Source organism: Artibeus jamaicensis, unplaced genomic scaffold (genome assembly GCF_021234435.1).
Source record: "Artibeus jamaicensis isolate MK-2021 breed Jamaican fruit bat unplaced genomic scaffold, CSHL_Jam_final contig_233, whole genome shotgun sequence".
NCBI classification, from domain to species: domain Eukaryota; kingdom Metazoa; phylum Chordata; class Mammalia; order Chiroptera; family Phyllostomidae; genus Artibeus; species Artibeus jamaicensis.
Genome location: NW_026521486.1, coordinates 69,546,628 through 69,819,055, shown reverse-complemented (window position 1 = coordinate 69,819,055; position 272,428 = coordinate 69,546,628). Strand labels below are relative to the sequence as shown.

Genomic DNA, 272,428 nt, shown 5'->3' with positions numbered 1-272,428 from the left:
ATTATTTTAGTGCTGTTTTCACTAGACAAATTCTTATTCCTTGGAATTTTTTCAGTTAGGTTATTGTGATTAAAACCATGTATGTGCTTGAAGACATCTCTGTGCCATTCTTTTACTTGGAAACATTTACATAAGTATAGTCATCCTAAGCCCTGTGAATGGGCTTGTCATATTGAAATGACTGATAATACTGTGGGTGCTCACTAGGCATGTAGTGTTTTCATCGATAAAGTTGTGTTTAGTGCTCTTTCACATACCCATTTTTAATATTTTGTCATATTTTCCTATAAATATGATCAGAAAATGTACAAAAAAGGGGGGCATGATTCTCCCAGGACTTAACATATTAATAAGGTAGCATAGTTTTAAATAAACCTCTATGCTCATAGTGTAAATATTCCTATGTGGTTATCTATAGGAAGTTTCTCTATTTAAAAGATGTAACTTTAGTAGTTAATTTCTTATCTTACAAAGTTATTGCTGTGTAAAGTTAGAAAATACATGTTCAGTGTTAGTTGGTGTATTTTGTTAAATTAGAATTGGCGGCACAATAAATCATTCTGCATTTGCCTCACTTCATTCTTCTTTGACTTTTGTGTATAAAATCTAGTGTTTAGTATTCAGTTCAATAGAAGAGCCTTAATAGAAGTTATATTTTCAAACATCCAAAATGTGATAATTGACTATTGAAATTCTCTTCTTAATGGTCTTGAAGATTCTGAAATATCTCTTGATTAACTTTAAAATATTGTTATATGTTGTAATGATGTTACGTGAATTTCATAGTTAACTGTATTTATCATTCTCTAGATCTTTAAAATGTAGTTACTTGTTTTGATGTAGCATTGCTTTCCCAGTTAACAATACTGTTTATTGAGTTCAATATACTGATTTACTTTACTTTTTCTATTCTTATAAATAAAGTATTACAAGATGTTCAGGAAAAATTTACATTTTACTAGAAAACAAGGGCTATTCTTTAGGAATTTTCTAGCTATATTTAATTAGGAAATAAATATGCATTTACATGATAAAGCAACTATAGATAAAAGTGTATGTTCCTGTTTTAAACTATATAGTATATAAATATATATTGTTTGATGAAGTGACTGCACAGGGAGAGTCACTTAGAATAATTCACAATTTTGATACAGATATAAAACACATTTTATTAATTACATTGGATTTCTAGTCAGTCTAAGTTGTCAGTTTACTTCAGGAGAAATTTGTACACAATAAGTTATGCTTACTGCAGATGAACATGCATTGTGGGATTGGAGTTCCCAGTACTTCACAGTAATGCACACACTGAAAAACTGTCATTACAATGAGGCTGGCCAATGAGGGCAAACATCTGTAGTGAATGTGCTTCAAGAAGTAGAAAGAACTGAATCTATATAACTCAAGCCAAGCAAGAGAAAAGAGAATCTAGTGGGTTGGCAGGGGTGTATTAGTATCTGATAATGCAAAAAAGCTCTTGTCATAGCCTTCTGCTTGTATTTTATGGTCATAAAACTTCTAAGGAAAACTAATTTATTGCATGCTTCATATATAAAGAATAAATGCCCCATGTTAAAGCCATTGTTGACCTGATTCGTCACAGATTTTCAGTCATTCATACTTAATTGTGCAGCACTATCCATGCAATTGCCCAAGGTTCTGAGAAATTCTAGAGCTTTCTCACACTCCTATAGCACACTCATTCTCAATTCCTTTGGCTTATTTCTTTTGAATCTGTCCCCTTCACTGCTCTTGAGGCTTATGCTCTTACCAGTGCTTTGCTCCAGCTCTTACCTCTTCTCAAGTGCATTAGCCCCTCATCAACCCTGTCTCCTCCCAGTCCTACTTCAGCCCATCCTACACATCGCTGTTGGAGCAATTTTTCTGAAATGCACATTACTTCCACGATTAAAGTTCTCCCATAGTTTCTCCTATCTTTCAGGAAAGTTCAAACTGCTTACCTTAACACATAAAACCAAAATGATCTTGTCTCCCTAAGTTCATCGTCCTGCACTCAGCTCTGGTAACGCCTTTCAGGGACCCTGGTGCACAGCGGTGGCTGGAACTCCCAGGGACAAACTGCTGGGATTTCGCTGAGCTTACAGAACAGCTTGTGCAGTCTGTGTGCCTCCTTGCTGGGACACACTGGTTTAATAAATGACTATGTGTGGGAGAATTTGGTCTGAATTTTTTTTCGTTAAACTGGATAGTGAGGTTAGGAAAAACAGCTAATTCTCACCTACCTTAAAGATTTTAGTGGGGAATGACAGTTAATCACCATAAAGAACCTTATTGCTTGTGTACGACTGAATGACTCTTAATTTAGTTGTCAGTTCACAGCTGCAGTTCTCTGTCAGACACTGCAGTAGTCCTCACAGACCCAAAAATGATATGGTAAAGTGCCTAAAGTAGAAGATCAAAGATTTCTAACACTCCTAGTCCATGATTAGTATAACACAAGCATAAACTAGGCACAGTGGGTCCTGGAAGAACTGTTATTATCCTTTCAGGAAGTAATAATTCGTTGCTCTGAAAACATATGATTTATTAAAGTATTACTGAGGTGGCAATTAAAGTGTTCTACATAAAAACTGAAGTAGCAAAGATTTTAGAGATTCAATTGTATAGATTGTACGAATGTATTAATTGAAAAACTCTAATAATGCATATCAGTATTCTTTTTGGACATCCAAGCAAGGTAAAGTTACTTGGAAGGATTTGAGTTATAAAATTACCTATCTGGTGACAAATTTTATTCAGTGAGAAAACAATTAAGGTCCTTGTTGTGTTAAGTAGTCTTTTTATCAAGTTAGAATGGAATTTCTGAGCCATGGCTGAATGAATGCAGATGTAAATGAAAAGATTCTCACCTCTGCAACCGTGTGTTGAGTTTCCTGACATTTTCAGATGATGAGAAAGTCGATATGAAACAGATGACTGCAATTCAAGGAAATCATTATGTGTCACTTACACAAGCTGCATACTTATCTAGTATTTGAAGAGATACTGATTGATAAAAATATATGTTGTCAAAGAAAAGAAATTTGAGAAAGTCCTCAGATGACCACTCAATCAAGAAAAATTATGTACCTATACTAGTATTTTAATATAGACGATGTTTGTCAGGATGGGCGGGGGTAGGACAAGAAGGCGGCTGAACTACAACCTGGAAAAGAGGGCTGACGTCCAACCAGAGAGCTGAAAGGGTGGGCTTTATTCGCAGAGCAACCTGAGCCCCAGGAGAACCACCAATGATTTAGTGCCACTTTGTTCAAAGGGGACCAATCCCCAGCTCCCATGAAGAGAGCCAACCAAAATAAAACCTCACCACATTTCCTGCTTGGGCACAACTTCTTTGACCCCACTTTGTGGACCAGAGAACCTCGCCCAGGTGTACAAACCTCAATAAAGCTCTATACTGCCTAACTTTTTGGTTGATTGGCATTTCTTCCTTGGCAGAGCCTAAGGAAACCTTGCAATCTTGTGGAAAGAGCACACGCTAAAAGTCACTGAAAACTTGAGCTCTGCTGCAGATCAGCACTGTGACTTTGGGGAGCTACTTAATGTCACTGAGCCCCTACTTCACCTGAGGGTTGGTATGAGGATTGAATATAGATATGGATATACTTGGAGATGTAGATGTAGATATATGTATGTCTAGATACATAGTACTGATCACAGCAGAGCAGAGAGATGTAACTCAGCATACATTTATCTCTGTTTTAATGAGGAGTTTTAAAGGAATTTAAAAACTAATGAAAAAATGACCTTAGTTTTTTCTTGATTTATCTCAAACCGCAACCATAAGAGCGATTCTTTTAAAGAGACATAATTTAATGGGTAAGAATAATTTGCCACTCTTACCTCATGAATCTAATAAACATTATTATTATCTTCATCAGAGCCCATGAAGGAAAATCCACATGTAGTATTAAGGTTAGTAACAATCTTTTCCTTCGAAGTATGTAGGGAAGTGAAAGGTTAAAAAGCCAGTTAGTAACAAAATTTGTAAGCATTATGCTAAGTGAAACAAGCCAAGCAGTGAAAGACAGATACCATATGATCTCATCTCTAAGTGGACCCTAATCAACAAAACAAGCAAGCAAGCAAAACAGAGACACTGAAATAAAGAACAATCTTACAGTAACGAAAGAAGAGAGGGGAGAAAGATAATGGGGGATAATGAGGAAAGGCCATCAAGGAACATGTATGAAAGACACATGGACAAAGCCAAAGAGGGTGTTTCAAGGGTAGGAGGTGGAGATAGGCAGGGTCGAGGGGCATGGATGGGTGAAAATGGAGACAGTTGTACATGAACAACAATAAAAAAGAACAAAAATTTGTTACTGAAATTAAAGGATGATACATGTAGAAGACTAATTTTATATCTGTAGAGACTAGCAAACATCCCTAATATTTTTGGTATATACACTAAAACAATAGATGGCCTTGAAACCTGATAAGACATTGTATATTTCGAAGATGGCTGCAATAGTATCTTTAATCGCACATCTTACCTAGTGAACTTGGTGTCTACGTCCCCTCTCTTAGGTCTGGGTGACATGTTACTTTTTGTAACAATAGTTTGTAGCTGCAGCTATGTTGCGTTACATCTCTGACTAAGCCACAAAAAGCCTCTTGTGCCTTGTTCGTTGGAATGCTTGAACCACCAAGTAAGAAGTTGGACTATGTGAGTCTGCCTGACTGGAGAGGCTACATGCAAGGGCTCTGCTTAACAGCAGACAGGAGCTCCGGCTGATAGCCAGTGTCTGCAACCTACCATGTGAGTGAGTCATCGCGGGTGGATTGCAGCCCCAGCCAAGGTCTCCCTATAATGACATGACAGACCCCAGTGACAAACACCCAGCTGAGCTCTTTCACATTCTTTGTTTTATTTCAGATTTATTAATGTGTATCTGACCCATAACTTTGTGAGCCAAATCAAATGGTTGCTTTAAGCTGCTAAGAGGTAGGGTTATTTTTTATGTAAAAATAGTAATTAGAACAAATCCTTAATTAGAATTCTAATCAAGTGTAGTAAAACATTAAATATTCAGGGGATTAAATTAATATGACCCACATTTATGAATAATTTTTGACACATGATAGGTGAAAATAGGCAAGATAAGTCTATGTGGTCTCAGGTGCATGCAGGAAAAGATGGCTTGTGTCATACACAGAATCCAAAAGGTCACACTTCATTCCAGATAAACTGAATTGAAATGTAACATGAAGTTGAAGCTTTGTAGATCATATATTTTACCACTAATAATTACCCATTATGTTGTATTTATCATGGCAATTGGTGAGTTTATTTATTATTATAAGTAGTATGTAATTTTCTTGCTAAAAAATTTGCCCATAATAAATATGGCAAGATAATTTGTAGAGATAATTTATGTTTGGTTCTCGTTGCTAAAAGACACAGAAAAGAATAAAGGAGACCCCTCCAAACCCATTCCAAGAACACAGGGGAGCTTTTGTTTTTATTGTCCCAGGGTTGGAAGCAGAAATGCCAAGAACTCAATTCAAGACCTGAAGTTCCCTGTATCTTTGAGTGGCTGTGTGTGTGTGTGTGTGTGTGTGTGTGTATTTTAGAGGAGTTTCTTTAAATAGATTATAATGCATACAGGCCTACCTGAAGTGGAAGAGGGAACTTCTGAGAGTTTCCACTGAGACAAACAAGGACAGGGTTTTCCTATGCTAGACCCTGGTGGCGTGAAGTGGAACGAACATGTTTTCTGTCCCAGAGATGCTTTATGTGTCATGGAGACTGTGGATTGAGAAATCAGTGACTATAGTGATTGAGATAAGTGATGGGCAGCATGGACAGTTGTCACAATAACAGTCTAGGTGAGTGCACGCATCATGAAAATGAAGGAAGAGACGGAAGATGATACTTGAGCAAGTTTGAATGGAGTTACCTAGGGCAATGAAGGCTAGAAGGTGAAGTATCATCAGAATGTAAGCATTCTAGTTATGAAACTTCTTGTAAACAATTTAAATCATACTTTCAGTTCTTACCTGTGATGCCAAGAACATTAGGACTCTTCCGTATACCGTCTATAGTCTCTGAGCATCCTGTTCTCTCTCTGCCATTTAAATTTGTTTGCATCAATTATTCTTACTTGAGATGCAGTTGGCATTTTGTTTTCATTGTTTATCACTTATTATCTAGTGCAGTTCCTGGCTTAGTGTCTGGCACATAAATACACCATAAATATTTGTTGACTGATATAATACATAATGTTGCATCAGCCTCAGCAATCCCCAAACTTTTGTTTATTTTTTATATCGGGTATTTTATGTTTTTTAATCTTTTCTGTTTCTGTCCTGTCATATTCTTAATGATTTTTATATAAAGAACTGACAAACTATGATTTTGTTCCGAAAATTATTGGAGTTATTTAAAATCCACACCAACTTCTCCGTCTGGATGTTTGTATTTTACTCTTTTAATGGTTATCCCTTTATCTTTTCTTCCTTTATATTATTTATGTCTGACTAGAATGAGTAGTTTGTTTACAACACATTTGAAAATTTTATTTTGAGTGTTCCTTGAGCTATTCTTGTTCTAAGTATAATATCCTACTGTTCTCTGAAGAAAGACTGGTGAGTGGAAAGTATATTGGAAGTCGGCCTGTCTGGGAACCAGGATCCAGCAGCCTCAGTCACTCGCTTTCTCTTTAGGTCAGACCACTGCAGAACAGAGTTCACATGGCTCTCTTTTGCAGGCTGAAGCTCTCTGAAGTGGGATGTCCTGAGAGTAATCTGTTAACTTTCCTACTACTTTTGAAGTTTGGAGATTCCTTATTTTTCTTCTTGAGTTCTACAACTGATGTGATATATCACGGTATTGACTTCACCTTCTTCATTTGATATCAGACATATTTTTTACTTTTTCTCTTGCTCATTGGTGTTATTTTTAATTTCAGAAGGTTTCCATTGTGAAGTTGATCAATTTTCTCTTATTAATCAGATTTTTATACATATTTTAAGGTTTTATTTCATGGCATAATAGCCATATCTATATACTCATATAAATTTTTTCTCTTCATATTTTTCTTGAATCTCAGTGTTCTACTTTATAACAGGCATGTTTACATGTCATTACATGTTTTTTCCATGAAAGATACTCCCTACCAAAGTCAGATGAATGTTTCCTCGTTTTCCTCTCTCACTTGCAAGCTCTCTTCCCTCCACCTCAAGTTAGGACTTGACAAGTGCATCCTCTGAGCCAGCTTTTCCTCAGAGCTCAGTGAGAAGTTATCTTGGAAAAATGAAGCCTAAGAATATGAGTGCATTCGATTCCCATTCAGGGCACATGCCTGGGTTGCAGGCCAGTTCCCAGCAGGGGACAAATGAGAGGCAACCATACATTGATATTTCTCTCCCACTCTTTCTCCTTCCCTTCCTCCACTCTCTCGATAGATAAATAAATAAATAAATAAATAAATAAATAAATAAATAAATAAATAAATAAAATATTAAAAAAAGAATATGTGTGCAGGTGTACACTTGCTGTCAACAGGAACATTAATTTTCTACAGTCTCTGTTCCAGTATTATTTCCCAATTAAAGTATTGAAGCTTAGTTCTTTCATTAAGAGTCTCAATGCTATTCTTTATGGTTGGATAATTCTGAAGCTATAGATAAACACTAATCTTAATTGAAAGTGTTTAGCCTAATTGCTTTTTACCCTTAAACAAACCCATGGTTCTTCTCCTTTGTTCTTTCCTTCAACAAATATATGTATCCAGTACTCTGGCAGGCGCTGTGCTAGACACAGAGCATTGCAATGGGAACCACACGGTCTCTACCCTCATGTGACTATTTGATATGGGAAACAGCCGTACTGCAAAAACACGAGCCAGCATTTCAAATATAAAGAACTTACATTTAAAATATTAAAGCCCCAGCAATGTGGTGGTGGAGATTGATCAGAGACAATTACTTATAATAGAACTGAAGCCAGAGGTGCTTCTTAAAGGATGAGGAGTTAGCTCGCGAATATTAGGGATGGAGATGGGAGTCGCGTGGAGGAGAAAGGCATTCCATAGGCCCAGATGAGCCAAGGCACAGTGTGTGCACGGGCGCATGCGTGCTTGTGTGCAGACCAGTTTTCCCGAAAGTTAACCTGTCTGATAAGGAGTGGCAGAGGCCTCAGAGGTACTGGTAGGAGCAGGTCCTGGAAAGTCTTGTGTGTCCTGTAAAGAAATCTGGATTTTATGCTGAAGGTGAGCAGTTCTTTTGACAACGTTCCCCTTGAAAGTGGTACTTCACATGCTCCAGAGCCCATTATACAAGCTGCCTTGGCTGTGCTTGTGCTTGGGTGTTAAGGGATAAGGTCCTCATTTTAGGACTGGTTCGGCTACCTACCCTTAGCATCACGTGGTTTACACACCTCTTCATGGGTTTGTTAAAAGCAAGACTAGGAACCACAAGTACGCCAGAAGCAGAGGAGGCTGATTACTCAATGAAAGGTTACTGTAGTTATTTTTACAAAACTAACAAACATCAGGCAAGGTGGTTCCTGCCTGTAGGGACTCCTGAGGCTTTCCTCTCTTCACTCTGTACCCTTTTCTTCTTGCCGTAGACTGCAGGGGTCTCAGTCATACAGACCCCTCCTGCTGAAGGCAGGCAGGGAAGGCAGTTAGGAAGCGGGTGAGCACACATGAAGGTGGCAAATGAACATTAGGTCAAATTTAAATCTGGGGGAAACTGGAAATCTATTATTTAAAATGACAGCTAAGTATTTGTTCATTGAATGGCAGAGGCATGAAATAGGACCTCTCCTCTAGTGCTGGGTGTGAGGCTGATGTCAGCTGTTGGGCAGATTTCAGGCATTGGGGTCAATCCAGGTTAGTTTCTGTCACTTCCTACATTTGTTTCAATTCACGAGACAGATTGTAATGTTTTGATCTAGGATATATCACTGGATTAGGATGATAGCTGCTAGGGGATTTAAATTCTGATCATACACTGAAGGTTGAGCAAAAGGAAATTCTAATGGCACAAATGATCTACAGCATCACATGTTGCTCTCAGGTCATATACACACAGGATGTCCAGTGTTGCAGAAATGTCAACAGCCAACTACTGAGCCCTTTCAGTTAAATTTCACAGATTGACCATCCTGTTCATCATCTCTTCCTCAAAAACTTTATTGAAGTATCGGTGAAGAATTAAAAAGCTGTTAACCATGAGGACAAAGAGAACATAAGAAACAACCATGGATGAAAGATTTCAAAAAATATTTGCACAATAAACTGGTGGAAAAGATTTAGTAGATTTAGCAGACTAGAAGAAATAGAAATTGAGTGGTTGTAGGAGGTGGGATTTCTATAGTAGCTGATCTAATTTGCCTTATGGAAAGTCCATAGTATGGGGTGAAGTGTGATTGGGACCATGATCGAGCAAAAAATCTGTGTACCGACTGGTTGAACTTCCCAGCTCTTCTGTATTTCCCTGAACATTCTGGAAGCTACGCTACTCACATCCATAAGGAAGCAACAGGCTTAATCTGAAGAAGCTGAGCCAAGGAGCTTCAAGATTCAGAGATAATAGATACAGGATAAGGCAAGGGTGACTATAGGAGCTAAGGATAGTAGCATTATGGAAAAATCTACATATTGAAATACAGGGCCAGCAAGCAGGCTGCTTTTCCTGCCTTGGTCCTGGAATCCTAGACAGCCAGGTTCATGACCTCCACACTAATACCCACCAGTGAACTTCCTGCAGGAAGCTTCCCATTTTCACGTATTACAAGATGTCCAACAATCACCAGATGTTTGAGAAAAGATAACTTAGAAGACAGAAAAAAACTGAACAAAAAAAAATCAATGCAATAGAAGAAACAATAAAGAAATCAATATCATCAAGGATATAAGAAAAGAGAAAATGCCTGTGAAACAAAAACACTCATAAAAAAAGAAAATCCAAAAACATTTTACTTTTGGAAATTAAAAAAATAGTGAACAAGAAGAGGCTTGCTTCAGCCTCTGCAGGCGGCATGGCATGGCCTCAGGGTTGGTGGAAGGTCAGGTGTCTGCAGGATCAGGGGCTGTCAGCAAGGGTTGGACATGGGCAGTGGCATGAAGCTGGGCTGTGAGACTGGGGAGGAGATGGCAGTGGCAGTGGAGGGTTGGATGCCTGTTGGGGGCACTGCTGAGCTGGCGGGTGCCTGAACCATGGAGGAGTCCATTCTGCCCCTCTGTGCTCAGCGCTCCCTGGGCCAGCCCCTGAATCTCCCACCTGGGGAAGGAGCCGGGAGCCTAGGTCTTAGCAGTGTGGATGAGCACCACTGTCTGAGTTGCTGAAACTCTACCTGGAATAAAAGGAGAAATTCCAACCCCAAGAAAAAGGGGCTTAGCTTGGTGAAAGCTACCTTTGAGAACAAAAACATTTTGTATTGAAGACAGGGAAATGTCAGGAATAAAGTATTTAACCAACTTTTTTTTTGGTGGGGGGGTGGATCTTGCAAATAAACTTTTATCTTGGCTACCAATATTTTAGACAGATCCTTGGTTTTTATGAAAGTGAAACCTAAGATTTTTCTTACATTGGACTCCTTTATTTTGCTGGCTTCCCGGACAGTGGAAGAAGAATGCAATGCTTCATCCACTCATGGAGTAATCCTGATTAGTCAACGTAAGTGCACTGCTTCTAGCAGAAAATGAAAAGAAAAATTCTCCTGGGCAGAAAATCTGACCATGAAATGAAACATACTGGTGTCTTATACTATTTTTTTTGCTTACATATGACATTATGTTTTATATTAAAGAAAGAGAAGAAATATTGAGCCCTGATAAACTGGAAGCTCAGCTGAAAGCATAAAATTTTCTACTAGTCTTTTCAAAAGCAAAGCCATCTGTATTAGCTTTTTGCCTTCTCAACTGGGAAGTAGAAATATAATTCATTAAGCTATTGAAAATCCTCCTGCTTGTAAAGTGTTCAAAGATTAGTGACACTGAGTTCTTTAACTGGAGGGAAGTAGTTTCTAAATGACTAGCTGATGTTTTCTCTTGAATGTTGCAAAAAAAATATGGGTTTGGATTGTTTCTAGGCACAGAACCCAGATTCTGCAAGATAGCAACTGTAGTGTTTCTGAGTTGTCAGTAACACCAGCAGGCAGCCGTCCTGGTGAAAGCGAGGGCTCTGCAGTGGGGACCCGCAGAGAAGGCAGCCTCAGCAGCTCCCCACTGACACAGGCATCGAAGGTGGACTGTTGTTTTCAGCTTGAAAAAGCAGGGGCTCATGCCATCGTACTGAAATGCTTCCAATTTTAGACATCTGTTGTACTGTGTCAGAATTTAGAGTGTGTGTACGGTTTGTAAACAATAAATGGGGAAGTAGGAAGTCTTTTTGTCCAGTTATCATTTAGGCAGGAATTCATAGACTAGAACACCTGTTGTCTATAATTATTCAGACCAGATTGGGTCTATTTCTATATTCTAAGAAATCTAAGCTATCAAATGAGTGAGGGCCTCTGAAATGACTGAAAATAGTTTAAATGTGTTTCTCTGAATAAAAAGATCTTTCATTACTTGTTTATATAGAGATCATGGATTTTGTGGGTAACGACGTGGGGAGCTGAAGGGTAGAGACTGTTTTCTTGATGAAGATGAAGTGGGGACTAAAATCTGCCGAGACTAGAGCCCAATAATTTCAACTACCAATATGTAGAAACAAAAAAAATTGTTGATTGTTCCTGCTTAAACATTTGTGTTTTGCAGATTGCTGGTGGTATTAAACTTCAGATTAACAACTTTGAAGTCTAAGCTAAGTAAGGAAGGCAACCCAGGGACTGAACAAGGAACTTAAAAAAAAAAAAAAGAGAATCCAGGGGCTGGAGGGCCTGTTGAGATTGTTGTACAAATTTGGTGAGAATAATAGTATGAGAGAGGTGAAGAAAATAAAAAATTTGTTTACAAAAGTTTTGAATATGGAACTTTGAAGTTTCTGAATGACCTGTTAAAAGTATGACCCTTGGAGAAGGACTATAGTGCAGTAAAGAACAGGGTGATGTGAAAGAGATCTTGGGAATTTGAAATTAGGATAGAACCTTTTCCTACGTGAACACTGAAATCTCCTAGGATTGTGGCAGAAAAAGACTGTGAGACAGGTCTGAAAGTCTGGCTGGAATACAATGAGCTTAACAAGGATGATACAAGATAAAGAGCCTTCAGTGAGGCTGGGCTTCCATAGGCAGGTGGGAGACTGAAGGCCTAGAAGCAGAACTGGAGGAGCAGTGGAATGTGGCCTCCACCATATCTCAGTAAACACACGTTCTTGTGGATACGTGAAAATAACAACTTTCAGCAGAGAGGCTTATGGGAGTACTGAAAGCCACAATTAATCAAGGTATATCTTCCTGGGGCCTCCATCTCTACCCATCCTAAATGATTTCATACATCTTACATTAACACAACTCACATATACAGGGGCCAGCACAAATAACACCCCTTTTATTACGAAATGTTTTATTAAAAAATCATAAGCATCTAATTCTGTAACATAACACCGTTACACTCAAGCACACCATATAATTTTTTTGGGTGAAACGTTCAAACTAAAACTATCGGTTATTACATACATATTATTACCCTGCCAACCATACTCAAGCAGGCCCTACTTCTGCCAGACCCTGTATTTCGAAGTCAGGTGAAAAATGTACATGTTGATGGTAGAACAATAAATGACAAAAGTTGTAGTTATGAGATACCATTTTGGGCTAAATCTCCAGTGTCTTCAGAAGACTGTCTTTCTACTGTTGTCTGTATGAACATACTGTAAAATTATTAAAGACATAAGGAGATCCTGAAAAAAGGCTGGAATATAGGGCAATTCATTATCCACAGAAAAGGGTCTTGCCAGGTGGTAGGAAAAAGGAGTCGAGGTGTTTGGTTTGTTCAGTAAAGAGAAAGATCAGGAAGAAAGTATGAAAAGTAATGGTGTGGGCACCTTGAAAAAGAAAAGAGGGAAGTGCTCAGAATGTTGAAATTTTCAGTGACTAAGAAAAGTGGAATGGGGATTGCTCACAGGTTTGAACCCTGAGAAAGAAGACACCTACCAAGAAGGATTCTTGGTAGCTAACTGGGCTCAAATTTTAAAAAGGGGGAAAGAGAGAAAGACGGAGAAAAAGACAGAGAGAGAGAGAGGGCCAGAGGGAACTTAGCAGTCATCTGTACACAGGACCTCCCACACAAGCCACTTCAGTGAGAAATCTGCACTAAACTGCCTGGCTCTGCACTGTGTTTCTCCAGTTGAGCCAGGCCTTATTACAGAGCTCCTGAAATCCAATTTTAACCAACAGCACTGAGGCTTTTTCAATCCAAATGGAGTTGTGCAGTGCCAACCAACCCGAAAGGCTCTATACTGACCAATCAGAACAATGCCTTTTGGACCAATCCAACTTCTAGAATTTGGAGTCCTCATTTGCATGAAGACAGGCCAATCAAGGACCAAGGATGGGAGCTTCTGTCCATATAAGCTAGTTTTCCGGTGGCTCAGAGAGTGTGCTTTCCCTTTCCACCGTAGACTCTTGATGTGGTCACTGGCCTGCAGTGTCTGCGGTGTCATGGATGAGATATGAGACAAATTTACATGGACTACTGAGTCCTGTGGAGGAAAAGGGACTGCACAGCTATTCCCTCCAGGGGGGAACACCTCAGAGCAGTTTGGCCACTCAAGAGAAGAGCACCCTGACCTTTGCCTAGGCAGGCTTTTATTGAGTTTAATTTGAGCAGGACTACAGGTACTGCTCATTAATCATTGTCAGGCAGTAAGGATCAAACAGTAGATAGCATACAAAGAACTATTAGGGCTTCTTCTGAGTCAGGATCTATCAGTTAAAAGGCTACAAAACTTTGGGAAACAAATTCATTTCCTACTTGGGCCTTCATCATTCAACTAAGAGCATTCTTAGCAAAGCAGGTTTCACAGGATTTTACATATCCTTTCTCAGGCCTGATCACCCGGGGAACCTGCCCTTTCCAGCACAGGGCTGCACCACCCTCTGTCATTGTTTTCAGGCTTAATTCAGGCAGCGGAGGCACATAACCAAGAAATTCTCTGAGACTTCTCACAGACAGACTGAGGACTCAGGCTTCGTCAAAGTCAGGGGGGTCCATCACCCCCTTTCTCCATAGCCCCCCACGTCCTTCCCTGGGGCATCCATGTGATCATGCCTGTCTTAGGTGATTCTCCCCTTGGGGAATCTTACCCGTCATTGGCTAGCTGATCAAGCATTGGAGGCCAGTTATGAAAAAAGGAGCAGAAGCAGTGTTGCTGCCAGGGAGATAAGCTTTGTCTCCTTAGTGGCTTACGGTCTGAAGGTTGCTCACTCAGCCTTAGCCATGGGCAGGTTATAGCTCCTGAAACCAGGCAGGGTGGTTCCCAACAGACTCTGTCTCCCTGGCTAAGCTGAAACACCAACGATGTTTCACCAGAGCAGAGTGGCACAAATCAGAACAACCAAAACACAATGGTGCAGCATGGAGCAGAGTGAAGCAGACCACTGAGGAGGAGAGTAAAGCTGTACAGCAGAAGGGGGGCCTGGCCCCAGGGCTGTGTCAGAGATGTGCTGAATCACAAATGAGCTGCTTAGTCCTGAATAAAGTTCCCTGCCTCACAGCACCCCAAAATGGGGATTTCTGTTGGTGTGGAATTGGTATCAATGACCATCAGTTGACACTGGTGATTGTCCTCAGATATTTCCCATTCTAAGTTTTTCACAAGTCCATTTTTTGTGCCGGAAGTACTGTACCTTGTTTGTCTCAAGGAGGTGGTAGAGCTACACATGAAAAATTTTTCTGTGAGTGTCAAAAGTTCTGACCATGGAAACAAGGAACAAACTAGAGGAAGTGGAAGGGGGATAATGGAGGAAAGAAGGGGATGGGCCTAGTTAAAGAACAAGTCTAAATGACCCATGGACGTGGACAACAGGGTGGGGACTGACTGTGGTGGGGGGAGGTGGGTGGTGCAGAGTAGAGCAATGGGGGGAAATTAGGACAATTGTAATAGAACAGCCATTAAAAAAAGAGTCCTGACAAGTTCATGCCTTTTTCACTTTGAGAAACAGTGATGGGCCATTTTCAGTCCCTTCATGGAACCTTCCATGTGTCTTATAATTAATTCAGATGGTGACAAGATAACTTACTTGAGCTCAATAACTCTTTTCTGCCATGTTAGATAAAATCAATGAAGACTGCAAAACAGGATTTTATTTTTTTTAATTTTGTTTCTATGGTGCATGCCTCTTCAACCTCTTTAAGACAGTTGAGTATATACAAAATGACAAACAACAGTGAGTGTCTCAGCAAACTTAACTTTTAAGTCCCCAAATATCAGATCTTCCAGTCTTTCATTCACAGTGTCATAACCCTGGTCCTTTTGTTGGAACTATTTACTTTCATCAACAATTACAGCAACACTCATTTCCCCCGCATAAAGGCTATTTCTTCATCATAAGAGATCTCTAAAAATGCATCAGAGTGAAGACATATTTCAGGACCCTTGGAGCTCTTTTCTTCCATTGCCAAGATGATTCTGTTATTTTGAAATTATGTAGCACTCTCATCTATAAACCTTTACAAAGAAATGCTTCCTTCTTCAAATGTTATTGGATATTGATTTATAGAACTTTCCCCTGTCATTGAAAAAGTGGTTATGTTAACTTCAGATAAACTAATTTTGTAATTTTTAATGATTTTATGGCAATAATTTAAACTGGTAAGGACACAAATGGTGAAATTAAAAAAATTGTTTTGAGAAATTTTGGAATTTAAAGAATTGTATTTTCAATCTAACCTGCAAGAGCTACGGTTATTTCCAGAAGGAAATAAAGGCAAGCCAGTTAAAAAAGATTGGGAGTGGGGAATAATTGACAAAAAGATATTTTTTTCTAGAAAGGCAGGCAGTGGCCTCAGAAAAGAAGACTTGCTAAATACATTGGACACAGGTAGGAAATAATAAAGTTTCCAGATTGGATTTTTGAGAATATGAGGATGGGGCTTAGCTGGGAACTTCTGGGTTTAAGTCTAGCAAGAAAAAAAGAGTAACAGGGGGGTTTGTTACCAGTGGTTTACTAGTCTGAAGGGGAAATATCAAAGTAACGCTAACCCTGAGAGGAAATGATTCATTTTTACTTTTAAGAGATGCTGCTCTCATCTAGGTACCATAAAGCATCAGCTGACATCTATTAAACAAAATCTGAACTTATTCAGTCATTTAAATTTCAAATGATTTACTGAATTTTTTTAAAAAGACAACTTAAAATTGTATTAGAAAATGCCACAACTTTTTTGAGAACAGGTGGGGATGCTTTAAGATAATAGTATTAGTTTAAAAAAGAAAAACGTGACACAAGAAAGTTCACAGAAAAATACTGCACATCCTTAAATAGAAAAGTAGCAGTGACTTAGGACTCTTAAATAATGATATTTTGGATTGGCAAGGATTCACGGGACATGAGGTGGTGGCAGCTATTGCAATAACCCAAATACTAAGTGAATGTTCCCTGTAGGACAAGTTTTGTGATAATGGAGAAGAGGCTTGTGGCTACAACTGATTGTGTTCAAGCTACTACTGGATCCAGCTGGGTCTTGTATCTGTGATGGTGATAAGGTCTGCTGGAGTTTACCTACTCTGACTGAGGAGGCTTCTGCATGAAAACCTGACCTAGAAGGAGAGGGAGTCAATACACTTAACCTGTAGATTTTAGAATGAAAGGCATTCATCACCCTTGGGGAATGGTGATGCTGAGTACACATCATTTTTGCGTGTTAAATTTGTCTTCTCTATGGACCTATATTTTAAAGTAAAAAATATGTTTTATTTATAAGTTTCTAAGACAGAAAACAAATGACTCTGCTGTGTTCATGTAAACGTGATAAGCATTTTTCTCCAAGTCAAAGATCTGATGTTTTTGAGATTTGAGTTTTTGCTGTTATGATGAGCATGCAGTGTATGTCGTTATCTTTATCTGCACTTCCATGATTACTACCGAAGTTGGTTTTCTCTATAATTTTTCGTGTCTGTGTCTATAAGCTGCCTATTCATATTCTTTCGCAATTCTTTCTGTTTTCTTATTTCTTGGGATTTTGTAGAAGTACCTTGTATATAATTCAGATCTTAATCCTTTGTCAGTTTTGGATGTTGCAAATATTGTACCTTCTAACTGCTAACTTTCTCACAGGGGCCCATTTGAGGAAATCCTTACTTTTGATGCAGTACTACATGTGATTTTCCTTTACTTCTTTAATGCTTTTGGGTCTTATTTAAAATCATTCTCCATAGAGAGATAAAAGATATTAGAGTACCTTTTCTACTCATTCTGTTGTTTATCTTTTTGCAATATGTCTTCAATCCACAGAGCTTATTTTTAAGACACAGAAGCATAATTTAATTGTGTTTTCCATAAAAAGAACTAATTTTTTAAACATTATTTACAGAATAACCCATCCTTTATTCACTATATGCTATTTTAGTCTTTTACATTTTTACATCAAATGTTGCTGTTTGGAAATCTCAGGTAAATGATTCGGAGTCAGACTTGTCTTACTGTTTTCACTCTAGAAACATTAAGAATTGTCTTTATGTTCAATATTTAAAAATATTTCTGTGCCATGTATATGTATTGTTTTATCTGTTCTGTCTGGTTCTGTAGTTTAGGGGATTCTCAGCTGAGGGCATGTATCTTTTTTTAGTTGTGAGAAACTTGTGACTGTTTTCAGTTCTTTCCTCTCCACCATTTTCTGATTTATTTTTCTTCTTTCTGGGGTTTTTATCACATAGAAATCAGTACTTCTACCTTTAGTCTTTGCATCTCTGAACTGCCATCTTTGTAGGGTTAGTGTTTGAACAAATACACAAAAATCTATCTTATTCATTTAAATAGCCATATAATACATTGCAATGTTATAAATATAATGAATTGATGAACATTTTGGTTTCCAATTTTCACTAACAACAAAGAAATCACCTACTCTGTACATTTTGATGCTCATCTGTGACTATTTCTCTGGAATTGTTTTCTATAAATAGAACTGCTGAGTTAATGGAGTTGCACAATTTTATTTGGATAGACTGTTAACTTGTTTTCCAGATTTTATTCAATTTATACTCCCACTAAGAGTGTACAAAAGTACTGTTCCTTGTATACTTGCCAAGGCTTCATATAATAATCACTGTAATTCTTGTCAAACATATGAAAAATAGTTTCTTTTAATTTGCTTTTTACTTTTAACTAACTTTTCAGGTTAAACATCTTTTATACACTTGTATATTTATGTAGATGTTTGTGATTACCCTTTGTGACTTTCCTGCTTATATCCTGCCTGTTATTTCTATTTTTTAAATTGATTTCAGAAACTCTGTATATATATTCTGGATAGTACTTTACGTCCTTAATATATGATGCAAATTTTTTCTAGAACTTTGCTAGAATTTTAACTTTGTTTATGATTTATTTTAGGGGAAGCCTTAGTTTGTATGAAGTAATATCTTTTGTTTTTCCCTTTGACAATTGTTTTACTTAGAAAATATCCAAGATTACCATATTACCAATATTACCAATAAACTTGTATAATTTGATTATCCATTTGGATTATTTTCCAGTTTTGGGCTACCACTAATAATTAGCTTTGTTAATTTTTTGTTGAAGGTTTTTAGGGGACATACTGGACTTGAATTTTTAAGTGTAAAGAGAATTTTAATTAATCAATTGAACCAACTCAGAATTACAGAGATAAAGGAATTAGCAGAGTAAGACATTAAAACAGCCATTTTTTAAACAATATTTTATTTATTTATCTTTAGAGGGGAAGGGAAGAAGAGAGGGAGAGAAATATCAGTGTATGGTTGCCTTTCATGTTTCTCCTGCAACCCAGGCATGTGCCCTGACTAGGAATCGAACCATAATCCTCTAGTTCACAGTCCTGTGCTCAATCCACTGAGCTACACCAGCCAGGGCTAAAACAGCCATTTTGATTATGATCCATATGGACATGAAAGTAGAGAAAAACATGATTATGAAAAGGAGAAAACTGAAAGATATAAAAAACTTAGATTAAACTTTTTGAGATAAAAATACATTATCTAGATAAAAATAAAGTAGATCATAATATAGAAAATGTCTATGTTCCCCTCTCCTAAATTCATATACTGAAACCTAATCCCCAAAGTAATAGTATTTGCAGGTGGGGCCTTGAGGATGTGATTAGTTCCCAAGGATGGAACCCTCGTGAGGGAAATTGGTGCTCTTAAGGAAGAACCCTTGAGAGCTCCTCACCCTTCTCACCATGCGAGGGACACAGCGAGAAGATGGTCACTTATGAACCAGGAAGTAAGCCCTCAGTAAACAGTGAATGGGTCAGTATGTTGATTTTGGACTTCCTAGCTACCGGAACTGTGAGAAATAAATATCTGTTGTTTAAGACAATAAGCTTGTGGTATTTTTGTTACAGTACCCTGAACGAAGTGATACAGATAATATTCATGATAAGTTAGACACAGTAGAGAAAAAGAACTTGAACACAGAACTGCAGAAACCATACAAAACCATGCATAGACACAAAAGATGAGCAAAATGAACAGAGCATCAGTGACCTGTGAAATAATATGAGGCAGTTTAACATACATACAATTATGGTTTCAAAAGGAGAGAAGAGAGAGATGTGGGAGAAATAAATAATAAATGGCGATTTTCCAGGTTTGAGGAAAACTATAAACCTACAGACCCAAGAATCTCAACAAACTCCCAGCAGAATAAACCGTATGAAAACTACAGTAAAGTATATCTTAATTGAACTGCTGAAAACCAGTGGTAAAGAGAATATTTTAAAAGCAGTCAGAAGAAATAAAGACAGGAGACTTTACTGTGGTAAAATTTAGATGAGTACAATATTTGTGATTGGTAGTATTGCATCAATTTAACACATTTAACATAGATTATAATAGCATAAAAGATTTATCATTACTGAATATAAAACTCTAGCCCATCTCATAAAGAATCAACAAACTATTACCACTACCTAATTTTAAATGGCAAAAGCTGGATAAAAGTTTGAGTGCTGAGTACTAGGTAAGAAGTATAACTTAATCAGGACACTGCTACTACAATTTGCCGCTGGATGCCAGGATTTCTGCCAGGAGGCAGCCTTCTGTACAGTTTATTCTCCTGTTACACTTTTAACTGAATCGGGAGACAGCTGGAAGTAGCTCCCAGGGAGAGCTGTCAGGCCAGTGGGAACGATTTCATAGAAAGCACTAGGACAACTCCACAATCACACAGGGGGAACTCTCCGGCAAAGAAGAGGAAATCCATGCTCTGCCTCATCCAAGTATAATGTCCTTGCACTAACTTTGCAAAATAAAATGATGTTCCTAAGTTTTTCTCTTCTTGCTTTTATGATTTGCACAAGGACTCAATCAATTTCTTATAGTTCATTTTAACCACAATATTGTTTAAACACAAGTTTTTGATCTCTAGGGCTTGATAAACCGAAGAGTTGATCAATATAGTGAAAACCGTACAATTTTAAATGATACTAATCTGAGGAAGTAAAACAAATGCTCACCTATAAAAAAAACTTACTACGAGAAAGTAGAAAAATCATGCTAAAAATCTATAATTTCTAAGTGTATCAAAGTACAAAAAATTAGAGTAGGAAGCAATTAAAGATTCAAGAAAGATACTTAGAGATTAAAATTATGACTGCTGGATTTTGAAAATGAAATAAAAAAACCTGTACGTTGTACAGTGTACTGATAAATGAGCTAGTATTTTATCTTCTCAAATTAAACAGAAAAGAATATAATGATAAATGCAACAAAGAAATCACTCGTGAACCCAGATGCCTAACATTATACTGCCAATTCTTCTTTTTTCTATGTGTCTGCTCCAGTCAGATGTCTTAAAATAATATTCAGTGTTTTACTACATTAGTGATACTAGGTACATAGAAACTACTCAAACTGAAGTGCACAGAAAAAAAGAATGGAAAAAAGAGGCTAGAACATTGGAGACTAGGACAGCTTTCAAAGGTATAACACACATGTAATTGGAATATCTGAAAGAGAAGAAACAGTAGAAGAAAAATTTGAAGTAATAATCTCTGAGAATTTTTCAAAATTAATGACAAACACGATAGATCCAGGAAGCTCATAGAATATGCAGTAGGATAAATATGCAAAATCCACATCTAAGCATATCATCTTCAAACTACAGAACCAAGACAAAGAAAAAATACTGAAAACTGCTCAAAGGGGTGGTTGGGGAATCTTACTACAGAGCACTAACTTTAAGAATTATGGCCAACTTCTTGGAATAAACTATGGAGGCAAGAGTGATGTCAAGAAAATGGCCAAATAAAACATTTCTTGCTCCTATTCCTCCCTCAACAAGAATAGTTTAACATCCTTTCATGGTCAAGACAGCCTTTGTGGGAGCTTTGGAATCCAGGTAGGAGACTAAAACCTTGGTACAGTTCAAGACCAGAGAGAGATGTGTTAAAATGCAGGCTCAGACTCAGGCAATTGAGTTGCCAATTGGATCCCCACTCCAGACCCAGAGATAGCTCTAGACGCTGAGGATTTGGCTGCAGTCCTTTTTGACATTGGTGTGGTCACTAGCACCACACACCAAGAGACCCAGGAGAAGTCATGCGCAGCTGTGTGGGGGGTACTAAGCATACAGAACTCAGTCCTCTCTGTGGACCATGAAATGGCTTTTGAAAAAACTTCAGCCCCTCTTAGCTGCAGTCTTGAAACTTAAAGAAGTAAGACTTCTAAACCTATGTGAACTGTAGATTCTGAAAGAGTCGTATAATGGGGCTTCAGCCCTTCCCAGCCACAGTCCACAACAGTCCTGCTGGCACAGAGACCCAGCAGAAGACACATCTATACTTCTACATACCCTGAGAGGGCCTTCTCTGGTCTTCTTGCTTCCTCACAAACAGTCAGCCTGCAGTCCAGAGAGTCTGTGGTTGCAACAGGAGACACTCCTATTTGCATTCTCAGAAATCCTAAATGGGTTTTTTATTCAACTCCAGACCCCTTCAAGTCACAATCCACGTGCAGGCCTGCTAGCAGAGAACCTTCCACAAGATCTAAACTTTGCCTGACAAAACATTTAAATAATCATCTTAAGGATGATTACAAAGCAAAAAACAGATACAAAGCAAAAAACCAGAAAAACATTACATGAACAAAATGAGTGATTTAATAATATAGGAACCATAAAAAAGAACCAAACAGAAACCCCAGAACTGAAAATACAATGATAGAATTGAAAATTCAGTAGAGAGCTTCAATCACAGGCTTGATCATGCAGAAGAAAGGGTCAGTAAACTAATACAGATCATTTGAGGTTAGTGTATTAGAAGAACAAAAAGCAAATGTGTGGAAAAGAGTGAAAATCTACACTAATTATAGGAATCAAGCCAATGAACATTTGGATGAGGAGAGTCCCACAAGGAAAGAAGAGAAAGAAAGGAGTGGAAGATTACTTAAAGGAATTTGGGGAACTAAAAACTCTTCAAATCTGGGGAAGATATGGATACCCAAGTATAGGAAGTTCAAAGGACCTTAAGCAAGATTAATTCAAAGATGATCACTCTGAGACACATTATAATCACAATGTTAAAAGTCAAGGATAAGGAGAGAATTTTGAATGCAGCAAGAGGAAAGCAATTCATAACACACAAGGGAACCAGAAAGGTATGTGAATTCTCTGCAGAAACCTTGCAGGCAAGGAGATAGAGAGATCTCATAATGGGGTAGGGTTATATACATGAGTTATTATTGCAAGTACCATATACACATATTTCCTAATTTTGTCATCTGAGGTAGCCTGGAAGCAATGATACCCAAGTAGCAATGAGCGCACCCCAGACCATGGTTTTGAATATCATTCTCCAGTGAGAGCAATCAGGTCACCTTAGGGGAAATGACTCATTTTAGGATGAGGATAGAAAATATTTAAGAGAGCCTGGAGCACCTTGTAGAACCAGGAATTGCTACAGAAAGTAAAGACTTATAAAGTGCTTAAAAACAACCCTTGCCAAGTGGCTCAGTTGATTAGAGCATTGTCCTGATATTCCAGGTTGACGGTTTGATCAGCAGTCAGGGCACATACAAGAAGCAACCAATGAATGCATAAATAAGTGAAACAACAAATTCATGTTTCTTTCTCTTTCTCTCTCTCTTTGTAAAATCAATGAATTAAAAAATAAAAAAAAAAAAGAAGGGGAAGGGGCAAGCCAAGGAACACAAATAGAGGATTCATGAGCATGGATAATGGGGGAGGACTGACTGTGGGAGTGGGGGGTGGGGCACAGGAGAACAACTGGGAAAAATGTGGGACAATTGTAACTAAACAACAATAAAAAAATTGTATTTGACTTTTTAAAAAATGCTCTAAAGCAAAACAAAGCAACCCCCTCAAAGATGGGGGAGCTCCTAATGCCCAAAGCCAGAACGAGTTGAGCAATAAAATAAATAAATGTTAGATTATAACTCAAATTATAAAATAAATATCCATGAGTCCATATATACATATATATATGTACACACACACATATATATATATATAATTGAATAAATACATAAATGTGGAGAATAAGCCCATTTTTCAAGCAGAAGAATTCTAAGTGACTTTTGTAGATAATCTTTCCTCAAAAAGTTGGGAGATAATTCCCCACTTCTTAAAAATGAGCTGTACATAATACTTCCAGAGAATATAGTGTGGAAATGTGAGCAAAAGAATAACTTTACAGTGAAAAAAATCTAACAAATACTACTTCAGCCAAGTGAGTTTAACATCAACAGTAGGAAGGCATGTTGATTTACGTACCATTGGTGTGATGAAATGAGAATATGATTTTACCTCTGTGGTCTTTCTCCCCAAACCCTCTGCCCACTCAGTAGAAAAAGTCAGAAGAACTCAAATCAAGGTACCTTTTACAAAATATATAACCAGAACTTCTCAAAACTGTCAAGGTCACCAAAAATAAGAAAAGACCCCCCAAAAATGTCTCAGTCAAGAGGAGCCTAAGTGAACATAATGTGGTATCTTGGATGGCATCCTGCAATAGATAAAAAAGGACATTTGGTTAAAAACTAAGAAAATGTGATTACAATATGAATTTAGTTAATGATCAATATTGGTTCATTAATTGTGGCAAATGTACCATAATAATGTATGATCTTACTAATCGTGGAAACTGGCTATAGATCTACAAAAACTCTCTTTACTACCTTCTGCATTTTTCTGTATATCTAAAACTATTCTTCACTAAAATTTTTATATGAAAAATCTATTGTGGTAGTAAATGTTTTTTTGTTCTTTCCCACACAGTAAAATGTTTTCCTTTGATCTGTAATTCTATCCTGCATGTCATTTAAATAGTAGCCTAAAATAGAAAATCCACCAAAATGGACTCTTACTAATGTAGTTTGTAACTGAATATGCCTGAGAGAAAAAGATCAATGGGAGAAAGACTGTCCTTGTAATATTACAGTCAGAGACCCTGCAAAAACCACAAAATTCTTGGAAAGTTTCTCTGTAGAGAGAGCGCAGAGAGTCTCACTAACCTGAATAACTGGGGAGAGGAATGGGAGGTTATTTTTTTTGATAAGGAAAAAGGCAATTTATATTCACACTAAAGATAATGAATCACTGTTTTATCATGTGATATGGCGCTGGACACAATAATATATACTGTCTCTAAATACTCTTTCATCTCTATCTCCCCAATATAGACATTTAATTTAAGGTCGCTATACAATCAAACTGATCCATGACCAGCTCATAGTTCTCCATCGTTTCTTAGAGATTTCTTTAAAAGACCTTGCCTATATGCGCAAATGAAATTTCCCTGACCTGGGTGCTTGAAGTAAGTACAGAGATGAATAAGACGTATGAGGTCTGTGCAGAAAAGTTCAGCCATTGTTAATATAATGAGAATGATTTGAGTGACGTCGATATAGCCTGAGAGACAAGGAGAGTGAACTGGAATGCATATGTGTGAACAACGATGATTCCATTGTCCTAGTCAGTGGGGGCAGTAGACACTGTTGAGCGACCATGCATACTGTGGCTGTCACATTCAAAGGACTGAGCAAGTAGAGCAACGAATCTGCATCCGATTTTGTGTTAAGGTTGAACATTTCTCAGTGGAAACTATTCGGATGATTCAGAAGGTCGCAGCTATGGGTAACTGGTGATTGGCAGCTTCATCATGACAACGCGCCTGCTCATGCATCATGTTTTGTGCAGAGATTTTTGGTGAAACATCAAATCTCCCAGGTGACTCAGCCCCACTACAGCCCACATTTGATGCCCTGGGAATTCTGGTTTTTCCCAAAATTAAAATTACCCTTGAAAAGAAAAAAATTCAGACAGTTGATGTGATTCAGGGAAATATGATGGAGCAGCTGATGGCAATTGGGAGAACTGTGTGAGGTCCCAAGGTGCCTGCTGTGAAGAGGACTGAGGCATCATTGTCCTATGTACAATGTTTCTTGTATTTGTGTCTTCTTCAATAAATGTCTCTATTTTTTATATTACATGGCTGGATAACTTCTGGATAGGACTTGTACATGCTTCTCATTCTGATAGAGGTTACAGTATGGTTAGAAGGGCAAATATTAAACAAGTAATTATCCGGACAACTGATCAATTATAAAGATAATAAGTGCTATGAAAGAAGAACTAAGGATATAATAGGAGAATCTGTATGGAGAGGTGGTGTCAGGGAAGGGTTCTATAATGAAATAAGGTTGAATCTGAGACAAAAAGGATGGATTGAATTAGCTAGATTAAAGCTGTGGGGTTTACGAGAATGCCAATCAAGAGAAAGAGAGAGGTTTACAGACAGAGGGAAGAGCATAGCAGAAGTTCTATGTGGGAAAGCCCAGTGGAGGGTATCACACTGGGCAGACTGAAAATCGAGAATTGAGTCATTCATTCAACAAAAATTGATTGGGCTTCTTTATGTGCCAGCTTTTTGGTTGAGGGGGAGTCCTCTATGGTTGCAACATAGCAATGAGAGAAGGAAAATATGTTAGTATTAAATCATTTGCTGTTAGTAAACTATTTCTTAATAATTACTACTTTATTTCATAAAGTTCATAAATTCCTTTATAGCCTGTTCTAGAACTGTTATTTAGATAAAAGAGTCTTCAGGATTTTCCACTTGAATCTCTACCTTTTTGAATATTAGGAAGACGTTATAGGTTTTCAGTCCTCTTGCCTCCCCCAGAATTTCTCACAAAGACTAATGCCCATCATATACCCTTCAGCAAACTCCTTTGCAAGTTATTTTATCACTCTTTGAATTATTCACCTGGTTTAAGAGAGCTGACCTCATTTTGCTCATTTTGAGATGATACTTTGTCTCTTTAAGTATTTTATGTTCTGGCCTTTAACTTTTTTCCTTGTGGTGTGTTTATTCTATTCTTTAAATATAGTCATCTACCTTGCAGAATACAAATGCAAAAGTTTTATTTTCTTCTTCAACACTTCCTTAAGCTTCCACTTCTTTGTCTTTTACTCCAAAAAAAGAGAAAGAAAGAAGAAAAAAGTTATTTTAGTTGCCTTTAATATTTTTGTAATTTTAAATGCACTGCGAAGGAAGAAAACTTCCTGAAAACATTCAGTGATTAAGTGCCGGTATCTTATCATTGTCACTACTTCTTCATTTTAAATTGTGTATCGGGAAGATTTCTCTGTGGAGTATTAGCCTTATTGTTTTTGGCTCCCAGGTTTTCCCCATCAGAATCTCTCCCATAGTCACGTAAGGAGAATTACATTTTGGGTGGAGCACTTTAAGACCTTCCCTCCTAGGTGCCTACGGCCGGAATTCATTTTCACTATGTTCTTAAACTAATCAATGATTCCTTGAAAAACTTAAAGAATGTTGTCTGAATGGGCCCCCAATTATCTTTTGTTGTTATTGGAAAACCTTAAGGTAACATTGTTTCCTGTTCACAAGGTCCTTGTCACTTTTGCTTTACCAACCTATTTTTCCTTTGGGTCATGAGTAACTTCAGAGTAGCAATTTTCCAAGTTGCTTCACTACTTTCTAAAAGGTAGAAATGTTAGTAGAACCAATGTAGTTACTAACTGTTTAAACAGTCCAGGGCAATCCTACCAGCTTAGTGCCTTAACTGTACTTTTTTTTGGTAGAAATATTATAATAGTTAACTTACTTATAGTATAGCACCATAACTCATATTGTATTCTATTTTTAAAAAGTCCCAGGACAAAGATGAGTTGTTCTTACTGTGGCCCACAAGGTTCTCCATGATCTAGACTCTGTTTCTCTCCAGCTCCAGCTGGTACTAATTTTCTGCTCTCTCATCCTGGCCATGATCTGCTCATGCAGTAAACTTTTTCCTGCCTTGAGTCTTTTGTTTATTTACTCCCTCTACCCAACATTCTGCATAGGCAGTCCCTTCTTAATTTTTAAGTTTCAGCTTAATGTTTACCTTTCTATAACAACCTGCTGTTTATTTCCATCAAATCACTTATCATAACCTGGGGGTTATCATAACCTTATCATAACAACACTTATCAAGTTGTTATACTTGTTTATGTGTTTGCCTATTGTGTTACAGCAATGAGAAGGTAAATATGGTAGAAAATTTTTGTATCTTTACATTATTGTAGAGTAAATCCTCAGTAAATAATATTTAAATAGGTGATAAAAAGATATACTGAAATGTATTCTTTCCGAAAATGAATTAAGTGAAATTGTGGATCAGTTCTTTGTTGTACATAATTACTAAATCAGAGTAGCTGATTCATACTTCCATTGAGTAAACTTTAGGAAAGGTCACAGAGAAGGGACTCTGTTAATAGCAGCCCCCCCTAAAGCAGGCCATTCTAGAACACCCAGAAGAAGGGGCAAATTATACAAACAAAATTGCTTGAAGGCACAAAAAACTAACAAGATAGCGAAGAATTATGAGGCAAAGATTTGGGAACCGAGAACACTCAGGGAAGCCATCCTGGCATTTGGGGCCGCGCTCACAGGGGATACCCGCCCTGTGAAGACAGGGGTGTCTGCATGGGTAAGATGCACAGAGCTTTCAGTAGCATTACAGGACAGTAGGGGAAAATTGCTGTCCAGAGCCTATCAAAAAGAAAGAGCACTGGCAAATCTCCCATCTTGAGGTGGGAGATGGACCTAGAAGTAGAAAAGCGCTTCAAGAACCTGGGTGTTATCCAAGATGGGATATACACATCTATTCACACCAACCTGGTATATAGATATTTTCTCAGACTTTCAATCATATAATTTTATGACTTTAATAATCTCTGGATTGCAGGAATTCAAGTAAAAGACAAGCATTTAAAAATATAGACCTTATTAGTAATGAATATTTATTGTTATTTTTGCACCCTTGCTAGTTTCCTGAATGAAATCTGAAAGGAAGGACGAGGAGAGAGGGAATGAAAAGGTAGGCCCCTCCAGGTCAGTAAGTGGCAGGTTCTTCAAGCAAGGAAGGGGCTTATATATGAGGCTTGTCTTGGGCAGCAGACACAGAGCAAGAGATCTCCACACCCTCCAACCTGCCAGAAACTTAAGTTTCTGTATAGACCTTCACTGGGTTCAGACACATAAACAGCCCAGGTGGTCTTAACAACACAATACTCTCTCAAGACCTCATCCATAAAAAAGGCTCCCATTCTGGGAACAATGGGTAGAACAGACATTTAAAGGACAGGGGAGGGCGGTGAGAAGCTTCCCATTGTCTGGGTCAGGCAGTGATAATGCCCTATTCATGACCTCTTCTAACATGGTAACTATCTCTATGCCCATATTTTATTTCTATTATTTAATTTATTGCTGACAAAAACACCACTAGAAAGTGCTAATATTATCCTGACTTTATAGATACAGCAATTAATAATTAGAGAGGTTGAATAACTTTTTCAATGCTATACAATTAAAGCATGAAAGAGATGGGATTGAAATAAGTATACTGTGTATGAATGAAGAACATGTTTTAATCACTAGGCTACATTTTCTTTAATAGTTTTAAATTGTTTTTCTTTTCTACTTATTGTTTGTTTCTTTTCTTTCATCTTTGGCTTCATTCATTGAGTATAAAAACATTTTTTTCATTTATCCTTCTATTAACATTTAGCTAAACATCAATTATTTAGGGGTTGCTTAGGAGATTACAATATGCAACTCTGATGTATATATGTTAGTACTTTTACCTTATGTGAGACAATCCAAAAGACATCTGAACATGTAAATTCTATATACCCCCATATTTGTTTTAATTTTATGTACATTTTAGACAACACACAATGTTATTATTATTAGTTTATAAAGTCAACATTCATTTGGACTTAGTTACAGATTTATTTACCCTTCTCATTTTCCAATTTTTATTTCTCTCTTCCTATGTTTCTATCTGGGACCAATTTACTTCGGCCCAAATAACTCTTATTATTTCTGTTGGCGGATCTGCTGCTGACAACTTCTCTCAGGTTTATGTGAAAGTGTGTGTGAAAACATATGTTTTCTCCAACTTCATTTTTGGAGGATACTTTAGTTGCGTATGCATTCTAGACTGGCATTTATTTTCTTTCAGTGCTTGGCAGTTGTTCTATTCTATTTTATTTTATAACATCTATTGCTTCTGTTTGTAATTCAGCTTTGGTGTTATCATGAGTCATTTGAAGGAAGTATGTCTCTTTTGATTACATTTAACTGTTTTTTTTTTTGCCTTTGCTCTTTAGCATTTTTATCCTGACGTGCCAAGGGACACTTATTATTTTATTAATCCTGCTCGAGATATATGAGTACTTCTTGAATCTCTGGCTTAGGTTTTTTTTTTAATGGATTATCATCAAACTGCTATATATTCAAATATTGCTTCTGTCCAGTTATTTTTCTCTTTTCTTCAGTGATTTTAATATTCATATTAGACATTTTATAGTGTCCCATTTAACTCTTATATTCTTCATTTTCCTTTATGTGTTTTAGTCTTGGCATTAACTACTAATTTGATGATTTTCCACTTCAGTAATTATTCATCAATGATGTCTAATGTCTCATTACACTAACATAGTAATTCCTCAATTTTAGTAATTATGTATTTCATTTCTAGAATTTCTCACTTTGCAATAACTAACACAATAATTAATTCAGACGGATTATCAATGAAGTGTTGGGGAATATTTTTTCATACCATCTTAAAGAATCATCCTATAGATTACACACTAATTACACTAGTCAAAATGTACTTTTGCATGAAGAGATTTGGTTGTCACTTGGTTATCAAATGACCGACTTAGCATGTTCATCAGTAGAACTACCTATGGCTGTCTTCTGATCTAATGTGATAAAAAACCACACTCTATCATGTAGGTAGTATTCCTTCCAGAAATGTTTAATTGAATCTAATAACAAGGGGGCAAATTCAGAACATAGGACGCCCTGTAAGACAAATGGCCTGGACTTTTTGAAAATATCACAAGAAACAAAAAAAGGGCAACATGTTCAAGATGAAAGGAGATGAAAGAGACATAATGAACACATGCAAATCTGTGAACAGTAATTAGATCCTGGTTTGGGAAAAATCCAACGTGGAATATTTATTATTTTACTTTGATTCCTTGTTCTTGTATGACATTGGATCCTTGTTAATTTTCCTAGGTATTATAGATATATAGGAGAATGTCTTCATTCATAGGAAATACTCTGTACATACTAAAATTTTTAGAAATGAAGTGTCATCTTCTATAGGGTTTTTTTCTTCCAAAAAATCATAAACCACCTGTAAAGCAGCCTTAGAAGACTATAATTTTTTTAATTTAATTTATTTATTTTATTGATTATACTGTTAGAAGTGTCCCAGTTTTTCCTCTTTGCCCTCCTCCACTCAGCACCCCCACTCACTCCAGTGATCCCCCTCCTTTATTCCTGTCCATGGGTCACGCATATACAGTGTCCAGCACGAACAACACCCATTTTTATCACTAAATCTTTAACTACAAAGTCATAAGAATGTAATTTTGTAACATAACAATATTATATTCATACACACCATGTGACATTTTAGGTGAAACATTCAAATTAAAGCTATAAATTATTATACCCATATTATTCCCCACTCAAGTGGACATTACATCTGCCAGACCCTGCATGTATTTTGGCAACTCCATTTTCTGTACTTGCTCTTAACATCTCCCTGCCTATTCTGTAACTGACAATCGGTACTTCTTAATCCCTTCACCTTTTCCTGCATTCCACGAGATCCCCCTCACAACTGGCCACCATCTCAATTTTTTCTGCTGTTGAAGTGCCCACTGAGTTTCCTGAGCATCCATAATAACCAGAGTTTTGAACTTACATCTTATAGTTTACTTATCTCTATTTCGTTTAATTTTTTTTCTGGAGATTTGATCTGTTCTTTCATTTGAGCCATATTTCTTTGTCTCCTCATTTTGGCAGCCTCCCTGTGTTTGTTTCAACATATTAGGTAGAGCTGCTTTGACTCTGTTTCTTGGTAGCATGGCCTAATGTAATAGGTGTTCTGTGGGGTCCAGTGGCACAGCCTCCCTTATTTCCCAAGCTGGGTACTCTAGGTGTGTCCTCTGTGTGGGCTGAGTATTTCCTCCTCTTGTAGTTGAGCCTTGATTGATGTCAGCAGGTCCATTGGAGGTATCTACCTGGTCCATACAGCAGCTGGTAGAACTGGCTGTGACCCCTGGTCAGCAACTATCTCTCTTTGTGGCTTGTAGAGGTGGTTGGGTGATGCTTTAATATGGTCTGTAACTGTCTGCTGGGTGCACAGGCTCTGGGGTTCCTGGGTGGTGCAGGCCAAGGTCATCTCCATCTGTGAACTATCTGGAGCTCCTTGGCAGAAGTTGTGAAGTGATCATCAAATGGCTGCTGGTAGTGAGGGGCCTGGGGTTGCTCAGTGAGAGGTACAAGGGTTGGGTTCAACTATTGTTTATAACTTATTTACAATTAATTCAGTAATATACACACATATACCCACATGTGTATATATATGTATATATAATATTAATGTGTATACATACAAATATAATTTAATATATACTTAATGAGTAAGTTAAATTCACCAGTAATCAAGTGAATGTAGTCAAACAATAATAAAGCATTTTCTTTCTATCTCAATAAAGAAGGTAAGTTATGCTTCTTTCACACGATTTATGAAGGCAGAAAATATGGAATACATTCTAGATATTGATATATTCTGTCCTTAAAATATTGAAAAAGAAATGTTTGAAATCTAAGGAATAGTTGCTACATATCTTGAAATTGTGAACAACCGGAACATTTACAAGCCATCCTAGATATTAGAAACAAAATCTTAAAAAAGTTTTTATATGTTAAGTGAGAGCTGCTACATTTTTTTCTGCAAGTAAAATGTCCAACCTTGTGCAGTCTCTTATCTCTTCGAGGGCGGCATATGTGTAGTGGACATGTTATGGTATTATTTAGAAAATTACATTTCCAACTGTCTTTCATGGCCAGAATTCTTTCATTCCATTTTTGTTGCAAGTATTTTTGGGCCAGTAAAGTAATTTTGTCTTTATAAGAAGAGAATCAAGACTTTTATTTTGCTAGCCTGGAAATGGGGCTTCCAGGCACTCTTTTCTAATATGTTGTGCAAGTTACCAGCTGTGGTTGTTTTTTCATTCAGCAATGGTACAAAGATATTTCTGTATTGCTATTTTTTTACTGTAATAGATTCTAGTATGATTCCCACGAGTTAGAATCTGTGGAAACATTTTCCTTACTAAGAAAAAATGCATGTGAGATTAACGTGCTTCTAAATCCTGGTGGCAATGATAAAACTTGTTTAATGATGTTCCCTTGTGATTTGGAATGCGCATTTTTATAACTGGGACAAGACTACAATTAAATCTCTAGTTTCCCATATTGCCTAGAGGGGGAGTTCATGCAAGCTGATCCAGGCATTGCTTTCTAATAATTTCTTTTGCCTCTGTGTGACAACACAACATATTTCATTCTCTCATAACCATTGAAGTCAGAACTTTCTCCTTGCGTCTAACATAAATTCCTAAACTTGCAATTTCATTTTGGTGTTCTATTGTTCAGATGAGAAATAATGAGAGTTTAAGAGATATTTTTGAAAGAATAAAAATGCGTAAGCATTTTGGTTTTATACTGAACATATTTTCTGTTCTCGATATATGGTTGGTGTTGCTCAGGGTTTGGGAATAAAACATAAGGAAGATGGTGATTGATACAGTTGATGGGAGCTAAGTTGAGAAGTTTTAGGGTTGTAGATTCTGCTCTATGGTCCCCTCATTTTTTGGTCTGAATTCAAACTCAGGTCTTCTATTTATAATTCCTCCTTCCCTAAACTTATAGGTGAAGGACAAGGGGAAAATGTATATGATTATATTGTGTATACTTTGCTCTTCGTAAAACCACAAAGACTTAAGGATGGAAAAAAATAAAGCTGTAAGTATTTGCAGTATCTCACCATCTGCAAAAGAGGGTTCCCTTTGTCCCTTTGAGGTCTCTACTGCACACCTCCATCTCCTTAAGAAAAGTGTCATGCCTTCCAGGATTCTGGGTGACTGATGCAAGAAGGAAGGAACTATGTCAAGACAATTACTATGCAACAATGAACCTGAGTGCCAACTTGAATGATGTAAAGAGCAATCCAGGAAAAAAAATTATAAGAATAGCAATTCTGGCAAAAGGAACAGTAAATGAGATGGTCCCAAGGTAAGAACTAGTTGAGTACATTAGTGAATAGAAACAAGACTACAAGGGACTAGAGATTAAGGTTCGGTTTGCAGCATCACAGGGATCTTTGCTGTTTCCACCATGGTGTACTGGCTATATTGCTTTTGAAGCCCCAAGCTTCAGTATGAAGTGTCCCACTCCCCTGGTAGCCCTTGGGCTGCCCTACTGGGGAAATTCCATGGAGACATCCTATTAAAAGATCCCAAGACTATGTAGATGGCAAATTCTCAGACCCTGCTAATACAGTCCACAGTCATTCAATTTTCCTCTCTGAGGCCACAGATAAAAGAAAGATATGACTCAAATGAGACAGACAGAGCTATAATGAGGAACTTGGATTTATCCTAAGTGTAATAGATATTGACAAACAATAAAAAGGTCAGGGGCACCTTGAATATCTTTTATTTTCTGGAAGACCACTTTGCTGGTGGTACGCAGAACAGGTTTTTGTATCAATATTGAAGGGGGAGAGCTCTGTTAGAAAGTCATGGATTGCATGCTGATAAAACAGGTTGACTGCCTAGACAGTTCGGAATGGAAGAAGTGAACAGGCTTGAATGATACTTAGGAGAAGGAATTTTATGTACTTGGTTAACAAGTTGACCTTTGATATTAGACAGCAAAAGGACTGAGTTATGAATGTTTCCCAAGTTTTTAGCTCGAGCATATCCGTGCCCCACCCCTAGATTCAGAAGATTGTTGCAGAGGCTGAACTGGGGATTGAAGATAATGGAGGATGAGTTTGGTGCTGGGTGTTCTGTTTGCTATGCCTTGGGATAATTTATTTCTTTTAGTCATAGTCCTCAATTAAGCTTCCTAACTTGGTTCTCCTGCCCAAGACTTTTTTTTGGGTGGTCATTTCCTAAAAGGGAACAGAACGGTTGAAATGATTAGTAGTCAGAGCAGGGAGTATTGTCTTTAGCACTAAGGAGGAATGCATTGTGAGTGTTCTCTTGGTTCATATTTCATTAGTAAGTTGTGTCACCTATCACAATAATGAAATGCAATCAATAAGAGATGCTCTTACATCTGTTTAACCGAATGAACAAATTTAATTATGGTGATAAAAAGATTCAGGACACTCAGAGAATACTGGACTTGTTAAGATTATGTGTCTATATATGGAACTAAAATTGATGTATTTTTTTCTCCTGACAGAAATTCAAAAAAATGTTTTATCTCACTTGGGAACAATTAGCTGTGTGTTTTGGCATGTGGCTTAATGTTTTCTGAGAAGTTGTTTTGTCATGCTAATTTATACTGGAGTTTTAAATTATTATTTTTTATTTCTGTCCCCAAAATTGCATGATAGTTTAAGCTATTCACGGTTTGATTTATTTAGAAAATAAATTGAAAAGCAGGTTTCCATGGTTGGGTTAAAAGAATTTCAGTAATGCTCATCTTTGTCTAGTTCCCTAGAATTGCTTCTTTGCCTTCACATTATTTTTGCCTCCCTCAGTTCTGTTTGGAACCTGCATACAGTAGCTTTTCAGAAGCCTGCTTTTCCACCCATCAGATGTCTTTCTAAGTAATGAAGCTAAACCGGTGTGCTCATATCTGCTTTCTTTTAATTACGAGTCTATTTCAACTTTCTCATCCTTTGTGCTCTTAGTTTTATTTCCTGGGTAAACCAACCTGATTATTTTCAGCCTTTTGCAGAGCAATATTTGTAACTCATGGTTTCCATTCTTTTTCTTCTGTACTAAAGAAATTCAAACATAGTCTTTTTAAAAAATCTGCTTTACTTAACCTATTTTGATTAGTGTTTTTTTATCACATGCCCTTTATTAAACAGGAGGATATATAGCTTTGGGATATAACAGGTTTTCCACTCACTAAACAATTGATGTACTTTATGGTATTTATATTGTGTTTTGTCTATTATTTTCTATTTTCTGTTCAAATCACGGTTCTACCATTTACTCTCTGACGGGGACACAGGCATTGGAATTAAACATTCAGGTGGGCGTGAATGTTACCAGCTGTCCCTTCCTAGCTATGTAATATTTTAAAGTTATTTTAAAATTTCAGTCTCAGACTCCTCATCAGTAAAATGCTGGTAAAATCATATGTTGAGGATCAAATGAGTTAAATCTAAACCTATTGGTATTTTGTTTTGACCTTAGTACTTTAAAGTGTTTGACTACTGCAGTCACTAATGATTCCTTTTCTTTAATCACTCTGACAATCCCTTGCCTAGTATGAAGAGAATTAGTATCTGCACACCTGCTTGTTGCACTGCTTGTAATGAAATGATGTATGTAAATATGGAGTCTATCGCTTGTGCTCCGTACATGTTAGTTCTTTTCCTGCTCCACTCCTCCTTCAACATATTCTGCAGATGCAAGCTTCAGCTAATTTCCTGTCATAGTTTTATAAACATTCACTTCAATATAGCTTCTTATGGATGTTTCATAGAGTGTAGTATGGTTTTAAAAAATACAAATTTCAGACTGCAGGAGTTGGTGCAGACCAACTCAACTGAATCAGAAACTCAGGGCGGGGCCTTTTGCATTTAAAAAAGCTTCACAGTAGAGTCTAATGCACTTCAAGGAATAGAACTCTACTATAGCTGAGAGATCATAGAGACAATGTAAAGAGAGGAAATCTATAAACATATATAATGTAGTAGAGTAAGTCATACAGGTATGAAATCATTAGCAGTAGAAGGCAGGGAAGTACTAAAATACAGATTATAAAATTTTAATGAAATGTCTTACCTAGCATCCACGATCTATTATGGAACAAGAACAATAGAAAGTACACTTTATTGATATCTGTCAATAATTTACACTTAGAGGTAGACCATTCTCTAAGAATAACTCCTGCATATTGCCCCCTTTGTAAGTTGTAGTGACTTTAAGTAGTGTAATAGGTGGCCATTTACTAGGGCCTATTATCTATCTATCTATCTATCTATCTATCTATCTATCTATCTATCTATCATCTATCTATCTGAATGACTGGTGCAGAGGGCTATGATATGAAATTCTTCATAATGACAAGGTCATTTTCAACTCTTGCTTTAAATGCTCATCAGTCAACATCTATGCTCCTTGAGAATTTTTCTTTTCCTTCAACCTAAAATGCCTTTCTCAGCACTATTTACACATTAATTTTCTAAATACACAATATGCTCAAATTGGCTAAATGTCTGTTGTTTTGCTGTGTATGTATGCAAAGCTTCTGGATCTTGGCAACCAGGGAAAATTATGTATTTCTTACAAATCAAATGACCAAGTTGTAAAATTAGTAATCAAAGAATTTTTCATATGGATATCTATCATCATCTTATAATTGTCACAAATAACTATGTTGGATAGTAAAAAAAAAAAGTGTATTGCCTAAGATAGGTTATTAAGAGATGGTTAATACATATACATATTTTTAAATCAAAATAATTTGAGAACAATGCAGACTTACTACATGGATTCTAGTTTTGATTTCATTGTACCTCTATGGAATCTCCAATATTTGAGCTAGTTTTGACTTCTGTACAAGACAGTGTGGAATAACAGACAGGAGTCACGATTGTCATCAGAGGATGTGGGTTACAGTTCTGCTCCTGTCAATTAGTACCTGTGATTTGGGGGTGACAGTTTTTCTTCATGTTACAACACAAGGTACTGTTAGTACATGCCTAAAATGTGTCATTAATGGTTCTAAAGTGTTCTATTGGCCTTATGTGACTTAATAGTAGTAGTAACTATATTGTCATCATTCTCCTTTTATACATGAAGAATGTATACTGAGGTTCAAGGAGCTGTGTGATTTTTTACAGGTCAGACATCTCATGAAAAATACCTAGAAGATGAACTTCATTTTTTCAGCCTCCAAGGCCCGTGGAATTTGTAATTAATCACTGTAAAATACTTCCTCTAAAAAATTTATGAAATGAGAAAATAGAAATCACTCTTTCAAGATTCATAATGTATGATGTAAATTTTAGTTATTGTTAAAAAAACAGGTATGTAGGCTCACATTTTTTACTTTTCAGATGAAGAAAACATCGAGGATGAATCAGCTTGTGTAACAGACAATTCCAGAGCATAATAACCTAAATACAGGTTTTTATTTAGCTAGTGACTCTGTGGCTCAGTGCATCTGCACTAGGTTCACCTGGACAGTTCTGGATATGCATGAGAGCAGTTCTACTTTGGGGGATTAAGTGGCTCTCATCTAGGGGAAGAGATGAGAAGTTATAGCTGCTGGAAGCACTTTATTCCTTTTTTAAAATCCTCGTTCCATTGTGTTCTTGTTTCCCAATGCTACTTCTTTTTGTACTAAAGAGGTGTGTGTGTGCGCGTGTGTCAGGGAGAGAGATCTCAACATCAAGCAGACCAGCTAAGGCTTGTTCTCACCGCACCAGAGGAGGGCTCCAAGGAAGAAAGAGAATGCAGAAGCCTGCAGGACCTTTTCAAGTTGAGGCTTTGAACGGTTACATCACTTTGCTTCATTCTATTGGCCAAAGCAAGTCATACAGCCAGTACAGATTCGAGGGCTGAAGATCCTGTCAGACTTGATAGGAGAAGGTGTGAAGTCACATCATAAAGAATCATAACTGTAGGGAGGGATGGGGCATTGTGGCCATTTTTAAATCTACTGTAGAGGAATTTTGTCTATGAATAGCATTTTGCTTTGTAAGGGTGAGGAATATTTCTTAAATCCTTTTACTGTTCTTTAAAAGAGTTAATTTGTTCAAATGTTAAACTTACAAGTATGTCATTCTGATATTCACAATATGGCTTCATGAGATCAAGTGGTAAGTCTGGTGGTGAAGTAGTAGTGCTGTTTCCACAGCCTTGAGTGATGCTGACTCTAGGATGTAAAGGAAGCAGCATTTCAGCTACTTTGCTGCAAGGAGTAAGTCATTTAGATCCTCGCTGCACACAGACCAACGAAGGAAACCACAGCTGTTTTTTTTTTCTTCTCCCTTCACCTTTCCATTGCCATTGTTCATCAAAGATTTGGAGTTAGCTGGAGGGATATTCTGTTCTCTCCTGTCCTATATAATGAAGTCTGGATATTTGTTTTAAGATCTTCCCCTCTTATATTGACCAGAAAAGAAAATAATAAAAACTAGTTCATTCATTGCTTTATCAATTATCCAGTGAAATACAAGCTCATCTTTTATTTCTCACATTCTTATTTTCGAACTTATTTGACATGTTCTATAATTTCACATCTAATTCTTTATGAATCACAGGAAAAGCCTGACTTCTAAAAAATGATCCTCTTGTCATTTGATTATTTCTAGATAGCTTATATAAGCTTAGACTCAAATTGATTTATTACATCTCTTTCTTATTTCCCCTCCCCCACGAGTCCTTGGCATCTCCCTCAGCCCTTTTTCAGGTTCCTCTATAGATTCCTCATAATACAAATTTAATATCAAATTGAAGGTTTTCAATATTGGTTCCTGCCATCTGTATGAGTTATCTTTCTAGAAGTCTTGTAATTTAATGTGAATATTTCTTCCACTTAAATTAAAAAGCAGTAACTTATATAAAGCACTTTGCACGTAGTAAGATCTCAGTAAATGTTGTTATTATTATAAATGCTTCTGTTACAACACTGACTATTGCTAGTTTATTTTAAACCAGACCATACACCTTCTCTCCCTACTGAATTTATAACATTAAGTTATATAAGAAACCGCTATACAATATGAAGATGCGTGTTAGAATTTGAATAGAATTTTTCTTTGTAAATTCTCTGGTGATTGAAATGAACTATTACTATTATTTTTAGAAATTCCTCTGTGATTGATAATAGAGCAAAACTAGAATCATTCCCTCAATATTTAAGCTTTACACTTTTTTGCATGTGTTGTAAAAGAAATTTATATTTTCACAAAGTTGTTTCTTAGGTTATTACTACACATTTACTGTCATATTGTTAGTAAATTGTTATACACGTATATATTTTCTTGCATTACTTTCCTAGACATCAGTGACCTTTTAAAAACCTTTTAGTTTTTCACTTTGTTTATTTACTGTCATAACAGGCTTTTTTTAATGAATTGTTTATCTTTAACTGTGTACCTTGCAGTCCTCTATACTGCTAAAACTTTATTAGTAAATAATACCTTTTGCTTTTTTTCAGATCATAGTGTCAATATCAACAACTTTTTTCAAAGAGATCTTCTTCTATATATAACTCGGTGTTTTACCTACTCTGTGGACATCAATTCCACGAAAACATACCTGTGGAATAGGAGCTTGTTCTCTTTTTCCTCCCTCCCTAGAAATATACACACAGGCACAGAAACACACACGATTTTTTGGCGGTGAGGTCTGATAGGGGTTGAACTGTTTCCCCGCCTTCCACCCCACTACCTGTTAGCACCCTCTCCAAAGAGAGATGTTGAAGTTCTGACCTCCAGCACCTCAGAATGTGACCTCGTTTGGAGTTAGGGTTTTTACAGAGGCGATCAATTTAAAATGAAGTCATTAAGGTGGGTTCTAATCATTACATCTAGTGTTTTTATATAACTGAGAAATTTGGACACACAGACATCTGCCTAAAGAGAAAATGATGGGAAGACACACAGGCAGGGGACCCCCTACAGGCCAAGGAGAGAGGCTGGAACAGAGCCATTTCTCAGAGTCCTCAGAAGGAACCAACCCTGCCAACACCTTCATCTCAAATTTGTAGCCTCCAGACCTGGGAGAGAATGTATTTCTGCTGCAAACAATGCAGATTGTGATGCTTTATTATGGCAGCCCCAACAAACTCATACAAGGCACAATACAAATTTAAGAAGGTGAGAGATTGGCTAATTAGACACTTGCTTTGGTACTTGGCTATCTGTAGCTTGTCTTTTTCGTTTCCGATAAAGAAACCTGAATTTTTACTTGCTTGAGCATTATGGTCCTGGAATAAACTTTTGAAACTTGTTTTGTTTTACATAACCATGATGTGGTGCCTGGAGACCTACATTTGACTGAAAAGAGCAAGCCAGAGCCATGTATAAGACACCAGAAATAAAAGTCACTGGTCACCTGTAAGTAGACCTCTGTCTCCCATCAGCTGCCATTAAGAAGAAAAAAGAAAAAGCAATTGGTCTTAGCTTCTCTCTCACTTCTTGGGAGGGGCGGTGGGGCAGTGGGGAGAGAAAGGATGTGGAGAGCGGGGCGTAAATAAGGCAGGCAGAGAGGGTGCGGGCAGAGCTTCACGAAAGGAAAATAGCTGAACCTGGTTGGTACCACGGAGCTCACCCAGACCCACCCACACACCCACCCACCCTCCCTGAGCTCCCTGCTCCGGCGGTTGACGGCGAGCCGTGCGGAAGGGGCAGTTCCAGCAGCGGTCGCTTCGCGGGGAGAAACGGAATCTGCGGGTCGCAATCGGAGCAGGGTGGCTTCACCTTCCAAAGGCTGAGCTCTCCAGCCCTCTCCCGCGAGTTGCGCTGCGGCCGCGGCCCGCCGGGGGCGCGGAGCGCCGGCTGGACCCGCCCCGAGCTCCATGGTTCGCCCGTCCCCGCGCGATGGTGACTCGCGGCGCCCGGGCTGGCGCTCGGCGAGCCTGCGGCGCGCGGAATGAGGGCGGGGAGCGCGGCCGGCGCCCGGCCCGGGCTGGCTCGGCGACCCCAGCGCCCAGACTGGCGGCCCAAGCACCGGAACCCGCCGAACACCAACAAGTAGTTTCTCGTTGGAGGAGGGCGGCTCGGCTGGGCGTTGGGACTGAGTCCGGCTGCCGGGAGAAGCTCGTCCACGCGGACACCAAAGCAGAGCCACTTTTATCTCGGGCTCCTTAAGGTATCTGGGGGCGGGAGGGAAAGGGGGCGATGTGCGGGGAAGGGCGTGCCGACCCCGCAGGCAGGCACCCCCTCCGTTGCGCCCTGGGAGCGTGGCGGTGCAGCCCTGGGGGAAGGAGGCTGGGAGGCGGGGACGCCGCGGGGCAGGACTCCGGGCTCGGGGGGTGTGCCGCCAGCGGCCTTTCCCGCGGCCTCGCCCCTCCTGGAAAGCAGCCCCCACCCCCCACCCCCGAGGCATTTGTTTTTCTTAGGAAGAGAAGATGGGGTGGGATGCATTAATCACTACTATTCTCAAAAATGGATCCTAGTTAGTCTTTTCCTTTCCCAAGTAGTAATCATACAAGCAACAGCAACAATAAGGTGAAAAGGAAATTGGATCAGGAAATTGGTCCGAGGTCGCCTTGGTGAAAGGCAACATCAGGGAGATGGTTTTTTTTTTGCTTTGACTTCTGCGTTCAGTCTTTTTGCCTGGTCCGTGAGGGAGAGTAGAGGTGAACCAAGAACAGGTCGCTCGGAGGGCACGCCCTGAGCACCAGGGCGCAGGAAGCCACCCAGAGGCGGCCGGGGGTGAGCGGGCCGGGGGGCTCTCAGCTTACACAGCCAACTTGGCTCAGCAGAGAGAACTCCCTGCCTGAGGGAATTATCTCCAGGCTGGGGACCGAGAGAGAGCGACTAGGAGAGTGCAGAGTGGACGAGAGGGACCTGGGGTGGGGGGTGCGGCGGGGGACAGGAAAACGCAAGAGAGGGGGACAGAGAGGAGAGAGAGAGAGAGATCAGGGCTGGGAGGGCGAAGGGTGAAGAGATGAAGGAGCAAAGGGAGAAAGGTGAGGTGCGAAGCAGGGGAAAAGGGTGTCCCGGAAGGTCAAGGAAGACTTGGACTGCCCCCTCCTTGGGGCTCTGGGGACCTGGGAAAGGCGCGAGGCTGCGGGCGAAGCAGCCCGGGCGCCCACCCCCCGGGAGGGTCCCCTGCCCTTTGCCTGCCCGCCGACCCCGCACCTTGGGACTCTCGGGCCGGGAGTGGGGGTGGGGGTTCGGCTCTGACCGCCGAGATATGTAACTTGGCGCTGTGTTCGCCTCCCCTCAGTCATGTCTGAGCCACAGAGATGGGCAAGATCGAGAACAACGAGAGGGTGATCCTCAACGTCGGGGGCACCCGGCACGAGACCTACCGCAGCACCCTGAAGACCCTGCCCGGGACGCGCCTGGCCCTGCTCGCCGCCTCCGAGCCCCCGGGCGACTGCCTGACGGCGGCGGGCGACCAGCTGCAGCCCGCGGCCCCGCCGCCCTCTCCGTCGCCGCGGCTGCCCGCGCTGTCCCCGGGGCCCGGGGGCTGCTTCGAGGGCGGCGCGGGCAACCGCAGCTCCCGCGGGGGCGGCCGCGAGTTCTTCTTCGACCGGCACCCGGGCGTCTTCGCCTACGTGCTCAACTACTACCGCACCGGCAAGCTGCACTGCCCCGCAGACGTGTGCGGGCCGCTCTTCGAGGAGGAGCTGGCCTTCTGGGGCATCGACGAGACGGACGTGGAGCCCTGCTGCTGGATGACCTACAGGCAGCACCGCGACGCCGAGGAGGCCCTGGACACCTTCGAGACCCCCGACCTCATCGGCGGCGACCCCGGCGACGACGAGGACCTGGCGGCCAAGAGGCTGGGCATCGAGGACACCGCGGGCCCCGGGGGCCCCGACGGCAAGTCTGGCCGCTGGAGGAGGCTGCAGCCCCGCATGTGGGCGCTCTTCGAGGACCCCTACTCGTCCCGAGCCGCCAGGGTAAGGCCAGACTCCCCCCCTTCCCTGCTGCTCCAACTCCCTCCAACTCCTTCCCCAACTTGCTGTTCACTTGCTCCAAGGGCCTCCGGGATGGGGAGGGGGGAGGGGAGGGGCAGGGGAGCGGGGATCAGGGTCCCCGGACCAGGAGATTGGAAGCCCGTCGGGTGAAAGGTCAACTCAGGGGCCGGGCCCCCATCTGCCCAGGTCCCCTTCACCCCCTCCTCCCCTTCTCAACTCTAACTCAGATTTACTTTAGCAGACGGGACCTAAAGGGCCTGTGTCGACTTCTGTGTGCAAGTCTGTCTGGAACTTTGTCTTGAAACCAGCATCAGACTTCATCTTGAGCTTTTGTTTGTGTGTTTGTTACTTTGTTTTTCTTGATGGTTTTGTTACAACTTTTCCTTTAGCACCGATGCCTCTGCAGGCCTTCGGGTCACCACAAAATGACATTTTCAGTGAGGCCGACTCTCCTTCGCATCTGACTCACTCGGGGCAGTGGCTCAAGTAGGGATGTCATCTGAGGACAGAGGAAGGGGAAGTGGAATCCGTGGACCCGTGGCTGGCGTGGGAGAGGGGGTGCCTGGAGGTTCATTTGGGGAAGACAATCTCCTGCCTGCGGTTTGGGCTGGTCTCTTTCCAAGGGAGAAGAGTGCTGGGATTGCTCTTCCCGGTGAGTTGACCGGAGAGCCCATCCGCACACTGAATTTTGGAGGCTTGGTGTCGTTATCCTTGGTCTGTATCGACGTTTTTCACAGGCTGAATTTGAATTAGTCACTTTGGCGATCCAAGTTTCATAAAATCTTCTAAATCTGGGTAATTTAAATTGTGGCAAACTTTATTTTACTCTTTAGATTGTGATCCCAACCTCAATTTTTCTTTTCAGTTTCCAGCTTGAGTGACAGCTTAAATTTGGTTCTTGACATTCCCAATTAGTTCTTCAAAATCCCATAAAGGGACTATAAAAGTAACCAATAGTGACTTCTTCGATTTAAAGGAAACACAAGAAATATAAATAACCAAAAATTATATAGTACGTGAATGGTTTTTAATTACATGTGAGAACAGAATACTGAATTTCGTTAAGTCTCTGCAACTGTGTGTGTCTCATTTGCTCAGAAAAGATGCCCCCCTGGGCAGGATGGGAGTTCTTCCAGCTTCACTTTGGCTTCATTCTCATTTTTGTCTTTGCCTTTGGGTGTCGGAAGTCTTTGCCTCTGAGATGTTACAGGGCAGCTGTCCCTCTACCAACTTGTCAGAAGATGTGCTTCTGACACCACTTTAGAAGTCTGAAGACATGTTTTGTTTTCAGTGTGAAGCTGAATATAAAAGAGGTAACTTAAAACACTGCCACTCCGTTGAGTTTGGAATTTAAATGCATACGTAAATTCTAGGAGGTCCACATTATCATATTTGAATATAGAATTCATGACTTCAACTCTGAAAGCTTCTTTTCAGAGAAAAGTTGACATTCAGAAGAACACAAACAAACAAGTACATATTTATTTAAATTAGATCTCAGACTCATGACCATTACATCTGTGTTTTTTTTCCCCCAGCTGAGTGCCACAATAGTCTTTCTCCTTGGTGGCTAAAAAGATAACTGAATTTGTTTGCAGGTTCATCATTTGATATATATATTTTTCTGTGCTGTAAAAAGAGTATTTTGTTATCTTTCCCTTATGACCATAGAATGCACTTTATTATAGGACATGCTGTATAGCGAAAACTTTGATAAGAATGTGTTCATTTATTATTGCTATGAAAATTGATTCAACTGATGATTGGTTCAAGGATAGACCATTAGGTTGAAAATAGTCTTCTATAAATCTTTCTAAGATTTCATTATAATAGTACTAAGAATTTGAGTTACATCCATGCTAGGTAAGGGAAGAACACAGGTAGATTAAAGATTAACTTAAGGTCACAGAGCCATTAGAAGCAGAAGCAGCTGAGAATCATAGACATGGACAATTTCTTTGACATCACCTGATGAAGACCCTTTATTTTGTAGATGAGGAAAATGAAGATTACAGATGGTAAGTGATGGCCAAGGTCATACAGCAAGTTAATGGCAGAGCCAAAATTATCTGGAGGTCTTATGACATCCTCTCCAGACCCTTCCACCACAACAACTGATTGTAACTGACTGGTTTGTGAAATCGATGCAGATCATGTTGCTCTGGAGAGCTAATGCAGCATAAGATATTCACCAGCACGCTAACTTTGAAAGGTCATCTGGGACTTTTTTTGATATATGTATTTCCAGACTTTGGCTGGTGGAAATTTTACCCTGCAGCACCCAGCATTGGAGTAAAAATATGGGATTGAAATTAACTTCTTTAAACCAGCCCTGTTTGAACTTCCATTTTTATTCACCAGCTGATAGGTAATGTCTTGCTTTCCTTCAGATTGGCTAACATTTGTAGGACTTGTCTTCAGGGAAATCCCTTTTCAAATTGCTAGAGTTGCCTAAAAAAAGAATAATCAGAAGTAAACCTCTATTCTATTTAAATGTGAGTTAGTATTTTTATATGAATGCTTTTAGTTCAGATGCTGATCTGACTTACCCATGACCTGACTAGGTTGATAAGGAGAATTACATTGGATGTGGACGCGATTCTAGGAGACATAGATCAGTTATCAGGTGGTTTGCTTTGGCTGTGGTCTTAACTGTGACAAATCATTCTTAAGAGAAGTTACACATTTAACTTTTACAATTTTTCTCATTTTTTGTATTAGTGAATTTTTTATTGGTGTCCTTGAGATGAATAGTTTAACTGTCTGAACACCTTTTTAAATTTGTCATCTTTTCCAATATTGGAGAGATTGACTCAGTTTTATAATAGATGTGTTTCATTTTAACTTTTATGATCCGAACTGGCAGACTGAAACAATAGTGATAGGAACTGGATAATGAACTGCAATTTACAGCATTGTATTTTTGTCTTTTTTTTTTTTGGTTGGCGCTTCCCCTCTAGTCCTTTTAATTTATGATGTAAACACATATTTGAGAAGTCTAAATTGTCCAAGTTAATTTGGTAAATAAGTTTATATTTTACACTTTTGAATTCTTATCCTTAAGAATAGTATTCATAAATAGAAATTATAAGATTCAAAAATAAGTTGTCATGGAAACCTGTTATGGAGAATGAGATCAAGGGAAAAAAAGATAATTCCATTGTTGCCATTGAGTGATATTTACAAATAGTAAAATGCAAAGATGCATAGTCGAAACTGTGAAAATGTTGTGCTGTGTGTTTTCAATTTAAGATCTAAGTTTTAGAAGGAAACAAACTTGTATGTGCTTTCTTCTGAAGACATTCTGTTACAGGTAAGTGGATAGGAACCAGGAAGAGATTCCTCGATAGAACTTTCAGATTTGTTAGAGGTTTTAAGGAGAGAGTATAGTGACAAAATACTAGAATTAAAATTTGTTAAAAATTTCTTCCCTATATTAAAGAATCGAGAGCAGTTACAAGTATCTCTTCCTTCCTCTTCTTTTCACTTATTTTTGGGGGGGGGCAGGGAGATGGAAGGTGATTGAATCAGGTTCGTTTTCAGATTTTGGCTCTTCCTTGGCAGGATGATCTTTGATTACCTGATAGACCATTTTTTTACTTTCCAAGAACATTTTAGAAAGGAAAAACAAAGGAAGAGCTGCCGTGAAATCACACTGAAGACGCTGGATCTTTGGTGTGGCTCTAGACTGTTCCCAGCCTGTTCTCCAGACCTTTAGCCAGTGCACTGCTGTGTGCAGATCATCCTGCGGTACATACGGGTTAGGGTGGTGAATCCATCATTTTGTAATCATGAAAATAGTTATTTTATTTCCAGAATTTCAGCAAAACTACTAAAATTTAAATTTCAATATCTAGAGTGGGATTCAGAATTCACATATTTAATTTACTTTTTATGGGCCATTTTTCCCCTCTTCTTCAAACGGAAGTAAATAAAGAAATAAATAATTAAACAAACAAACAAACAAACAACAAAATCAGAAAAGAAAGGACCTAAATAACCATTTGCTGGCTTTAAATGTAACATTTAATTTAAAATATGAGCCCTGGATGGTGTAGCTCAGTGGATTGAGCGCAGGCCTGCGAACCAGAGGATCAAAGTTCGATTCCCAGTCAGGGCACATGCCTGGGTTGCAGGCCAGTTCCCAGCAGGGGATGCATGAGAGGCAACCATACATTGGTATTTCTCTCCCTCTCTCCTTCTCTTCCCCTCTAAAGATAAAAAAATAAAATCTTAAAAAATATGATAGCCCTGCCTGGTGTGGCTCAGTGGATTGAGTGCTGACCTGCAAAATCAAGGAGTGGCTGGTTTGATTCCCCGTCAGGGCACCTGCCTAGGTTGCTGGCCAGGTCCCCAGTAGGAGGCACATGAGTGCAACCACACATTGATGTTTCTCCTCTCCCTCCCTTTCCTTCTCTAGAAATAAATAAATTCTTAAAAAGTAAAATAAATTAACAAAATTAAAAGATGATAAGGTAAGGACAACTGGAGTCAAAAATTAAGATTAAAGACGGAAAATATTTTAATTCTTGTTTTGTAAGCATTGGCCCAGTTAAAAGAATTAATGGCCAAAAATACCTTGTTCATAAAATATTATTGTCAATTATTAAACATTTTAGAGCATTTATTTATTCAACGAGTAGTGATTACGCAGTCACTGTAGACCAGAAACTATGCAAGATACTGGGAATGCATGGAGAAGATATAGTCTTTCACCCTCAATAAACTCATCACTGTATTTATAATAAAATATTTCCTAGAAACATGATCTGTTAAATTTTAAAAATGCAACAAAATAACAACAAACAAAATTCTAGAGATATTAAAACATTTTCCTCAAAAACAACTTGCATGGAAATATTGCCTGACACATGCAGGAAAATATTTTAGTTAGAAATGATGGTGTTCAAGTATTGTTAGTCTATATTTTTTATTATGAAAATGTTAGGCTGTTTTAACGTTGATTATTCTGCTTTCAAAGTGACTTGTTGGCTTTCTCTTTGTCATTATTGGAGAAGATGATGAAGGCTGTACTTATATGAAACAACTAGATTTTTTAGGATATGGTCAAGTCTCTTCACCTTGTTTATATTAATTAAAAGTCATGGCCAGCCCTGGCTGGTGCAGCTCAGTGGGTTGAGCATGGGCCTGGGAACCAAAGTATCGTGGTTTGATTCCCAGTCAGGGCACATGCCTGGGTTGCAGGCCAGTTCCTGGCAGGGGACACATGAGGGGCAACCATACACTGGTATTTCTCTCCCTCTCTCCTTCCCTTCCCCTCTAAACATAAAGAAATAAAATCTTAAAAAAAAAGAAAAAAAAAGTCATGGCCAACAGTATAACAATGCGAATCCAACCTTCAGAACCCTGGAAAGAATCTGCTGTAATGGTAACAGTTTGCATTTGCCATATAAGCATCTAAGTATCTTGACGTTTTCCAGGCCACAATTTTGAAGGTGACGAGCTTGTATTTTCAGAATATGTGCTTGTATTCTGAGGATTGGATAGGACTAGAGAGTACCTAATTCAGTACATCACTGAAAGGATTAAGTAACTTCAGTAGTCAATTGTACTTTTAGTACTATATTTGAATCACCAACTAGATGGTCTGAGCATTAGGCTGGGCATGAGGTGTGCCAAAGATGAATGTAGTTGGACAGATTAGGCATGATTTTTTCTGTAATACTTTTCTAAGAGCTCATTTGTGTACTTCAGATGACAAAGCTAAATAAGATAAGAGTCAAGAAATTTTTCTTCTCTGTCAAGAAGCACATTTTCAAAGCAGTGGAAAACAAGGAAATGTGTGGGTTTGTATAAAAATGTGGGCCAGTTTTTCCCATTTGAAAATGTGTATCATTACCATTTATTTTTTTACTGCTACAAATAAAATCAGTGTAGTTTTCAGGTCTCATATTTTTGAACTTCTAAGTCATAAGTTCTTTTTATTATGGCAACCTTTAAAAACAGTCCTAAGTGAAATAGTAAAGGGCACTAAAAGACTGATAAAAGGTAAACACAGATCCCCAGAGGGAAATAGATAATGGCGACATACTCCAAACAATATGTTATGTAGACTTAATTCAGTTCTGCTTGTAGTACAAAGAGATTTTTTTAGAAGATTAGTCAAGATTTTTGTTTCTTATGACAGAATAGCACTGCTCTTTGCTTCTCTTATGGGTTGAAAGGTGGTAATTAATTTTAATACTGTGCAGTCAATATTTTTACAGAAAGTGACTAAACTCTGGGTACTTGGAAGAGAAGAGATCAGCAATAGGGAATATGTGGAAACAGCACTGGAAAAAATGCCTGGATTGGGATGTATGACACCTGTGCATTAACCCTGAATTCACTGCTGGCTGTGTAACCTTGGAGACTTCACTTCATCTTTCTGAGTCTTGATTTTCTTTGCCTTATTCTGAAAGAAAAAAAAAAGAAAAAATGGGAATGACCCATAGGACTAGATAGTAGCCAAACCCCTTTGCAGGTCTACTGTTTTGAGGCTTGGAGGGAAAGCAGGGAGACTAATTATTAAGGGCCTCTGGGGTTGGTGGTGCAGGGGCAGCACCTCTGCCCCCATGTTGATTGTGCCAGAAGGAACGTCACACTGATCAGGTAAGCCAGCATCAATTTTGTGTGTTTTTTGCATTTATAACTTTCTGCCCTTTTTTCCCCTACAGCTGTTGGGTAACGGCTGCTCTAGTTACCATAGAAACAGGGTGGCTCCAAGCTTCCCATTTCCATTGAAAACAGCATTCTCTCAACCGCACATTTGATCTCAGGAAATATTTTGCTGTGGCTCCGTCATGAAACCCATAAAGATGATCCTCTCTGTCATTTCCTAAATCTAAGAGTCAGTGCAGGTGTAAATCTATCCACCCACTAGGATAACTGATTAGATAATCTCAGTTTTATTTCCATTTGAAAGGTGTCTTGTCAAAGACACCATCCTTTCCCCCTTCCTGTATTTTATACAGAAGGGAAAATTGTATTCACTTGAGGATTTACAGATATGCCTGACACATTTAAGTGTTTACAAAATAGTGTCAAATTATTCAGTTCTATCTCTTTCATAGCCTGTTTTATCAGAATGAGCTTGGAGAATATAATGCTTTCTAACCCAGTTCATAAGTTTACATTTTAATATACTCATTAATCAATAACATTTCAAGATATTTATATACATATTTTGTAGTGCTCCAAATTTCTCTTTTGAGGAAATAGTTCTTCTATGTCAGGATACACATATTTACATTAAAAAGAGATTCACTATCATAACAGATACATACTCAGAATATGTTTATACAATTTATATATGGATGGAAGCGATATCTAGGAATATGGTTTAGAGTTTGGAGTGAGAAATTAGTGTGTGTACATGCATGTGTACTACATATATCGAAAATAATGCACTTTTTGAATGGGATCGGTGACTGATACACATGACAGACTTCCGGTTTTTATGAAACTTAAGAGTTCAAGGAAAGGGACCATCACCTGGCACAGTTGCCTTGATTCACGCTAAGGTAGCTGCCTTGTTCATAACTATGGCTCGTTAGTGACAGGCGCAGGACTAGCATTTAGACCTGATTTCGGATGCCCTTTTCGTCGTTCAGTCTTGATTGCCTAGACTGGACCGTGGTTGACATGAGATGCACAAATTGTAGCCCTTGGGAAGCAGCGGGCATGTTGACAATAGTTAGGGTGGGGTCTGCACTCTTCCGTTTCCTGTCGTTGAACTAAAGCCAGCAATTGTCACTGCTGCAGGCGTTCCCTTTATCTCCAGGTCCCTCTGCATTGCCTTCTCTACCAGTTCTACATCTCTCTGATCTACTTCGAAAGTTTCAAAACTACGAACCTATGAACTTACCTCCTATTTTTTCCTTTAGCTCACAATCTCCACCAGATCTACAGAAGCCTTAGCTCCCAAACAGCCATCCATGTATAATAGGCTTCAGGAGATACTTAGATAATTGAGAAATAATTTCAGTATTCCCCTTTATCTTTGTGTGTGCTTTGTAATATGGTTTTTTTACTCCAGTTTGATTTATTGCCTTTGAAATATTTTATTGCAACCCCGGTGCAAAACCTACTGGTGATGGTTAATGTGTTTCATAGGGCATTTTCTTCTCATACAGAATTAACCTGAGCAGGTGGGTTTACGCCGAGGAGTGAAAGATGTTTTGAACTGTTGTTAAGGTCTGCAAGAGAGATTGGATGTTGTTGTGAGATCAGTAAATACAGGGCAGAAAAGTTCATCCTTGAACCTTTTTTGTTTAATGGATGGTTAGTCCGTGCTTACCGCACTTGGATGTGATTATAGCAGCACTATCATTTTAGGAGTGTTTCTGAGAGAATTCATTTTATAGGAATCAAACAGAAGAACTTTGGCCAAAGTGTTACTGGTGATATCAGGGAAAAGTACTCCATAATTTGCTACAGTCACTTGACTGATCTTCTGACAGTTGATAATGGGAAGGGTATCTGTGTTATCCTCCGTGTTCCATGTGTTAAGAAAATCCCATGCAGACACCCAGTAGTGTCTTCATGTTCTGTTTGAAGACCCTATGGGTTTGCTGTCCGATCTTAGATCTTTGCCATTTTTTATGTATTTGACAACGTTGTTGACATTTTAAAAAACGGAGCAAGGGTCAAGGCAGTCATTTCTGGCAGGTGTTTTCTGACTTAGTATCATCCATGAACGGTGTTTTTCTTTTGAGTGTCTCATTGGAGACAGTGCCAGAGATGAAATTATGCCACCTATTGGCTGCAGACTTTCTCTAGATCAAAAACATTTTGCACATAATTTTTAAGTCGATCATTAAGTGATAAACTGTGATTTTTAAAATAAAATTAGATGATCTTTAAATAAGGATATTGTCAGTATATCCAGCTGGTATTGTTGATTCTATATTTTATACATGATTATGAATTTTTAAAGCAAAAACTACTTGTACCAATATAAAGTTATTTGTTGAGTAGTTTGTTAGATTGGGTTTAATGAAAGGGCCAGCTGTTGTTCAGAACTTACGTGAAATTTGTGTCTGTGTTTGCAAATTGTACAACAGAAATTCAGATATGAGGTTGCTTATTTTGGTATATTTATGTTTATTGATTCAGGATATAATACTGTTTGCCGGAAGTGAATATTGTGTCATAATTCAATTGAAAACAGTAGCAAAGGAATCATAGCCAAAATAAGCATCCTTCCTATTTTGACATATTAATTTTGATAATGTGAATAAAATTGATAATTAGGAAAATAGAGCAATATGGTTATTACACTTTGATTTATTATATAAAGAGTACTGCTTCTCTCTTGGGGTGTGCAATGAGAAGGCAATTATGAATATTATTAAAATATCCTTAATGAAACCTGTCTTTCATTCAAATTAAGTAGGAAATGGACAGAACAGATCCTTAGCTGGCACTCTTCTGTGGAAATGCAGGTAGCCTTTTTTAAAGATATTGAACACTTATTATGTATTAGTCCTGAATGAACCTCCATCAGCCATACAGAATGATTAGGGTGTGCATCAAGTTGGACAATAATCATATTTTTGTCATGATGAATAAACATTTGAGAGCTTATGCTTAATTTCTAGGTTCTAAATGCTGTGGACAGTGTTTTGATATTTAGAGTACAATGTTAGAAATACACAATTCAAGCAAATTAGTGAAATAAAATATTCTAATGCACGAATAGGCTTCAGTGACATTCAAAATTGATTAATCTTGGCATAAAAATAGGGTTATTTAATTATTTCAATTTCCCCTGTGAGTCCACTGCTCAGTATTGAGTTGTGCATGGTATCAGTTCTTCATTTTTTAAAATTTAGTGATGGTTTTCAACATCAGTCCATTTTTATATTTATGTATCACTCATTGATTTTACTCACCCCTGATTTCTATGTTAGGTGGCTGTTTGGTATCATTTGTTTTATAGAAGTGAGTGTAGTTGTCAGAGTACTTTGTGCTTCAGTGCGAGGTTTCTCAGCAACCTTTTGAGTTCCCTCCACCACAGCTTGTGTCAGTTGGTTGATATGTATTGTCACCAGGCATTTGTGTATTTCTTTCTTAGGTAAACAAGCTGGAAAATAATCAAGCATCAAAAATCAAGGCTTTTAAATGCTTTTGAATCCCTCAACTGATAATTATTGAGCTTCCATTATTGGCCAGGACTGCATTAGTATTGAAAAGGCAAGAAGTGTTAACATTTGGCATTTACCATTAAGACACCTGTATTCTGTTGGAAAGGAAGAAATGTACATTTATAGTGATAACGGAATACATTAAACACTAAAATAGAGATAGTGGTATAGTGTGGACACAAAAAGTAAGGAGGAACCCACCTTTCTATACAGAGGAGATAACCTTTTAGTTAACTGCCAAAAATACTTGTTTCCCAGCATTCAAGGGGAAGGCCAGTCAAGCAGTGTGCAGACATGAAGGACTAACAGAGAATACCGTGCCGTGGAATGTGGGGTAATAGAAGGACCAGAAGGCAGGAGAACAGACTGGAGTACAGAGGGTTGAAACTGGAATGAAGGCACCTCTGGGTTTATAAATGAGATTTCCTGAGGAAATATAAGATGCTAAGTCCAGGGCAGAACTGAAAACTTATTTCAGTTCATTTAAAAATAGTGTTTCTGAAGCTTAGGTGTGCCTAGAAATAACATACGATGATGAGTACAAGTTTCAGTTCCCAGAGAGGGAATCTCTGGAGTGAGACTCCAGAGATTATAATTCAGTAGGATTTGGTTAAGATTCTGGTGAGGTACACACATCTTTGGGTTTGAAGTTGGCTCCTGGCCCCATACATTCCACTACTGTGATGTGGTTGCCGAATAGCAAATACAAGTTAATGACAAATTAGGAGAATACTCATGTTTAGACCAGCTCTTACCAAAGTGCGTTCTATAGGTCTGCAGTTCTTCAGGATACGAGCAGGTATTTACCCTTAAAAGAGATCCATGGGCAAATGAACTTGGAAACCAGTTTAGAACAAAGTTAACTAGATTTTTATTTTTAAAATTTATTTATTATTATATTTTTAACTACAAATATTTTTAGCGTCAAAGAATTGAAAGACTGACTCTTTGATGGTTGGTTTGAGGTGGAAGTGAAGTAATGCTGAGGGCAGGACTTAGAAAGCTGAGTTTTAATTCTGGTTCCACCACTTGCTTGCCGTGTAGCTTTCACTAAGTTGCTTCTCTAAACCTTCTTTTCATCTGGACTGTGAGGTATTTTTTTTCCAAGATTTTATTTAGTTATTTTTAGAGAGAGGTGAAGGGAGGGAGAAGGAGAGGGAGAGAAACATCAATGTGTGGTTGCCTCTTGTGTGTCTCCTACTGGGGGCCTGCCCTGCAAATCAATCAGGTACCCTAGACTTGGAATCAAACTGGGGACCCTGTGGTTCACAGGCTGGCACTCAACCACTGAGCTATACCAGCCAGGGTGAACTGGGAAAGTATTAATAGTTTGTGGTTCAAAGACATTTTATGAAGGTGGACTAAGTACATTCATGTGAAGAATCCAGCATAGTGCCTGGTTCTATGATGTCACTTGTATAGTCACCGTTGTCATCATCATCATCGTCATCTTCCCTTAAGGCAAGCATTAGTTGTTTTGGAGGATGATGTAGTTGCAATAGCCACTTAAAGAAGCATTCTGGCATTTAGAATGTTCATGAAAAAAACAAGTTGTCTGTCCCTGAAGTTTTTCATGTGAAAACTGAATAATGTCAGGAAATTGGTAACAGTAATTCTGTCCCTCATAAATAAATAGTGATTAATTAGAACAATACCTAATGCGCATGTCTTATATACCAGGTGTTTTGCAAGTGGCAAGGTCAAGGCATATCTCTTGCCTTTAAGAAGTGGGTGGTCTCCTGGAAGAGGAGAATAAAAGGAAAACAATAGTGCCATGTCATCGGAGGACCAGTAGAGGTAAAAACAGGGTGCTTTGGAGGTTAACATATACTTCCCAAGGTTGGGGAAAACTTCCTGGGGGAAATATGTCACTGTCGGTACCAGGAGATGAAAAGGAGATAGCCAAACTCTTGAGACAGAGGGAAAAGCCTAAACAAAGTTCTAAAAGGGAAAGGAGGCATGGCCTGTGCAAGACACTGCAGGTGATCGAGTACAGCTGCAGCACTGAGTAAGGGATGGGGAGTGGTGGCCGGGGACAGAGCTAAGGTCGGGTTGGAAACGTCTTCCTCTTCCCCTGCTGGTAATGGGAAGATTTGGAAGGATTTTAATCAGAACAATGGCATGCAGATTTATAATTAGGAAGGTCATTCTGAGTCTGTTTTACCTAAAGAGGGGATTGAGCTGAGGAGGAGGCCTGCAGTTTAGCATCTGTTGACCTTAAAAATAAAAGTCAGTCGTTTCACTAGCAAAAATGGGTTCATTTGGGAATAACAAAGAACTACAATTCAGGGTAAGCAAGCTACTGCAAAAGTCATGTGTGAGGTCAACAAACAAAGGAGAGGAAGGTTATTTTATGGAATAAAAGGGGGAGATTGGGAGAAAAAACTAAGAGTTCAGGGAGGTCATGGTTTCTCATTGGCTGAGTTGCTGGGCTATTTGATTCCTTACAGAAGATGCAATGTACACCTTTTCCTGTTGGAGCCTGTAATTGGTGATTGTTTCCTGTTGATGACTGATTTTTCTGCTGTGCTCTGTGATTGACAGTTCCTCCTGTTTTTGGCATGGAGTGTGAGAGCTTTCCCCTCTACCTCTCCATTTTAGTGAGGTTTCCTTTTCATTAATTTTCACACAGGTTAGAGATTCCAGTGACCTGAGTTAAGACAGTGGCCAGAGGGTTGAAGTACAATGGACATAGTTGCATGTTAATGTGGAATTGTTGATTGATTAGGTGTTGTGAGTGAAGCAGAAAGAGACACCAAGAGTGTTCACCTAGTTTCTGTTTGCACAGTGGAGGAGGAAAGGGTTTATGACTTTTCTAGTTCAAGATTCAGTGATTATATGATTTGAGAATTTGGTTTACTAATAGTTATTCTTTTATGGAGTTTAACACCATAATATTTTGTATTATGTTTTATGATTTTTCTTTTATATTTCAGTACCGATTAAAAGCTTATCAACAACAATTTAATAGATTTTCTGGTTGTGACATTACATGCAAAGTATGCCCCTTAAGTTTTTTGATTATACTAATTCACCACCATAAAAAGGAGGTGAGGAATAAGAAGTATCTTGAGAAGAAGTATCAGCTTTGCATTGTTATTATTCTGGTTTAAAGCCCCAAAACATAATATTAATTTTTGTATAATTTATGTGAAATGGAACTGATTATTCAATGTAGTAGTTCATTAAATTGACTGGAGATTAATAAAATACTAATAAGATTCTGTGGCTTTAAACAATCTTTAGAAATTGTTTTAAGTAAATACACATTTCCTTTATATAAAAGTCCAGGAAACAGCACAGGTAGTGAGGAAGGAAATAAAAACTGAAAACAGGCCTCATAGTAGTTAAACTGGGCAGAACATAGTGACTTCAAATGCAAGGCGGTGCAATTCCTTCTAAAGCATAAATGTACCATGTTGTTTTCTTACTTAAAACCTCTTTTTCCTTTGGTTACACATTCTGGTACTTTCCTTAGCCTGGTTCTTCAGAATCTGTCTACCATCTGTGCTCCTAATAATACCTCTTATAAGTCCACTAGTAAAAATACTGCTGAAGTCAGGCCAGGTGTTTTGCCATTCCTGAAAATGAATGATGTGTTCATGTGTGCATACACTGTTGTCACAGCCTGGAACACACCTCTCCTTCTGGATTTAACAGTCTGATCGGATCATCTTTCAATATTGTATATCATTATTTTTACTTGACCCTTTCTATATTCTCTCAAAAACAGTTTCCTTCTCTGAGTCTGCATATCACTTTGTAGATATAGCATTATAGCACTTAACTGACTGTATTAATTTCCCAGAGCTGCTGTAACAAATTGCCCCACACTGGATGACTTGAAACAACAGAAATTTATTCTCTTATGGTCCTGGAGTCTATTAGTCTGATATCCAGGTGTCAGCAAGATTGCTGTCTTCTGGAGGTGCTGAGGGAGAATCTGTTCCATTGTTCTCTCCTAGCTTTTGGTGGTTGCTGGCGATCTTTGGCGTTCCTTGTATTAGAGATGCATCACCACACTCTCTCCTCAGTTTTCCCATGCCACTCCTCCCTGTGTGTCTTTGTGTCTCAGTTTTCACTTCTTATAAAGACACCAGTGATTGGGATATAGCCCATAATAATTTCATATAACCATATCTTAATTTAGCTAACTACCTCTGCAAAGAGGCTAATTCAAAATAAGGTCCCATTATGAGGTTTGAGGTTGACATGAATATTGGGGAGACACTACTCAACTCAGTATGTTGACTTTCCTCTTTTGGCAACATATTTGTAATATTCAATAAATCTTTTATTTTCTGACTTCTCCTTTTTTAATATCAGCGTGGTCTCATTGAATCATGGGTGCAGTGTCTTCGTTTATCTTTCTGAAGATACTAGTTAGGCAATTTTTTAAAAAAATTTTATTTAGTTATTTTTCAAGTACAGTTTTCTGTTTATTTCTCCCATCCCAGCCCATCCTGCCCCATGCACCCCACCTCCCTCCCATTTCCACCCTCCTTAGTTTTTGTCTATGTGTCCTTCATACTTGTTTCTCTAAATCCCTCCCATTTTTCCCCTTAAATTCCCTCCCCTCTCCCCTCTGCTCTCCCTCCCCTTGTTCTCTATTTCAGTGTCTTTTTTTTATTTTGTTTGCTTGTCTGTTTTGTTGTTTAGCTTCCTGTTAAAGGTGAGATCATATGGTATTTGTCTTTCACTGCCTGGCTTATTTCACTCAGTGTAATACTTTCCAGTTCCATCCATGTTGTTGCAAAGGGTAGTAGCTCCTTCTTTCTTTCTGCTGCACAGAATTCCATTGTGTATATGTACCACAATTTTTTGATCCATTCATTTACTGATGGGCACCTAGGTTGCTTCCAACTCTTTGCTATTGTGAATTGTGCTACTATGAACATTGTGGTGCATAGGTTCTTTGAAATTTATGTTTTGGGGTTCTTAGGATATAATCCTAGCAGTGGAATTGCTGGGTCAAAAGGCAGGTCGATTTTTATTTTTCTGAGAAAATTCCATACTTTTTTCCATAATGGTTGTACCAGCCTGCAATCCCACCAACAGTGAACTAAGGTCCCCTTTTCCCCACAACCTCTCCAACATTTGTTGTTGGTGGCTTTGTTTATGATAGGCATCCTGACTGGTGTAAAGTGGTATCTCATTGTGGTTTTAATTTGCATCTCTCTGATAGCTAGTGATATTGAGCATTTCTTCATGTGTCTCTGGATGTTCTGTATGTCCTCCTTGGAGAAGTGTCTGTTCAAGTCCTTTTCCCATTTTTTAATTGGGTTGGGTGTCTTCTTAGAGTGGAGTCATGTAAGTTCTTTGTATATTTTGGAGATTAAACCTTTTTCTGAGGTATCATTGGCAAATATGTTTTCCCATACAGTTGGTTGTCTTTTTAATTTAATACTGTTTTCTTTAGCCATGCAGAAACTTTTAATTTTGATGAGATCCCATTTGTTCATTCTTTCCTTTATATTCCTTGCTCTAGGGGACATATCAGTAAAAATGTTGCTGCGTGAAATATCTGAGATTTTCCTGCCAATGTTCTCCTCTAGGACTTTAATGGTTTCAAGGCTTATATTTAAGTCTTTTATCCACCTTGAATTTATTGTGGTGTATGATGTAAGTTGGTGCTCAAGTTTCATTTTTTTGCACGTAGCTGTCCAGTTCTCCCAACACCATTTGTTGAAGAGGCTACCTTTACTCCATTTTATGTTACTGCCCCCTTTGTCGAATATTAATTGACTGTAGAGAGTTGGGTTGATTTCTGGGCTCTCTGTTCTGTTCCATTGGTCTATGTGTCTGTTTTTATGCCAGTACCAGGCTGTTTTGATTACAGTGGCCTTGTAATACAATTTGATATCAGGTATTGTGATTCCTCCTACTTTGTTCTTCTTTCTCAAAATAGCAGCTGCTATTTGGGCTCATTTATGGTTCCATATAAATTTTCAAAGTGTTTGTTCTATGTCTGTGAAATATGCCATTGGTACTTTAATAGGTATTGCATTGAATCTGTAAATTGCTTTAGGTAGTATGGACATTTTGATGATGTTAATTCTTCCGATCCATGAACAAGGTATATGTTTCCATTTGTTTGTGTCTTCCTTCCCTTCTTTTCAAGGGCTGTGTAGTTTTCTGCATACAGGTCTTTTACCTCCTTAGTTAGGTTTATTCCCAGGTATTTTATTTTTGTTTTTGCTATATCGAATGGGATTTTTTCCTTGATTTCTGCTTCTGCCGATTCATTGTTGGTATACAAAAATGCTTTTGATTTCCGGATATTGACTTTGTAACCCACTGTTTTGCCAAATTCATTAATTAGTTTGAGCAGTTTTTGGGTAGAGTCTATAGGATTTTCCATGTACACTATCATGTCATCTGCAAACAATGACAGTTTTGTTTCCTCCTTTCCTATTTGGATGCCTTTTATTTCCTTTTCTTGCCTGATCGCTGTGGCTAAACTAGTTAGGCAATTTTTAATGTTCTGTTTCATTTTTGGTACTACCTCTGATTCCTTTATGAAGATTTCTTTCTAGTTTTCACTTTTTGTTTTTTTTAACTATTGATTTTCAAATATTTTTTTCTTTCAAAGATGATGGGGGTGATTATAATGGTATGTTATGTGGGTAAATAGCATCATAAATAAAGAGAGGATTCCCTTCAGGGTAGATAGGTACAAGTAGGTGGTCAAACTAGGAACACTTCCCAAGTGTTTAAGAAAGACAGTTTTATTTGGAGACAGGACTTCAGTGTATTTTAGTTAATGCGGAGTGACCTTTCCCTCCTTTTCTTCTTCTCCTTTCCCTTTCGTCTCCTCTCCTTCTTCTCTTTCTCCCCCTCTTTCTTCTCCTCGTCTCCTTTTTCTTCTTCTCCTTCTTCTTCTCTTTCTTCTTCTCTTTCCCCAGTGTCCTTGAGGAAATCTGAGGTGGTAAGAAGTTCATTTCACTTTTCTCTATCACACCAACACATCTAATTAGGAACTGTCCTTTCTTTTGATTCTCTACTTAATTTAGAAAGCTGATCTTGCTGGCTGTATGCTGAGGGCAAATTCTGTAGGAAGTGGAAAAATTCCAAGAAGTTGTCCCATAGCCAGCTCCTTATTTTAGTGCCTGCTGCCTCTGAGGTTGAAGTTCTTATGGATTCTGCATCTCATTGGGAAGAAATGGAGTGGCTCCAAGAAATGCTCTCTCCTATGATTCTCCCAGACAAAGTCTGTTTTTTCTTTCTTTGAGACATCCTTTATCTTTTTATGTATTATCATCCCCCAATATATAAATTCCTAGTGAAGAAATTAAAAACTTATACATAGTATGTGATTTTATTATTATTATTAGAAGTTTGTTGGGCTAACAATAACACCAAATGCTAGAAAATGATCACTTGGAAAATGGTAACACATTAATTTGTCAACTGCCCACTGAGAATACATTTGTAAGAACATGAACTTGGATGGTTTAACAGTTTATGATGCTTAAAGTCCCCAAATAAAGTAACAGCATTAAGTTGAAATAATGTTTACATATTAGTGTGCTTTAATTTTTTACATAGCGACATTGCCCGCAGGACCATGTGCCTAGTCCCTATTTTGTAGAGAAGCATCTGGTTGATGATAATAGATGGCACGGGTTGTCCTGTCCTGAGATGCTGAAGAATGGATGTCGTAGCAGCAGGGAAATTTGATGAAAGCAGAAAAAAAAGATTCTTATTAATCACAGTATTGTTATCTTATTTCATTTAATGAAATAGAATAACCAAAGCTGATTTTCCCCCATGTTATCTAGAATGCACTTTATTAAAACAAGGCAGTAATGAAGATCAATACATCTAAAACCTAATTGTGTCCAGATATTCACTCTGAACTGTGACAAGTAGAATGACTGAGAGAGACATATGATGAAAGGTGCATACACTATAGTGGTCATGGAAATAAAAAGAAAGAGAAATCCCCTTTTTAAAAAAAAGATTTTATTTATTTTTAGAGTGGGGAAAGGGAAGGAGAAAGGGAGAAGAACATCAATGTGTGGTTGCCTCTCTCCCCTCTCCTGGGACCAGGCACCCATCCCAGCCATGTGTCTTGACTGGAGATTGAACTGGCAACCTTTTGGCTCGCAGGCTGGCACTCACTCCACTGAGCCACACCAGCCAGAGGAGTAAGTCTTCTTTTACACAAACATGCGGGATTTAGTATAGAGATCAAGTGAAACTATATTGGCTTTAGAAAAAATGGAGATAATAAAATAAAAATTATAAATACAGTAAAATGTTAGAACAAGTTCATGTATTTAAGTAGGGATCATAGTTTTTAAAATAAGTTAATAAATCATTAAATATTTTTATTATGAAAAATCAGAAATATAGAATATACTGAAGAAGAAAACATCTCTTATCTCCTAAAGACTATTAAAAATTTAGCAGTTAATTTCATTTTTATTTTCTCAAGATAATCTAACTATAGGGTATAGAGAATTTTTTTAATCCAATATTTAATCTTTGCATTCAGAAACACTGTATCTTTCCATTTCATTCAAATCTGGTTTTAGATATCAAAAAATAATTTCATTGTTTATTTCTCATATATGTCTTATATGTTTCTTTCAGATGTTATTATTTGCTTTATGTTTAGTTGGTATTGTTAATAGTACCCTTACTTACATTTTTTAAAATATATTTTATTGATTATGCCATTACAGTTGTTCTATTCCCCCCTTCATTCCCCTCCACCCCGCACACCCCCTCCCTCACCGTTCCCCCCTTTAGTTTATGACCACGTGTCTCAAGTTCTTTAGATTCTATATTTCCCATACTATTCTTGCCCTCCTCCCTATCTATTTTCTACCTACCATCTATGCTACTTATTTTTTGTACCTTCTCCCCCCTTCTCCTTCTCCCACTCCCCTGTTGCTAACCCTCCATGTGATCTTGATTTCTATGGTTCTGCTCCTGATCTAGCTGTCCTCTTAGTTTGCTTTTGTTTTAGGTGTTGTTGTTAATAACTGTGAGTTTGCTGTCCTTTCACTGTTCATCTTTTTTATCTTCTTTTTCTTAGATAAGTCCCTTTAACATTTCATATAATAAGGGCTTGGTGATGATGAACTCCTTGAATCTGATCTTATCTGAGAAGCACTTTATCTGCCCTTTTATTGTAAATGAAAGCTTTGCTGGATAGAGCAATCTTGGATGTAGGTCTTTGCATTTCATGACTTGGAATACCTCTTTCCAGCCCCTTCTTGCCTGTAAGGTCTCTTTTGAGAAATCCACTGACAGTCTGATGGGAACTCCTTTGTAGGTGACTGTCCCCTTATCTCTTGCTGCTTCTAGAATTCTCTCTTTCATTTTAATCTTGGCTAATGTAATTATGATGTGACTTGGTGTGTTCCTTCTTGGGTCCAACTTCTTTGGGACTCTCTGAGCTTCCTGGATTTCCTGGAAGTCTATTTTCTTTGCCAGATTGGGGAAATTTTCCTTTATTATTTGTTCAAATAAGTTTTCCACTGGTGGCTGTTCCTCTTCCTCTTCTGGCACCCCTATAATTCTGATGTTGGAACTTTTAAAGATGTCCTGGAGGTTCCTAAGCCTCTCCTCATTTTTTAAATTCTTGTTTCTACATTCTTTTCTGTTCGGTCATTTTTTTCCTCTTTCTGGTCCACTCCTTTGATTTGAGTCCCAGTTTCCTTTCCATTACTTTTGGTTTCCTTTGCATTTCCATTCATTTCAATTAGTTTAGCTTTCATGTGTTCCCCTAATTTGTGACTAAAATCAACCAGTCCTGTGAGCATCCTGATCACCAGTGTTTTGAACTGTGCATCTGAAAGTTTGGCTATTTCTTCATTGCTTAGATTTATCGGCTCTGGGGCTCTAAGTTCTTCTTGAGCCATGATTTGATCTGTTCGTGCCTGTTAGGTATGAGAAGCAGAGCCTTAGTTTTTTACTAGGGTGGGGCCACCCAGGTCGCTAGTTTGTGATGCTGTAGGTGGGGGCGGGGTCAGAGAGCGACTATGGCGGTCCCTTCTGCTGCTTCCTGCCACTGGGGCCTGCACGGTCTGTCTCACCGCTCCTTCCTTCACTGGTTTATCTGCGCACAAATGTGTGACTGTGGTCAGCCCTCAGTGGGTCCGCCCACTACTCCACACCTGGGATCCGCCTACGGCTGCCGGGTGCCTGGGTTGGTCCAGTGGATCTTTCCTGCCCGACCCAGCTCTGCTGCTGGCTCTGCCCCTCGTACCGGTTTGGCTGAAGGGTTCATTGTTGTTATACTTCTGTGAAGTTCAATTTTCTGTGGTTTTGGCTGTGTTTTTGTTGCTAAAACTTTGCTGTTTTTAAACTTGGTTGTGGGAGGAGGCCTAGTGCTTCCACCTATGCCTCCATCTTGGCGGAAGTTCACATTTTAACTAGTACTGATAATGTATGAGTAAGCTTCACTTTTTAGTATGTTAACCAATCATAGGTATGATTATCTTATTAAATCTTTATTGATGGAAATAGTACTTTAGTATATTGTTTTAGGATGTGCCATTTAGTAAGTGGTGATTTATTTCATAATTTCTGAGAATTATAACTCATATATATATATGTTTGTTACATGTATTTAATTTATAACTGTATTTATGGTCATAATTTAAAGACATACCTGTTTAACAAGTTATTATTATTGCTTTCCTGTCATTATGTTCTCATTCTTGAGCCAATTTGGAAACACTTCTTTATGGTATGCTACATATTTTTAAATTCATTATTTGAGGAATGACTTGAGTTTTATTTTTTTTGTGGGTCTTCACATATCTGAGGGTATCTCCATGTTGCATTTACAATTAATAGTTATCTTGGCTCAGTATAGAGTTTCCTTTTTTTTAACATTTTTTTATTGATTATGCCATTACATTTGTTCTATTCCCCCCTTCATTCCCCTCCACCCTGCATACCCCTCCCCCACCATTCCCCCCTTTAGTTCATGAACAGGTGTCTCAAATTCTTTAGATTCTGTATTTCCCCTACTATTATTAACCTCCCCCTATCTATTTTCTATCTACTGTCTATGGTATTTATTTTCTGTACCTTCTCCCCCCTTCTCCTTCTCCCACTCCCCTGTTGCTAACCCTCCACGTGATCTTCATTTCTATGGTTCACTCCTGATCCAGCTGTCCTCTTAGTTTGCTTTTGTTTTAGGTGTGGTTGTTGATAACTGAGTTTGCTGTCCTTTCACTTGAATATAGAGTTTCTTGATACATGACCTATTTACCAAAGTCTGCAGTTTTCTGTCTGATATTTAGAAATAATGAATTATTTTTATTATTAAATAATGAAGATATTTAGAAAAAAAGGATAGGGAAATCCCAATGTGTTGTAAACACAGGCAGGAACCCTAAACAAATCTTAGCTTCTACAAAAACATGAGCTAAAATATAAAGAAAGAGTAAGATTTAGCCAAAGGAGAGAAATGACTATTTAATAAATGGAAAGAAGTGGGATGGAAGGCCTAGATATGAGAGAGAAAAATGGATTGGAAGAACTGGAAGAGGATAGGTGTGAGTAGCGGGTGGAGGGCCAGGGGGAACTGTGGAAAGAGGGCCTAGAAATGTATGGTCTTTTGCTGTGTATGTTGTGCTTCTGTGTATAATGAGCACCCATGTTTTTGGCCCAAACTTTTAGGAAAACATATTTCATTTTAATTTTTAACTCAATTTTTAATTTAATTATATTTAGAAACAAAACCAGTGATCATATTCCAGGGTATTATTTTGCATGCAGATATCGTTATTGCTCCCTAATTGCACTTTCAATACCTAAGCATAAATAAAAGAATTAAAAACATTTATATAGAGATGAAATTAGCACTACCCATGTACAATGCGTATGCTTATTTTTTCCTCAGACATTTGGGCAAAAAAGTGGGTATTATACATGGAAAAATATAGTTATTATGAGGTAATCAAGGATGGCCTCGTGAGCCATCTGAAGCTTCTCTGTTTTCAGATCCATTTTTTAAAAAACTTAAGAAACCAAATCTACCCATATTTATAGGTTCACTCTCCTTTTCAAAATTTTATTCATCTTTCATCACTTGTGCTATTCCTTCTTATTTTGCATTTTTGCAAAAATTCCAAAGTAGCCTTCTACATTTATGATTATCTCATTTTTTTTGCTGTGTCAAATTTGTTCTTCACTGTATTCAACAGAATATATTTCAATTTCCGCACCTGTAATGTATTTTAAAAAATATTTAAAATATTTTAATTTTCTAGCATGTTTCTGGTTTTTGCACATTCTTTCATTAAATTACTTGGTTGTTTTCTCACTTAGATTAGTTCTCATTTTTTCTGTCTTAAAAAACATTTTTCAGTCTCTTCTTTGCTTTTGTTTTGTTGACTCAGTATCTCTGTCTCAGGGCAAACTTGAAGCAGGTCATTTTACAGGGAGAACTTTACTCTCCAATAGCAGAGTGCTTTTTCACTTATCTCTTGCTGCAGATTCCATCTCTGCTTCCAGTTTTACCCTACGGTGCTCTTGTACTCTCCCTCTCCCAAGTCTCCCCATCCCACCCACGGAGACGACTGACATCCAGCACTGGAATGCAGCCAAGTCTGAGAATTGTCCTGCACTTCCTCGTGATCTATTTATGGTCTAGCATAATCTCCCTTTCAGAGACAACATATTGTGCTGATGGCTAGGAGTATAGATATTGGTATCACACAGACCTGGATTTAGATAGGGTCTTATGACATATTAGTTGCATGACCTTGGATGATATAATTCACTTCTTTAAGTTCAGGTTTCATTATTTATTAAAAAAAAAACCCTCTCATAAAAATGGGTATTGTGAGGATTAAATGATATGAAAACTAAATGAGGTAATGTAATTAATGTGTTCAACAGAATGTGTAACATAAAGTAAGGTGCCTACATATTTTAATATTAAAATAACTATTATTAGTTTAAGTATAATTTATTGATTATGCTATTACAGTTGTCCCATTTTTTTCCCTTTATCCCCTCCTGCCCAATACCACACTTCCCTCTAGCATTCCCCCTACCTTAGTTCATGTCCATGGATCGTACATATAAGTTATTTGGCTTCTTCATTTCTTATGCTATTCTTAACCTCCTCCTGTCTATTTTGTATCTACCAATTACTCTTCTTATTCACTGTAACTTTCCTTCATTCTTCCTCTTTCTCCTTCCCACTGATAACCCTTCATGTGATTTTCATTTCTGTGATTCTGTTCCTGTTCTAGTTGTCTGCTTAATTTATTGTTGTTTTTGTTTTTGTTTTTAAGTTCAGTTGTTGATAGTTGTGGGTTTGTTGTCATTTTACTGTTCATATTTTTGATCTTCTTTTTCTTAGATAAGTCTCTTTAACATTCCATATAATAAGAGCTTGGTGATGATGAATTCCTTTAACCTAACCTTATCTGGGAAGCGCTTTATCTGCCCTTCCATTCTAAATCATAGTTTTGCTGGATAGAGTCATCTTGGATATAAGTCCTTGCTTTTTATGACTTCGAAGACTTCTTTCCAGCCCCTTCTTGACTGTAATGTTTCTTTTGAGAAATCAGCTGATAGTTTTATGGGAACTCCTTTGTAGGCAACTCTCTTTTCCATTGCTGCTTTTATGATTCTCTCTTTATCTTTAATCTTTGGGAATTTAATTATGATGTGTCTTGGTGTGTTCCTCTTTGGGTCCAACTTGTTTGGGACTCTCTGGGCTTCCTGGAAGTCTATTTCCTTTGCTACATTTGGGGAGTTCTCCTTCATGATGTTTTTAAATACATTTTTCAATTTCTTGCTCTTTCTCTTCTCCTTTTGGCACCCCTATGATTGGGATGCTGGAACGTGTAAAGTTTGTCTAGAGGTTCCTAAGCCTCTCCTCAATTTTTGAATTGTTTCTTCCTTCTGTTCCCATTGAATGCTTATTTCTTTCTTTTATTCCAAATCATTGATTTGAGTCCTGGTTTCCTTCCCTTCACTGATGGTTCCCTTTATATTTTTCTTTATTTAACTTTGTATAGCCTTCACGTCTTCCTTTATTTTGAGGCTGTACTCAATAATTTCGCTGAGCATTTTGATTATGTGTGTTTTAAACTCTGCTGCATCTGATAGGTTGGCTATCTCCTCAATGCTCAATTCTGTTTTTGGAGCTTTGATCTGTTCTTTCATTTGGGCCATATTTCTTTGTCTAGGTGCACCTGTGACATTGTAAGGGGTAGAGCTTTGGGATTTTGCCAGGGCGTGGCAACCCACTTCACTGTGTTGTGGCACTGCTTGTGGAGGAGGGGTCAGAGAGGGAACAGTGCCACTTGCTCTGCTCTCACCCTACTTTCTGTCACTTCCCCAACTTCCCACACATGAATCGTGTCATTTCAGGTGCCGCCCTGATGCTGATTCCCATTTGAGTGGGCTTGTGTATGTTCTGGGACCCCTTTTGACCCCTCCAACCGATTGTCCTGTGAGACTGAGAGTTTCTTCTTCTGCCACAACCCCCACAGATTTTTACAGCCAGCAGTTTTGATCCTTCATTTTCCTGGAGCTGGAACCCTGGGTCACATGGTCTGTCTTGCTCCCCAGTTATTCCTCCTGGTTTATCAGCATGTGAATGTGGGACCGCCTGGCCTCTGCCACCTGCTGCCCCACTCCCCAAAGTCCCCTCCTTCACCAGCCACTGCTGGCCCCGAGTCTTCTCCTCAACAGCTGTCCATCTTCACCCCTCCTACCGGTCTGGATGAATGTTTCTTCTTTAACTCCTGTGTGGTTGTCAGACTTCCACACAGTTCAATTTTCTGGCAGATCTGATTTTTTTTTAATTGGCTGTTATTCTTGTTTTGGTTGTGTGAGGAAGTGAAGCATATCTACCTGTGCCTCCCCCTTGGCTGAAAGTCTATTATTATTATTATTATTATTATTGTTATTACTAGCTCTTATAGGCAGGCTGATGTGCAGAATTTTTAATAATTGGTGGCCTTGATCAAGGGATTGGTTTATGTCTATATTTGGGGACAGGAGAGTGTTTTTTCATTAGATCACAGGTAGAAATCCCAGGATATTGTGATAGAGAATTTTGGAAATTATCTGTATTTTTGTCAATAGATTGTTGAGTGCAGCTGACAGCTTTCTATCTTGCCTTGATCATTAATTTCACTATGGTTGAACTCTGCATTGAAATGAAGATAACATTGCCTAATTCTCTGAATTATGTGAAAGTAGTGCGTAATCAAGAAGCAGAGAGGAGACTGAGATCACTTCTGCTTAATGAATTATTGTTGCCTGGGACAGACTGGCACATAGTAAAGACTTAAAGAAGTGTTTCCTGAGAGACGGACCAATCAAGTATTTCGTAAGTGGAGAGGTATACTTCCTAGCATGCACCGCTCCAAAAGCTTCTATTGCTTCGACCTACAAATGCATTCTTGAAGGAAGCAGCTGCAAACCTCCTTCTTCCTTTAGGTCGGTGGCTCCCCGAAATGGCTGTCAGATGATAAGGAAAAAAAGCAAGAGTAGCCCCAACCACTGTTATACACGTTGGTGTGGAGAACATAACCACCTTGGCAATTCTCGTCCCTTCCTGGATCAAAAGAGTAACAACAAAGGAAAAATGTTGTTGCAGAAATAGACTTCATTTCTCTTATTGAATAGTTCCCATTCCTTGAAAAATTATTGGTAGACTGCTTCTTGGGTAATGTGGGTTTTGCAGTCAGAGGTAAAGCCCTCACCTATTACAACTTTTAAGCTCAATAGTTTTCAGATTTCTCTAATCCTGGTCTAAAGTCCCTCCACTGCTTTTCAAGAGTTTAAGCACAAGTTACTATAAATGTGGGTTCTTAACTATTCTTACCAAGATATAAATTTATTAGTATGAACTTGTATTCCAGCATATTGTTGATTTTGTCCTTAATTTTCTGGGCCATTGTAATGTGTTATCATTATATGTTTTTATGGCTGTAGGGTTGCCAGATAAAATAGATACCCACTTAACTTCTGATTACATATAAACAGTAAATACATGTCCTTAGTATAAACATGTATACTAAATTCTGGGCCATACTTACAATAAAAATCTGACATTCAAAGTTAAGTAGGTATTCTATATTATTATTTGCTAAGTCTGGCAACCCCCTGTTGAATTTTCAGGAGAATTCAGAAGAAAATTTTGGGGGTTCTCATTTTGCAACCTTTGTCTGTGCTTTAGCATTAGTTCCTACCCATATTTGGACTGAACGTGTTCATGGCGATGCACATCGTCTACTGTAGCACTGGCTCTGATGTTTGAAGCAGTTAGTGCTCACAAAGAGGTAGGTGACTCTTCTAGCTGACCGGTGACACCACTGCCAGAGAAGTAGCAAAGGTGATTGGTGTGTCCTTGCCAGGGGTGATTTCTGTGGTCCCAGAGCTGGGGAAGGGGTGCAATTCAATATAATTTTATTCAGATGTTGTTGGACCAGCATACTTTAAATGACCTTGTGTGTTTTGCTCTTATTGTTGGCTTTAATGCAAGCTCTGTCTACATGATAATAATCTCGTCTTAAAATCTTTTACTCAAAATATGTATGACTGTTGCAAAAATGAGGGTTTTTAGTTTTTACTCAATAATTGCACACAAAGGCTATGTTATTTGAGGAACATAAGTGCCACATAGAAATGCACGTTTTTATGGCTGGTGTGTTTTAAAGTATGTGGGTATGTGCATTCTTAACTTCTGGCAATGTGAGTTCTCATAATTTTTATTTATAGTCCTCAGGTTATTATATTTATATTGTTAATTGTGGTATTTTCAGACAGGGAATATTCAGTGGGCAATTAAACTTGAATTAAGCAGTCCGTTCCATGATATACTCTTGGCAAGGTTGCTGTTAGCCCCTGCCTTCAATTTGGTTCCATAGTCATTCCTTTTGGCCTTCACCGTGTGTCTTCTGCAAATAACGCTCACGCCAAGCAGTGCCAGCCTGCCTCCCTGTGAAGTCCCCATAATCCAGTAGATGAGGAACAAGTAGGTGAAGGAACGCAGCTGAGAAAATTAGGGCAAAGTATGGGGATAGAACAAAAGAGCGTGTCCTATAATTGAGTAGGACTGGTTTTCCAGTGTTTCATAAATGGCCTGCTGAAATCAGTTCCAACAGAGGACTTCTAAAAATGTTGTAAACAATGGCAATGTCATACTAAGGGCATAATCTCCCCAAGCGAAAGTGTGTTCTTTAGTACACAAGTCCTTTGAGACGCTTCATCATAAAAAAACACAGTGTGCATGGTGCATTAAGCCTCTGAGAGATCCCATTTAAAACAAAAATGAAAAGTTCTTCATCTTTCAGTTATTTTTACAAAAACATCGAGTTTCGTGGAATACCTTTTGTAAAATACTGTCCTTGGGACACCTTTTAAAAGGAGGGGATCGTATCATTGTTTATCTGAGTTTTGATTTGTGTGTGTGTTTTTTTTTAAATATTTTATTTATTTATCTTTAGAGGGGAAGGGAAGGAGAGAGGGAGAGGAACATCGATGTATGGTTGCCTTTCATGCGTCCCCTGCTGGGAACTGGCCTGCAGGGAACTGGTTTGCAACCCAGGCATGTGCCCTGACTGGGAATCGAACCGCGATTGTCTGGTTCGCAGGCCCACTCTCAGTCCACTGAGCTACACCAGCCAGGGCCTGATTTGTGTGTTTTTAAGGCCACTGCTGTAGAGTCATGTATTGCAGGAAATGTGTTAAAATGGCTCCTGAAAGGAAAGTGACGCCTGTGATTCACGCATCTCAGTGGAGATGCAGGATGGGGACGGGAAGACACCAATTTTGTGAAGTGAAGGTTTAGCTCAAGTCTGTGCGCCTTTGAGTTTCGCCAACATTCAGGACACCACTTGAGGGTTTTGATCCTGTGATTCCATAATAAAATAAGGAATCAGGAATTAAAAAATAAAAGTAAAATGATAATAAGAGTGTCTTCATGCATGTTAATGGCATATCTTCTTTCAATCATAAAGAAGACTGGTGACCTGCTGTTAGCTTCATAAACAGGCAAAATTGTTTCTCAATCTCATAAGCTTACATTTAGGAATTAATTGTAATATGTGTATTAGGTATAAGGAAAGTCATTTTTGTACAGAAGTATTCCTTGAATAATGATTTTATTTATTTATTATTTTAAAAAATTTAAATTTTATTTAGTTATTTTTCAAGTACAGTTTTTTGTCTATTTCTCCCATCCCAGCCTCCCCTGGAATAATGATTTTATAGTAGTGAAAATCTTGAAATAACTTTATCCAACCAAGGGAGAGAAAAGATTTATGCAAATTATAGTAATCCACTATATGGAGTATTATTTTACTGTGAAAAATACTTTTTATGAAAAAATGTTATCAATATGGAAATATGTATCATAAAATATTATCACACATTTAAATTGTACTTATTTGATATAAAAGTTATAGTATGTAATTGAATTACATATATATTTGAGATTACTTACTTTTTCATTCTAAAATATGTATTTCTAATTTCTCTTCAGTGGTTATTTACTAACTTTAAAAAAAATAGGAATGTGATAACTTTAAAAATCAAGTTTCTAAGACATGGCAAATGAAGCTGGTAGCACTAAAGATGTAGCAGCTCAGGAATTCCATAAGTCCTTTTGTTTTAAAGAAGTTAGTGAAATTATCAAAATTCTCACCTCTAATGTCCCAACTCTAATGCACACCTCAGAGAGAAATTATTAGTGAGAAAAACTAAGTAGCCTAATCAAGTTTCATTTATTCATTGATTAAGTATTTACTGAACTTCATGCCCACCGAGTGCTATTGGTTTGGAGATAGTATCTAGCCTGAAGAATCATACAGTCTAACTTGGGTTTGGGGGCACAGCAAACAGGTAAACAGACAGTTACCCAGTTTGATAAATTCATGAGAGAACAAAATGTCTTAAGAACCCATGGGATGAGTGTCTGACCTAGACTGAGCAGTCTAGGCAATTTCTTGAGGAGGCAATACCTGAGCTGATTTTTAGACGATAGGACCAATGTAGGCAGGGCCAGAGGAGGAAGAGAGAAGTTCCTGGTAGAGGCAAAGCCTCGAGTTTGAGGGCAGCCACAAGTCCGTCATTCTGGCTTGAGCAGTGTGCAGAGGCACAGAATGTACAGTGAGAAGAGACTGATGTTTTTCTTCAAAGTGCATTACTAGATGATTTTGGAATTCTAAGAAGTGTTCTCAAAGAAGCCTAAAGAAATTTTCCAGAAACAGAATTTATAGACTCTTTTGTACTCTGGGACTTCACTGAAGGTATTCCTCTATCTTCTTGTTTGGCAGTACAATGAAATTGGAATCAATAACTAGTGTAACATTTATAGGAGACTATGATGGTACCTTTGTTTAGTAGACTGCAGATTTTTAGTTTTGGTTTCAGAAATACATAGAAATTGAATAAGTATGCAAACTATGAATTCATATAAACTTATGAATTCATGGGTTACCCCATGAATTCCTGGGTTACCATTGTGGCAGTCCACAGTGTCTTTCATAATTCTGGTCTCTATTATCTGATTAAATACAGCATCTGTTACCATTCTTGTTAAAGGTTACCCATCATTCTTTTTGTACATTTTGATTATTCCATTTCTTCTATTATGAAATTCAATGAATCTTAAATGAATTCAGATGTAGTCCAGATTTGTTTTGTGGTCCACTTCTGCTCCCTTAGGACAGTGCTTGCATTCACATGCCTATTAATAAATATTTACAAGCTAAACATTTCTCACGAGCATATTGCCTGTCACAACCATGCTGAACCCCGGTTCTGAATAGTGCGGGTTTAACATGTAACCACCACACTCATTTAAACTGTGTTTTGTCTCTGTGGATTCACATCTCATTTCAAAAGCAGGCACTTAGGTATGTGAATGGCTCTTTAATCAATGCCATCATACAGGACTGGATGAATAATTTTAATATAACCTTTCCCAGGTGCAATGAGATAATTAAAAGGGACCACTGTGCCTGGTGACCAGTACATTTTCCTATTCAAGAAAGAAATAGTGTGTGGCAGGCAGCACACTTATCAGGCAGTGTAAGATAGTGAAAGGAAGAAGCACCTGAAGGAATTAGACCCGGGTTCACATGCCAGCTCTGGCAAGAATGTTGCTGACCTCCAGGAAATTACCTCTTATCCTTGCTGGAAAGGGAGACGTAGTAGGGGTCATTGATAAAAAATACATAAATTTGCAGAGAAGGTACTCATCTAACAGTTGGAATTCTTATTACTGTTTAAGTCCAGTGATAATAACCCAGGTTTTCTCGGCCTTAGCCAATTGACACCTACGGAGAATTAAACTAGAGGATTAAGTTGGCACTAGAAGTATCTGCTCTGGAATAATATGAAGAATGTCCGGGTCTTAAAAAGGTATGCATAATTGTTAAAAATTTTCATTCTTTTTGTTTGTACACAGTGGAAGCCTCTGTGTTAGTTAAATGGGAATATAGAAGATACTGCAAACATTCTTATAGAATTCCCATCTAAAAAAGCTGAACCAATTATTAAATCAAATATAATATGTTATGATAGCAGGTATACAGAAGCACATGGAAAGTGGATCGGACAAAGTCTAGGTGGTCAGAGAAAACCCAGAGGAATTGACCTTTGTATCTATTATTTTATTTATATTAATTAATTTATATTTTGAGAGGGAAAGGGAAGGAGAAAGAAAGGGAGAGAAACATCAATGTGGCATTGTCTCTTGCCCCACTCCCTACTGGGGTCCCAACCTGGCCCTTAGCACAGGGATGTGCCCTGACTGGGAACTGAACTGGCAACCTTTTGTTTCGCTGGCTGGCACTCAATCCACTGAGCCACACCAGCCAGGGCTATGTCTATTCTTGAAAGAAGAGCGTGGATTAGGAGAAGTGGGTGTGAACAGGGCTGTGTGTGAGCTGTGAGATGAGATGGGGGGGCATCAGGTGGACAAGTGGTGAGGGTGATACTGTTTAGCAAGAACATGAATAAGCCGGAGCCCTGTAACCTAAGGGGGGAATGGACAGAGAGAGTGGTGAGGTTTCAAAGGCATATGGAAATTGTGGAGAGGCTGGTAAGCCAGGTAAAAAAGTTGGGGCTTATCCTAAGAGTCATGAAAAGTTAGTGAAGGATTTGCAGCAAGTAGTGTCCAAAATCTATTTTAAGTTTTAGAATTGTCCTTGCTGCAATTTGGAGGATGGATAGGAGAGCAATACAGTGAGAACAACCAGTTAAATAGGCATGACACTAATCTAGGCAAGATTTTTCTATCTGTACATGTCAGTACACATTGCATGCCTAATTGTCATACAGTTCTTCCCTCTATAAAAGTGAACACAGTGAATAGAAACCTTGAACAACTCCAGGTTTCTTAAAACAGTGTTTACAGGACAATCTGGACTTCACATTTTTTTTTTAACTGGCAATAATAGTAGCAGCTTTACTTTTTGATTAATATTTTAAAACATGAATATTCCTTAATTTAAAATTCAAGGGTAAATAGATTTCTGGTATTAAGGTTGTGGGACCGTCTTGGGGGAGTTGGCAGTTCATATTCTTACGTCCCTTTTATGGTGAAAAGAGGACATGTCATTCAGCTGGGCTTGAAAAGAAGCCCGTGATTATGTTAAAATTCCTAACATCTGTAGATAATATTTCAAAGACGCATGAAAGCCTTACAGAAATTTCAAATGTAAGTATGTTTTTATCTCTAGGGTCTTGTCATAACCAGGTCTTTCTAGTAACTATTTTATTTCTGAATATGACCAATAATTTTGGTGTATTAAGCAGTAGGTTTTTAAAAAAATTTGGATCAAGCATTTAAAAAAAGCTTAAGAGTTTTATTACGGTGGATATCTTCTGCAATAGACTACTTTGTTTTAGAAATTATCATGATTATAGAAGCTCTTACTTTCTTAACACAAAGGGTTTGTCAAATTCAGATTTTGCGCTGTTTGGGTAGGTAATCAATCTGTGGAGAATATTTGAGCTGAGAAGACCAAAATCTCTGCAACATGTTCCTTTGTTAAAATGGCAAAAGAACTTCTAGTTGTGGAGTCATTCCTTTCAACTAATGCATTGTGATTTTTTTTCACCCAGGCATGTGTCCTGACTGGGACTCGAATCAGCAGGTCTTTGGTTCGCAGGCCCGTGCTCAATCCACTGAACTATACTAGCCAGGGCCAAATGCGTTGTGATTTTTGAATATCTCTGTTAACATGTAAATATGTTTCCTGAGAGGAGTAACCAACGTGTTGGGTTTTTCTCAGCCACAAACACTGCTATGAACTAATGATCCCATTGCTAAATGCACCGTCAGTGAGGGTCTGAAAGATGTAAGAAAGGAGAACAGTGGCTTCTGCGATAGGAGGCGGGGATGACAATGTCATTCTGTCTGGACTGCTGTGTGGTTAGACATCCCGCGACCTTAGCTCCTGACTGGGTGCGTGGCAAAAAGTAGCCCACCATCTCTTTTCCTCAATTCCCAAATCCAAAAAGCTCTGGAAACAGAGTATTTTTCAGTAAAGCTTGTTCTGAAGTGAGTGATGCTATTAATAGTCTGTATTTATCCCCCTTAGTGTGAATGTTTTGATTGCTGCGGAAATGTTAATGTGCTTGATTATGGGGCGCTGCCCCAGAACCTGCTGGAGATCTTACAGAACACCTTTGAAAGGTACTATAAATCAAAAATCTAAAAAACTGCAATTCTGAAGTATATCTAGCTCTCTGGATTTTAGTAAGACACTGAAGGCTTTAGAAAGTTCCACGTATTCAGCGCTTCCCAAGAGCCAGGCAGAACGCTCTGCACTTAAAAACACCGCCTTGTTTAAGTGCAAGACAGCTGCTGCCGAGCAGTAGGAAGGAGCAGGGATTTGAAAGTCAAACTACCTGGGCTGGGAATCCAGCTTTACCTTGAACCACCTCTGTGCCTCTGGGCACGGTGATTTTCCTCCCTTTACCTCTGTTTTCTCATTTAAAATACAGGAAATAACATTTCCCCTATAGACTTGTGATGGAGATTAAATGACTTAAGAGTTGCTATGAAACACTTAAAACTATGCCTTCACAGAATCGTTGTTAATCAGTTCGGTGAAACTGTGATATTGGCACAGTGATCTTCGTTTTATAGATGGAAAAATTGAGATTTGATGAGGATAAAGAACTTGTCTGTATTCATAAAGCTGGAAGGTCATTGAGAAGCATTTGAACCCTTGTCTGTGAGGTCACCCAGTCTCTAATTATTTTTGCCATTGCCCATCAGAATATCTATTGCCCCTCTGTAAAAGGAGGAGCTTTAACGCGCTGATGGGAATGGAAAGGTTGAGGGAATGAGTGGTTGTTCGGGGAAGGTATCCGTGAAAAGGAGGACCCGTGTACTAGTGGGAGGAGGAAGAAATCAAAGGCCGAGATAGAGTATTAAATACAACTTAGTTATTACTCTGCAGTGTTATTTAGGGTTTGTCAGATCTATACTGCTGTTGATAGATACGTGGGTGTGATTTTTCACACAGAACTTGTCATATCAGAAGGAAAAAGTGAGTGTGATGCTAGATATATAAAATATTGTTTAAAAGCAAGGCAAATATGTGCCAAAATATTAACATACAAAATTTTGAGTATTTAACATTTTTATACATTTGTATTTTGAAATGACTGTATCAAGCATCTATTATTCCTTTTATAAGAAAGAAAAATATGGTAAAATATCGGAGCTTTTAATTTAATGTCTTAGTATTATTTTCTATTCCTGGTGGTTAGCAAAAAATCTGCAAATAGATAGTATTCCATAAATGCTTTTTGTTGATGATGATGAAGATACAATGCAATTAGTAGCTTTAGAGTTTTTATGATAAATTAAAGACACTGTGTGTGTTATTGAAATAGTAGTAGAAATATCCTTTGAAAAAGCCATAGTTCATGTATTTTTCAATAATAATAATAAAAACTATAGTTTATAAAATACATATGACATCATTAGTCCAAAGCTTCTGTGAAAAATGGAGACATATGCATAAATTATCCAAAATACATTAATAGGTCTAGGGAAAGAAACATGTTGACTTTAACTTTTTTCTCATATTTTGGAATTGACATGCAATCATGTTTTTTTTAAGGTTTTGTAAGTTTCTTCTTATTCTCTGATTTAGGGAACACTTCTTTAAATATGTCAGATTTATTCCTTATATATTTTAATCAAAATTAAGGCATGAGATTGATAAAAATGAGGACATTTCTTTTTCTGAGTTGCAATTATTCTCATGTTTTGAAAATTATTTACCATTTATGTCTATAGATAAGTAACATTTTCTCCATAAAACATAATTTTTATTAGTACTCTGATTCAGCCTTAGAAGTGAACTGTGTAATTATGTATTATGTAGATCGAAATTATTAGAACATGTGGTAGAAACTTTTTAGAATGATGGATTCAATTCTTATTCCTTCCTTACCCTTTCTTTGGTATATTTCTGTTTCTCATACTTAATCTTGAAGTGATATTTCCTCCTGGCTTGTTTTCTGTAGGGATGAGACACTCAAGCCCAGAGATAGACTAGCCAAGCACGGGGTGGCTATTTCCTGATCTATTAGCCCATTGGTCCTGCTACTTCCCTATGCATGATTTTTCTTCCTGACAGAAGAAGGTGTGATGAAATGCTTGGATGATTATGAAATGTCAGTCCTAACTCTGAATTATTGCTTCACACTGGCAGTTTGGACCCTTCTGTATCAATGGCAGAAGTGTCTTTTTCATGCTAACCTATGTTCTAAATGCTTTTCATATGTATTATTCATTTTTCCTCCCTGCAGTTCTGTGACTTTGTTTTTGAGGGTGGTGTAATTTGTTCTCACGTTGTTTGATTAAGTTTCCATTTGAGGGCTACAAGACCCCCTGAAGAGTTCCATGTACACAACGCTTTGTTAAGCTGCAAAGGTATTGTCTGAATTTAGGATTTTTGACTCCAGATTTAGGACACTTGTTACTCTATGATGAGGTCTTTCAGAAGATTTTTAACAGTCAACAAAATGCAATTTCAGGAAGCAGACTTTCCACACTGCCTTCACCAATCATGGCTCGACTAAAAAATTTGATGTCAGTTATAGGGAGCTTCAAGAATAACTTGGCCATCCCTGTAGACCAGTTTTCCAGCTGTTTCCCACCACCTGATTTCTTTCTGAAAAGGCTTAGCTTCTAGTGACAGCTGGTAGGCCTATGCATCTATGCTGATTTGTGGCACAGTAGAACCGCATCACTAAGCATAGACAGAGACTGTGATAAAAGTGGAAGAGGGGAAACACTTTTTCATTAGCATTTCATGTCTGGACCATGCCCTCAGTGTGTTCCCAAGGATAAGTTATATTATGAAAGTTGAGAGGATTAACCAGTGTTATCATTGGGCACTTTGCATTCAAGAAGACATGAGCGTCAGTCGTGGAGCTTTTACTCGACTCTTGGACAAAGTATTTAATCTGTCTGGATATCAGCTTTAGTATATTGATGTGCAAGACAAGGAACATTGTTATTTACCTCCGCTCTGCACTATCCTTCCTCAGTTTCATTCAGGTAGCCACCAATGTCTGCATACAGCTGTATGTTTCCGATGATGCTGACCCCTCCCAGATAGTGTGAAGGGCTTGACTGGTCCGAGAACAATCTCATTTCTTCTAACAGTGAATTTGTCAATAAAAAGTGATATTTTGGGTCAAGGCTCCAAGGAAGCTTTAGAAAGAAAACAGCTTCTTTCTGAACAGTGCACCTCAAGATGAGAACTTAATTTTCATTCTTTGTTTGACATTATATCTGGATGTGATGAATGAGACTGTTGTTTGACAAAAGATGAAGTGAACACAAAGAACGTTAGATCAGAACATTTGAATGAATTTGGCCACTTGACAACCTTGCTGAGCTAATGAGACAACCAACCTTGAAACTTCTCCTTCTTCTCGCTTCCATAAACTTTAAGATGGATTTCCCTGTCTTTGATGATTGTAGCTGAAAACATCTTACTTTACACAATTCCCAAATTTTACTCCAAATCAGTAACTTAACAATATGTAATATATAAATATAATTACACTGCATAGATAGATGATAATTATTGAGATTTTACAGTAAGCTTATAGAATTATATGATCATTTTCTGAACCCTATGTTTATTCATTGAGTTTATTCAATACTTTGTTTATTCAATAGTATTACCTCTTCCTGGTGTTTCTTTGGTTCACAGACAGGTGCTCAATCCACTGAGCCTCACCAGCCAGGGCCTGCTGTTTCTTTATTGTCCTTTCTTCCAGGAAGTAGGGAATAGATCAGATCAGATTTTATTAAGTTCCCTAATGTAAGTTTATGAAGTCTTCCCTGTAATTCTCACTTTTTTCATAGCAAATTTTCTTGGAAAGTAGTTCTTATTTTTTGTTTTTCATGTTAAAAGTTATTATAATATTAATAAGACTTAAAATGATAAAAACATTTTATCTATAATTGTGTTATCTTCTGTTATGGCTGAATTGTGTCTTTCCCAAATTCGCACGTTAGAATCCTAAGCTCTGGTACCTCAGAATATGACTGTGTTATAGATAAGGCCTTTAAAGACATAGTTAAGTCAAAATGGGGTTGTTAGGTTGGGCCTTCATCTGTCACGATTGGTGTCCTTAAGAGAAGAGGAGATGAGGGCACAGACAACATAGACTAAGCCAACAGACAGGGAGAAGACAGCCGTCACAAGCCAAGGAAAGATGTCTCAGGAGAAATCAAATCTGGTTACAGCTTTGTGTTGGACTTCTAGTCTCCAGAATCATGAGACAATAAATTTCTGTTGTTTAAGTCACTCAGTCTCGGGTATATTTTTATGGTAGCCCTAGCAAAATAAACACTCTAAAACAATTGCTTTCATATCTTCCTGTTTTCCCAAAAACAACAATGAACTACAGTGTATAATAATTTGGAGCATTATTTTACTTTTTTATGTTGATACAGTCTTCTACTTTCCAGTTTTATTTTATCTTTTGATGGACTTTTTATTGGCCTCCTGCCCTGCCAAGGGATGCCCCACTTCTGCTGCCTTTAATGTCTCAGAACTTTGGTGTCGTTGACCTCAGACACCACTCTGCCATGCACAATTCTGCCGGTTGTGATCTTTTGGATGGTTTGTAAGGAGGGGCTCTGGTCCAGGGAGTCGACAAGATTGAAGTTCTCCCCTTCTTCCAGTAGGCTGCAGTAGTTGGCAATCTCGGCCTCCAGCTTGACCTTGATGTTCAGCAGGGCCTCATACTCCTGGGTCTGGCACTGCCCCTCTGCCTGGGTCTGGGCCAGCTCTGACTCCAGGTGCAGCAGGATCCCATTGAGCTGTTCTGTCTGCATGGCATAGCGTGTCTCCACCTCCCTCAGGCTGTTCTCCAAACTGACCTTCAGATTCCTCACTGAGTCCAGGTCAATCTCCAATGACTGGACCGTATGTCTCAGCTCTGTGGGTGTGGTCTCAGCAGCGCCTATCTCAGTGGTCTGCGAGGTGACCACTGTGGTGCTCTCTTCAATCTGATGGGACCAGTACTTGTCCAGCTTCTCTCGGTTCTTCCGAGCCAGCTCGTCATACTGGGCCTGGATGTCTGCCATGATTTTGCTGAGGTCCTGAGATCTGGGGGCATCCAACTCCACGGTCAACCCATGGAGATTGGATTGCCAACCAGAACTGGCAATCTGGTTTTGTAGACCATTTACTTCCTCCTCGTGGTTCTTCTTCATGAAGAGCAGCTTCTCCTTGAGAACCTCGATCTCTGTCTCCAGCTGCAGCTGAGTGATATTGGTGTCATCAGTGATCTTTCCGAGCCCATTGATGTCATTCTCCACAGACTGGCGCATGGCCAGCTCTGTCTCATACTTGACTCTGAAGTCCTCAGCAGAAAGATGGGCATTGTCAATTTGCAGAATGATGTGGGCATTGTCCACAAAATTTGCAAAGATCTGAGCCCTCAGGTCCTCAATGGTCTTGAAATAATGCCCCCAGTCTCTGATCTGGGGTCCCTTCTTCTCTAAGTGTTCCCAGATTTTGATCTCCAGTCTCTGATTATCAGCCTCCAGGCTTCTCACCCTCTCTAGGTAGGAGGCCAGATGGTCATTCAGCCATTGCATAGTCTCCTTCTCGCTCTAGATGCCCCCTATGCCTGCCAGACCCCCAGCCATCTCTACAGCCAGGCCCCCATATCCCCAGCTGCCCCACAAACCGGTGTAACGGGACACGGAGATCCAGGAGCCTGAGCCCCCGGCACCTGCATGGACACTGGCCGTGCTGCTGGTCAGCTGGACCTGGCAGCTGGGTGACTGCACGGAGCCCAAGGTCTGGTAGCTTGTGGAGAAGCTGGAGCGTGTGCTGAAGCTCATGTTGTTTAGGGAGGAAGATGAGCAGCTGAGACTCAGCTTGAAGCTGCAGTCCTCTTTCCAGTTTTTAATGAGATAAAATATTCCATCAACATGCCTTTTTCATTATTATAAATGCAATCATTGTGAACAACACTGAGGATTAGTGGTAAGAACATATTTGAAAATACAAATGTACTTGTTTTATTGGACAGCTCTTAGGACTTGGCATTTATTTCAGAGGTCACTAATATTTTAATGGCTTTTAAAGAAGTACTAAATTCATCTCCAAAGAGATTATATAAACTTAAATTATCTTTTGAAATAAATCATTCTAGTTGAGGTAGTAGTGATTCATTGTTTGGTAAAGCAGGGGAAAGACACAGATAAGTCAGATTAATATCCTTCTCTTACTGTAGTGAGTAGGATAAGTTTATAGAAATAAGGCAAGAATGGCCATAAGGATTTAGAAGGCTATGATCATTATGTCAATTAAGGCAGAGCTGGTACTAAATATGGAAATGAGACTTAGACTTAAAATGTGTTTAGAATGTAACAGAATCTTAACAGGAAGTTGAAGTGATTATATGTAGAGAGTAAAAGGGAGAGTCATGTGACTCCCAGGTTTTGCTCTGAGTGACAGGTGTCATTAATTGAGCTTGGGCTTATAAGAGAAAGATGATAAATGCAGTTTAAGCATGCTGAATTTGATGTCTCCATCAGGTATTTAAATATATGCCTAAAGCACAGATAAGAGGAAGGACTGGAGTGGATTAGATGGGCTAAGGCAAGTATGTAGTGTAAAGAGATTGTACCCCAAGTATAGAACTCTAGGAGACAGCAAAATGTAAAGAGTGTCAGAGAAATAGTCACAAAGTTACTTGAGAAATAATGGCCACAGTGGTAAGATATGGTCATAGAAGATCCAGCCCACCATGGAACTATGGGAACAAAACATTTGTAAAAGTTTCAAACAAAGGCCAACATGCCATGCACAGTCTAGAGTCCAATAATTTAAGGCCTGAAAAGTACCTATCCAATTTGTCAATATGGTGATTATTGATAACTTTTGGATGAGCAGTTTCCATGTGGGGAGATTCCATATTCCAATAAGCTGAAGTGCCAGTGGGACAAGAGGAAATAGAAAAGTGTAGTATATAAATTTTGGATATTAACCCTTTATCAGATGGCCAGCGAATGTGTTCTCCTATAGTCTTTTTGGGTTGTCTTTTTATTTTGTTGATAATTTTCTTTGCTGTGCAAAAACTTTCTAGTTCAATGAAGTCCCACTTGTTTATTTTTTCCTACCTTGCCTGGGGAGATACATCAGAAAAAAATTGCTACAAGCACTGTTTGAGATTCTACTGCTTGTGTTTTCTTCTAGGATTTTTTATGTTTTCGAGTCTAACATTTAAGTCTTTAATTCATTTTGAATTTATTCTTCTGTGTGGCACAGGAAGGTGGTCTAGTTTCATTTTTTCTGTATGTATCTGTCCAATTTTTCCAACACCATTTATTGAATAAACTATCTTTAGGCCATTGTGTGTGCTTGCTTCCTCCATCAAATATTAATTGACTCTAAAATGTGGGTTTATTTTAGAGCTGTCTTTTCTATTCCATCAGTTTGTGTCTGTTTTTATGCCAATACCGTGCTGCTTTTATTATTATGGCCTTATAATATACTTTGACATTAGGTAGTGTGTTTCCTGTAACTTTGTTCTTTCTCAAGATCACTGGTGCTGTGTGAGGCCTTTCATATAAATTTTTGAATATTTGGTCTAGTTCTGTGAAATATGTTATTGGTATCTTGATAGCAATTTCACTGAATCTGTAAATTGTTTTGCGTAGTATGGACATTTTAATGATGACTTATAAAACTCAACACCCCAAAACAATAAGAACAACAACAACAACAAACCATCCAATTTAAAAATGAGCAAAGGACCCTAATAGAAACTTCTCTAAAGAGAAAATACAGATGGCCAAAAGACGTAGGAAAAGATGCTCAACATTAGTAATCACCAGAGAAATGCAAATTAAAACCACAATGAGATATGACTTCACACTGGTCAGAGTAGCTATCATCAATAAATCAACAAGTGCTGGTGAGGATGTGGAGGAAGGGCACCCTCATGCATTGTTGGTGGGAATGCAGACTGGTGCAGCCACTGTGGAAAGCAGTATGGAGACACCACAAAAACATTAAAAATGAAACTGCCTTATGACCCAGCAGTCCCACTTCTGGGAACATCCAACAGAATCCAAAACATTCATTTGAAAGAACATAAGCACCCCTATGTTCAGTGCAGCTTTATTTGCAGTCACCAAGATATGGAAGCATTCCAAGTGTCCATCAGTAGATGAGTGGATAAAACAACGATGGGACATTTACACAATGGAATACTACTCGGCAGTCAAAAGGAATAAAAATTTACCCCTTGTGACAGTATGGATGCACCCGGAGAATATTAGGCTATGTGAAATAAGCCAGTCAGAGAAAGACAAATACCATATGACATCACTCATGTGAACTCTAATGAACAAAGTGAACTAACAAGTGACGTGGAGACAGACCCACAGGTGGGGAGCAGGTTGACAGCCCTGCAGGGTTAGGTTAGGGGGTGGAGGGATAGAACCAGAAGAAAAGGACTCGTGGACATGGGCAACAGTGTGGTGCTTGCAGGGAGGAGTGTAAGGGGGATAATTACGGTCATGAAAACAATAATTAAAGAGAGAAATGTGTAGCATAAAATATTTTTTCAGAAATTTGCCTAAGAAGAGAAAGTGAAAGGCAGGGTTTTAGTAAGAGGGTGTTGCAGATTTAGACAATTGTCATCGATTTAGATTCAAGGGAAGCTATTGTTTGAGTTTGGGTATGACTTGAATATATTCAGAGCCAGGAGAGAGCAAGAAATTGAAAAAAAGGGAAATAGTTTTTGAAATGGGTCAAGGAAAAGGCACAATATGTAATGATTCCTATTAAACTCTTAATTAATATATCCTAAATGAGTGAATGAATTCATATAGGTGAAAGGATTAATGAACAGCACAAGAATTACATATCCTCTGAGTACAAAAATAATTGGATAGCATTAGGTTTAAATGTTAGATAAAATTCTAAATGGGCCAGGAGATGAACCATTTCATGTCTGAGGCCTCGGTTTTTACGATGAAGTAGGAATGAGAAGTCGAATAGGACACTTGGGAGGCTCTGAAATGCTTGTATCGTATTAAATTCCTGAGAAAAAGGAAACGTAGGAGGAAAGATTGCTACACAATTATCCGGATATTGTCTGGCTTGGAGAGTTTTGTCAATGAAGAGGGATGATTGTGGAGAGGAAGAGTAGGAAAAATCTTTTGGTTCTTATCTTTCTCACCAAGATGACAGCTAATGGTAATTGCCATGGGATAGGGAATGTTGTATTCTTTTTCTTTAGTGTATAGAGTTGTCACCAATTTAAAAAAAGAGGCTATTCTAATTGGAAGCTACAAAGAGTGTGAGTTAGTTTATTTTTGTGTGTGAAAAAATATACATCATGTAAAGTTTACTACTTTAATAATTTTTAAATGTACAGTTTTATGGCTTTAAATACAGCCGCACTGCTGTGCCACCGTGCCCACCATCCATCTCCAGAACATTGCCATCTTCCCGGCTGAGACTCTGTGTCCGTGAACCACTGACATCTCATTTCCTTTCCCCCCGGCTCCCCGCAGCCACTATTCTACTTCCTGTCTCCATGAACTTGGCTATTCTAGGAATCTCATACAAGAGGACTAACTCTGTATTTGTCCTTTGTGACTGGCTTATTTCACTTAGCATGAAATCCTGAAGTTTTATTCATGGTATAGAATATGTCAAAATTTTCTCCTGTTTTAGGCTAAATAATATCACATGTGTGTGTCACATTTTATCCATTTCATGTATTAATGGGCACTTGGATTGTTTCTGTATTTGGCTGTTGTGAATAACGCTGCTATAAACATGAGTGTGCAAATATAAGTTAAAATCCTTGCTTCCAGTGCTTTTGGTTTTGTACCCCAAAGAGGCATCTCTGGATGATACAGTGTTTCTGTGTTTAATTTTTTTGAGGAATCACTGTAGCGTTTTTCACAGCAGGTGTGCCATTTTACATTGCCACCAGCAATGTACATGGTTTCCAATTTTTCTGCATTCTTGCCAACGCTCATTTTATTTTGTTGCAGGAGTCATCCTAAATGGGTGTGAAGTGGTGTCTCCTTGTAGTTTTGATCTGCTCTTCTCTAATGTCTGTAGCGATGTGGAGCATCTTTTCACGTGATTTTGGCCATTTGTATTTCTTCTTTTGGAGAAGTATCTATTCAGGTCTTTTTTTATTGCTGACTATAGGAGTTCTTATACATTCTGGGTATTATTCCCATATCAGATATATGACTGAAAATATTTTCCTTCATTCTGTGGGTTGTGTTTTCACTCTTCCTTAGTGTCGTTTCACCCACAAAAGTTCTTAATGTCGATGAAGTCCAACTTATCTACTTTTTCTTTTGTTTCCTCTGCTGTTGATGTCGTATCTAAGAAACCATTGCCATATCCAACACCATGAAGGTTTCATTCTATACGGTATTTTCTCTTTAGTGATAAATCACAAAGATTACCTTTAAAGCTTATGATAAGAAAATATAGCACTGAAACAAAACTAAGTAGGTACTTAAAATTTAATAATTAAAAAAGTAGCATATGTCATGAAAATATTTTTTGTAGTTATTGAAAACTAGGATACAATAAAACTGTTTTTATTTTCTTGAGATAATGCAGTTTGCTAAGCACTGATATGGGATAGGGGTGAACAAAGCTTATTGAAACATGTTCTGCTAACAGGTAGAAGACAAAAGATTTGGAAGGTGATTCATGTAATTAAAATGGGTATTAGTTATTTTAAAAATAAATTGAAAAAAGCATTTAAAAAATTAACTTTATTGGGCTTCATTACACTTAATAAATTTTAAGCAGTTTATTAGGGTACCCCAATTCCTCTTCCACTCTGTTAAGGTTATCTTGTTAAAGCACAGCTCAGATGCTATACTTACCTGCTCTAAACTGTCAAAGGTTGTTGTCTTTCAAAATACTTATGCATTCATTCATTTTAATTATTCATTGAGTACTTTTCTCTGTGCAAGTCGCTGCTTTGGACACTGGAGATGCAACAGTGAATAAAACTGAGAAAGTTTTTAACCTTTGTGGAACTTACATTTTACTGGGGGAGCAGACAGTAACTAAATGAATAATTAAATATATTGTATATCTTATGGGATAAAAGTATGGGGAGAAATATTTGATAAGAGATGAGGGTTGCAACATCATAGCCATCAGGAAAAACTTTGTTGGAAAGGTAACATTTGAGCAGAGGCCTGAAGGAAGTAAGGCAGCAAGTTGTGTAAAAAAGTAGGGGAAGAATGTTTTCAGGGAGAAATATGAGCAAGTACAAGGTTCCATGCTGTGACCGTGCCTGGTGCATTTGAGGAACATCAGGGAGGCCATCTGGCCAGCCGGCTGAGAAGAGCAGTAGTGAAGGAAGTCAGAGCCTGCAGGGCCTGAGAGGTTGCAGGGCCCACAGGCCTCTGTAAGCACGTCAGCCTTTACTCCGAGTCAGATCGAAGCCACGGAAAGTGTTGAGCAGAAGAGTGGTATGAGCCGGTTTCTGTTTTAAAATTACTGAGGTCACTGTATTGAAACACATTGTAAGTGTGGCTATTGTAAGAATATAGTCAAGACATAGTGGCTTTCACCAGGGAGGCTATGTTGGAAGTGAGTTTTCACCCAGCCTACCATTCTGGTCCCATTCCAGCTCATGTGAGAGGAAGGGCCAGAGTGGATGATAATGCTGAGGACAATCACGTAGAATAATGACAGTCATACCGTGTATGAAACCCTAGGAAATTTAAATGTAAGGGCACTTGCAACTCCAGATACAGTGTTTCAGTTGTTAGATTTCTGAATCTTTGAAAATTTTCCCGTGCTTTTTGGTCTTTGGCCCTGTGCCTGAACACCTGCTTATTTTTCCTACATGTCAAAATTCTATTAATTTAAAATTGTGTCAGATGCCACTCATGTCTTCATACATAGCAAGTAAAAACATAGGAGGTCCAATGAAATTTGAATTTCAGATAAACAATGAATAATTTTTAGTGTAAGTATGTCCCTAAAACTGCGTGGGGCATAACTGTACTGATTTTTTTTATCATTTACTGAAATTCAAATTCAACTGAGAGTTCTGAATTTTATTTGGCTATCCTGTTCTTAAACAGTTCTTGAACACTAAAGTTTGGTGTCATTTATGTCAGAAAAGGTATATTATACCACAATAAAAGGAAATCTCACAGCCTTAGAGATGTTAGACAACAAAGTTTTATTTCCCGCACATACTTCATGTATTTTGTGGGTCAGCAGAAAAGCTCTATTAATTGTAGCTCTTCCAGGCTGCCATTTCAAAGATGCTCCTTACTATGCCACAGCGGAGGGAAGAGAGCTGTGCGCTCTCACATTAGCAATAAAATGCGGTGGCCTCGAAGGAACAAACATCATTGCCTTTTGTTACTCTTTGGCCAGAAAGAGTCCCCTGGCCCCAGAAAGAGGAGCAGGTTGTTCAACCCCATCTTATCCTGGGAAAGACTGGAACTATGTTAGAGTATACCACTGATATAATCCCTAGACACAATTTTCCAAAGGTGGAATCTCTTTATTTTAAACATTTTTAGTTATTCATTTGAGAGAGAGAGAGACCAATTTGTTTGTTGTTCCACTTATTTATGCATTATTCATGGGTTGATTTTTGTGTGTGTGCCCTTTGTGTGGCGCAGTGTCGAACACCCACCCTGGCTTGTCCAGATACACTCGGAGCTGTCTCCCCAGGGCCAGAACCTCTTTCTTTTTTTGTAATTTATTTGTAATTCCCTAATGATATGCATTCTGTTTAACTTACAGTTAAATTGTTTTCTACTTATTTAATTCTTTTGGGCTAAGACATTATTTGAGAAGCAGATATTAGAATTATGTTGACAGAGAGTAGACATTCAATACACGCACGTTGAATTAATCTTCCACTGTGTGCTTGAGGTCAGTACCTCACTCACCTCACTGTAGGCTCAGCCCTGTGTAGATTTCATTTTGGGGGTCCTGTTGAGGTGTCCAGTGCTGTGACCTTCACTGACCTTCCAGGACACAAGTTCCTCTCCTCATTTGCCTGGCTGTCCCCTCTGGCTGTTTTTCTGGAGGTTCTTCTATATGACAGACGGGAAGCACATTCCTCTGCTCTTGAAGATGATGGCTGCTTTGCTTTTTGTACCACTTTATTATAGCTATGTCCAGCTTGGAGGGGTAAATCTGATATTAATTTATTTTTCTTAACCTTTTACTTTTCTGCTGTCCTTACAACCAGATCGGATAAATGTTCCACAGTTAAGCACATGTGTAGAAAGCCACAGTTAATTCATTGGAACATATTGGGAAATATGTTGGTTATTCCAGTGAGAGACTTCTTTTTGAATTCATTTGGGATAAATAACCAAATTTTGGTAGATTTCTACCAGAAATAGACTTCATTTGCTAACAACTGAGAAGATGCATTTCCATACATATCAAGACTTAGAGAATAGAAGGACTTTGAAGGATTCAAACATCAAGCGAAGGCTGGCTTGAAATGATTACTTTTCAACCTGAAAAAGATGATATTAGAGCCAAGCTGTGTACTCTGTCAAGGAAAGTTCATTTGTTTCTCAATAGGAGATATTTTTAGGCTGTGTAACAGGGCTGCCAAGTTTCCATCTCCCTTGTGGTGAGAAAGAGGCGAGAAAAGATATGTTCTTGTTACTCCTTTATTTACATTTACTGGGGGAAGCCATATATGCCATAGACAATATCAAGAGTGATGAAGACGTTTGTCTATTCAAGAACATTTGAAAAATTAGTGTTCTGTATTAGTATGTACCCATTTTATGACAATTTAGCCATGTATTTATAATATTGAAGAATTCTAATCAAGTTTAATTAATGATCCACAATATTCAAGTTTGCTGTTGTTTTGATAAAATTAAGGAACCTGGTTGGAGAAATGTGAGAACTGTGAGGGAGAGGAATATTTAACCAAATCTACATCAAAATCTACATTAAATAAATCACTCCCTTTAAATTTTCTGAGAGGGAAGGGTTAAGTATATATTAAAGATTAATAAAATAAGAAACTCAGGGGATGAAGAAATGAAAGTACCCTGAGCCTGTATTGGTTAAAATTCCTTCTGAGTCTTTAACTTTAATGCTCAGTGGCAAGAAAGTACAAATAAAATTTAGTTGGTTAAAAAACTATACCATATATATATATATATATATATATATTTAAATTTTAGCATTTTTAAATTATTTTTTAAATATTTTATTTATTTATTTTTTCGAGAGAGGGGAAGGGAAGGAGAAAGAGTGGGAGAGAAATATCAATGTATGGTTGCCTCTCATGAGTCCCCTGCTGGGAACTGGCCTGCAACCCAGGCATGTGCCCTGACTGGGAATCGAACCGCGATACTCTGGTTCGCAGGCCCACGCTCAATTCACTGAGCTACACCAGCCAGGGCCTACCCTATATATTTTTTATTTCATAAATTTTAAAATAATTTATTTTACATTCTAAATGACATTGTCACTCCTAGCGGAACATCATTGAAGGTCTTATTATAAACTTTGAATAAGTTGTGCTGTTTTACTAAGTCTTATTAATTCAACAGAGTTGTTGCAGCTTTTATCTATTCTGTGATAGATAGTGATTTCTCCACTTATTCGGAGATGTTTTGTTCAGTGTTTTCCTCACGATGTGCCAGGCACTGTGCTTGGGGTCAGAAGAGAGATTTACCTTGGACAGATTGGGACAAAGTCCCAATAATCTTTATGATTGAAAGAGATTTTTAATTACTATGGTTTATTTATGACTGCATTGACCTTTGGGTTTCAAAAAGGAGGCTACATGCAGTAAATTAACTGCCTGGTGGAGAGATAACTTAGACAAAAATGTTGGCTCCCTCCTTTTGGCGTCTATCTCAAGGGAAGATTGATGATTAAAATATTATCATCTACCTGGCTTTTGCAAAGGGAAGTCTTTCTGTTAGTCTTATTATTTGGATTATATTTGTGAGAGAGTCTTTACGCATAGTCATAGCTATGGTCTCAAGCAAGTAAGGCAATCTTTAAATGGAGATTGTGTAAACTTTGCTTCCAAAATATTGAAACTGATCCATTTTGGCTTAATTAAATGCATTTGAACAGATTCCAGTTTTTAGCCAATCATAGACTGATACATTGTTTATAATCCCTAATGATTTTTCAAAGATATTCATGCAATTATCTTTCTTCTGTCAATATGGTTTTAGTAAGAAACAGAAAATAGAATTGTCAAAATAAAAGAAAATCAAAAGATTGTATTTATCATTTGTGATTTTAAAACAATTGTTTCTTTGATTTTTACTTAATTATATTTTCTAATAAGTTTATACGAAATTGATTGTTGTATAAAAACTTGCAATTAATAATTATATGGCAGAGCAACTATGAATTTGCTGGGTCTGCAACCTGGCATCCCTACTTTCTAGCTTCTTTTTTTTAAAGATTTTATTTATTTATTTTTAGAGAGAGGGGAAAGGGGAGAGAGAGGGAGAGAAACATCAGTGTGTGGTTGCCTCTCCCACTCCCCCTACGGTGGACCTGGCCCACAGCCTGGGCATGTGCCCTGACTGGGACTCAAACCACAATCCTTTGGTTCACAGGCAGGCACTCAATCCACTGAGCCACACCAGTCAGGGCATCTAGCTTCTTAATGAGACTGGGCAATAAACTTCCCTGACTCAGTTCTCTATTTTGCAAAACAGGGCTGGTGATACGTTTGCTTTTGTTTTGCTTTAGTAAAGGACTGAAATACAATACCTGGCAAATAGACAGTGCTTAATTAATAATGCACTGTTATTATATTATTAGGTAATGTATTTAATATGCACATCTACTAAACTAACAAATAATACATACTCAAAAGAGATTTAAAAGTCATTATAGAATTTTTCTCCAATGTTTGATTGCTTTGCGCGACCTAGCAGTGCCTTTCAGTTTTTCTCCAACTATTTACAAAGAAAAAGTTGCATTCATTTTTGTTAGTTATAGGAGGGTGAATGATAAACACCAAGGAGATTAGATTTTTGGAGCGAGTAACTCCAGGTTATTTGTATATGGAGCTCATTTTGGCCCTTGACAACCTCCTATTACACATTTTCAACAAAGTGTTGTCATTCTACTATGGAAGATAAAATGCAGAGATTAAAGTAAAATTGGAAATGATAACTGAGGATTTAACATAACCTTTTTATGCATTATAGATTAAAGGCCATCAGGGAGTCAGAAAATCTCGATTAGCTGTCATATATGCAACCATGATTAAATTCTATTGTAAAATAGGAGATACAAGAAAAGAAAAGAGCTTAATGAAAATAATTAAAAATTTATTTGGTAGAATGAATGATTTAATACCTCAGTCTTTCTCAACTATACTTTTGAGAAAATACTAGAGCCAAAAGCATAAAGCCATTTAAATACAATGCATCAGTTACAGCTCGGATTGGTGGGAGAGAGAACACTCTGCTAAGGCCACTCTTGTTTATGAACCTTTATTATTTACTTTAAAATTCATGCATCTTCACATATCTTAACCTCGAGGTTATTTTTTGTACAGTTTCCTCATTCTGTCATTTTGCATTTACCTATGATTTTTTTATGCACTATACTTATGAATAATTCCTAGTTTGTTATTTTCATTATTTCTAAAGAGAAAAATGTGGCCCATAGGAGCTTTTATTTTTATTTTTGAAAAGTGCCAGATCGCTTTTAGTAAATCAATTTATTTTTGTAGTATTTACTGAATGAATTTTATTTTACAAGTGAAAACATTAAATAAGTGTTCCATGCTCATTGTTAAAGAGAAACAAAAGCAGAAAATAAAAATACAGATAAACTGAAGAGAAATTCCCCCTAGTCCTATGTCTGCTGATAACCACTGGTACTGTTTGGATGTATATTGTTATATATTTTCATGTGTTCACACATCTTTATCATACATATGCATGAATGCACATACCATATCATTTTTACTTTATAAAAATTAAATTATAATACAGTTCACTTCTCTTTTTACTTAACAATATACACATACTGTTATTTTTATGCCCAGATATATATCTGCTTGGTAATTATAGGGATAACATAATACATAATATTCTATGGGAAGCTGCATCATCGATTTAACCAATCTCCATGGTGAACATTTAGGATGTTTATGAAAGGGAGCAAGGGGCGTGTAGTGTTTAAAAGTGTGGTTCCCCGATCTGTACTTCTTCAGTTCAGATGTCAGCTCTGCTGTCCATGGATGAGTGATTTGGGGAAAGTTTGTCAATCACTATGTTCATCACTTTCCTCACAGGTGAGACAAGAATTATAATAGCAGTTATGTCAAGGTTGTTTTAAAGATTTAATCAATTAATGATGAAAAATGATGACACTTGTAAAATTAAGATTAATCTTAGTCTGCAAAAGCAGTGTGAAATCTCACACATTCTCAGTGCTGATGCAACCAATATTCTATGAGTCTAATCTCTAGACATTTATACCCAGAGATGTATTGGCTCATACAGGAAATGCAGAGTATTCCTGATCCATCTCAGTTCCTTATTGCATTGGGTGTTTATCCTCCCCAAAATATCTACCTAACAGTAGAAAGGATTAATCTCTGGGGAAAACATTTTCAACTTCAGCCTATTTTTAAATACATAATGTTTGATATGTAAATGAACATTTAAGACATGCTAATGGACCAAAAACTCAAGCGAATAATAGATAATGGAAGCAGATACACAGATACTACAAACGATAGGGCTGGCAGACAAGAACTTTAACTACAGCTTATACATTAAGGAAAACAAAGAATACAGTAAATTTAAGAATGGAGAGTTTCATAGACAGTCAAACTATCAGAGAGATCAAAATGGATATTCTACTAACCCTAAAGTTGATCATTTATTAGGTTGGACTAAGAGCAGATTAGAGACATTGGAGCACATGTTTAGTGAAATCAAAAGGCAGATCAATAGATAATACAAACAAACACAGAGGGGAAAAAGAATAAAAGAAACAGAAAAAACTGGAGATAGTGGGGGTATAGTCAAGTGGTGTAAACCTTAGAAAAGTAGAGTTCTAGACAGTGAAGGGAATGAATGAGAGAAACTATTTAAAGTGACAGTGTCTGAGGATTTTCCAAAACAGATAAATTCAGGTTCAGGAAGTTCAGAGAGAGATCCCTAAGTGGAAAAATGAAGCACACCTAGGCAAATAATATTTTAATTCCTGATAATTGCAGATAAAAAATTCTTGAAAGCATTCAGAGAAAAAAGACATTGCCTTGAATGGCATTACAGCATTGCTCACATTTTAACAGACTAGGGAAGACAGAGGACCGTAAAATGACATCTGTAGAGCCTGATTGAAAACAACAATCTGCTGACTTAGAGTTCTATCTTCAGTGAAGCTATATTTCAAGAATTCAAGGGAATAAATGCATTTCTAGATTAAAAAAAGCTTCATATATTCAGTATCAGCATACCAGGAGTGTAAGCAATACTAAAGGAAGTTCTTTATGTCAAGGAAAATATCACAGAAAGTAAGCATTAAACTGCAGGAAGGCATGAAGAGACCTGGAAGGGAGTAAATATAAGAGAACATCGACTGTAGCCACAGTGATAAATGTGTATTACAGGGCTTCTGACCTATGTAAACTAAAACAGGGCGATAATATCACAAAGGGCAGGAGGAAGGAAATGGTGCTATATAATTTGTGTTTCTTGAATTATTTAGGAAGTATAAGATACATCATGCATACTTTAATCTTGAGGGTTAGCAATGTCATACAAAAACATAACTAAAGTATTAATAAGTATAAAAAGAATAATTAAAACTTTATTCATTCAAAATAGGGTAGGAAAAAAGAAATATTGGAGAAAAGAGAAAGAAAGTAGTAAGATGGTAGACCTAAAACAAAATGTATCAGTAGATACATTATTTGTATGACTGAATATACTACAATTAAAAGACATTTTTTAAATTAAAAAAATTTGAGTGGTGGGGGGAAATGCAGAAAAGTGTACTTGAACAACAATAGCTCCCTTACCTCACCACAATTCCCACCCTGTTGTCCATGTCCATGAGTCCTTTTTCTTTTTTGCTCAGTCCCTCCAACCCCTCACCTCCCCCCACAGTTAACTGTCATCCTGTTCAACTTCTATGAGTCTGTCCCCATTTTCCTTGTTAGTTCAATTTGTTCATTAAATTCCAAATGTGAGCGAAATCATACAGTATTTGTCTTTCTCTGACTTGGCTTACTTCACATGGCATAATGTGTTCTAGGTCCATCCATACTGTTACAAAGGGTAACATCTTTTTTTACAGCTGAGTAGTATTCTATTATAAATGCCCCCATAGTTGTTTTATCCACTCATCTAAATGACATGCTATTTAAGAAACAGAACCCAATTATTTGCCAGGCACTGTTCTGTGTATTTACGCAGCACCTTAGAAGGCATTACCTAAACCAAGATCACAAAGATTTACTCCTGTGTTTTCTTTAAGAGTTTTATGGTTTCACTCTTATATTTAGGTCTACTATCCACTTGAAGTTAATTTTGCTTATGGTCCAAGTTAAACTACAAACTTTCTTCTTTGCCTCTGGTTATATCAACACCATATGTTGAAAATACATTGGTTTCCCCCACTGAATTTTCTTGACACCCTTGTCAAAATCATCTATGTAGCTGTTCTTATGCTGATACTACATTGTCTTGATTAGTGTAGATTTGTAGTAAGTTCTGTAGTTGAGAAATGAGTTCCAAACTTTGTTCTTTCTCAGAATTGTTTTGGGTATTCTAAGTACCTTCAGTTTCCTGGTGAATTTTAGTTTCAGCTTGTCAATACTTGTCAAAAAGGCAGCTGGCATTGAGATAGGGATTTTGGTGAGTTTGTAAATCAATTGGGAAATATTGTCATCTTGCCAATATTGTCTTCCAATCCATGAACTTGGGTAATCATTCCTGTATTTAAGTTTTAAGTTTCTTTTAAAAGTATTTGTAATTATCAATGTATAAATCTTCCACTTCTTTTTAAAAATTTATTTCTAAGTATTTTCAATGTCATTTTAAATGGAATTGTTTTCAGAATTTCAGTTTTGGATTGTGTATTGCTACTGTATAGAATTACAGTTGATGTTTGCATATTTATCTTATATCTCATGAACTTGCTAAAATTGTTTATGAGTTATAGCCTTTTTATAGGATTTCTTATTGTCATGATAATGACATCTGCTTATAGAAACACTTCTTCCTTTCTAATCTGAATGCCTTTTATTTCTTTTTTGTGAGTAATTTTTCTGGTTAGGACTTCCAGCGCAAAGTGGAATAGAATTGGCAAGAGTACACATTCTTGTCTTGTTCCTGGTTTTAGACTTTGTTCTTGGTCTTGAGTTTCTGCTACTAAGTATGATGCTAGATGTTTTGTTTGTTTTATAAATGCTCTTTATCAGGATGAGAAAGTTCTCTTTCTAGTTTTTTTAGTGTTTTTTTCAATCATGAAAGAATGTTGAATTTGATCAAATTCGTTAAGTTGTGATTTTTGTCCTAAATTCTACTAATATAATCTATTACATTGATTAGTTTTCAGATTTAATTTAGTCTTGTGTGGCTAGGATAAATTCACTTGGTGATAGACACACAATACTTTTTTGTATTTTGCTCAATTCAGTTTGCAAGTATTTTGTTGAAGATGCTTTCTGGTGGGGTCTAAATTCATCAGGAATATTGTCCTGTAGTTGCTTTTGTGATTTTTTTTCTGGTTTTGGTGTCAGGGTAATAATGGTCTCATGGAATTAATTGTAAGGTGTTCCCTTCTCTTCTATTTTTTGGAATAGTTTGTGAAGGATTGACATTAACTCTTTAAATTTTTGGTAGAATTCACTCCTATACATGTCTAGGTTGGGTTTTGGAAGGAAAGTTTTAAAAATTACTAATAGAAAGTATTTTTACCTTGTATAGGTCTATCGAAATGCTCTATTTGGGCCACTGACAACATACAGGAAAAGAATCGTTAAAGGGCAGATATTCTAAATACTTCTAATCAGATTCAAAAATAACAATGCAGACATCCTTCTCTGAGTGTTCCTTCGAATTTCCTGTGACTGGGCCCCATGGATTTGTGAGACATTATGAGGCAACTGTACAAGATTACTGTCTGATCTCAACAAATAAGAATCCCTAAGAAACGAAATAGGAATTTAAGTATGTGTGGCAGCCACAGCCTGACCGAGGAAACATGCAGCAGGTCGTGGGTCCCTTGGTGCTGAAGTCAGGGAAGCACATAATTGAGAAATTGACAAATTTTGTTAAATGGGTTTTCAAATATTCTATTTTGAACAATTCATGCAGATGAAGATACATTTATTTCAACTGTTTTTGATCTATGACTAATACACAGAAAACTGCAGGCACCATATCATTGGCAAACTCATAAATAAAAAATAGATTTGAGAGAGGAAGGGCTGAAAAAATAGCAGTTGTTACAGGTCAGTGTTTAGGGACTGTAATCTACTCACCGGGAGAACATTCATGTCTTCCCCACAGATACCTAGTGGCCCTATTACCAGCATTCTATCTGGCAGCACTTTAGTCCAGAGGAATGCATTCCAGTTAAGGATAAATATTTATGCCCAAATGCATTAAGGGAAAGCCTGAAAAGACAGCAGCTACTGGCAAAGGACCAGAAATCCGAATGGTTTCTAGGAACTGGTATTTTCTAGTGAGTGCACACTGTGAAATGTGTTAGATATGTGGGGAGCTGAGGGTACAATTTGACGTGTGACACCTCATTATATTTATAGGATAAAATAACTGGAGTTGTCCTCAAAATGGATGCTGGTTTACTGTGAATGAAATGAAGTGAATCGAATTCAGTTTGAGATGGGGGTGCGTGGGGCTGGGCTGAGTGAATGTGGAAAAAATACAACAAAAATATAAAGATGAGGCCAGTAATGCTCAGATGCAGTCTGTATTCTCATCAAATGACCAAAAAGAAGCTAGTCATATAACAAGGAGTTTAAGTCATATATGAAAGGCCCATCTTTAAAGAGACTTTTGAGAGTTCTGGAATCTGGGTACCCTTCTCTTTCCTTTTTTCATACTGTTCTTGGAAATTCCAAAAAAGGGGGGATTATAGGATTTTCCCCAAACTAGTGCCTCCCCCACTTACACACACTTTAAGATACCATAGTAATACACTATGGTTAGAAGAATAAGGCTGTTCCTAGTAAGTAAATTTAGAATAAAAATGTGTTGCCTAGTTAGAAACAGTTAGAAACATGACTCCAGGTGTGTGCAATTCACATTCAAGTTCATGGGAATGACATTCTGATTGGCAACGGCCAGTCTGAGTAACTGTATGTGGCAGTTCTATGTTGCTAAAGTTGCCAGCCCATAAATTTTATCAACTCAGTTAGAAGTCATAATTTTTCTTTCTTTACATTGCTGGGGGAGAATATAACAATAACACCCTTCACTGAGTAGAAAATGGGACACCTCAGCTTCATGCTGTTAAACTTCTCCAAAGTTTATTACATAAACTACCCTGATGTTGGATACAGTGAATTTTTTTATTTAAAAGATATCTGAGTGCTCCCTTTGGCAGACTGTTTTTTATGTCTTTGAACTCCATTTGTGAACTACTTCTTGAAAATAGTTTCCCATTTGGCTTTGGGTAAAATTAATTTCTACTTGAGTAGATATCATTTACATTTTAAAAATGCGTTTGTAGAACTAAAGCCATAGATGTTTACAAAAACATTTTAGACTTGATAGTTTGATTTAATTCTGAAACTATAAAGTTCTACACAATATTTACTACTGTTGCCATCCTGACTCTCTCTGAAAGCAAAAACCATCTGAGTTTATCCTTCAGCATATGTGTGTGTCCGTCCATCTCTGTAAGAGGAGACCTCATCTATGGAGGTGCTTGCCACCTTCAATGAGATGGGCTCACTAATACCCTAGTCTGTGGATTTGCTCCCTCACATAACCCAGTAATAAATGGGAATGAAACTTATTCGGTTTTGGTTTATTTTATTGTAATTTGTGTTTAAAAATAGACACAAAACACCTATCTTCTTAAATTTATTTTTGTCTCATTTGCTTTCATGGTAGGTACAAAGTTTTCAAATTGATAGTATTCTTGAAAATTGTTACATGTTTTAAAACTACTTCTTGCAGTTATTATGGCCCGTGCATGTCACTTGTGATACCATGAGCATGCATTTGACCGAGATGCTAACTGTACCTTTTCTTCTGGATTTTAATGAAGCCTTTAGTATACTTAGCTTATGATGAGTAAATGGGGCTCTGATTAAGGCAGATATCAATGTGGATTTCACAGTGTTACATATTGGGTCCTGTTTTAGAAAAACAGTTATAATTCCAGTTTTATTACTAGAAAGGGTACTTTCCAGTGCTGTAGTACAGTAGGTAAATTATTTGGGTTAAAATTACAAAGCCTGTTAAACCTGTGTTCACACCCTTCCTAGGAAATAATTGGATTCCTGGCTATATGACCTTGGTTAAGGCATTCAATTTTTTGGCTCATGTTGAAGTAATTAACATAAGTATAAAATATTCTTTGTCAGCTTATAGCAAATTCTAATATGGCTTTGATTTTTTTCTTGATAAATTTATTAGTTTCCTAGGGTTCCCATAACAAAATACAACAGACAGCGTGGCTTAAATGGCAGGAATTTGTTTTTTCACAGTTTTGAAAGCCAGAAGTCTAACATCAAAGTGTCAGCAGGTCTGGTTTCTCCCGAGGCCCCTCTCCTTGGCTTGTAGATGTCCACTTTCTTCCTGTGTTTTTTCTTGTATGTGGGCACATCCCTGGTATCTTTCATTTCTTTTATTATTTCAGATTTTATTTATTTATTTTTAGAGAAAGGGGAAGGGATGGAGGAATAGAGGGAGAGACACATCCATCAATTGCCTCTCCTATGTTTCCTTACTGTACCTCCAGCCCCCACACCCCACAGCTGAACCTGCAGCCCAGGCGTGTGACAATGCCCAGCCAACTGAGTCGCACTGGTCAGGACCCTGATATCTTTCTGTGTGTCCAGATCTCCTCCTCTTATAAGGACATCAATCATATTAGACTAGAGTCCATGCTAACACTTTTATTTTGACTTAATTACCTCTTGAAAGACTCTATTGTCAAATACAGTCACATTCGGAGGTACTTGGGGCTAGGGCTTCAACTGAAATTTGGGGGAAAGAGGCACAATTAAGCCCATAATAGTAACTAAGAATGTTTTTAATCATTTTTCATTCATTTATATATATTTTCATTAAACATTCACTTATAAAGATACTTACTGTTCTGGGGCAGACACCAGTGCAAGCGAGGTGCCAGGGATTAAAAAATGGTTTGACTCTGTGTCTGCCCTCAACGAACTCACAGTAAAGTTTCAGTGCTTTGCAAACTTGGCTACACAGACTCCTGAGTGGGTGGGGATCTCCCAGAATTGGCTTTGAATATGTTGTTATAAAATTTTTTCTGTGAGATATGGGGGTTCAGCTACCACCAATTAAACTGGAAATAATTAGTACATATATGTATACATAGTAATCATAAAGAAATTTATACAGAGAGAGAGACTGCTTTGTATGTGGTTGAGCCCTTTTGTGATTATTATGCCCTCTAGTCCTACATAGTCCAGTGAGGTTAGAAATTGAGCTAAGAAAGTCTCAAGTTCTTTGCCTAAGATTACCCACCTGGTCTGAGTAAGGGGTTGGACTGAGCCTTCCTACTGCATTTCCCTAACACAAATACCACTTTAATTGTTTTGTGAGATAATCTTAAACCATTGGGTCCATTAGGGTTCTATGTTCGGGTTCTGCATGCAACTGCCAGTGATACCACTATTCCTAAAGCCATCATTTCTTAAATTCTACTAGAACTTAGGGAAGTGTTATTGGAAAAAAACAAACATGAAACCAAGACCCACAATGTTTCGCAACTTAGAGTTCACACATTTCGTAAGAGTGCTGCACAAATCTCCAGGCACTCCCTCAGCCCTAACTAGAGTCACATTTTCACCCTACACCTGCAAGCCCTTTAAAAACAGAAATTTTTGCCCTTTCTGTTGTAGCTCTTGAGCTGATTAGATAAGGCCAAATTAAATTTTGCTCAGTGTCGACTCTAAACCTTGATTAAAGTCCTGGGCACTAAAATGAAATCTGTAGAAGAAGATGACCTTGCTGTTAATAAAATACCTCTTAGATGGCTGCTGCCTTTGAAATTTATTAGAACCTTTTTCAGGTAAAACTCCTCAGTAGATTTTTGGGCCTGCCAAAAAATCAAAGTAACTTTGTGGGCTAAAAAGCCTTGTTATGGTTTCCTCATTTCACAAGACCTTCCAGTGCTTGAAAACAACATTGATTTTTTTTAAGTGAATTTCATGGGAAATGTCATAACAATGATAATAACCTCGTTTTGGATTTCAAAGCATCAGGCCCTCTTAGTAGGAAATAATCAGAGTTACAGCCAATGTAACAATAAGAGGATGCAGGTTGTTACCTTATTTTTGCTATTACCTAGACATCTGCGATTGCTTCCTTTCTCCTTTTTCAAAGCATATCTAAAAATGTAATCTTTAACGACTTCATGAATGATTTCCAAATATATGTATGCTTTCATTCTTATTAAAGGTGGTCGGCAAAGTTGTGTGGAAAAGTGTTTTCCCACTTGCAACTAAGGTTAGAAATTAGATTCCATTAGTTCAGAAAATTAGAAGTGCATTTTTTGGTTTATGAGGCAATACTATTTATTTTATTACTGTCCCATTTCACAGTTTAAGTTTTGGTGGATGATGGATTTATTTAGGTAATAAATTACTAAGCTAAAAGATTGGTAAAATTTATGTATCCATTTATTACTGAATGCTGAGAAAATGTAAATAAGTATCCTACTGACTTGTATTGACTTCAAGTGTAAATTGTGTAAATGAGGTCTGTGGGAATGTATTTATGATACAGGCCGGCCAAGGTCAAGTCAGATGTGACTTGAACCAGTGACTTGTCTGAGTGAGTTATGACCTAAATGATTTGACTTCAATAAAGCTTCTCTGTCATTTAAGCTGATCTTCTTAAGAGAGAAACTTTCCAGAGGAGTGGGTAAACCAAAGGTTTATGAGGTTTGAAGTTTCCAATTAAAAATGTCTTTAACTCTGACTGGTGTGGTCCAGATGGTTTGGTGTCATGCCGCAGTATCCTTGACACCTTTGGAGTCAAGGTCACTAGCTTGGTTCCTGGTCAGGGCACATGCCTGGGTTGTAGTTTCGGTCCCTGCTTAGGGCACATGTGAGAGGCAACTGATAGATGTTTCTCTCTCACATCAGTGTTTCTCTCCCTGTCTTTCTCCCTTTCTCTAAAAATAAGTAAATAAAGTCTTTTAAAAATGTCATTAAGTGATGACATTTTGGTTCATTTTTTTAAAGAACCAAAAACTACTAGAAGGTAAATGAATTCAGTAAAGTAGCAGGACATGAAATAAATATCTAGAAATCAGTTGCATTTTTATATTCAATAATGAACTATCAGGAAGTTAAATTAAGAAAACAATCCTATTTACGATTGCATCAAAAAAATACCCAGGAATGAATTTAACCGAGAATATAAAAGGCCTGTACTTGGAAACTTATTAGACACTGAAGAAAGAAATTGAAAAAGATACAAATAGATATCTTTAAAAGTGTATACTATGTTCATAGTAAAGAAGAATTAACATAATTAAAATGTCCACACAACCCAAAGCAATCTATAGATTCAGTGCAATTCTTATCAAGATGCCAATGGCATATTTCACAGAATGAGAACAAATATTCCAAAATGTTATATGGAATGACAAAAGACCCTGACTAGCCACATCAACTGTGAGAAAGAAGAATGGAGTTGGAGGGATCACAATACCTGATATCCAATTGTACTACAAGGCCATGGTAATCAAAATAACATGGTACTGGCATAAAAACAGACACATACGTCAATGAAACAGAAAAGAGATCTCAGAAATAATAAACCCACACCTTTACAGTCAATGTTTGACAAAGGAGGCAATAAATACAATGGAATAAAGACAGGCTCTTCAATAAATGGTGTTGGGAAAACTGGACAGATATGTACAATAAAAATGAAACTAGATCACCTTCTTACTCCACACACAATAAATTCAAAACATATTAAAGACTTAAGTGTCAGACTTGAAACCATAAAGGTCCTACAAGAAAACATAGGCAGTAAAATCTCTGACATTTCTCTTAGCGATATTTTTATCTGATATAGCTCCTTGAGCAAGGGAAACAAAAGGAAAAATAAACAAATGGGACTATATCAAATTCAAGTGTTTGCAGAGCAAAGGAAACCATCAACAAAATGAAAAGACAATCCAATGAATGGGAGAACATATTCACCAATGATACATCTGATAAGGAGTTAATTTCCAAAATGTATAAAGAATTTACACAACTCAACATGAAGAAAACAAACCAATTAAAACATGGATGTAAGACCTAAACAAACACTTCTCTGAAGAGGACATACAGATGGCCAATACATATGAGAAGATGCTCAACATCACTTATCATCAGAGGAATGCAAATTAAAACCACATTGGGATATCATGTTACACCTGCCAGGATTGGTTTTAGTCAATAAACCAACAAACAGTAGGCCTGGCTGGTGTGTCTTAGCGGATTGAGCGCTGGCCTGTGAACCAAAGGCTTGCAGTTTGATTCCTAGTTAGGGCACGTGCCTGGGTTATGAGCCAGATCCCCAGTACGAGCCTGTGAGAGGCAACCACACATTGATGTTTCTCTCCCTCTATTTCTCCCTCCCTTCCCCTCTCTCTAAAAATAAGTAAAAATTTTTAAAAAACGGTAAGTGCTGGTGAGGATGTGGAGAAAAGGGAACCCTTGTGCACTGTTGGTGAGCATGCAGACTGGTGCAGCCACTGTGGAATGCTCCATGGAGGGTCCTTAAAAAAATTAAAAATGAAGCTGCCTTATGACCCATTAATTTCACTTCTGGGACTATATCTGAAGAGTATCAAAACATTACTGTATTTTGCAGTGTATAATGCACACTTTTTGCCAAAATTTTTGAGGGAGAAATAAGGATGCACATTATACATGGGTATAATGATTATATACCTTAGGTATAATAATGGGTATAGTAATCCCGTGTATAATGAGCATAAAAATGTGGGTACTCATTATACACAGCAAAATACGGTAATTTGAAAGACTATATGCATCCCTATGTTCATTGCAGCATTATTTACAATAGCCAAGATTTGGAAGCAGCCCAAGTGCCCATCAATAGATGAGTAGATAGCAAAGTTGTGGTACATTTATACAGTAGAATACTACTCAGCTGAAAAAAAAAAAGAACTTCTACCCTTTGCAACGGCATGGATGAACCTGAAGATATTATGCTAAGTGAAATAAGCCAGTCAGAATATGACAGATATCACACAGTTTCACTTATATTTGGAAATTAATGAACAAAAAAACTAACAAACAAAATATAAACAGAGTCATAGATACACAGAACAGAGTGACAGCAGACAAAGAGAAGGGGTTTAGTGGGGTGGGTGAAAAAGGTGAAGGGATTATGCAAAAAAAAACTCATAGACACAGACAACAATACAGTGATAACAAGAGGGAAAGAGGGGTGGGGGATGTAGAACAGGGTAAAGGGACTAAGTGGTGATGGGAGGAGACTTGACTTTGGGTGGTGAACGCATGATGGAATATATAGATGATGCATTAGAGAACTGTACACCTGAAACCTATAAAATTTTATTAACCAGTGCTACCCCATTAAATTAAATAAAACTAGTAAAAAAAGAAACATTAATATTTTTAAATATATTCTGTATGTGTGGGTACCTGCACCCAAAAAAGAGCTATATGTATCAAAATAACTTTTTGAAAGTGGATATGTTAGTTAAGATCAGATCTGGCTATGAGAAGCAGAAACTGAAAGAGAAATTGAATTGTATGTGATCTTATTAACCAAAGTCACCCCAAATAATTTATTAAATAAAAACTTATGCTAAAGAAGACAGTCACAACAGACCACATATTCTATGAGTCCATTTACATGACATGTCCAGAATAGGCAAATCCATGGAGACAGAGAGGTTATTGGTTGTGCAGGACTGGGAGGAGGGGAAGGAGGAATGAAACATGATTGCTAATAGATAGGAAGTTTCTTTTTGGGGTGACAAACATATTCTAAAATTTATTGTCATGATGCTTGCACAACTCTGTGGATATATTAAAAATCACTAAATTGTACCCTCAAAATGGGTGAGTTGTATTGTAAAAAATAAATGAATAAATAGTCTTTATTTTTTCTGATTTCTTAAGAAACCTTGATACGTTCACAGCAGTGTTAGTTACAATAGCCAAGATCTGGAATCAGCCCAAGTGCCCATCAGTAGGTGAGTGGATAAATAAAGCTGTGGTACATTTACAAAGTGGAATACTATGTGGCCATAAAAAGAAGAAATTATTTTTTTGAAAAAAATTTATTTTAATTGTTGTTCAAGTACAGTTTTCTGTCTTTTACTCCCATCCCAGCCCCCCCCCCAGTGCTCCCCATCTCCCTCCCATTTCCACGTCTCCTAGTTTTTGCCCATGTGTCCTTTATACTTGTTCCTGTAAATCCTTCCCCTTTTTCCCTGAAATTCCCTCCCCTGCCCCCTCTGGTCACTGTCAGCCTGTTGTCTATTGCAGTGTCTTTGGTTATATTTTGCTTGCTTATTTATTTTGTTGTTTAGGTTCCTGTTAAAGGTGAGATCATATGGTATTTATCTTTCACCACCTGGCTTATTTCAGTTAGTATAATGCTCTTCAGTTCCACCCATGCTTTTGCAAAGGGTGGGGGATCCTTCTTTCTTTCTGCTGCATAGAATTTCATTGTGTAAATGTACCATAGCTTTTTGATCCATTCATTTACTGATGCCTGCCTAGGTTGCTTCCAACATTTGGCTATTGTAAATTGTGCTGCTATGAACATTGGGGTGCATAGGTTTTTTTGGATTGGTATTTCAGGTTTCTTAGGATATAATCCTAGCAGTGGAATTGCTGGGTCAAAAGGCATATTCATTTTTAGTTTTCTTAGAAAATTCCATACTGTTTCCCATAGTGGTTGTACCAGTCTGCATTCCCACCAAGAGTGAACTAGGGTTCCCTTTTCCCCACAACCTCTCCAACACTTGTTATTTGTTGCTTTGTTTATGATGACTACTCTGACTGGTGTGAAGTGGTATCTCATTGTGGTTTTAATTTGCATTTCTCTGATAGCTAGTGGTACTGAGCATCTTTTCATGTGTCTGGATCTTCTGTACATCCTCCTTGGAGAAGTGTCTGTTCAAGTCTTTTGCCCATTTTTTAATTGGGTTGCTTGTCTTAGAGTGGAGTCATGTAAGTTCTTTGTATATTTTGGAGATTAAACCCTTGTCTGAGTTATCATTGGCAAATATGTTTTCCATACAGTTGGTTGTCTTGTTAATTTAATACTGTTTTCTTTAGCAAGGCAGAAGCTTTTTATTTTGATGAGATCCCATTTGTTTATTTTTTCCTTTATGTCTCTTGCTCTAGGGGACATATCAGTAAATATGTTGCTGTGTGAAATATCTGAGATTTTACTGTCTATGTTCTCCTCTAGGACTTTAATGGTGTCACTGCTTATATTTAAATCTTTTATCCACCTTGAATTTATTTTTGTGTATGGTGTAAGTTGGTGCTCGAGTCTCATTTTTTTGCACGTAGCTGTCCAGTTCTCCCAACACCATTTGTTGAAGAGGCTACTTTTACTCCATTTTATGTTGCTGCCCCCTTTTTCAAATATTAGTTGCCTGTAGAGAGTTGGGTTGATTTCTGGGCTCTCTGTTCTGTTCCATTGGTCTATGTGCCTGTTTTTATGCTAGTACCAGGCTGTTTTGATTACAGTGGCCTTGTAATACAATTTGATATCAGGTATTGTGATCCCTCCTACTTTGTTCTTCTTTCTCAAAATTGCAGCTGCTATTCGGGGTCATTTATGGTTCCATATAAATTTTTGAAGTGTTTGTTCTATGTCTGTGAAATATGCCATTGGTACTTTAATAGGTATTGCATTGAATCTGTAAATTGCTTTAGGTAGTATGGACATTTTGATGATGTTAATTCTTCCAATCCATGAACAAGGTATATGTTTCCATTTGCTTGTATCTTACTTGATGTTTTTCTTCAGTGTTGTGTAGTTTTTTGCATACAGGTCTTTTACCTCTTTGGTTAGGTTTATTTCTGGGTATTTTATTTTTCTTTTTGCTATGTCGAATGGGATTTTTCTCTTTATTTCTGCTTCTGCTGTTTCATTGTTGGTATACAAAAACGCCTTTGATTTCTGGATATTGACTTTGTATCCTGCTGTTTTGTCTAATTAATTTATTAGGTTGAGCAGTTTTTTGGTTGAGTCTACAGGATTTTCCATGTACACTATCATGTCATCTGCGAACAATGACAGTTTTGTTTCCTCCTTTCTGATTTGGATGCCTTTTATTTCCTTTTGTTGTCTGATCACTGTGGCTAAAACTTCCAATAATATATCAAATAGAAGTGGTGAAAGTGGACAACCTCGTCTTGTTCCTGATCTTAGTGGAATAGCTTTTAGTTTTTGCCCATTGAGTATGATGTTGGCTGTAGGTCTCTCATATATAATCTTTATTATGTTGAGAAATAGTCCCTCTATTCCCACTTTGCTGAGTGTTTTTATCCTAAATGGGTGCTGCACCTTAGCAAATGCTTTTTCCGCATCTATTGATATGATCCCATGATTTTCGTTTCAGTCCCTTGTGGTTGGAGAAGATGCTTGGTATGATTTCAATTTTCTTGAATTGGTTGAGGCTTCTTTTGTGTTCTATCATGTGGTCAATCTTTGAAAATGTTCCATGTGCATTTGAAAAGAATGTGTGTTTATCTTCTTTGGGATGAAGGACTCTATATATATCAGTTAAGTTCATTTCATCTAGGGCATTGTTCAATGCCACCATAAAAAGAAGAAATTCTTAACTTTTGCAACAGCATAGATGGACTTTGAGATTATTATGCTAAGTGAAATAAGCCAGTCAGAGAAAGACAAATATGATATGATTTCACTCATATGTGCAATCTGATGAACAAAATAAACTGATGAGTAAAATAAAACCAGAAAAATAGATGCATGGAACAGACTGACAAATCTCAGAGGTGAGAGGGATGGGGGGACTGGAAGAGATTAGCCAAAGAACATATATGCATATATGCAAAGCCCATGGACACAGACAACAATATTGCGAAGGCTGGTGGTGGGGGGCTGGGTGGAGGAGGCCAAAGGAGGGGGAAATGGGGGACGTTAGTAATAGTGTGAACGATAAGAAAATTCTGAAAAGAAATCTTGAGGTAGATAATTGCTGGTTCATAAGCTCAAAGATGTCAAAGCTAGGTTTCTGTAATTTTTAAGCCTTTCCCTCATAACCACAAAATGACTGCTAGAGCTCCAGCCATGATGTGCATACATAGTTCAGAAAGGAGGAAGGTCAAGGGCTAAAAACAAAGTGTGGAAGGGGCTGTGTACCAAAAATGCGAGCCTTTTACCCAGTAACTCTCACTTTTCATTACCACAGTTGTCTAGCTAAGCAGGAAAATGCAGTGTTTTTGTCAGCTAGACACATTTCTACTCCTGATGAATCTGAAGTTCGGTCATTAAGAAAGAAAGAAGAGTATGGCCATCAGGTTCTACACAGGGAGGAGCTGGACCGGCACCTGGGATTTTCTCTAGACCATAGTGGGTTCTCAATAAACATTTCTTGATTGATTGGATGTAGTTGTTATCTTACAGAGCTTTCATTTTAGCTAAGCCACCCTGGCTGCCTTTTAAATACATTAACCACTTCACTGGGAAAATGACAACATGATGAACTTATTTGGTTATGATCATGATATTGACAAACTCTAAATGGGCTTTTGGAGCCCATGACATACAGTGAAAATGATAGGCTGTAGAGTTACATGGAGAGTTAGAGTAATCTGAGTGAAGGACTTATGACTGTAATTTTTTGAGTTTTTATTGCAAGGCACTTGGCTAAGTGCTTTAGTTTATCATTTTGTCTCATATAAACCTTCAAGGTAGGTATCATTTAAAGATGAGGACACTGAGATTCAAAGAAGTTAAGTGACTTTCTTAAGATCACATCTAGACAATAATCAAGGCTTGAATTTAAAACACAATGACTCCAGAGCAGGGGCAGCAAACTTTTTCTGTAAAGGGTCCGATGGTAAGTATTTTAGTCTGTGGGAGCCACAACTCTCACATGGGATAGTTTTTCTTTTCATAGTTTTCAGCCACTTAAAATATGTAAACCTTTTGTAGCTTGTGGACTGTAGAAAAATGGACTGAGAGTCAGAATTAGCCCATGGGTCACAGAGTTCTCTGAGCAGTGCTCTACATCCTGTACACTTGACCTTGGTGCTCTACATCCTGTAAACTTGACCTTGGTGCTCTGTCTGCTATATCCTGTAGCTACTTTGTGCCCTGTGTAGCCACTATGGATGTATCAGCTGGCATTTCCTAGATGTCTGTACTTTTTATGACATCTCCACCTTCAAAAACTGTGAGGGAGAAATATACAACCTTCTTCCTCAGTGACTTGAAATCAGACTGTTAAAAATCTCTTTTCAAACATTGAAGCCCCAGTCCGTTTTCTTTAAATAGTGCTGCATCATAGGTACTTACTTTTAATTATGCTCCTTGATGACAACATTTTCTCCTTTTCGAGATGTAAGTGGTCCCATTTGGGGGGATTTCACATTGTCCTCATGTGTAAGTAATACCTACCTTGAACTCTTAGTATGAGAGAAAATGGTAGACTGTATCTAAAGGACTTAGCCCCGTGACCTAACCCTCCCCAACCTCATCATTATGGAACCGTATTCTGCTTCCCTTCAACTGCTTGGGCAATGTCTAGCTCATTAATGCTTCTCCTGTCCTTTCCCTTTGTAATACCCTCTCACGTTAGGGTCATTTTCTGTCATCGGTGGGTAATTATAGCACTTGAGCTCACACATCAGAATTAAGTAAAAAACCTTGCCAACAGAAATTATCCTCATTTTTTCTTAATTTTTAAATCCGGAACTTGAACGGGGGAGGAAATCAACCTTAATTTGCTGGGACCTCATCTTTGAGTGATCATGCCAGTACTGACTTTATTATTCTCTTGAATGATTGTAAGTTTACTTTTTTTGTATTACTTGTCCTTGACATATTTTTAAAAATTGAATTTGAGACTAGCTTTTGAGAGAAAAATATTGCTATTCTTAGTTTTTCTTTGTTTTTACTTTGTCCTGCTGCCTCCAATTCAGCTGTTAAATGTTAGAGTGCATGAGAGAAACTGAGAGATTTTGTCAGTTTGTAAAATTAACCCCTAATCCAGTTTGTACATTGATGATCGTTACTGCAATTTTTAGGCCAGAGGTTTGTGCATGATAAGGAGGGATAATATTCTTGGATGAGGGAGTTGGAACACAGGACTGATTCTAGCGTCTCTCAATTTCCCTGAACTTGAGTGAGCTCCAAACTCATGGTAATCATGGAACTTCCTTCATACTTAGCACACAGCACGGCATCAGTGAAAAGGGTGTTGAAATTTGAAAGGCGCTCCTTGGTAGAATCAACAAAGACAGGGAAATTGGCAGAAACATTTTTGTTTTTCAAGTGTTAGTTTTTCCAAATACTTAAAATGTGAAAGAAAATTCACATAGCAGTTGCCATGTTCAACTATTGTAGAAAGCCACAGGCTTTTCTATTATCTATTTATATACTGGGTATTTACTTATAGCACCAGTACCATATGATTTATGAAGTGATATAAAATGAAAATAGCTCAGAACTATACAAACATTAAAGTGATTTTTTTTCTCTCGTACTTATTTGGGTGATCAGCTCACACATTTCATGACTCAAGACACACTATTGCCAGTCAGATTTCTTTTTTAAAACATGATGGCATCTATCTACACGGCAGGAGCACCAGATGGGACTGGGGAATTTAGTCAGTTTGATTTATTGTAGCTTATCTTCCACACGCCACAAATGCCAGAGCTGAGTCCTGCATGCCTGACATTTGCCAGCATGTAAAGGCTGCGTAAAATCAGAGCCACTGAACCCCCATGAGCCTCGGGGCGGGGGCCTGGAAACAAACAACTGCAAAGACAGCTCTGATCCCTGGAAAGGCACTCAACCAAGGCCTCCCTGTCTCAGCCGCTTCTTCTGTAACAGCCAGTTGTGTCCAAAGACTATGGTGGTTTGAGATGCCTGTCTGTCAGATGCTCCCATCTAAATTGCCCACCATTGACTCTCCTGGTACAACAAATGTAGTCGTTGTATGTTGTGCTAGGTACTTAAATGTTGGGGAGCGGAAGGCCCCTAATGAGTCATCTGCTTCGCATGCTCCAGCCAGTTCAGGAAACTACTCAATGGAATTAAAGTAAGTTTTCTTTATAAAGAGTCCTGATAGTAAAATGTTTTTATTATAATATATACCATACTAAAAATGCATAAGATATATGCATACTTTAAGGACAATGATAAATATATTTGTTACGAGAAGTGGAATGTTACTCATACATTAGGGGCCTTTCATATCCGCCTCTCCCATCATGTACCACACTTTCTTTCTCCCGATTTCTGTTATTTCAAATAAGTTCCTTTAAATGCATCCCCAAACAGTATGTGGTTTGGTGTTGACCTTTTGTGAACTTTAAATGTATGAAATAAGTGTAACCTAACTGACAAAACAAACGAGTGAGCAAAATAGGGCCAGAGACATGGAAATAACAAAATGACAGGGACCAGAGGGGAGGGAGGTGAAGGATAAAGGGGGAAAGAAGGGAAAAGGTCAAGGAACACGTATAAATGGCCCATGGACAAAGGCAATGGGGGGTGGGTTGATTGTAGGGGTAGGGGGTGGGTAGGGCAGGGGAAAGTAATGGGGGAGAAAAGGGACATCTATAATTGAACAACAACAAAAATTTTAAAAAGAAATGTATGAAATCATGCAGTAGTTATTTTTCGTTGACTTTATCTCAACATAATATTTTGAAGTTCATCTACGTTTATTGTTGTTTTTTTAACCTACTCTTTCATCGTCCCCAGCTCCTGCTTTGGCCCCACCTCAGTGTTTTGGGATATATATATCCCCAAAAGTCTGGGATATATATCCCAAAAGTATCCCTTATATATAAATAAGTTTATATTATATATAAACTGATTTGTCTCACTATATATTTTGCTTGTAATTTTTGAGTTATATGGTCTATGACTATTTTTTTAGTTAGCATATATCACATGCCTAATTTACTTGAGGCTTCTAAAGTATTAGGCCATGTTTCTTCTATGCAACAAATCAAAAACCTTAGCATCCCTTAACCTGATCACTCTGATAACAACTTACATATTATTATTATTATTATTACTCTTCAGTAGTTTCATCCTAGCTATTTATTCCTACCCCATACATACACTTTTTATTGCTAAAATGCACAATCAAAGTTTGTTTAGATTTGCTCACATATTTTACTAGTAAGTTACCATTCTTTTTTACATCTCAAATCTTATATTTGGCATAATTTTCCTTTAGGCTAAAAATATAAATGAAAATTTCTTTTTGAGGATCTTTTGGTAATATACTTTCTCAATTACTTTTTGTTTGAAAATGACTTGAAATCTAATACTGAAAGTAGAATTATGTTGACAATTACTTGCTTTCAGTAACCGTGGGATCCATTCTTTTCTAGCTTGTACTGTTCAAAGGCCAGCAATATTTTAACAGCCATTCTGTTAAACATTGTGTTTTTCTCTCTGTTCAGTATTAAGATCTTCCCATTCATTTTGGTAATGGATATTTACTATGGTGTGTTTGTGTGCTTTTATTTTTATTTTTATGCTTAGGACTCACCGAGCTCCCTAGATCTGAGAATTGAGGCTTTACCCATTGTCATGGAAATTTCTTCAGCATTATTGTTTTGAATATCATGTGCTCCCCTTTCTCTTTATTGGCTACTGTTTTAACCTATGATGCGTTAGACTTTCTATACATGCGTTAGACTTTTTCTCACTACCTCCATGTCTCAGGTTCTCTTCTGTCATTTAAGTAAGTTCAATTCATTTTTTTCCCCAAATCTGCTTGGTTCCTGGTCATATTATCAAACATTATTTACTTAGGGGTTTAGTTACTTTCAACGTGTTAAATGTGTATATGATAATTCCAGAATATATTGTCCTTTAAATTTTTTTATTATCTATCTATCATCCTCATCTATCTAATCTTTTTTCTTTCCTTCTTCCCTCATTTCTTTCTATATATTGTTCTGCTGTTTCTTACTGACTGTGGCTCAGGGTTTGTGCAGGTTGTGAATTTTGACTGTGAGATATTCATTTCTCTTGGAGTGTTTAAGTGTGGAAATTCTTTAAGGTCTGGTTTGAGGCTGAGCTCTTCTTGAGAGGATTTATATTCATTTCTGCCAGTCAGCTGGCAGAGCACCAGCCTAGGAGAACTTTAAATTCTCTGCCTGAGCACTTTGGGACCGAACAGATAGTGTGAATGCCAACTGCGAACCTTGGGAGAGCTAATCGGTGGTTAAGATTCTCAGGGGAAATTTTTATTTTTCTCTTCGCCCACATCCAGGGTCTAGAGAGCTGTGTTTGTCTGATCTGTTTTTTCAAGTGCAGGGGTTCCGTTCTTTTATTCTGATCTTCTGTGTAAGGTTTTCCTGCTAGTCTCCCTGTACAGTTGAGCTTTACTAGTCTTGTCACTCTGTCCAGTTAGTTATCAAGCTCAAAATCTTTTCCCAGACAGAATCTGTCTAGGTGAAAGTCATCTTATATAGTTGCTCACCTTCCAGGGTTTTTGCTTCCTTTTTAACCATGTGTTCAAAATAATACATGTGCTACACACATATATTCAGAAGGGCATTATTTATTAAAAGTGAATGTATAAGTAAATGTATTGATATTGATATATAAGATATTGGTGTCAGATATTGATATCTGAGTATCAACGGTGAATCAAAGTTCCCTAAATTTCTCTTTATATGGTTAAAAGAATAAAATGCATATTATAATAAACCCTCAGCTTTGTAAAGCATGACCTTTAAAACCCTACAGTAAAATTTAGGGATAGAGTCAGTCTTCTATTCATTTGTAGTTCTTAAATTAACACTCAAGATATTTATTTCTATTAGCATGGTAGATTATACCTTGTATGACCTTCTCGCTGAAGAATTATGTATTTATATTTATATTTAGTGGATGTGTAGATCTGGAAAAGCCCAAGCACCCGTCAGTAGATGAGTGTATAAAAAAAGCTGTGGTATATTTATATAATGGAACACTACGTGGTTATACAAAAGGAAGGAAATCTTACCTTTGCTACAGCATGGATGGACCTGGAGATTATGCTAAATGAAATAAGCCAGTCAGAGAAAGACAAATGCCATCTGATTTCATTTATATGTGGAATCTAATGAGCAAAAGAAAGTGATGAACAAAGTACAAATAGAGACATGGATATACGGAACAGATTGGCAGCTGTCAGAGAGGGGAGGGGGACTGGATATGAGAAGGTGAAGGGAATAACCGAAGATCATATGTGCATAACTCGTAACGTAGATAACAGTGTGCCGATGGCCAGAGGGGAGGGCGGTGTGAGTTGGGTGCGGTTGGGCAAAGAAGGGCAACACAGGGACATCTGTACTAGTTAGTGTACACGGTAAAGATAAAGTTAAAAAAGAGGTTGATATGTTATCTAGATTAATCATAACTACAAACTCTTGATTGAATAATATGATCATGTAATATTTTCTTCTGAAGATTATATATTTCATATGTATATGTAAAAATATGCTTGGCCACTAATCCTTTCCAAGATGTTTAAAACTTCTGTTAAAAGTCAAAGAATTGTGAGAATTACAGTTTTATTTGTCTGCCTTTTTGAGTATTATGTTTATGATACCCACTAAAAGGCATTATTTCTATGCTTAAGTTCACTAATAAAAATAGCTAACTTTTGTTGATCACTTGTGCTAGGAAAGTGTTCTAAGTTTTGAAAATGTTTTTATTTAGTTCTTTTTAATTCAAATTATAACCATGTATATGTCTTATTTTTAAAGATTTCATTCTTACTTATTTTCATTTTTAGAGAGAGGGGAAGGGAAGGAGAAAGAGTGGGAGAGGATCATCAGTGTGCCAGATAAAGAGGTTGCCCCTGGCAGGCCTCCAGCTGGGGACCTGGCCCACAACCCAGACATGTGCCCTGACTGGGAATCGAACCAGCAACCTTTTGGTTTATGGGATGACACCACTGAGCCACGTCATATATATGGGCCATATATATGTATTTTAACTCATTATCACCCCTTTTTTTAGGTATATACTATAAGACACACCCCCAAATTTGGGAGGAAAGGGGGATGCGTCTTATAGTCCGAATGTATCTTACCTGGCTCACTTTGAGGGGGGTGGCGGTGGAGCGGAGTCGCAGGAGCAGGATCACCACTGCAGGAAGCCGGTGGCAGCAGGAGCGGGGTGATGCTGCGGGCCTTGGTCTGGGAGGAGGGGTTGTCCCGGCCGTGAAGCAAGCAAGGTAGGAGCAGAGTCCCTGCTGCAGGTACTGTAGTGCTAGGAAAGAGGGTGCAGGTGGTGCAGGTGCGTTAGGAGAGAGAGTCTGCAGTGCCCCAACGGACGTGCTTGCGTCAGGTGATTGGTGTGTCCCCCATTAACATTAACATAGGCAAATTCCACTGCAGGGTCCCCTGTCAATTTGGCCCTACAGCTGTTTCAAAACTACAGCTCCCGTCATGCCTGCACAGGTTGGGATGATGGGAGCTGTAATTTGGCAACAGCCCCAGAGCCACACAGGTTGTGCTAAACTGCTGTCCCCATACAAGAGTGTTGCACAACCTGTGGCCTAACAGTGGCAGATCCCCCATGACAGTGTCAGCAGCAGGTCCCCCCCTAACAGTGTCAGCAGCAGATCCCCCCCAACAGTGTCAGCAGCAGATCCCCCCATAACAGTGTGTTATCCACTGATGTTCTCAGCTACGGTGCCCCCATAACTGTGGACATAGTGCTGATAGTTCTGTCATTAGTGTATTTTGTTGTAGAAAGATATGATAGTATAGTCTTCTCCCGAATCTGCCATAATTGTGGAAAAGATGTCAAAGCAGAAAAGGATTCCATATAAAATCCCTTTTAAACTGGAGGTATTGAAGTACGCCAAAGAACATGGGAACAGAGCAGCAGAGAGACACACTTTGGGTCACCCTCAATTGAAAAAATGATACGGGAATGGAGAAAACAGGAGGATCAACTGCAAAAAAAAAAAAAAAAAAAAAAAGAAAATGAAACAATGTTTTCGTGGCATGCTGCCAAAAGGCCACAGTTAGAAGTGGATATGAAAGAGTGGATCACATGTCATGGGAACAATGGCTTTTCAGTGTCTACAAAAATGATTATACATGAAGCCAAACGTCTTGCTGCAGAGAAGGGCATTGAGGACTTCACTGGATCACCATCATGGTGCCTCAGATGTACCAAGAGATGTGGCTGTGCTGTGCACACCAAAACTAGGACTGCAGAAAAAATGCTTACGGAATGTGAATCTAAGATTGTGTCTTTTCACAAATGTGTACTGGATGCAAGAAAGAAAAATGGATTTGAAATAAGCCAGATTGGGAAGATGGATGAAGTCCCGTTAACCTTTGATGTTCCATCAAACAAGACAGTTGATGTGAAAGGTGCCCAAATCATAACCACGAAAACCTCAGGGCATGATAAAACCCATTACATGGTTGTCGGTTGTGTTGTCCTGCTGTGCGGATAGCACCAAACTGCACCAATGCTGATTTTCTAGAGACAAAACATGCCAAAACAAGCAATCCCAAGAGGAGTTATTGTTCATGTTCATGACAAAGGATGGATGGATGAAAATGGAATGAAGATATGGATAGAAAGAGTGTGGTCCAAACATCCTGGAGGGCTTCTGAAAAACCCTGCTCTATTTATTAGTGCTTGACCAGTTTAGGGCACATATTACTGAAGCCACAAAAAAGACACTTAAAGAAGAGAAAACCCAGCTAGCCATAATTCCCGGGGGACTTACCAGCCAGTTGAATCCCTAGGGCGTTTCCATTAACAAGCCATTTAAAGTTTTCATGAGAGATGAGTGGAACAAATGGATGGCTGCTATAAATCATGATCTGGCACCAGCCGGACAAATGAAGAGGCCCGCGATCACCCTAGTTTGTGAGTGGGTGAAGGCCTCATAGAGTCCGTTAAGGATGAAACCACTGTTAAGTCCTCCAAAAAATGTGGCATCAGCAATGCCTTAGACGGCTCTGAAGATGGCATCCTCTATGAACAGTGAAGACAGTGACACTGGTCATTCTGAGGAGTGGAGCTTCATAAATGTGGACAGTAGTGATTAGGACTTTCCATACTTAAAGCTTTAAGTCAGTAATAATGGCTGTTAATGCTGCTGTTGCACTCTGTTTACATTTACATTGATGAAATATTATGTTATTTATGTCATTAAGTATTTTACCATGTTTTTTGCTCCAAATTTTTTTCCTATTTTCCTCCTCTAAAACCTAGGTGCATCTTATAGTCTGAAAAATTTGATTTTAGCAGATAATTAAAATGCCTTCCAATGAATACTTTAAAATCTGAGGCACAGGTCAAAACATAAATAAAAACAAACAGTGGCTGTTTAATTTACAAATTTAACATACTAATTAAGGTTAAACATGACTAACATAACATCTGAAGTGGAGTATCTGTGAAACGACATGCCACATGCAATGACTGCTTTTCCTGTGGGCGACCTTTTATGTGAATGGCAAAGAAAACAGTCTTACACAGATCAAGGTTCTGGCCAAACCTGAAACTTTATTTACATTTACAACGGTGTACATTTCTTTTGAACTTCCTCCATTTTACTGAACATATATTTTTGTTGAGAGGCCAATATATAATCTTCAGAAGACTAATGAAAAATAGATGATACACAGCCTTGTTGTGAATGGACATTTGGGGACCTAAGAGTCACTTGTTTTCGCACAGTTAGATGATATTATAGGGAGTAGAATAACTGGGACACCATAAAATAAAATGCGTACTTGCCACACCCATGCATGTGGAGTTCCTCCAACTTTGCCACATCGTTGCCCTTTTAAATGATTGGTGAAAGTTTTCCTTAAAATGCATCCTTGATTCATTGATTTATTGGAAATTGGCCATTCTTGCTTGTACTTAACGATCTAATATTCTGGTAGACAGTCATAAGATGATATCAGTTTTCAGTGTCCATCAAGAATCTTTCTGTTTTAGCACATTGATCATCAGAAAGATTTTCACACTCATTTACATCATGAAATTCAATGATGTGGTAATTACTGTAAGGAATACTGCCATTTTTTAAAATGTTTGCATTGGCAGACAGGGAAAATGCTCAAATGGTTGAGTGGAAATTGAGGAGAAAGAGTGAAATTGGGAATGCTAACTCATTCTTTCTTACATGCATAGATATTAATAAGAATTAAGTCACACAAAAATTTCACCATTCTTTAAAATTGGGCCAAAGTTATGTGAGAAGCTGTAAAACTATAATAACTCTTGCCATTGAGCTTTCATTTTTTATGGTAAAAAACAATGAAATAAAGCAGTTTTATTTTGCCTATAAAATGCAACATAAAACACATAAGAAATCTTTTTCTTTTAATCTGCCAAATGGAAATACTGAAGTAATAGTCATCAATTAGTTTTTGATTCAAATAACTAATTACTTTTAACGTTAGGAAGGCATATACCCTCCCCCCCCAAAAAAAACCCCACACAAAACAAAACCCCACACAAAACAAAACACTGTATTATCTGTATATTTACAGCCAGGCAGACTCCTGACCTGAGAATGAAAAGTTTAAAACAAATCAGCAAAAAAATATCTCCTGGTAGCTCATTTTAAATAAATATTTCTTACAGTTTGGATGTCAGCCATAGAAAAACTATACAGTCTTGTCAGATTATCTCATTTACTAATTATGTGAAGGAGAAAACTGACTTTGTTAAATTTACATGTGACAATGAATCATAACTTTGTATCATTTGAGGATATTGTGCTGTCTTCCTTTACCATTAGGACACTATCCATTCTTAATCAGCACAGTATGTTCTTTATCAAATTTTTCTGCAACAGATAAAATTTTACTAATTTTTGCTTGAAGTTCAAACTTCTAATCCTGGAATTTAAAGGCCTTTACAATTTGTATGAAATGTTTTTCATCTTTACTTTTTATTTCTCTGACCCTAAACGTTGGATGATTGCCCCAGAAACACCTTTCATATCACAAACGCTGTGTACCTTGGCTGTCTGAAAGCTGGGTTACTTTGGTCTTTTCAAGGGTAGGATGTGGAAACCGAAATGTATAAGCGCGGTGAAATACGCCCAGGACTTGAGCTCTGCGTTTTCCCTTCAGTAGTATGTTTGTGATCTTGGCCAAGATGGGCATCATGTCTGTGTTCTGTTCAGGCCAGCTGACCTTTTAGGCATGGCTCTTTTTTTGTTTACTTTCTCATCTAATCAAATTTTGTACAAAGTCCCTGGCCAGATTAGATGCAGTGCGAGGTCTTTCCTAGGGTTACTATAGCTTTCATTTCCTGTACTATTCTTTTAAATCCAATCCCTTCTTGGATGGTAAAGAATTTATTTTCATGTGCTATGACTTCAAATCAACTAGAAGCATAAGCTGGTTTAGTATAAGGCTTTGGTCTTCCATATGAATTTGATGGTAAGACAATAAAATTTTATGAAAATCCTGTTTAGATAGTGATCAAAGCAGCATTAAAAATTTAGATTAATGCGAGGAAGATGGTCTTCCTTCCCATGAAAAAAGATGTATCTCCTCATTTAGGTAGTTTTAACTTTTATGAAGTTTTGTTTCTTTCCATAAACATGTTGCACACGTTTTGTTTATCTTTAGGTGCCTTATGATGTTATTGCTATTGTCACCAAAATTGAATTACTTATTTTTATAGAGATGATAAGAATTTTCATATATTGATTAGATAGTCAATGTACTTGCCAGACTCTCTTACTAGATTTGAAATTGTGTAAACTCTCCTGGATTTTTAGAGTCCTATGATCTGCAAATATTTTTTTCAATCTTTTGTACTTCTTGTTTTGTCTATATTTTCTCACTTCTCTTATTAAGACTTCAGCACTATGTTAAATAGACTAAGTGCAAAGTGTTTCCTGAGGAAATGCAAATTAAAGCAATGATGGACATGTTGCGTAGGCATGCAAATGATCAATACATTTATTGACACTGACAGTCGCTGGCAAGATGTGAGGAAATGGCAACTTACACATTGACAGGAGAAGCGCAGTTGCTGTAACTGCTATACAGATCGTTTTATCAAGTATTTATTGAGGCTGAAAGGGCACATACTCCATGACTTAGCAGTTCTCTTTCTACGTATTTATTCTAGAGAAGCTCACACACCTGAGCAAGAACCGTGACTGCTACACTGTGCAACTGTCAGAATGTGAAACTAAGGTGCTTTGGCGGCAGATTAGATCAATGAATTACAGTTCATCCATACGATGGACTGTTACATAGCAGTTGGAATTCCAAATGAGATGTACTTCTAATGACACATGAATCTCAAAAATAAAATGTTGTGTAAAATGCAAGTTTCAAATAAATAGGGCAGAAGTCCTTTGTGTACATTTTTAACATCACCCTGAACTATTGTGTCCCTTTTTTGTTTGTGGGTGTCTGTATGTTGTAGAACCTTAGCTGCAGCTATAATATTTTATTTCTTAAATTAAATAAATAATAATGACAAAAGTTGTGAAATATAAAACAATATTAATATACATTAATTCTGAATGGGCACATAAGTGTTCCTTATACTGTATTCAATTATGTAAAATATTTTGGAAATATTTCACAATTACAAAAATCTTAGAATGTATATTGTACTATTTACCAAACTACATAGCAAGCAGGACCCTAAATATTCTTTAAATTAATTTAGTTCTGCTCTCACATTTCACCAATTAAAAAATGGTGATCATCAAAGAAATATCAAAATTCTGTATTACTTTGACCTTAAGAAGTAAGATTAATGATTTAGAATAGACTTAGGATGTGATCATTACCTTATACAACTCTTACAATACCTGTCATTTTGTTTTTCTACAAGAGAAAAAAAATAGGATACGAACTTAATGAGAGTGGTTTAGACTTACTATGGAGATAAACAACAGATAACAAAATTCTAGAACCTGTACACAGCGTATTAGAGATCACTGGGCCAGGCATTTCAGGGGGAAGAGAACACGGGGAAGTTCTGAGAAGCAGCTGCGTATCTTGAGATTTCATTCATTAGTAGTTTTTAGGTACATTTTCAGTAGAGAGGATACAGAGTTTCTATGGAGTCAACGCGCAGAGCAACTTTTGCAAGCTGGAGATGAGAAAACTGAGGTCGTCAGGGAAATGACTTGGTTATAGTTTCGTAACAAAGACACAGCCCTTGCAAGACTTTAGCCTTCTGGTTCAGTAGTTTTTTTTTTTTCAGCAAAAACACCACAGAAATTCAGAGGAGACCTAAAAACTCTTCAGTGGATTTGTGAGAAGCATGATGCTGAATACTGTAAATAACACCCTCTTCCTTGACTTTCTCATTCACTTTAGATAAAGCGTATTGGGACTTGGAGCTAGTGCAGAATTCTGAATATTTCAATTATAGAGAGGTTTTTTGCTTCCTGTGTCTTGGTAATGCGATGACTCTGACAAAAAGAAGAGGCATTCCCAGAGATGATTCCCATTTTGACAGCAACTAGAATTTTGAGGACCTAATGATATCTAAAGCCTGTTAACAAAGTTAGGCTATAAAGAAGGACACGTCAAACCAGTGAGGGGCCCTAGCTGGGTAGCTAGGTTAGAGTGATGTTTCAAATACGCTAAGGTTGTCGGTTCAATCCTCAGTCAGGGTATATACAAGAATCAACCAATGAGTGCATGGATAAGTGGAACAACAACAAAAAAAATCAGTGTTTGTCTCCTTTTCTCTCCCTTCTCTCTCTCTCTAAAACAAAACAAACAAATAAAAAACACCCACACAACAACAAAAAAAAACAGTGAGGAAACTCTGGAATGTACTTCAGTGTATCGTACAAGCATATTTTGTAGTTCTAGTAGCCCCGATTTAACACAGTAGCCAACTGTTCAGTAAATTAATACAAAATTAATATAACAGAGGAACTCTATGCTGCCAATTCACTAGTTATACCTGCTCTATCACATGTGAATGCACACTGGACCTATCATGATTGATTTTAAAGGTATTGCCCATAAGGATAATACCCATAGCATACTAATTATGACATACTAATTGAGAAACAACCAATAATTAAAAAGTAAACAATGCTTGCACTTATGAGACAGTATGTTTGTTGAATCTTTGTGCAATGAAGCTAGTATTTATTTTTGTCTTTCAGTGATAAGTAAAATTATAATTATCAACAGTGTCAGCTATATAAAAGTGGGTATTCGTCATGAATGGCAAGGTTTTCTTAGGCAATCTTTACTCCCATGCAATAATTCTTTACCTTCTTATCATTTTTATTATCAGATGTCTACATGAATATTAGAAAAAATATTGCTAGCACTAGACTTAATTTTTTATGTCTAATTAAAACTTCCATAACAGCATATTATACATAAAGGAATATTTTCAAGCTGATGGAGGGAAGACTTTGTGAAAAGGTTTTGCTGCTGTTTTTGTAAAAAGAATCCAAAATCAAGGTGAAAATACAAGAACACACTGGTAGTTTTGCTAAAGTTAGTTATGGAAAGAGAAAGCCATTTAAAATAAATATAAGAACCTGGGCCAGGGTTCTTAAGCCAGAAAGGGAGAGATTTCTATCAGAACTTCCATGGTCAGGTGAAGGTCAAAGAAAGCAGGGACTGAAGACAGGCTCTGCTATTCAGGGAAAGACATGCAGGGTCTGAGTCTAAAGATAAGTCTCTAACATGTCAATCAACAGAAGGGACAGGTAGATATACCCGCATCCGAATCAGTAACCAAAACTAGCATCTGCCTTGTAATAGGTGGGGCAGCTGAATGACAGAGGTCCATGTCACAGAAATCCTGGAAAGCAGATTGAGCTCTGAGAGAATTCTAGGAACAGGTACTACTAGGTGCCTAATCACTGAGGTGGGTTTCCAGAGGCAGATAGATTCTGTATCTGGATGGTGTGAGATGTACATAGGAGAGGATAGGTAGGCAAAGAGTTACTTTGATTACTAACCTCAGAGGCTTTGGAGATCATCTAGACTAGCACTTCTTAATGTTTTTCATCTCATGGCACACTTAAATTAATGATTACAAGTCTGCACACACCAAAAAATATATTTTTTGCCTATTTGACAAAAAATAATTTTGATTCATTCACACAGGACGGCTGTTGTTATTTTTTAATCCGATAATCTAAAGGAAAAGAGGTCAGTGCCCCTGACTAAAAAGTCAGGTAGGGCATGTTTTAAAAATTTCTGTGGCACACCGTTTGAAAAACACTGACCTAGACCAAGAACATCACTTTATTGAATGAGAGAACTGAGGACTACAGAGACCTCCATCACATAAGTTACGGAACCTCCTGGAATTAGAGCTTGGATCTCCTACTTTCCAAGATGAATGCTCTTTTAAACAGCATTATTATTTCTATGTCCCACAAGAATGACTCATCATGAAGCTGCTGAGCTGCTTGAACAGGACTTGGTACATTCTTTGCTAGAGACAGTGAATTTGAGAATTGGGAATGAGACTAAAGTTATTCATTGGGGTTAAAGGACTGCAGCTTTTAAAGTTAAAGGAATGTAAGGGTATAATTACCACTTTGACATTCCTCCCTTCCCTGTTGTCTTCCCTTGAATATGGATAGGCAGCTTGCAACTACAGCAAAGTGTCACTATGTCCACTCATTTACCGTTGGGCACTTAGGCCGTGAGCATAGGGGTGCCTGAGTTCTTTTGAACTGGTGATTCAGAATTCTTAGGATATATCCCAGCAGTGGGATTGCTGGGTCAAAAGGCAGTTAGTTGCATTTTTAACTTTTTAAGGAAATTCTATATTGTTTTCCACAGTGGCTGCACCTGTCTGCATTCCCACCAATAGTGCACTAGGGTTCCCTTTTTTCCACATCTTCACCAGCACTTGTTGTTTGTTGATTTATTAATGATGGCCATTCTGACTGATGTGAGGTGGTATCTCATTGCGATTTTAATTTGCATCTCTCTGATTGCTAGTGATGTTGAGCATCTTTTCATATGTCTATAGGCTCTCTGTACATCCTGCTTGGAGAAGTGTCTGTTCAAGTCCTTTGCCCGATTTTAAACTAGATTGTTTGTCTTTCTGGTGTTGAGTCATATCAAGTCTTTAAATATTTTGGAGATCAAACCCTTGTCTGAAGTATCATTGGCAAATATGTTCTCCCAACCAGTCAGTTCCCTCTTCATTTTTATCATGGTTTCTTTAGCTGTGAAGAAGCTTTTTAGTTTAATATAGTTCCATTTGTTTATTTTTCCTTTATGTTGCTTGCCCTAGGAGATATAGCTGCAAAAATATTGTTAGGTGGATATCTGAAATTTTCCAGCCTATTTTTTCCTCTAGGACTTTTATGGTGTGATGACTTATATTTGTCTTTTATCCATTTTGAGTTTATTCTGGTGTGTGGTGTAAGTTGTTGGTCTAGTTTCATTTTTTTGCATGTACCAGTCCAGCCTATCAGTAAATGAGTGGACCAAAAAACTATGGTACATTTACACAGTGGAATACTACACAGCAGAAAGAAAGAAGGAGCTCCTACTCTGTGTGAAAGCATGGATGGAACTGGAGAGCATTATGCCAAGTGAAATAAGCCAGGTGGTGAAAGACAAATACCATATGATCTCACCTATAAGAGGAATCTAATGAACAAAATAAACTAATGAACAAAATAGAATCATAGGTATAGAAACATGGAACAGCCTGACAGTGACCAGAGAGGAGGGAGGTAGGGAATAACTGTGCAAAGAAAGAGAAGGGACTAGGACATGTATGAATGACCCATCTACCCAGACAACAGTGTGGGAATTGATTGTGGGAGTGGGGGATGGGATATGCACAGGAGGGCAAAGGGGGAATATTGGGGCAACTGTAACAGAATAACAAAAAATGATTTGATAAAAAAAGAAAAACAAAAAAGTGTCATTATGTTAGTTCCCAGGCTAGATCATAAAAGATAATACAGCTTCTAGGTAGTTTTCCTGGGATGCTTGCTTTGGGGTCCAGCCACCATGCCACGGGAAGCCTGAGCAGTCCTAGAAGGGGCTCAGCATCCCTGGCTGAGCCCCAGCTGGCAGTTTGCACTTACATTCAATCTATTGAACCATCTTGAAAGTGGACTCTCTAGACCTCATTCAAACCACCAACAGCTGATGCCACATGGAGTAGAAGTGGCCTGTTTACCTATGAGAAAAATAAATGACTGTTTTAAGCTGCTAAATTTGGGGAGTGGTTTGCCAGGCCAGATGCAGTGCGTTTGTTTACTCAGTGATGGATAACTGCAAGGCCATCTATTCAAGAGGCCTTTGAAAACTGTTTAGCTTACAGGTTTCATTGTTTCTATTTTGCTTTTCAAAACTTAATTTTGGGCTTGTGACAGACAAGTCTATATTTGTCTATATTAACAAGAAGTGCACATTTTCAGATTTGTGCTTTCTGGGGCCACAGTAGTCTATTACTTGTTTTTTTGTTTGTTTTATCCTGACACCCATCTGTCCTGCACGCAAATCTTAGACCTGCCATTTATGGTGGGATCTGGGACAAGATATTTAATCTTGCTTTGCCTCAATTTTCTCACCTATAAAGTAGACCCAATAATTCTCACACAAGATTATTTTTGGCAGTTGTATAGGAAGGTTATTCAAGAATTAGGCACTCCTCTTCTAGCGTCTGACTTGGATTTGAAATCAGACATTGACACTTACAAAGTGTGAAGCATTTAGCAAGTCACTCCACCTCTGTAAGAGTGAACTTCCTCATTTGTAAGATAAAACAGTGTGCATACCTAGTCCAGCATTGTAATTTTGTAAGGATAAAAGAGGTAATTCATGTAAATTGTGTAGCCTAGTGTGTTACATAGTAAATGTTTAATACATAATAGCTATTACTTATTATTATCATCATTTCAGTTGATCCTTTAAAGCATACAACTGTTTCCTACTCTGGTACATAGTGATCCCCACTAAAGAGTACTGTCCTTATGTTACCTGCTTCTAAGGACCTCACGACCCACTTAGTCTATTATAATAAATTTATACTAGTTAGAACTTTAGTCACACACAGAAAAATGCTTTGAAAGTGAGAAGATAGATTTAAATTCTGAATGACTGTTGAATAAATTATAAAAAGCAGATAGCATACTCAAATGGGAAATCACTGATTCTGCCTGAATAAAGGTGAAGATCTAATAGGCAAAGTGGCTGAGAAAATACTTGTCAGTCGAGAATATAACACTGTTGGTAAAAATGCCAGTTCTTGAACACCTCCTTGCTAACCACATTTTATACCAGTTATCATTTTAATCTAAAGCTATGGAAACTTATCAATTATTTAATCCTGAAGACTACCTGATGTTGGAGAGCTTGACTGCTTCATACTTGTCTCTGGTTAAGTATGACCTAGGATGAGGGATCCTCACTCTTTGGAGGTGAGTGTTGAACTTTTTGAGAAGATGCGGAAAGATGTAGTGAAAGTGATTCAAGGGCTTGAAAATAAAAGCCCTTAAGCCGCGAGGAAGAGTTTAGAAACTGTAATGTAGTCAAAGAAGAGAAAAATAAGACATGTCATAAGAACGGCTCTCAAGTGCGTGGAGGGTAATGTGACTGTGAGAAGGAGGCAGCCAGTGTCATGCAGCTGCCCAAGGACGGGACTGAGGTGACAAGCTCAGGTTTCAGCAGGAACAGCATTGGCTAGACACAAGCGGTGTCTGTATCTCACCGGCAGTTATTAACAATCCGGTGAGATTGACAGAAGAGATAGATGGTTTTCCTCTTCACTTTTTAAAAAAGCATAGGTTGATTTTTTTTAAATTTCTGGAATGACATTAACCGGAGTTCTGAAGGGGAGAGGCAATCTCTCTGTTGTTTTCATCTTTCTGGGTCCATGACGTTAATCATTCTGCTGTTAAACAATGGTGCATTGTGTATCTGTTTCCGACTTTTATTTCATGAATTAACAAGTATTCATTTGTTTAACTTTTTAAATACTTTTTGTCTGTCTTTTGGCCCTTTTCTTTTTTTTCTTGAGCAGATATGCATTTCACATGTGTTCCTATTAACATGTACTTCCAAAGACGTAATTAAACAGTGATGACATTAGATCAAATTCACTACTTGGTAGCAAACAAGGTCAAGGGAGAAGGCATTGATAGAGCTAGTCCAAATTTATTTTTACCATATTTTTTTACTATTTTTGTTATTTTACTTTTCTACTACTTTTACTATTAGGCTTCTTAGATGTGTGTTATTCTTTATAGTTTACTAAGTAATTGTAATAATTTTGTCAGATTGTGGTAGTTATGATCCTTGATGAATCCACATGTAGGAATATGACCCCCACACCTCTGTACAATCCCTCCCACACTCTCGGTTTGGCCATGTGACTTGCTCTGGACAAATGGATATTAGTAAATGTGACGTGAGCAGAGGCTTGAAGACGTTTGCGCGTTGTGGGCTTCCCACTTGGAAGATGCTGAAGTTACGTGGAGGCCAGAAGGGCCAGAACAGAAGTCCCAGAGAACCACCAGACATGGCATGACCACTGTATTCCCTCCAGATCCAATAGACCCGTCTCGTGGGTGCCCATAGGGGAGACCTTTGGAAGACCCCCTTAGCTAAACCCCCCGAAAGCAGAATACTGAATTAATATATGATTTTCACTTAGACTCCTAAGTTTTAGGGAGATGTTTTTATACAACAATTGGTAGCTGATACACATGTTGCTACAGCAAATATATGGGGGGGCGACCCCCCAAAACCCTGGAATTTATGTATTTAAAACATTGTGTAGTTATTCTTGCATGTGTAAACTTCAGTCACCTTCCAAGTACTCTCCATCTGATGCAATGCACACACTGAGATGTCTTTTTTCACTGCTCAAAATAGTTTTTGAACCCACTGATTTTGATGCCTTCTATTGCTTCTACTTTTTTGTTTGGTTGTTTCACATCTTCCACATCAGCAAAATGTTACCCGTTGAGGACTTCTTTCATCTGGGTGAACAAAAAAAAGTCGCTCTAAGCAAGGTTGGGTGAATAGGGAAGGTGGGACACAGGGGTCAGGGCATTTTGGGTCAAAAACTGCTGAATGCTTAACTTGTTGTGGGCAGGTGCACTTGTAAATCACCCATCATGAAATGGCCAAGTGCCTTGAAAGAGTCTTAAAAAAAGATTCACTGAAGTGGAATGCAGCCTCTCACAATAACGCCAGCCGGTACATTGACACAGATGGATTCCCAGAACACTTGCCTAGTGGGGGGAAGCTGTACTACAAGGGGTCCACCCTCCAGAAGATAATTCTTGTGTCTTTTGGGTGCCCCGCTTTGTAGGGGGGTAGCAACCTTGTGAAGCAGTTAGGGAAGGTATTGTCCCAGGTTTATATCTGAGGAATCTATGTCTCAAATGGGATTGTTATTCCTTTTTTTTTCTCTACTGTATTAATTCCGACAGTTGCTTTAGAAGAAAAACAAAATCTAGCAATTATGTCATGAGCTTCTACAGAAATGTTTAAAAATCTAAGGCAAAATATAAATTATATTTCCAAAGTAAAAATATTTTATTTTATATTTGAAAAGGTATCTTGAATGTAGTTCTGCTAAGACGCCCCCTTGTATATCAGCTACCACTAGAAAATGTGCTTGGAGAAGAAAGGCGAAGCCCAAAAGAAGGCAGCAATTATGAATGTGGAACAGCTGTGAGAGTTGAACTACATTTGCACAGAAGTTCTCGTTCATGTAATACAATTTCATCCTTAATCGTGATTTGTTTTTTGAGAGAATTTTGGGCTTTTCTCCTGGTTGCCAAATTGTACTTCACTTGCTGCTGTTTTTAAAGCAGAGCATCACTTAAGAGTTTTATGTTTTTTCCCTAACCATCATTCACAGCTTCCTTTGAGGGCGATGTGAAATTTTGCTTCATGGTTTTATTCTTTTTAATTTTCTTTTTAAAATTTTAATCTTGATTGTATTTTTTTCCGTTACCGTTTAGTCCCCTTATACCCCCCCAGCTATCTCCACACTGAGGCACAGCCTTGTTATATCTGGGCCACCTTAGATGTTGGAAGCGACTGCTCTTTGTGCAGAATGAAAGCAGAACGAAGTGAGGTGAAATGGTTATTTGAACTCTGAAGAGATCACAGGCAGTTTAGCTGATCTTAGGATGCAGACAGTAAATGATGTGATTTATTAGGTCCCTGAGGTGTCCAGGACGTCATGCTAGAATGCCTTCTCTGCTTTGGCATTTTCTCAGGGGACCAGCCAGCACGACGTCTCCTTGAACATTTTCTTAATGAGGTCCCTCCCCCCCTTTTTCTTAAAGTAAAACGTTTTGATAACCTCCTCTGCTTTCCATCTAGCTTTCTGAGTTCTTGTTCAAAGTCAGCTCATAAAATGTAACTAAAATGTGTCTTGCTCTCAACTGTAGTGTGCCTAGAATTATCTGGGATGTCTATTAAAAAATAAACTGCTGGGTCACTGCAAATATTCTGAGGCTCCAAGAATCTGTTTTTGGGTTTTGAAACAAGTTTTAGGGGATTCTGAAGCAATTGGCCTAAAAACCAAGTTTCATAACCTCCAGTAACTCATATTGTTATTCACATCTTCCAGTCGATATTGCTAATTCACCCATATGTCTCAGAAGTATGTTAAGGCCTATTACAAAAAGTGAGAACGATCCATGGTGGAGCTTTCTGTAGTGGATAGGAGGCATGCAAATGGCTAACAAGTAGATTTTTTTCTCTTGGCAAAAAATAAAAAAGTGGAACAGTGAAAATATCAGATGGTTGCTGCGCTTTCATGTCAAAAAACATTCCAGATATGCCATCATCCTGAATTAAGCATTGCTTTTAAAATGGAATTTGCAAGATTGTGTTTGTGTGCCTATGGGAGAGTTAGTTCCTGTGAGGGTCCAGCGCAGGTGACTGTTGATTAATGACAACCTGTTCTAAGCAGCCAATACATTCTCGCACTGGGCTTTCAGTAATGCTCATAATCTTGATGAATTATGCTTTTCTCTTTAGGGAAATAAACTCAACGCTGTGTTTTCATTTTGGTACCTATTAAAATAAATGTGTCTACTAACAGGCACAAGTCTGTGTGCATCAAAAGTAAATCCGTTATCGATGCCGTGCTCCTTCTCAGCCTGACGAGCTGAGAGTATTTAATGCTGATTGACGTCTGTGAATGGAGAGACCGTCAGTCAAGATAGGCAGACCGGGCTCACCTCTTAGCACAACGACACCAAAACTACAACTAAAATATACAACAACCAGGACTCAGAACCAGCCGAAGTTGAGTTAAATGTAAGTCTGACAACTATGGAATTGAAGAAATCACATCCATCCAGACCAGTAGGAGGGACAGCGACACGGAATAGGATGGTCCCATATCCGTGTGTGTTGGATACAAATTTGGGAGGGATATCTCGGGTGCAAGGAGTCCCCGCCCCACACCAGGCCCCCAGCCCAGGCTCATAGTGCCAGGAGGATAAGTCCCCGTAACTTCTGGCTGCAAAAACTAGCAGGGGTTGACTTGGTGGAAGAAATTTATGGAGTCCCGAGCAGTTCCTCTTAAGGAAACTACACACACACTCGATCAGACTCACTCTCTCTGAGCTCCAGCACCAGGGTAACAGCTAGATAAGCACCAGTGGCATATAGGCAGGAACTGAAGTTTCTGGTGTCAAGGCGAGAGCTGGGAGACAACTTTCTCACAACACACAGAAAGGTGAACAGAGGCCATTGTCCATATTCTTAATCCCCCACCCCCACACAGAACAACAGAGCAAGTAGGCAGGTGCCATGTCTGAGACTCCATCACCCTGGCTAACACTGTTTGCCCCACCCTGGAGATCCCCTGAGGCTCTGTCCCACCCGACTTACAGCTGTTAACAGTAGCTCTTCCTTATGAGTGGTTGTTCTTGGCACTTGCTTCACAACTGCCTAAATCCTTCCAAACACGAAACAGCTGCCCTCAGTGAGCCCCCAGGCTTGTACCTCTTTCTAAGTGGCTCCTGGCCTGGAACTAGCAGCAACCAGCCTAGATTCCCAGCTTGGCTTCTCCTGGCCATCTCCAAACTCAGCACAAGTTGTAGCCATATCAGATTGTGTTATAGCTCAGGTAGGGTAGCCTTGGGCAAAGCACATATGGAGGCTGATTTTGGCCTGCACCAGCCAGGAAATCCCAAAGCCTGTGCACCCAGTGGACAGCTATAGACTACGTTGGAGCACCACCACCCTGCCCCTGCATAGCTGATCCTCCACAGGACTCAGAGGTAGCTGGTCAGTGATCATAGCCAATTCTTGCAACTGACTGGCCTGGGTGAGTCCCTCCGGTTGATTTGCCAACAGCAATCAGGGCTCAAATATGAGAGGAGGGTGACTCAGGCCACAAGAAGGGTGCACCTTCAGTACCCAGTTTGGGTGACAGGGGAGGCTGGACCACTGGGCCTTACAGGATACCTACTACCTTAGCTGTAATACCAAGGGGGGGAGTCACAGCAGCTCTACCTAATACATAGAAACAAACACAGAGAGGCTGCCAAAACAAAGAGGCAAAGAAACATGGCCCAAATGAAAGAACAGATCAAAAGTCCAGAAAAAAAAAAAACTAAATGGAGATGAACAATCTATTCGATGCAGAGTTCAAAACACTGGTTAAAAGGATGCTCAAGGAATGTAGTGAGGACCTCAACAGCATAAAATAGATCCAGTCAGAAATGAAAGATACAGGAATTGAAATAAAGAACAATTATAAGGAAAGAACAGTAGAGTGAATGAAGCTTAGAATCAAATCAATGATTTGGAACATAAGGGAGCAAAAAACAGCCAACCAGAACACGAAGAAGAAAAGAGAATCCAAAAAAAATAAGGGTAGTATAAGCAGCTTCTGGGACAAATCCAACATTTGCATCATAGAAGTGCCAGAAGGAGAAGGCAAAGAGCAAGAAATTGGAAATCTATTTGAAAAAAAATAATGAAAAAACTTCACTAATTTGGTGGAGGAAATAGACATGAAAGTCCAGGAAGCACAGAGAGTTCCAAACAAAATGGATGCAAAGGGGCCCACACCAACACACAGTGTAATTTAAATGCCAAAGGTTAGAGATAAAGAGAAAATCTTCAAAGCAGCCAGAGAAAAGCAGTTAGTTACCTATAGGGGAGTTCCCATAAGACTGTCGGCTGATTTCTCAAAAGATACTTTGCAGGCTACAGGGGACTGGCAAGAAATATCCAAAGAAATAGGAAGAGCAGGGAGCTACAGCCAAGATTGCTGTACCTGGCAAAGCTATCATTTAGAATTGAAGGGCAGATAAAGATCTTCCCAGATAAGAGAAAAATAAAGGAGTCCATCATCACCAAGCCATTATTATATGAAATGTTAAAGGGGATTATTTAAGAAAAAAGATCAAAACTGAACAATAAAATGGCAATAAATACATATCTATCAGCAATTAAAACAACAAAAAACAAACTAAGCAAACAAGAAGAATAGAGACAGAATCATGGTTACTGAGAGCATTATGATGGTTGCCAGATGGGAGGGTGGTGTGGGGAATGGGTGAAGATGTGAGGCGATTAAGGACAAATAGGTAGTTGCAGAATAGCCGTGGGGATGTAAATTACAGTTAGGAAATGGAGTAGCCAAAGAACTTAATACATGACCCATGGACATGAACAATGGCGTGGGGTTGTCTGAGGGAGTGGAGGGCTGTTCCATGGAGAGGGGCAGAGGGGAAAATTGAGACAATTGTAAGAGCATAACCAATTAAAAATAATTATTAATAGAATGTGAACTGAAAAAAAGCTATTTAAGCTGACTTTATGTCTTACTTACATCCTTTACTTTGTTTGCTTTATAGGTCACATGAACTATAAAGCTTTCTTCATGCAGAAATAAAAATGACCTGTACAGAAATGTTTAAGCATAAACATACATTTGCAAACAGCGCATTGAGATAGAATATTAATTGCACTCCTATTTTAATGAAAATGACCATGTCATCATTTCTTTTATTTATCCTATTAAAAATATGATTTGTCCATTTTTTTCTTGACCTGATGAAAAATTTGGTTATGATGAAAGGTAAGATCCTGGGATTTTGGGAACAAGCCAGGAACACAGAAGCAGTTAGAAAAAGTCTTTATTATGATGTAGATGGTAGGTAAAACCGCCAGGTAGTATGTGATTTTCTAGGAAGTTCTGTGGAGTGTGAGAAGAGTTGAGGATAGCATTCTTGAGAAATTAGCATTTATAAGACAAGAGAGTAAAATACCTACTGTTCCAGACTTAAAAGGCATAGTCAAAAAGGTAGGAGAGGGCCAGGTGAGACAGTATCTGAGGATTGAGGAGAGAAGAGAAGCCCTAGGAGTGTTCATTAGATTTAGAAATTAGGTGGTCACTGATGACATTGGCAAAAGCATTTTCAGGAGAAACTGTAGTGAGTTAAAGGGGAAAAAGACAGCGAGAGTAAGCCATTATGCAAGTCTGACTGGGAAGGACGAGAAGGCCGCAGTGGGCGGGGAATATTGCGGTGGGAGCCCACCTCCTAGAGCCAACCTTGTTTTATTTTAAAGAGTGGGAGGGGCTGGGGCTCCTTTGTCGGCTGAAGAGAAGATGACAGTGAGCAGAAAAGTTAAATACACAAAAGAGAGAGAGGATAACAGATGGAACTAAGTCATAAATGATATGGAGAAACCCGGGTGTCCTAATTGACTAATTAGTCTTAACTGAAGGGGCCCCTTTACTCCGAGATTAGAGAAAAGGAGTTGAAGGTAAATGTGGTGTGTAGAATGAAAAATGCTTATCTCTCTTGCTCAATATATTACGAAACTTGTCAGAGGAAGGAACCATGTTAAATTAGAATATCATCGTGATCAGGGAGCATGTAGAGTGCTATTATCCATAGTCTCAATTAATGATAAAAATGGGGACTTATAATGAACCTCTGTGATTTCAAAGAGCTAAGATAGGTCATTAATAAGAGGAAATGAGTGCACAGAAATCACATCCATTGTGTTAACCACAATTCTGTGATGTGTGAAGAGAGGAGGCTATTTGTCATAGAATCAATGTGGAATGTCCTTATAGTTCTTCCTCTGATTTTCAGTAAGTGCTCATTTAAAATCCTGCCATTACAGGGCTATTGCTGTTACATCAATATTGTATCCTAGTTTGTAAATTCTTTTTTGGACTAAAAGTATTTTTATTTTTCAAAATGGTGTCCTAAGTTTGGATATAAACATTTATTTATTCATTTAGTTAGCTATTTATTTCTCATCCCTTTTCTAGAAAGAATTTAAGGACAGTAATATTAGGAAAGTTGGATATTGAGTTTGCATGAAATAATAGTTTGAGTATAAGATTGAAATAACATAGACCTGTCATATAACAAAAAGGGACACATTAATTTAACTGCCATCATTATCACATTCACACAGAGCTGTGAGTGCATAATGGTCAGGGATTCAGTGGCATTTATTTTCCTCACATTTTTTTTTGCCAGAAACAAACACCTGGAACATTGCCTAATGAATCCAGCTAGTCTCCATCTGTCCTGTCCTGGACTTACTCCCATTTGCTTTGTAACTGTGAATAGGGATTCTAAGGAGAATAGTTGTTTGCATCTTCAGATCTTAAGAATCAATAAAGTATTTGCTTGGTTACTTGAACTATGTAATATTTGAGAGTGCAAATAGGAACATTTTTGGATTTATTTAGAGAGAAAGGATATGATACTGGTTATGAATGAGTTTCCTAAAAACCATTCTTTCTCTGTATGTATTATAAGTATACAAAACCTGGCTAATCATACTAACTGGAGCTAACTCAAGTTTGAATTTGAATTTTAGAACAGGTAAAGCAAATGTGATGTAATTACTTGCAAATGCACATTGTATTTAATATGAGACTGAAAATATTTTTGAAGAGTAAGCTTTAAGAAGCTTACTCTATGAGCAGATGATTATATTATATCAATTAATTACCTGTGGATAGCTGTTTCTAGAAAGAATGATATTGCTTTAAAAGAGTTTATAGTCCTTGTGCCTTGGAGAAGAATATAATGTGAGTTTAACATAGTATATTTTAAATTTTTATTTTATTTTATATTTTTATTTATTGTATTTTCCCATTACCATTATTACCTTTGTAATTCCTCCCTGCACTGTGACCACACTGTTGTCCATGAGCCCCTTTTCCTTTTCGCTCCATCTCTCCACCCCTAATGCTCCTTCCCCCACAGCTGTCATCTTGCTCTCCCTCTATGAAATGTGTCTCTGTTTTCCTTGTTAGTTTAGTTTGTTCATTAGATTCCACATATGAGTGAAATTGTATAGTATTTGTCTTTCTCTGACTTACTTTACTTAGCATGATGTTCTCCAGGTCCATCCATGCTGTTGCAAAAGGTAAAGTTTTCTGCTTTTTTATGGCTGAATAGTATTGCATTATGTAAATGTCCCATGGTTGTTTTATTTACTCATATACCGATGGACACTTGGCCTGTTTGTACATGTTGGTGATTGTAAATAATGCTGCAATGAACATACGGGTGTTTTTGTTCTTTTAGATTAGCGTGTTTTGTGCTTCTTTGGATGTATTCCCAAAAGCGGGATCACTGGTTCAAAGGCAGAACCGTTTTTAATTTTTGAGGTATCTCCATACTGCTTTCCACAATGGATGCACCAGTCTGCATTCCCACTAACAGTGCAGAGGGGTTCCACTTTTACCACTGGTTACAGCACTTACTGTTTGTTGATGTATTGATGATAGCCATTCTGAATGGTGTGAGATGATAATCATTGTGGTTTTTATTTGCATTTCTCTGATGATTAATGATGTTGAGCATCTTTTCACATGTCTATAGGCCATCTGCATGCCCTCTTTGGAGAAGTATCTATTTGGGTCCTTTGCCTGTTTTTAAATTTTTTTTGCTGTTATGTTTCTTTATAAATTTTGGATATTAACCTCTTACGAAAAGTATCAGTGAATATGTTCTCCCATTCAGTGGATTGCCTTTTAATTTGTTGATGGTTTCCTTCATTGTACAAAAACGTTTTAGTTTGATGTAGTCCCATTTGTTTATTTTTTCTTTTGTTTCCCTTGCCTGTAAAGATATATCAGAAAAAATATTGCTATAACCAATGTCCAATATTTTATTGCCTATTTTTTCCTAGGATTTTTATGGTTTTAGGTCTAAGATTTAAGTCTTTAATCCATTTTGAATTTACTTTTGTGTGTGGTATAGGAAGGTATTCTAGTTTCATTTTTATGCATGTATCAGTCCAATTTTTCCAGCCCCATTTATTGAATAAACCATTTTTAGCCCATTGTATATGCTTGCTCCCTCTCTCAAGTATTAATTGATTATAAAGTCGTGGTCTTGTTTCTGAGCTTTTTAATCTGTCCCATTGATCAATGTGTTTGTTTTTATGCCAGTACATGCTGTTTTGATTACTATGGCCTTATAATGTAGTTTAATATTACGTAGTGGGATTCCTCCAACTTTGTTCTTCTTTCTCAGGATTGCTGTTGCTATGTGGGACTTTTGTGGTTCCATTTAAATTTTTGAAATATTCTAGTTCTGTGAAACACATCATTGGAGTCTTGATAGGAATCTGTAGCTTGCTTTGGGTAGCCTGGACATTTTAATGATGTAAATTCTTCCCATCCTTGAACATGGTATGTACTTCTACTTATTTGCATCTTCTTCAATTTCTTTCTTCAGTGTCTTATAATTTTTCAAAGACAGGTTTTTTAGATCCTTGGTTACATTTATTCCTAGGTATTTTATTCTTTTTGTAGTGATTATGAATGGGGATTGTTTTCTTAATTTCTCTTTCTGATAGCTCATATTGGCATGTAAAAATTCAACTGATTTCTAGATATAAATTTTGTTTCCCAGTACTTTGCTGAATTCACTTATCAGTTCTAGTAGTTTCTTGGTGGAATCTTCAGCTGAGAGAGGACTCAAATAAATAGAACAAATGAAAGAGGAGAAATATCAACTGACATTAAAAAATACAAAGGATTGTATGAAAATATAATTATGAACAACTATACACCAACGAATTGAACTACCTGGATAAAATGGATAAATTTATAGAAACACACAGTCTTCAGGAACTAAAACTAAATCAGAAAGAATCAGAGAATCTGAATAGGCAAATTACACCTAGTGAAGTTGAAGCGCTAATAAAAAAACTCCTAACAAAGAGACGCCCTGGGCCAGAGATGGCTTCACAGGGGAATTTTACCAAGTATTCCAAGAAGAACACCTATCCTTCTCAAATTATTTCAAAAATTTTAAGAGGATAGAAGACCCCCAAGCTCATTATGAGGTCAAAATTATCATAATTCCAAAACCAGTTAAGACAGTACAAAAAATAAAAGAAAATTATAAGATATCCCTGATGAATTTAGACACTAAAAAATCTCAACAAAATATTAGCAAACTGAATACAGCAATACATCAAAAACATCATACACCATAATTAAGTGGGATTTATTCCAGAAATGCAAGGATGGTACAGCATTCACAAATTGATAAGTGTGATATACCACATAAACAAAATGAAAGATAAAATCACACAAGCATATCAGTAGATGCAGAAAAAGCATTTTATAAAATCTAGTACCCTTTTCTGACAAAAACTCTCAGCAAAGTGATAATACAGGGAACATACATAAACATAATAAAGGCTATATATGACAAACCCATTGAAGCATTATACTCAATGGGCAAAACCTCCAAGTGTTCCTCTTAAGATCAGGTACAAGACAGGGATGTCCTCTTTCACTTCTCTTATTCAACATGGTACTGGAAGTCCTAGCCATAGCAATCAGATAAGAAGAAGAAATAATATGCATTGAACTTGGAAAGAAAGAAGTAAAACTCTCTATTTGCAGATGACATGATACTGTACATAGAGAACCCAGTATATTTAATTGATTTATTAAAACAGAATACTAATGCCCTTTCTTCCTTAGTAGATCTGTGGGTATGTTGGAAGTGGTGACATTATTGTAAATATATACAGTGAAGCATTTTTCAACACTGAACTTAGTCCTTTGACCACTTTTAAGTCATTACAAAGATAATCATGGCTATTTTTGTGCAATCACATCATGTTTAAAAGAATTTGTGTTCAATAGAACTATATTATTCTTGTTTTAGAGAACACATATATCATACATTCTGTTTTGTAAAGAATGATATCTGTATTACTAACGTGCTTTCATGGTATGAGTAGAAAAAAAACTATTATCTGTCTTTGGAGTTTTACTATACTTTATTCAGCAGGTAATCACTTAATGTGTATCAATAGGGGGTTCATTATGCTTTATTTTAACACCCATTTAACTGATTAACCTGTCAGGTGACCCTGAAAAATGCTCAGGCACAATTTAATAAAATCATTGGAGATAATAATAGAATACTTTTTATTTGTACAAGTTTTATTTGTTTCAAGCTTTCATACATATTGACTATCACAACACACTTATGTGGAAACTAAGATAAATATTAACCAATTCTCCATTTCATACTCTTGCAATACTCATACCTTTTCACCTTGGCCACCTATTTTTCTTTTTCTTTTCTTTATATTTTATAAATTTTTAAAAGATTTTATTTATTTATTTTTAAAGAGAGGGGAAAGGAAGGAAAAAGAGAGAAAGAGAAACATCAGTGTGTGGCTGCCTCTTACACATCCCCCACTGGGGACCTGGTCTGCAACCTGGGCATGTGCCCTGACTGGGAATGGAACTGGCAACCCTTTGGTTTGCAGGCCAGGGCTAAATACACTGAGCAACACCAGCCTGGGCTCTTTTATACTAAAAAAAATATGTTAATTACTTTTTAGTTGTTCATCTGTTAGTATTGTCTAGCTCGTATGTGTGTGTGTGTGTGTGTATGTACACACATATATATTTGGCATAGGGCATATTTTTATAGTAATAGATTAGTTAGTTTTCTTTTTTATCAGAGAATGAATTACAGAGAAATCAAAATGTGTGCTTAAGCCTAACTGGACGCGGAATCAATTTATTTCTCTCATTTTTGGGTGTCATATCTCCCCCTCCTCCTCGATCATTTACATACTGTTTACCTTTCTGTCTGAGGGCCCGAAACGGTAACTAAATTCACATGCGACACTTACTAATACTCAGTTGTTGAAGCACTCGCACAGAGACGATAATATCATTAGTCACAAGAATTTTAAACTGGGGATTGGTTTGAGTGGGTTCTTATGAACTTTCATTTCATGAAAATTCTAACAAATTCAATGTCTGTTCCTCTGTCCCAAATGATGGGAAGTACTGCTATTGAGCCTTTGAGCTTAGCTACAAATTCCCCTACAGAAACAGCGCTCAATCGATATCAAATAGCTGCTTTATAAATTATTCTGTTACATATTTCTTAATTCATATGTTACCTGGTAGCCAGATCTGAAAGATTTATTTAAACATGAAAGATAATTAATAGATAGAAATTTTTCTACTCTATAAACTTGTATAGGTTTTTTTGATTTGAAGTTATTGAGTCTTACACATCCTTTAAACCTACAAATATTAATTTAATAATTTTTATTTCTCAAGGCATATCCAAATACATATTTCTTCAGCGATGGATGAAGTCAGGAATTTATTTATAAGTTTGATTTGATAAATTTTCATACTTCTCCAGCTAGCAGCAGTTCTTGGGTTAATAAAAGCCAGTCACAGTAAAAATAAAAATAAAAAATCCACTATTGAAAGGCAGTAATGTGGTGTTGCTGATCTTTCCATCATACATTTAAAAGATCATAATTTGTAAATGTATGCCTCCATGGGCATTAGAAAGTCTCTAAGGAGCCCTGAAACAGAAACGAAGAATCATTAATGAGGGGAAGTTTCTGGCTATAGTGTGAATGTAAGTTTAACTCATTTTCCTTTGATAAGGGATGAGGGCAGTTTTAATAAATTACAGTCCTCATCTGAAACACCAGTCAACTTGCAGGACATGTTGCATTTGAAAAAGAAAATATTGCAGCTGGGGGAATTATCCATTCCCCAGCACCCGTACTGTTTCTTTCCTTATTTTGTCTTTACCCAGAATATCTTTTTTTTTTAAAGATTTTATTTATTTATTTTTAGAGAGGGCATAGGGAAGAAGAAAGAGAAAAATATCAGTGTGTGGTGGTCTCTTCTGCACCCTCTACTGGGGACCTGGCATGTGCCCAGTCATGTGCCCTGGCTGGGAATCAAACCAGCGACCCTCTGGTTCTCAGGTCACAACAGGGTGCAGGATATCTTTTAAAAGTTTATTCTTGTTGGCAATACAGAAATGATTTTATTTTATTGTTCTGGCACAACTTTGCTCTAAGTATCTGCTGAAGTAAGAGTCTTCTTTTAATTTAGTTTGTTCGAAGTAGTGTAGTTTGTTCAAGATGCCTGTATTCTCCAGAGACATCTCAACTCTTCCGCCAAAACTGCACGAATGCACTCAAGGGAGATGAAAGATCGTCATCAGCACTAGTTTCCAGGCAGACTTTGGGTGGAATTTCAACTTCTTTCCACTATAGAATTATAGTATAACCAACTAAAAATAATTTACAAATGTCAAAGAGGAACATTTTAGGGTTAATGCATGCAGCTTTGTATCATAAGAATGCTTAACTTAACATATATCCTAATTTTAACTTTTTAGCTTCCTCTCCTGTAAATAGTCCTTACTCTTTTACATTCCTTAGTTTTTCTACTAGAATAATTATCACTGGTTTTCTTAAGTGACAAAACTTAGCATCATTGGGGATTCCTTCATTTGTGTTGTTCTCCAGGTGCAGTGTTATATCCATCAGAGTAGTTATTTCTAGAGTGAGTGTTAAATGCAATTTATCACCATTGCAATAATTTCCATCTCATTTCAGGTCCCCATTATAACTTTTGCCTTGTAGTCATACCTTTCACACAACTACTTGGTGATTTTTCTAATTACATAACTAACTTGATTATGTCCCTTTGAGGGAAAAACAATGCAAAAACAATTAAAAAAAACAGGAGTGATAAATTTCATGGCATGGAATTTATGACTCCTGACTTTCCAAACTCTTGATTTGCTCTTATCTTAATTGTCTCCAGGTCCAAGAGTAGTGATCTCTGAGAGAAAGAAAACAAATGGGGGGCATTCTACCACTATGCCAACTGGTCCCCTGGAGATAACTTCCGGGCTAGAGGGCAGAGAGAGAAAATCCAAAAGGAATCTGATAATCTCTTTCAGTAGAGACAAAGTCCAGTGTGTGGGCAGGGAGAGCTGCTCTAATTGCAGAGCACAATGTGAATTGTTTGAGATCTATGCAAAAGGTTCCCTTTCAGGTTCTGGTCCAGCACTCATCTGGGTGTGGGAAAGAACTACTGCAAAGTGAAAGGTGGAACAATCTTAAAGGTCATGTAGAACTGGGGCCAACAACTCATGCTCTGATAAAGAAGGATGGAAAGATTTAACGGGGAATCTAGCAAAATCATCAAAAGTCATGCAAAGAAGCAGGAAAATATAGAATCAGGAGAAACATCAATGAACTACAAACAAAATAAGAGAGTAAAAACTAAGTCGTAACACTAATCAGAAAGTAAAAGGATAGCCCACTTCTTGAAATAAAATATTTTCAAGATGTACACTTAGTAAGGAACTAGCATCCATGATTCATAAAGAACAATTACAACTCAGTAATAAAAAGACAAGTAATCTTAAAATGAGCAAAGTATCTCAATACACAGTTCTCCAAAGATATACAAATAGCTAATAAGCACATCAAAAAATGCTCAACATCATCAGTCATTACGGAAGTGTAAATCGAAACCACAATGAGATGCCACTCTACGTCTGATAAGGTGTCTATAATGTAAAAGAGCAGGCAATAAGAAGTATTGGGGAGGATGTAGAAAAATTGTAACCCTTAAACATTGTTGGTGAGGGTGTGAAATGTAGAATCTTTCTAAAATAGTTTGATACTTCCTCAACTGGTTAGACACAGAGTTACTTTATAACCTAGCAGTTTTACTTCTAGCTATATATGCAAGATAATTGAAAACGTGTCCATGCAAACCAAAAAGTGGAAACAACCCAATGACCATGAACTGATGCATGGATTAATAAATATGGTATAGCCACACCACAGTACGTGATTTGGTCACAAAAATGAATGAAGTGCTGATATACACTCTAACATGGATGAGCTATAAACACATCATGCCGAGTGAAAGAAGCCAAACACAGGAGACCATATATTGTATGATTCCAGTTATATAAAATGTCAAGAATATATCTATCCATAGAGCCAAAAAATAAATTACAGTTGTCATGGACTGAGGGCAGGGAGGAATGGGAAGTGACTGCTAATGAGCATGGAATATCTTTTTGGAGTGATAAAAATGTCATAAAGTTAGGCAGTGGTTATAGTTGCACACTATAAATATACTAAAAACTACTAAATTGCACACTTTAAACTGGTGAATTGTATGAGATGCAAATTATCTCAATAAAATTTTTATTAAAATAAATTGATAAAATTAGTAGCCCAAACTTATTTAATAAATTAAATTTATACTTAAAAGTATTTCTATGAAGAAAATTCTGGACCCAGATACTTTCACTTGGTAGATCCTGTAAAACAACTTAGGAAGACACAATATCAGTTCTTCAAAGACCCATCCAGAAAATGGATGAGGAGGAAGAGGAGGAAATGTTTCCCAACCCATTTTATGAGGCCGGTTTTATCCAGACTTCAAATAAAAGACATTAGAGATAAGAGAATTACAGATCAATATCTCATGAACATAGACTCAAAACTCACTATCAAATATTGGCGAGTTGAATTTAACAATATATAAAAAAGTTAATGTATGTTCACCAACTGAGTTTTATACCAGGAATACAAGGAAGTTTATCATTTGAAAATAAAATAACATACTTTACTACATTAAAAAACTAACGGAAAATAATATAGTTTTCTGAATAGATGCAAAAAAGCAATATTTTCTGTAAGTTAGGAGTAAAAGGGAATATCATCAGTCAGTTAGTGTACATGTGTATAGATGTATATATGTGTATGTATATATACATATATATGTATGTGTGTGTATATATATATGTATATTAAAAATACTACAGCTAATATCCTCATAATTAATGGTAAAAGCCTGAATGCTTTTTACTTTCATGGGTAACAGCTCACTTTTATCATTTCAATTAATTATTTTACCACTTTTACCATTTGGGGGAAGGGCTGACTTGGCTCTGTCACATCAGTGGAATTATTGAGCCACTTGACTCGGCCTCTGGTGGAGAGCAATAGAGTTCTATCACCATGCTTTTATTTTTAAAGATTTATTTATTTATTTATTTATTTATTTATTTATTTATTTATTTATTTATTTATAGAGAGGAAGGGAAGGAGAGAAGGAGAGAAACATCAATGTATGGTTGCCTCTTGTGAGTCCCCTGCTAGGAACTGGCCTGCAACCCAGGCGTGTACCCTGACTGGGAATTGAACCGTGATCGTGTGGTTCGCAAGCCCGTGCTCAATCCACTGAGCCACACCAGCCAGGTATCACCATGTTTTGAATTCTCAGAATTTTTGCTCATCCCATTCTCTTTTACTGTTTAAAAGAATGAATTGTGTGAGCAACAGGAAACATGTAGGATATTTTTGTTTGTTCTCTAGATTCTTTCCCTCTTTTCCCTTTGTGTTCCAGAGATGTCTTCATTCCTTGCCCTCTATGTCTTAATAGGGTCAGTCAATGGCAGGAACTGGCAAGAGACCGGGAGTCAAAGTCCAGAAGTTTCTATATTTGTTCCTCTATCTCCCTTTGTGCTGCACCTTAAAATGGCACTTAGCTGCATTCCTTGACCAAATGCCTCTCCCTTCAAGCTGCAGGTCTGCCTGCTACTGTCCCATCATTTGTCTGCTGAGCCCCAGGGATGGTAACCACTTTCTGCTGTTGCCAACACCAGGGTGATTTGCTACCCCTCGTGGATTTTCATAACCATTCCCACAGCTTCATAAATACTCTCTCATTCCTTCATTAAAGGATCCTCAATTATCCAGTCCTGAACGGGCCATTTAACTGATACAGAGAAAAATTAGGATACTATACAGTTCAAATGCAGAGGGAATAATTAAACTTTAGGTACCTCTGGCCCTGATGTTGGTTTTGCTGTTGTTCATGTGAAGAACTGATTGAAGAGATAATGACATCACAGTCATGTTTATTCCACAGCCTTTCCCTAACTCAATGGCCAAAGGTGTTTTTGGGGTCAGTGACCCTTTGGTGCTCTGCCTTGCCCCCATCCTCCTTTTGACCATTCAGAGAGTGAGTGCGCCTGAGCCAGGATCTAAGGTGACTCACTTGGCTTGTATGTGTTAACTTTCTATACACAGAGTGATTACTGTCTTGGTCTTAATGGTCCCGTATCAGTGAAATGTAATTGTTATCAGAAGTAGATTTGAAAAGTTTTATAGTGTCCACACTGCCTTTTTAGTAGCTGGGCTGTTTCTGCTTCTTACGATCAAGCTGACTTTGTGGAATCAATGGGCTTCCTCAACACTTCTTTAATTATGATGGAATGGGTTGTCCCTGGGGTTGGTTACATTTTTTCCCTTGCATTTCAGCTGATTGTTAAAATCAGCTAAATTTAGCTTATTTAAAAAATGTAATGAATAATCTATCAGAGTTCCTTTAACATAAACACCAGACATATAATTTCCCCCACTAATCTCAGAGAACAAGTAGTTTGTTCTAGATGAATTAGAAAAATGACAATTTAGGGTTGTTTTCTCCACATTTCTTTTTTTTTAAATATTTTATTTATTTATCTTTAGACGGGGAGGGGAGGAGATAGGGAGAGAAATATCAATGTATGGTTGCCTCTGGTGGGTCCCCTGCTGGGAACTGGCCTGCACCCCAGCCATGTACCCTGACTGGGAATTGAACCAGGATCCTTTGGTTCATAGGCCTGCGCTCAATCCACTGAGCTACACCAGCCAGGGCGGTTTTCTCCACATGTGTCTTGAAAAGAGTTGTCAAAACTAAAAAAAACCAAACTAAGTTATGCTAGAACTACTTCTGTTGAGTGTTACTCTGAGGGGTATTGATGGGAACCAGGTGAACATTAAATTGAGTGCTTACATTTTTTTATTTTGATCTGCTTTTGCAGTCTAGATACTCTACTCATTGACTTATCAATTCTTGTAGCATCCAGAACATGGAACACATGTTCCATGTGTGTGTGGGCATGTGTGTGTGAGCGGGAATCAGAGAGGGAAGCAGACTCCCACCGCAGGGACAATGCCGCAATGGGCGGGGGCATGAATTAGCGGGGGAGCGTGCATTTAATTCACGTTACGTGTCTTTGCCAGTGTCGTGGAATCATTTACTTTGATTCTTTAATGTGCCTATTTTAAAACATACAAATGAGTTAATTTCCGGAGAATTATTAATTATTAATATTATAATAAAAATATACCACACAGCCCTCCTGTTTTGTGTTGAGAATGTGCATCCCTTATAGAATTTGATTCTGTTAACAGCTCAGAGACAGGTGAGAGAGAGAAAAGGTAAGGGTTAAAATTTAGGTTTCTTCTCTAGATTTGTATTAATTTTGCTAAAAATAACTATGAGTTTTACCCTAACATAGGGTTTTTCCTTGTTCAAATGCTTCTGGCATGAATTTGGTTTTATTCCAATATTTTTGTAATGTAAATTGTTAAGTACACAAAAAGTTGCAAGAATTCCCCAGTGATCATCCATGTACCTACCACCTCTTTTCTGCCATTATCAACATTATATTATACTTGTTCTATCACATATTTATCCATTTATCCAACACTCTGTCTATTCATCAGTCCACTTAGTTTTGATATGTTTTAAGGTAAATTACAGACAAACACATCCTAATATATATGTCAATTAATGTATTTAATTTTAAATAGAAATAACTAATATTTGTTGAGCACATACTAGATACCAAGTTCTAGGCTAAATGTGTCACTTGCAGTACTCAGTGATGCCCCGAGCAAGCTAAGAGGAAGTCATTACTTCTGTTAAATCAACCTTTAAGTAGCAATACAGAGCCTTAGAATGGACACATACCTTTTCCTAGGTTACCTGTAGAGATTGATCGATGTGCAAGTTCGATGAGTAAACTTGTACAGGTTGATTAGCAAATTTTATGAGATTATGTCTTTGTTGTGGCACTGGAATTTGAACCTAGAAAGTCTGATTCCAGAGCCAGGGCTTTTGTATTGATTTTTCTATTTCTGCTGTAACACATGACAACAATCTTTGTGGCTAAAAAACACCACTTGGGCCTGACCAGTGTGGCTCAGTTGGGTGGACTTCATCCCACAAAGTGAAAGGCCGATGTCCCATCCCAGCATATGCCTGGGTGCAGGTTTGTGCCTGGTCCAGGGGGCGTACAAGAGGCAGCTGAACAGTGTTTCCCTCACACATCCATGTTTCTCTCCTTCTTTCTCCGTCTTGCTCCTCTCCCTAAAAAGAAAAAAAAAATTAAAGATTTTATTTTTGTTTTAATGGATGTTTTAAAATCCATTAAAACAAAATTTAAAACCCATTAAAATCTTATCTCCCCCCATCCATTTATTATCTCACAGTTTCATGGATCAGAAGTCAGTGCAGCACGTGGCTCAGCTGAGTCCTTTGCTCAAGGTTTCACAGGGGTGAAATCAAAGTGTTCCTTGGGCTGTACACTTAACTAGTTGCTCTGGGAAGATTCTGCCTCATTCAGGTGTTGGCCAAATTCAGTTCCATGCACTTGTGGAACTGAGGTCTCTCTTGTTGAACTGGCTGTCAGTGGGGGCACTGACTTCGCCTCTAGAGGCTACATGATTTCTCTGCTTGCCATGCAGCTCCGTTCCATCAATGATAAGTTGAGTTCCTCTGACACGGCAAATTTTTCTAACTTTTCTTTCTGCTTCACGTCTCCTCCTCCAGCCACAGGAAACTCTGTGCTTCTAAGTGCTCATGTGATTAGATTGCACCCACTCTGGCAGTCCAGGATAAACTCCCTATTTTAAGGTACATAACCTTAATGACATTGGCAAAGTCCTCATTGTCATGGAATGTGACATATTCGTGAACAGTGGGACGTGTGTCATTCTGCCTAAACAATGAAATGCCACTGTTGTTTGGCATTTCAAACAATATCAGGAGCCTTCTATTTTAAGCAAGGGTTTCTGATCACCGAACAATTGTTTAAAGACATACTTTTCACTAAGAGTCAAGTATAAAGAATGTAATTAATATTTGAGGATAAGCTCTATAAGAAATTGTTATAAAGTTCTTATTTACATTTTGATTTCAAGATAGATTTGGAAAGCCAAATATATGAAGATATCAATAAAAATGGTAGTCATCTTTCCTGTGACTTACTGCTTTTTTACTGCTTTGAGTCATTTTATATTTATTTGAGACAGTCTAGCTGACTTGTATCACATGTCTAAAAACTTATTATCATCCACCCTTGTTTATTTCAGTGGAGAATAGATAAAGTACCACAATGGCCCTCAAGTATTAGGTCTCTTCTAAACACATGTTTATTCTAGTTATTCCGAAGGGTATTCTATGCATCATTGCATTGGTGCATCCAAACCGCGATAATTCAGAAGGCACAACAGATGGGACTGATTTTATCTGTGATGGTAGATATTGGTCATTCACTCAGAAATGCCAGTGAGCTGATATGAATTTTAGAATGGACTAAAGCGGAGCTTCTCTGTCTTTCCTTCTTCACTTTACTATGCCCTGCATAGGCACTTTGTTTGTTTTAAGTTACTAGGAGATTTTTCACAAGCTATGAAAACTGCTATATGATTTTAGAAGTAGAGGTACACAAGTCAAATAAAAAATCCTTGCCTTTACAAATATCAATAGCATATTCCTTCAACATCCACACTGATGCAGATGAATTAGCCATGAGCCACGCCCTTACAAGGATGTCTTATTGACCATTTGTAGCACTTTTTTCGTTATAATGATTTTGTAACTTTAAACAAGTTGTGACTTACATGTGATCTGTCTTTACAGCCCTAACAGTTCCTAATACTGATTCCAGCACAAAGCAAGCACTTACTTTTTGTTGTTACTGAATTAGTCCCACCATTCATTCATTCACTCTTTTTGCAGAGGGCTCTTGTTGGCCTGTATTATATGAGTTGTGGCCGTGACCTGGGAGGAGAGAGAGAAATAAGAAACAGGTTCTCAAAAATGCTTGTGGACTAGAAGGAAAGAATAATATATAAATAAATTATTGTCATATTATAGCACTCATATTGTAGTGAGGGCTAAAATTAGGAGCGTTAAAAGAACAGGGAGGAGACAGACCTAATTGAGGCTAAAGACAAGAAAGATATAAATATCTGTGTGAGAGTGTGCACTTTCATAAATGAGGGGTACTAAGACTGCAAATGTGTTGTAAGCAATTAGATTTCTACTTGCCTTGAGCAATTTTATTTGTATATATATGTGTGTTTAATTATACATCTCTGTGTTTGTACACATGTATTTTGGAACAATACGAGAACCCATTTTGGAATAACACCTCTGAACTGATGAGGGCAGTCCCCATACTTTTTTAAAATTAAGGCTACTGGCATATCACAGTCATGACATCAAATTAAAATAGCATTATATAGATTTAATACTTTTAGGAAACTTTGTATGAGATTTATTTCTACATATGTGTTAGATTAGTTCTTTACCTTATCAAGCAAATGCATAATTAAATTATTCTGCCATAAATATTTCAGCATTCCAAAATGTATTCAAGTACAGTAAGCTCTTAGGCATCATACCATTCTACAAACACTTTATTAGTTTACTGATTTTCATGGCCCTTCAGATTGTTCTCTCTCTAGTAAACACTTCCCATCCCATTTTTCTGTATGATTTCCACATCGTGGTACAGATCTTAGAAAATCATTATATTTCTTCCACCAGTCTTTCTCTGCTTTCTTTCCTGAGTTTCCTCAATTTGAAGGTGTATACATGGAACAGTTCTTGTACGTCAGACATTGTCTTATGCACTGGAAAGGGACCGACCCTCTAGTTAGGGTAAAGACACACTCTTGCCCTTAAGGAAGTTAGAATGTAAGCAAGAGAAAAATTATAAATTCCCATGGAAGGACAAATGCTCTCTGCTCCCTATTAAATTAATACTTAGCATTTGGTAAACTGAGCGGTAGGGAACATCGAGATCAATGTAGCCACCTCATCCATAACATCACTGGGTATTTGCCCTGGCTTATTCCCCGGCAGAGCAGGGGAAGGGCTGGGAGACTGTTTCCCACAATGTGAGAGCCCTGACTCTTTGGCTGGAACATGTGCTTGAGGAATTGTTCAGCCACTGGTGTCAGTGTGCTTGTCTGTGCTAATCTGCCACCATTTGTCATTTCCCTTTGAGACTGATGGCCTGCCGCTGGGTCATTTGTTATAACAGCAGTGTGTCAGGAGTTCGGGGTGAAGCATATAACCATGGTCTTGGGAGCGGAAGTGTAACGAGCTTACAAGGATCTCAAGTTGGCACCTTGGAGGCCACAGTGTGATCCTCGCTTTATTTTTTAAATATTTTTTAGCTTTTAATCATTTATTATTATTATTATTCTATACAGCTGTCCCAATTTTTCCCTCTTTGCCCTCCTCCACCCATCCCCTACACTCCCACAGTCAGTCCCCACACCGTTACCCGTGTCCATGGGTCATTCACACGTGTTCTTTGATTAGTCCCTTCCTCTTCTTTCTACCATTATCGCCCGCCCTCCTCCCCTCTGGTCACTGTCAGTCTGTTTCATGTTTCCATACTGATGGTTCTGTTTTGTTCGTTAGTTTATTTTGTTTATTAGATTCCTCTTATAGGTGAGATCATATGATCCATACTCTAGATGGCCAGTCAGTCTGCTTCTCTCACCTGGCTTGTACAAGTCAGCAAAGAAGATTTTTATATTTGGTAGAGATCTGTCCTTAATGTGGTGAGTCAATATCAGTGGAAATGATGGAGGCTTGAAGCCAGGAACCGATTAACAGGTGAGAAGCTAATTACATCCTCTCTGGAGAAATCAAGGAAATAGAGAAGGCATGAATCAATAGATAACAGTACTCACCAGCGGTGATTATCTGATGGTGTGCATTTCTCTGTGCCTCCTATGTAAAATAAATTAGTTTAAAGCTTAACCTTTGTTTTGAATAATATCAGCACGGAAATCCATCTTGAGGCTTGAATATCCATTTTTTCTCCATGTAGAATTTGAAGGACAAAACCCTGGATATGATTATCTTTTCTTCTTATTAACAAAGGATATTATCCCTGGGTGCACATAAATATGAAAGTCTAAAATCCCTGAAGTGTAAATATGAACATCTCTCTTTGGTAACAAAGAATGTTTTCTTTGAGTCTCTAAATGTAGAGAATAGGTGCCTTACTCTGAAAATTTCAAGTGACTTTCATTCTGTAAGTATTCAGTTGTCTAAACAATACCTATTTAATGGTGGAGTTTGTTATAAATTAATTTTGTGAGTTAGGTATTGGAATCATAGGATTCTGAGAACTCTGAGAGGTCCATACACACTAATCTAATCTTGCCCTTCCCTGCCACGTTTTAAAGCACAGCTGGTAGAAAGCTCGCTTGAGAATTATTTACACCTTTCAATCTTACAAATGCTGTGACATTGCATTTTTTCTACCTAAGTAAAGATATTCAGTCTTTACATGCATATCTTTCTATGTTGAATATATTTCTACTTCTGTCTGAACATGTTAGAGAGAATAGATTTCTAATGTGAGCCTTAGAGAATTAAACATCATTTGAGTTATCTTCATTGGTTAATTTTGTGATTTTTATATAGCAGAGTTTCTTTATTTGAAATTTATGTTGTAAATATTTTCAAGGTAAAGATATTATAATAAGAAAATAATGTTTACTAGGAGAGAAAGTGATAGAAAATAGGTTGCAGAGAGTAGTGTGGAATAAGAATTTTCCACAGAATTTTGTTTGAAGCTGGGACTTCAATTACATTACTAGGTATTTTGATCACTATACTATTACTAGATATTTTGATCACTATACTATTTTAATATTAAAAATATGTTTATGCCATGGCCAGGTAGCTCAGATGGTTACAGTATTTACCCAATGAACCAAAGTTGTGGGTTCGATCTCCAGTCAGGCCACATACAAGAATCAATAAATAAATGCATAAGTAAGCAGAATAACAAATGAATCCTCTCTTTTTGCTTCAGTCTCTCTCACCCTCCCTCTCTCTCAAATCAATTAATAATTTTTTAAGTATGTTCATCATTATGAACCTTTATTAATGGTTTTGCTTGGAATATTTCTTTCTTAGTTTGGAGAAAAGTCATATCCATATATTTTTCACATGCTTATAGTCTTTGTTTCTCTCTAGGTAAAGACCATGAAAAATCTTTAATATTTTACTTAAGGATGAAAGGAGAATTCCATTAGCAATTTTATAATCGATAACTTATTTGAAAAAGGTACATTGAGTTGTGAGATGGGAATATTCTCCTGTAACTTTTCTTCATGAGCCCAACCCTCTTCTCACTGCATTTGTCTCCCAAACATGCTCACATCATCTTTTAAAAAAATTTAAATGAAATTTTATTTAACTTGCCTCCTCTTTTTAGAGAAATACTGTTTGCCACCTCTTTTTCTTTTTTTACTTCTCCATCATTTCTAGTCTTTCTTATTTTCATTCCTAAAGACAATGTGTTTATTCATCTCGTCGTCCTCTTTGAAACATTTTAGTTGGGAAACAAGAGGCCATGTGTCTCGATTACCCAATTAAGGGCTAGTTTCTTTCTCATCCTTTTTTCTTTGTATTTTACAGTGGACATGTTCAATTACTACTTTCGAACCCTCACTAGAAACATATAAAATAGATCACTGAGACTGTCAATGTTCTTCATAGTTTCCTAAAGCCATAGACAATTTCCCTTAAATATCAAGCTCTTTTTTCTCTTCTTATGAACAGTTGGAGAGCTGGCCTTTTTCTATGAAAGCAAGTGAGAGATCCTTTACTTTTAAGTATTGTTTGAATTTAATTTGAGCTACATTTCAAACTAGTGCTGTTGTGTAGCCACTAATTCTCACTGTTTAAACGTGGCTTTTGACAGAAACACAGAATCTGTTATTACCTGTCTTCTATAATTTCCGCAGTGAGTTCCCATTCATAAATCTTTGAGAAAAGTGCCAAGCCAAACCATTCACTCAGACAAACTTGAAGGCAAAATTCCTTAATAATATACAGTGCCCTAGTGGGAGAAAGCAGTGTTTAACACAGCTTTGTGTTAGTAGGCATGATGGAATTTTCTGAAGTGTTTGGTTATTATACATGAGAGATTTGGGGGGAAGAGGGTTTTGTTTTTGAATGTGTCAGGATCATTTGGAAGAGTTGACCCTGTACCATGTGGTTTAAAAACATTGGGAAATTTTTCCTGCCCCAGATGGTTGTCCAAAGCATGTTTCTAATCGTTCTTACTGCTAGAGTAATCTTTTTGTATCAAAAGTGTTATCCTTATAATCTTTTGATGGTCCCCCTCAAGAGTCAAGATAGATTTCAGAATCGTAAGTAGGCCCATGAACCTTCATTTTTAATTTTTTCTTTGTGCCTTATGTGTTGTTCAGAACCATTCTTTTTTTTTTTTTTTAAGATTACCAGAGGGGGGGGGGGTTGGTAAGAGGGAGAAATTCTAATGATTGTGTTTCCTGCCTTGTCTCGACTGTTTCACACCTGTGTCTTCTTCCTGTCATCTGAAGTGTCTGGGACATCCTTTCTTATCACCAGCTTCCTCATTGTACAAAACTCAGCTCACTTGTCACATTACACACAAAGCCTTCACAGGTGTCCTCCCAGACTTCTGTGTGTCTCTAGTTTCCTGTGTAAATTTCTCCTGCATTATTTGTCACTCTGCTGTCATCAGTGGTGGTTAGTTGCTGATCTCTGCTGACATTAGACATGTAAAAATGCCTTTTCACATTGTGTTCTTAGCACCTTGTACAGTGTCTGACGCATTGGCAGTGTCCATGGGGTTTGTTGAGTAAATGTGTGAATGAATAAATTAATGCTTAATATTTCAAAATCGGAAGTTTAGTTTGTTGTTTGAAACACTTAACTTACCAAATTATTCTCTTTTAAAATGCATATATTAAAATGAGGTAATACATTAAGTCACTATTAGTTTTACTCCCTTCAATGCAACAACTACCCACTTAAAATGAATGCATGTAGCATTGGACTAGGCTACAAAGATGACTTTCTTTCCTATTTTGTGTACTAACGTCATGACATTGAGAAAGAGGGACTTGCCTTTTAATCTTGGCTCTACACCTCACTAGGTATCCATCACAGTTTTAGTTCCCTAACCACTTAAAAGGAAGAAAATAATATTCATGCTATGGGTATTTATGAGTATTTATGAGGAGTAAAATGGGATATACATATAAGCTTACATATGTATGCTTTATAAATCTAAATATTCAAGTGGAAATATATATTTTAACACTTGACATTTCTAATGAATGAGCCCAGAAAAGGTTGAGCTGAGTGAGCCAAGAATTTTGATGATGAACAAGAAAAAGATGAACTCAATCTGAAGGGCCTGGCCAATAGCCTGAGTGTGTAGGTTTGATTGCAGTGTGTAAAAGGGCAAAAGGAGAGCAAAAAGTGTGTGTGGCACAAAAATATCAATGGCATATTTGTGAAACTTACTTCACAATTATTCCTGTGACTGACCCTGTACATTGTAATAATCTTGGCTAAATACCTTACAAAGGTAATATTAAAACGGAAGTCACAGAGTCATGGCTCATGTTCTGAAGCATTACCTTCTGAAGTAGAAAGATCCAAACATGAAAGATTCCACAATTCCATAAGCATATGAAAATAGTGCAGTTAAGAAACCCTTTTGCTCCTGTTTCTTTTCTTGGTTTGTATTCTTTCCTAAGGAAAAAATAAGTTAATTACTTTTAATTGTAAGTATATTAGAAAGTTTCTATGAAGAAGAATAACCATATAATCATGTAGCCGTGAACTCTTGGTTGATTGGCTAAAATAGGTTGTTCTGATTTGGTCTATAGTCTAAGACAGAGAGGATATTTTTAAAAATTAATTTATGTGTGCACTTTTGTATTCTTTGTTAATTTACTTCTCACCCACACTGTGAACAAATTGCTTAGGAGTATGGTAACCTCATGCACCTGAAGGTACATGTCATAGTTATCCCCACTGTGGTAGAAGATGCATCCGTCACATGAGCCCCTTGGATGCTCTTTGCCAGCCTAGGAAGCATTTTGTCTTCAACCTTTGGTACAGTTTGATTCAGATCTTCTTGGTAAAAATAGTAATAAAGTTGTTAAGAATGGTAAATTTCAGTGGGAGGATTACAAACTTTTTTGAAGAATGTTGTAAACACTATTAAGAAAATAGATTGTTTTTCATTTTGAAAGATTTATGAGGCTGGTAAGAAATAGAGGTTTAATAACAATACATGCAGATTCTATGTTTTTAATCCTTTGACATAGAAAACCTTTCTTCAAATATTCGCTTGGATCATGGTCCATTTCTACAGAATCATAGGTCTGCAAGGGGTCCTCAGAGTTCATTGTGTATGATTAAATATTTAAACCATTTCAGATAGTTAATCCTCAATAACATGTTAAAATATCTCCTGCCCCTACCAACAATTCATATTTATAATTCAATGTCGTAAAATCCCTCTCATTGCAATCTAAACTCTTGTTCTGGCCTCAGTGAAGCTATAAGAGCACCTGGTTTCCTTCTCTGTAATAAATCTTCATAGAGCTGAAAGTTATGATCAAGTAAACCTGCAACCTTTTAACTTAAAAAATATCCTGTAAAGGCATTTTAGGGTGTATAAGTATTCTAGATAGGCTTGTGAAGTGGGAATAATCATACTTCTGTTTTTTTCAAAGCGTAAAAATTGATCAGCAGAGGCCACATTGTTTTTTCCTCTGGAGTTATATGCAACAAGAAAATTGATTTGGAGATATGAATATGATTTAAGTTGCTACACAACCAAACCCTGTATACAGAAGATATTAAAATTTCATGAGGCAAGATTTGAAAGATTTGGGCTCTTTTATGGAATTTTTTATTATCTTCCTTTAACACTTTTAGGTGAAATTTTATTCCCTTGACTTGATGAATGGAGAATATATAAGGCTTCAGAAAAAGTAGTGTTTATTGAAGGATGGCTCCATTGTGTTGCAAAAGTGGTGTTCAATTTTGGTTCTTGACAAATAACCATTGGAATCTCCACAGGTCGGCTTCCTCTGTAAGCAATCTGCCAACATCTGGCTGATATCTGCCAACATCTGGCTGATATTGAAATTTCTTCTGCTCTCCTTGTGATCCTGAGAGATACTCACTAACTCCTGTGTCCCTAAGAGAATCGTGTCCCTAAGGGTTGCACCATGGTAGGAAAGAATTGAAAGGGAAAGAAAGAAGAGTGGAGTGGTATATAACCCAGGGGCAGAATTATATTCATTGCGTTGGGCTGATATCAGGTCAAGGAACCTTGTGCCTTTTAACTCTGGACTTCATTGGTCTAGAACAGCAACTCAACCCACGTGCCATGACTAGTGGGACACTGACCTCTTTTCCCTTAGATTGTCGAATAAAAAAATGACCACTGCTAACACAACACAGTAGCTATTTTGTGTGAAGGAATCAAAATTACACCCATTTTTTTGTCAGATTGGCAAAAAAATTTTTTTCGATATTTTGCGGAATTTTAGTAATTAGTTTATGTGTGCCATGAGCTGAAAGGGTTAAAAATTGGTGGTCTAGAATCAAGACTTTAAAGCTTGTCAGATACAGTTGGAGTGTTCTCATGTGGAAAGGAGGATGGGGTGTTGCATGTCAGTTTCCTCTGTGGAATGAATGAGGAGGGAAGAGAACTGCAGGCCAAGAGCAAGGACCACAAATTTAGCCCTAAACAGGCATTTGGGAGAGGTACTTGCTTAGGGTGGTGGGTGGATACCAAGTTATTTGTTTTGCTCTTCTCCTTAAATATATTTTTAAAACATTAATTAGCAGGGGAGTATTGCATTGTATCTATTTTTGTACCATGAGGAATATGGTTTCAAGTGATACTCTACTAAGATTTACATTCCACTGGTTCTAAGCCGATTAAAATAAACTTAGTGTTTAAGCTTAATCTATGCAATAAAAGTTGCCTTGAGAACCCTAAGGTGTCTCTTCCATACCCAAATATGAAGCTGAAATCTTATGAAACTGTTTTTGTTCTCACATGGCATCTTAAATACATATAATCATGTTAGAGAAATACTTCAATCTTCATATTTTTCCTGCAAAATTTATACCTACTTTTAAAGAAATATATTTAATTTGAAGCAATTATTTGATTTCATTAGATAGGAATTTTATTTCACCTAGAATTTGTTAGCACTCAATTTAAAAATATAATACTTGACAAAATATCTTTATAAATCACCAAGGCAGATGGGCCTGAGACCTGAATGAAAATATCCTGTGATTTAAAAAGTCTGAGTTCCAAAGAACACATTTATTTTAGTAAAACTATGACCTAGAACACTACCTCATTTTTCTGGCTTTCTGATATTCATTACATAGCCTTAGAAAAATGTTAGAACATAATGAATATTCCAGAGGTGAAAAAATAATGTTTATACATGCTGATTTGCTTAAATTCCTTTTGTCTTTGCTTTCTTTTAATGATGTTGGTGCTTATGTGCCTTAACAGAGATCCTACCCTTGAATTTTGGTTTCACTGACTGAAAACGTACTTAATAGATGTTCATGTTCACTTTGACAGTGAAGCCAGGTGGAGCCGGTGAAGCCTATTTTCTTTATCTTAAATGTGAGACTACTGGTCAGTTCATAAGGATTAAATGAATGTCTCAGATCCACAGCTACAGATGGAAGACTTAGGACTTGAACCTTCATCATTGGATCCTGGATTCCATATATGTATGTTTTTTACATGGCATGTCTTATATTTTGCCTCAAGGATTTATCAGCTAGGTTTTCTAGAAAGTTGAGACAAACAATGTAAGATAAAGTGTACAGACCTTTAGGATATGTCCTGTAAAGTCCAGCTGTTATTAAAAATGTTTTGTGTGAACTCATTCAGCTGGATTTATAAAATCATTTATGTAGCTTCAAGAAACAATTTCATTCATGTGAATATAGATTATAAAAAGATAGCTGCCATTTCTGGAGTGTGTGCCAGACACTGAGTTAAGCAATAAGTCTGCATTATTCAATATAGGACTTGAAAAATCTTAATGGGGAGGAACCATTATTTATCCAATTTTATTGGTGATAAAAAAATCAGGGAGACAGTAAAGGGAGTGAACTTCAGAGTTAGGATGAAAACCCCAGGATGTTGACTTCAGAGCCTTCAGCTTTGAACTGCTTTTCCTGATCTATGACTTTTTAAAAGTTAAAACTTTCTGTTGATAAATCAATTTATAAAATGGGCACTTGTTATGGAGGAAGATAGGGGAAGGTCCATCAAGGAACATGTATGAAGGACGCGTGGACAAAGCCAAAGGGGGTCGGTTCGAGGGTGGGAGGTGGAGGTAGGTGGGGCGGGGGGCTGTAGTGGGGGGAAATGGAGACAATTGTATTTGAACAACAATGAAAAAATTAATGGAAAATATTTTAGAAATGAAAAGAAACTTAATTCTTAATTTATACCTTATATTTTTCCCAGCATCTGTAGGTATAATGAGAGGCTTAACTGCTCTGGGTTCCCCTCTATGTGGGCTCTAAAACAAGGTCTGTCTCTTTCTGTTGTGTAAATGGATCTGAGACTCAAATTCGGTGCCCGTAAAACAAGATCCCATGCTTACACTTTAGGATTGTTGCAAGATTTCGACAAGTTTTGTAGAGTGCGCTTGTTCATGACTCCATAAAGTGGAACCCCCGCTCCCTCCTCCCTGCACACTAACAAATGAACTGTACTGTCCATCAGTCTCTAGGACAGCAGATGTGGTTCCTTCCTTCTGGTGGTGGTGGAACATGGCTTTTGATTTCTCAGATGGTCTTTCTCTTTCAGTGCACCATCATTCTAAGCATTTTGGCTGGGTCACGGGGGGTGTAACCTTGAGCAATGCCATTAGCAGCACTCTAAACACTGAGTCAGTGTTCAAAAAGCCACCAGCTCAGAGTTCCGTGTTCTGACCTTTTCTCTATCATGAGTGTGCGGAAGCCTTTTGGATGGGTGAGATCACTTAAGCACAGAGGGCCTCCCTTTTCCTCTAGACAGTGGAGGTAGCTAAAGATCACAGTGGGTATCAGAAACGGAATGGAGCATTTTATTCTGACATTAAAACTGAGCTGCTGCTTTGGCCAGTGTGGTTCAGTTGGTTGAAATGTCATCCTGTAGACCAAACATGGGTTTGATTCCCTGTCAGGGCACATACCCCAAGTTGCAGGTTTGATCCCTAGTCAGAGCACATACAAGAAGGCAACCAACTGATGTTTCTCTCCTTCTCCCCCTCTCTTACTTACTATCTAAAAGCAATGAAAAAATGTCCTTGGTAAGGATAAAAAAATTTAACAAACTGAGCTGAAAAATGAGTAGCTCTAATTTTAATTCATAAACTGTGTTCATGGGAAATGAATGCTTCTGCTCCAAGGGGAATTCTGAAAGAAACAGGACCAGGCTCTCCAGACACAGCTGCAGAGTATCTGAGTCACATGCTGAATATTAACCAAACTAATACAACATTCTGATTTCAATTGCTAATCAGAAAGCACAATTAAACAAACAAGAGTGATTATGGGCCTGTGACAAAAGCAGTCACTTTCTCAGAGACCTTCCCTGACTCCCTCCCACCCCTTATATGTTTTCCAAGCACATATTGCAACTTGCACTTTCTAGTTAGATGTGATTATTTGCTGAGCATTCATTCCTTCCTGCGAGCTGGGATCATGTCCATTTTTCATGTCCTTAGAGTCTCACCCTATGCCTGGCCCTGTGCTCAGAACTAACCCTAGGATGAAAAAGACTTGTTAGCAAATTGACCTAAAGTAGCTGACTTGGTATAGAGAATGCTTAGGTTTTCTGTGAGTCTGGAAAGGGAAAATTTTGGACACAAAGCAGGTGTAATGACTAGGAAGTCCATTGAAATCAGATGTGTATTGAAGGGTCAAATGGTCGAGTCTGTAGCACTGGTCATAAAATTCTGCAGTATTGGGAACTAGGGGTGAGATGAATTAAGAGCTTGAAACATTATAAGGATTGGGAGGAAAAAACAGAAGGTGCCAAGGCCAGTCTTAGCTTTGTGGATTGTGCGGCCCAGAAAGGTGTACGCAGGGGTACAGTTAGAAGGCAGACGCTGTCCAGAAGCCTCCTGTCGGTGGAAGGCTCCTATTAACTCACATTAGCTACAGAGAAAGGGATAAAGTACAGCATCACTTATTGTTAAGGACATGTATAGAGTCAGTCTTTTGTGGATTTATACTCAGACCTAGGTTCAAGGAAAAAATGTTGCAATGATTAAAAGTAAGTGAAAAGCTGTGTGTGGCTAAGCAATGAGAGCATATTCTCAAAGCCTTGTGAAGATACATGAAGCTCTCTCAAAGAATTCCCACATATCCTCCTAGGCAGGCCCTGTCTGAGGACCAGCAACTGCTTTCCTGGCAGGATTATTAATAGCCATGTGCTGAGGGATGTTTTGTAAGAGATTCGCCTTGTTGTTAGAGTCTTTCATCAAATGTAGCATTTTGTGTCAGGGTCAGGGCATTCCTTTAATGGCTTGCCCTCCTTTCTGGCCTCAGTCCACACAGCTTTAGAATCTCAAAAGTATGCCATTCCCTAGGATTTAGGAGATTGCATATAGCAGATTAGTTCCAGTTCTGAAAAGAGCTGGCCGGGCTCAAGGAATTGCACATAGGAAAAGTGCTGTGGCATGCAGTCTCAGCTGTACATCCTGCTTGATTTAGAATGTGGCGTCGAAGGAGACCAGCACGGGAGGTTGCAGCTCCTGGGGGAAAGCCAGGGCAGGATGCTGTGTCTGCCAAGCTTCATTGCCAGGATGCCCAGGAACCTGTGGTCTCTGCTCCAACATAAATCAACCCTAGAGATCAGTGAGAAACTGCTGTCACGCTGTGAAATCTCTGCAACTACTAAAATGACGGCGTATTTGGGATTAATGGGAAGTGAGATGCTCTGAACACCCCTTAAACACAGGTGACTAGAAATATTCAGCTGAAGCTCCTAAGAAACTTCACTTTCTGTTTTATTTAATCTGTATTTATTACATTTAAATCCCTAGCTGGAAACTGTCTTTGGAAGTTTTATGCAGAGTATAGTAAATGTCTGGGTCACCTTACCCCTGGTTTGGTTCTACAGTTGTGTCCTAAAGATCATTTAGGGTATATTATTTTTTAAATCCTCACCTGAGGGTATGTTTATTGATTTTAGAGAGAGAGCAAAGGAGACAGAAAGGAAGATAAAGGGAGGGAGAGAGAAGTACAGAGAGAGAGATCAATGTGAGAAACATTAATCTCTTGCCTCCCAAATGTGCCCTAACAGCCAACAGGGATGGAACCTGCAACCTAGGTAATGTGCCCTGACCTGAAATCAAACCCACAGTCTTTGGGTGTATGGGGTAACACTCCAACCAAATGAGCCACCAGCCAGATGAGAGTATATTATTCATTTAGTTGCAAGGGTCATCTGTTTCTTAAACTATCATTTATTGAGCTATTGTTGTTGCCTAAGACATTGCACTAAAATCTTTGAACATGTTATCTTAGTTCTCAATACCCAAATTATTTTGAGATGGTATTTGTTATCCCCATTTTACCTATAAGGAAATCGAAAACTTTCGGGTATAGAGATTGTCATTGAATTAGCAGAGATGGCACACAGTTCAATGGAGGTATATGGGACCTCAAAGGTTACACTCTTAACCCTGGTGCTGCACAGCTTTCTGGGGACCAGAGACCTGCACTAAATGTAGCAATGTCGTGTAATGGAGCTAACATGTCTTTGACCCGGCTGCCAAGTCCTGGCCGAGTTGGCCAGTTACTGGCTGACATTTCTTAGTTAAGTCATTAACTTCCCTGAACATGTTTATTTACCTCTATATTGGGAAATATTCTTACCATCATCATCTTATATCACAGTGTGAGTTTGAGGAGCATTGTGTGGGGAAGTACTTTACAAATGTGAAGTGGTATACAATCAGTTCCTTTTAACCGAGTCCTTTTCACTGTCTTTATTAGAGCGAGGAAATCATCTGTCTTCCTAGCTGTGATTCGGTTCAGTCAAAGCCACTTTTTAAAAAAAATTTTTTAGTATTAAATTTTATTTAGTTACTTTTCAAGTACAGTTTTTTTTATCTATTTCTCCCATCCCACCCCACCACCCCGCCCAGTCTCCCCCCTCCCTCCCATTCCCCCCCCCCCCAGTCCTCATCTCTGTGTCTTTCATACTTGTTCCTCAAAATCCCTCCCCCTTTTTCCCCTTAAGTTCCCTTCCCTCTCCCCCTCTGGTCACTGCCCACTTGTTCTCTATTTCAGCGTCTTTATTTTTATTCTGTTTGCTTGTTTGTTTTATTCTTTAGCTTCCTGTCAAAGGTGAGATCATATGGTATTTGTCCTTCAATGCCTGGCCTATTTCACTCAGCATAATGCTTTCCAGTTCCATCCATGTTGTTGCAAAAGGTAGTAGCTCCTTCTTTCTCTCTGCTGCATAGAATTCCATTGTGTATATGTACCACAATTTTTTGATCCATTCATTTACTGATGGGCACCTAGGTTGCTTCCAACTCTTGGCTATTGTAAATTGTGCTGCTATGAACATTGTGGTGCATAGGTTCTTTGAAATTGATGTTTTAGGATTCTTGGGGTATAATCCTAACATATTTGCCAATGATACCTCAGACAAAGGTTTAATCTCCAAAATATACAAAGCCACTTTTAAAAGAAAATCTAAATTTCGAAGTTATGTGTGGAATGGCTCATTTGGCAGTCTCTCGCTGGGTTTTGGTTGTGTTCCTGAAAACAGTGGTGAGCAGCCTCAGATCCCAGTCTTGCTGTTGCCAAGTTGTGCATTTAATATTAATCTACTTAACAGGGCCATTGCGTGGAAAGCAAAGCCTGAAAGGAGAGGATGTAATAGGAGGGAACATCCAGCGAATACATCCCACATAAGCTTTCAATGTAATTGATGCGCTGTTTTTTTCTCTGTATTTCCGATGTTAGGATGTGATTTAGATGGATTATCACCATGTCTGGTAACCTACAGTGAAGTTGATCAAAAGTAAGATGTAGGTATCTCATTTGGCTTATAAACGAATACCCTTTTCCTGGGCCTATAAGTCATAAAAACATAAAATTCAGAATCTCATTGTCGATCAGTAGTCTGTTCTGTTCAGTTAGATATCCTTTCTCAGATAGTGATAGTAAAGGGTATAATGGCAAAAATCCTCTCTTCCCTGGATGATTGCACTGGGCCCTGAACTGACCTTCACACCCTTTTCTTCCCTTATTTTCTGCATATTAGCTGGGTTAAATTCTGTAAAGTTGAAAAGAAATTCAACTGCTTCCTTTCCTAAAGCCTCTAGGGGATTTCCAGTGTAACCAGAATAAAATCTATCCTCTTGGCCATGACTTGTAATGCCCAGCCTCTCCTTCTGACTTCTTCCTACAAATCTCCTGCTTCCTTACATCACGCCAGCCACTCTGGGCTTCTTTGTACTCTTTGCTAACATGTTTCAGGTCTTCATCCTTGATGGTCTTCTGCCTGGGGTACTCCATCTCCTGATTCTGACATGGCTGTCTTCTCAGCAAGAAGGTTGAAACTCAAAGGTCACCTTTTGGAGAGGCCTTCCCCAAGTTCATTACATATACCTGCCAGCCAAGCCACTCTAGATTCTAACACTCCACCTTATTGTTCTCCCTTTACTCACCAGGAGTATCTGAAGTTATTTTACTTATTTGCTTACATGTTATCATCTATTTCTCCCCATTCGAATACTAGCTTTTGTTGGGAGAAAGCCCCAAATGTCTAAATTCAGGGTTGATTCTGAAGAACTGACACACAGCCTTATTCAAATTCATAAGAGTTTTAATAAGAGAAACTTACATTCAAAGCAGCTGCTCCCAGTGGTGGCTGGCTGGGAAGAGTCCACGGCCCTCCCTGGACTGGATCCTTTCATATAGGGGGTTAATAGTAAAGCCATATGGTGGGTAGCCATGTAGACCTCCAGAAAGAGCAACACATTCCTGAGTTATCAGGCAGTTATCACACTCTGTACAGTCATTAACCTCCTTCCTGGGGGCATGACTTGTATCTCTAGGTGGCATTCTGGTTTTCTGGGTAGTCAGCCAAGCCTGAGGCTACAAAGAGTTAAACAGAGAGTCACACATTTCCCAGACATCTTTGGTGCTGTAACCATATTGCATTTGAAGTGAGTTCCCCCATAGCTTTCACAGTAATGATTATACATTGTCCTCGGCTGTACCCCAGAGTCTGCCACTTCACTGGTATTTAGTAATGGAGCTCAGAGAATGACTAACGACTATTTTAACTGAAAGTTCTCAATTAAGACACATACATTCTGTGATTTGGTTTCTTTTTCTGAAAGGGGGTGATAATACCTGCTTTTCCTAATTCCCAGGGATTTAGTGAAACTGTCCAAAAATGTTATCATTTACCTTTTAAGACCTTGTTAAAACTCCTCAAAAGGTAGACCTGAGGTGTACAGATGAAGGGCCTGTTTTCAGGAGCACACAGTGCAGTGAGGTCGGTGAGTACTTGGCACGTTTCGTCACGATGCGGAATCACAGAGTGCGGCCTCTCCGGAGGTGCATTCAGTGTGTGATGTGTAGTGCCCAGCTGCGTTGCCCTAAATTCATTTATGCATTGTTTTAAACACTTTATACTAACTCAAGCAGATATTTATAAGAAACTGATGAGGAAGGAACTTTAATTTTCAAATTTTCAGGTCATCGAAATGTAAGACTGTATCTTTGCTATTATTTATATATTGCATAAATTTTAACTTTATTGCCTTCTTTGACTGTTTTTTTTTGCAAAACCAGGAGCTCTGATTTTTAGTTTGTTTTCAAATGTTGCTGATTTCTTTCCTTTTTTAAGAAAAAAATCCCCTGAATACTCTTTAGCATCACCTTTGCTAAAGAATCATAATGAAAACTGCAGTGAAGTGCTTGGAGATAAGGAAAAATAGTGTTTGATCATAAAAGTCATTTGGATATTTCACGACTATCCATGATCCGAACAATTGCCACAATAGAAAATCAGCATTACAGTCTTTTTGGAGGACAGTTGTTTTGGGTAATTTATGTAAATCGTCTGCCATCCTATTGGTGGCTGTAGGCAAAGCAGTGCAGGGCCAAGCCTGTTGACAGTGCAGCTTGTGTCTTCCCCAGATTTTCTCCTTTGTATAATTTGAAAGGAGCAAGCAAAATTAATTCAAAGCAAAACCTTCTCAGAGCATCTGAGAGCACAGAAAACATTCAGCTTTTAAATGCAGAAACTTAATGTATGGAGACAAACATGCAATTAAATCTGGAAGTTATTTCTTTCTTCTTGTCTTCTCTATCTTCTTTATTTTGGCACTGAAATGCAAAAAACCTCAATTATCAGTTATAATGAAAGTCAAGGAGTAACTGTGCCCAAGACAGAAACAAAAATTGTTGCTCTGTGAATGGGATCTTAGATTACTTGTAAAGGGAAGCTTTCCTAGGTTGGAAATTATAACTAGAGCAAGTGAGATGCCACCCTTTAAAGTTAGATGATTAAAGCAAGGCAGTTTTCTTTGGAGGTGGTGGGCAGCAGAGAACAAGTTGTATGAACCAAGCCATGTGTTGGAGATGTGTAAGTGAGGAGTCTGCTAAGGAAGGTGGGCCCAGGGTGTGGGTTGAGCATGTTAAAAACGGGGCTGTTTTGCAGCCCAGCCTTTTCTACATTACTGCTTTCTTCCACTTTCCTTCCTCTCTTTCTTCCTCCCTCCCTCTCTTTTCTTCCTTCCTTCCTTCCTTCCTTCCTTCCTTCCTTCCTTCCTTCCTTCCTTCCTTCCTTCCTTCCTTCCTTCCTTCCTTCTTTCTCTCTTCCTTTCTTTCTTTCTTTCTTTCTTTCTTTCTTTCTTTCTTTCTTTCTTTCTTTCTTTCTTTCTTTCTTTCTTTCTTTCTTTCTTTCTTTCTTCTTCCTCCTCCTCCTTCTTCTCTCTCTCTGTTTCTTTCCTTTCTTCTATTGTTAACACTATTACAGATGCGTTTGTTCCACTTGTAAATATTCTTTTGTTATTTAGTAATCTAAGTTTCAGGACAAAATACTGTGTTTTGTCTTTTATTCCTACTGTTCTGTTCCTTTTTGGTTATTTTTAAGAGTAGTTTTTGCTTTTATAGTATTTTTCTCCATTGGAATATTTGTGTGCATATTCCAGTTTCCTTGGAGTGTTCATCTTATTTGAATCTGAGTAAGAAAACTATATTATGGAAGAAATGGAAGAATTCATAAGAGCGAGCTTTTAGTAGCTGCTTTTATAGTCTTCTCTTTCAAAATTTAATAATTCTTTCACTTTATTATTATTTTTTTATAATGAGCAATTTCAACAGTATCACTAGGAGGAAATATTCTTCTGATACTCTCTTTGGAGCAGGGAGTATGAAGTCCCAGCTGAGCCCGGCTGAACCTGAAGTTTCCTTCAGACACTGATGTGACTCCAGGTTCCGCAGCCAGCTTGAAACTCACAGCTCAGGGACCTTGAAACAGTGGGGTTGAACAATATCATGCTCCCTTTTGAAAGTTATAATATTCCAATTTGGGGGGTTGCAGCAATATAAATTGGATGAGTTTATGCCGAAAACCCATCATTCTGCGTCATCTGCAGCATAGGTTTTTTGAGAGGCTAGTCAATTAGTATTTGTTCAGCCATGTGCCAGGCACTGCAGGAAGCTCAAGAGAAAATAAATTACAGTTGTTGTTGTCAATTTTCCTGGGTAGTTCAAGTAAATGCATTTAAAGCAGGGAGTCCAGGGATGAGTTTCAGGTATGTACAATATTGTAATCATATTCATTTTTTTCTGGGAGGGTATCTGGGGCTCTTATTAGATTCTTAAACAATTTTGTTTTGAATAAAAAGGGTTAAAATCACATGAGGACAGAAATAAATGGTACCAACTCATGCAATTCTGGTTCCAAATGGGCCAGGAGTTCAGAGAAGAGCCATCAGAGTGGCCTTATCTCTTTTGGGAAAACCTTGTAGCATCTGGGACCTTAAAGAATGTGTATGTGTAGAGGAGAAGCTGAACAGAATTCCAGGAAAAGCTTGTCATAATTATCTGCCTCCTTATTTGGAAACAAGAGATGGGACAAACTTTGTTTTTTTCGTATGAAGCATAAATAGATGAAATATAGGAAGTTAAATGAAACTGGGGATAGATTTTGGCTTTGCCATTTACTAGCTATACAGTCCTAATAACTCTAAAGGTCAGTTGCCTCATCTATAAAATTGAATAGTTATACCTATCTGATAGAAGTATCATGAATATTAAATGAGATAATATGTAAAAGCTACTGGCAGAGATCCTGCTTCACATTAAAAGTCCTTTAAATATCATTTGTCTTTTAGATTCCAAGTGCAATGACACGATACAAATCACAGTAAGCAGAATAGCTAGTCATGAAAGAAGTTGAGTGTGATCTGGATTTTTTGGAGACAAGGTTATGGAAACATGCAAAGAACTGATTGGATTTCAAAAGGCAGCAGAAAAGCTGGTGGACATTTTAGGGAGAAAACAATACAAGCCAAGGTATAGATAAAAGAAATAGTATGATGGGAATAACTCTAGGAGCAGAGAAGACCCCAGGTCCTTTGCACCCACCTGGAGGAAGGCTCAGTTCTCCATCCCCTTAAGACTGTGATCAAATGTTACCTCTTTGAGTAATATCTGAAATATTATCCTGTAACGTTTTCTTGTCCTGATTCATTTTTCTGGATAAAATTTATAGCAGCCATACCTTATAGAACACAGGCTCAAGAGGGCAATATTAATCAATTTTGCTTGCTACTATATCCTTGCTGGTAGAACAGGGCCTGCTATTTATCAGATTCTCCCTCTTCACTGAATGAATGAATAATGCCTCCAAGATATTTAGAAAGAAGAGCCCTCCATATTTACTCACAGATTGGGTATAGAATACCAAAGAGGCCAGGGCCAAAGCAGGTAGTCATCCCCAATTTCGTCTTTTAATTTGGGATTCTTTTTGTTTAGTTATTTTTTAAAAATTAAAGTATATCTATCCAGTATTAATTTAGCCAAAGTGTCAAAAGAACTCTCATTTTGGTTGAATTCTTTATGTATCGTTCCATCAGATCTTGAGAGTCATTCTTCAAATTAAAAATTGGGTTAGGTGAAGTTCAAATATAAGTTAATTAAATTGTCTGATTTAAAAAATTATCTTAAGCCACAGTCTGAGGAACTAAACTTTCATACACAAAGTGTATGTGTGTTGCAGGCTTACTTTGAGAAAGACAAAATATAGTTACAGATAAATACACCATAATTAGGTTGTGGCTTTGTTAATTAAACAAACTTTCTCCTGAGGAGATGTGAAATGGCTAAGTGTTCCATGTCTTAGCATCAGCACAGTGGAGTGGAGGGTTGCAGGAGAGGGGACCAAAGTCCTGTGAGCAAGACCAAACTTAAGAATCAAAATACAAGTGGATAAGAGGGGTTTTTTTTTTTGCCTCATCTCTCCATTATATTTGAATTTACCAAAATGGGTTTCTGAATTTAGGTGACATTTTTTCATAACTAGTGGGCCACCCAAGTATTCTTAGTCACTCAAAGCTCCCCGTGAAGAGGGGGCAGGGACAGCATTTGGAGCTGGAGGTGTGGAAGGAAGTTGAGTTGCGGTGTGGGGAAGTTACCAGTCCGAGATTTCTGGCATAAGGTGGTGTGATTCCTTTATAAATATAAACCCTAAACACAGGAATATTTGGGAAGATTATACTGAGCTAAATTTTCTTTTCTTTCTTTGGATAATTACAGCTGAAATAGTGGTTTTAGTGTTCAGTTGGTCAGAAGCTGCATATGCAAATGACTAATACATTTGAATTAAGGCTGGGAATTCAGTGTTAAGGAGGTAATGCTGAGATCTTATCACATGAAAATCAAGTATATTTACCTTGCTGGTCCAAATCCCTTGCTATGAAAATTGTGGTAAATGTCAGTACACTACTTTTAAACATTTAAATTCATCGAATGATAGGCACCATCCTGTGTGCAGATTCACTTTGAAGCATCAGGTGTCTGAATACATAATTCTAAGCATCATTTTCTGTCATATAACATGCTTCTTACTTTTGATGTGTTCTGAACTACACTTGGTTGCTTATTGCTTAGCTTTGAAGCTAAACTCAATGGATTGAGTTCAGGTTTTCTAATTAAATTACGTTGGTTCTGCTTTGTGTATATTTGAGTGTTTTCTGTGGAATTTCAGTTTCCTAGCACGTGAATATCAAAGTAAGACCCATTGTCAAGGAAAGACTGGGTATCTGTACACTCTAGGTATTTGTTTGCACCATCTCCCACATTTTCGAGTGTTTAGTTTTGGCCTGGTGCATTTTTATTTGTATGTATCCTTTTATTTGTATGTATGGTTACAATTAACTCAAAAGTAATGTTCTAAAGATTTCTATTAGACTCCGGGTCTTTTTATGCTCAATTATATTAGTGATATGTATGTTGATGGCTTGTTACATTTTGTGATACTTGTGGTATGCCCACTTCTGGGCAGTATTGCCTGTAAACAAAGTTCGGGCTCTAATCCATCAATTCAGGCACGTTCCAGTCGTACAAGTAGATGGCGAAAGTAGGTAAGAACTTGCAGGTGAGGAGTAAAGAAAAGAAATACTGGATCAAAGATAAATAATCATAAGGAAGAAACAAGGAAAGAAGTAGAACAGAGTATAATTTCTAGATGAGATAGAACAAACATGCAATGGCCAAAAGAGACCATAATAAAGCACAGGGACAGGGCAATTGTCGGCAGGGATAACAAATCGCACACGATTTTTTTTTAATATTTAAAAAAGCCTTCTTTTAAAAGTCCATTAAACTAATTGTAATTTTTAGCAATTATTGCTATCAAGGTAGAATTATCTTTAATTTGGAGAACTTTACTTCAACTGAACTTTTTTTCTTTTTTGAAAAGTGTTTAATGCTTGATAGAGACTCATTTGTGAATCATGAATAATATTTTAAAAGCATGGACTAGAAGTGTATCAAAGGTTACTAGTTAAAGTGTATCAATTTAACTTAAAAGAAATTGTAACAAGCATTTCATATTTTAATGGCAAAGGTTTCTAAAATTACTTAAAGACAAAGAATGTAGTATAAATTGGATGGAGTATTCAAAATTCCATAATTTTCTTCATGCTGTCTATAGAATATTTCTTGAACAATAAGAGTATTTTAAAATTGGCTAATTTTCCACACAACACTGAAGGGACAGTTTGTTGAAGTAACTTTAACAATCAAATCACGGTGTTTACTGCTTATATGTTTGCTGGAACAGTCTTTGCCTGTGATTTTGGGATACAGGAGCAGGTGAACGCATGGACCAAGTTGCTGTACCCCTGGCCCAGTAGTCTTAGTTTATGTGGTTCATATGAATTCCTCACTGTGTTTTGAGAATTTCCAGTTAGTTGCCAAGTAATTTTCTATAAAAGCAAAACAAAACTGAAGTAATAGGCTCTTTAGAAAAGCTGTAAGGTGTGGCCACGCTGGGCCTGCAAACGTGGCCGCGTTGTCTGACGCAGGCGCAGCCCCCGCAGACCAGCCCGTGCGTTTCAGCTCAGCTCACTGCTTCCTCCCTGATGGCTGCACCCTCACTCCTGGCTCCACTTATTTATTCAGGTACAGGATCTCTTGAGGCATTTGAGTTTGTGACACATTCAATCAGTTGAAGTGACAATGATGAATTAAGATCAAGCATCCTTCAAAAAACCCCAAACCCTTTATTATTATGAATGTGTTATGGCAGTTAATTATAAAATGTAATTAATACACATGTTGACAATAAAGGTAGCTAGTATGAAATGTTAAAAGATATTGTGTAAAATTTCTTTTTATTTTGTATTTCTTGTATTTTAATACTTTTTTGTATCCATTACATCCTTGTTTGTTTATTCATTTATTTTTTTAAATCTTCTAGTTTAAGATGAGTATGAAAGTATGAGGTTACTTTGTTTAGTTCTTATTTATTAATATGTGATGCAACTGTAGTCTATAAGATTTTTGAGTAGATCTTTAGCTATTTCTAAAAGAAATATTTTTAATTTCAAATACATTTTGTAAATTTACTTTTGATTACTTCCTTGAACCAAGGATTAAGAAAAACACTTCAAAAATGCCATTGATTGGGTTGGCCAAAAAGTCTATTATGTTTTTTTCTATAAGATGGCCCTAGTAGTGCGTAGTAGCTGTCTTTGACTTCATTTAAACTAGTTTTGTTAGATTGTATTGTGACAGCTGTCATATCAGCATGCATTTAAAAAAACTTATCAAAATTGGTGAATTTTTGTGCAGCCATTTTAATATTGAAGATGGAAGAAAACATGCAACATTTTCAACATACTATGCTTTATTATTTCAAAAAAGGTAAACAAATGAAATGCATAAAAAGATTTGTGCAGTGCGTGGAGAAGGTGCTGTTACTGATCAAACGTGTCAAAGTGGTTTGCGAAGTTTCTTGGTACTATTGACAGTTGTTTGCTGTGGGGCTGTCTTATGCATTGGAAGATGTTTAGCAGCACCCTTGGCTTCTACCCACAAGAAGCCAACAGCAGGAGATAGCTGACGTATTCAAAATACCCAAATTCATGAATTTCATGGTGAAAATTAAAAATGTGTCTTTCATTTTACGGAAAAATATAATGGAGTTTTTAGCCAACCCAATAGTTAGCTTTTCAGTTATCTTTTTATCATTTCTAAGTTTATTGGTTAATCCCCTATAAAATTTCTTGTTTTTAAAAATATTGAATATTTTTTATTATGAACCACATGATGTATTTTTATAAATATTCCTTGGCAATAAATTATGAATAGAAATTTAGTACTATAATGTAAAACATAATTAGAAAAACAGAAATAAATGGAGAAATGGCTAACATAACTGAGCTTTTAGTTGTATTTTTGTTCTTTTTTTTAAAGATTTTATTTATTTATCTTCAGAGGGGAAGAGGAGGAGAGAGGGAGAGAAATATCAATGTATGGTTGCCTCTTGTGTGTCCCCTGCTGGGAACTGGCCTGCAACCCAGGCATGTGCCCTGACTGGGAGTTGAACCATGATCCTTTGGTTTGCAAGCCTGTGCTCAATCCACTGAGATACACCAGCCAGGGCTAGTTGTATTTTATTAAACCTCCCATTCCTTTTTTTTTTTTTAATTGTTGTTTAAGTATAGTTGTCTCCATTTTCCCGCCACCACTTTCCCCTGCCCCACCCACCTCCACCTCCCACTTTCAATCCTTCCCCACTTTGCTTGTCCATGTGTCCTTTATACATGTTCCTTGATGAGCCCTCCCTTTCTTTCCTGTTTTATCCCTTCCTCCTTCCCCTCTAGTTACTGTCAGTTTGTTCTTTATGTCACTGTCTCTGGTTATATATTGCTTTCTTGTTTGTTTTTTTTTTATTAGGTTCCACTTACAGGTGAGATCATATGGTATTTGTCTTTCGTTGCCTGGCTTATTTCACTTAGCATAATGCTTTCCAGATCCACCCAAGCTGTTGCAAAGGGTAGGAGCTCCATCTTTCTTTCTGCTGCATAGTATTCCATTCTGTAAATGTACCACAGTTTATTGATCCACTCATTAACAGGTAGGTACCTAGCCTGCTTTCAGCACTTAGCTATTGTAAATTGGGGTGCATAGGTTCTTTGGATTGGTGATTCAGGATTCTTAGGTTATAATCCCAGCAATATAATTGCTGGATCAAAAGGCAGTTCCATTTTTAGTTTTTTGAGGAAATTCCATATTGCCTTCCACACTGGCTGCACCAGCCTGAATTCCCTAAACTCCTCATTCCTTAAAATGATTTTTCTCTATTCAGAAAGATGTAAGTTCACATCTCATTCTATAATTGTATGTTTATCTAGGTCACCTTGTACTTTTAGTAAGTTTGAGCTTTTATATTTAACTGCAAAATTTATAGACCTTTGTAAGTTGTCTTTTTTGATTACATCATGTACCTTTGTCCTATTGAATGCTTTGACTTTAAATTCTATTCTACTGATATCGCCACTTCTGCATTGCTTTTGTTTGCATTCATCTGGTAACTGAACATTATTTTAATTTTAACCTCTTTGTTTTGGGTACTATGAGAGAAAAGAAAAAATAGAGCAGGGGTTTTTTATAGTGCTTTTTTTTTCAGTGGCCTCTCTTCTACAGTAAGGGGGGTCATGCAAGTCATTCACATTAATGTAACTAATGATAGCTTTATTATAATATAATTTTTCTGCTTCTGGATTTATATATTTTTATTCTTACTTATTTTCACATAAAATAATAAAGGATTTCCTCCCTCTCAAGTGATCAGTTTAGACCTTTGAGTCCATCTTTCCATTATGCTGCAGTTACCTTGCTATTCACATTGTTAATTTTCAACTTTATATCATATGATTATTATTTTAAAGAAAAAACAAGTGTAACGTGCCTCTAGTCACAAAGGAGGATGACTCTTTAGAATGCATCTATTCCTCATCTTTCTTCGACTCACTTCCAGACCCTAGATTTTGGGGAGATTGCTTAATAGCCTGAATTCCAGACCACTAAAGCTTTCTCTCTTAATATGTCACTTTAGATTTTACAGCTTCCCTTGTGTCAATGCCAAGTTTTGACAACTTTCAATGGAAATTCATACACTATTAGTGACAATAAAAATTAATGTTACCTTATGGAATAGATATTTATTAATATACAATAAATTGATATATTTACTTTTGTATGTTCTCTAGAAAACTATTGCACCAGAAAAATGTGAACAAAATTGCTCATAACAATACTGTTGATAACCGCTGACCACCAGGGTTCTCCCAGAGGGAAATGAACACGGTGCAATGTGTTCATGCGGTGGATTGCGATCCTGCAGTGGAAACACATCATCTGCAGGAAAACATGCATGAATTTAAGGGTCATATTACTGCATAAAATGTAAGTTCCAGAGATCTCATATAGTGTAATACCAGTTTTTATAAATTTGAAAAACAAGAAGAAGAAAGAACATATGAAGATATACACATGTATTTTTAAAAAAACAAAAGTTCAGAAAAAGCAAGGAAATTCTAGCGGTACAGGAGGCAAAGAAATTGTACTCTACAGTCAAGGTGTTTTAACAGTCAAGTGGTCAGTTCATTTTCTTATTGTGCTTTCTACCTTTTATTTATGTAACATACTTTATAAATACAAATATTGCATTAAAAAGATTTGCAGAAATGAATGCATATTTGTAACATAGTGTGTCAATTGTCAGTCACTCTCTGGAGATCATTCCTACAGATTTATCGATGTGCTTTCCACAGCTCACGCCTCACCCACCACTCCCTCCTCTCTTCAGCTTTTCTATCCCAAGGTTTCTGGTTCTGTCAGTTGGTGCTTGGTGCCTTCTTATATATTCTTCTCAGATGAAAATGCAGGGTGGACATATTCTCAGAATCCGTGCCTATTCAGAGGTATACTTTTATTTTCCCAGGTGACAGATGTCTTGTCTGGGTATGGGTTGTTTATTCCAGTCTTTTTATCTCGTGGTCTGTGACTCTTAGTTTGAATGCTGGTCTCATTCTTTTTATTGTGAAAGTTTCTTATTCTGTATGGAAGCTTACAAGAGTTTATCTTATTTTATGTATTCTGGCAAATTTAGAATAATTTGCCAGAATACATAAAAAAACGAGGTGGGTTTTTTTCATTAGTCATGTCTGGAATGTGTTGAATCTTTTCAATCTGCAGCTCAAATATTTCTTCAGTTTAGAAAATGTTTTGTCTGTTGTTGGCTTGATTATTCTCTCTCCTCCATCTGTTCTTTTCCTTCATCTGAAAGTCTTATTATTTTCATATCAAGTCTCTTGTATTTTTCCTTCAGACTCTTAAATTTTCTTCCAGGATTTTTTATATTCTTATATTTTCTTCTCTGTGGTTTGATATAGTCTTGTTTACTGTTTTTTGCCACTTTTAAAAATTGCCATTTACATTCATTATTATTTTGTATTAGTTTCAGGTGTACAGCATACTGGTTAGATAATCACACTTTACAAAGTGATCCCTTCAATATTTCCAGTACCCGCCTGGCACCATACACTGTTATTAATTACAGTGTTACTGAATATATTCCTTATGTTGTACTTTATATCCTTGTGACTGTTTTGTAACTATAAATTTGTATTTCTTAATCCCTTCACCCTCAACTCTGGCAACCACCAGTCCGTTCTCTGTATCTATGAGTCTGTGTCAACTTCGTTTGTTTATTTGGTTTTTAGATTCCATATATAAGTGGGATCATGTGGTAGTGGTCTTTTACCACCTGGCTTACTTCACTTAGCATGATATTCTCCATATTCATCCATACTGTTGTGATCTTTACAAATTCTTAAACATTGTCACCATTTTTAATTTTCTTTGCTGAGTTCAAAAATCCAGATTATTTTTCAAGACCTAAAGGATATCCTTATGTGATCTTACTGCTTTTTATTAATTTCAAATTATCATCAGACTCTTCTTAATAAACTATTTAAAATAAAAGTATTCAGTCTGCTTGAAGGTCCTCCTATAGGTTTCTGGGCTCATTACTTGTTAGTAGCCACTAAGTCAGCTTATAGTGGTCTTGAAATTGCTGGCCACCCGGGGAAAGGTATAAGCCCAACAGTATTTTGTTCCTTTGGGCCTGCAGTGAATAGACAGGGAACTTAAAATCTGATGAGACAACTTAAAGGAGCTTCTCAGATGCTCCCAGACCTGCTGGGGTATGATACAAGCTTAAATACTCCCTGAACTTCTAAGATTGTTAGCAGTGTGGCCCCAGTCATGGCTCCCCTATAGGCTATCAAAGACTGCATAAGCATGTGCTCCCTACAATAACTCATAGGTCCTCAAAGATGAAGTCATATCTGGGTGCACCAAGATCCAAATAATCCCCCCAGAATGCTGGTTTCTGGATTCCCATCAAGACCCAGAAAAGAGGGTCTTGATGACCCCAGTTTGTCTTCTGTAACAGCTGTCTTGAACCGAAGAGCGTGAGAGAGTATGGTGGGGTCATTAATATTTAAGTACAGGAAATGTCTTTCTAGAATCTTCCAGGTCTTTCTATAAGACTACTCAGTTACACATAAAAGTTAAGGCATTAATGAAGTTTATTGTGTGTCAAGCAGTATCTGTATTTAAATCAGCTCATCAGTCTCTCTAGGTATGTAACAATTGCTCTGTTTTAAGTGAGGAAACTGAGGCTTAGATAAATAAGTTACCTGCCCACAACTGCATTAGTAAGAGGCTTAGATTTTGACTCCAATTTTTCTGGACTCTAAATTTGACCTCCTTCCAGTAGGTAAAGTGTTTTACTTTCCAAGTTAGCCTAAATTTCATTGTTGAGAAATTGTGAATATTGCTAATATTCCCCATTTCCTCCCAGTACATATATAGAAATATTACTTTGGGAAGATAGTTGCTGTACAGTTACATGGCTGTAGTTAATAGTTTGAATTTCAACTAAACTCCTTAGGGAAAAAAATGCTTAAGTATTCATACACAGCAAAACTATCTCAGCCTTGAAACTAGCACATTGGATTCATGAAAATATAATTTCCTTCTGGTTTAGAATAGATTTAAGCAAGAAATCCATTTACAAGAAGCTGTGAGGGCTTGGGCAGGCAAGTTGTAATTGCTGGTCTTAAGAAATTCAGCAGCTGCTTTGGAATGGATAAGGGCAGTCGAAGGCTTCGTGTGGCCAACAGTATTCCCCATTCTGAGCTTATTTTTAAAATAAGTGCTTTGGGGTGGTTAAAGAACGGCATTAGAGAAATTGTTCTAGAAGCTGTGGAGTATTAAAAACAAGAAGAGGGCAGGTTTTCCTTCTAGTGCTGCTAAACACTCTTCAGTGCAATACACATGGAAAAGACAAGATAAACACAAGTATACACATATAAGTAATTATTTTATAGAGCTCTAATTGGAACCAAATTATAGCCATTCTTTTCTTTCTTCTAATTTTTAATAAAATTTTCTCTGAAACTCACTGCCATAAGATAATACAACGAACTCAGTAGTTGGGGCAGTGGGATGGCTAGAGAATGGTCATGGATGTTTCCGAATCCATTAAAAATGAAGCAGGAGGGAGAAAAATGTCCTCACAGGAAGGTTTGGAATGGCTGCGTCAGGTAAGGGTGTAATTATGACAGCAGGGATTGCATTTTGTGGTGTTTCAGACCCCTTGCTAAGTGTTTTCATTGTATTATCTTGGTATGCTACAATCACGCATTAAATAACTTCTTTCCTCTTCGGTGAATGTGGAAACTAAAGATCAGAGAGGTTGTGTAGCTTGCTCAAGGGCCACTAGACTGTTGTATATCTATTTCTTTTTTTTTTAAACACTAGTCATTCTGAGTCGAAATACAAGCTGTTAATTTTCTTAATGTATTCATTAGCTTCCGGGAAGTCATTCTATAAAGAGGTAGGTGGAAAATAGCTCAAAAATATTGTAGCAAATATTTGCTTGGTATTTATTCATTGACTTACTCAGCAAACATTCCTTCTCACTATGGACTGAAGTGATGCGTCAGCTCCCAGAGGTCACAGGCCTTAGGACAGTTCTGGCGACTTCATTTTCCACTCTGTAATTGTTTTCTTTCTCTTCCCTGTTTTTTTCTTTCATTTATTGTGATGTGAATCAGAATTTTACATTAAACAAGGGCTATACAGAGATTTCTCTCCGTTAGGTTGAGAAAATGAGAGTGTCCGGGGAGCGCTGTGCTTTAATCGTGTCAAGAAAGTGATTCTGTCGGTGCTTTTCCTCAATGTCTTAGAAAAGGTAAAAAATTGGTGACTTAGGCCTTATTTTTCTGTTTGCTCTCTGTTTACAGCTTACTCTAAAGTTCCCTTTTTTAGGTTGCCATCATCACATTTCTTTTACTTTTCTGACTCTTCATCTTAAATATTATAGCAGCGTCGCGTGCAAGGTCGTGCAAGAAGCACATTTGAATAAAATTTGAATAAATGGACGCATTTCATGTTTTCCCTCCGCTCTTCAGCTGAAAACTTAAATCTAGCGAAGACTGACCAGCCATGTCGTCAATTAGAGATTAGTCTTAGAGAAATCTTTTCCTTTTTTTCTGACATAGAGGTTACTAAAATAGACTAAACAGTTCAGATAATACATAAAAGATGGGAAATATTATTTTACTGGTATGTATATTTTATTTTATAGTCAACTTCATAATACGAGCTCTTTATAAGAAGTAATACTCCCCACTCTTTCAATTCCGCTTATATTCCCATGTTATATCATTTTTGTCTTCGTAATATAAAAGAAAAAACAAACAAGAAATAACTTTAAATTTGTTAACAGAAAATGGACTTGATCTAAAAACTATTACTTATTAGTATTTATAGATGCTTTATTAATACTAGCTTTTCCTAACTATTAACATGTGTTGAATTAAAAGCATTTTTGAAATGAAACAGGAATTGTTTTGTTGCTATCCAGTTTCTCCATAGCAATGCAAGAATAGTATCCATTCCATAAACTATGAGGCATTAAATGACAGAATGGACCCAGCCCTGTGCTTGTTACATAGTTGATGCTTCATCAGTATTAGTGGTAGTTGTGGTGTTTTATATTCACTTCATATTTCATTGAAAAAATAGATTTAATCTGAAAGTAACCTATGTGTCCATGCACCCACTTACCTGCCCTTTTTACTCACGTGCTCATGCTCTCTGCTTTCCCTCCAGTTCCTATGAATGAACAACTCCTTCTCCTATTGCTAACAGTCTCTGTTCAGTAGTCCCATTCATTTTATCCCATCAGTAACACCTCTCAGCAGGTCTCTCTCCTCTCTCAGGTATCACTGCTTTCTCTTCACCCCTGTAATAATTATCATCAGCATAGAAACATACTCTAATGTCTTCTGTTGTGGACCACTCTGCCTGGTTCTAGGAATTGTAACTCTACCCCCTGTGGCTAAGGACCTCTGGAATGCGAGCCGCAGGAGATAAAGCTTGTCTCTGGTGACAAATGCTGCCACAGTTTCCTCCCTGCCCCCAAAGCATGGTCGGATGGGTAAGACCCCTCAGAGGAGGGGCAACCTAGGCCAGACATGATCACTTGGGAGGCCTTCATGGAAGGACTCGGGGGCTGCAACAAAGAGCAATGGACTCTGGTGGCCCCCCACCCCCAGCTTTGAGATAGCCCGAGTCCCTATGACCTCTGGGAGAAGCGCTCCCTGGCTCTAATCCCTGTAAGCCTGAATACCTGATGGGGAGAGGTGCAGCTCCTTGCCTTGCTAGAGGTTGTGTGTATGTATGGGGGTGGGGATCTGGCATCACAAAGACTTCCTGATAAACCTGTGAAATTTGCTCTGCTAAGAGTGCTTTCATTCATATGTTAAAGGTTCGAGCAGGAAACCTTAAAACTCTTCCTGACAGACTCTGACTCGCACTAAGCCCTCAGATTTCTTTGAAGTGTTATCTTCTGTTTGATCCTTGCCACCCTGTATTCCTGTGTGTTACAACCCAATAAAAGTCCCTGGAGGAAGGGGCTCAGGGCCTTTTTCCCCTGAGAAACTGGCCACTGCTCAAGGCCTTTTTCCTCTGGGAAACTGGCCACCTCTCCTCCCCAAGCAGATCACGTCATGTCTCAGTCATGTTTACTCTCATCCGTGGCACACGGGGGGACTTACGGGGAAAGTCGCCCCCGTACTCTTCCAGCCTCCAACATACCTCTTGGCTGCCTTTTACAGAAAAATTTCTCCAAAAAGTACTCCATATTCCTTTTCTGCATTCCCCGTCCTACCAGTCTTGCTCAAACCCTACCACTATTAGGGTTTCAACCCTCCTTTTATGGAACATCTCTTTCCAAGGCTACCACTGATGACTGGTTGCTAAAACTAGGGTAAAATAACTGATTCTGACAATAGTAATGTTTATTGTCAGCATTTGGCACAATTGATCATTTCATCCTGTTTGAAAGATTTGGCTTCACAGATCATGTGGTTTCGTTTTTACCTTCTGTCTGTTCTTTTTCCATCTCTTTTGTGGTTTTCTCTTCTGTTAATATTCTATGGATTGAGTTCTCTCAATCTCTCAGTTCTCAAAATTTTACTCTTTGGATTTCCCTCTCTAGGCGGTCTCTTCCAGTCTCAGAAATTTAAATTCCGTCTACTGGGCCATGTGTACAGTTCTCTTCCCCAAGTTCTGGATTCCTTCTTTCGGTTGCTCTAATTGACATCTCTTCTTAGTTGCCTTATGGTCTCCACTGGACTTCACATACCTCCCAATGAAATTCTAGTAAACTCTACATCAGCTCCTGTAAACCTCTTCTCTGAGATCAGTCAACTTTATCCTGTAATATGTATGGGCCAAAAACATCAGAGTCAAGTTCAACCCCTCTCTTTGTCTCCTTTTACTCCCTGTATTCTATTCCTTAGGAAATTCTATTTGCTCTGCCTTTAAAATACAGCTAGAATTTGATACTTCTCTCCATCTCCACCCCCACTGCTCAAGCCCAGGCCAATGTCGTCTCTCCTTGTATTTGCATAATACCTTTCTTACAGACCTCCCCACTTGGGCTTTTTCCTGCTTAGTCCATTTTTGACCAAAACGCCATCCAGCTCAAAATCCAACAATGGCATCTCATTATTCTCCAAGTAAAAGTGAAAGTCCTTCCAAGGCTCTGTAAAACTAGGTCACCTCCAACTTCACTTTTTAAGTCTTTCTGTTTGTTTGTCCTGCTGCTGCCACGCTGGCCTTGCTGTTACTCATAGAAGCAGGTGTCCCGTGGCCTCAGGGTCCTCGCACTCACTGTTCTCTTTGGTAGAATGCCCTTCCCCCACACATCTACATGTTTTGCACACTCACCTCCTTCATCCTTCTCCTTAAATGTCATCTCTACAGTAAGGGGATGGAAAATAGTAAATATTTACTCCCTATACACCTAGATTTTCTTAGTTCACTTATATGCTTTATTTCGCTCCATAGCAATGACACGCAGTAGATTTTCCTTGTGGATAATGCTTGTTTTCTGACTTTTGCACCAGAATACAACCTGAGGGCAGGGGCCTTGATGTGTTTTGATTCTGGCTTTATCTCAAGCACCTAGATCTCGACCTGACATAGGTAGGCACTCAAAAATATTTGTTGGATTAATGAATTATAATAATTGCCATTAATATTAAGAGCATGCTTTTATTACTTAAAAGCAGTATGACCTGGTGGTAAGGTTCTTGATTCTGGAGCCCTACTGCTTAGGTGTGAATCCTGGCTCTCTGATGTACTTTGTGTGACCTTCAGTGAGTTACGTAACTCTGTGTCTCAGTGTCCTTTATTTACAAAGGTAAATAAACTGATATTTGGGAAGCATTTTGAGCAGGACCTGTTTGGGGAGGGAATATGCTGTACTCATCACTGTGTATTAGTATCCTATTATATAGTGAGTGTAATTTTTTAGAATAAGCCTGTGGTACCAGTTCTCCCACTAGGTATGTGGCTTCAGGTTGCCGAAATTAAACTTTATCCATCCCATTTTAAAGTGGTTATTTCTACACTATAGGCCTAGTATAATGGACAAATGAGGGAACAGATGTAGAGTGCCCTGCAGAATGGTCAATACTAAATAAACCAATAAATCAGTAACTCTGGTGGTGAAGAGTAAGGGCCAAGCCCCGGGGTATATAACTATTGTCCTTGCTTCAGTATCTTACAGAAAGTTACCAGTGGTATTTTATGAATGGCTATATTTTCAGGTTTCAAGACAAGCAATAAGGACAAACCATAGGCTTTTCTTAACACTTCTATTTAACAACAAAAGGAAAAAAACCCACCACACATTTGGGAATTATAATAGTGGATATAAAACCCATACATCTAGTCTGCCTTATGGTTAGAAAGTTTCAGTTACATTCATTGGCTTGTTTGTTTTCCATGGAGTTAGATTTAACCCTTCTTATGGTCTTCATTTAGAAAGCCTGTGATTTGTCCTTGGAGATTATTTTTCAAGCAACTCAGTACCCTCTTAGGGAAAGCCGCAACATGTCTTCAACCTTCTTAGCTGCCCCTCCTGGCGTCCTGGCTCTGTTGGCTTTGCCTGAACTCCTTTGAGGCATCTCATGTCCCAGGGCCCTTCATCCAACTATGCAGACCTGTTCCAAAGAAAGTGCTAGTTACAATATTTTACGTCATACAGGAGATTCAAGTAAAAAACTGTACTCCATACATGCTATTTGAAACAAATTATCTTGTGAAATTGAAGACATTGTTTTCTGTTAGAAGATCTAGTATCAGTAAACATGTACAGGAGGGGATGTATTACGTGGGCAGTGACACTTTCTGGAAACTTCCGGAAGTTTACCATGGCCATGAAACATAATTTTTTGTCACTTCCACTAATTAGCTCCATTAACATATAAATCTTCTATCTGAAAAAATATACATATGTAAAAATATATACATATGTAATAAGAAATAGATGTGTATATATTATAGAAACATATACTTAGAAATGTGTATGTATGTAATTTAAAATATATGTATATAGCATTAGAAATATACATGTATATATAATTTAAAGTATGTGTATATATAATTAGAGAAATGTGTTTGCATATATATATGCATACATAATTAGAAATGCTACTTTTCTTTGGCCATTGGTAATAAATATTATGGAAGGAGTCCAAAAAAGTGCAGACCTTGAGGAGACCTGCAGACATTTGCATGCTGTAGTTTTTCTGGGGGGCTGTTTTGGCTGCTGGCATGTTTTCTTCCTGGGCTGCGACTGGGCCTTTCCAAAATTAGATGCACATAAGCACCTTAGTCATCTAATTTGCATCTAATGATTATATTTGAAAAACTACTCTACGTGATGGAATATTTCTCTGGAAGAGAAGAGTCAAATTAGCCTTGCTACATAATTCTCTCTTTTGTCCCAGCTCACTTTTGGAAAACAGCTCTTCTTCCTTCTTTTTTAATTTCTATGCAAAACAAAAATATGGCTATTTAGAAAAAGCTTCCACCACTGTACTGAGAGAAGAGCTGTTTGCTCCTGGAGGATAACCTGATTGCTCCTTCCCATGTGAGGAAGTACGTGAGAATGAAGATCCAAGCCCGTTGCCTGTGCGCTTCGGACACTCTCCACTGATGCAATCATCCTATATATAACAAAGCACAGCATAAGAGTGATGCGCAAGAGGAAATTATTCTTGACATATGCTTTAGGTAGTTAACTTTCTTGTGCTGGCCAATCCACTGAGATGGACAATGATTATTTCTCATTGGATTATATGTACACATGTGTTGTCAGTTTGCATTGGTAGGATAGGAAGTTTGAGCTTGATGATATGTTTTAAATAGCATCTCCCCCTCTTTAATGAAAGCTCATTTTCTAGCAATTTCAAGGCTTGTAAAGTTAAGCTATAGAGGAAATATGGTGCTGAGGATAGGGAAGGAGTCCTCAAAATTTCTAGTAATACCCCTAAAGCTGTGGGAAATCTGTATTAGACTGGACAGTATGGAAGTTATTTTGGGTTTTTTAATTAACTAAGGAAGAAGGATGTTTACATTAGTTAACTCTTAGGAAGAAGAGGTGATCTTAGGGACTAGTCCAGTTTTCTCTTTTGTTTAGGGAAGTTCTTTTTGTGGAAATAGAGGTTTCTTTATGCTCACACTGTGGATCGACTAGTTCTTTCTTTTTCATTGCTCTGTTCAGTTCAGAGCTCCACTCTCCATGGGTGTAACAGACAAGACGGCCAGCCCTGAAACAAGAGGCAGCTTTTGGCCAGTCACATCAAATCTTCTTTGGGGTGTTCCCAGAATAGTGCCAACCTGTGAAATTGCTCCAGAATGAATTAGTTTGTCTCTGAACACTGTGTGACCTGGAGTTTAACCGTTCTCATCAAAGTGAAAACATTTGCATTGTAAAAGTCATATTTTTATCAAGTCAAACTTGATAAGCTGTCCTTTTATACTGAGCTTGGTTGAATTTCTCAATAGGTATGTGGATCATGGGTTATAAATCTCCTTAATGTAAAATCTTGTCTTTTTAATTTTGTGTATATTTGGGCTTTGCAATGCCAACACAAGGAGCATAAAGTATGTGAGAAAACTCGTGTCCAAGATAACAAATGAAACTTATTAAATAAGAGTTCAAAGTTGAAACATTAATTTAAAATTATTGATATACTTGTAACAGAGAAAAGGAAAGATCCTCCTCTTAAATGTAGTTTCTTTCCCTAAAAGTAAATTATCTTATATAGTTCAATGTCATAATGTATTAATATCTCAAAATGTGATTGAAGATGTCTTTCAACCTGCTGTATTTTGGAGGCTGATTTCCATTTTCAATACAATAAAAATTATTTAATATACATCTAGGTGGTTCTTTCAATACAGCTACCGTTGTCCAGAAGTGTCAGGAATTGTCATCATTACTATGTTGACAATATCCAGGTCCTTTTTACTTTCTTCAACCTATTAACTAGTAAGTTCTCACTTAGGTTACATTGATCAATTTTTGATAAATACATTCTGATATATACACCTGAGTATATGTGATAAGTATAAACACATAACTTCATGCAGTAAAAATGAAGTATTGTGTGTGCAGTTACTTTGAAAAGTTAAAGATTTATAAAATTTTAAGGTTTTATTAATAGTATAATTTAAATTTGATGTCATGACATAACTGGTTGGAAAATTACATTTTCCTCCTTTTAATTTGGCATCCAATACAGTTAGATATTTTAACCTTTAAAGAGACCTTAAATAAAATGAGAACCATTGTGGTGAATTGATTTGGTCAGATTTGTAGAGATAATAAGGACTTATGCCTCTTGACCCCCAGTTAGTAATATACAGAGTATATAAATTACCTAACTACTTAAAGTATAAACTAGGAAATATTTTTATTAATTAAATCTTATGATGAACCTCAAGAGTAAAAAAGATAAGTACAGAGTGGTTCTAACAGTGGTGGGGGAGGGGAATGAAAACCCTGGCCATCTGAACTTCTTTTTCTTTTCTTCTACTTTAGCCTTTTCTAAAATAACACTAAAGAACCCAGAGGTTCTGGAACAGTATCAGAAAATCGTTCACCTAATTCACTATCCTCAGTTGTTCTGTGGAGTCAGGGACCTGATATTTGCCCATGGTCCCACGATCTGTAGGTGTCAGAGGAAGCTCTTCGGACTCTGGTCTGTTGCCCCACTTGCCCACAGCTCACAGTTATTCTGTTCATTTGGACAAATGGTAAGTCTAGGGGAGCCTAGACTCATTTGACAATGAGAAACATGGCATTGTCTCATGAGATATGTTTTACTTATTAATCTGAAGTTATTCAAGAGAGACTTGAGATCAGAAATAATAGAAATCTAGTATTTGAGCAAAAGCTGAGTTCTTTATCTTGCCATGGTGGACCATTCAACAGCTATCTAATGAAGCCATAATAATGCCATATGTTTGTGTAAGAATCTCTAAGTGATGGTCCTTTGAAATCTTTATGTTCATAGAGTCAGAAGCTTTTTTGTATGACCTTCAAACAAAGAAAATATATGTCTACCATTTTTAGTTCCAAAGGAAATTGCAGGAGTACAGAATTCCACAAATAAAGCCATGATCAAGTATGACTGACAGACAGCTGGGCAAGCAGCTGGGCCTTTCATGGACAAAACAAAGCAACAATGTGTGAAAACTGAACTTTAAGTGTCAACTAAATTCAACTCCAAAATCCCTGAATGCATTGTACTGTTGTGGGTTTCTCTGTGCAACATTCAATTTCTTTCTTTCTTTTGAGTCTTAGAATAGAAAGCAAATTTAACTCAGAAGAAATGGCATCTTGCCTTTGTGCCAGCCCGCTACTCATATTTATCAAGAATTAATATATTCTAGTTTTCCTATTACATTTTGCATAAATAATAGTGATACTTGCAATTCATAGTAGTGTGTGTTTTTAAGATTTTTACCTGAAGACAAGGCTATTAATTTATAAGCTGTCATTAAAGAATGTAGAAGATATTGACACTTTTTGCTCATTTCCTCCCTTCCGTGAAAGAGACCTTGAGCAAGGTCAAACAATGAATCAGCAGGACACTGGCAGCAGCCTTTCCAAGTTCTCTGAGGGCAAAGCCCCACTCCGTGAATCAGCTGCTCTCCGAGCCTTTCTTAGGCCACACGTGGCTTATGATTTTGGACAGCTTCAGAATTCTTCAAGTATGATTTCTGAGAAATAATTTCTGGTAGCAAACCAACACAATTTAAGACGTCCACAGAGAAAAGGGATTTAAGTTAGGTTTAGAATGTTTGAAAAGCTTCTCTACAGCTCTCTGTGGAAATAAAACCTGAATCAAACAACGAGAGTAACGCAAAATAAATATTTTACAAATAGCAACAGATTGCACAGTAATGTAAGTGCTCAGTAAGACATGTGAATGCTTAAAGGGCTGCTCATGCTTCTTATTAGGAAGAACAGAGGCAAACTGCTCTTCTACTAAATGCTGAAAATATGTTTTAACATGAAATATTCAACAAAATGGTCATGTCCCTAAGCTGCCCTTATCTAGAAAGGAACAGCATCTACTTAGGAAGTTCAGATCGGAGCGTTATTGCTGTAAATTTACCATCTCTTTAAGACTTAAAAATCAGCAAGACTTCTTAATTATACAATTCATGATAATATAAATAATAAACTTGCTTATTACAGAACTCCAGTAGGTAAGGGACAATACAGTTATGCCACTGGTTCAAACTGAACCATATCATAACTTGATACCCTTCTGATTTCCACAAGAACAGATAGATTTTTTGAATATTTTATATTGATACAAACAAACAGATGTATGTACAGAAATTGCCTCTATTTTGTAAATGATGAAACTTAGATTTTGAGAGGTTAATATATTTTCCCAAGGTCACAAGTGGTAAACAGCAGAGCTGAAATTGAGGTGGTTGTCTATTTGCCCTCAAAGTCCTTGTGGTCAAAAAACGTGCTCTGTGGTTACTGATGCTTCTTGTGTGATAGACTTGCTTCACTATTATACTTTTGTTCTCTTATTAATGGGCATTAACAATAGATATATTTTTGTTTTGTTTTGTTTTTCTGAGCAGTTCAGGGTTGTAGAAAAATTGAACAGAAAGTTCTGAGTTCCCATGTATGCCTTCCCCCCTCTCCTCTCCTTTCTTCTATTATTACTACACCTTGTTTTAGTGTGGACATTTGTTACAATTGATGAGTCTATATTGATAAACATAATTAAAGCCCGAAGTTCACATTAGGCTTTGATCTTTGTGCTATACTCCATATGTTTGGACAAATGTATGAAGATATATCTAATGTTAACATATCACACAGAATAATGTTACTGAGTTAAAGATCCCGTATGCACCACCTATTCATCCTGCCTCCTTTTCTGCGAACTCCTGGGAAACACTTTTTACCTTTTTATTCTCTCCATAGTTTTGCCTTTTTGAAATATACATTCATGTTTTTCTGACTTTTCATGATTTGATAACTCATTTCTTTTTTATCAGTGGCTATTATTTCATTGTATGGATATACCACAGTTTGTTTATTTCTTCGTTCCTTCATTGAAGGATATCTTGGTCTCTTTCAAGATTTAGCAATAAAATAAAAACTGATATATATAATTATGTACAGGTTTATTTTCCTTTGCATTGAGATATTTCATTAATTTTAAAATTACATTTCTATAAATTAAATTGTTCCCAATGATTTCATCTTGTTCTACATTGAATTTATTGGGGTGACATTATTTAATAAAATCATGTAGGTTTCAGATGTACAATTCTATAATACATCATCTGTATTCACCACCCAAGTGGTATGTTCACCACCCTGAGTCACGTCTTATTCTATCACCATTTATTCCCCCTCTATCCTCTTCTAAACCCTCCCTTACCTTTTTGCCTCTGGTAATCACTGTACTGTTGTCTGTGTCCATGAGTTTTCTTCTTCTTTTCTTTGCATGGATGGATCTGGAGAACATTATGCTAAGTGAAATAAGTCAGTCAATGAAAGACAGGTACCATGTGATTTTACTCATATGTGGAATCCAATGAACAAAATAATCTAACACACAGAGTGGAGACAGGCTCATGGGTACAGAGAACAGACTGACAGCTGCCAGAGAAGAGGGGACTGGGGGCTGAGTGAGAAGGGTGAAGGGATTATTCCCCATGACTTTAAAGTCAAAATCTTTTAAGGGCCTGACAATAATGAGGACATTATTATGCACTAAACATTAGGAGTTATATAGATTTTTAAATTAATTATTTTTTAATTAAGAAATTCCAAATTTTTTTCAAATTTTTAAATCCGGCTAAGCTCATTTTCGAAGTGCTTAAGGGTAGTAGAATAATGAGAGCAGTGGTGGGCGTGTGCTTTCTGCAACTTTTTCTTATTTCTCTGCCATTTGTTACTCACTTCTTTTTCTCCTGTAACCACTTAAAACCACTGCACTTTTACTGTAACTCAGTTGTTCTTCTAAGGAAACATACCCTTTCTTTCTTTGATATAGATATTTTGAATAACAGATTTACTACATGATTTTTCCATACTCAATAAAAAATGTTTTATGCAAGCATTTAGAAGTGTAAGGAATCTTAAGGCAGTTTTTAGCAGAAGGACATGTTAAATGTTACTGAGTGATTAAGGAAGATAAATATGGATTTGCTTTGCCAGAAAGTGGGAAATTCACTGGATCCCTTCCTACTTCCCCACTTTCCAAGTAGTGTTCCTAAAATATTTTTATGAAACCGACACAATTAGAAAACATTCATCTAGTTCATTCTTCTCATGTTCACACATAACTTGAATTGCCTGTAGGTATGGGGAAATGGAATTATATCTTTATTTCTGAAGGAAAATAAGATTGAGCTGAGCTGTTTGCACTTGGTTGGAAGTGGCGTGATGAAAGAACAAATTGTGAGATTTGTTCATTGTGTGATGTCAGGAATATGAAGGACGTCAGCCAAGTTGTAGATGGCCTGTGACAGAGAGAGGGTAGAGCCTGAATAAATAGCTTTACCATTTCACCAAAAAAAAGTAGGTTACTTTCTCAAGGAAACTAAGTCTTTGATAGTATGATCTTATTTGAAATAGGGTTTTATAGCTGGCAAAAATCACATTATTCTCTAAGGGAATGAGAATAAAACATAATTATGGCAAGAAAGTCAAGATTAGGAAATTTTAAAATTTAAGGTTACTTGGCAGATTAAACCTGTTTATGAAAAATGCTAGCCTTATTTACTCATTCTCTGAACAGATAGTTATTAAGTGATTGCTGTTGAGGCCTTTGAGGAACTCCTATACATAGTTTTTTTCCCTGAAAAATAAAGAATGAAAATATAAAGATCCAAAATATCATTCTTAGTGCTAATATGGTGGAAATGGAGCATGTGGTTCAGTGGTGAGGGCAAAATGGGGTCCCTAATTCTGTCTTCCCAATTTAGGCCGATTTATTGGCCCATCATTGGATTGCGTAGACCAGACACTGAGTAGAATTCACATTCCCTGTGGATTAGATAGTTTTAGATGTAAGGAAGAAACATTTACCCAATTTAATAGGCAAAGACCTAAGATTATATGGGTTCAGATGTAGATAGGTTATTGGATATGGTTGTAGGAGGAAGTGGAAATTCTCTTCTGATTGTTTTCATTTTCCCTGTAGTAAAATAATGCACACAACCTATCAAACTGAAAACAAGAAAGAGAAGGAAGAAAAGTAAACAATGTTATGAAATAGTCATTTGGGAGAGTTGAAGAGTGTAGGGTTGATTTGACAAAGCTTAGCACTGGCAGTATAGTTTGCGGGGCCTGGGGAAAAAGGCAAAGTGTCAGAGTTCTGTTATTAAATTACTAGAATTCAATGGAGTGACAGCTAAGCATTAAACCAAACATGGGGCCTTCTTCCTGTGGGTCCTGTGCAACCACATCCATGCATCTCAACCTAAGAGAATGCAAGGAAATTGCTTGTCAGACCGAGGAACTGCTGAAAGATTAAGATCACACACTGGATATGAGAACAGTCAATCCATAGGGTTGTATAATTTTCTTCATCCTTATACTTCTGTTATCTATAAAACAGAGATGAGTAAATACAGGGTGGGGCAAAAGTAGGTTTATGTTGTTTATGTGGGAAAATGTATAACATAAATAATAATACAAAAACAAACTGTGTACTTACAACTGTAAACCTACCTTTGCCCACCTCTGTACAGATCCTCAGCGTTCAGAACTTGAATTTGCTGACAGTGTGTAGTCTATCCATGTGAAGTGTGATTCCTTAAGCATTTTTTTCTATGTAGGGGACATTGGTTTGGTGAATTTCTGTTACTACTCACTGTTACTTTACAAAGAGCTAAATGTTCCTAGACTACCTTGGTCCATCTTCAGGCTCCGTGGAACCGAATATTCTATCTCACTATAGCATTATTTTCTGTAATGTCTTCAAAGTGGGGATTTACATTTGAGAGAGAGATTTGCATTAAGTACTTATCACTGCCAACTTCTATCAACTGAGCTTTTATTTGATTATTATTTCCATGTCAGGAAGACAGATGTAGTTAATTAATCCTTATCAGTTCTGAATTAATTTTAAAATTCTGGGAAACTTCTCAATATCTTCTTGAATTGTCTTACAAAATCCATGCTATGGAGGAAGGTGAAAGTCCTCATTACATAGAAACAAGGACTTTGCAAGGCAGAATTTCCCTGAAGGGAGCAGTTATATTTACTAATTGATTTAGAAAAGACAAAAGAAATTGAATATAATTTTGAAGGGTGGATGAGAGTTTTGCTGTTCAGATTATGCTTTTCAGCTAGAAGAATATGAGAATATGTACATAGAAGAGCAGAATAATTTTTTATGCTTTATTACCTTTAACAAATCAGGCTACTACTTTGCTCAAGCTGAGAATTACAACTCATTCAATTATGTATTATCTTGGCAAAACTATGTTTTATGGTGGTGCATTTATAAAGCATATTAGCTGATGGAGTATTCGATGTTAGTAGATCTTTGTATGGGGGGCAGATAACTCTTCGTTTTTGACATGTACTTTGTGCCTATTGAAATCTTATGTAGTTGAAAAATTGAAACGCAACTTTAAAAATCATATTTAATGCTACTTTTAACGAGTATTCAGTTGCACGCACTCAAACTGTGAACCAGAAACCAGACATGCAGCACTGACATTCTGAACCTCAAACCAAAAGGGAGGCACGAGTTTCCTTTTGAGTCAACAGGAAAATAATAAACAATTGAAAAGAAAGATCTAGTCAAGCACCGCACTCAGCCTAGGCATTGTTATAATTCACGACATGTTACGCTGAACCCTTTGAATGTAACCTCCTAGGAAAACAGTCTATTACCTCAGTTTTTTGCTGGTCTGTAGATTGTTTACTAATTGGAAACAATGATGATTCAAAACTTAAATTTTCTGAAAATCTTGAATGTTTTGTGGGTGACTGTGAGTCTCAGTTGCTATTGGCCGTTTAAGTTGAAGCAAAATCAGGGCAATAAGCTCTACTCATTGCCAGGTTGTGGTAGGATCTCCTTACACACAGACCCAGCTGTGAAGTAATCATCTTCGGCAATTTCAGTAAACCTTTCAAATGAAGAATAATTTAGTTTTTAGTATGTTGATGTCAATACTTGTAGATGAAATTAGTGCTTCCATTCCTAACTGAACTGAAAAAGGGCTTCAAGCCTTTCAATAACCCAGTAATCCACGAGTGACTAATGTGTGGTAAATAGACCTGATTTGCAACAAGAACAGATGTATTGGAGAGATCAGGCTTGCTGGGCTATTGGCTTCTTACAGAGATTGCTTTTCCACAATCACATGAGGGAAGAAACATTTTAGGCTAATTTTTTTCTTTTTGTGGATATAAACCGATTTTGTAACATATGCAGAGTTGACACTATTGAGGCCATTGATTTGTGGAAAAAAAAGAATAGATTTTAAAAGACTTTTCTGAATTTCATTTAATTTAGGAATCCCTGCTATTCCATCTGAATATGTACATTCCTAATGGTTATGGTTGCCAGACTATTTTGGTTCTATGCATTCGTGAAATGATAAAAAGGAACAATTTCAATCGCTCCATTAGCTTTTTCCTACCCGCCAACTTCATTTTCACTGGGAGTTTTTAAATATAAGGGAAGGAAAAAATAGCTATGCAACCAACTTTTAAAAAATCTGAAGGTCAAATTATAATCACACACTGGATTCATGATCTTTCACAGTTATAGTCATTCTTGTGATAAAAATTTGTGATGAACTGATTGAACACTATATGGAAGAATGGCTTCTACTAATGTATAAGCTTATCCATCTATGTTTAATTGTGATCAAAGCTGTTAACTGGGGTCCTTTATTAAATGAATGTTGACTTCAGAACTAAAATGACATTAACTGCAGTACTTGATGTGTGTTTCCTTTAGAGATTCTGACAGAAATATAAAGAGTTAGGGGAAGGGAGGATTGACCATTGTTTGTTTGCTTTTTTAACTATGATATTTTATTTTTTAATTGTCATTGCTTACAGTTTTGTACAACTGATTATCATAATCATCACTTACTCATGGGAGAGTCTCATTTTTCAGGACAGATGTCTTTTTTTAATTTATCTTGAAGATGCTTATACAAGTTTTCATCAATGACTTTTAATGCCAACTCGAGGAAAATATATTTGAATATGTTTGCGAGGCAATGAAAACTATTTTTTCCCCAGAGAAGTGTTACACTGATTAAAATAATTTTACAAATAAATTTGTGTTGGGTATATAAGCTTTAGTCTATTTTTTTAAAAGATTTTATTTATTTATCTTTAGAGGGGAAGGGAAGGAGAGAGGGAGAGAAATATGAATGTATGGTTGCCTCTTGTGTTTCCCCTGCTGGAAACTGGCCTGCAACCCAGGCATGTGCCCTGACTGGGAATCGAACCATGGTTGCTGGGTTCCCAGGCCCGCGCTCAATCCACTGAGCTATACCAGCCAGGGACAGCCTTAGTCTATTTTATTATTTAATTGATCAAAGTTTTGTCAAGAAAATTTGAAAAACCAGATGTTATGCTAATGGATAATTATACAAGCTGACTATTCACGAAATCTAAAGTAAGGACTTCAGTTGTGAAGTATGATTTTGGGGAGAGAGATGGAGAAGTTCCGCGTGGCCTTTCATGTCTTTGGCTTTGTAACTCAATCGATTTCATTATAAACATATAGTGCATTGTTTTGAAATTTTGAGTACCTAGAAATTATCTGGGGTGATTGTTAAAATGTAGATTAGGCTCCACCTTCAAAATTAAGTTACTTCCAGGAATCTGCACTTCAAAGAAGCATTTTAGGTAGGTCTGATACTGTTGATTCAGGGAGCAAATTTTGACACTTATGGATATATTGGAATGATGCCAGTATTTGAGGAAAATTATACAGAAGTGCACCATGTATACTGTTCCCTTCAATTTATGTTACTTTAATTAAGTTGCTGAACATTTACCATATGTGAAAAAAATAATTAAGGTCTTTAAGTTCTGTTCTACAACCAAAATGGACAGTGTTTGCAGATATATATTTTTCTTTTTATTTAGTTGTTGTTCAAGTACAGTTTTCTTTTACTCTCATCCCAGCTCACCCCCCAGATCTCCCCACCTCCCTCCCATTTCCACCCCCACCTTAGTTTTTGTCCCTGTGTCCTTTATACTTGTTCCTGTAAATCCTTCCCCTTTTCCCCTTAAGGGGCATAGTTTTATATTTTCCTGCAGATCTTATGGCATTCTTTTTTCTGTATGCAGTATATTTTTTAATACTTGAGCATTCTGTAGGAGCCCACTCACTTGTAGTTATTTTTAGAACCATATTTTTATCATCAGTGAAAGAGAACTTTCCATATATTCTTACAACTTCTAAACTTTATTTTGAAAACAAGAGGAAACAAAGGGAAAACATAATTTGCATCTTAGAAACTGAAGACCTTCTATTTAGAGCAACTTATAACCTAACTCATCCCCTCATTTTCCATGAGTATCAAAATACTATTTTTTAAAGACCTCTTATTTTATAACTTGGTTTGCAAGCATTATTTTATTGTTACACAAAATAGGAGTGTGTATGAGGAAAGCTGAGGTTCAGCATTGACTTGCTAAGACAGCTTCACACAGATGTTATGGTCATTCAGCAAATCCTATGCTTTTGCTAATAAGTTGCTTTGTTAAATCAATAAGCAGCTACTTTCATTGAAGGCTGCTCCTAAATGGTTGCTACATAAAGAGCTGAAAACAGGGTCTTGAAGAATCAAAAAACTCAAATGAAAGTTATGAATATGAAAGAATGAAAATTGAGACAAGTCTTACAGTAATATTATTCCAATAATTATTTAGTGGTGATAGGATAACATTACTCTCTATATTGAGAGGCTTGGTATTGTGACTGAGAATAAAGCATGAAGACTACAGGTGTGATGTTTGCATCAGGAGGTAGAAGTGCAATGGAAATCTTTGCTCTAAACTCAAAAATCCTATAAAAACAATGTGAGGTTATTTATACCATTGGGCTTCAACAACCTTTGAGTAACTGTGGGTGATAAGGAGAAGGTCATTGGTATCCCGAGGCTACTCGTTGGTGATATGATGAGTCCTGGCAAGTGGATGGTGCCTTGTCTGACCCATTTTTCTTCACCAGTGAAATGAAACTCAAGGTCTTTACCAATTTGTCTATGCAGACTTCTTTGACAATGCAGCTAGCAGCTTGGAGGCTAGAACCAAATTAATCATGATGTAGAAGATGATGACGATGTTACCAGACTAAAGGGGTCCATTTGCCTGTGTGCATCAGAGCCCAATATGACACAAATAGGAGTTTGGAGCAAAGTAAGTGTTTATTTTTAGGAAGTGGTGCACGTCTGGAGACAGGTTGGCTAATTTGCAAAGACCTGGCTCCCTGATGGCTTCCAGGACATGGGTTATACAGGTTAAAAATAATCACCATGACTAAGGGAGTTAGCCATGTGGTCAGGTCATGGTCTCTACCGATTGGCTCTAGGGAAGGAAGGTCATGGACCAGTACATCTGCTCCTGATGTCAGCCACCTTGTCTGGTATGGCTGCCTTTCAGGGTCTGGACCTGAAACACAACTGAGGACTACGTGATGTCTCTAGTTTGTTTGGCAACTCTGTCTCTGGGTTCAACAGACCACATGCTTTGTTTTTAAGATTGATAGATATGGATCAGAAACCCATTGTCCTGAGGGCTTAATTTTTCCTTAATCCTTAAGGAAGTGGTCCTACAAGGGAGAAGGAGGCAGGTGAGTCAGGGTTCCAGATGAGACTAGTTTGAATCAAAAGGAAAGAGAAAAAAGGTCATATTAAAGAAATTACCTTTCTACACAGTTACAGTGATAATGATATTCACAGTAACAATTTATTGCATGCCTTAATTTTAATCTCTAAATTGTCCCTGAAAGTTAATCTCCTTCCCTCTTACTTTATGGTAGAAGGAACTGGGGGTCACAGAGATTAAAGGCCTTGAATTTATTTTCAGGTATTTGGGAAAAGCTTTAAAAAATTTTCAACAGTAGTTACGGTGGCTTTGTGAGAGCCCTTGGTAGCATGTGTAAGGGCTGATGAAACTCTAATGAGACACTGAATAGTCCGCACCTCATTTTTTAACCGGATCTGTCCTCAAACTTGTGTTCTAGGAGGGCTGCTGTGGCTTCTGTTTAGAAGATGGACCAAAGTGAGAGAAAGATGGATGATGGTGGCAGTGAGGGTGGAGAGGAAGAAAGGACAAAAATTACCGTATTTTGCTGTGTGTAATGCACACCCAGGTTTTTGGCTCAGACCTTCAGGAAAAGTAACTTTCCTTTTATTTTTAAATTAATTAATTAATTAATTAATTAAGTATTATGTATTATAAGGGAATTTTAGCATTTATTTCTGAACATATACAGATATCATTATTGCTTTCTAGAATTACACTTTTAATCCATAAATAATAAGCAAAATAATGAAAAACATTTATATAGATAGGGATTTAGTACTACGCGTGTATAATGTGCATCCTTATTTTTCCCTCCAAAATTTGGGCAGAAGAGTGCACATTGTATAGGGCATGGTGGCAAATTCAGAGGTATGAGGAGAAAAAAAGAAAAAAATCAAAGACATGATCTTTAGAAGGCTTACATTTATTTATGTGTCTGTGGAGATGGCGTTACTATAAACATAAAAAAGAGGAAGCAGGAAAACAGAACTTTTTGAAAATTGTGTAGGAAAGGTGAGCAGAGTTTTTGTAAGTGATGAGTTTGAGGGTTTCTGGAAACTCCTGGTAGGAATGCCACTTAGACTGTTGAAATGAGGATCTGAAGCTCCTTAAAAGGTGGCATCCAGTACTCAACGGGTTTATTAACAGTAACAGCAATGCATTTAAATATCTCATTCCAGCTTCTTAGAAAGTCTTAAACTAGACCAAATGCATAGAAAAAAAACAAAGCTAAAAATGGTTGCTACTAAAGCCTAGGTCAGGGCTCTCCTGTAGACTTTCTGAGATGATGGGACTGTTCCATATTTGTTCTGCCCCTGTGGTAGCCACTAGCCATGTGATTATTAAGACTGTGAAATGTGGCTAGTGAAACTGGGGAACTGAATGGCACAATTTATTTAATTCTGATCCCTTTAAAATTAAATAAATATGGCTAGTGGCTACCAAGTGGATAGCAAATACCTTAATCTATAACTAGCACATCATTAACAATTTGGAGACCACAACTTTATTTGTAATAATTTCATGAAATTCATCACTGATAAAGAAAATAGAAAAAGGAATCCAATTAAGTATAACATTATTCCATGTTACACATTCTTTTAGCAACATATCTCCCATTGATATTAATGAAACATGTAGGTGAACCAATATTCCATGTTTAAAAATTCATAAACCATGTTTTAAAACCTAACTAGTTGGCATTTTTATTTTTACAGTGTCACTATAATTAAGACAGTCTTTCAAAGCACAGCCCAACTCAATTACATATGAAACTGGAGTCCGTTTTACGGTTCTAGTTATAGTGTTCAAGTAGTTTCAGTTTGGGAGTATTACATAGTGAATGCTGAGGATGCAAGGACAATTCTTATTCCACATAAAAGTTTATGCTTTGACTAACTGCGTATTATATGTATTCTTTGGTGTGTTACAGCAGAATTAGATAGGCACTTAGTTCTAGTCAGATATTATCAGAGAAAATAAATCGCCAGGATGTACCCAATCTCTGTTCACTTTTTTCTCTTATAATTTACACATATGTGATGCCAAAATAGAGAATAATGATTTATTCTTAATTTGTGATGCTCTTTCCTTATAAAAGTTTGTAATCAGTCTTCTACAACTAACAAATTGCATTCTAACCATAACATTATATCTTCTTGTTCACTCTGGCCTTTATAGATTGTCTCTTCTTTATGGGGGCAGAAGAGGCTACTATCTAGCAACTGAACGCAGGAACTACTTGTTCAGACACGTTTGGGTTTGTGATTCAGCACTTGTTTATTAGATAAGTGGACTTGGGCACACTATTCCCTTGCAAGATTATATTGAGGTTTAACGGTAACGTGGGTATGTGAGTACGCATCCACTGATAAATTTCATGGTTTTTTTTTTTTGCATTCTCTACAGTTTTTACTTTAACTTTCTCTGAATTAGAGAAACTTGAGACATAATGAGTGCAGAAACCTCTACGTTTTTAAAATCTCTCCAGCCCCATCTCTTGATCTTTTTTCTTTTCTCTCATGTCATATGCTATAGAAATTTTTATTAGTATATGTAGATTTTAATTGAATTATAGCATTACTATAATAAGTTAAACTGGCAAAAAGAAAAAGCATTGGGAATTGACACAGGGAGTAGGTGGTAAACATACACATTTTTTTGGCAGGGGTGGAAACCAGCAGTGCCCTGGAAGGGTGGTGGTTTGACTTACCATCCAAGCCTCAGTGCTTTGGGGAGGGAAAGAGGACATGAACTACAACTGGCCTGGACTAACTGAGGCCTGTGGTTACTGTAACTAGAGATTATATTGTTAGCCATGGTGTTTGGTTACTTCAAATATTAGTTCATATGCTTTACGCAAAGAATACAATTTTTAGTTATTGTATTTTTCAGACTATAAGATGCACTTCCCCCCAAAATTTGGGAGGAAAAGGGGTGTGTGTCTTCTAGTCTGAATGTAGCTTACCCGGCTCACTGTCGGGTGGCGGTGGGCAGCAGCGGAGTGGGGTCACAGGAGGCAGGAGCAGGGTCCCCGCTGCATTTTCCTCCCAAATTTTAGGGGTGGGGAATATGCATTTTATAGTCCAAAAAACTCGTAATCTGGGTAGTCAATTAATTGGAAGTTAAGAGAGCTTCCCCTGTAACTTTATACCTGTATACACATGAAGAGTTCACACTTACTGTGCTCATAGAATGGGCCTGAATCCAAGCTAAATACTTCCATACATTACCTTATTAAATTCTTAACTTTTGTGGGGTAGATTATTTTTACTTGTGCTTCAGATATGGATACTAAAATTTAGAATTTCATCTTTGTACAGTTGGCTAAATCCCATTGATCTCACTATATGCAGACCCTGTGCTAATTACAGGGTAGGGCAAAGCAGGTTTACAGTAGTTCATACGGAAAATAATAATACAGGATAGTAAACTGTTTCATATACTCTCAGCTCTAAACCTACTTTTGCCTCACCTGGTATGTATATAATATATGTATAAATATGTTAATCTATGTGTAATATATATGTAAAACACATACATGTACACATGAAATCAACTAGTATGTGTTCCTTGAGAGCCAGCTTCCTATTTTGTATTGTATTTAGCAGAGGAGATGTTTCTTAGATAGTTTGGGGCCATTTACTTTCTTTGACATTCATGTCTTTTCAACTTTTTCTGGGAACACGTGATAGTGGTTTAATTCTAGGATACTTGGAGAGAAGTATGGGCTCTCAAGTCAAAAGTTAAATAGGATTCTAATGAAAAGGATGAGCCCAATTTAGGAATATCAGTGACTACAGATATTCTACTAGGCTCAAGAATATAATAGGGAAGGAATAAAAATGAGTATGTTTCTTTAACTAAATGTTATTTTATTTTATATATCTTACTATTTCTGAGCTTTTACTAATTTTAGTACAGTGTGTTTCTAGTCTATAAAAAAAGTAAGAAGACATTAGAAAACCATGTATTTGTTAAAGTATCTTCCTAAAAGCATAAAGATGTTAGACTTAAATATTTTGTACAAAGGTGATAATTAAGTTGCCAATTTCCTGATTTATTTTTAAATAATAATCAAACTAATTATAATGCTTATATAAACCTTCATATTTTATGCATATTATCAATGTCTGTGTTCACATCTCTCTCTTAAGGTAGAACAGCAGTTATTTTTAGCCCAATTTTATAAATGAAGAAAAGAGACATGGAAAATTTTTTTTTAAAGATTTTATTTCTTTATCTTCAGAGGGGAAGGGAAGGAGAGAGGGAGAGAAACATCAATGTATGGTTGCCTTTTGTGCATCTCCTACTGGGAACTGGCCTGCAGGGAACTGGTCTGCAACCCAAGGCATGTCCCCTGACTGGGAATCGAACCGCGATTGTCTGGTTCGCAGGCCCGCGTTCAATCCACTGAGCTACACCAGCCAGGGCGACATGGAAATTTTTAAGGGACATTTTAGTACTTCATGCCTCGCAAACAGCAGAACCAGGGTTGGAGCTCCTATTTCGTGACTTTTAATCTATTATTCTCTTTCAACTTTAACATGTACCTGACTGATTGTATCAAACTAATGACTGAATAAGTGCATTCTTCACACATCGACCAGTTAAATGCACCTAGTGTTGTCTTTAAGGATTTTTCTTTAAACCTGAAAAGTTTCAAACGTGATGCCAATTAATTGCCAATAAATCAACAAGCAAATTAAATTGTGATTGGAGAAGACTGAAATGGTCTTGATTTTTTAGTCTTTACTTTTAATTCTTTTTTTAAAATTTTATTTTGTTATTTTTCAAGTACAGTTTTTTGTCTATTTCTCCCATCCCAGCCTCCCCCGCCCCATGCTCCCCACCTCCCTCCCATTTCACCCCCCTTACTTCTCGTCCCTGTGTCCTTCATATTTGTTCCTCCAAATCCCTCGCCTTTTTTCCTCTTAAATTCCCTTCCCTCTCCCCTCTGGTCACTGTCCCCTTGTTCTCTATTTCAGTGTCTTTGTTTTTATTCTGCTTGCTTGTTTGTTTTGTTGTTTAGCTTCCTGTTAAAGGTGAGATCATATGGTATTTGTCTTTCAACACCTGGCCTATTTCACTCAGCATAATGCTTTCCAGTTCCATCCATGTTGTTGCAAAGGGTAGTAGCTCCTTCTTTCTCTCTGCTGCATAGAATTCCATTGTGTATATGCATCCACAATTTTTTGATCCATTCATTTACTGCTGGGCACCTAGGTTGCTTCCAACTCTTGGCTATTGTAAATTGTGCTGCTATGAACATTGTGGTGCATAGGTTCTTTGAAATTGATGTTTTAGGATTCTTGGGGTATAATCCTAGCAGTGGAATTGCTGGGTCAAAAGGCAGGTCGATTTTTATTTTTCTGAGAAAATTCCATACTGTTTTCCATAATGGTTGTACCAGTCTGCAATCTCACCAACAGTGAACCAAGGACCCCTTTTCCCCACAACCTCTCCAACATTTGTTGTTTGTTGCTTTGTTTATGATAGCCATCCTGACTGGTGTAAAGTGGTATCTCATTGTGGTTTTAATTGGCATCTCTCTGATAGCTAGTGATATTGAGCATTTTTTCATGTGTCTCTGGATGTTCTGTATGTCCTCCTTGGAGAAGTGTCTGTTCAAGTCCTTTTCCCATTTTTCAATTGGGTTGGTTGACTTCTTTGAGTGGAGTCGTGTAAGTTCTTAGTATATTTAGGAGATTAAACCTTTGTCTGAGGTATCATTGGCAAATATGTTTTCCCATACAGTTGGTTGTTTTTTAATTTAATACTGTTTACTTTTAATAATTCTTTATTAATTAAGATGGCTAACAGAAACAAAAGTGACACTGTTTTTGGTATGATGATGGCCTTTTCCTTTACAAATTATCTTTTGTTGACAAAGTGTTACATATTTACCCAGAAATTTTCTAAAGGTTCTACATTTCTAAATAAAGTAAGACAGATAAACAGAAGAAAAAATTCTAATCCTCACTACCTATAGATAACCACTTCTACACACCTACAAATATATACCCACAGACATATACACATACAGGGTGGGGCAAAAGCAGGTTTACAACTGTTCATATAGAAAATAATACAATAGTTAAGAAATAAAGTACAAGAATAAACTGTTTTATGTACTCACAACTGTAAACCTACTTTTGAATTGGTAATTCTATTTCCATAGATGTGTTTATAGGTGAACTTTTATTACTCTGTGGATATCTTTATTTCTGTTTTTATCTTCAAGTCTGTCTCTGTGGGTGTACAGTCTTTGTCTCCCTCAGTTCACCTCTTGTGGTGCAGATCTGCTTCCATCTTTCTACACAGATATTTCTATTTCCAGATGCAAAAATGAAGTGCATGTATCTTTATATAAACAAAAGTAGAATCAGATTAGTATTTTTTGTAACCTGATATTTTCAGTTAATTTGTGAACATTTTATCATAAAAACTAAGTGTTTTTCCAGAATATCGTTTTAATTGGTTATGAAGCAGTTCAATATATGACTGTACCAGAACTTACTTAAATTATCCTTTATTACTTGGACCTGGGGCTATTTCCATATTTTTACCATAAAAAACAGCAACATAATGAATATTCTTATAACCATTTTTTAAAATACATCAGTGTGTAATTACTTAGGGTGATTTTCTAGAAGAGTTTCTGGATCAAATAGAATTTAAATTTTCAAGATTTTGGGTTCATATTACTAAATTAATCTTCTGGAAGATTGTACCAGTTAGCACTCCAACCAGAAAAATAGATACCCTTGAATTTCATCAATACTCACTCAAGTATGCATTTGACAGCAAATATATTGTTTTGAAATACATATTTTAAGAAATAGTTTATGGTTCTAGAGAGAAAGAAAGAGAGACATCGATGTGAGGTAAACATCAACTGGTTGCCTCCTGGCTGTGTCTGCCTGGGGACAAAAGCCACAACCCTGGTATGTGCCCTGATCGGGAATTGAACTTGGGACCCTCTGGTGTACTGGACCATGCTCCAACCAACTGAGCCACACCAGCCAGGGCAAATTGTATATATTTTTTATTACTAGTGAGGCTGAATGTTAAAAAACACATAATGGATATTTATATTTGTTCTTTGTGAATTCACTGCTTGTTTTCTTTGATTCATACCTTATGTTTAAAAATACTGCATAATTAAATTTTTAGGAAATAGAATTCTTTATTAAAGATATGTAAAGAATTAATCTAGGTGACATATGTCCCAAATGTCATTTTCTTCTGAGGCTTTTTATTGGAGTTTCATTTCACTTGTGATGTTAACAATCTAAATTCTTCTCCTTTACCATGGCAGTGAAGTTTCGATCCACTAAGTTTCGATCATGTACAGACACAAAGGGCAGTATTTACCTGCATACCAAGTGGTAGCTCCCACCACACCCACATAGAGAAGTGCCTAATCTTGTAGAGCAATCACTCTCATTTCAGAAAGCTTAAACTATCATTAAATGGGAGAAATATTAATTACATTTTGGTCAATGACCATCAAAAATAAATACTTGCAACATATTGAAATGCCAAGAGCAGAAGACCTAAATGGAAAAGCTCTGGTAGTTAAAAGCTTTTTAATTGGAGCACACTGTTAAAAATGCCAGAAACTGTTTCATCAGTCTGAAATAATCAAAACTATGTCTGTGTACCTTAAGGAGTGTTTGTTGTAAGGGCCAAGTGAGACAATTGTGTAAAACCAACTGGCATGTGACCGACCACACAATATAGTGCTCAGTGAATAATGCAGTCTGGTCTTCTCCTATACATGCGTCAAGAGTGCTGTTGCTGTATTTTTTTAAAGATTTTATTTATCTTTAGAGGGGAAGGAGAGAGGGAGAGAAATATCAATGTATGGTTGCCACTAGTGCGTCCCCTGCTGGGAACTGGCCTGCAACCCAGGCATGTGCCTTGACTGGGAATCCAACCGTGATCCTCTGGTTCGCAGACCTGCGCTCAATACACCAGCCAGGGCTGTTGTATTTTTCTAGTGGTTGTTGTCTATAGAATCCTTGTCTTTTACCGCAAAAGTGATGTTGGTGATGGTAACAAGATCAGGTGTAGAAACCAACTTCCATTGTCATTCTTTAATTTTAAGTGAAGCAATAAGTATATTACTTAATATTATTATACTTCTCATAATATAATTATAATTTTATAACAAATTTTATTATTTTTATTTCATGGATTTTATAGATTATTCCAATACCTGGTGGTGCATCTTGAATTTCTAGGATTTATCCTGAAATGCCTTCTTAGTCCTCAAAATTATAATACCTTGTATTTGTACAGCACTTTTCAAAGTTGTCAGCAAGCTGTGTCTTTGTTCATCTTCACACCACCCCTATGAGATAATAGTAAAAAATACATATTGTGCCTCTTTTACACATTCTGCAAATATTTAGCAGAAAGACAACTTGTTCAAGCCTAAACAGAAATTATGTGGTTCTCAAAAGATGATGTGAAAATGTGTACATCTAGGAAACTGGAATCATCGTTTAGTGTTAGAAGCACACTAATTCCAAAGATGTTTGGGATGAGAAGAAACCAGTAGAAAAGTTTGTATGAAACTGGCTTTGGGCCCAGCACAGAATTCTAGGTACCAACCACTTACATACACCAGGGGAGTCAACTAACCCGAGTCATAGCCCAAGTCAACCACGGGTTATGCTTGCTTATTTTCTACACTTAGCCGATGTGCATCGTAATTTTCAATTATGTGTGCTTCCACTGAAGCATTTATGCTTCTCTTTTCTGAGGTATAACTAGTTCTTATATTCTTATATTTTCAAACTAATATATAGGCATGACTTCATTACCTACGATGGAAATTCTTATTGGTAGGCTTTTCCAGGGTAGTTAGTAAATTTATCACAAGAAGTGAATCAGATTGTTTGTAGATAAAATATTTAGCAAACTATTCCCAGTAACCAAATTATTATATTAAGAAAGAGCTATACATTTCTAGAACAAAAGCATTTCCAGGTTGGTCCAGGCAGTCTAGGGTCTTGTTATTATATTTTATTGTCTGTCTCTTTAAAGCTAGTCTTTGCCTAAAGGGGATTCTAATGTCAAAATAAATGCTTAGAAGGTATCCATTTGGAAAAAGAAAAATATAGGCAGTGTTATATTGTGCTTTGCTTTATTCCAGTAAGATATTGATGTAAAAATTAAATTGCCCATTAATTAAATGTGACAAAATACACCAATTATTAAAATCAGTTGATACGCCAGTTCTTTGATGATAAAAAAAGCCTCTAGGATGGGATTTGGTTCAATTTAAATACTGTTCCAAGACATTTAAAGATTACTGGGGAAAGTTATTAAAAATACACTCATGTCCAATAAGATGGGTACTGAGGATATATTTAGTGTATGGAGTTACAAGAGACTTTTGAATATAATTACAGAAAATAGGAAGGCATTCTGAAAATTGCCAGATTTACCCCATTTTAATGTAGTATTTGGCATAAGAGGATTAAGAAACCATCAGTTGCTGTCAATTAACATGTATGGTTTCTGATACATGCTTTGTCCTGCACTGTGTGAGCGAGAGAGAGGAAGAGAGAGGAGGAATGAAAATGGCGTGACTAGCGCACTGAGAACACAGAAAGATTCTGTGTGCTAAAGGACCAAGAGCAGTTTTAGCGTAGAGCTGGCCCTTGCTTTAGTCCTTGAAGGACAATCGGATCTCAAAAAATGAACCTGTCATTTGGTACAATTCTAGCTCAATACAACATTTCTGTTATAAAGAAATTACATGTGTTCAATAATGCCTTTGTTGTTTTTATTGTAAAGCTAAATCTCTAGTGTTAGATTGAACTGTATGTTCTCCTTATGCATGAATAGTGGGTTTATATCAAGAGATAACTTGAGTGGTTTCTTAGAATTTCATTTTTCTTCTATATAGAGATTTTTTTTGATAGCACTACCGTTCCAGGTGGGGCTTATGAATGGTCATGAACACACAAATTCATTCTCTCACAGATTCCAAATAAAACGATTTCTAATCTGAATTCTTGGCATACAAATGCCCCAAAGGAAGAGCTATTTCCACAGCCCAGCACATTTGCGTTTGTCTCAGCAAGTTATTTAATTACTTTTTCTACATTTCTGATGTAACAAATCATTTTCAATGAAATTCCTAAATTATTTTGGAAGAATAATTTATTGCCAACATATCTCATGAGACTGAGCAAGAAAATAGGAAGAACAGCAATATATTTTGAAATCCAAACCAGTTTTCTGTAGAGTTAGATGAGGTGAAAGTTTTCCCTGGAGGACCCCGGTAGTCATAGACCCAAACTCCCTCCCTCTCTTGCCGCCACGGCCAAATGTAGCATCTCATCTCTTCCTTTTTATTCTCACTGCTGATGAAACAGGGAAGAGTGTCCAGGACAAGAGCAGGAACCCCCTTGTCTCCTGTGAAAGAGTTGCATTGATGAAGGAATGCTTTATATTAGGGGTGGCTGACTCATTTTCACGGGGAGCCACATCAGCCTCTCCGTTGCCTTCAAAGGGCCAAATGTAATTTTAGGACTGTATAAATGTCTCTACTCCTTAACTAGGGGGCAAAGAGCTCTACATTCGGCTCTTCGAAGGTGAATGTGAGGCTGATGTGGTCCCCAGTGAAAAGTAGTTTGATACTCCTGCTTTATATCATGTTGAGATGCTACATTTTTTCTCTATTTCTCAGATGTTGAAAACTATGCCTCAGAGAATTATCTCATCAATTATCAATTATCTTTGATTGTTTGGTTATTTTATATTGAGAACTCTGATTAGGAGCTGTAAACTTCAGTTAGCCATTCAGATATCTTAGATATTTTCAAAGTTTTGGTATCCAATGATAACCAAGTTTTTGTTCTATTTCTGGTTAGAATTTCAGCCTAGCATGGAGACTGCTTACTTTACTGTGTCTGATATGATTTAACTTGCAGGTAGTTATGATGATCACACAGTACATAAGCATATACAGGGGAGGCAAAAAGTAGGTTTACAGTTGTTCCAATGGAAAGACATGCAGGTTATTATTATTACAATAGCCGTAGCAACTAAAACAAGTGTCATGAATCCAGTGTGCTTGCTTTGGTTCACCCTGTGTACACACATACAAACATATAAATTTTAAACACACAAACATACTAGCAAAGCAGTTCTGTATGCATTTATTTATTCAGTCATTTAGTTAACAAATTATTTCTTAATATGTATTATATGGCCATTACAAAAATATAATTTTGTCTTTAAGATCTTGAGGCCTTAGGTTTTTTCTCACAGTTAAACATTTTTTTTAATTGAATTTTACATACAGTATTTCCATTCAGGCATAGAGAGAACTTCATCCTTATTATAAGTCCCTGGAGAATTTCTGGGGAATCCTGGGGAAATCATAGCCTTAGGAGTCTGGGACACGTGAACACTCTGGGACATGTGAACACTTGGGGGTCTGTTCATGTGAAAAATCAAAGGTTTGATCTTCCTTCAAGTTTAACAGTTTTCCCCAGTGGGAGAGGCACAGCCATAAATACCACTTAACACACTCCCATGTTTTCTTATGCACAACATCAGAAACATTTCTCTAGATTGAAAACACTATTTGACATATTATATGATCTATGTTAAAACAAATAATTTAATTTTCCATCCTAACCTAATTTCAACTTTTCATGGTAAAATCTGAAGCTTTTGTGTTTTAGTATATGTTTGTCTTAGTGAAGTAAAAAGTACACTTTAATAAAATTCCCTAAGCCCTTATGTAAAACTTGGGCAAAGATAGAATCTAGAGGATTTTTTTTCTTTTTTTTATATTTATTTTTTTCTGTTTTTCATTATTATTTTTAAATTTTATTTAGTTATTTTTCAAGTACAGTTTTTTGTCTATTTCTCCCATCCCAGCTCCTAGAATCTAGAGGAATTTATCCTAACATTTCTTAAGCATTCTCTAACCATACCCAAGTTAATTAACTTGTGGAGTTCAAAGACCATTTTAAGTGAGAAGCTTGGAAAGTTTAATATAATTAGAGTGCAAATTATGTTAAAAGTATCCTTACTACATGGTCTAGTCATTTCTTTTGCTTACCAGATTCACTCTCCTGGTTAATATAGAAGCAGACTGACTGGATTGGAATCCCAGCTCTTCCACTTATATTATGTGACTTGCACAAGGTAATGACTGTGCTTCCCTTTTTTCATGTATAAAATGAAGAAAAGAGCAGTGTGTGCCCCCCATAGGGCCTCTCTGAGTCTTCCAGGCATTGACACATGTGCAGAACTTAGAACGGTGCTGGTTTTGTAATAAGGGCTCTCAGTAAGTGTGGAACTGCTGTGATGGTGAAGACTGGGCATACTGAAGGACATTGCTGTTGCCGTTCAACAGTTCTTTCTGTATTCTCTTGATTACATTTTTGAAAGTTATTACAATTACAAAAGATAGGTTTACAACCTGAAGGGTGTGGCCAGGTTGGTTGGGTATTGTCCCACAAAGTGAAAAGTTGCTGGTTGGATTCCTGGTCAGGGCACATGCCTGGTTTGCAGGGTGGTCCTTGTTGGGGGCATGGGCCAGAGGCAACCTATTGATGTTTCCCTCTCTACCTCCCTCCCTCCATTCCCTTTCCTCTAAAAATAAATACAATCTTTTTAAAAGATAGGTTTATGTGAAATTTTTGACCTGAATGTTCAAATATATAAGTTTGAGCAGAAGTGGGGGTTAAACTCCTTTTTACTTATGTACATTAACAACCTGACTTATCATATGGGGCTCTCCTACCAGGTTTGGTCTCTACTGCTCTGGACTTTTGTCCCCTTGAAGAAACACAACCAGCATTCTCCAGTCTTCATTTAGACTACATTCTCTTAGCACTTTATTCACAATTTATGAATTCCTACTCTTGCCCAATCTCTTTAATGGACATTATATACAAGGTACTTAATATGAGCTGAATTCATTGTCTTTTATTTATCAAACGTATTCACACAAAAAGAGAAGTTTAAGTGTAACAACACAGAACATGAAAACGAATAATAAAAACGGTGAAGCCAGAGACCTGGAGTCCTGAAGTAAAAGGGGGAATGTGATAACAATGATAATTGGGGATCTTCTCTTGTAACTCAGAAAATAAGTGAATATGTGATACTCAGTTTTTTCCAACATCAGTCTCCTATTGGGATGCCTGTATACTGCGTATTTCAACCCTACATGTTCACTCTCCCTCTTCTTTTACGGTCAGAATTACCAGAGGAAGTAAGGATTCAACTCCCTTGCCCCTGTATTTATATTTTTGTAAAATATACTTTATTGGTCATATCCTATCATTATTTAGCTGTCCTAACACAGAAGATATTATCTACATTGCCTAAGATTCTAATGATACCATGTTAATTTTAAAATAGTAGAGAGAGAGAGCTGACAGCTTGGGGTGGAGAGGTGGGGGATAATGGGACAGAGCAAGAAAGAAAAAGAACTCATAGACACAGACAAGATTGTGGTGATTGCTGGGGAGGGCGGGGGGGTGGGCGGACCTGGAGGAGGGTATCAGACGAATAAATGCTAATGAAGAAAAACACAATAAAAATAAACTTAAAAAAGCTCGTTAACAGATCCATAGTTAAGAATTGAGGTGAATCTTGCAGTCCTTTAGGAGAAAGGAAATTTTAGTCCTTCAGAGGTATCATGCACTAAACAATAAAAGAACAAATGGGTAATGCTAAGAAGTTGATTTGCATCAGAAACCTTACTTTGTTTTCTCATTATGGTTACTGAAGCCATGGAAACTCCCATTAAGGAAACAAACTTAAATCTGATCAGACAGCATGGGATGAAATATTATCAAAACGGCCATGTGTGGAGAGTAATTATTGCATGAGTCACTCAGATCCATAAAAATAGGAATATATTAAGTCTTAGAAAATTGACTGATTTTAATGGATTTTGCCATAAAGAGATGGTTGCATTCTTACTTAAATAATGAAGACTAATGTGACATTTTTTTTCACAGCAAACACTGATGAAATTAGCACAGGTGATAACAGGGTGCATTACTGATACAATACATCTGTTAATAAACATTGGTGCAACTAAAGTACTTATATATTGAGTCATGTTTTTTTCATTGAGTAGATTGTTTGAAAATATTTCTAACCATAAAAAGCCTTACTCTTAATCTTTGTTAAAACCCAATTAATAATGCTTGTCATATGTGTATACATAGAGAAAATAGATATATTTGCCTAGAAATAAAAATATTAAAATAAATGCATTGAAAGTCAAGAAGTTCCCTGCTGAAACTGTGGTAATGTGCATTGCAGTTTTTCAAGTGTATAAATATCAAGATAGGTTATCTTTGTTAAGACACATCTAAATAAGAATTATTTTATTCAGATCCATTCTAAAGGAGACTTGTAAAAGGTTATCAGAAAAAATATTCTATACTCTGCCTCTTCCCAGGGGTACTTATTGAGGACATAACATGAGTAATGGTACATAATATTATTTGTAGCATGAACACCGCTATAACTACCTTTATCTTCTAAAGCTATAAAGTCATATATTTCAACATATAGGTCAAAAACGTTAACATTTCAGAAATTAGTAATACAATCATAACTGTCATCTGCCTCCCACCCAATCTGAACAAATTAAAGATGATGTGGTTTTCTTCTAAAGAAGCTTCCATTCCCTATTAAAATACCAATGACATATCTCACAGACATAAAACAAACATTTCAAAAATTTACATGGTACCATAAACAACCCTGAATAGCTGCAGCAATTTTGAGAAAGAAGAAAAAAGTAGGAAGGATCACAATACCTGATATCAAAATCAAAACAGCCTGGTACTGGCATAAGAACAGACACATAGATCAATGGAACAGAATAGAGAGCCCAGAAATAAACCCAAGTCTCTATGGTCAATTAATATTTCACAAAGTGGGCAGCAGCATAAAATGAAGTAAAAATAGCCTCTTCAACAAATGGCGTTGGGAGATCTGGACAGCTACATGCACAAAAATGAAACTTGACCACCAACTTATGCCATACACTCAGAATGGATAAAAGACTTAAATATAAGTTGTGATACAATAAAAGTCCTAAAGGAGAACATAGGCAGGAAAATCTCAGATATTCCACACAGCATTATTTTCACTGATATGTCCTCTAGATCAAGGGACATAAAGGAAAGAATAAATAAATGGGACATCATCAAAATAAACAGCTTCTGAAAGGTTAAATGAATCATCAGCAAAATGAATAGGGAACCCACCATATGGGAAAATGTATTTGCAAATGATACCTCAGACAAAGGTTTGATCTCCAAAATATATAAAGAGTACATATGACTCCACTGCAGGAAGACAAACAACCCAATTAAAACATGGACAAAGGACCTGAGCAAGCACTTCTCTAAGGAGGACATACAGATGGCCCAGAGACATATGAAAGGAAGCTCAGCATCACTAGCCATCTGAGAGATGCAAATTAAAACCACAAGGAGACGTCACTTTACACTGTTCAGAATGACCATCATAAAGAAATCAATGAACAACAAGTGTTGGGGAGGTTATGGAGAGATGGGACCTTAGTACACTGTTGGTGGGATTGTAGACTGGTGCAGCCACTGTAGAGGACAGTATGGAATTTTCTCAGAAAACTAAAAATGGAACTGCCTTTTGACCCTGCAATTCCACTGCTGGGATTACACACTAAGAGCCCTTAAACATCAATTCAAAAGAACCTGTGCACCCAAATATTCATAGCAGCACAATTTGTAATAGCCAAGTGTTGGAAGCAACCTAAGTGTCCATCAGTAAACAAGTGGATCAAAAACTGTGGTACATTTACAAAATGGAATACTATGCAGCAGAAAGAAAGGAGCTCCTACCCTTCATGACAGCATGAATGGAACTGGAGAGCATTATGCAAAGTGAAATAAGCCAGCTGGTAAAAGACAAATACCATATGATCTCACTTATAAGTGGAACCTAATCAACAAAACAAACAACCGAGCAAAATATAACCAGAGACACTGAAATTAAGAACAAACTGACAGTAATCAGAGGGAAGATGGGAGGGGAGAATGGGGGAAAAGGGGGAATGGTCATCAAAGAACATGTATAAAGGACACATGGATAAAGCCAAAGGGAAGTAGGATCCAGGGTGGGAGGTGGGAATGTCGGGGGTGGTGGGAAAAATTGAGATGACTTTACTTGACCAACAATAAAAAAAGAGAGAAAAATGAAAAAAAAAGAAAAAGAAAAGAGAGAACAATCTCTCCCTAACATTATTGAGAAGAATGGTGTTGCCATTTTTCATGAACGTGGTTTTAGGGTTAATGACTTAGCATAAGCTGGAGGTGATGATATTCAAATTGAAAAACTCTGTAGCTGTAATCGTTCATTTTAAATGTCAACCCGACAGGGCTAAGGGATTCTCAGAGAGCTGGTAAAACATTTCTGAGTGTGTCTGTGACGGTGTTTCTGGAGATTAGCATTTGATTCAGTACACTGAGGAAAATCACCCCCACCAGTGTGGGTGGGAGTCATCTGATCCATTGGGCTTACCTGCCAAATGGAACAAAAAAGGGAGAAAAGCAAACTCTCTTTGGGTGAGCTCTCATCTTGAGTTAGGACGTCTAGCTCCTGATTCTCCTGACTTCCCTTCACTCTGAGACTTACAAATGTGTCTCCTCGGACTTGAACTGAATCACACCCCTGGCTTTCCTCATTCTCCAGCTTGCAGATGGCAGATTGTAGGACCTTGTGGCCTCCATAACCATGTGAGCCAATTCCTGTAATAAATGATAATAAATCTCTCTAAAAACAAAAGCTTCCACTAATTCCCATTCAGTCTTCATATTAGGTTTACATGCTGAGTTATTTTTCTGTTTTGCTTTCCTGAGAATTGGAATTTAAGTTTGGAGACATTCAAATTTGCCCCAAAGATATTGAGATTCTTCAGTTACTGAAGAAATGTTTTCTTCTGGAGGGATAAAGAGAGGAAGAACCATAGCATCTTTTGATAAGAGCAGAGTTTAACCAGCAACACTGGCCTGGTGGGATGGGGTTGGATAAATCGATAAAACAAGATGAAAAACAACAAAGTTCATGACTTATATGGCTGTTTCACATTTTAACAGAGTTCACATGTATAAATCTAATGCTCTCACTCTCTTGCACAGACCTCCAGTGCTGTTTTGGGATTGAAGTTACAAGCCTGTAGATTAGCATTTGTGTCCCTAAATGACTTTCTTTGTCTAATCTTTTTAGACTCATCTTTTACTACTGCTTCACATGGAACTCTAGTCCAAAAGCACAACACCTCTTGCTATTTAACATTTCTATCTCTTCTTCTCTCTCTCTCTTTTCATACAGGGCACCTTTTCTTCCTCCCGTAACCTGGACTTGGACTCAAGTGAGCCCTCCCTTGTCCTCCCAAGTTAGATATGCTTCTTTCTGTGCTTCCACAAGCACACTGTATTTCCTAACACAACACTTCTTATACCATTATATTAAATAGTAATTCATGTCTCTCTGGTTTAACATGTCAGTCTCTCTGAGGGCAGCGAATATATCATATACATCTTTGTGGTGTCAATATCTCATACTAATGTTTGGAATGTGATTGGCATATAATTGATATTCACAAAATGAATAAGACCTGAACAAAGCTCAGTTATGAGGCCAGGCTGATACTTTTAAACTGGAAAGCATTTTCCAAGATCATATCCAAATCCTGAATTACACACAGAACTGAAGAGGTTAGGACTTCACTGACAGATCAAGACCGAATTCTAAATGAGGCTGAAATTATAAGGGTCAATGCAGTTGTTGATTTGAGGCAAATTAATTTGATTCTAGATTTCCCAAAGGATAAGGAAATGGAATTGATCAAGTAGCAGAAGCTTCATAAAGATTAGGATCGCAGAGAGAGCATCCTAGAAAGAGAACACTGACTGTAACATTACCTGTGCTTACCTTGGATATGGATAAAAAATACTTACACTTCCTACCCCGGAAACCCTGGAAACAGTCCACTGATGAGTTTTGCAGAATTCCAATAGCAATTTTTCTGATCCGTGAAAGGCTGTACATGAGCTAGCCTTGGTTAGACTATCCCAGCTTACTGATTTCCTACTTAATTTTCCTTATAACTGTTATTGTAACAGATTGTTTTTTATTTAAATAGGTTCTTACTACAATCCTAAAATCAAATAATCATTTTAAACTTCCCATTCTTGCTGATGATTTTTTAATGACATCATCCTTTCTTTCCACTTGCTTTCTTTTTTTTTTTTTTTTTAAATTTTATTTAGTTATTTTTCAAGTACAGTTTTTTTGTCTATTTTTCCATCCCAGCCTCCCTCTGCTCCCCACTCTTAATTTCAAACTGAAGAGCCACAAAAGAGAGTGGATGGTCAGCTGCTGTGACATGTGAAACAAAAGCAGGGAAATGTCACTGGTCCAGAATGTCTGGGAAGAACTTCGGTACAAAGCAGCAACATCAATTAGATTAGTTATGTTACTTTTATTTAGATTCATTGAATTAAAATTGTGTATTAAAAGGCATAGTACTATCTTAAGGATAATTACTACCTAGATTTAAATATCCCATAAATTTATACACTATCTAGAATTTTTTTTCATAGTTTATTCGATTAAAGGCATTTGAAAATCATCTACGTGTATACTTTTGGAATTTTCTATTCTCCTTCCTCTAAACAGTTATCTTGATTACATATAGTTTATATGAATAATTCAGTCTCCTAAATTTATGTGCAGCCTTTATAATAGTACAGAATATTTTAAACAAGAAACTAAATCCTTAAATAAGATCATCTGGATCTACCTGAAACTAATGTAATATTGTAGCTATAGGGAGAAAGCTTTTATTAAACATGATGATGTCCCTTCATTGATTTTTTTCCTAAGTTTAATTTTGTGAAAACCTTGCCAATCTAAATAAATGAGAAGACATGTGAAATTGCAAATAAAATGAGTTTAAGAAATAGGTATAGAAATATTGCTTTGACTTTGAAAGGTATTTATGTACTTCTTACTAAATTAAAAGATCTTTCCAGCAGAATGTAGCCAACCAAACACTTATTTTAGAATTATGTTTAATTTAAAAGTAACATTATTATTATTGTTATTTCTATAGGAAAACATTTGTTTCAGAGTAGCTTAAAGTCAGACAGGCTTTGTATGTTTAGAACAATCAAAGGTATGGCAGTAGGTCTTTTAACGATGATAGAATATCAAGTCTCAGCAGATAAACAACCTGTGCAGAACTGTGAAATCAGGGAATGAGCTTTATAATTCCAGTTCAGTTTGCTATGATTAAGGTGATACTTGTTTTTCTTTGACATAAATAGACATTTTTGTTATGAAGGATATAGTTTCATTTATTTGAATGGGCACCACTCTGTTCACTTAGTAGAAACTCGTATTGAAGGATCCTGAATTTTATGATAGTCAGCAAGTTACATTTATTCATCAGTTTTGACAGATTTCTGTCTTTAAATCATGTCAGATCAAAGCCATTTCAAGATGTTTCATTGAAAAACCTTTACTGAAATAACACTGAAGGTCTGATTTAAATTGACAAGAGAAAGAAAGTGGCAGGTAAGGTCGCCATCCCCAGCCACTCAGCAAGTTCCTGAGAATTCTTTGAGTGTTACAGAATTCCTGAAAAGCTAATCATAAAATAACAACCTTTTGTACATGGGACTTATTTAAATTTTGTTGCTTTTCTCTTAAATATTCTAAAATTTTATATTTTGGGGTTTCCCAGATATCTATTTTTAAGATGTCAACCATGTAGAGAGATTAAGATTTAACACACATTTAAGTAGCAGGACTTCCTGGAGGAATTCAGACATATTTTTGAAGTATTATATCATTTGTTTTTGGTAATTGCAGAAGACTAAATTCTTCTCCTTTAACCATTTTACCTTTTCATTTTCTTTACTCTCAATTTGAATTGCCTCTGTTGGATTCACTTATCAGTGACCACCAAAACTTAAAACTCTTAATTGAATCAAATTAGGTGTCTTTCTTGCCACATCATTCACAAATGTCAAGGTCACTTTAATTCTTCTCTCTCTTGATAACATGAAGTTTAGTAACAGCTACAAACACACAAATCAACAGATGAAAAGAACTACATATAACTTCACAACTAGCTCCATGACATACGAATTCTATATCAGCAGTATCACACATATCAAACTGACATTATATTAAAGAATACCCCATTTGAGTGTTTATATAAAGAGATTTAATTAAACAAAATCTTGGTATTTGGTGGTCTATTATCTAGCAACTTGGCTAACTCTCACTGGGATGGCAGGTTAATTGTTCATAATCACAGCACTGAGGAATTAGAGGATTTTGAAGTGTCCGCTGAATCTCAAGAGAAGCTTCAGTGGGTTCGATGCAGTTTTAGCAGGAAGCATAGTCCATCATTTTCTAATTTTTTGAAAACTTACATAATATGCATAAGGTATATAATTCTCAATAAGAGAATAACATACGAACCTAACCATATAAGGTAAAGAATGTGCATTTTGAATTGTGTATATGAAAAAATAAATTTGTGGAAAATTATAAAAATAAAATAGAAATTCATGAAAGATGTATACCATCATTTAAAAAATACTCTTTTATTCACCACCCTGGCCCTTCTAAGAGGACAGGGAGGTGAAACATTCATTCTGAGTACCCCCTTGATCAATGTGCAGGGCTGTGTATAGGTTCTGTGAGATGTGCCCCGCGCAACAGCTCTTGTCCTGGGGTGTAAGTGGAGAACTGGAATCTCCTCTCTCAGCTTCTTAAACCATGAGACCTGGAGAAGTATGGGGGGATTTTATAAATTAGTCTACCCAGAGCTAGTGTGTATTTAAATTGCTGCAAAGGCATCTTTTATGCTAGAAGAGACCCTCACATCCTGCAATGCCTTTTACATAGATAGGATAATTTTGAGGAACAAATATTAACTGCATAAAGAGTTTTATTATCAATATCCCTAAAGTCAGATGCAGCCTAAGTAAATTGCCTGGAGTTAAAAGAATAGTAAATGGTGAAGAAATGAGTCATCTCCAATCTTGTGAAATTTATTTCTACTATACCATGAAACTAATTAGGTATAGAAAAATGTAAATTCAAAACTGAGAAAAATAAATATAAAAATTAATGTGAAAAATATGTCTGTTGATAAGAAGAGGACTATTAAAAGGCACGTATTTTTAATACATAATTTTCTGCATCAGCATGTATGTGTCCTATGGGTATATTTTAGCATCTTAGCCTGAAAATGTTTTTCAAAATATTTGTACTCTTCATTTATTTCCCACAAATGCTATTTTAATAATTTACAATTTATGCAATTATTTTCTTTTAAATTAAATAAACAAATCTTATAAAGGGTACATATAAATCAAATGTACTATAAATACACATATTTTATAGTATCATGGATAGTACTGTATTTAGAAGATGTAAATGTTCTTTTTTTTAAGTTCAATTTTTGAGTATCTCACCTTAAGTAATGAGATGAAATGGCAGTGTGGTTGATATCAGACTGTGGAAATTTTCACCTGAAAATGTTTAATTCTCTTTGAAAAAATTGTCCTTGTGATTTTTAATGTTATACAATTTAAACAGTGACTATATTTTATTCAAAAATATGTGTCATAAACATATTTTTGTATTAACCAGATGAATATTCTTATTAAAGGCACTTCCTTAAGTTAGCTCAAATATTATAGTTTAGCTAATGATTGTTAACAGCTACATTTCTATGCATGAATAAATGCACTAGAGAGTGAAGTCTCCCACATCGCATGAAATTTGTTACAGAGAAATTGATTAGATTATTTTCATTGCTTTCCTGATGTACAGATGGGGTTGCTAAAATTTTTAAAGCTCAAAAATTGACCCGCTGAGAGATGCAAATTAAAACCACAATGAGATACCACTTTACATAGGTCAGAATGGCCATCATAAACAAAGCAACAAACAACAAGTGTTGGAGAGGTTGTACGGAAAAGGGAACCCTAGTGCACTGTTGGTGGGATTGCAGACTGGTACAACCACTATGGAAAACACTACAGAATTTTCTAAGAAAACTGAAAATGAATATGCCTTTTGACCCAGGAATTCCACTGCTAGGATTATATCCTAAGAACCCTGAAACACCAATCCAAAAGAACCTATGCACTCCAATGTTCATAGCAGCACAATTTGCAATAGCCAAGAGCTGGAAGCAACCCAGATGCTCATCAGCACATGAATGGGTCCAAAAACTATGGTACATTTATACAATGGAATTCTATGCAGCAGAGAGAAAGAAGGAGCTACTACCCTTTGCAACAGCATGGATGGAACTGGAAAGCATTATGCTGAGTGAAATAAGCCAAGTGTTGAAAGACAAATACCATATGATCTCACCTTTAACAGGAAGCTAAACAACAAAACAAACAAGCAAGCAAAATAAAAACAAATACTCTGGAATAGAAAACAGGGGGACAGTGACCAGAGGGAAGAGGGGAGGGAATTTAAGGGGAGAAAGGGGAGGGATTTAGAGGAACAAGTATGAAGGACACAGGGAGAATAACTAAGGGGGGTGGAAATGGGTGGGAGGTAGGGAGCACAGGGCAGGGTGGGCTGGGATGGGAGAAATAGAAAACTGTACTTGAAAAATAACTTTAAAAAAGATTATTAGATGCTCATATAATAAAGAAATTCACTGACATTAGATTCTCTTTTCTACCTATCAAGTTGCTTATGTTACTTGGGGAAATATAGTCACAGTTTCATAAGTTTTATAGAATCCGTACACATTATTTGTTGGTGCTATGCTACACACACATGCATATATAGTGAAGTGTATACATTCCCAGATTAATAAATGCATACTACCATATTTTGATTGCAGTAAAGTCGTAAATCATATATGTTAATAGAGAGTTAGTTCACAAAATTGCAGCATGAAACTTCAAAACTGAAAAAACAGAGAAACCATTTATTGATCAGTTGCATTCAAAGTTAAAGGATGGCAGAAGAAATAAACCTGGAAATGTCATTTTTTAAAAAGATTTTATTTATTTAGAGGGGAAGGGAAGGAGAGAGGGAGAGAAACATCAATGTATGGTTGCCTTTCCTGCTTCCCCTGCTGGGAACTGGCCTGTAGGGAACTGGCCTGCAACCCAGGCATGTGCCCTGACCGGGAATCAAACCGTGATCCTCTGGTTTGCAGACCTGCACTCAATGCACTGAGCTACACAGGCCAGGGCGGAAATGTTATTTTTTAGCATAAGCTCTATTGTCATTTCAAACTCTACTTTTAAAAGCCACCATGTTGTTGAAAACAATTGCCACTGCTGGTAATACCAGAGCAAAAAATTCAATGGAAGAAATGCAAACCTGTTTTCTAATAACAATAACAAAAAATCAGGTATGTCATTTCTCTATCTTCTCTATAATCCATATGATTTAGAGAAATATTTATTCAGTCTTTCTACTGCAGTTACATGGAATATTTCTTAATCAATAGAATTATTGTATTTTTTCCCAAGAAGTAAAAAAGTTAAATTTATTTCAATAGTAATTGGGACACCTCTCTAAAACCATAATATTTATAACATGGGGCCACACAATGAAAGATAAAAGGTGTTATGAGAAAGTGATATTGTCTAATGTGGCTTTTTCTGTCCTTAGAATCTTTCATAACCTAATAAGCATGATAGCAATTTATAGCACTTTAGAATAGTGTAGTGATGGAATAAAGATGCTAATGAGAGATTATTTCAAAGTAGAATTTAATAGAGATAAGTGGCACATATTGATTTTTGCTTCTCAGTATTTATCTACCTTGGAATCAGTCTAGTTTTAGAAACATAATAAACAAAACTATTACACATGATGAAAAGTTTTTTTAGTGTATTCTTATTTTAGATGCTAGTAGTTAAGAAATCATTTTTTAACACCAAGAAGGTAAAAAGTATGAAATTGTTTGTTATAAAGCTTCAAAATTCATCCAAGTTGTTATGTATCATTATTTGAAAAAGGAACAATTGATTGTGAAAGTTTACACATTGGTAAAGAAGTGTAGGCAAAGTCGATGAGTCTTGCCCTTGTGCCTAATTATTCCCATCTGCTTCTCATTGGGTTAAAACAAGTTCATGATAAATTGTGAAAGGGTGTGTCCTGTCTCTAGTCAATGAACATTTTTGCTTTCAAAATGTATAAAAAGAAACTTAAGGACCTTAAATATTTTATTTAATCTACCACCAACATCGTTAAGTATTGTTTATTGAATGAGGTATTTGAGGTGATTCACTTCCCAAAGTTTATGCACTGATAGGCTTTTGCCTGTTCAGCTCTGTGCCCTCAGCTAACACACAGGTGTCACTGTCGTCTGTCTCTCATTCTTGGGGTTGAGAATCATTGTTCTATGTGTAACTATTGTCCTTCCAGGAAATGACAAGGCAGGCAGATAATCTGGGACGGCTAGTAATTTGGCACCAATTCAAACCATTTAATGACTTCTAATTTCCCACTTCTCATACCACTCATACAACAAGAGAGTTTTTGCCCCCTCACTGTACTGCTGGCAAATTTTCCTGCTTGTAGACCAGCATGTCACGATTCCTCAGCCACGCTGTTCCTGAATCCGAGTCTGTGTTCCCCCTTTCAGAGGTTCCCACCTTGTGGACATCTATTCTAACCCCCTCCTGTGCCTACAACGACCCGGGCCGTGATGCTCCTCATCTTCTTCCACTCAGTCCCATGAAATCTGCAACCCATTTTTACTATGAATTGATTCATCAGTGTTACAGACTGAATTTTTTTCTCCTCCACACCCTCAAAATTCATATGGTGAAGCGCCCATTGCCAGTGTGACTATATTTGAAGGCAGGGCCTTTAAGGTTGTAACTGAGGTGAAATGAGGCCATAGTGATGGGGCCTCATAAGGACACCAGTCCTACTGGTGTCCTTATAAGAAAAGGAAGAGGTACCAGGAACGAGCACACAGGGAAGAAAGGCCATGTGAGGACACAGAGAGAAGGTACTGATGTGCAAGTCGAGGAGAGTGGTCCTGTTGGAAATGCACCTTGCCAATACCCTAGACTTCCAGTCTCCAGGACTATGAGAGAACACATTTCTGCTGTTTAGTTTGTCACTTGGCCTGCACTGTTTTGTTATGGCTGCTGGAGCAGAATAATATATCCAGATTATAGTTTACTTTCCTGTCATTTTTCTATGTCCTTGCCTAAAAGAAACCCAAATGTTCCCGAGATTGCTTTCTATTAGTGCTTCCTCTGTGCAATTCCTTGAAAAAAAACTTTTTCACTTTCTTCCCTGCTGCCAAGTTCATACCACTGTCTGAAGCTTTCTTCATTTGAAGTAGAGTTTGTATTTTTTCCATTTAGGTCATTTCTTCTCATTGAAATTACGCATGGAATATCTGAATCTCCTCCAATCCTACTTGTTAACATCAAACTTTTTTACCTAGACTTTTTTCAGTGCTATTCTCTCCATCGATATTCACACAAACTCACTTTCTTGAGTTTATTCATTTCTTTAACTTTTTTGTTCCATTTTGTTACACGTCACAATGGTCTTAGAGTTATTTCATGTAAAGACCCTGCACTCTGGGCAAAGGACAACTGGGATGGTTTTAAAATATTTCACTGATTCTTTTTCTTTTGTAAAGACTTTATTATTTATTTTTAGAGAGAGGGGAAGGGAAGGAGAGAGAGAGGGAGAGAAACATCAATGTGTCGCTGCCTCTTGTGTGCCCTCAAATGGGGACCTGGCCCACAACCCAGGCATGTGCCTTGATTGGGAATCAAACCAGCGTCCCTTTGTATCACAGTCCTGTGCTCAATCCATTGAGCTACACCAGACAGGCCTCTATTTTCCTACTCCTTGATAATTCTTGCTGCAAGAGGGGTAATTAAATTTTACCATGTTCGAATGTAAGCTTGCCTTTTGTGATGTGTTTCTAACAAATAGAATGCGGAGAAAGGGATAGTACATAAAGTAACATCTGAAACCAGGCCAAAAAGGCATTGCATGGTCTTCCTTGTGCTCTCTCTCTTTTGGATCTTGCATTCTGGGGAAGGCAGCTGACATGTGATGTTGTGGATACTCAGGGAGCCCTGTGGCAGGAAACTGAGGTCTTCTCTCAATGGACAAAGAGGAACCTAGAGCTCCTGCCGACAGCCTGTGAGGGAGCTGCCTTGGAAGCAGATCTTCGGGCCTCAGTTAAACCTCCAGATGGCCATGACTGCTCATGAAAATCTTGACTGCAACCCACTAGAGGCCCTGACCCATACCATAACAGACCCACCCCGACTGCTGTGAAATTGGAATAATAGATATTTGTTGTTTTAAGTTGCTATGTTTTGGGCACCATGTATACAGAGTGATAGATGACTGCAACAATGTCCAGAAGCATGGGGACAGTTAGAAGACTACGAGAATTTCTCAAAGAGTTGACTGTCATTCGGAGTCTGGTGAGTCAGTGGATTAGGCAGTGAAGTGAGGAGGGAAAGTGGGGCACCACGATGGTCTCTCAGTTTTGACTTCAGTAACAGTGTTCCAGTTACTGAGGTAAAGAGAATGGGCGGCAGAACACATTTGAGAGAAAAGAAATTTTTAAAAAAGATGCACCTATTTGACATCAGGCCCTGTGACAATGACAAGAAAGACATTGAACAAGAAAGCAGCTTAAAAAGCTCAGTGGGATCAGGGCTGGATATATAAATTTGAATCATAGGCAAATGAATGTAGGTTTTAATAAATGGACCATAACAGGGCCCCTAACTAAGACAGAGGTGTGGGGTGAATTTCCGCGTCACTCCCACACCTGGAGATCAAGTGAAGGGGAATACCAAGCAAAGGAAACAGGAAAGTATTGTCCAGAGAAGTGGGAAGAGAATCAGAAGAACGTGGCCTCCCGGAATTCATTTAGTGAGAGCATCTCAGAGGGAGAGCACCTTTAGCTCTTGCTGGTTTTGGAAGTGTGAACATAAAAATATCCATTGGAACTGGCAATGGGCTTGCACCCGATGACCTCCGCAGGAGCTAGCTGTTCTAACTGGAGAAATGGAATGGAAGGAAGAGTGAGGTGGGTTGATGGATGGCTGGCTTTAAAGCCTTTTGTTTCTTTTATTGAATAAACTATATTTTACTTTTATTCGCAGTATTTATTTTTATATCATTTCCCCCACCTACATGACATATTCCTTGCACACGATGATGTCTTTCTTTCTCCACAACTCACTGCAAAGAGCCTTCAACTTCATAGCTGGACAAGAAATATTTACTGAGATGGATGTACAGACTCCTGTACAACCTATAAAGAAATTGCGGAACAGAGAAAAACAGAGCTATAGGGCACTAAAAAAGATCCTGTGAAGGAATATAACTATTTGAGAGGTACTTTGACATACGTGGGGAAGGGTTCCCTTTCCAGGTTGAGGTCTTTCAAAAGGTTACCCTATCTAAAGGAATTCTCACATTCTTACAATGAAAATCAGCAAAGCATTTTGAATGTGCAGAAACTTAAGTAAGATTAGAAAACTGATTTGCTTGGTTTTCTTAATTTTTTTTCTTTACTCATATGACAAAGCAGAAAAAAATAAACAAAGCCTAGATAAAATTCTGGCTGTTGCCAAATAGTTGGTTTTTAAAAGAAACAGTAAGGTGATAAAAAATAGAACATGAACAAAACTTTAAAACATGGTTCAATTATCTGTTCCCAATTAACTAAGCTTTCAACACATATCTTTAAAGAGTTGTTTTACCTTTAAAAATGTAACCATTCAAGTTGTGGGTGTCACCTTAGAGAATGCTCTACCGACTGCACTTTTAAGAGTCTTCATGTGGAAAAGAGACACCTTTCAGTTTCCTTCTAAGTCAGCACTGTGCAAAGCTGAAGAGAATATTAAATGTAGTATTTTCTAGCTCTATTAAATATTAAGAAGCTTTCTTCCACGTTGTCTCTATATCAAGGGCAAATTCTATAAACCTTGCTCTGAGAGCTCTGAAATTAGCTGGATAATCTATGAAAACAGCCAAAAAATAGAGTTTAAAAGGAAAGCACAGAAAAAAGGAAGCACCCGCCCCAAACTTGCCCATTCCTGCAAGTTTCAGAGTTCTTTAGGTACTTTTGTCCCAAAATGTATAGTTAACTTTGTTCAAATAATAAAAAACACAATTGCTTTTTAGCCTGGAATTCATTTGCTTGGTCGTCTTTGCCTATTTAGAATCAGCATTTGATTACTAAACCATTTGTTTTATAAGGTCCTTGAAAAGGTACCATATATAAAGATTCATCAGGAGATCAGGATTAAGGTCTAGGAATGACACTTACCTGGATTTATTGTTTTTGCACTATCGATGACCAAACTTTAGCCTGTGTGCATGTTCACATACATATATGTGTGTGAAACACTATAGGGATATTATAATACTTATTTTGTCAGTATGTATGTTCAGTAGAGCAGATTCTTGAAGAAAGAAAGTTGAATCAGACACGCAATATATGTTACAAAACAGAGAGTTTTAACCCTAGTCCCTATACCTCAGTTTACTTCTCCATAAAATGGAATAATAGAATCTACTAGGTAATATGTTTGCAGGGTTAAATGGGATGAAAATTAGTTTTTAATATAGATGTGCTCACTGAATATTACCTCTTCATATTAGTAGTGCTAGTGTTTTTAGAAGAAAAAACATGCATTAATTTGCTGGGGTTACAGTCTTTTCAATGGCAAAGACAGTATTTCTCCTGACATCTTAAAGCTAGTGCAATTTTCTATTATCAGTTATTAATCCTATAGAACTGTTATCAGTGTCATGGCCCTGAATTTCTTACTTTCCTGATGCTTCTTAGGACAATGGATGCACAGTCAGATTTTGGGAGTAGAATTAGTTAAACATGATACAAAACAATTGGAAAGCTTGCTCACTGGTTATGGATAGAAAAGGTCTATTTAGATAATTTCGGTAATAATATTCAAGAATATTCAGTATTAACCTTTATTACTAAGTTCTTTATCTTTTCAAAAATATGGTTCAGTGATGTATTATCTTTTTATATAGTCTAGTATTAGCCCATTTTGTTTATTCTTAGAGCAGAGCCAAAAATGATCTCTATGGACAAAACTGATTCATACCCTTGAAAGAGTTGTTTGTGTTTATTTGACACTTGTACTTCTCAATACCCACTAACTTGTCAATCCCGAAATCTCTGTTCTCTTCTTCTTTACTAAAACCTCACCAGGGGAAACTAACGATGCCCTAATTATCTTATCTAATAGGCCTTTATCTATTTTTATCTTCTTTGAACTCAGCAGAAATCGACATCACAATCCCTCCTTGAAGCATTGTTTTCATCTCTGACATTGCCCTGCTCCTGTCACTGAAACTGACAATCTGTTCCTTTGTTAGTCTTGTACTGTAGTCTTTTTACAATAAGTAGAAGGTTGTAGTCTTCTTCATATGCTGTTGTGTTCATAAGCCTTCTTAAAAATCCATCTAGGGGTAGTAGATGGGTATAAACAAATGAACCAAAACAGAGTTAAGCCTTACTTTTGGTGTGGCCATCGTCTTTGCTATTACTTCTTGTACGTATTTAGTAAGTGCCAACTCAGCCTTTTTGACATAGAAGACAGGTAAAAATTCTTGCTGGCACAAGCATGTGTCCTACCAAAGGATCAGAAAATAGAACATTACTGAAATGTGGTCAGTGCTATTACAGGGGCATGAATAGGAAACAACAAGAAAATGTTTAACTTTGCCTCAGATTCCAGGAACTTTTTTCAATGACCAAGTGATTTTGGAGTTGAACTTTGAATACTAAGTACTTTTTTGCCAATCCTTCAAAGGCAAGAGGTGTATTTCAGAGAGAACTGTAGGTACAGAAGTACGAGGACTGAAGCACTGGTCATCACAGAGGGTGGTGATGTTCACAGTAGAAATGTATGTGAGGTCCACAGAAAGAAAGTTCTTGAATGACATGTGTTGTCCTGTAATTGGGAGCTATTAAATTATTTTAAGCTGATGAATGACATAATCATATTTGTTTCTCCAAAGGAGTACTTAGTCTTAGTACTCTAGGAAAAGGTCATTAAAGGCAAATTAAAGTTAAGCTACTGGCACTGGGAATGAAGACAATGGAGTAAAACTAGAGATATGTCAAGTCTGAGAATCTGTAGGATTCAGCGATTCAACAGATGAAGGTGCTGGGGAAGGAGAAGGGGTCCAAGTGCTGAGTGGGTGGATTGGTAAACGATGGTTCTGATAACAGAAGAATACAATGGAATAGGAAGATCAGATTTGAACAATGTATTGGGCAAGCTGAGCTTTAAGTTCCTTTGAAACCATCAATAATAAAGTGTATAGTAGTCATCATGATGCTTAATTTATGGGTCAGCTTGACTAGGCTAAGGGATGCCCAGATAGCTGATAATACATTATTTTCGAGTGTGTCTAGTTGGCTGTTTCTAGAAGATATTAACATTTGAGCATGAGAACATGCATTTCATGAAAAATAATTTTTTAAAAATTGTGAAAGGAAAAAATAAGAAAGTGACATTATTCTATGTTTTTGTAAACCTCTTTCACGTCTGGCTTAACAGAAGATGGCTGGGCTCTTGCCTGCTCCAGCATCCACTCTGCCGTGACAGCACGTGCCATGCAGCCTTTGCAAAACTCTCCTGTAAACTGGTGAGAGTAAAAAGGCAAAAACAATTGCATTATTACAAAACTAATTTTGGTTTTATGGACCTCTAGAAGAAATCTGAGATTCACTAGAAGTCCCCAGACTACACTTTGATAGCTGTTGGAATAGTTAAATTGCTAAGGCAAACAGCACTAACGTTGGCTTGTATTGGATTTCCAATTACATAGCCAATCAATCCCCTCCAGATTTTCAAAATGGCTTTTCTACGTCTTGTAACAAAATTACAAGTTACACAGGAACTTTCATTTTGCAGAATACAGAAAATTCGCCTCTGCCCTCTGGGAAGAATTTGCAACTATTTGCCAGAGTGACCAAGACTGTCAGGCAGAAGAGGAACAACCGACACTTTAGAGTCCTGTGTCCATATAAGATGCCTGCTGAGGGACACTAGAGTGGACGGGAGGTTCCTGATCTCACTGCCTAGCCAGCTAAAGCAAACATCCACTAAATGAAACTAACCTGAGGAAGAAGTACTGAAGTCCTAACAAATATGTCGATGTGTGTGGCGGAGGGCCAGCTCCTTTGGAGCCCTTGTTGGGAAGGCTCATAGTGTTTGACTAAGGCATAATGGCATATTTTTAGAAAGGATTGCTGAGCAAGTAAATAGGAAAAAGAGAATAATAATATTGGTACTGAAGCTTGGGACACCATTTAATGTTCTTGGAGCAGCAAAAGTGGCACTGGAGGTGTTGATGTAAGGAACATCCAAACCTGTAGAGAATTTTATGTTTATTTGAACCAGACTGATGACAGTTGTGGGAAACAAAATCTCAATGGATTGTGGTTTTGATCCAGAGAATGGTAGGTTAGGGAGGCAATAGAAAGCAGAGTGGGAAAATCTCTGAGATTGGAGAAAGAGTAAAATGAAGACACCTATCTTCTTTTACATTGGTGGGTAAAGGGTAGTTAATTACTTTGCAAAACATAGAGACAACAATGAGGTTTCTGTGGTCTCCTGATCTGCTGGGTAGTTGAATCCTGAGGCATCCAGAACAAAGCTCTTACTTTGACACTCAAGTGTTATCATAGGTAGTTAGCTAATTATTAAAACAAGGGTGCAGAAGAATTAGGTATTGAGCTTAATAAACTGGGGAGCACTAGTTTGTTTGCTTCACCAGGAAGCAACAGCTCCATACCCCAGGGGATTACAGCATTGCTTCTCCAAGGGTGTTAACATTCCTCCCTTCCCCTCTCTGGAATGGATTGTAGCAGGAGGATGCAGGGGGAGGTGCTTGAACGAAGAGGCTTGTCAGTCTGGTCTGCGAAAAGAAAGGATTCATTGGGAGGTGGCCCATAAGAATCCCACAAAAGCTTGGGAAGTTGATTGGTTCTTTTGAAAAAGCATGTGGTCCATCTCAAACCCAAGCTAGTATAATCCCAAAAAACACAGAAACTCTCTCTGTCGCCCACCTGGCAATGCACTTGTCCCATACATTTGTGCTCTCTCTCACCCAGGAACATGTGATCATGTGGGCTTAGCAAATACTGAGGCTGCAGCAGATAGCATGGGCTCCAAAGGACTAACTTTTAATGTGAAACAGAAACTATGCCCCTTGGCTTTTGGTTTGGCCTTGCTAAATACAGAGTTGGACTTTTTCCATGGCAGAAAAGAGGGAGATGAGACATTGAAAACCCAAGGATCAGCTTGTATTTCTACCCAAATAAACCTTGCCACATTACAATCTCCTATGCACGGGTCCTTGAAATACTTTCCTCATGATCCCGTGGAGAGCCTGATTTCCACGGACAGCACAAGGATATGTTATCTTAGATGCAAAAACAAAAACCAATAGAGAAGCTCACTTAAAGATTGACCTTTGTCAAGGAAGCTACTGGCTTAGAAGGTGCCTACTAAGAAGGTGCCTTACCATGACTGGTTTTAGTTAGAAATTTTTATGTTCAGAACTTCCTACGTAGTTTACTACACCAGACTTTTGGACTCCAAGTTTGTAAGGCCCACCATGCAGGGCTCTCCTGAACTTGTCAGGCTTTGTATATAGCCCCTTTGTATAGAGCATCCACACCAGGTAGACAGGCATACATGACATTGTGTAGCAGGAGTGTCAAATCTATGGCCCGCGGACCTCATGGGTCCCAGGATGGCAGTGAATGTGGCCCGACACAAAATCATATATTTACTTAAAACATTATGAGGTTTCTGTTTGTGATCATGTGTCACAATGAATTTAATGTGTGACCCAGGACAACTCTTCTTCCAGTGTGGCCCAGAGATGCCAAAATGTTGGACAGCCCTGGGGGGTATGTTATAACCACAGGGCTATAATGTAGAAAAAAAACAGGTGTATCTAAATTAGCAAATCACTGGCAGGTCTTTTATAAGCTGGACACATCCCTTCACTTTTAATTTTATCATTCCTTCGCCACCTTCATTTTCAACTAAATAAATCAAAGATTCTTGGATAATTTTTTTGGAAAGTGATTTTTAGCCTCCTGAAGGATATACTTGGACTCATGACAGATAGGGCTCAAAAATATGGCCCTATCTAAGTAATCCTAGATCATAGTGGTGTAGGTCATATCATTCAAAGACAAGTCAAACTATTTAAAAAATAAATTACAAACAAATTAGTATATGTTAAAGTAGGATATTTTGGGGGGAGCTTTCAAAAATTAAAATTTAGGAATTACAATGTATATTCATGCTTATATAGTAAAATAATTACATGTAATTTATTATACTTTTATGACTGAGAAGTATAGAATTTATCTTGTCTAATGAAACAATTCTCAAAAATCATTTTTGTGAACTATATTAGTTCCACAAACACTTTAAATTTTGTTGTGAGATGTAGAGAAGCAAATTGATACTGCATATTCATATTTAATAACTTTTAATTCAAGTTAACTAACTTTGAACACCATAATTCACTGTCATGATGCTATTGTAATATATGTATAGGCCCCCTTTCCTGTATCCCAGGAAATTACAGTTGGGTGTGAGTGGGCGGGTCTAAACTACAAGCAATCAAGATTTCAGTGAAGTCAGACTGTGACCTGAAAAAAATACAGAGAGAGGGAATAGTATGGTGTTTATATTGGACAAAAATATCAAAAAACATACATGGAAACATTTATCTGAGGCCACATAAATTTCAGAAGCCAAAAGTAATTTGGGTATGTTTTCTTGATTTGAAATATCTGAGCATTATATTTAAAAAATCTATTAATATTCTTATATGTATATGTAATTTACACATATGTATATAATGCATATCCAACCATACACTAAAAGTATTTTAGATGTAGCTACGGATATAAAACAATGTGTTATCAACACACAAATGATTATACAGAGATACCTGAAGCTTAATCTTCTTCCTCTTCACTGACTTCTGAATTTAATAGTCATGTGTATTTAGGTGTCCACATTGAAGAAAGATCAGTCTTCTTCAACCTAATTCATACTATAAATGCAGTACAGTTTGTAGTACTTTTTTAAATGGTAAAACTTGGGTGAAGAAAAATTCATTTTACCAGCCTAAGAAGCATCTGAAGTCATTGTCAACTTGGCACGGAACCAGCAGACACGGGCACTAGTTGTCCCCATGTGGCTGGCCTCCGAGGATAGACTTACTAATGAAAGGAGTCTTTTTTTTCTCTCTGGAGACTGCAGTTCAATGAACCACGGCACACTTGTTAATTATAGCAAAGCTAGTGTATGGGACTTGAATACATGCATAATTAAGAGCATCTGCCAAGTTTAAGGTGCTAGAGAAAAGAAAAATGGCAAACTGCCAATGTGTAATTCCTGCAGACTAGTAAAAGCAGCATAATGATCACCGAGAATAAAGATCTAGGTTTAATCCTCTCTGGGTCATTATTTTCTTTGAACTTTGAAAATTAAGCATGTATGATAAAAGTTTTTGTTAAAAAATTAAACTCTTATAAGATCAGAATTGCCCATTAACAGCACCCTCACTAGTGGCACTCCGACACCCAGACATTAGCAGTGCTGAGGACACAGCGTTTCTATGCACAGCGTGCGTGTGTTAGTTACACGTAAACAGGTGGGGCCAGACTGCACATGTGGTGCCACAGTCATTTGGGGTTTGGGCTCAGTGTTTCTTCAGAGATTACTCCTTACCAGTGCATTGTGAGCTACGCCAGTCTTCGTCATGCAGTATTATGGACGAGGCATCAACCCACAGATATTCACATTTTGTTTTGCACCAGTAATTCTTCAGTGAATGTCTTTTATTACATAGACCCTTGTACTTTTATATAAATATTTTATCAGAACAAATTTCCCAAAGTGAAAATTCTGGATCAGGAAGCCCTAGGAGCTCAGATACTTCAATGCTTGAAATCCCTACTCTTTTCCTGTCTTCATTTCATTATTTAGGAGAGAAAAGCAGAATAAACAAAATAGGAATGAAGGAGTCCCATTTGGAAAACGTATAATGTCCTTGAAATACAAACTAAAAGTAGATGTACTTCATGTGCAATATTAAAAACTGAAATTCCTTAGCCTATGTGTTAAGTAACTTGTCTTAAAATACCATAGGGTCTCACTCATATGTGGAATCTAATGACTAAAATAAACAGGCAGACAAAACCAGATGCGTGGATACAGGAAGAGACTGGCAGATCTCAGAGGGGGTCAGGGGGACTGGACAAGATCAGCCAAAGAACATGTATGCATATGTGCATAGCCCATGCGGTGAAGGGTGGGGTGAGAGAGGCAGGGGCTGGCTGGAGGTGGGCAAAAAGGGGGGAAAATGGAGGACATCCATCATAGTGTCAGCAATAAAAAAAGAAAAAATAAGCAAGTTCCTTTTGAACAATTTCTTCACTTTTTTTCTTTCCATGTGGGTGGCAAACAGATTCTGAAGAAAAATGCTGAGCCCTTATCATTTCTACCTATGGCTAACTATCATAAAAGCAGCAGTAAACAGAAAAAAAATCTCCTTATAACACTAATCTTCAAATGTTAAGTGATCTCACTGACATTTATTATACGAATAGAGCTGAGTTTAATTTTTCAATTGATTTTTGCCTTTAAGATTTGCAAAATACTGTATGGTGAGGTTTCTAGTTGTGAAGTAAGTGGATAAAATGACTTTTAAAGGATACAGTCTGTGTGAGATAAAGGAATTTTTATATACCAAATAAACATATATATTTTTTAAGATTTTATTCATGTATCTCTAGAGAGGAAGGGATGGAGAGAGGGATAGAAATATCAATGTATGGTTGCCTCTCTCATGCCCGTAGTGGGGGACCTGGCCTTCAACCCAGGTATGTGCCCTGACTAGGAATCAAACTACGATCCCTTAGTTTGCAGGCCTGTGCTCAATCTACTGAGCCACACCAGCCAGGGCCATATTTTTAATATTTGTTCTTTTGCTGATTCCACAAGAAATGAGTGCCTACATTTTGCCTCTGGTCAGACCCGTCCTCAGCTCTGGGGGTAGATGTTTCAGTCCCTGTCTTTGAGCAACTTGTAGATGTGTGGGGTCGGCAACAAAAGTGTGTGAAACTTCCTATAACATTGGTGATCCTGGGCTCAGGGAGCACAGAGAAGAGTCACTGAATGTGTCTGCTGCTCCTTTCATTTTGAAACTTCTGGCACTTTTGAATTAGCTATCAAGTCCAGTTACCTTTAATGCTAATAGGAGAGAAAATGATAAAGCATAAAAATATATCACATTCCCCCTCCACACTTTCTCTCAGCCTATTACACATACCTAGAGATCTACTTGAATGTTTTCACTGGGGTAGATTGACATAAGGGCTTCTATGTCGAACTTGGAGTCAGGACTTTCCTTTTCCTGGTTGCTAATTGGAAAAGGGCATTGAGCCCTCTGTGTGTCCAAATATGGATGCTGTGCTTATGGAAGATGAGCGACTTACTCATTGAACCCAGAAGCCAATATTTTAGCAGGGTATTTCCATTTGAAAATGCCTGCAATGATATATCAGTTCTGTAATTTCAGTCAACATGACATACCTTGTTTCTAAATTGTGATAATGCCTCATTTTAGTTTGATTTAATGCCTGTAGAGTTTATAGTCTTATCACAGGGGAAAAGAAAGAGAGATGACAATGTGGTTTTGTTTTCCACCTACCTGCTGAGACACAAACTCTATTAAGAGAATGAATAGAAGCTGCTATTGGCGACATTTGGATCAGTAAACTAGTCACACTGGCTTCTGTTATAAACTTGTCTTTTTTTTTGCTTCAGTATTTATGCTTTCTTGTTTCAATGTGTTATTTATTTTTTAACATCATTTGTATTTCCATTAGAATGCACTCTACCTTATTATTTTGTTTATTTACCCATTCTTTCTTTAATTTTTCCATTCTTCTATCCATTCAGTCATCTATACTAAATACGAACAACTGTGCCAGAAGCAAGAGATACAAAAATAATCACAACATCATTCTAGTCCTTAAGAGTTCATAGCTCCATTGGGGGAAAACACAAGTAAATAAAACCTTTTCCCCTATTTCTTTTCTTTTTATTTTTTCTTAATATTATTCAATCTAACCTCATAGTCTCCCATTTCAGCTCAGCACAGTGAGTCAGACACAAAAGAAATCTTTTTCTACGTACAAGGTTGCTTAAGTGAAGTTCAGATCAAGTACACAGATTCCTTGCTTATGCAATCACATGTTACCTCTGGGTAACTCCACTGTGTTAAGGGCTTCTGGGGTCTCTCGTTCATTTGACAGTCACGCTCAGCTCCTAATACAGTAAGTTCTTCATTTCACGGGCAGCTCTGTCACTCCCAATATCTCCTGGGACTTTCATGCAGACTAAATCTCTCCTGATTACCTTTCACTCCTGTTACCACCTGTGTTTTTGAACCTCGCTGTGTATCTTGCCTCCCGTGGTTGACTGCTCCCCTCTATTTGTCTGCTCAGGACCCACTACCTTTGTTACTCAAAGCACCATCAACGCTGAGCTGTTCATACAACAGCATCTTACAGTTCAATATTCTCATTAGTATGCCAAAGTTCTGCAGCTCTGTGTGTGGAGGGATGTATCCCTTTCTTGCCATCATATTAGAAGAGGTCTTTCCCACTTTCTTTTTGAGAACTTCCCCATTTTCTTCTCTTGAGAATTCAACTTTTCTCAGACTTCCACACTGTCAGACCAACTTCCAATTTTCTACTGTATTATTATGCAGCCTACTTTAGTTCTCTGTTGCAACTCTCTTATTCTGTACCATATGTAGTGTCCTTACTCTTTACCACAAAGAAGCTGTCTAGCTGAGTTTTTAAAGCAAAATAACCACCTATTTTTGAGATGAATATTGTCTCCAGAATGCCAAAGTTTGTTTTCTTTTTTATACTTTTATTATCCTATGAGAGTATTGTTACACATCAGCAGGTTTGCAAAGTATTTAAAAGCTAAAGATATAATGAACTATTAAAATCACAATAATGATACAAATACAGAATTGTCATGTTGTACTTTAAGTAATCCTAATAAAAATATTGATAAATACACCTGGGAGGTGTAGCTCAGTAGATTGAGCTCCAGACTGTGAAGCAGAGGGTCGCTGGTTCGATTTCCACTCAGGGCAAATGCCTGGGGTTTGGGCAAGGTCCCCAGTGCAGGGCACGTAAGAAGCAACCACTCTTTCTCCCTCTTCCTCCCTCTCTTTCTCCCCCCTTCCCCTCTATCTAAAAATAAATAAATAAAAATCTGTTAAAAATATTGATAAATGCAAATCCCAAATGACTTACAAAAACAGACAAACAACTTTTGGCTTCCAAAGTTTTGTGGGTTGGAGTTGTATATATATGGAGAGAGGCTGTTCAGTTCCTTTGTTTGCTCACAGGCATTTCTCTGAAGGCTAGAATTACATTGCAGTGTATGTGCACAAAGGTGCAAGCACCCCATTACTGAGGAGGTAGTAATCATTTCTTGTTAACATTCTTTTAAGATTTCACAAATGCTTATAACTTAAAAAAAACTCCTCCAATTCATTTAATAATGATTTTATCAATTGTGTTAGCAACTTGCTGAAAAAACACTGTTGCCATGGTTTTCAGACTTCAGTATGCAGAGCAATCATCTGGGAAGTTTCATGAATGCAGATGTCGTCTTCCCACACGTCTGACATCTGATAGGGAGGCGAGGAACTTGCTCGGCGTAAACTCCCCAATATATTTAATGAATGTGATGTGTAGGCCACACTCCTCTTCTAGGAATATGGGTGGGCAATTTAAATGATTTCCAAGTGCAAGATGATTCATGTTAGTCATTCCAACCACCAAATGCGGTATCTTAAGACTCTCTTGATCTTTCAATTGAAATCATAATAATTCACTTAATAAACATAACGTTTTCTTAAAGAAGTAATATTGTATTTTGAATATGTACTAAAATATGTATAATGATGATTTATAATATCTTATAGTACTTTAAAAGAAAAAAGACACTTTAATATATATCATTAATTTTCACTTCATCCTGAACAATGTATTCCTACGGGGCTGGTAGGAATAATTTAAGATAATTGAATTATGTAGGTTTTCCAATAGATCAGCAAATTGAAAGGAATGCTAGCTACCAACAGTCAGACTGCTCCAAAGTCACCTTACAACCTAATTTTAAAACCAAGATAATGTTTTTGACTGACGTAAAGCTTTTCAGAAAAAGAGGTTCACCTTTGAAAAGTCAGAGTCTCTGTGCTATGTTGGGACTTACTCATCGTGATTTGAACAGAAGCGCAGATTGGAAAACCTGCTGTTCCCATGTGGTTAGGGTCAAGGCTGCAGGTGAGAAAGTGAAACTGGAAAAGTCCAGGCCTGTTGTCAAAGCCCCTACTGTGCGATCTCCCCTCCTCAAAGTCTGATCTACTGATACTTTCTCAGAGGTTTCTATGACTCTCGGTCTAGATAAACTTTCTTTTGATCCTTATTTGTCTGTATTGCATTTACCACAATTGTAATTACATAACTTTTAGGGCTAATTATTTAATGTCTGGATCCCTAGTAGATTGTGAGTAACTCAAGGACAGGGATTGCCTTTGATAAGCACTATTAAATTAAGGCCCTAGCCCTGTGGTCTGGCAGAGAGGCACCTGATACATACTTGTTGCATGAGGGAATGAAAAGTAAAAAAATATCTGATTGGAAAAGCCCCAGTGTTTTATATTTACAAGCATCAAAATATATTTGTTGTATGGCAGGTGGGTGGGTGAGCTTGGACTGATTTTGAAAAGCAATATTAGGAAGTTCCACTCTATTCACTACATAAATGTGGGTGGAGAGAGTTTGAGGCTGTAAAGTTAGCTGCAAAAATGCTGATTGAGGAACACTAGAAGCATAAAAAATGTGTCATCTTTTAAAGTATCTAGGGTGTCTTACTGATACTGTTTTAAGATGGAGTTGAATTAAAAAAACTATTTGTTCAAAGGGAATGATGAGTGGAAAAAACAAGCTAATAATCTCACAATATGTCTGGGAAAGATACATCACATCATAATGTCAAAACCAAGGCTAGTAGGAAGGTGTGCATGGGAAAATAAGCCAAAGCCACAAGAGCAACACGCCTGATAATGCTGCACAATTGCTTTACTAATTGGCACACTGCAGAGAGTTCTGTAATTTGGATGTCTAAGGCAGATAGTCAAAGTCCTAAGGTTTTTTTTAGTCCTTTTATATTTCTCTTACATATTTGGTAAGATTTGTATCTCTCACACTGAGTCTCAACCAGGTTTTTTAAAAAGAGGAAACTGGTTTCAATCTTATCTTCAAACTTAGTTCTTCTCAACTGCAGGGTTGAGGAGTTGGTATCAGGGAACAGAATTGGGTTTGGGATGTGCCCTATTATTTCCAAATGAGGACCTCTCTTTACTTGACTGAAGACCTCCTGCTCCTGAATAATTTATCTGTTTAGACACTGATTAAGCACACTAAGTCAGAGAGCATTAGGAATCTGCCAGCTACTTTGGAAGCTTCTGGTGCTGACTCAACAGTGCCGTTCACTCAGACAACTGGGTTTCAGCTTTAGATCTTTACTATTAAGAAGCATGTGAAGCAAAGATAAGTGTTTCAACCTTTGTATTCTACATTGGAGGCTTTGGTAGTTAATGGAAAGGGATCTGGGGTGAAACTTGTCAGGTTAGTGCCTCAAGTCTATCACTTTGTATTTCATGACTTTGGAAAAGTGACTTAAACTCTGTAGCTAATATTCCAGAACTGTAAAATGCAGTAGGAATAGTGTTGTTAATAAGTATTGATATGAGTTAATTATGTAAACTGTTTTTAAGAGCATCTGGTACTAGTAAAAACTACATAAGAGAACTTTTATGATTAGTAGCTGTGTATACTCATATACTAATGACCAAAGAAATGAAAAAGTTGAGTAAAAGATACTTGCAACTTTCTAACGTGATGCTCTAACATTTAGAGTTCTTTTTCAGGAGAGGAAGAAATGGTCTTTTAGTTTGTTACTTAACTCTGTTTCCCCCTCTTCGGCCATGTTGCTTCTCTTCTTCCCTAGATTTGCTCTTTTGGAAAAGTCTCCTCCTTAAATTGATGTAATTTAGGTAGTAACATAACTCAGAGGTGCTTTTTTGTCACATTCATACTTGATGATAACTGCAGCATTTTATTCCTAGGTAGAAACCTACAGTTAAATTTGGGTGGCTCCCAAGTTTTTGTTAGTGTGGACTACATCTGCTTTATAGATGTAAAGCTCGATCTGCTACGTAAAGAGTTCTGGGACCATAAATAATATCTGGAATCATTGTCTACCTTTGTTATTCTTTTCAGTCCGTTGCTCTTTAAAATTCTTTAGTGGTGATTTTTATGCTGTCTTCACAGGTACATAAAATAGTTAAGAAACTTTTTCCCAACACAAATCAATTTTTTTACCTGTATAAGCTGAGAGTGGAACTTGAAATGCGTTGCATGCCTGACTCTAATTAATGTTACCTGTACGTCTCTTCTTTCCCTTGAGCAACATCCCAAGGGAAGTCTTCCCATTTGCCTTTATTGTTTTTCCTCTGCAGGGACTGATGCTCTTCAGTTTCGATCTAAGCATGTTATGGTTTAAATCGCTCTCTCTCTCATATTTCTTTCTCCCTCCCTACAGTTTATTGCTTTTGCTTCTTTGTTCTTCATACTGGTTTCAATCACAACGTTTTGCCTGGAGACCCACGAAGCTTTCAACATTGTTAAAAACAAGACAGAACCAGTCATCAATGGCACAAGTGTTGTTCTACAGTATGAAATTGAAACGGATCCCGCCTTGACATACGTCGAAGGAGTGTGCGTGGTGTGGTTTACTTTTGAGTTTTTAGTCCGTATTGTTTTTTCTCCCAATAAACTTGAATTCATCAAAAACCTCTTGAATATCATTGACTTTGTGGCCATCCTACCCTTCTACTTAGAGGTGGGACTCAGCGGGCTCTCGTCCAAAGCTGCTAAAGATGTCCTTGGCTTCCTCAGGGTGGTAAGATTTGTGCGGATCCTGAGAATCTTCAAGCTCACCCGCCACTTTGTAGGCCTGAGGGTGCTTGGGCACACTCTGCGAGCTAGTACTAATGAATTTTTGCTGCTGATAATCTTCCTGGCTCTGGGAGTTTTGATATTTGCTACTATGATCTACTATGCCGAAAGAGTAGGCGCTCAACCTAATGACCCTTCAGCTAGTGAGCATACACAGTTCAAAAACATTCCCATTGGGTTCTGGTGGGCTGTGGTGACCATGACCACACTGGGCTATGGGGATATGTACCCCCAAACATGGTCAGGAATGCTGGTGGGAGCCCTGTGTGCTCTGGCTGGAGTGCTGACAATAGCCATGCCAGTGCCTGTCATTGTCAACAACTTTGGAATGTACTACTCCTTGGCAATGGCAAAGCAGAAACTTCCACGAAAAAGAAAGAAGCACATCCCTCCTGCCCCTCAGGCAAGCTCACCAACTTTTTGCAAGACGGAATTAAATATGGCCTGCAATAGCACACAGGGTGACCCATGCCTGGGCAAAGACAATCGACTTCTGGAACGTAGCAGATCAGGTAAGGCACAATTCCACATGCATGCCATTAAGTACTTTATAGACAAGTATGTCCCTTAGGTAGAAGGCGATCATTCTCATTTTCTGCTAATGTTCATGAGTTTTCAGTTCTCCTGTTCACAAAACCTGTGTTTGTGTCAGGCTTACAGGTAGCGAGATTGTAGCTTTTCTAAATGAATTCTAAGTAGAAGTCTGTCTAGCTGGTCTGTAGAGTTTTCCTGCTTCAGTGGGAATGTCCTTTGCTGATGGTGCCAATATTTTCTTTTGCCTGTGTGTTGCATTTGTGCCAATGTTTCTTTGTTGCCCTGCACGATGTGATGGTATGATACTGGCCATTTTCCATCCTTCATCCTCAAAATGTTGATCCCCATATCATTTGGCTTGATGTGTTTGTCTCAGTTTTATCTCTGCCACATGGGGCCATGCATTTGCACCTTACACGTAAGAAACAGTTACTTAAGAAGAATGGATGTTTACATTTCAAAGGCCTAAACATCAAAGAGGTGATATGGAAGATAGCCCTTTTAATAACAAAGGTCTTCCCTAATAATATTCTGGAGAATTAATTACATTTCATTATTCTCAAATTAGGTAGTATATCAACATCATTTCTTTGGATTGGGCAAGGTGCTGTATAATAAACTCACCACTATTCTGGGGATAACTGATCTGCTTTTGGCTAATCAATGGCAATGTTGAATTTCTCTGTGGGATTTCATCTTTTATCCACTATGCACTGGGCTCTCATCCCTCCCATAACTGGATATCGGATGATTTACTGTCTGACATTAGCTGAATTCCTGCTCCTCTCCATTGCCATAGATAACCTGGAATAGATGGACTCGATTGACTGGCAATTGACCTTCAGTTTGCAGGAGTGATCATCAGTAGTTATCACCTCTAGTCTATTATGTCTGGTACTGGTAAAATAGTTTTAGGTTAAACAACTTAATTACCCTTTAGCACACTATAAAAATTTAAGATATATATATATATATATTCACTATAACTTGGTTACATGTATTTTTTTCTTATAGAAAAGTGATTTGTGATAATCCCACATGAATCATTTTGCATAATTTAGAAGTCATCAATTAAACAAAGCAAACAAGGAAACAAACAAACAAAAAAGGCAGGCGACATTTTCATAGGCTTTCTCCTTAGTTTACAAAAGTTTTTATGGAGTAAATAGGAAAACGTGGCTGGAGCTGAACTCCTTTTTAAATATTTTACTCACAGTCCTTATATTTAGTCAGTAGATTGCTCTGCAAATTCTGTCAATGTATATCGGAAACTGTTAGGCCAAGAGTGTCTTTAGGAAAGTTGACATTTAGTTGGTGGTGCTGGCCTCATCAGACTGTTCTCAGAGGACCTGCGCCTTGGGAAGGGCGTGGAGCAAGAGCACACCCTCTCGGCCCGGGGAGCATTGTTATAACAAGCTGGTACCAGGTGGATGGGTTGTGACTGTCTTTGGCAAGCATACGGAAGCAAACAGTTCTTTCAAGGGCATTTGGAGAACTTGACCTTGTTTTAGTATGTTCAAAACTATTTGCTCACTTCAAACTATAGAACCTGGATACAAAGTTTGTGAGCTTTGGGATTATTTTTATTATGATTTATGGGGAAGACTACTTCCAGAAAATAATAAAACTTTGTGTCTTAAACAGCTGCAAAGACAGATACTTACTTAGTTTTTTCTTAAATAGGCTCCACTTAAAATTAAAAAAAGATTCCTTTTCATAGTAACTAGATTGCATGTCAAAAACTGTAAGATATTTGTATTTTCCTTTATTATCACACTTACTTTGAATTCATATTAGTTTTGTGAAAGTAAATTTCTTATTAGATAGAATTGAAACTTCCCAAAGAACATTTTTATCTCTTTCAATACATTTCTGTTTTTTGGTCCATGTAAATTTTCATGGTGAGTGATGAAAATCTTTTTCTTATCCCGATGTGATTATTCTGTTTTGTATACCGAGTGACTGTACTATGGACATTCGGTGTAAACTCTTTGTACTGTCTGTCTCATTTCCTCATCCATCACTGTCTGTCATTGGGCCTGGTGCTGTGACCAGTGTTATCAGGTGATGACAGTTCGGGACGTGAGCCGTCATTGTCACCCCCAGAAAGGCTCCCCATCAGACGCTCTAGTACCAGAGACAAAAACAGAAGAGGGGAAACATGTTTCCTACTGACAACAGGTGATTACGCGTGTGCTTCTGATGGAGGGATCAGGAAAGGTAGGCATGCATTCGGTCAGATCCTCGCAGGTGACTTAGAGCTGAAGTGCTGCAAATATACGAAGTGATGTAAAATGCTTTTTCATTTTCTAGGAAAGACTGCACATAGTGCTCTTTTCCAATTCTCATCTCATCTTTTCTCATAAACATTAAAAATATGTGTAACAGTCTACTTGGCTGTCACATCTGAAAGTCATTTCCTCCCTTCCTCCCTCCCTCCCTCCCTCCCTCCCTCCCTCCCTCCCTCCCTCCCTCCCTCCCTCCCTCCCTTCCTTTGTTTCTTTCTGATTTTCTCTATACCTTTATGGGAAGAACTGTAATGGAGTATTTAAAAATTAATTCATCTAATTGTTGAGTAGCACTCTTCAAAAGTTATCTTTTCCCCCCACAACTAATGAAACTCACTAATGGCTCTATGCATATAATCGATAATTAATTGATGATTATAAAACAATAAGTTTTTTTCCAAAGAAAAGCACTAAGCAGGCTGTGATTAAGTCTGTCACCCAATGTTTGGGCATGTCTTTGCTCTGGTTTACATGAATGTTAGAAGGTTGAAAAGGTACAAGGTCCTTGGCCGTCTAGAACATGGTGCCTAATCGCTTGAAAGGCTACTTATGTATTTATAGAATGTGATTACCTAATTTCTCTTCAGGGTAATAATAATTTTAAATTTATTACTGTTTTCCTACCCACACAGAACTGTGCCTGGTGCATAGAAAATATGTTGAATGTATAATTTTGTTGGGCCAGCATCTTGGTTAAGAAATGTAATGTAATGCTGAAGCTTCTCTCCCCCACATAGTTCGGTTTTCCCAGACTGGGCCTTTGGACCATTTCCTGGGTGCTGCTTTTTGTCTTTGTTTTGCATAAACTTTACAGATACCAGGGCATTTGAGCCTCTTTTTCATCCTTAATAATTAGTTTTATTACATTTCCCATCCTTGTCAGAGTGACAATGTGCTCCTATTAAATCCTGCTTTGATAGGTCTAGTTGCTTTATTGACATGGTTATTTTCTTTGTTTATTGACAGAATGGAAAAAGATTTATAATAATTCTTATGCAATGGATTGAATTTAAATGAAAAGCCATTCCAAAACTATTCACATTCGTGCAACTGAATTTTAAAAATATTGTGCTCTTTGCTATTCATTGCAGTTTCTCCCTATTGAATGTTACCATTTTGAGCCTCTGATATTTATTTTGTGATGCCCTCTCTCTGAAATACCTCATTACCCTTGTCACACTTCTGTTTTATTTCTTTTGAGCATTTTACATCATCTTGTCTCCATGCCTTTGAGTCTCAGAAGACAAAGGACTCTTTTTTTGTCTCTTCAGTATGCAGTATTTTAAATCCTTCTTCATTCCAATTATTTCCATTCTCTGCATCTATTCTTTTTGCCAAAATGTATTTCAGTCATTTGAGTATGTTTGATTGCTATTTAACATATAAATATTGTTAAAACAATTTTTAAATATTTGATAAAGATAGTTAATATCCTACTATAGCACTTGAACAAGAAATATGTACATACATTAAATAATCATAATAATATAGAATAATACCTTATGTAGAACAATATTTTAAGATCATTATATATCTTAGCTCACTATATAGTATATATAATACATGTATATGAGTATATATGTATATATGTATTTGTATGTATTGTGTAGTTAAATTTATATACGTTTTTAACATATTCATGAAATGCAACATGCGATATTTATATTACATGCTTAAGACCTTGTTTTTTATGTAAGACTATTTTGAATATTAAACTGTCAAAGGAAATCACATATGAAACTTTGTAAATTATAAAGCACTATGTAAACATAAAATTTTCTTGTAAACTGGCAAAGTTTCATGAGCAAAGCAATTAATAAGATATTTAGTTTGTATGAAAAAGTTATGCATACAATCTTATTTCACAAATACAAATTTTCTTTATCAATGGGAAAAATTTTGAAAATTTATTTATGACATTTTATTCTTTGTCATTTGTCACCATAATCAACTTCTTTTTTCATTCTTGTTTAATTCTTTTGCAGCTTTGTGTTTTTCACCTAGGTCTGGTAACATTTCTGGCTAACTTCACTTAATCTCCTTAGTGTGTTGTCTTGTCATGTTTATCATTGTTTCCTTTTGTGTAAACTATAGATTTCCTTTTATGCAGATGTAGGTTTCTTCTATTACTCATACTCAGATGTTTATTTCCTATATGATCCCCCCTTTTTTCCACTTTTCAAATTAGTCTCTCTACTGATATGATTTTAGAGTTCTGAAAATTCTCTACCATCTAGATGAAAAAGTTATTGGATTCCCTTTGAATTGTTTTTCTATCAACAGATATGAATACAGTTGAGCATGCATTAAGACACCTTATAGATTCCCTAAAAGAGTAAACTCTCTGTACTTAGAACCCATGATTTTATTTATGCAGTAGCTTTTAGGAAATCCACATTATTGGAAACAAAAACATACCCATTATTAGTACATAGATAGGCAGTTTCAATATTGCCTCAAATAAACACTTGTTCTTTAGAACTATATAAAATGCACACCATGTATTTAGATATTAGTTCAAAGTAACATGTAAATATAACTTATTTTTTAAGTTATATTTTAATAGAAGTTTGGAAAATTTTTTCACAAATTTTCTAATCATAAATCGACCTGCAGAATAAGGAAAATATATTTATATGAATAACATAATTTTCCTAATAAAATACTTGTTATTAAATTAGAATGCAAGCCCTTTCAAATGAACAATGAAATTATAGTTATTAAAATAGGATTTATAAACAAAATAGATAATATTTATGTTAAAAACTTTTCAGAAAAATAATAGAACATTTAGAACTGCAGTCAAGATTTACATGTAACCAGTATGATTCATATAAAACTGTCAAACAGATTTTTACCATTTTGTAGGTCAGGGGGGAGCATGGAGATTGTGGAAGGTGTGCATTTTTATGAGGATGATTTATAGGTAGTAACGACCCCTTCCGGCCATGCATATTCACAAGTTTGCTTTTCATCAAACCCAATCAATGTTTATGATAAAGTTTACATTTTCAGGTGACACAGTCAAGTAGGATAAATTATTCTTTCAGAAATTTCCGAAGTTATATTTTCAATCACTTTACCAAAGAGAGGTAATCAGTAGCCCTCCAGGCACATGAAGGTCCCTATGTGAGCATAACTCACCTGGAATTCTTTTTTAATGATTTAAGGCATCCTCCCATTAACTACGCCATCCTTCACCAGAGGAGAGAGAGTAAAGTACATACCACCTTCCATGTTTTATAGCTTAGAATACTAACGAAATATATTGGCAGATAATTTTCTCATTAGCAGAATTTATTTCCTGGAGAACTTTACTATAGTTAATGGATGGCATAAATTTTCATCTACAAAATACCAAAGAAGACATCTAGTCTGCTGAAAATTTCTGTGTGTGTATGTGAGGAAGGGGTTCCTCTTCAGTCCAGCCTTACCCTGCAAGGGAGCTGTTACTGCAATGCATACCCATATCCAAATCTGTCCCGGGCCCTTGTAAATTGAACAATCACTAAATCATTTAAATCACCTCTCTGCCAGTGAAAGGGGGAGAGATAGCTATGGTTTCTTTCCCAGAAGTTTCATGAGAGTAAAAGAGTTAGAGAAGGAAGTAGCTGAGTGGAACATAAGGAAAAACACCAGGCCCACTTTCTTTCTAATAGAGTCATCAGGCACGCTGAGGCGGATCAGGGCCCAAGGAGTGTGCCATCCATCTGAGGAAGGCAAGATGCGCACTGGAATTGTGTCTATTTGCTCAGCCTTGGCTGTCCAACAGAAAATTTCGCTTTCCTGCTGTACCACACTTTTTCAACGGAGCTGTCAAAACATATCTTTCTTAGGCTGTATGACTGCTTTTCTAGTCCATAGTTGCCCTGTTTTCAGGACAGTTGTCCTCTAACTTGACACTAAGTGCTGCCTACCTCATTTAACTGCCTCTAATATTGTCTAATGAAAACTACTACAATATATGAATTCTTCCAAAGGTTTATTTGATAGGGTGTTTCTTTTATTTGTGTTTTATTTGTATTTATTTTTTTGGTGGGGTGTTTCTTGAGTAGTTAGGATGAACTACTGGATTAAAGCTTTTATTCTGTAAGTCCACGAATTTCATTAACAAAAGGTTAAATGCAAAATAATAAAAAAAGGTGAATTAAATTAAAATTGTTTTCAATTCCTGACAGAGAAGGCAGCTGAAAACATCATATAAATAAACTTAGAGTTTAACTCACTGAAATTATGACTCAATTTATATTTCATTCATTTTATTTTTTCTTTACATTTTTATTGAAAATATTAGATAAGGACATTCATTCTACATCATTTGGATAATGGCATCAAATGTCATTATTTAAGAATCATTCTTTTAACTCCATAAAGCTGGAAGATTAAATATGCTATGAAAAGAGTTATCCATTTAAAGTTAAGCATGCTTTAACAGCTTAGTAAATACTAAAACATAAAAAGAGGAGACATAATCCATTTTTTTCAGGAACATATTTTGAAATTTAGTAATATTAGCCAAGTGTATATCTTACTTAAGTTGCTTTGCCTAACTAATTCTAAAAGAGTTCTGGTATTGCATAGAGCAAAATTACATCAAAACAAAGAATAATCTGGGAAAGAATAGATTTTGAAAGTATTGCTGCTATAATTTGTGATAGGTGGTTTACTCTTTGGGAATGACAGCTACAGTGAAATTCAGTTTTTCTAGAGTTAAAAATTGGCTAAATATTGAATTCTTTGTAAACACATTTCATTTTGAGCTCAAAAATAGGACTTTTGATGATCTTGCATGGTATTGTTTTCCTGTGTCTATTTTCTGGTTGAATCCAACTTATGTCTGTGCCTTTTTTCATAAAAGGATATGAAAAATCCCGAAGCTTAAACAACATAGCGGGCTTGACAGGCAATGCTCTGAGGCTCTCTCCAGTAACATCACCCTACAACTCTCCTTGTCCTCTGAGGCGATCTCGATCTCCCATCCCATCTATCTTGTAAATCAAACTGCATCAGTCGGCTAAATTGTATTAATTCGAGTACAGTCTACTCCATCATGGGAACAATTACATGTAGAGTTACTCCAACCTCCATTAACACAGTACAAATCTGCATGACGTTTTCTGAAGTCAGGAATGCCATTTGGGTAGTTACTGAATCTTATCTTGGCTTTAAAGATTATCTAAAGTAGTGGTATTACTTCTCCATATTAATTGCCCTGATGTCCTTTCACAATAAAATGACAGATAGTATCAGATATTGGCCAGTACACTAATATGTAAACATATTTTCAGGGAGATATATTTAAAACAGTGTGCTTCCAAATGCTAACCACTTCATGGGACCATCATTTCTGTGACTTTCTACACCATTCTGAAGATGTCTGGGATCCTATCTTGCTTTCATACCACATGACTTCGGTCAGCTCATTTGCATGGACCATCTTGTCTCTGTCACCTGAAAGCAATGGCACAGAGTTCAGGGACCCTGGAGGGCTCGGGATACTTGCATCCAACTGTCCTACTGATATGAAACTGGTCGACTGTTCTGCATGTTGAATGGTGGGGCAGGTGGGCAAATTTTCTCTTTGACATTTTTTCCTTTATTGTTTGAAAGAAATATTTGTCTTAAACAGCTTAATTTTTTGATTGATTTACCTTTCTTCAGAATTGCTATATTGGAGTTCTGAATGTCTCTGGTTGTTTGCACACAGATAACTGCAAAGAGGTTGTCATTTCTGGTTACATGCAAGCCGAGGCCAGATCCCTGATTTAATGGCTTGGGGAAAGGCACAAAACCTGAGAGACAGGTCACTGCCAGCCAGGCTTGCGTTGTGGAAACAGGAATTGCTGCTTGATACTTGAGTCATTTTTTGAAAACCCCAGGATTTGTCATTTTCAGAGGCAGAGTGCCAAATATTTTCAAAAGCTCTCATGCCTTTTTTTAAAACCTCCTTCCTTTATTTTCATCTATTAATTTTTGTGCAAACATCAAAGAACATCATTGCTCACAGGAGGCTTTCTTGACCAGCCTTTCTTGATCAGATTTTCAGTCAATGTTTTATCAGGTGCTTTGTCCTGAATGTTGTTCTTTCTGTCTGTGTGTCTTAGCTCCCTGTCTTAACTGTATATGCCATTTGTCTCCATAAAGCACAGAAATGCCTGATAAGGTGTTCATGGTTTTAATACTGGGCCTTTTCCCATCCCCCTTGCCCTCCTTGCTACTTGGAACAGCTTCTCTGTTTTGTGTATGAATTAAGGATGCCCGATAGACTAAGTTAATCCATACTGTGAACCTTTCTGGTAAACAGAATTTAGGCAGCAGCAATGTCACCGTTACCTTTGGTTGCCTGCTGCGGTGTCAAATTCTACTACCTACCAACCAGCACTCATCTCTACACTCTAATCAAACTCTAGGGAGTCTTATTCAGTCCAAGTGGAAGAAATTCTGTTTACACATCCCCACCAATGCAATAGCAACAGTGTGTCTGGTGTATTGGATGTGTGAGGGAAGAAAAATGCCATAATATGTATTGAGGGATAAACCACATTTCTAAGTCATTCGGGATCATTGAGATTGTTGATTAACTTCTAATTCTCATGTTTATTTTTTGTTAGGAGGACAATTATCACTTTTAGTCTTGGCCACGTAACTTATATTACTCTAGATCCCTAAGTCCTAGAGCATGACCTGCATGTCAGAGATCTTGTACAGCAATGTATTTACCCAGACGTACCCATCTGATGTTTAGAGATTCAGTGATCCTCTTGATAACACCACACATAGAAAGCTATGACTATTCAGAGCTCTATGGTAAAGGAATTATAATACTCTACTGTCTGGTGCTGCTGTTATTGACTGCAGTGTTGTACAAAATTTATCATGGACTTTTGACTGCTGAAAAAGGGCCAGTGGAATTTAGCCATATCAAGGACTGTATTGGAAACAGACTTCTACTGCTGAATGTGCCCTGATGTGACCAGGATGCACTTGGAAGAAGTCCCCACGTCTTCAAGAAACATTTAAAGCTCGTAAAAGGATTGTGACTGGAACTCATTTGGTGCTCTCCGTATGAGTGGTTTGCCTGTGGACTGGCCGGTGTCCGTGAAACAATTGTAAATACCAACATGTGTGCACGGTCAATAATTTTGGCCATCTCACATCAAAGGAAGCCAAATTCATGATCCACATCTCCAAAGCTTCAAGTATGGCCCATACCTCTGTGAACTACCGCTGGTGGGCCTGCGGGAGATTGTGCTGGGAATCATACGGGCAGCGATTTTGGTGTAGTATCTATTGGTCTGTCTTAATTTCTCTTATTTCCCCTTTGTTGGTTGGATTCATGAACATTGTATCATTTTCTTATAAAGCGCTTATGGTATCAGCTTTTCATATTATGTTGTCAGATTTCCAGTGCCTATTTATTAAAACTGACCTAGTTTTAGTCACGTAGTTGTTTAGTTCTAGAAAATCACCATGACAAAAAAACACACCATTATTCATAGTTTGTCTTTTGTCATTGTTACCTCAATTATAAATATTATAGAAAAATTCTGGCAATGAGAGTATTTTTTTACTAAATGACCAAGGAACAATGTCAGTATATAGTAGAATATTAATCAAATTATATCCTAAATTGTATATTTTGCATAAAAGAGATATTCTTCGATGAATTACTTTTTGGTGAGTTTTGTGGCAAATGAAGCTTGTATTAGTCTTTAAAACTGTTGTGGTTGAAACTGTGTAAGTATTCTTCGTCTTGCTTAATCAGTATTTCTAGGCTCTATTAGTTCCCCTGGGATTCTGAATATAACATATAACCTAGTTATGAACCCCTGTATTGTGGACCTTTTGTGAAAAGTTCAAGGTGCATGCCCAACCTTGGTGATAACTGTGGAAATGTAACTCACTGAAATGGAGAATAAAAGACACCTGAGCTGGGGTAAGCTTGAATCCTATCTGATTAAATTATTCATTTTTTTTTCTGAGCTCCTCTCTTTACTATTTTTATGCTTCATGGCAGCAAACCAGACACTCACACATGAGAAATTGGATGGAAGAGTGTAGAAATATCTACATAGCTCTCACTCTCATTCAACTCCCAAGCATGTAGCCAGCGTTTTACTCTTCTAAGTATTTTGTCTGTCTAAATTTCCTTATACTTTGAAATGGCCAAATTATGAATTATTATGGTATTTGATATCTATACGGCATTTTATGAATTGTACTTTCCAACTTAATCATCACCGAAGTTCTGAAAGTCAATATTTTTATTGGTGATTGAGCCAAAGGTCAGAGAGGCAGAACTGTTCACATATACTTTTGCCATAGAGAATCTTCCCTGGCATAATTTCTCATAGTTTAAATATTTACTGAGCCTGTAGTGGTAAATGCCTTACCTCCCAAAGGTGGCCTCTGTCTCCCTTTTGGGGAACAGGCCTTTGTGTCAGCAGCAGACCTCACGTGGTGGCGTTCCACTTATATTGTGGGGTGAATGTGGACATTTTCCCTGTAACATTCTGTGAAACCATAGGGTGAGGGGAAGGGAAAATGATAGAGAGAAATCAGGTTGATGAAGGACACATTCTCCTGTTGTGAATCCACAGAATCTTTTCTATGTCTAAAAATGCTCAGTGTTGGTTTTTAAGGGACTGTTAGGAAACTGAGCTCAGAAAAGGGAATCCGTCTAAATATAATTACCGGTGATATGTTTTTATTGATGATGACAGAATGTAGGATTTACTGTAAAAATATGTATGGGGGGAAAGAATATGTCTTAATACATGATAATGTAATACTTTTAAATACATGAGAAATTAAGGAGTTATAAATGAAAACCAAAAATATTCATTTTATCTTTGAAATAAATCACAAGACAGACTAATGGCATAGCAATGGTGAACTTGTCTTAGAGACAATGACTATATAAAAATGCTGTATTACAAAGCAGCAACTCTAGAGAATGTATAACATGATTGAAGACAGTTAGAGCTAAATGGATCTTTAAAATATTAAAGTTCCTAGTGGTTTATAATGATTAAAATAAGTGGTTTAAATTTTTTCCTTATTTAAAAAAATTAACTTTTTTCCTTCCAATTTTCCTTGCCAAAATTTAATTCATTGTTGACATGCTTGATCATTATTAAAGTATGGGTGTATACTAATTTCTAACGTGGATTCGGTATTGTTAATATTGAGCATAAATTTTATAATTTCTTGTTCTTCTTAAACTAACTCTATTCTGAGGCCATGATATTTTTATTATTGTCTAAAATTATTTTATTAATATTACATAATTTTCTTTTGTATTTATTACACTATCATGTCAAAGTGTGGACCCTTGACTATGCATTTTAAACACTAAAATTTTTGAAGACTACGGTAGTCTCCTAGAATCCCAGGTAACCTAATATTCATTTTTTAAATAGACCTTATTTTTTAGAACAATTTCAGGTTCACTGCAAAATTGAGCAGAAAGTAGAGAGAGTTCCGATCCAACCCCCCAAAACCTCCCTATCAGCTCCCACACCAGAGTGATGCACATGTTACCCTCATGAACCGACACTGACACATCACTGTCACCCCAAGTTCTCAGTGTCCGTTAGGGGTCACTCTTGGTCTTGTGCACTCTATGGGTTTTGAGAACTGCATAAGGAAGGGCACCCAACCCTGTCGTATTGCACAGAATAGTTCCACTGCCATTGTCACTGCAGGTCCTCTGGGCTTCACGTATTCATCCTTTTTTTCAGCTATGGATCTTTTTACTCTCCTCACAGTTGTATTTTTTCCAGGATGTTACATAGTTGGAATCATACAGTATATCATTTTTTCAAATTGGCTTTTTTTCAGTTAGTAATGTGCATTGGAAATTTCCCCATGTCTTTTTATGGCTTGATTGCACATTTCTTTTTAGTGCTTAATAATATTCCATTGTCTGGATGCACCACCGTTTTCCCCGCCACCTACCGAAAGACAGTTGGCTGTTTCCAAGCTTTGATGAGCATGAATAAAGTTGGTTAAACGTCTGTGTGCAGAATTTGTGAGTATGATTGAGTTTCATAGTAATATCATGGGTTTTGGCAATGATCATTTATTAAAGGGCTGTGATTAAATTCAAAGTATAGAAATGACCATGAACTGAATCACTATAGATCTTATAAATCTCATGTTTTTATTTACTTTCTGGTTAGTTAGTCACTTACTAGCAGGCTAGTCAAGTATCTTTAGTAGCAAAGTCTTTTTTTTTCAATTTTGGAATCAAATTTTATGTACCATTGTTTGTAAAATAGTGTGTCTTATAAACCATGGAAGTTATATCTTTATTTTTCAGTGTATTTCTCATAATAAAAATAATGAGACAAAGGCATTCCATGTAACTTAAAAATCAAGTAATTTGTTTTGGGGAGGAAATAAAAATTCTACCTTTGTTAAATTTGGTAAACATTAACAATTTTTCCTATAAGCCAGGAAGCAATATTATCACACCAAAATAGTTTGGCACTAGTGAAAATGTTACATTTCTCTTAGGAGTAGTGGGGTGACACAAAACAGCTACAAACGATACCATATGTAAAGGATTCTTAATATAATTTAAATGTGGCAGTACCTGAGGCCTTTCCTTGATGAATGGCCTCAACAGGTTTTTTTTAATATCCTTTTTTAAAGATTTTATTTATTTATCTTATAGAGGGGAAGGGAAGGAGACAGGGAGAGAACATCAATGTATGGTTGCCTCTCGTGGGTCCCCTGCCGGCCACTGGCCCGCAACCCAGGCATGTGCCCTGATGGGGAATCAAACCAGAGACCCTTTGGTTTGAAGGCTGGCACTCAATTCACTGAGCCACACCAGCTAGGGCTCAACAGTTTTATTTATTTTCTTTTGAGATTCTTTAGCAAATATCTAAAATCTTATGTAAATCGCATTATTTCTTGATGGCAAAGAGAAAGCTACGGTAAAGACAAATCTGAAGACTATGGTTTCTGATCAAAAACAAAACAAAGCAAATGAAAACCAAACCTATGATTTTATTGCACAGGATTAAGCATGAAACCACTACCTAAGAAATGACTAGATATATTTTTTTCTATTGAGAGCTCACATTTTCAAGGCACTACTTTAAAGCTCTACATGCTGTTCTCTCCTGTGGCGGTAGCTGTTTCTTTTCCCCCTGGATGCTAGCGGGGTGTCTAAAAACTATGGGGACTCTGGCTGGCTGGCTGGTAGGAAGCTCCAGAATCTAAGAAAATAATGGTTAAAATGTGCACTCCTACATACAGCCGGATATACAGAAATAAAGAAATGGCATACAAGAAAAGGCTTAAGATAAAAAGCCTTGAAAAGTAAATATTGCCTGAAGCAAGATCATGTAGTGTGAAATAAACAAAATGACAAGTCAAAGTTAAAGAAACAGTTGTATAATTCTGCTTCCTAAAGCACGTTAAAATAAATTCTGCCCCAAGGACCAGACTTTCTTTTCACTGGAGACCTTGAAAGGTTTGTGTTGCATAAAATGGGCAGGAGATGAGACTGTCTGTCAGTTTCCACATTCCATAGCGAGGAATGATTTTATACAACTTTATCTTAGGTGTTTTTCAAAAAAATGTTTCTTCTTTTAGTTTCAACAAAGAAATATTCTTCCTTTATACAGGGTCCAGCAGAAGTAAGGTGTGCGTGAGTGTGGTTGGTAGGGTAATAATATGGGTGTAATAATTTTATAGTTTTAATTTGAACACTTCGCCTAAAATGTTTTATGCTGTACTTAAGTGTGAAACTGTTATGTTACTGAGTTGCATGCTTATGATTTTGTAATAAAAAGATTTTGTAATAAAAAAGTCATTATTTGTGCTGGAACTTTTGTTTATATTAATATCGTGGTTAAATACTTTCAGAATCAACTAATAACTGTCAAAATACAAAAATGTCACTGGTTTTCTTCTGTTCTGATTTGTAAAAAATGGATTTGCCCAAGTTTCTGACCTCTTGTTTATTTCAAGAGCACAATTAATGATAGAGTACTACAGACAACATATTGCCTTTTGATGTAAAACTTCTTAATGGCACCAATGAGAGTCTTGAGAGGTACAAGGTTCATTTTCCAAAATTATCTTTTTGTGATTTAGATCTATCTACCTATGTTTTTGGATCTGATCATTTTATGCATAACTACCATAACACTGAGTCTCAAAATATTAAGGTAGAAGAAGATGGTTTGCCTTTGACATCAGCTTTTCTTAGCGCTCAGTGTCCTGGTACTGACATGTGGCTAGTTGGACACAGGGAAGAAAACACGCAGAATGAATACGTAGACAGCATTTGCTGATATGTGTGGATCACTGGAGAACCACAGGCAGAAATTTCTGCAGCCTCACGCAATCCCATCAGATAATCCTTATCTAATCATAGCAGATTAAATATGAGACTGTTTCTTATATTAAGTATGAGGTTGAATATTTTCTTAGGAAACATTGAATTACCATCAATAGCTGGGACAGGATACCTTAACATGCCCTCAGCTCCATTAAGCTTTTTACACATTTCTTCCTGACTGTAGGCCCCTGACTCCCTTGTCTCAGAGCACATACTTTAGGAAACTGCTGTTGTCAGGTCTTTCTCTGCTCCTTGGAAATGGTAAGTCTTCTCCCAGCTCTTGCCAGTTTCACAACCCATGAATGTCTTTCTCCAGGGTGGGAGAGCCATTCCTTTAAAATGTAAAAATTATGAAAGGTGGCACGCACCCCTACCTATCAGTCTGTGGGGAAGTAGGTGCTTAACTTATAAGAAAATGCCAATTAGCAAATGGCCTAATGGTGTCTCCCCTAATGTCTTCCAGAGCTTTCCTACTTGTCACCCCATCACTTAGGAATTCTCCTGCTTTTGTTTCAGCAGAGCTGAGTTCAGCCTCTCTCGGCTATGGCAACAGTCTGGAAAATAATCTGTGGACTGTTTGGTTTGGTGCAAGCTCTCTCTGACGTTTCCTTGATAGATACTATAATTGTGGTGAATCACAAAAAAACAGCTTTGAGAACTTATAATGGTTGGTGTTGGAGGGGTGTATGGGGGTGGGATTCCAACCACTATGTTAGTCACTTTAATTCTGAAATAGATCTATAGAAGATTTTAATCCTATGAGAAATATTATTTGAAAATTGTTAAAAATCTATGGCTTGCTTTTCTTTTTTGAAACTGCTAAGTTCCTTCTTTTTCAGATGACTATATTGACAGGGAGCTGTAATTAAACTGATAAGTTGCTGCCATTCATCTCTTCACACTCTACTGCCAAGGAGCTTGATGAGGGGATTTAGTTAGGCCTGCTCTTTTTCTGGGCACTGTCTCTCAGAGTCCCCCAGCAGGCATTCAGGTCTTCATCTCCATTGCCTGTCTCATGGAATAGTCTTAATCTACATTTGTTAAGCTGAATTTAGACTGATTTTTTACCCCCTGAAATTCGTATCTCACCATTTTTTCCTGGTTATTCATCTTGCAATATCAGAATAAAACAAAGACTTAATCTTGCCATCTTGCCTTTCAAGACGTTTTATTATTTTGACAGGCTCCTTCTTACCTGTCTAGGGTCATTCTTTGATTTGGTTATTTGTTCAGTATGTCCAGTGCCTCACAAAGTGTCTGAGAGGTGGTAGACAGTGTTATCATTGTCCCTGGGTCCCTTGCTGTCCCGCCTCACCCATTGGACTGGACCTTCTCAGACTGAAATACCAGCCTAAATTAAACTTCAGATTCTATGGCTACTATAATTTAAACCTCTTAAATATTCTTTTAATCTGTTTTAACAGTCATGCTGGAGTTCATTGCCAGGACCAGAAATGCACTTTGCAGATCTGCCCTGGTTCCCCGCCACCCCGTGCCACCAGTTGGCAAGGGGTTTAGAAAGTGTTGCCAAAATTGGGTTCAATATTTTCTGCAAAGAAAATCGATACCGAAGAAAAAAATTACAAGTTGCTACACTATAAAATTCCTTTATAAAAAATCCATAACATAATTATAACAGCAGTTTATGGAATAGCAGAATGCCTGTACACAATCCTGTCTTAAGTACATTTACACGTGTCTTTTCATTCAGAACTCATGACTAAATTATAACGTAGATGTTATCATTTTCACCATTTTACAAGTTCCTGTAAGACAGAGTTAAATTATTTGCCAGAAGTTATATAGCTGGTTAAGGATGAGAATAAGATTCCAACTCAAATCTATTATGACTCTCAATGCCGTTTTCTTCACCATAAGTTAGGTGTTTAACTACTAAGTAGTTAGGTCTTATTGTACCTTGTTAAAACAAACAAACAAACAAAAACAGCTAAGTTATGGTGAAGAAAATGGCATTTAGAGTCATAATAGACTTGAGTTGGAATCTTATTCTCATCCTTAACCAGCTATATAACTTCTGGCAAATAATTTAACTCTGTCTTACAGGAACTTGTAAAATGGTGAAAATGATAACATCTATGTTATAATTTAGTCATGATTTCTGAATGAAAAGACATGTGTAAATGTACTTAGGACAGTATTGTGTACAGGCATTCTGCTATTCCATAAACTGATGTTATGGTTATAATTGTTATGAATTTTTCACGAAGGAATTTTATAGTTTAGCAACTTGTAATTTTTTCTTTAGTATCGATTTTCTTTGCAGAAAATATTGAACCCAATTTTGGCAACACTTTCTAAACCCCTTGCCAATTGCTTTTAAATATAATGAAATTTCCCTTTTAAATTTATCTTAACAGCAGTATGAACATACTGTAAAAAGATTTTCTTCTAGTTTTCAGACTAAATCTCCAGAGATTGGGGTTTTTTATAACCATAAAAAGAAATTAGCAGGAATCAAAGGCAATTTTTATACACCAACAATGAAATGTCAGAAACAGAAACTAAGAAAAAAAATACCACTTACTATGCCAACAACAACAAAAATACCTAGGAAAAAACTTAACCAACTATGGAAAAGACCTGTACTTAGAGAACTACATAACACTGAAGAAAGAAATTAAGGAAGATACAAATAAATGGAAGCATATACTGTGTACATGCATTGGAAAATTTACATCATTAAAATGTCCATACTACCCAAAGCAATCCCAAAGCAATCTATAAATTCAAAGCAATCCATATAAAAAACCAACAGCGTATTTCACAGATCTACAACAAATATTTCAAAAATTCATGTAGAACCAAAAATAACCCCCAATAGCTTCAGCAATCTTGAGAAAGAAGAATAAAGCAGGAGGGATCACAATACCTGACATCAAACTATATTACAAGGGCACTGTAATCAAAACAGCCTGGTGCTGGTGTAAGAACAGACACATAGATCAATGGAAAGGAATAAAGAACCCAGAAATAAACCCATGTCTCTACTGTCAATATTTGACAAAGAGGACAGGAGCAAAGGGGACAGAAAATGGAGTAAAAATAGCCTCTTCAATAAGTGGCCTTGGGAGATCTGGACAAGTACATGTAAAAAATGAAACAAGACCAGCAACTTGCACCATACACCAGAATAAACTCAAGATGGATAAAACACTTAAATATCAGTCATGACACCATAAAAATCTTAGAGGAAAACAGGCAATAAAACTTCAGCTATCCCACACAACAGTATTTCCACCAATATGTCTCCCAGGGCAAGGGAGATAAAGGAAAGAATAAACAAACAGACCTTCATAAAACTAAAAAGCTTCTGCACAGCTAAAGAAGACGTCATCAAAATGGAAAGGGATCTAACTGTATGATACTTTGGACGAAGGTTTGATCTTCAAAATATATAAAAAAACTCATATGAATCAACACCAAAAAATCAAACAATTCAATTAAGAAAGGGGCAAAGGACCTGAACAGACACTTCTCCAAGGAGGGCATACAGAGGGCCCATAGTCATATGGAAGGATGCTCAGCGTCATTAGCCATCAGAGAGATGCAAATTAAAGCCACAGTGAGATACCACTTTATACTGGTCAGAATGACCACCATAAACAAAGCAACAAACAACAAGTGCTGGTGAGGTTGTGGAGAAAAGGGAGACTCAGTGCACTGTTGGTGGGATTGCAGACTGGTGCAGCCACTGTGGAAAACAGCATGGAGTTTCCTCAAAAAACTAAAAATGGAACTTCCTTTTGACCCAGTGATGCCACTGCTGGGAATATATCCTAAGAATCTTGAAACACCAATTCAAAAGAATTTAGGCACCCCTACTTTCATAGCAGTGTTATTTACAACAGCCTAGTGTTGGAAACAACCTAGGTGCCCATCAGTAAATGAGTGGATAAAAAAACTGCTACATTTACACAACTTAATACTATGCAGCAGAAAGAAAGAAGGAGTCCTACCTTTTGTGACAGCATGGATGGAACTAGGGAGCATTATGCTAAGTGAAATAAGCCAGGTGGTGAAAGACAAATATCATGATCTCACCTATAACAGGAACCTAATCAACAAAACGAATGAACAAAATAGAACCAGAGGCATGGACACAAGGAACAGACTGAAGGTGACCAGAAGGGAGAGGGGGAGGGGGTAAGGTTGGAAAGAAGGGCAATAATGGTGGAAAGAAGGGGAAGAGACTAGGCAAAGAACATGTGTGAGTGACCTATGGACATGGGTTGTGGGACCAGGGGGTGGGCTGGGTGGATGAAGGCAAAGGGGGAAAGAGTGGGATAACTATAATAAGACAACAATAAAATATTAAAATGTTAAACAAAAATATCTTTGGAAATTAAAAAACTTAATATGATGGAAACCTTGGCATAATTCCCGAAGAATATGAAAATACATATAATTTCTATTTTATTGTGTTTTATTTAAGATTCTATTTTAATCTTGAAGAGAGTCCAAGATTACCCTAGGATCACATTAAGATCATCCGAACTTAAACATAATCTCAGAATCCTTCAGGAAATTATCAAATTAACAACAATACCTTGTTTGGTTCTTTCACATCAGGAAGAGCTTCTATATTGAACTGGTTAAAATAATGGGTATGATCACATAGTTATTTGCTTAGCTATTTCTCAAAATCCTATGAAAATGGAAAACATGTCCTCATTTATCATAAGAAAAGGGAAGTAGTGGTTTTTGTTGTTAACAATAGCAGTAAGACAAGAATTTAGGATTGTTCTTTTCTGTGATTAAAATGAACAAAGATGAGCCCTGGCTGGTGTAGCTCAGTGGATTGAGCGCAGGCCTGCAAACCAAAGGATCGTGGTTCAATACCCAGTCAGGGCCCATGCCTGGGTTGCAGGCCGGTTCCCATCAGGGGACCCACGAGAGGCAACCATACATTGATATTTCTCTCCCTCTCCTCTTCCCCTCTAAATATAAATAAATAAAATCTTTAATACCTAAAAAAGATTTGATCTCTAAAAAATAAACAAAAATAAACAAATAAAATGAATAAAGATGAGATACGGTAACTCTGTCTCAGGAATGTAACTTGGCATGTTTTTTTTTTTTTGACTTGAAAATAAGACTGGGAGGAGAGAAAAGTTAACACTTCTAAAACACATTATTTACTAATTTAGAAATTAGGTTTTACGTAATCTATAACACTGTCTAAAATCTGTATATTAATCTGTGAAAATTCAATTATTAAAGAAACTGGCTAATTATAAAAAGTGGGTATTTACGTATTTGTAGAACTGTTTCTTAGAAAATAAATCAATGGCCTCTCTATTTTTAAGAAAAAGGCATTTTTAGTTCTTTTAGTTTTATGCTGGTAAATATGAGATAGTCATTCTCTGCCCAGGTGGGTATTTCAACTAAGCGGGTGAGGATTTGAACCTGGATCTCAGGTAAGTTGTCTGGGCTAGAGAGTCACATTTCAGAGTGGTTGGTATAGAGATGGCATTTAAAGCCATCACAGTGGGCTGGTGTGGACAAGGCCCTGGTCCCAACGGCACTTCCGCACTTCCACCTTGATAGGTAAGGAGAGACCATCAGTCAGGACCAGCAGATGCGACTGAGAATGTGTACCCACAAGGAGGGTCAGTTATAATAGTGTAACTAAGCAAATTATAATAGGAGAAAAGTATCTAGTATCAGCTACACTTTCCTTACTCCATTTCTTCCTCTATCCCACCCTTAAAAGGAGATACAAATTTGGGGGTCTAAAGGCCCTTTTGCAGTGAATATGCTTGATATTTCCAAAGAGAAAGAGAATAAACAAAGTGCTTGTGGGATAAAGGCTGGAGCTGCTTCCTCTTGGCCAAGGTGAAATCAATACTGGGAAGGAAGCAGGCTTTTGACAGTGTTACCAGGAATAACAGACAACTGCACCACTTTATCATAACTGATCAAAAAGAGAGCAATGACTATGGAAAATGACAGCATAATATACTGTCTACCATGATATACTAGAGGGGTAGGACCCTGCTGCTGTGTCCGGCAGCGATCCTCTTAACCAACGCTGGAATTTCAACTAGAGATGTGTTTAGGCACAAGAAAGAGGACTTAAAAATATCTTAAACAAGTAGGCATTTATTTTCCAGACATAAAATTTGATCCCTCATTATTTCGCTCTTGGCATTGGCTCAGCTGTTCAGCAATGACAGGCTCTTGCTATCTATTCTGCCATGTTTATTTTCGTCCTTTTACTTTTTGTTGAGCATCTGGATGTCCCTCCAGCTTCATGTCACTGTTTCAGGAAGCAAAATGGGAGAATAACCTAGGAAAATGCAGTATCAGTGAGCTTCTGTGATTGGCTCATTGCCCAGACTGTGCATCACGTCTAACCCAACCTGCCAGAAAGCCTGGTAAATTGAGTCTTTAGTGTTTATAGTCTCTTATGTTCAAGGAAGGCAAAAGGATAAGTTGTCAGTGGAGGGTCAGTCACACAGCCTTTGTCGCTTCTATTGCAAGTGGAACGTCACCACCCCCCCTCCCCAGCCCAAGAGAAAATGTCAACTTGAAATACAAGCGTTCCTTCAGCCATCAGTGAGAACAAAAGACCAGGGACCTTTCGTTTTCTGGATTCATAAGACCCTGGGATCTTCATAGAATCTTAGGTTCTGAGGAGAAATGCCTCAATGGACTGTAGTTGAATTTCTTGCCACACTGGCAAAGAAAGGCATAGAGATAGCTTTCATCTGACTGTCAAATATAGTAATGTGCTTTGTGTGCCTGATTTATGTGGTGAAATTAAAATCACATTTGTTCTTCAGTTTTATGATACTGTTGCATTACTGACTCAGATAACCTGAAATCTCAATCGAAAATATAATTACTAATTTTTTCAGGTGATAGCATAGAAAAAATATCTAAAAACTTGTACATAGGTACTTAGATTTTCATTGATTTTACTGGCATGCTTTTGTCTCTAAATATTTTAAATTAAGCAAGATTTAGATTATTAAATCTCATTTCTTCACAAGCATTGCATGTTAAAAACAATAGTTAAGAATTGTACAAAGTATCAGAAGTGAGTAAACTTTCAATAATGTCTTTTATTTATATAAATAATTATGCACTTTAAGGCATTTGCAGAAACATTATGCCATTTTCACTGATATGGCATTACTTCAGAATTATATGGTTCCTATAGTAACATGCATAGTACTTAAATTTCCTTTTGTTTTTTAACTTTTATTTTTTGTTTTACAGAAGAATTTATTTTTATTTTTTATTTCATAAGGGTCTCCCCCAAACCTTTTCAGTGCCTAGAATTTCTGAGGTTCTTTTTTTTTTAATTGAACAAATTTGACATGTAACACTGTATAAATTTAAGGTGTAAAACCTGTTATTTTGATACCATTATATATTGTAATATGGTTGTTATGGTAACGATGTCTATCACATTACCTGCTTGTAGCACAATAGGGTGATCTATAGTCAGTACACCGTGCGGTAGATCTCTCTGGCTTAGTTAGTGTTTGTACCTGAAAACACCCTCAGCCTTATCCCTTGACCCCTCATCCCCTGGTAACTACTGTTTTATTGTTTTTGTTTCATTTCACTTATTTTAGATTCCACATATAAGTGGTATTTTATAGTACTTATCTTTCTCTGTCTGACTTACCTTGCTGTTTAGCATGATATGCTGAACACTTGTGTATAAATACCACATCTCTTTATACATTTATTCATGGATGAGAAATTGGATTGTTTCCATACCTTGTCTATTGTGAATAAGGCTGCAATAAACATGGTTAAATTCTCTTTTGGTTTATTCATTAACAAATAATTATTGCATCCCCAATCATTTTCCTAGGCATACTGGTTTAACAAATGAAGCAAAGTCTTTGCTCTCAGAGAATTTCTATTTTAGTAGGAAAAGAAAAAAAATACATAAATGAATGCTATCTATTATATGCCAGATGGCGATGAGGGGTAAAAAGTAAATGGGGTGTGGAGACAGGGAGTGGACTGTATAGGTGCCATGTGTATACACTAGTCAGGGAAGGCCCCAGAGACATTGGGACAGGAGCGTGTGAAGCTGAGAGGACAGCGATGCAGCACTGTGATTGTTGTCATCACAGAGCAGCAAGGAGCGGAGTGGCCAGGACAGAGACAGCAAAGGAATGGGGGGTATGAGCTGAGGCAGGGAACACAAAAGATAATTTAAGCCACCTTAAGAAATTCACTGAAAAATAAACAAAGAACTAATTTGCGTGGCCTGAGGACATGAATAAAGGAGGGGGAACTGCCGGAGGTAGTGGAAGGTGATGGATGGCAGGAGGCAAGGGGGGAAAGATTGGAACAACTGTAATAACATTAATAAAAAATAAAAACTCAAAACTATGACTTTAGCAACCTAGCTAGTTGACCTAATTTTTCTCGAGCTATATGAATGCATAGTATAGAACAAAATATGTTAATGTGCACTTGTAATGTACCTTGGATAAAATTAAATTTTATATGCACATAACAAATGCATGTATAAATGGCTTTAAATGGTTTAAAAGCATTGAGTTCTTTCATTTTCTCAGGTGGAGGCTTGAGCCTTCACATACCTGTAACTTTAGGTGGACTACTCAGGGATGAGTGTTGAGTGGGCAGTGTGCACAGCTGCCTACATATGGTAATTCATCTCGTGTCAAGGCAAATTCTTGCTACTCCCACATCCCAAGGTTCAAAACACTTCTCCCACTGGCCTGCCACAGGGCTGGAAATGAACACATCATTCATTCCCTTGAGGTAAGGCTCTGCAGGTTGCTGATAATTATCAAAATACACTTTGAGAGGGAGGCAAATTAATACATGATTACAAAATCCCCTTAAAAAGACAATCTAATGCGTGAGAAGTTCATCCTTCTGAACTGGTGAATTAGAAAGTTATTACAAAAGAATTAATCACAGATTTTTTCTCTTTTTAAACTATTTTTACTGAGGACACTTACATATGTCCTCATTACTCTCCCCCCACACATACACTTTGTGCATCTCCACCCAGCCTCCAGTCAGTACCCTCCCTTCTGGCCAAAATTACACTGCTGTCTGTGTCTATAAGTTATGCATATATGTTCTTTGGCTAATCATTTCATCTTCATTGATACATTTCTTTTAAATAAATAAATTCTCTATGCATTTAAAATGCAATCTGATTTAGTATAATTAAGAACAAAAACAAAAACAAAAATCAAATGAGCTGGGCACTCACCTGTTAAGACACTGTGGGGATGGGATAGAGGTGAGGTTTCATGAGATGGCGAATGTCAAATTTGTGAACATGTCGTTTCCATGGAAACTACTAGAAAGGGATCCCTGGACAACTGGGAGTCAGAGTGAGGGCATTGGCAATGAAGAGAAAAGTGGTTAGCTGGTGTTACTAATTACACTCAGAGTTAATGCTGCTATGATGGTCTAGAGCAAAAGTATTGAAATTCCGGAAGCAGGAGACTTGGGTTTTGGGTAAGTTACTGCACCTTTTGTGTGGTTGAAGTATGATACAGGAAAATGTGTATGAAATCACTTTCCTAAGTGATAAGCAGAAGCATGCATGTTGCAGTGTATGGCTCTTAGTAATACATAAATATGAGACCTATTAACATATAGAGCCTGTTCGCGTAGAATAATGATATCTTCATGCAGAGTCTTCGACTCAGTCTCATATAAATAGTGATGTACAAATGTTTTTTTTAAATTTGATGTTATATATGCAAAATATATCCTGGAAAAGTACTCTATGTCTGAGCATCACCGTATTTCTGACCCTTACTATCCTCTCTTGAGGATATTCAAGATCAAATTCAAGGAGTTCATCATCACCAAGCCCTTATTATATGAAATTTTAAAGGGACTTATCTAAGAAAAAGAAGTTAAAAAAATATGAACAGTGAAAGGACAGCAAACTCACAGTTATTAACACCTAAAACAAAAAGCAAACTAAGAGGACAGCTAGATCAGGAGTGGAAACATAGAAAGGAAGATCTCAAGGAGGGTTAGCAACAGGGGAGTGGGAGGAGGAGAAGGGGGGAGAAGGTACAGAGAATAAGTAGCATAGACAGTAGATAGAAAATATATGGGAGGGAAATAATAGTATGGGAAATATAGAATCTAAAGAACTTGAGACACATGATCATAAACTAAAGGGGGGGTAATGGTGGGGATGGGGGGTAGGGTGGAGGGGAATGAAGGGGAGGAATAGAACAACTGTAACAGTATAATCAATAAAAAATAAATTAAAAATAAATAAAAATAAAAATACTAAATGATTGCTAAGTAACATATGTAATATTGATCTGTTCTTAAACACATGCCTGAATTTCAGCCCATGCTATCATGCTATTTCTCTGAAAATTTAAAAGAAATAACTGGTTAAAAATAAAATTTATAGACTATAAACCTTTATTATTCCCTCTAATGTGAATTGATAAAAAAGTAAATTAAGACAAAAAGAGACTTGGACAAGATCATTTTAGTTCTAACTTCTAAGAAAACCATAAAAAACACAATTTATCACCTCTTTTCCCCATACCCAACTTCAGAGATACCCCAGAAGCAGAGAGCAGAATCATAAGGTATTGTATTTAATATAGGCTACTTGAAACTCAATGTAGAGACAGAAGCTGTTGGGGTTGAGATATGAAGAGAAGTTGACAACAAAATAGGTCATGTATGGAAGGTCTACCAAGAAGAAAGCTTTAACTAGGTTGTCATTTTCTTTCTCTGGGAAGATCCTTGCCTGCCTGTAAGAACTGAGAGGCAGAAACCAACAGTGCCACTCGGCACTGGCCTATGAATAGAGGCAGAAATCAAAGGTAGAAATCAAGCCTTGCTGGAGTGGCAAAAATATAAAAAGAAATATAATCCTATCTACCAGCCCATAGATGTTTCCCAACCTCCAACTCTTCTGCATCTACATTCAAGGTCTAGGTGATAATGAAATGAAAGAAAGAGCCTGCAGTGTCAGTACGGAATGATTCTCAGTCAAACCTGAGTCCACAGAGGTGTCCCACCACTATTGCAATTACACTGGTCCTGCTTCTCACTGTGTTTCATATACACACTTCCATGCATCAAACAAGTGTAAAAGTGGAATAGAGACTGAAGACATTTTGTACAACAAAATGAATGGCACCAGAAAATAATATTTTGGAAGGCAAAGTTAGGACATTTTTCTAGATGGTATCAAAAATGATAAGGGGCCCTGGCTGGTGTAGCTCAGTGGATTGAGCGCAGGCTGGGAACCAAAGGGTTGCCAGTTCGATTCCCAGTCAGGGCACATGTCTGGGTTGTGGGCCAGGTCCCCAGTGGGGGCCATGTGAGAGGCAACCACACATTGATGTTTCTCTCTCTCTTTCTCCCTCCCTTTTCATCTCTCTAAAAATAAATTAAATCTTTGAAAAAAATGATAAGGACATGTAAAATATTTTTTAAATATATTTCAATTATAACAGTAGAGTCTTTAAAATTCTACTGTTTGTGGGAGAAAAAATTCTAATTTGTGGGAGTCCTGCCTATCAATAATAACCTTAAGTATAAATGAATTAAATGCTCCAATCAAAAGACACAGAATAGCTGAATGGATAAGAAAACATGACCAGCACATATGCTGCCTACAAGAGACCCACCTCAGAAAAAAACACCTACACAGACTGAAAGTGAAGGGTTTGAAAAAAATATTCCAAGCAAATGGACAGGAAGAAAAGATCTATATCAGACAAAATAGATTTCAAAACAAAGGCCATAAAGTGAAACCCAGAAGGACAATTCATAATACTCCAGGGAAGAATCTATCAAGAAGACATAAACATTATAAACATATATGCATCCAACATAGGAACACACACATGTATAAGGAAAATCTTGGAGAACTTCAAGAAAGGTATAAACAGCAACACACTTATACTGGGGGATTTTAATACCCCACTGTCAAGAATGGGTAGATCTTCCAAACAGAATATCAACAAGGATATTGTGGCACTGAATGACACACTAGATCAAATAGATTTCATAAATATATACAGAACCTTTCACCCCAAAGAAGAAAAACAATGCATTCTTTTCAAATATACATGGAACACATTCAAAGATAGACCACATGAAAAACATAGAACAAGCCTCCCAAAATTCAAGAAAATTGAAATCAAATCAAGCATTTTCTAAGACCACAATAGCTTGAAACTAGAAACCAACCTCAAGGAAAAACTCAAAAACACTCAAATTCTTAGCGACTGAATAACATGTTATTAAACAATGAATGGGTTAAGAATAAAAAGGAAGAAGTCAAAAACTTTCTGGATACAAATGAAAATGAATACACAACAGCTCAAAATCTATGAGAGACAGTGAAGGCAGTCCGAGGGGAAAGTTCATAGTGATACAGGCCTCCCTGAAAAACATAAAAGCATTTCAAATAGACAACATAACCCTACACCTATGAGAACTGGAGGAACAACAACAAACAGCCCAGTAGAAGGAAATAATCAATATCAGAATTAAATGACATGGAGACTAAAAGAACAATTCAAAGCGTCAATAAATTTAGCAGTTGGTTCTTTGAAAAAATAAACAAAATACAAGTCTTTAATGAAATTCACCAAGAAAAAAACAGAGACAACTCAAATAAATAAAATCAGAAACGAGAGAGGAGAAACTACGACCAATACCACAGAAATACAAAGAATTGTAAGAGATTATTACAAACAACTATATCCAAGAAATTTGAAAACCTGGGTGAAATGGACAAATTTCTAGAAACCTATAATCTTCCAAAACTGAATCAAGAAGAAGCAGAAAGACTGAACAGACTGATAACAGCTACTGAAATTGAAGCAGTAAACAAAAAATTCCCAGCACACAAAATCCCTGGACTGGATGGTTTCACTGGAGGTCTTTACAAACCATTTAAGGAAAAGCTAGCACTTATCTTTCTCAAACTATTCCAAAAAAATCCAAGAGGGAAGACTCTCAAACTTTTTTACGAGGCCAGGATAATCCTAATCCCCAAACCAGATAAAGACACAACAAAGAATGCAAAATACAAACCAATACCGCTAATGAACATAGGTGCTAAAATCCTAAAAAAGAAAAATGTTGGCAAACTAAATCCAGCAATACATGACAAAGATTATACAACGTGATCAAGTGGGATTCATCCCAGGGATGCAAGGATGGTACAATATTCACAAGTCAACAAATGTAATACATCACATAAACAAAAGGAAAGACAAAAAATTACATGATCATATCAATAGATGTGGAAAAAGCATTTGATAAGGTACAGAATCCATTTATGATAAAAACACTCAGTAAAGTGGAAGTAGAGGAGGCATATCCATACATAATGAAGGCGATATACAAGAAACCGATAGCCAACATCATACTCAATAGGCAAAAACTAACAGCTTTCCCACTAACCAGGAATAAGACAAGGATGTCTGCTTTCACCACTTGTATTCAACATAGTATTAGAAGTTCTAGTCATAGTGATCAGACAAGAAGAAATAAAAGACATCCAAATTGCAAAGAAGAAAGTAAAACTGTCATTGTTTGCAGATGACATTATAATGTACATAGAAAACTCTATAGACTCCATCAAAAAACTACTCAACCTAATAAGTGAATTTTACATAACAGTGGGATACAAAGTCAATATTCAGAAATTGATGGCAATCTTGTAACCAACAATGAAATATCAGAAACAGAAATTAGAAAAAATCTCATTTCTTGCTATAGCAACAAGAAAAATAATCTAGGAATAAACCTAACCAAGGAGGTAAAGGTCTGTACTCAGAAAACTACACCACATTGGAGAAAGAAATTAAGGAAGACAGAAATAAATGGAAGCATATACCATGTTAATGGATTGCAAGAATCATCATCATCGAAATGTCCACACCACCCAAAGCAATTTATAGATTCAATGCAATCCCTATTAAAATATCAGTGACATATTTCACAGACATAAAACAAACGTTTCAAAAATGTATATGGAACTATAGGTGACCTCAAATAGAGTCAGCAATTTCGAGAATGAAGAAGAAAGTAGGAGGGATCACCATATCTGATATCAAACTATATTACAAGGCCACTTCAATTAAAACAGTCTGGTACTGGCATAAGAACAGAGACATAGATCAATGGAGCATAATAGAGAACGCAGAAAAATCCCAAGTCTCTATGGTCAATTGATATTTGACAAAAAAGGCAGGAGCATAAAATGAAGTAAAAACAGCTCCTTCAACAAATGCTATTCTGAGATCTAGACAGGTACATGCAAAAAATGCAACAAGGCCACCATCTTATACCCTACACCAGAATAAACTCAAGATGGAAAAAAGACTTAAATATAAGTCATGATACCATAGAAGTCCTAGAGGAGAACATAGGCAGTAAAACTTCAGATATCTCACACAGCAATATTTTCACTAATATGTCCCCTAGAGCAAGATATACAAAGAAAAGAATAAACAAATAGGGCTACATAAAATTTAAAAGCTTCTACATGGCTAAAGAAAACATCAGTAAAATAAAAAGAGAACCAACCATATAGAAAAATGTATTTGCCAATGATACCTCAAAAAAGGGTTTGCTCTCCAAAATATGTATAAGGAACTCACATGATTCCACACCAGAAAGACAAGTAATTCAGTTAAAAACTGGTCAAAGGACCTGAAAAGACACTTTTCCAAGGAGAACATACAGAGGGCCCAGAGATATATGAAAGGATGCTCAGCATCACTAGCTATCAGAGAGATGCAAATTAAAACCACAATGAAATACCACCTCACACTGGTCAGAATGAACATCATAAACAAATCTGCAAACAGTGAGTACTGGCTAGGCTGTGTAGAAAAGGGAACCCTAGTACACTATTGGTGGGGTTGCAGACCAGTGCAGTCACTGTGGAAAACAGTATGGAATTTCCTCAAAAAAGTAAAAATGGAGCTGCCTTTTGACCCAGCAATCCCACAGCTGGGAATATACTCTAAGAATTCTGAAACACCAATTCAGTAGAACTATGCACCCCAATGTTCATAGCAGCACAATTTACAATAGCCAAGTTTTGGAAAAAGCCCAAGTTCCCATCAGTAAATGAATGAATCAAAAAACTATGGTACATTTACACAATGGAATACTATGCAGCAGAAGGAAAAAGGAGCTCCTACCCTTTCTGATAGCAGGGATGGAACTGAAGAGCATTATGCTAAGTGAAATAAGCCAAATGGTGAAAGACAACTATATGATATCACCTATAAGTGGGACGTAATTAGCAAAACAAACAAGTGATAAAAATAAAACCAGAGAAATGGAAATAAAAAACAAACTGACAGTGATCAGGGTAGTGGTGGAGGGGCATTACAGGGGAAAGGAGGGAAGGTTTAAATCAAGGGACATGGATAAAGGACCCATGGACAAGGAAGAGAAGGGGAGGACTGAATGTGGGGAGGGGATGGGAAGGATAGTGGAGCACAATGGGGGAAAATGGGGACAACAGTAACTGAACAACAATAAAAATTTAAAAATAAAAAAATTGTGGGAGTTCCTTTGGGAGATAAATATTGAGAGATGGAAATATTTGTACAAACAATGATGAGGATATCTCAGAAGAAAAGATAAATATTTCAGGCTGAAATGGCTTAAAGACTTCCAACTCCCCCCCCCCCAATAGAGGGTAAAAACCTGCCAGGAACTTCTAGAGAAGAGCAGATAATCTACAAATGAAAAATTTAAAAAAAGATATTGGATATTTTATCAGCACGTGTCAATGCAAGAAAATGATGGAGTTTATATTTTTTGAAGTTTTAGTGTGAAGAAACTTGGAATCAATATTAGCTATCCAGGTAATATATTATTTAAATGTGAAAGTGAAATTAAAAATATTCTTAGGTTTAAGTCCTCAAAGAATTTATAATCCAAAGGCTCTCTTTCACATCATTCTTGGAGAAAGTACTCAAGCAAATGCCAGAATATGAATTTAGAGTTATTGCCTATGACAATAGGCAATAAAGTAATACTGAGTAAATGATAAGAAGTTTACCTTCATCCAAAAATATAAACATTAAATACAACTTATCGATCAATGTATTAATGTATCTATCTAAATATTCCCCTATATATCTCTTAGATATATAGGAGATAACAATATGATGAGCAGTTGAGGATGGATGCAAGAATATTAGGGACAATCATAAGAGATACCTAAGGCATCTCTTTGTTTTGGTACAAGATAAGGATATTATCACACTGAAAAAAATATATAGATAAAATAAATATGTATTAGCCTGAGTAGTAATAGAAAGTTCAGACTAAATAGGAGATAAATAAAATTAGTGTGTTTAACTTTCAAATCTGAAGATTATGTAGTTAATGGTAGGCATAAGTGAAGACAAAAGTAATAAAAGGGGTGACAGAAATTATAAAATAAGATGACAGATAATAATAATCAAAAGAGATAAAATGTTTATACATTGATCAAAAGCCTGAGATACATTTAAAACAACAACAAAAAAAACAGGTTTCAATATAATAATATAGAAAAAAGATATCCTAGGAAAAAAACAAAAGAAAACTGGGTTAGCAATTTTAATAACAGAAAAATGAATTGAAAATTAACAAAAAACTTGATAAGAGACATATTTTTTAAAAGAAGCAATGGATCCAGAACACAAGAATTGGAAGGAATGTAGCACTTCATACATTCTTTTTCAATCCCAGTTAGAGAAATCAACTTTGTTTTAAGTACTAAAAGGAGCTTCATATATTTAAAGAACTGATACCTATAAATTATTTTCTTTGATTGTAATACAATAAAATAAAGTCAATAAAGAATAACTTAAAATCTAATACATCTGAAAATTACAAATGTAATACTAAATATTCTTGTGTAAACAAGTATCTCATAAGATAAATCAGAAAATACATAACTGCATGACATTGAAAACAGCATGTCAAAAATTATGTGACACAGACAAATTCTGCTTAAAGATTTATAGCTCTAAGTACATTTATCACAGACTAAGAATGAGTACTAAGAAAAAATTGAGACCAGCATTTACTTCAAGACGATAGTAAAACACTGGCAGAATGACAGGAAAATAAATTCCAACAAGAAGAAGGTAAGGAAGAGATCAATGAAACAGAAACAAATAAAATAGACTTCCGGCCAAGATGGAGGCGTGGGTGGAAACACTGTGCTTCCTCGCACAACAGAGTTTAAAGACAACAAAGTTTTAGTAACAAAAATGCAGCCAAAACACAGAAAATTGAAATGTACAGAAGTCTGACAACAATGAACCATTCAGCCAGACCAGTAAGAGGGGTGGAGTCAGGGGCAGAGCGGGTCAGGCATTGGTGGACTGACCCAGGAGCACAAGCGGTGGTTGGCGGATACCAGTCCCTTGGGCGGCAACAGGAGGACCCAGTGAGGGCGCAGGGGGGCTGGCTGACCCAGGTCATGCATTGGAGCACAGATGAACCAAGCGAAGGAGCTAACAGTGGGACAGACTGCTCAGGCTAGGGCCCCAGCAATGGGAATTTGAGCCTGAAAGCACCAAGTGGAAAGACTTTTGGGGTCGAGGTGCCGGGAGAGTTTGTTGGAGAGACCCACTGAGTCCTGGAGGGTACACAAGCCCACACACCTGGGAACCAGCACCAGAAGGGCCCAATTTGCTTGTAGGAAGCAGCAGAGAGGACAAAAATCTGAGAGAGAGCAGAACAAACGCCATTGCCCCTCTCTGACCCTGCCCCCACATACAGCATCAAAACCCAGCAACCTGCATGGCCCTGCCCTGGTGAACATCTAAGGCTCCACCCCTCACATGTAACAGGTGCGAACAGACCAAAACATTATGGCTCAAGAACAGCTCAAAGCCCCAGAGCCAATAATTCTAAGTGACCAAGAGATAACCAACCCTTCAGATGCACAGTTCAAAACACTGGTGATCAGGATGCTCACAGAACTGGTTGATTTTAGTCACAAATTAGAGGAGCAAATGAAGGCTTCACTAAGTAAAATGAAGGAAAATGCACAGAAAACTAACAGTGATGGAAAGGAACCTGGGACTCGAATCAAGGGAGTGGACCAGAAGGAAGAAAAAAATGACCAAACAGAAAAATATGAAGAAACAAGAATTCAAAAAAAAAAAATGAGGAGAGGCTTAGGAACCTCCAGGAAATCTTTAAACATTCCAACATCCAAATTATAGGGGTACCAGAAGGGGAAGAGGAACGGCCACAAGTGGAACACTTATTTGAACAAATAATAAAGGAGAACTTCCCCAATCTGGCAAAGGAAATAGACTTCCAGGAAATCCAGGAAGCTCAGAGAGTCCCAAAGAAGTTGGATCCAAGAAGGAACACACCAAGACACATCATAATTACATTAGCCAAGATTAAAATGAAGGAGAGAATCTTAGAAGCAGCAAGAGATAAGGGGACAGTCACCTACAAAGGAGTGCCCATCAGACTGTCAGCAGATTTCTCAGAAGACACCTTACAGGCAAGAAGGGGCTGGAAAGAAATATTCCAAGTCATGAAATCCAAAGACCTATATCCAAGATTGCTCTATCCAGCAAAGCTTTCATTTAGAATGGAAGGGCAGATAAAGTGCTTCCCGGATAAGGTCAAGTTCAAGGAGTTCATCATCACCAAGCCCTTACTATATGAAATGTTACAGGGACTTACCTAAGAAAAAGAAGATAAAAAAGATGAATAGTGGGGATGATATTTTCTCCCACTTTTCTCTTCCCTTCCTGGATGAATAGTGAAAGGACAGCAAACTCACAGTTATTAACAACCACACCTAAAACAAAAGCAAACTAAGAGGAAAGCTAGATCAGGAGTGGAACCATAGAAATGGAGATCACATGGAAAGTTAGCAACAGGGGAGTGGGAGGAGGAGAAGGGGGGCAAAGGTACAGAGAATAAGTAGCATAGATGGTAGGTAGAAAATAGATAGGGGGAGGGCAAAAATAGTATGGGAAATATAGAATCTAAAGAACTTGTGACACATGGACATAAATAAAGGGGGGGAATAGTTGGGGAGGGGTGTGCAGGGTGGAGAAGAATAAGGGGGGAATAGGACAACTGTAATGGCATAATCAATAAAATATATTTTGAAAAAAAAACAAATAAAATAAATAAATTAATCAAACAAAACATGATCCATTAAAAAGACAAATAAAAATACAATCATCATAAAATAGAAAAAGAAAAAATAGAATGAACTTAAAAACAGCTAAAATCCAGAATAAAAAAATTTCCAACTATAGATACAACAATGATTGCAAGATAGCAAAAAGAATATCAGAATAATTTTACATAATAATAAATTTTAAATACCTAACTGAAATATTTACACTTTTGGAAAATACATAAAATGCCAAAATTGGTACAGGACAGAATAGAAGCATGAGTAGATCGTTATCTACTAAGGAAATCCAAGAGATTGTTAGAGCCCATCCCTCATCCTCAATTAAAAAGTCACAGACCATATGACTTTTACTGATGAGTTCTTAAAAACATTCAAGGAGCAGGCTATACTTACATATATTATTATAGATTACAAAAAGATAAATTTTCCACTTAGTTTTATAAAGTTAATGTAACTTTGATTTCAAACTAGAAAATGAGACAAGAAAAAGAAGAATAATAGACTCATTTAAGTTATAACAGATGCAAAATTAAAATATGTATTCAAACTATTTTAAAATTATCAAGAAGAATCTAGTCTAAGAATACAGTTATTCTGCATCAGAAAATTTGCCAACTTGACACAATGGTTGAAAGAAAACAATGATCTTATCAGAATCAGAAAAATAAGTTGATAAAATTAATCTTTAGTTATTATTTAAAAATTATTTCTAGAAGCTACAGTTAATCTTCTATAAGTTACAAAGTGTAATACCAAAAACTTGTAGAAAATTAAGACAGAAATATTTACTTTTGTTTAAGATAAAAATTACTAAGTGCATATATACCTTAATACTG

At 37.3% G+C, this 272,428-nt stretch overlaps 2 protein-coding genes and 1 pseudogene across 7 annotated transcripts; 2 read left to right on the top strand and 1 right to left on the bottom strand.

Moving 5' to 3' along the window:
• The first annotated feature begins 10,082 nt into the window (after positions 1 to 10,082).
• LOC128626809 (cyclin-G2-like) lies at positions 10,083 to 11,288 on the top strand (annotated as a pseudogene).
• Positions 11,289 to 41,336: 30,048 nt separating this feature from the next.
• Positions 41,337 to 247,982, top strand: KCNC2 (potassium voltage-gated channel subfamily C member 2). Of its 6 annotated transcripts, none has more exons than XM_037144710.2 (6): positions 41,337 to 41,536; positions 42,620 to 43,301; positions 236,814 to 237,741; positions 239,819 to 239,983; positions 244,910 to 245,615; positions 246,663 to 246,707. In XM_037144710.2, exons 2-5 carry the CDS (start codon positions 42,639 to 42,641, stop codon positions 245,044 to 245,046), a joined length of 1,893 nt encoding a protein of 630 aa, XP_037000605.2. In that variant the 5' UTR covers positions 41,337 to 41,536; positions 42,620 to 42,638; the 3' UTR covers positions 245,047 to 245,615; positions 246,663 to 246,707. The 6 variants fall into 6 exon arrangements, with proteins under 6 accessions (XP_037000605.2, XP_053517379.1, XP_053517378.1 ...); XM_053661401.1 differs by lacking the exon at positions 41,337 to 41,536 and adding an exon at positions 42,321 to 42,359; XM_053661404.1 differs by lacking the exon at positions 244,910 to 245,615 and having other exon boundaries at positions 239,819 to 239,944; positions 246,663 to 247,982.
• Positions 80,505 to 81,818, bottom strand: LOC119048906 (keratin, type I cytoskeletal 18-like). Its single transcript, XM_053661407.1, is given in 1 exon segment — positions 80,505 to 81,818. A coding segment is annotated over 1 exon segment (1,314 nt).
• Positions 247,983 to 272,428: the final 24,446 nt, after the last annotated feature.

Coding starts and splice junctions, on each gene's coding strand:
- KCNC2 (XM_037144710.2), top strand. CDS start 42,639: ATGGGCAAGATCGAGAACAACGAGAGGGTGATCCTCAACGTCGGGGGC. Junction 43,302..236,813: donor ACTCGTCCCGAGCCGCCAGG/GTAAGGCCAGAC, acceptor CCCTCCCTACAG/TTTATTGCTTTTGCTTCTTT. Junction 237,742..239,818: donor TCTGGAACGTAGCAGATCAG/GTAAGGCACAAT, acceptor TGCTGTGACCAG/TGTTATCAGGTGATGACAGT.